General features: G+C 38.7%; 2 protein-coding genes, 1 long non-coding RNA gene and 1 pseudogene across 5 annotated transcripts; 2 read left to right on the top strand and 2 right to left on the bottom strand.

Moving 5' to 3' along the window:
* Positions 1-7,590: 7,590 nt before the first annotated feature.
* On the top strand, positions 7,591-113,593 carry CCDC73 (coiled-coil domain containing 73). Its single transcript, XM_027561965.1, has 17 exons — positions 7,591-7,614; positions 11,793-11,864; positions 24,399-24,470; positions 25,857-25,926; positions 27,198-27,286; positions 40,714-40,752; positions 52,518-52,653; positions 52,892-52,971; positions 68,711-68,839; positions 69,775-69,834; positions 71,280-71,363; positions 81,682-81,792; positions 86,889-87,023; positions 102,473-102,650; positions 103,718-105,220; positions 108,094-108,227; positions 112,914-113,593. The coding sequence occupies exons 1-17, from the start codon at positions 7,591-7,593 to the stop codon at positions 113,124-113,126; spliced, it is 3,129 nt and encodes a 1,042-aa protein (XP_027417766.1). The 3' UTR covers positions 113,127-113,593.
* LOC113905437 lies at positions 98,643-99,318 on the top strand (annotated as a pseudogene). The gene has a single exon (XR_003514672.1). The product of XR_003514672.1 is annotated as a splicing factor 3B subunit 6 pseudogene (transcript).
* EIF3M (eukaryotic translation initiation factor 3 subunit M) lies at positions 113,541-130,982 on the bottom strand. Of its 2 annotated transcripts, XM_027562730.1 has the most exons (11): positions 130,847-130,982; positions 128,276-128,408; positions 127,400-127,538; positions 127,024-127,147; positions 126,829-126,923; positions 120,904-120,987; positions 119,866-119,965; positions 119,223-119,304; positions 115,638-115,781; positions 114,405-114,465; positions 113,541-113,731 (listed from the first exon to the last, which is right to left on the bottom strand). In XM_027562730.1, exons 1-11 carry the CDS (start codon positions 130,886-130,888, stop codon positions 113,611-113,613), a joined length of 1,125 nt encoding a protein of 374 aa, XP_027418531.1. In that variant the 5' UTR covers positions 130,889-130,982; the 3' UTR covers positions 113,541-113,610. The 2 variants fall into 2 exon arrangements, with proteins under 2 accessions (XP_027418531.1, XP_027418532.1); XM_027562731.1 differs by lacking the exon at positions 114,405-114,465.
* Positions 130,983-213,085: 82,103 nt separating this feature from the next.
* LOC113905439 lies at positions 213,086-219,061 on the bottom strand. The gene is made up of 3 exons (XR_003514673.1): positions 218,764-219,061; positions 213,871-214,033; positions 213,086-213,347 (listed from the first exon to the last, which is right to left on the bottom strand). It is a non-coding gene; the product is annotated as an uncharacterized LOC113905439 (long non-coding RNA).
* Between the last annotated feature and the right edge of the window lie 26,927 nt (positions 219,062-245,988).

Raw genomic sequence — 245,988 nt, forward strand, 5'->3', positions numbered from 1 at the left:
CTCATGCACTGTTGGGGAATGTAAATTGACGTAGCCGCAATGGATAACAGTATGGAGATTTCTTGAAGAACTAAAAATAGGACTACCATATGACCCAGCTACTGCACTCCTGGGTATATATTTGAAAGAGCTCAAATGCTAATTCAAATAGATGCATGTACCCCAGTGTTCAGAGAAGCATTATTTAGTTGCCAGGATGTGGAAGCAATCTAAATGTCCATCAGCAGATGAATGGATAAAGAAATTGTGGTGTATACACACACACACACACACACGTATACATATCCATCCATCCATTCATTCATCCATACATGTACAGTGGAATACTAAAAGTGAAAATGTTAGTTGCTCAGTCGAGTCTGACTCTTTGAGACCTCATCGACTGTAGCCCACCAGGCTCCTTTGTTCATGTAATTCTCCAGGCAAGAGTACTGGAGTGGGTAGCCATTTCCTTCTCCAGGGTATCTTCCCAACCAAGGGATTGAACCTAGGTCTCCTGCATTGGAATACTACTACAATACTACAATGCTGCTGCTGCTGCTGCTAAGTCGCTTCAGTCGTGTCTGACTCTGTGCGACCCCATAGACAGCAGCCCACCAGTCTCCCCCATCCCTGGGATTATCCAGGCAAGAACACTAGAGTGGGTTGCCATTTCCTTCTCCAATGCATGAAAGTGAAAAGTGAAAGTGAAATTGCTCAGTTGTGTCTGACTCCCAGCGACCCCATGGACTTCAGCCTACGAGGCTCCTCCGTCCATAGGATTTTCCAGGCAAGAGTACTGGAGTGGGGTGCCATCGCCTTCTCCGACAATACTACAATGGAATACTACTAATCCATGAAAAATGACATTTTGCTGTTTGCAGCAACATAGATGGAAGGCATTATGCAAAATGAAATGTGGAATCTAAAAATTAAAACAGACTAGCATGTGTGTGAAAGTCACTTAGTCGTGTCTGAGTCTTTGCAACCCCATGGACTGTATAGTCCATGGAATTCTCTAGGCCAGAATACTGGAGTGGGTAGCCTTTCCCTCTCCAGGGGATCTTCCCAACCCAGGGATTGAACCCAGGTCTCCCACATTGCAGGTGGATTCTTTACCAGCTGAGCCACAAGGGAAGCCCAAGAATACTGGAATGGGTAGCCTATCCCTTCTCCAGAGGATCTTCCTGACCCAGGAATTGAACTGGGGTCTCCTGCATTGTAGGTGGATTCTTTACCAACTGAGCTATGAGGGAAGCCCAACAGACTAGTGAATAAAACAGAAAAGTTGACTCATGGATAAAGAGAACAAACTAGTGGTTACTAATAGGGATAGGAAAGGGAGGAGGAGAGACATACGTGGGTAGGTGAAAAAAAGGATTATTATGAGGTTATGTGAAAAAGATGCTTGCTCCTTGGAAGGAAAGCCATGACAAACCTAGACACTGTATTAAAAAAGCAGAGCTATCACTTTGCCAGCAAAGGTCCATGTAGTCAAAGCTATGGTTTCTCTAGTAGTCATGTACAGATGTAGTAAGCTGAGCGCTGAAGAATTGGTGCTTTTGAACTGTGGTGCTGGAGAAGACTCTTGAGAGTCCCTTGGACTGCAAAGAGATCAAATCAGTCAATCCTAAGGGAAATCAACCCTGAATATTCATTGGAAGGACTGATGCTGAAGCTGAAACTCTGATACTTTGGCCATCTGATGCGAAGAGCCAATTCACTGGAAAGACCCTGATGCTGGGAAAGATTGAAGGTAAAAGGAGAAGGGGCGGCAGAGGATGATATGGTTAGGTAGCATCACCAACCAGATGGGCATGAATTTGAGCAAACTCCGGGAGATAGTGAAGGACAGGGAAGCCTGGAATGCTGCAGTCCATGGGGTGACAAAGAGTTGGACATGACTTAGCGACTGAACAACAACAACAATGCAAAATCATGTATGTGAAACTTCTGAGAATTGTGAAGCATTGTAGAATTTGAAGAATCTTTCATTTAGTAATAATAATAGAAAGCACAAATGGGAAATCTTAAAAGCAGTCAGAAGTGGGAAAAGATTCATTATTTTCAAAAGAACAATAATACTATTAATAGTGGACTTCTTGATAATAATTGCTCAGTCCAGGAGACAGTGGCATGATACTTTAAAGTGCTTAAAACAATTTTGTTCCCCCCAAAACAGCCTCAAAAATGATATCATGTATTTTGATTAGTATTGAATGAGTTTTTCTAAGCGGAAGAAGTAATTATGTAAGTCTTCATACTAGGCAGTGCATTTGTATGGATCTGATCTGATCTGGAAGAGGCAAGACTATGGGGATGGGAAACAAATCAATAGTTGCCAGGTGTTGAAGGATGGGATAGGGATTATCTATAAATGGAATGCATAAGAGAATTTTGAGGAGTGATGGATTTTTCTGTATGGTACCGTGATGGTAGAAACATTTCTCCATGCTTCTGTCAAAATCCATAAAACTGTACACCACAGTGAACTATACTATATGCAACCTTTATAAAAATTCAACCAGAGTGTGGGGAGAATTTCAGGATGTAATATAGACTGTGAAAATGTATATAACTGTTTCACCATTACTTCAGTGAAAAACGTGGGTGGGGAAAGAAGCTGATTTAAGAACTTTAGAGAATGTACTTTGAGTTGATCAGTTCAGTCGCTCAGTCGTGTCCAACTCTTTGCGACCCCAAGGACTGCAGCACTCCAGGCTTCCCTGTCCATCACCAACTCCTGGACGTTGCTCAAATTCATGTCCATTAAGCCCATCCAACCATCTCATCCTCTGTCGTGTTGAGTTGATACTGTAAGGCTGAAGATAAAAATGCTTAAATGTTTGCATTAAACACTCTCTGGTTGGCAGATTTATTTTTCATGGGAGTAATACTGAGACTACTTACAGCTATGCTAGGGTTGAACAAATTAAGCAAGTTATAGAGCTGGGTAGAATTTTTTTCTCTGTTGAAGGAAGAAGTTACAAATAAATATGTGTGGGGGGAGGCTAGAATGAATTCTGTGGTGTGGGATTAAAGTTGAAGGTATCAGTATGAACTCATTTAGTATAAACAGATACAGAAATACAGACATATATACACATTGGTTAGACTATATACATAGATTTTCTGGCTCTGCTGAAAGGGCATAGAGGTAGCAACACTCCCATAACAGGAACCATCTATAGTACTCACTTTTTGGTTCTAAATGTCATTATCTAATAAAAGGAACCAGGACCCCTTGAAGAAGTGGTTTATTCTAGAGTTGGATATCTTGTAGTGCTGGAAGATACTTTAAGAAGGTACTTAAAACAGCATGTCAAAAGGGTACAGAAACCAGCCTTAAAGAATTCCCATGAACATAGCTGGAAGAATTTGAGCAACAAAATAAATGATGATAGTATTGGATTGTAACCCAAAGAATAAAATAAATATCCATTGTACCCTACTAACATAAGTGAATGATAAATAAATGAGGGAGATGGGACAAATCTTTTATCACAATTAATAAATGTAGGAGGAAGGAGAGAAACAGAAACCACCCTTAAAGCATCACAGTAATAATTACTGCAGGCAAGATCCACAGATGAATGCTGAAATTAGTGGATGAGACTTTAAGGAGAAATAGAATAGTTGTAGTACCTTTCCCAAATTGTGTAGTAAGTTACTGTGATGGTTTTATACATGTTCACAAATTGCTTGATATTCTTTTCTCTAGGAAGTGGAGATTAATTTCCCTCACCTTGATGGTGGACTAAGTTTTAACAGATAGAAAATATAAAGGGAAAAATAGTTTACTGTGGAGAAACTTGGCAAATACCACCTTCACTAAGTGATTAAGTTTAAGATCCCCAGAAAAAATTGGTGTGGTTCAGTAATTCATTGTGAACATCAGGTACTCATGATATGATGTGATGAGAGGGGAACTTTACTGCTGTGGTATTCTTGAAACATAGTTTAATCATGAAAAAATAGTAGACAAACACGATATGTGGAACATTCTACAAGATAGCTCCTCAGTGTTTGTCAGAGCAAGGTCATAAAAAACAAGAGAGAAATTATTACAGATTGGAGGAGTCTAAGGAAACATGATTAACCATAACATGGTGTCCCGTATTATATCCTGAAACAGATATTGGTGGAAAAACTAGTGAAATGTGAAGAAACCTTATAGTCTAATCAATAATATTGTAACAATGTTATTTTCTTAACTTTGATAAATGTACCCTACTTATGTAAAATTTAAAGTTAGGGAAGCTGGATAAAGGGTATATATGAACTCTACTATCTTTATAAGTCTTCTGTAAGTCTAAAATAATTTCAAAATAAAAAGTTTGTAAAAGGAAATTTAGACTTTGAAACTGAAAGTTCAAGAAATACTATAGTAGAAATCAATATGATTCTTTTCTTTTTAATTTTAAAGAGATAATAAGCAAGCAAAACTATATTTGATCATTCACTTAATATTTCGTGAACACTTATGCCAGGTTTTAGAGAATATAATACCATGTAATAATAAAGGATTACAGAATATATTCTGAGTCTGGACAAGGAAATGTCTCATTTTACTAAGGGGAGTGAGGAAAGCTTCATAGAAGAAATAACTGATGCAGAGATGTTGTGAATGAGTAGGAATTTCGGATCAGTCTTTTTCAGGGTTTATCAGTTATGTTGTTCTTTTCAAGGAATTATTTTTCCCCTTTGATTCTCTCTGTTGCATATTTGTTTTGTGTTTTATTACTGTTCACTCTTATCTTTATTATTTCCTTACTTTAATTTGTTCTTTTTGTCTTGAACTTCTAAAGATGGTATTTAGTTGATTAGTTTTCACCTTTGTTCCTTTTCTAATGTACAGCATTTAAGACTAAATTTTTCTCTTAGCGTGCCTTTAGTTGGATCCCACAAATTTATGTAGATTCATTAACTATATTATCTACATCTTTGTTATCATTCAGTTCAGATTGTTATTTATTCTTTGACCCATGCATTATTTAGATGTGTACTACTACTTCTACAAATATTTGAGAGTTTCATTTTACTTTCTATTAACTTTAAAAAATTTTTTTGGATAATTTTATGTCAGATTATAAGCTTTACATAATTTCAGTCACATAATATTTGTGGAACTTTGTTCTCTAGTCAAGCATATAATCAAATTTGCTGAATAGGCCAACAGAGATGAATTCGAAAAAAATATAATATGTATTCTGTGTTTCTTGGGTGCAATATAGAATGACTGTGAATTTGGTCAACTTTGTCAATCTTGTTCAAATCTTCTGTATAATTATTTATTTATTTTTTGTCTGCATTTTCCTTCTCCTTTTTCTTTTTCTGTACATATTTCAGTCTGGTTATTTTTTCCCCTTCCTTTCAGTTAATGAATTTTCAGGTTATGTAGTTTGCTGATTAGGTCGATCTGTTGAGTTCTTAATTTTCCTTCTTATATTTTCAGTCCTAATATTTTCATTTGGTTCTTCTTTCATAACTTTCATTCCTCTGCTGAAATTGATATTGTCATATAGTTTCTTGCATATAGTTTCATATATTTAAAGTCTATATCTATATATAGTATATATATATCTATGAACAGTATGAAAAAGCAAAAAGATATGACTCCAGAATATGAGCCCCCAGGTTGGTAGGTGTCCAATATGCCACTGGGGAAGAGCAGAGAAATAGCTCCAGAACGAATGAAGAGTCTGGGCCAAAGTGGAAATGACACTCAGCTGTGGATGTGTCTGGTGGTGAAAGTAAAATCTGAGGCTATAAAGAACAGTATTGCATAGGAACCTAGAATATTCGGTTCATGAATCAAGATAAATTGGACATGGTCAAGCAGGAGATGGTGTGAGTGAACATTGACATTTGAGGAATCAGTGAACTAAAATGGACAAGAATGGGTGATTTTAATTCAGATGACCATTATATCTAGTAATGTGGGCAAGAATCCCCTAGAAGGATTGGGTAGCCCTTATAGTCAACAAAAGAGTCTGAAATGCAGTACTTGGGTGCAGTCTCAAAACCAACAGAATGATCTCTGTTCATTTCCAAGGCAAACCATTGAGCATCACAGTAATCCAAGTCTATGCCCCAACCACTACGGCCAAAGAAGCTGAACAGTTCTCTGAAGACATACAAGACTTTCTAGAACTAACACTAAAAAAAGATATCCTTTTCATCATAGGGGATTGGAATGCACAAGTAGGAAGTCAAAAGATATCTGGAATAACAGGCAAGTTTGGCCTTGGAGTACAAAATGAACCAGCACAAAGGCTAACAGAGTTTGCCAAGAGAACACATCGGTCATAGCAAACACCCTCTTCCAACAACACAAGAGACGACTGTACACATGGACATCACCAGAGGGCCAGGATTTAAATCTGATTGATTATATTCTTTGCAGCCAAAGATGGAGAAACTCTACAGAGTCAGCAAAAACAAGATCGGGAGCTGACTGTGGCTCAGATCATGAGTTTCTTATTTCAAAATTCACGCTTAAATTGAAGAAAGTAGGGAAAACCACTAGGCCATTCAGGTATGACTTAAATCAAATCCCGTATGATTATACAGTAGAGGTGATGAATAGATTCAAGGGATTAGATCTGGTAGACAGAATGCCTGAAGAACTGTGGCTGAAGGTTTGTAACATTGTGTAGGAAGCAGTGACAAGAACCACCCCCAAGAAAAAGAAATGTGAGAAGGCACAATGGTTGTCTGAGGAGGCCTTACGAATAGCTGAAAATAGAAATGAAAGGCAGGGGAGAAAGGGAAAGATACACCCAACTGAATGCAGAGTTGCAGAGAATAGCAAAGAGGGATAAGAAAACCTTAAGCGAACAATGCAAAGTAATGGAGAAAAACAATAGAATGGGAAAGACTAGAGATTTCTTCAAGAAAATTGGAGATACCAAGGGAACATTTCATACAAAGATAGGCACAGTAAAGGACAGAAACATCAAGGACCTAAGAGAAGCAGAAGAGATTAAGAAGTGGTGGCAGAATACACAGAAGAGCTATACAAAAAAGGTCTTAATGACCTAGATAAGCTTTACTGGTGGCTCAGGTGGTAAAGAATCTCCCTGCATGCAGGAGACATGGGTTCAGTCCCTGGGTCGGGAAGATTCCCTGGAGAAGGAAATGGCAACCCACTCCACTATTCTTGCCTAGGGAATCCCATGGACACAGGAGCCTGGTGGGTTACAATCCACGGGGTCACAAAGAGTCAGATATGACTTAGCAACTAAACAATGAACTCTGATGGTGTGGTCACTCATCTAGAGCCAAACATCCTGGAATGTGAAGTCAAGTGGGCCTCAGGAAGCATTATTATGAACAAAGCTAGTGTAAGTGATTGAATTCTCGCTGAGCTATTTCAAATCCTAAAAGCTGATGCTGTGAAAGTGCTACACTCAATATGCCAGCAAATTTGGAAAACTCAGCAGTGGCCACAGGACTGGAAAAGGTTAGCTTTCATTCCAATCCCAAAGACAGACGGTGCCAAAGAATGTTCAAATTACCACACAGTTGTGCTCATTTTATGTGCTAGCAATGTAATGCTCAAAATCCTTCAAGGTAGGCTTCAGCAGTACATGAACTGAATATGTCTAGATGTACAAGCTGGATTTAGGAAAGGTGAGGAAAAAGAGATCAAGTTGCCAACATCCGTTGGATCACAGAAAAAGCAAGTGAATTCCAGAAAAACATCTACTTCTGTTTCATTGACTATGCTAAAGCCTTTGACTGTGTGAATCAACAACAAACTGTGAAAAAGTCTTAAAGAAATGGGAATACCAGACCACCTTACCTGTCTCCTGAGAAACCTGTATGCAGGTCAAGAAGCAATAGTTAGAATCAGACATGGAACAATGGACTGGTTCAAATTTGGGAAAGGAGTACATCAAGGCTGTCAATGAGTATATTGTCACCCTGCATATTTAACTTATATTAAGAGTACATCATGCAAAATGCCAGGCTGACTCATAAGCTGGAATTAAGATTACTGGGAGAAATATCAACAACCTCAGATATGCAGATGATATAATTCTAATGGAATAAAGCAAAGAGGAACTAAAGAGCTCCTGATAAGAGTGAAAGAAGAGAGTGAAAAATCTGGCTTAAAACTCAACGTTCAAAGAACTAAGATCATGGCATCCAGTCCCACCACTTCATGGAAAATAGATGGAGAAAAAGTGGAAACAATAACAGATTTTATCTTCTTGGGCTCCAAAATCAAATCACTATAGATGGTGACTGCAGCCATGAAATTAAAAGATGCATACTCCTTGGAAGGAAGCTGTGACAAATGTAGACAACATATTAAAAAGCAGAGACATCACTTTGCCAACAAAGGTCCGTATAGCTAAAGTTATGGTTTTTCCAGTAGTAATCTATGGATGTGAGAGTTTGACCGTAAAGAAGGCAAGAATTGATGCTTTCAAGCTGTGGTGCTGGAGAAGACTCTTGAGAGTTACTTGGACAGCAAGGAGATCAAACCAGTCAGTCTTAAAGGAAATCCTCTGAATATTCATTGGACTAAAGCTTCAGTACCACCTGATGGGAAGAGCTGACTCGTTGGAAAAAGACCCTGATGCTAGGAAAGATTGAGGGCAGGAGAAGGGAGCAACAAAGGATGAGATGGTTGGATAGCGTCACTGACTCAATAAGGTGTGAGTTTGAGCAAACTCTGAGAGATAGTGAAGGACTGGGAAGCCTGGCATGATGCAGTATATGGGGTTGCAAAGAATTAGACACGACTTAGTGACTGAATAACAACAATACCTATAAACTCGAATATATGGACCCGTAGATCTGTTTCTGTTGTCTCTTTTTTTCCTTCATTTTTGGGTCATTTGATGTTTGGTGGGGTGCAGCCAAAAAAAAAAAAAATAGCAATGATTTGCTAAGGAAATTAGTAGGAAGGAAACTGGGTAATTAATGGTGTAATTCTTGCTGGGATAATCCCATGGACAGAGGAGCCTCGTGGGCCACAGTCCATGGGGTCAAAAAAGTCATACATAACTGACCAGCTGAACATGCGTACAATGTGGTAAATAATATTAAGCAGCATTTCAGTTCCCCGTAAAATTAGTTGTGCTGTCATAGCCCTTTTGCTGTTATAATGATTTGTAGAATCTGTATCTTAAACTACATGGAAAACTGGGAAAATGAGTGTTATCCACATTGCTGAAAGTAACATTATAATATACTTCTACTGTGTTAGGATTTTGGTATAACTTCTTGCTTTTTATTAAAAATTATTATTTACATTTTATTTGAACTTTTCACTTTTTTTCATTCTTCAGGCAGTTTTAAAAAATCATTAATAAAAATTCTTATTAAATTGTCAATGAGAAAAAAATATGATAAATTTGGTAAGGAAATCCCATATGAAACTTCAATAAAATATCCAAGAATATAGAACCTTAAAAAAGACTTTAAAAACTAAACTTTAAAGTGTTTATTTTTTATTGGCTGCCTTAGGACTACAAGGATTTTATTGTTTTTACAAAAACAATAAAAGAGGAGTAATTTGCTGGTTTATTTACTCTTTATAACCTTTAGAAAGTGACATGCTTTTTTAAAGTACTTGCTTCAGGCTGTAGTTTTACACGATGGACTGTGCATTGGTCAGGCCTCTTCAATTCTTGACCCTGAACAGATTTAGGGATGTAGTATATATAGCAGGCTCTTGTCCAAGTAGCCAAAACTGTAACTGGGTACTTTCATTCTCCTTTTCAAACTCATAATCCACCTCCTACGAAATGGCCCAATTCAGTTTTTCATATTGTCTAATACAATATTAATCACTCTTTCAGAGGGTTTCTTGGTTTGATTAAGTACCAAGTATCAAAAATAAGTATTTCTAATATGCATGGAATAGCCTAAATGTTCACACTTAAAGAAAAGCTGTTTCCTAAGAAAGAAATTTCTTTTTTAGGAGCTTTTGAATTTATGGTTATCGAGCTGTTGCAGATTTTGTTTATCTCCTTAGTTGAGGTTTGGTAGTTTGTTGTTTTGGAATAATTGGTCTGTCTCTGTAAGTTGTCACATTTATGACCATAAACTTGTTTGTAGCATTCCCTTAACTTTTTAATGGCTATAGAACTTCTGTACATGGTTTCTTTTAGCATTTTGCACATATTTTAAAATTATTGATTTAAAGTCTGTCTAGGTCCATTGTCTGCATTTGCTCAGGAACAGTTACTATTAAATTGTTTGTTTGTTTTCCTGTGTATGAATCACTCTTCTGTTTACCTGGATGCCTTATAATTTTTTGTTGAGAAATGGACATTTTGTTGAGAAATGGGCATTTTGAGTATGTGACAGCTCTGGAAATACGATTCCTCCTTCTCTACAGGGTTGCTGCTTGTTTTTGTCTCTGTTTAGTGACTTTTCTGAAATAATTTTAAGTCTTCAGTTTTTGTCACGTGTGCCATGTTCTTAGCTTAGTGATCAGCTAGTGCTTTGTCTGACAGAGATAGCCTAAAATACCTGGAAGCAAAACAAACAAGAAAACCTCTCAGTCTTTGCAGAAGAGCTGTCTGTGAGTGTGTGTGTGTGTGTGTGTGTGTGATAAGTGTGTGTGTGTGGTGACAGTCCTCTAACACTCAACCAGTCCCCTTTCAAGTCTACCTGTCAGAGTTTCCAATAGAAGCTTCAGATTTCTCTAGTGATACTTCTGTTTATTGTGCGGACAAATTCAAGAATATTACAATATTTTAAACAAAATCAGAGTTTTTCTAAATAACTGCTTCCTGGCTGACTTTAGACTTCCTCCCTTGATTTTGGGTCTCTTTGTGCTGCTTCCCAGAGAGGGTCTGTCTTTGCAGCTCTTCCAGCTGTATCTCACTGCTTAATTAGTTGGGTGGTGGTATCAGGTAGGGAATAGGAGCATTTTCTGATGTTTCTATTAAGCCCTCAGTCTTCAGTGAACCTGATTCTCAAGGTGAAGCCTTCACTAGAATTCTGATCCCTTTTCTGTATTTAATGGTAGGCCTAGAATGTATTCCTTCCCCTGCCCCAGTGATAGAACTGTTGTTTTATTTTTGTAGCCTTCTCTCAGCTTCAGGGGGTTTCCACAAGTGCTCTCATGCTACAGTTTTTATTGCCCTACCCCCCGTAGATTAACGGTTTTGTTCTTTCAAGGAGATAAGAAAGATAGTCTTGTCTAAGTAAGTTTTTAGTGTTGTCGGTTGATTCCTTTTCCTAGCTACAGAGGTTTTCCACTAGTGTCCTTAGATGTACTTTTGATTTTCCTTTCCCCTGCAGATTAAGTTTTTGGTCTGTAGTAGATTTAGGGAAGATGGCTTGTGACTGCTCTTCTCGTCTCCAACCAGTACCACAGGGGGAAAGTTTTCTCAGATTCTTTCCTTCCTTTTCTGTAAGCACCTAGTGGGTTTCATGGAAGAAAAACCTGTCAGAAAGCATTAACCTCCTTATTTCTCTAGCCATCAGGAGATTCATCTTCTTACACCAGCCCATGCTCTGCCTTTAGAAATGTATTAAGGACTTGTAGCTGAGTTTTCTTATCAGTACTCAGTGGCTTATGTTCCAGGTAAGCAAATGCTGTGGTTCTTTTCTCCCTGCAGGTACCTGTCTCAGTCCAGATTTTGGATTACTTGGTTGATATGGGACCTCAGTTCTCTGATGGATTTAACTATTTAACTTGCAACATTTCCAACTTTTTTTCTTGTTGTAAGGGTGGGAGGATGTTGTTTTTTATCTCTTTAGATCTCTTTCTCCTTAGAATGAACCAAAACTGGAAGTTTTCAAGTCCTTATTTACTAGCATTTTTCTTCTTTTTGACTTAGGAAGCAGAAACTCAGTATGAAGAGCAGATTGCTAAAATTATTATGGAGACACAAGAACTTAAATGGCAAAAGGTGAGTATTTCCTCTTCTGATTATCATTTTATTTAAAAATGTATTTTAATCCTTACTTGCAAAGATAATTTTTAAATTTCCAAAATATAATATTTGGAGAATTGTGCATCACTTTACAGAGTCTCCAAAAAATTACAGCTAAAACTATTAATAACATTTGGGCTTCCAAAAAACAGAATAACCATTTATTTTTCATGCTTTCTAATAGGAAAATAGCAAAGGATAACTCTGGAAACTATTGTGAATTATTTCATATCTGAAAAACATATTGTGTATTATAGAAGAGTCAAAGTATTTTTTAAGAAATGTAACCTCAGAATAGTTCCATATTTTCCTAGGCTATTATTACATATTATAACCAAATATTTAAAAAATCTGATTCTCTTTTGATCCTTATCCATATAGAAGCATTTTTGATAGTGCTTCTCTTGCCTTTCCAGCAAAGTAACTTTAACAACTAAAAACTGAAAGCTTAATCAAGATGGCCCTTCTTTGCAGTGTTAGGCAGTTTTGAAACAGGAACACAGAGACAACACGTCAGAATCAGAATTCACGTAATAGAGAGGACAGGCCTACGATGGGAATTTTGAAGCCAGACAGATCAACAAGGTTGTGTAGAAATGGGAGTAAAACCAGAGGTGGGTTACATGAGGGACAGGTCTGAAATAAAGAAACCTGTCTGTGGAGAGGAAAAAACAGATAAATTCCAAATGCAATTGAAACTTCCAAGCATATTTCAGAATGTACAGTCATAGCTTATTTTGAATAGAGAGCATTAACAGTCAAAAGTTATCGGAATCTTTAAGTTAATCAGTAAGTTTTATATAGTCCAGTTTAAAATACCACTTGTGTATATGGGATACTTATGCTGATTCTAAGATTTATGTGGAAATAAACTTGAAAAAAGTGCCTGGGAAAGTTTTGAAAACAAAGAGGATGAAATAGTCCCACTAGAATCATAAACGTATTTTAAAGCTGCAATAATTGAAATAGCTTGGTAGTATACATGAACAGCGGAGAAGGCAATGGCAACCCACTCCAGTACTCTTGCCTGGAAAATCCCATGGATGGAGGAGCCTGGTGGGCTGCAGTCCATGGGGTTGCTAAGAGTCAGGCACGACTGAACAACTTCACTTTCACTTTTCACTTTCATCCATTGGAGAAGGAAATGGCAACCCACTCCAGTATTCTTGCCTGGAGAATCCCAGGGACAGAGGACCCTAGTGGGCTGCCGTCGATGGGGTCGCACAGAGTCAGACACGACTGAAGCGACTTAGCAGCAGCAGCAGCAGCATACATGAACAGGCATCCGGTCCCATCACTTAAAGGGAAATAGATGGGGAAACAGTGGAAATAGTGTCGGACTTTATTTTTTTGGGCTCCTAAATCACTGCAGATGGTGGTTGCAGCCATGAAATTAAAAGATGCTTACCCCTTGGAAGGAAAGTTATGACCAACCTAGATAGCATATTCAAAAGCAGAGACATTACTTTGCCAACAAAGGTCCGTCTAGTCAAGGCTATGGTTTTTCCAGTAGTCATGTATGGATGTGAGAGTTGGACTGTGAAGAAAGCTGAGCACCGAAGAATTGATGCTTTTGAACTGTGGTGTTGGAGAAGACTCTTGAGAGTCCCTTGGACTGCAAGGAGATCCAACCAGTCCATTCTAAAGGAGATCGGTCCTGGGTGTTCTTTGGAAGGAATGATGCTAAAGCTGAAACTCCAGTACTTTGGCCACCTCAGGCAAAGAGTTGACTCATTGGAAAAGACTCTGATGCTGGGAGGGATTGGGGGCAGGAGGAGAAGGGAACAACAGAGGATGAGATGGCTGGATGGCATCACCGACTCGATGGACATGAGTTTTAGTGAACTCCGGGAGTTGGTGATGGACAGGGAAGCCTGGCGTGCTGTAATTCATGGGGTCTCAAAGAGTTGGACATGACTGAGCGACTGAACTGAACTGACACATGAACAGATAAAATATAACAGAGTCCAGAAATAGATCCAAATACATGAGATAATTAGTGAATGGTAATACCAGACCACGTGATCTGCCTCCTGAGAAATCTGTATGCAGGTCAAGAAGCAACAGTTAGAACTGAACATGGAACAACAGACTGGTTCCAAATAGGGAAAGGAGTATGTCAAGGCTGTGTATTGTCACCCTGTTTATTTAACTTATATGCAGAGTACATCATGAGAAATGCTGTATGAAGCACAAGCTGGAATTAAGATTGCCAGGAGAAATACCAATAACCTCAGATATGTAGATGACACCACCCTTATGGCATAAAGCAAAAAAGAACTAAAGAGCCTCTTGATGAAAGTGAAAGAAGAGAGTAAATCAGTTGGCTTAAAGCTCAACATTCAGAAAACTAAGATCATGGCATCTGGTCCTATCGCTTCATGGCAAATAGATGGGGTAACAGTGGCTGACTTTGTTTTTTGGGGCTCCAAAATCACTGCAGATGGTGACTGCAGCCATGAAATAAAAAGACGCTTACTCCTTGGCAGAAAAGTTATGACCGGCATAGACAGCATATTAAAAAGCAGAGATATTACTTTGCCAACAAAGGTCCGTCTAGTCAAGGCTATGGTTTTTCCAGTAGTCATGTTTGGATATGAGAGTTGGACTATAAAGAAAGCTGAGCGCCAAAGAATTGATGCTTTTGAACAGTGGTGTTGGAGAAGACTGTTTAGAGTCCCTTGGACTGCAAGGAGATCCAACCACTCCATTCTAAAGGAGATCAGTCCTGGGTGTTCATTGGAAGGACTGATATTGAAGCTGAAACTCCAATACTTCGGCCACCTCATGCAAAGAGCTGACTTATTGGAAAAGACTCTGATGCTGGGAGGGATTGGGGGCAGGAGGAGAAGGGGACGACAGAGGATGAGATGGCTGGATGGCGTCACTGACTCCGATGGACGTGAGTCTGAGTGAACTCTGGGAGTTGGTGATGGACAGGGAGGCCTGGCGTGCTGCGATTCATGGGGTTGCAAAGAGTCGGACACGACTGAGCGATTCAACTAAACTGAACTGAAGACTGTCAAGGTAGTGTCCTCAGTTACTGCAGTGAATTCTAATAAACATGGTTTTGCTTTATTAACAGGTTGGTTGGGTGTTTTGGTTGAGTTCATTTTTGTATATGGTGTTAGGTAAGGGTTCAGCTTCATTCTTTTGCATATTTGTATCCAGTTTTTCTAGAACCTTTGGTTGGCAAGACTGTTCTTTGCTGATTGAATGATCTTGGCACCCTTGTCAAAAATATTTGACTATGTAAGAGGGCTTATTTCTGGGCTCTTAATTTTGTTCCATTGGTCCATGTGTCTTTCTTTATGCCATTACTACACTGTTTTGATTCCTAGAGCTTTCCAGTAAGTTTTGAAATCAGGACATGTGAATCTCCGAGCTTTGTTCTTCTTTTTCAAGATTATTTGACTGTTTGGGGTTCCTTGAGATTCCATTTGAATTTTAGGATGAGTTTTTCTATTTCTGCAAAAATATCATTGGAATTCTCATAGAGATTGCGTTGAATCTATAGGGAACTTTGGATAGTATTGACATCTTACTAACATGAAGCTTTCTAATCCCAGCACAAAGGATGTGTTTACACTTTTTATGTTTTATTTAATTTATTTTCTTTTGGCACTGTTTTGTAGTTTTCATTATACAGGTCTTTTATCTCCTTGATTGAGTGAATTTCTATGTATTTTATTCTTGTTAGTGCTATTGTAAATGTAACTGTTTTCTTAATTTCATTTTTGGGTTGTTCATTGTATTGAACATGCAACTGATTTTGGTGTGACTGTATCTTATTACTTTGCTTAATTCATTTATTCAATTTTTTGGTGGAATCTTTAGGGTTTTGTACATATAAGACCTGCAGACAGATAATTCTACTTTTTCTTTTTCAAACTGGATTTCTTTTTCTTGCCTCATTGCTTTGACTAAGGCTTCTAATACTGTGTTGAGGAGAAGCTGTAAAAGTGGGCATCCTTGCTTTCTTCCTAACCTTAGAGGAAAAGCTTTCAGTCCTTTACCATTGAGTATTATGTTCATGTGGGGTTTACAAATATGGCTATTATGTTGAAGTAGTTTCCTTCTTTTCCTAGTTTGTTGAGTTTTTTTTTTAAATCATGAAAGGGTATTGAATTTTGTCATTTACTTTTTATTTCATAAGTTGAGATAATTGTGTGCTTTTTTCCCCCTTCATTGTGTTAATATGGTTTATTGCATTGATTGACTTTTTGTTGTTGAACTCTTCTCTTATCCCAAGGATAAATCCTACTTGGTCATGGTGTATGATCCTTTTATCTGAATTCAGTTTGCTGGTAGGTTTTTTTTTTTTTTTTGAGAAATGTTGCATCACTGTTCTTTAGGGGTATTGGTCTATAGTATTCTTTTTTTGACGTGTTTTTTCATCTGGCTTTGGTATCAAGGTGACACTGGCTTAAAAGCATGAGTTAGGAAGTATTCCTTCCTTTTCAACTCTTTGGAAAAGTTTGAGGAGGATTGCTGTTAATTCTTCTTTAAATGTTTGATCAAGCTCAGGGCTTTTCTGTGTTGGGTGTTTATTTTTTATTACAGATTCAATCTCCTTAATAGTTACAAGCTTAAGCTAAAGCTAAACTGAAGTCCCTCAGTCGTGTCTGACTTTTTGCGACCCCGTGGACTGTAACCTCCCAGTCTCCTCCATCCATGGGATTTTCTAGACAAGAATACTGGAGTGGGTTGCCATTTCCTTCTCCAGGAGGTCTTCCTGACCCAGGGATTAAACCCATGACTCCCGCATTGTAGGCAGACACTTTATTGTCTGAGCTGTCAGGGAAGTCCTAATAGTTATAGGTCTGTTAAATTTTTCTGTTTCTTTGTTATTTGGTAGGTTTTGCATTTCTAGGAATTCTCCATTTCATCTAGGTTACCCAATTTGTTGGCATAGAATTGTTCATAATATTCTTATCAGTTCAGTTCAGTCGCTCAGTCATGTCCGACTCTTTATGACCCCATGAACCACAACATGCCAGGCCTCCCTGTCCATCACCAACTCCTGCAGTTTACCCATACTCATGTCCATTGAGTCGGTGATGCATCCAACCATCTCATCCTGTGTTGTCCCCCTTCTCCTCCTGCCTTCAATCTTTCCCAGCATCAGGGTCTTTTCAAATGAGTCAGCTCTTTGCATCAGATGGCCAAAGTATTGGAGTTTCAGCTTCAACATCAGTCCTCCCAATGAACACCCAGGACTGATCTCCTTTAGGATGGACTGGTTGGATCTCCTTGCAGTCCAAAGTACTCTTATAATACTTTTTTATTTCTGCAGAATCAGTAGTAATGCCCCCACTTCCATTTTTGAAATTTGAGCACTTTCAAAATTTGAGCCTTTTCTTTTTTTCTTAGTCCATCTGTCCTGTGTTTAGTCTCTCAGTCGCGTCTGACTTTGCAACCCCACAGACTGAGGCCCTCCAGGCTCCTCTGTCCATGGGGATTCACCAGGCAAGAATACTGGAGTAAGTTGCCATGCCCTCCTCCAGGGAATCTTTCCATTCCAGGGATCGAACCCAGGTCTGCCTCATTGCAGGCAGGTTCTTTACCATATGAGTCACCAGGGAAGCCCAGTCCATCTAGGTAAAGGTTTGTCAATTTTGTTAACTTTTCAAAGAACCAACTTTTTTTTTTTTTAATTGTTTTTTAGAACCAACTTTTAATTTCACTGATTTTCTCTATTTTTCTTTTCTAAAATTTTTAGATTTATTTTTGGCTGTATTGGGTCTTTAGTCAAGTTGTGGAGTGCAGGGACCACCCTCTAGTTGTGGAGCACAGGTGTCTCACCGCGGTGAATTCTGTTGTGTGGAACGTGGGCTCTAGGGCATGCAGGCTTCAGTGGTTGCAGCTCACGGACTCGAGTGCGCAGGCTCAGTAGCTGAGGTGCATGCGGTTAGTTGCTCCACGCCATGAGGAATTTTCCCAGATTAGGGATTAAACCCGTGTCTTGAACCTGTGTCCCCTGCGTTGGCAGGCTGTTTCTTTACCACTGAGCCACCAGGGAAGCCCTGTCTATTATTTTTCTATTCTCTATTTTATTTATCTCTGCTCTGATCTTCATTATTTTCTTTCTGTGGTTAACTTTGGGTTTAGTTTGTTCTTCTCTTTATCAAGTGTAAAGTTAGGTTGTTGATTTGAGATCTTTCTTGTTTTTTAATGTAAGTATTTATAGTTATAAATATTCCCATTAGCATGTCTTTTGCTGCATCCCATCAGTTTTGGTATGTTTTTTTGTTTGTTTTCATTTGTCCTTCTTTATTTTCTAATTTTCCTTGTGATTTCTTTAATCACAGTTGTTTAAGAGTTTGTTGTTTAATTTTCACAAATATATGGGTTTTCTAGTTTTCCTCCTGTTACTGATTTCTAACTTCTTCCCATTGTGATCAGAGAGGATACTTTGAATGCAATCAAAATCTATTGCAACTTAATTTGTGGCCTAGCATATGGTCTGTCCTGGAAAAATGTCCAATATGCACCTGAGAAGAATATATATTTTGTTTTGGGGTAGAGTGTTCTGTTTATGTCTGTTAGATCTAGGTTGTTTACTGTGTTATTCCAGTCTCCTCTATTTCCTTGTTATCTTCTAACTGGGTATTCTGTTTTTGAGAATGAGGTGTTGAAGTCTTCAACTGTTATTGTAGAACTATTTATTGCTTCAATTCTGTCCATTTTTGCTTCATATATTTTGATGGTCTGTCATTTGGTTCATAAATGTTTATGATTGTTATCTTTTTCCTTATTGAATGTTTTATGAATATATAATGTCTTTCTATGTCTATTGTAACTTTTTAAAGTCCGCTTTTTTGTTTGTTTGGTTGGTTGTTATTTTGATGGAATATCTTTTTCCACTTTTTTATTTTAACGTATTTGTGTCTTTAGATTTAAAGTTAGCCTTTTGTAGATAGCATAAAGTTGGATCACATTTTCTATGCATTCTTCCAGTGTTTGTCTTTTGATGAGAGACTTTAAATATACATTTAAAGTAATTACTGATAAGGAATGACTAACTTCTATCATTTTGCTGTTTTATATGTATCTGATAGATTTTTGTCCTCATTTCCTGATTACCATCATCTTTTGTGTTTAGTTGATTTTTTATGGTAAAATGTTTGAATTCCTTTCTCATTTCCTTTTGTGTATACTCTCTAGCTATTTCCTTTTTGGTTACCATAGGTATTACAGTTCAGTTCAGTCGCTCAGTCGTGTCCGACTCTTTGCAACCCCATGAATTGCAACACGCCAGGCCTCCCTGTCCATCACCATCTCCTGGAGTTCATTCAAACTCACGTCCATCGAGTCGGTGATGCCATCCAGCCATCTCATCCTCTGTCGTCCCCTTCTCCTCCTGCCCCCAATCCCTCCCAGCATCAGAGTCTTTTCCAATGAGTCAGCTCTTTGCATGAGGTGGCCAAAGTACTGGAGTTTCAGCTTTAGCATCATTCCTTCCAAAGAACAGCCAGGGCTGATCTCCTTTAGAATGGACTAGTTGGATCTCCTTGCAGTCCAAGGATGCTAACTATTGCAGTCCAATAGTTAGCATCTATTATTATAGCACTCTAATTTGAATATGTATCAGGTTAATGTCAATAACATATAAGTACTCTATTCCTTTATAGTTCTATCTACACCCCTTTCAGTTGTTGATATTACAGAATTACATCTTTATATATTGTATGCTCAGAGAAGGCAATGGCACCCCACTTTAGTACTCTTGCCTGGAAAATCCTATGGATGGAGGAGCCTGGTAGGCTGCAGTCCATGGGGTCGCTAAGAGTCAGACACGACTAGGCGACTTCACTTTCACTTTTCACTTTCATGCATTGGAGAAGGAAATGGCAACCCACTCCAGTGTTCTTGCCTGGAGAATCCCAGGGAGGGGGGAGCCTGGTGCGTCTATGGGGTCACACAGAGTCGGACACGACTGAAGTGACTTAGCATAGCATAGCATATTGTATGCTCAAGAAAATAAACTAGTAGTTTTAAATATGTATTAATCTCTGAATTTTTAAAATAATAATAGCAACTTCGTAGATTTTTAACAATATTTATTTATTTATTTGGCTGCACTGGGTCTTAGCTGCGACACATAGATCTTTGTTGCCACATGTGGGATCTTCATTATGGCTTGCCGGATCTTTAGTTGCAGCAGGCAGGATATAGTTCCCTGACTAGAGATTGAACATAGGCCCTTTGCATTGGGAGCATGGAGTCTTAACCACTGGACCACCAGGGAATTCCCTAGTCTCTGAATTACATAGAAAACAAATGTGGAGTTACAAATCAAAGTTACAATAATACTAGCTTTTAGTCTAATAATTTTTTAAGTGTTAGTTTCTTAAATCACATAGAAACAAACAAAAATTGTTAGAGTAATACAAGCTTTTATAAATTTCTCATGTATTTACCTTTGTTGAGATTTTTATTTCTTCATATGGAAATAAAGATTTTTATTTCTTCGTATGGAGTCTTTTGTGTCCTTTCATTTCAACCTGCAGGTCTCCTTTTATCATTTCTTGCAGGGCAGGTCTAATGGGTAATGAATTCTCTTAGCTTTGATCTGCATTTTAGATCATGTAGAGGAAAGGCAATTTACATGAGATGGTGATAAGACTATGCAGTATATTTCCTGAGTCCTTGGAGTATAATACTTTGCTCGTTTATCCAAAGTAAGAAAATGTCTAAGGTTGGGATATCAGTAGCCAGTTTCATGTGGCAAGCTCTAACAGATGTGTGTGGTAAAAGCCAATGAGTGTAGGAGAGTGTGGACTTAATGGTCTTGAGCATTAGACATAACCTTCTTGGTCCCAGCAGTTCAAGAATGTCAGATTTAAGATGCCATTAACTTTCTACTTTCCCTCAAGAGTGGAAATGATTGGGACAATGAAATATCCAAATAAATGACAGGACTTTGCAAAATTCCGTAATAACAGGTCCAGTAGAAAGTGCCTCTATTACGGGAAATACTCATATTGGGAGCACAAAATCAAGTAATTTTTTCCTACTCTCATAATTATAGCTGTCTCTCAAGAAAAAGTTTCAGTCCATCCAGAAAAGTAGTAAGCAATGATCAGAACACATTCAGAAACCTTTTCAAGGGTTAATTTTAGGAAATCTATTTGGACACGTTCAGTGGGGCGTCCTGAAGCTTGGGTTTAGAAGGATAACAGTTTTACTAGGATTGTGAGGGAGACATAAGATTTGCACCAGAGACATCCTCAAAAATCTTATTAAAATTACCCCACCAATGCTAATAGAATATAGTTTTTAATATGTCCTTGTTCCGATGGGTAATTTCTTGTAAATGTTTGCAGAGTTCCATTGAGGTTCTCTGGTGCCACCAAGTGTCTGTCCTGAAAGTGTCAGGGATTCTCTTATATTTTACAACCATGTATTCTTTTCAGACTCTGGAGCCAGTTGTGGACATTCCAGAATAGCGTTGTTTGTTGTTGTTGTTGTTTTATCTACAGGAAGATTTAGCTGTTTAGAGTATCATTGGGCCAGGAGCTAACTGAGGGCTGCCTGTGTGTCATAAAGATAAACTGGGATATTTCCTTTAGGCTTTATTATCCTGTATAGTGTGGTTTCATGATAGCCACCTCTTTAGGAAGCTTACTTCCTACTTCAGAGTACTTAATAACTGTTGTTCATTTTAATTGGTAATCCTATTGAGGTTAGAAACATTCATTGTTTTTACAGTATTACAAAATCATGGACTACTTCAGATACTATTCCAAATAACCTTGATATTATTGATAGTTTTATGTTAACTTTGTTATCTCTTGACACTTGGCAAACTCTGCTGAGTGGGTAAGTACTGTCATCTGGACTGGTTTTACCTCTGGTAAAGAGTCTTGTTTTAGGGGTCAGTTGAGACTCTTACAGTATATCTTACCTGATAGTTCCCATTTTAGTTTCAGAAAATGATATATCAACAGATAAGACCTGGGTTCAATCCCTGGGTTGGGAAGGTCCCCTGGAGGAGGGTATGGCAACCCACTCCAGTATTTTTGCCTGGAGAATCCCCATGAACAGAGAAGCCTGGCGGACTACAGTCTATGGGATCGCAGGGTCAGACATGACTGAACGACTAAGCATGCATTATTAAACCCAGATTTTCTAGGAGTTTTTTAAATAAATCCGTTTGAGGCATAGTGATTGTTTGAATAGAGGCTAGATCTTGTGAAATTCCTCTTCTTTGGGTAATTAGCAATGTTTAGAGGATAGCACTGAGTTGAAATGTATGAGGGAGAAAGTAATAAAAAATTCATAGGAAGTAAGCCTGCTTGCTGAGAAATGTGTTTTTAGTAAGTGTCCAGGCTTGTTCAGCATATAGAACTATCAAATTTAAACAAGATCCTTAAACTAAGTCAATAGAAGCTTCTGCTAGTTTGGCTGCTGCTAATACTATCCTTAAATAAGGAGTAGGATTTTGCCAGTGGGTCAAGAGGAAGATTGTAGTAAGCAGTTGGGTCCTGCCGATACTTGCGGTGTTCTGTTAGAGTATTAAGGACTTGTCTGCATTGCTCAGATACAAATAGAAAGCTTTATGACAATTTGGAGGGCTTTAACTGCAGGTGTGTGTGTGTGGGAGGGGCTGTTGAAAAGTTATTTTTTTAAAAGAAAATATTCTTGTTTTTGTTTAAGTTCCTAAGGGAAAAGTTCCATTATTGAGAACTTAAATTATCCAATATCTGTAGTAGTCAGTGAAATCTAGACAACTTTCTAATTTTCTCTTAGTAAGCAGTCTTAGAAATTACTGAATGGCTCATAATTTATCAGGAATGGGAAGTGGTTATTTTATTTATGGCCTTAAGGTCTTGAACAAATGTTCACCCTTTGGGTTCTTGAATGGGGAACAGTAGTGTTTTAACACCAGTATGGGTATGATTGGGCTTCTCAGATGGCTCAGTGATAAAGAATTTGCCTGCCTAACAGTAGATGCAGGTTCAATCCCTGGGTCAAAAAGATCCTGGAGAAGGAAATAGCAATCCACTCCAGTATTCTTGCTTGAGAAATCACATAGACAGAGGAGCTTTTGGGGCTACAGTCCAAGGGGTCATAGAGTCAGGCATGACTTAGCAACTGAGCATGCACCTGGAAATCTATTTCTAGATTTTACAGCTATTCACAAAAAGTGGGGAGAGAGCTGGAGTTCACACCTACTTCATAATCTTCTCCTCAAAGTACTTGTCCCTGACGTTTCCTATAAATTCATTCTTTCCTTGTTGCAGCAGTAGATTAGAGTCTAATAAACTGGGCAGTAGCCTCTGAAAAATTTTGTACAATATCTACAGGTTTTCTAAATGCCTAATTTTTGGGTAATTCCCTGGTGGTCCAGTGGTTAGGACTTGGTGCTTTCACTGCTGGGGCCCAGGTTGAATCCCTGGTCAGGGAACTAAGATCCTCCAAGCCACATGGTTTGGCCAAAAAAAAATTTTAATGTCTGGTTTCCTATACAGTTTGGGATTTCTTAAGTCATTCTTGGGATCTTCTTACTTTGCCTTTTCTATTCTTTTTTGCAGCTGAACCAATTGATACAGACCTTGGAAATGGCATATTATTTCTAAAAATTAGTTATGAGAATTAAAATATTTTAAAGTAATTGCTAGCTTCAGAAAAAATAAAAGTTGTATGAGAATAGAAATGTAATCATGATATGCCATGTGGCTTAGCATTGAATAAAAATTGCATAATTACAAGAGTATAAATACTATTAATATTTGTCACATTTTTTATATAACTGTTGGAAGAATAGAGGGAGGACATGTAGGATTATGGTTGTATAAGAAAGCCAAATTCCCAACTATCATAATAGATCAGTAGATCATTAAAAAATTTTTTTTAATTGATAAATCAATGTATATGTAGGACTATCGAATAAAATAAAAGAAACATTTGAAAGTGGTTGTCAGTTTTAGATCTAATTTTTTTAATTATAAGAATTACTTGATAAAGGTAGAAGAAAACTTCATCTTGAATCTAAATGACAGGATACAACTTCAACTAAAAAAAGGTGTAGAGGAAAGAAATGGAATCGTTTATATGAATTTTTTTAAGATGCCCTGTGGTACTTCTGATTTTGTAAAAAATTATTTTAGTGAGTTTAAAGAATCAAACGTTACCATGTAAACACTTGTGCTTAGGTAATAAAATTGGTTTTTTTTGAAACTCTTGAAACTAGTCTACTTTGTATTGGACTGTTAATTTTAATAATTTCGATGATATTTTCTTGAAGAAAATTTTAGAGTGAGCTATATTCAGAGATTAGAATTTTAAAAAGCAATATGTTTTATCATGAAGACGCAACTGGAAGCAAAATTATTGTATGCTGAGTTTCATGACAGTTAAAAAAATTATAAAAACTGTCGTGAGTTGCATCTTAAGAGCCTAAAATAATATGTACAATGAAGATGTATAATTTGTGAATCCAGTAAAAATTTAAAACTGAGTTGCTATAATTTATGTTTTAACTTTTCATAATTTTTGAAATAGGAAACTCTTCAGAATCAAAAGGATACATTAGCAAAGCAACACAAAGAAGCCATGGCAGTTTTTAAAAAGCAGGTAATTTCTTAAGGATAGAAAAACACTACAGTTTTAAATATTGCAATTTTCCCACTTCTCATGAATATTATGACATGTTGTTCATCATACTCACTGAAGACAAAAAGTGTGTTATTGGAAGCAGGAAATGAACAAGGTTATTTTGAATCACAACTGATAATACTGTACTGTAGTAGAATGACTTAATTAAGGAGAAAATTATTTCCTTGGAGAGGTGTTTTCATTTGTCCTAAATAATCTATGTAAGTGAATGTGTATTCTTGCTCTTTCTCTCCCTTCTCCCCTCTTTCTTTAACTAGCATATCCAGGAGCTTACATTGTCACATTATTCCTTTACCCAAGCAAGAATTATAACACTGGTGAAAAGCTGAGATGCAAGTAGGGGGATATAAAGGATGAGGAGATATGATTATCATTCACCTCTGTAAATTTCAGGTATCAGCAAATGAAAGAAAAATTAGTAGAAAAATAGAAAAAATAAAGGAAAAATATTTTAAAGAAATGAAAAACAACTCCTTCCATTATTTTGAATTCTAAATTCTATAGCTCTTCTTTACTACCTCAAATTGATCTTCAGTCCCTAGTTATAAAATATAAGTGTAAGAAATGTGCCTAAGAAAAATATACTCTGAAAGTGCCTTTCCTATAGCCATGCCAACATTATCATTTTTTCTTCCTTTTTCCTTCCCTCTTTTTGTTTTTATTATTTCCATACAAGTGTGTGTGTTTAGAAAGAAATGCATAAAAAGAAATAAACCTATATAATCTACATTACTAGTGGGTTAAGGTTATGGCTAATTTACACTGTAGCGTGGATTTGTTTGAGCAGATGGTAAACTTCTTCCTTGTAGTCTGAAATTGGCTTTACTTAAGTTATGGGAGTTTTAATTGAAGGGTAAGGAAGCAGAAACCAACTATACAGCATAGTATTCCTTAGGAGAGAGCAAGTCTAAGTCTCTGTTACCACAAGGGACTCTGGGCAAGAAAGAAATCCAGGTTATCTGAAAGTTAGAGGAGAAAGTGCTACTGCATTCTTTATTATTATTTTTTTTCCTTTAACAAATATTTGTTTCTTCTTTTTTTTTTTTTAAAGAAGGGATTCTTGAATGTAAGTGAGGAATATGGAAAATGAGATGGAGAAATGCCAAAGAAGTTTTATTTCTTAACAACTTTGTCTAGTATCTTTGTGTTGCTTGGAATATTTAATTAGTTTTTGTTGGCAAGTTCACTTTAGTTTTCCTATTTTAAAATGTCATTATTTATTTATTAGACTGACACATGCATTTTTAAAAAATTTCAGAAAATACTGTCAGTGCAAATATAAACTATATCAATTTCATAAAAGTGTGCTTTTAGAAAATGTTATATGTTATTGTTTATGAGTAGATGCAACATACTGAAACATTTAAGAAACTGGGGGGAAAAAACGTGGATACTCTGATCCTAAGATTAAATTGTTCATTTACTTTGGTGACTGGCTTTTCCCCCTATTTTATATTTTTATTATTTATTTTCTCAGTGTGAAAACATAATCACATTGTACTAAGTTCAAACAATATAGACATTTCTGTAGTCTCATTGGGCTTCCCAGGCGGCGCTAGTGGTGAAGAACCTGCCTCCTGATGCAGGAGGCATAAGAGACACAGGTTCAGTTCTTGGGTCAGAAAGACCCCCTGGAGGAGGGCATGGCAACCCACTCCAGTATGCTTGCCTGGATAATCCCGTGGACAGAGGAGCCTGGCAAGCTGCAGACCATAGGGTCGCAAAGAGTTGGGTACCACTGAAGCGACTTAGCACACACATAGTCTCATTGGCCAGTGTAAATCACTGGTAATATTTCATTTACCTGTATTTTGATTTTTAAAATTCTTATCAGTTGCAAATGAAGATGTGTGCCTTGGAAGAAGAAAAGGTATTTATTAATTTTTTAATAATTTGAAACAGTTAAATGCTTTTAATTATCAATTGTTCACTATAATGGAAAGGAGCATTGGTAATAAACAATGGAGACTATTAATTTCCTAAAATTTTAGAAACAGGAGGGATTTAAGGGAATCCTGTTACTTCAGCTCTTATCATTTTACAGTTAAGAGTATTGAGGCCTAGCAAGATTTAAATGACTTGCTGAAGTTCCCATTTTGAAGCGGTAAAGTTGAAATGAACCTAGATTTCTTCAGCCTTTAAATTAATGCTCTTTCCACTATACTACAGTGTTTCTATTACGTATAATATGTTTTTAATGCCTTTTCAATGAAATTACATTCTTTAAAACACAGTAAGATAGCTAATACATGTTTTTATTATATCAAAAGATATGCCATTTATAATATTAAAATTTATAGCTATTTTTAGCAAAAGGCCTTTCTTAAAAATTTTTATAATATCCCTATATTTATAAAACAAATGTAATTGTGTCTTATTAATTAGAATATATTTATTCTAGCTATATGAATTAAATAATTATATAGTGTCCATAAGTTCTCAGGAATGCTTTCCTGATAAAATGATTTATTGTTATGATGAGGTTTTCCATTTCATGATATTTGTAATCTTGTATAGACCTAATTGTAATTTTGTGATATTTTGTAATCACTGGAAATATGGGTTATAGTATAGTTCCAAGTTTAAAGTCTGTGAAGTATTTAGTTTCAAGTAGAGATTTTGGTTCTTGAACTCTTGTTTTCTCTGTTAATAATGTCACTTACATTGGAAATTAGTGAAATATAGTTTTTTGCTTAAAGGGAAAATTTCAACTTGCTACAGAAATAAAGGAAAAAGAAATAGAAGGATTGAAGGAAACATTAAAGACATTACAGGTAAAGTAATTTAGTATTTCTTGATAAGTAACTTGGCATTTTAACATTGTATCAGTAAAATACCATTAAACATGTAATCTAGCAAAGTGAAGCTGACAAAAATTCATGTCATATATTATATAACTTGGTGCTTTTTTTCTGAGGGCCTTTGATTTCAAATTAGTAGGATTTTTGCTTTACTTTTTGTTTTAAAAGGAAATATTAAAATAGCTTTTATTATTTTAAACAGTACTATAGTTAGATATATGTTATTTTTAACACTTTATAGACAACACGTTAGGCCTATATATTATAACTGATTTATCTGTGGTCCTTAAAAATTAACATAAATAGCCTTTATTTAGTTATTATTATTTGCTAAGTACAAAACTATGTTTATTTTATGCAAATACAAAGGTAAAGAAATAGCCCTTGCCTTTAAGTTGTTCAGTCTCAGAGAATACAGAGGTATACAACAAATGATGGTTAATTCAATACATATTTATTAAGGTCTGCTATGTGCTAAATCAGAGAAGGCAATGGCACCCCACTCCAGTACTCTTGCCTAGAAAATCCCATGGACGGAGGAGCTTGGTAAGCTGCAGTCCATGGGGTTGCTAAGAGTTGGACAGACTGAGCTACTTCACTTTCACTTTTCACTTTCATGCACTGGAGAAGGCACTGGCAACCCACTCCAGTGTTCTTGCCTGGAGAATCCCAGGGACGGGGGAGCCTGGTGGGCTGCCGTCTGTGGGGTCGCACAGAGTCGGACACGACTGAAGCAACTTAGCAGCAGCAGCAGCATGTGCTAAATGCTTCTCTAAGCACTGGGAATACAGCAGTGAATAAAAGGAACTTTTATCCTCTGCCCTTGTGGAGTTTACATTCTAAACTAAATAAAAAGTTAAGTAGAGAGTTTTTGGGGAAAAGATATTCATATGATTTCAGAGTACCACTTACAGATAATTATAAAGAACAATGTATATTTTCACAATGGAAGGATTCTGATGGTTACTACCTTAATCAGATAATTCATACCATACTATGCATTTGTTTAAGCAGTTGACAAGCTTTCTTCCTTTAGTCTGATTCCAGTAAGGACAAGCACTCCTTTTCTCCATATGTTTGCCAAAAATTCTTATCTCTTGTCTTTTTAGACAGAGAACAGCCTGTAGAACAGCCATTCTATTAGGTGTGAGTTAATAACCTCATTATGAGTTTGATTTGCATTGCCCTGATTATTGTAATGATGAGCATGTTTTCATATTCCTGTTAGTCATTTGTATGTCTTCCTTTGAGAAAATGTCTATTTAGTTCCTCAACTCAATTTTTAATTGGGTTATTTGGGGGTTTCTGATACTGAGTATGTATGTATGAATTCCTTCTATGTTTTGGATGTGTATGTGTGTGTGTGTGTGTGTGTGTGTCTGTGTGTCTGTGTGTGTGTCTCTCTGTGCATGCTCAATCACTCAGTCGTGTCTGACTCTTTGTGGTCCCATGGACTGTAGCCTGCCAGGCTCCTCTGTCCATAGGATTTTTCAGGCAAGGATACTGGAGCAGCTTACCATTTCCTACTCCAGGGGATCTTCTGACCCAGGGATTGAACCCACATATCTTGTATTTCCTGCATTGGCAGGTGGATTCTTTACCACTCTCCCATCTGGGCAGCACCTATATTTTGGATATTAATCCCTAATCAGATACATGGTTTGCAAATGTTTCTCTCATTGTGTAGGTTGCCTTTTCACTCCGTTGATTATTTCCTTTGCTGTGCAGAACCTTTTTAGTTTCATGCAGTCCCGCTTTTCTATTTTTGTTTTTGTTGCCTGGTCTTTTGGTGTCATATCTAAAAAAATCATTGCTTAGACTAAGAGAAGCTCCTGTGTTTCCTTTTAGTAGTTTTATGGCTTCAGTATTTAAGTCTTTAATCTGTTTTGTGTTGATTTTTGTTTATGGTATGAAATCTTGTGCATTGTTTGAGATATGGGTCCAATTTCCTTGTTCTGTATGTGGATATCCAGTTTTTCCAACACCATTTATTGAAGACTGTCATTTCTCCATTATGTGTTCTTGGTGTTCTTGTCAAAGATCAGTTGGCTACAGACATGTGGATTTATTTCTGGGCTTTCTAGTCTGTTCCATTGGTTGATATGTCTCTTGTTGGTTTTTGTTTTGTTTTGTTTCTTGTCAGTACCATGCTGCTTTGATTACTATAGCTTTGAAATATATTTTGGGATCAGGAAGTATGATTTCTTCGATTTTTTCCATCTTGCTTAAGATTGCTTTGGGCATTTAGGGTCTTTTATGGTTCTACATAAATTTAGGATTTTTTTTTCTATTTCTGTAGAGATTGGCAATGTGATTTAGATAAGGATTGCACTGAATCTGTAGACCACTTTGGGTAATATAGACATTTAAGCAATATTAATTTTTCCATCCATGAACACAAGATTCCTTTGCATTTATATTTGTTGTTGTTCATTTGCTGTCATGTCCGACTCTTTGTGGCCCCATGGACTGCAGCCTACCGGGCTTTCCTGTCTTTCACTGTCTGCTGGAGTTTGCTCGGACTCATGCCCATTGAGTTGACGATGCCATTCAACCATCAAATTTATATATGTCTTTTAAATTTCTTTTTATCAGTGTTTTATAGTATTCAATGTACAAGCTTTACCACTTTGCTTAAATCTGTTCCTAAATATGTTATTCATTTTGTTGCTATTGTGATTTTCTTAATTTTCTTTTCAAATATTTTTTTTTTTTTGCTTATAGAATTGTGGCTGATTTTTGTATGTTGATTTTGTATCCTCAGTTTTGCTGAATTCATTTATTAGCTCTAACAGGTTTTGTTGCGCTTTTAAGGTTTTCTATATACATGATTATGTTAACCTCAAAATATCGATAATCTTACTTCTTCCTTTGTGTTTTGGATGCCTTTCATTTTTTTTTTCTTTTTTCATTGCTCTGGCTAGGACTTCTAGTACTCTGTTGAATAGAAGTGGTGAGAATAGGCACTCATGCCTTATACAGGATTGATTATGATGTCCACTGTGGGTTTTTTATATATGACCTTTATGGTCCTGAGGTAAGTTTCTTATATGGCCTTCCCTGGTGTCCAGTGGTAAAGAATACACCTGCCAATGCAGGAGACATGGGTTCAGTCCCTGGATCAGGAAGATCCCCTGAAGAAGGAAGTAGCAACTCACTCCAGTATTCTTGCCTAGGAAATCCCATGAACAGAGGAGCCTGACAGGTTGCAGCCCTTGGGGTTGCAAAGAGTCCGATACAACTTAGCAACTGAGCATACACATGTTTCTTACATACCTATTTTGTTGAGAGTTTTTTAACGTGAATGGGTGTTGAATTTCATCAAATGCTTTTTCTGTGTCTATTGAGATGAACGTGTGGTTTTTTCCTTTCGTCAGTGTGGTGTATCTCATTGGTTGATTTGCATATGGTTGACTATCCTTTTATCCCAGGGATTGAGGTGCATTTGATAATGGTGTATGGTCCTTTTAATATGCTCTTGAATTTGATATTCTAGAATTTTATTAAAGATTTTTGCATCTTTGTTCATCAGGGCTACTGGCTTATAGTTTTCTAATAGTGTCTTTGTCTGGTTTTGCTGTCAGAATGATGCTGGCCTCATAAAATGAGTTTGGAAGTGTTCCCTGCTCTGCATTTTGGAAGGATATACGAAGGATTTCTGTTAAATCTTCTTGGAATGTTTGGTAGAATTCTTCCACAAAGCCATCTAGTCCTGGGGTTTTCTTTGTTGGGAGGTTTTAAATTACTGATTCAGTGTCCTCATTTGCTATCAGTATGTTCAAACTTTTTAGTTCATTCAAATTCAGTTTTGGTAGGTTGTGTTTTTCTGGGAATTTATCCACTTCTTCTAATGGGAGAATTTATTGGCATATAGTTGTTTTTAATAGTCTCTTATGATACTTTTTATTTCTGAGGTGTCCACTGTAATGTCTCCTTTTCATTTCTAATTTTGTTTACTTGAGTCTTCTGTCTTTTTCTTAGTCTAGCTAACGGTTTGTCAGTTTTGCTTATTCTTCCCAAAAAACTAAGTCTTAGTTTTGTTGATTTTTTTCTATTGTTTCTCTATTTGCTATTTGATTTATTTCTGTTTAAATTCTACTATTTTCTTCCTTCTGCTGATTTTGGCTAGTTCTTTTTTTATTTTCCTAGTTCTTTGAGATGTAAAGTTAGATTGTGTGAGGTTTTTTTTTTTTTAATGTAGGCATTTATCATTATGAAATCTTCTATTATATTGCTTTTGGTGCATTCCGTAAGTTTTTGTATGTTGTGTTATTGTTTTCATTTTGTCTTGAGATTATTTTTAAAATTATCCTTTTTTAAAAAATAATGAATGTTCAAGAATTTGTTATTTATCTTCCAAGTATTCGTAAATTTTCTGTTTTCTTACTGTTAATAATTTCTAATTTTATTCCATTGTGACCAGAAAAAATATTTGGAATGCTTTCCATCTTCTTAAATGTAAGACTTTTTTGTGGCCTATCACATTAAAGTTGATTTTTCTGTGATAGACCATATGATAGACATATGCTCTATCTTGGAGAATGTTCCATGTGTGCTTGAGAAGAATGTGTATTCTTCTTCCTTTGAGTGAAACTTCTGTATATGTCTGTTAGGTCCATTTGATCTATAGTGAAGTTCAAGTCAACTGTTTATTAATTTTCTTTCTTCTATCTGTATGCAAAGTAAGGTATTGGAGTCTCCACCATTATTGTGTTTTTGTTGATTTCTCCCTTCAAGTCTATTGATATTTGCTTTGCATATTTAAGTGCTTTGATGTTGGATACATATATATTTATTGCATCTTCCAAACTGACTCTTGAGCACTATATAATGACCTTCTTTGTCTTTAGAGACAGTTTTGACTTAATTTATTTTATGTGATGGGGCTTCCCTGGTGGCTCAGATGGTAAAGAGTCTGCCTGCAGTGCAGGAGAAGGCAATGGCAACCCACTCCAGTACTCTTGCCTGGAGGGTCCCATAGACGGAGGATCCTGGTAGGCTGCAGTCCATGGGGTCGATAAGAGACTACACGACTGAACGACTTCACTTTCACTTTTCACGTTCATGCATTGGAGAAGGAAATGGCAACCCACTCCAGTGTTCTTGCCTGGAGAATCCCAGGGATGGGGGAGCCTGGTGGGCTGCCGTCCATGAGGTTGCACAGAGTCGAACATGACTGAAGTGACTTAGCAGCAGCATCAGGAGCAGTACAGGAGTCCTGGGTTCAATCTCTGGGTCAGGAAGATCCCCTGGAGAAGGAAATGGCAAACCACTCCAATATCCTTGCCTGGAAAATTCCATGGATGGAGGAGCCTGGCAGACTACAGTCCATGGGGTCACAAAATTCAGACACAACTGAGTGACTTCAGGCAATTTTATCTTATATAAGTTTAGCCACTCTGCTTTCTTTTGATTACTCTTTGGTATGTCTTTTCATCTTTTTATTTTTAGTCTTATGTGTGTTCTTAAATCTACATTGAGTCTCTTATAGATACTGTGTCATTGGATTTTTTAGAAATTCATTTAGCCTCTCTATGCCTTTTTATTGGAGAGTTAATCTACTTACATTTAATGTAATTATTAATTGGTGTGGAATTACTGTTGTCATTCTGTTGACTGTTTCTGTTTCAGTTGTTTTATATATCTCTTCATCTCTTCTTTTATTTGAAGTTTTTGTAGTGATTTTTAAAAGTCTTATCTTTTGATGGGTGTTCCATGAATCTTACACGCTTTCTTCATTCTCATTAATTTTTCTTTTCACTGGTCAATTTAAAATGACCTGTCTTTGAGTTCACTGGGGTTTTTTCCTCCTTTTTCATTGAGTGTGCTGGTTGGAACTCTCTATTACATTTTAAATTTCATTCATTGTGTTCTTTAGCTCTAGAGTTTTTTTTCTGTTTGTTTTTGGTTCTTTCCTTGTGACTTTTATCTCTATTGAACTTCTCATTTTATTCATGTAATTTTTTTTTCCTAATTTTGTTGAATTTTCTATCTGTGTTGTCTTAAACTTTGCTGAGCTTCTATAAAACAATTATTCTGAGTTCTTTGTCAAGTAGTTCATAGATCTCTAATTCTTTGGAGTCAGTTACTAGAAATTTGCAAAGTTCCTTCGGTGGTTTCATGGTTCCTTGATTTTTGTGTTCCTGTAGTCCTTTGTTGGTATTTGTGCATTGAAGGAGCAGTGTTTTTGGACTAGCTCTGGTGAGTATAAATCTTGACCTACTGGTGGGTGTGAGAATGCTAGTTGAGTAGGGTATGTGGTGGTACTAGGTATAGTGCTGGGTCAGGCAGCTCTGACTTGGTTTGGGAGCAGTGGTGCCTCTGGCTCCAAGAAAGAGCACAGTGTCCTGGGCTCCAGGGATCTCCATCAACTCAAGTAGGTATGGACATAGCAAAGACTGTAAGGGTCCTTGGAGGTGAAGTTCACTCATGTCCATGGTAGTGATAAGGGCTGTTGAGGTCTTTGTGGTGAAGGCTGCTGGTGTCCTCCTGCTCTCCTTTTCTCCCATTTGAGGAGAGTTGTGGTTGAGGGCGTTTCTTTTGGCACCAAGCTGTGTGAGTCTAGAGGATGGAATGACACAGGTGAATTGCTGCCTACACTTCTGTTCAGACATCCTTGATTTTTGGTGCTCTACTGGGTTCCTGCAGTTTCTTAATTGTACTCCAGAGGTCTTCCAGAACTGTTATCATTCATAGGTACTTGTTAAGTCATGTGGAGGAGGTGGAATTGGGGGAAAAGGACTGGGTCCTCCTGATCTACCATCTTTCTGATAACACGCCTGTGAATTCTTTATTTCTCAGAAATAAGCCCTTTTTGTTTGTGTTCTGGGCTTCAGATGTTTTTTTCAGTTTGTCATTTGTATTTTGATTTTGTTTGACTTTTACCATTTGCTATAAATTATTTTCCTTTTATGGCTTTTGAAGTTTGTCATGGTTAGAAAGGCATTCACAACTACAAAGTTATAAAAAGGATTTTCCCATGTTTTCTTTTATTACATCTATGTACTCAAATTTTACATTATATCTTTGATCAATTTGAAGTTTATCTTTTGTAACACAGTATGAGATACGGATCTAAGTCTATATTTTTTCAGGTTATTAAATGGTCTTAATATTGTTTAGATTCTCCTCATTTGAGATATTAAGCAATTTTTATTTTGAATTTCCTTAGTTACTTTGATGTAACAAAGTAAATAAAAATTAAGTAAAACAAAATGTCAATGAGTTCCAAGAAGAATGTTTTCAGTAAAAAGAAGGGCATGGATTCTGTTTGTCAGATTGTATGAATAAGAGGCTGGAAGATACTGATATGGTAAAAAGTCCTTATATTTTGTTTCAACAACAACAGCAATGTAACAACAAAGCAGTAAGTGATTAGAAACTCCAGAGAAAACAGATTACTCTATAACTAGGATATAAAGTAAATTACATTTCAGAGTGGTTTTGAGCAACTGATGGGTTAAAACAAAAGAGAAGATATTTAGGTCCTGACCCTAGTAAAATCATCCTTCATATAGCATATTGGTCCCAGAAAAAATGTAGTATTAACAGCCTGTTAGGTTTTGCTTTAAAAAAATCTGTGTTGTTTTTAATGACATAAACACTGTTGACTTCTCATTTTGTAAGAATTAACCTATAAGCAAAGCATGGAAGACTTAATTATGATTACATAATAAAATTTAAATGTTATTAACCTTGTTGATGAGAAAGTAAAAATGTAGGGAACTGAAGTTGATAGTGATATCCAGAAATATTCTTTAAAATAGATGGAAAAGAAATAGAAGTTTAAGGCTACTATTTAAAGTTTATGTAGTTACACAGTTTAGTGATTCTTTTCATACCTCAGATATCTAGTTAAAAATGATCCCAGTAGAGAAATTTTTAAAATTGTTATTGTAGTTGAGTAAACAAATTACTATTCATTTCAGTTCAGTTGCTCAGTCGTGTCCGACTCTTTGCGACCCCATGAATCACAGCACTCCAGGCCTCCCTGTCCATTACCATCTCCTGGAATTCACTCAGACTCACGTCCATTGGGTCAGTGATGCCATCCAGTCATCTCATCCTCTGTCGTCCCCTTCTCCTACATTTATCCATAAGGAACTCTTAGATATTTGGATAATTTTGTAGTTTGGAGAATCATAAACTTACAGAGATGTTAGAAATACATTGTTCTTGTTCAGTTGCTAAGTTGTATCCAACTGTTTGTGACCTCATGGACTGTAGCACATCAGGCTTCTCTGTCCTTCCCTACTTCCTAGAGTTTGCTCAAACTCATGTTGATTGAGTCAGTGATGTTATCCAACCATCTCATCCCCTGTTGCCCCCTTCTCCTCCTGCCCTCAATCTTTCCCAGAATCAAGGTCTTTTCCAATGAGTCAGCTCTTTGCATCAGGTGGCCAGAGTATTGGCACTTCGCCATCAGCCATTCGAATGAATATTCAGGGTTGATTTCCTTTAGGATTGACTGGTTGGATCTCCTTGCAGTCCAAGGGACTCTCAAGAGTCTTCTCCAACACCACAGCTCAAAAATATCAATTCTCTAGTAATTCTGCATTACAGAATGTATTTTCCTGAATGATTTAAAAGTAATATGCCAATCTGATGCCCTATCTCCCCCAATACTGTACTGTCTCTCCTATAATCAAGGACATTCTCTTGCAAAACCATAACACAGCCATAAAATCTTAAAGTTAATTTTGATATATAATTGTAATCTAATTCTCACGTTCCATTCAGGTTTTACCAGTTGTCTTAGCAAAAGGATCCAGTTTAAAATCTTACGTTACTCTTAGTTGTCATGTCTCTTTGATCTCTTTCAGTCTGTAACAGTTCCCCAGTCTTTGCATTGGCTTTATGCCTTTGAAACTCTTGAAGATCATAGACCAGTTATTTTGTAGAATGTCCCCCAATTTCTGTTCATATGATATTTCTTCATGAATAGAATCAGTTTATGCACTTTTGGCAGGAATATTACAGAAATAAGGCCTTGCTCCTATAATTTAATCCTGTCAGATAATTGGTTATTTCAGTTATTTTATTTCAGTGCTCAGATTGTCATTAGTTTGGCCAGTAGCTATCCATTCAGGCTGATTTTTTAGCCTTATGGACATGTCTTTATCATTCTTTAGTGTTTTCTTGCTGTTAGGTAAAAACAAAATATACCAGGATCACCTTGTAGTTTAACTAACCTTGCCTTAGAATAAATTATTTCTCAACATTGCCCTGGTTCCTTTCAGTGTAAAATGGAATGTAGACATGCAGATCTCAGCACTGTTACACTTCATTACTATTGGGGTGTCAGTGGTCTCAGACCCTGTCAATGGGCAGAGCTAGGGAATTGATGTATGTATTTATATACACACAAATATATAAACATGCAGTTATAATTATGTTTGTTTCTTTATCAATCTATGTATGTCAAAAACCATGAATTCACATTATTTCCAATTCTAATCCAAAACCCGAGGTTAATTTTATTTCCCTTCAATATTTATATATTTCCTTTCTTTTACAGTAAAAATATGACTTTCTTTATTCTTAATAGATTTACTTATCTGATAAATTACCCTATATGTGACCAGGCTACCATTCTGCTACTTCTTCCTTCCTAATGTGGATACCCTCTTTTCCCTGCTTCAACTCTGATACCTGGGTCACCCTTTTTCAACACTGCCTACTAACCACCTTGCTCAGCTTTTGACTCCCCACAGTAAATTGCCTCACCATTCAGGCCTGATTCTCTGTTCTGGAATGCTGCTGCCATGACCCTTTCACTTCTTCCCCACCTAATGAATTTGGGACTGATTTGTTCAGGAATGTGAGAAGTTAAATATTTTTATCACAGTATTTAAAAAAAAATTATTCTCAAGTAACATAAATCTAGTTAATGGAAAGTTAATGGGAAAAAAGATTTGCTCTAAACAAATGTACTTTACAGTCAATTTTTCATAAAATTTTCCATAAAGTGAGGGATAACTAGGAAATCATTTGTACTTTATCTTTAAAATTGCCTTCTATAGTTAATACATTAATTAGTCTTAGTATCTTTTTTATCCTGTGTTAGAAAGATGCCTATATCTGATATTGTGAGCCCATTTTATGTGATTTCAGAATGAAAAATCATTATAGAACATCCATAAAAATTTCATGTCAATCTAGTAATGTTACTTTCAGATTTGACTTGTCATAGGGATGCAGCTACATGGTAGTTTTTTAAGTTGGGAAGTGCTCTAGAGGTGTTAATAAAATAGAGTTGTGAGTCATGATTCAGAAAGAATAAAAGGGATATTAATGCAGGATATTAATGTTTCAAGGACAGTGACCTGAAAAAATTTGGTAAATTTGCTCTGTTTATCAGTTTTTTCTTTGGCAAATGGTAGCTATATTAGTGAGGGTTCTCCTGGGAAACAGAACCAATATTATATACACACACACACACAGGGGCTTCCCGGGTGGTGGTACTGGTAAAGAACCCACCTGCCAATGCAGGAGAGAAGTAAGAGATGCAGGTTCCATCCCTGGGTCAGAAAGATACCCTGGAGGAAGAAATGCCAATCCACTCCAGTATTCTTGCCTGGAGAACCCCATGGACAAAGGAGCCTGGCAGGCTACAGTCTGTAGGGTTGCAAAGAGTTGGACATGACTGAAGTGACTTAGCCCACATATATCTATATCTGTAGAGATGATATGTGGAATTGACTCACATATTCACACATTCACACAATTTAGAGGCAGAAAAGTGCTGTGAAAAACTGAAGGTATAATTCTGGTCTGAGTTCCAAGGATTGTCTCTTTTTTTCTTCTTATTTTTCTAGGTGGGCTTCCCTAGTGGCTCAGCTGGTAGAGAATCCGCCTGTAATGTGGGAGATCTGGGTTTGATCCCTGGGTTTAGAAGATACCCTGGAGAAGGGAATGGCTACCCACTCCAGTATTCTGGCCTGGAGAATTCCAAGGACTGTATAGTCCATAGGGTCTCAAAGAGTCGGACACGACTGAGAGACTTTCACTTCACTTAACTTCTACCCTTTTACTTTTCTTTTGTCTGTTTCCCCTAAAATATACTGTGATCTCGTCCAGTGTCTTTTCTTTAAAATGGGATCTACATGCAAAGGGCTTCCAAATGTTTATCTCCAGCTCCAGAAGCAGCCTGGATTGACAATTGGATGTCTAAAAGACATCTGAAACTTGACATGTTCAAAACTAATTTCTTAAAATCTCATCCCCCTGAAAACTAAATAAAACTAATTTCTTAAAATCTCATCCCCCTGAAAACTAAATAATTTATTTGTCTTTTTGTTGTTGTTGTTGTTAATTACAACTTCTTTCTTCCTGTTGCAGATTTTTTTTTTTTTTTTTAGCTTTTCTCTCAGAGTATACCAAGAATCCAACCACTTCTCATTGTGTCTTTTACTAACACCCTGGTCCTCTTTTATCATCCTCTTTCATCTCAATTGCAGTCATTTATTAAGTGTTTTTCCTGCTGCCACTTCTGTTCTCCTTCAGTTTTAACATAACAGAGTGATCCTTTTAAAGAATAAGTTAGGTTATGTCACATTTGTGCTTGCTACTCCTCAGTGGCTTCCTGTCTCATTCAGTGGAAATCATTATCATGTGCTATAAGACCTACAATGGTTTGGTCCTACCCCCTCTCCTACTCTCCTCTGAACTCAGTTTTTGCTGTTTTTTTTTTTTCCCCTTGCTTACTAAACCTTCCAGCCATATTGGCGTCCTTGCTGTTCTATGACTACATAAGACATTTTCTCACCTTAGGGCCTTTGCAGTTGCTGGAATAATCTTCCTTACTTTCTGTTGAGTCTTTACTCATAAGTTGTCCTTTCAGAAAGACTTTCCTGGCCATCTATGTAATCCTCTTCCCTGATTTATTATTTTTCTTAAGCACTTATCAATATCTAGTAGAGCCATATATTTTAACTTATTTATATTGCTCATTATCTACATTCCCCAGAATTTATACTGGACAGGATTTTTTGGTCCAATACTATACCTTCAGTGTCTACATGAGTGCTTTACTTATAGTAAGCATTCATTGTTTGTTGAAGAAATGAATCACACATAACTGATTACACCAAAATGAAATGAAATTATTAACTTACTCAAGGCAGCATGCTGAAGAATTTATTTTATAGGAAATGTGAAGTAGTGAACTCTTGTTTAAATTTTAACAAATACTAGGTGAATTCAAGTAAATAAGCACTCATACATGGCTTTGTTGTTGTTGTTAAGTCGCTCAGTCATGTCTGACTCTGTGACCTCATGGACTGTAGCCCACCTGGCTCCTCTGTCCTGGGATTTCCTGGGCAAGAATACTGGAGTTGGGTTGTCGGTTCCTTCTCCAGGGGATCCTCCTGACCCAGAGATCAAACCCACATCTCCTGTATTGGCAGGCAGATTCTTTACTGCTGAGTAAGCAGAGAAGCACTCATACATGGCTAGTTGGAGCTTAACTTGGCCTACCACTCTGGAGGACTATTATGTGTAATGACAATTGTTAAGTCTATAAAAATGAACACATCTTAGGAGTTCTGCTTCATGGGGTTCATTCTGCTAAAATGGGTAACTACAGACTTTTTTTTGGTGCAGCATGTTTATTTTTGGTACAGTATGTTTATATGAAAGAAGAATTCTTTCATAGAACTGAAAACTGGGTAAGTCTACAAAAATAGCAGTTTGATAAAACTATGGTAGAAGGTTAAACAGTGGAATACTATTCAGCCATTAAAAACTTGTGTTATAGATTAATTTGTGATATAAAAGTGTTTGCTATATATTAAGTAAAAATAACAGTACAAAATAGTACATATATTATTATTCTACCCCCCACTGACTCTTTTTTAAAATACATAGAAAAGTACCTGGAAACACTATGGTATTAATGATTGTTATTTCTGGATTGTTTTTTTTAAGGTAACATTTTTCCTTGTGCTTATCTATTTTATCAAAATTTTTTCAACAAAAGAGCTAATATTAAGTAGCAAACCTGCCTAGAGTTCTTTGCTGTTCTTCTTGCTTTATTTTTCTTCATAGTATTTGTCACTCTCTAATTTCTATACTTTTTGCTTATATTCTGTTGTCTGTCTGCCACCACCCCCAGTAGACAGAAAGCTTGTTAAGAACAGGGACTTGGTTTGCTATTGTATCACAGGATCCTAGGAAAATGGCTGGCATATAGTACTTGCTCTGTAAATACGTGTTGAATAAATAAATGTATTTTGTTATGAGAAATAAAGTTATGGCAAATAACACTTTGAAAAAATGTCATTGGAAAGAAGTACATAGAAGATAAATGTCATATAGCATACAATTTTAGTTTCAGAAGGAATTTATAGAAAATAGCTAAAAAGTTTTAACAAAGTTTTTTTCTGCTTATTTTATTCAAGGTTTCTAAATATTCTTTACAGAAGAAAGTGAGTGAAATGGTAAGGAAATTTCAAAATATTTACCCACTCACCCCAAATTAGTACATAATGTGTACAGTATTTTTGTCAAATTAATGTGATACTTATAGTAAAAAGGAGTTGAAACTGGATATTGATATCCGTTTTAAAGGACTACAATTTCAGATGTAGCTTAAATGAATTATTTCACAAGTGTATTTCCAGTTTACCCAGTGTTTACCTGTGTGTGTGTGTGTTAGTCACTGTCTTGCAACCCCATGGCCTGTAGCCTGCCAGGCTCTTCTGTCCATGGGATTTCCCAGGTAGGAATACTGGAGTGGGTTGCCATTCCCTTCTCCAGGGGATCTTCTCAACCCAGGAATCGAATCTGGGTCTCCTGCATTGCAGGCAGATTCTTTACCATCTGAGTCACCAGGGCTCAGTGTTTACATATGATAAAATAAGTTTAACAGTTACTGAATTGTTGGTAGAGGTCTGTATCAAAATTAAACAACAAAGAAGTGAAATCAGAACTGTGAAATCCCTTACTTTAATGATGTCTTTCATAGGTATTTGTGTAAACGTGTAGTTATTACTTTTAGCCTGAAAAATTGAAATAATATGAAGTAACATTTGAATACTGCACTTGAGATATGGTACTCATCCTTTATCATTCAACAAGTGTTTGTTTGTTGCACATTCCTCTTATGTAATATAGTAAAATTAATATTTGCATTTTTACAACAATATTTTAGGAAATATTTACTTTCATATTCTCTATATCCCTATTTGATACAAAAGAATTTTTTCTCTGTATTTTTGACTGAGCAAAATCCTCCCATATCCACTTATATCTTAAGAGGACTTTTTGGATGTCTTTATGCTATTTCATTCTCTTTGGAGCAGACCATAAGGCAAGTGAAACTAATTTTTGAGTAAGGTTTGTCTATTATATCTATGAGAAGTAAGAAATGAGAAATCACTCCTTATCACATTGAATACAAAAATATAAAGTACATATTTTGCTTATTGAAATGTTTTGATGGGTTAGAAAATAAAAGCCTCAGAGAGATTGCTAAGCTTGATTGAATAAAAGATCTGAAAATTCTGTCACTGTTCAACTGGAAAGACTAAAGATAATATTGTCAGACTCTTTTAAACTATGATTTTAATTAAGGAGCTGAAAAACTAGATTCCAGTTTAGCTTTAAGTACCATGACATTTGTACTGAAAGTCATCTTCAACGCTACAGTGGTTTTACACAAAATATAGTGAAATTGAATAATGTACCCTCTGACCTGGGAGATAAAGCTACAAGTTAAAGATCAAAGGCAACATAAAATGTGTTTTGTTTTATTCCACTTTAAAATTTCATCAGACAGATACTTGTAATCTTAAAAACAAGTGGAAACATTGCAGTATACTTGTGATAGTTTTTGGTCAGTTTTGAGCATTGTATTGTGAATTAAGATTCTTAAGAACCTACTAAAATGATATTTGTATTATAGTTATAATTTTTTCTGACATTTCAAGGCATTAAATGAATCACTTTGCATTAAAATTATTTTGTATATTGATAGGTACACAATATTTTATGTCAATTCTATTAGACTCTATTTTAGATGATTGACTTAAAAGTTAAAAATCTTTTTAAAAAACATTCTTTTATTATTCATTTTATATTATTCTTATATAGTTCAGGTGACTTAAAAAAAGACATTTGTTTATTTATTTTTGGCTGTGCTGAGTCTTCATTGCTGAGCAGAATTTTCTCTAGTTGTGGTGAGCAGGGGCTACTTTCTAGTTGCAGCGTGCAGCTTTCTCATTCCAGTGGCTTCTCTTACGGACATTGGCTCTGGGGTGTGTGGTCTTCAGTAGTTGTGGCACATAGGCTCAGTAGTTGAGGCCTGAGGGCTCTAGAGCACAGGCTCAGTCGTTGTGGTGCGTGGGTTTAGTTTGCTCTGCAGCATTTGGGATCTTCCCAGATCAGATTCTGAACCTTGTCTCCTGCATTGGCAGGCAGATTCTTTCCCACTGAGCCACCAGGGAAGTAGTAAACAGTGTTCAAAAATCCAATTAATTTTATTCAGATTAGCACATTATCTTTATATATTACTTGACTGTGCAAGACAAGAAAAAGATAGTCATTTGTGTCAAGGCAGGACTTTGGGAAGCAGTTGATAAAGTTGTGTCCCAAAAGAAATCATTTAAAAATAGTACTAATCTAATGTTATAAAGAAGTTCATGATTTCCTATAGGCAGGCTCTTAACTGTTAGTAAAATTCTGTCTTATGGGAATTCAGTAAGGTGATTTTCATGTAGTGGTAGCGTGTCTCTAGATAAATTACCTCAATTATGAATGGAAAGATTCATCTGTCTCTAAAAGTACCAAAACCTTCTCTTGAACAAATGATCATATGGATCATTACCAATAAGACAAATACAACAAAATATAGTAAAAAATAAACTATCGAACATCAAATTAATTGATTTGGTCATTGATGAAAATCTTTCCTGTTTGGTGTAGGTGATTACTTTGAGTAACTGAGTAACCAATAGAACTAATGAACAAAATAAAAACTTATCTAACCATCTCTTAGTTACAGTTTATTTCTTTTTTGTTTATTACTTTTCCTCTAAAGAAAAGACTTACAAGAAGGATTTAGTTTTCTTTATTAAATTATAACAAAATTTTAGCATTGAAGGTTTTGATGAGATTTGCAATTACCACTTATTTCATTCAGAATAGAATATTTTTAGACTATTTGGAAATAATCTTTGTGATTATAATATATATATCTGTACACATAGAATATGTAACTTTAGTGTTTTTAAGTTGTGACCAAAAAAGTGAAAATATCTTAAGGTTACCATGAGTTTTTTAAAAGTGAATTTTATAGCCCATTGATTTATTTTGGGTTTATATTGAAGAAATTGAAAGATAATTTGCAAAATGAGGAAATATATAAAGTTTATTTATAAGTATATAAATAGAATGATGAATATATAAAGTTTGGTTTTGGGTTTTAAATCTTTTTCTTCAAAATTTACTTATATGAACTAATTGCTCATTTATTTCCTTACGGAGACTTTTCAAATCAGTCTCTATAAGGAAACAAGAAAGGAGAAAATGAGCAGCTTTGCTTTATTAGCAGAAGATATTAAGAAGAGATGGCAAGAATACACAGAAGAACTGTACAAAAAAGATCTTCATGACCCAGATAATCACGATGGTGTGATCACTGACCTAGAGCCAGACATCCTGGAATGTGAAGTCAAGTGGGCCTTAGAAAGCATCACTACGAACAAAGCTAGTGGAGGTGATGGAATTCCAGTTGAGCTATTTTAAATTCCTGAAAGATGATGCTGTGAAAGTGCTGCACTCAATGTGCCAGCAAATTTGGAAAACTCAGCAATGGCCACAGGACTGGAAAAGGTCAGTTTTCATTCCAATCCCAAAGAAAGGCAATGCCAAAGAAGGCTCAAACTACCACACAATTGCACTCATCTCACACACTAGTAAAGTAATGCTCAAAATTCTCCAAGCCAGGCTTCAGCAATATGTGAACTGTGAACTTCCTAATGTTCAAGCTGGTTTTAGAAAAGGTAGAGGAACCAGAGATCAAATTGCCAACATCTGCTGGATCATGGAAAAAGCAAGAGAGTTCCAGAAAAGCATCTATTTCTGCTTTATTGACTATGCCAAAGCCTTTGACTGTGTGGATCACAATAAACTGTGGAAAATTCTGAAAGAGATGGGAACACAAGACCACCTGATCTGCCTCTTGAGAAATTTGTATGCAGGTCAGGAAGCAACAGTTAGAACTGGACATGGAACAACAGACTGGTTCCAAATAGGAAAAGGAGTATGTCAAGGCTGTATATTGTCACCCTGTTTATTTAACTTCTATGCAGAGTACATCATGAGAAATGCTGGACTGGAAGACACACAAGCTGGAATCAAGATTGCTGGGAGAAATATCATAACCTCAGATATGCAGATGACACCACCCTTATGGCAGAAAGTGAAGAGGAACTACAAAGCCTCTTGATGAAAGTGAAAGTGGAGAGTGAAAAAGTTGGCTTAAAGCTCAACATTCAGAAAACGAAGATCATGGCATCCGGTCCCATCGCTTCATGGGAAATAGATGGGGAAATAATGGAAACAGTGTCAGACTTTATTTTTCTGGGTTCCAAAATCACTGCAGATGGTGACTGCAGCCATGAAATTAAAAGACGCTTACTCCTTGGAAGGAAAGTTATGACCAACCTAGATAGCATATTCAAAAGCAGAGACATTACTTTGCCAACAAAGGTTCGTCTAGTCAAGGCTATGGTTTTTCCTGTGGTCATGTATGGATGTGAAAGTTGGACTGTGAAGAAGGCTGAGTGCCGAAGAATTGATGCTTTTGAACTGTGGTGTTGGAGAAGACTCTTGAGAGTCCCTTGGACTGCAAGGAGATCCAACCAGTCCATTCTGAAGGAGCTCAGCCCTGGGATTTCTTTGGAAGGAATGATGCTAAAGCTGAAACTCCAGTACTTTGGCCACCTCATGTGAAGAGTTGACTCATTGGAAAAGACTCTGATGCTGGGAGGGATTGGGGGCAAGAGGAGAAGGGGACGACAGAGGATGAGATGGCTGGATGGCATCACTGACCCAATGGACGTGAGTCTGAGTGAACTCTGGAAGTTGGTGATGGACAGGGAGGCCTGGCGTGCTGTGATTCATGGGGTCACAAAGAGTTGGACATGACTGAGCGACTGATCTGATCTGATCTGATAGTTGTAGGAAGTTGAGTTATTTTAAAATTATTTTTATTTTAAGTGCCTTAAGGGTCTTTTAAGTAAACTTTTAGACCACACACACATACACACACACGCTCATAATTATGTATATGCTGTTTTCCTCTAATCTTGATTTTCAAAGATTAAATTTGTTTAAAATATGTATTTAGAAAGCAGTGAATCCTGACATTATTTTCTTGTGAACAGTCTTTGCATTTATTAGTAAAATTTTGTGAAAGAGAAAACAAGTTGACACAATTCACAGAGTTAAAAAGAACAAAAACACTATATACTCAGCAATTTCTTAGTCATAATCTTTATTATGGTACCATCTGGTGGCTCAGATGGTAAAGAATCTGCCTGCATTGTTGGAGACCTGGGTTCGATCCTGGGCTGGGAGGATCCCCTGGAGAAAGGAAGGGAAACCCACTTCAGTATTCTTGCCTGGAGAATTCCATGGACAGAGGAGCCTGGTGGGCTATAGTCATGGGGTCACAAAGAGTTGAACACAACTGAGCAACTAACACACACACACATATGTAATGTTATAACAGCACCATCACTATAGTTGTATTATTCTTTATAATGTTCTTAGGTTTCTCAGGCAGGTGTTACCAATCTGCTTTTTGTTATTGCTTCCCAAAGAATTTAAACTGTTGACGGTCATGCAGTTAGTGGCAAACTGCCCTCTTCATCTCAAAACTAAATCAAGGCAGCCAACTAGGTTCACATGTGAACAGTCCTGTGGCGTCCTATATGAGCCAGTGAGCTATAGGTGCCTACTGTGATTTGAAGGACTTTATAACATTTATCATGGCCACTGAATAGACTAATTGTATTTGAAAATCAGAAGTTGTGTCATGCAGAACAAATGAAACTGCATTTTAATTCAACTTTGGCTTCAAGCAAAGAATGTTGGAATAGGGTATATCACAAACTTATCTAATGTGTATACAGCTCTATGTATGTAGAGAATACCTATAAACTCACTTTAATCTTTGCTGCATTTTTTTTTTTTGGCTGCATTATGCGGCATGCAGGATCATAGTTCCCCAACCAGGGATCGAACTTGTGCCCCCTACAGTGGAAGTGCAGAGTCCTAACACCTGGACTACCAGGGAATTCCCCTTTGCTGCATTCTTAATTATCAGGATTAGTTAACCTTTGCAGGCATTGACAGTATTAATGTCTGAATATATGTAGTGGACAGTATTCTCATAAAGGCTATATGAAAATTGATCTGACTTGTAGATTGAGAGAATTCCTTAAATTGAAAAAAATGTTTTTAGACCAATCTTTAGTGAGATTGTATTGGGTTGCTATACATTTCCTGAAAGGAGTGTAATTCTCTCAGTTCAGTCGATCAGTCGTGTCTGACTCTTTGCAACCCCATGGACTGTAGCACGCTAGACTTCCCTGTCCATCACCAACTCCTGGAGCTTACTCAAACTCATGTTTGTGATGCCACAAACTCACATCCGTGATGCCATCCAAACATCTTATCCTTTGTTGTCCCCTTCTCCCACCTTCAATCTTTCCCAGCATCAGGGTCTTTTCAGTGGGTTGGTCCTTTGCATTAAGTGGCCAAAATATTGGAGTTTCAGCTTCAGCATCAGTCCTTCCAATGAATGTTCAGGACTGATTTCCATTAGGATGGACTGGTTGGATCTCCTTGCAGTCCAAGGGACTCTCAAGAGTCTTCTCCAACACCACAGTTCAAAGACATCAATTCTTTAGCGCTCAGCTTTCTTTATAATCCAACTCTCAGATCCATACATGACTACTGGAACAATCATAACTTTGACTAGATGGACCTCTAGATTAGAGAATTAAGTGGTATTTTAGAGGAACAGAATATGGGTCATTATTTTTCATTGTTTGGTTATTGATAATAGTGACTACCTAGGTAAGCATAAGTGGAAAAGGGCATGGCAGCCCATTCCAGTATTCTTGCCTGGGAAATCCCATGGACAGAGGAGCATGGCAGGCTACAGTCCATGGAATCGCAGAGTCAGACACGACTGAAGCGACTGAACAGGTAAGCGTAAGATCTCAGGAGTTAGTGTACTTGTCAGTTTGTTTGAATTTATGACTGCTGCATGCTTAATTCAAATAACTTAAGTAGTGAATTTGAAAAGCCCATAGAAGTACATGAAAAAAATTTAACTGATCTTTTAGAAATGTTGCCAGCTTATCATTTTGCTTAAAATCATTAAAAAAAAACCTTTGAAAAGATGTTCACCAGATTTGCCAAGTTAATATAATTAGGTAAAACTTAAATTATAACATGTGTTCCTTATTAATATTACAGAGGGTTATTCTTATTCCAAATAAAACTAATTAATCTATTGAAGGTACCTTTATCATTTAAGGAATAATAATAACAAAACATTATACTGTACTTGTTATGTAACAAGCTCTTGTTTTAGTGCTATGTATGTATTATTAATAATTTGTGTTATCTTCACAACTCTATGAGGGAGATGCTGTTATAATCTATTTTAAAGACAGGGTAGATTATTTTCCCAAGGTTACACAGCAACTAAATTACAAAGGCAAGATTTAAACATAGGCAGACTTATCTTTTGACCACTTTACTATACTGCCTGTATTTTGGTGTTAAGCAGTATAAAATGGCTCTGCTTAACTTATGCAAAAGGAAATTTAGCAGAGACACAATCAGAGAGTCAGGAATAGTTTTGAAAATGAACAGGGACTAGGTTAATACCAGAGTTTGTGAAGCAGGATGTAGGAACCCAGGACAGAGGTCTCATATCAGTCTGGATAGGGTCACCACTGAACTTCTTTAGTTTTTTGTTTTTTTTTTTTAATTTTATTTTATTTTTAAACTTTACAATATTGTATTAGTTTTGCCAAATATTGAAATGAATCCGCCACAGGTATACCTGTGTTCCCCATCCTGAACCCTCCTCCCTCCTCCCTCTCCATACCCTCCCTCTGGGTCGTCCCAGTGCACCAGCCCCAAGCGTCCAGCATCGTGCATTGAACCTGGACTGCCGACTCGTTTCATACATGATATTATACATGTTTCAATGCCATTCTCCCAAATCTCCCCACCCTCTCCCTCTCCCACAGAGTCCATAAGACTGATCTATACATCAGTGTCTCTTTTGCTGTCTCGTACACAGGGTTATTGTTACCATCTTTCTAAATTCCATATATATGCGTTAGTATACTGTATTGGTGTTTTTCTTTCTGGCTTACTTCACTCTGTATAATAGGTTCCAGTTTCATCCACCTCATTAGAACTGATTCAAATGTATTCTTTTTAATGGCTGAGTAATACTCCATTGTGTATATGCACCACAGCTTTCTTATCCATTCATCTGCTGATGGGCATCTAGGTTGCTTCCATGTCCTGGCTATTATAAACAGTGCTGCGATGAACATTGGGGTACACGTGTCTCTTTCCCTTCTGGTTTCCTCAGTGTGTATGCTCAGCAGTGGGATTGCTGGATGAAAGGAGAAATTAACAATAACACAATAATAGTGGGAGACTTTAATACCCCACTCACACCTATGGATAGATCAACTAAATAGAAAATTAACAAGGAAACACAAACGTTAAACGATACAATAGACCAGTTAGACCTAATGGATATCTATAGGTCATTTCATCCCAAATCAATGAATTGCACCTTTTTCTCAAGCACACATGGAACCTTCTCCAGGATAGATCACATCCTGGGCCATAAATCTAGCCTTGGAAAATTCAAAAAAATAGAAATAATTCCAAGCATCTTTTCTGACCACAATGCAGTTAGATCTCAATTACAGGAGAAAAACTATTAAAAATTCCAACATATGGAGGCTGAACAACATGCTCTATTAGCAAGGTGAAAAGGCAGCCTTCAGAATGGGAGAAAATAATAGCACATGAAGCAACTGACAAACAACTAATCTCAAAAATATACAAGCAACTCCTACAGCTCAACTCCAGAAAAATAAATGACCCAATCAAAAAATGGGCCAAAGAACTAAATAGACATTTCTCCAAAGAGGACATACAGATGGCTAACAAACACATGAAAAGATGCTCAACATCACTCATTATCAGATAAATGCAAATCAAAACCACTATGAGGTACCATTTCACGCCAGTCAGAATGGCTGCGATCCAAAAGTCTACAAGCAATAAATGCTGGAGAGGGTGTGGAGAAAAGGGAACCCTCTTACACTGTTGGTGGGAATGCAAACTAGTACAGCCACTATGGAGAACAGTGTGGAGATTCCTTAAAAAACTGGAAAATGAACTTCTTTAGTTTTATGGTCTCTCTTGCTCACAATTGAAATTCCAATAAAGTAGAAATCAGTTGGTTTATTTGGGGTAATATGCCCTACACTTTACTAGGGAAGTATAGGAGCCTGTGAATTTTAGTCCTACCAGATTGTAATGAAGAAGTATTTCAAATATATACTTGAAATTCTGTTACTTTTGTGTAAGGGAAATAGACGCTGGCTAGGTAAATCTAACAAATTGCCAGTGTTGGAACTGTATGAGATAGCAGTTCACTCAGAAAGTAATTACTGTGTACTTGTTGATAGGCCTACATTGTTCTTTGTTTTTCATCTCTCAGTAGAAACGAAAGCATGTGGCAGAAATGAATGAAAGTTACGAAGCCAATCAATGATTCTGCTAATGCCAAAATCAAAAACTTTTGAAGAGTGTTACTGATTCTGTTAACATAATATTTCTTTTAAAAACTTTTAAAAGTCATTTTTCTGGCTTACTTCACTCTGTATAATAGACTCCAGTTTCATCCACCTCATTAGAACTGATTCAAATGTATTCTTTTTAATGGCTGAGTAATACTCCATTGTGTATATGTACCATAGCTTTCTTATCCATTCATCTGCTGATGGACATCTAGGTTGCTTCCATGTCCTGGCTATTATAAACAGTGCTGCGATGAACATTGGGGTACACGTGTCTCTTTCCCTTCTGGTTTCCTCAGTGTGTATGCCTAGCAGTGGGATTGCTGGATCATAAGGCAGTTCTATTTCCAGTTTTTTAAGGAATCTCCACACTGTTCTCCATAGTGGCTGTACTAGTTTGCATTCCCACCAACAGTGTAAGAGGGTTCCCTTTTCTCCACACCCTCTCCAGCATTTATTATTTGTAGACTTTGGGATCGCAGCCATTCTGACTGGTGTGAAATGGTACCTCATAGTGGTTTTGATTTGCATTTCTCTGATAATGAGTGATGTTGAGCATCTTTTCATGTGTTTGTAAGCCATCTGTATGTCTTCTTTGGAGAAATGTCTATTTAGTTCTTTGGCCCATTTTTTGATTGGGTCATTTATTTTTCTGGAGTTGAGCTGTAGGAGTTGCTTGTATATTTTTGAGATTAGTTGTTTGTCAGTTGTTTCATTTGCTATTATTTTCTCCCATTCTGAAGGCTGTCTTTTCACCTTGCTAATGGTTTCCTTTGATGTGCAGAAGCTTTTAAGGTTAATTAGGTCCCATTTGTTTATTTTTGCTTTTATTTCCAATATTCTGGGAGGTGGGTCATAGAGGATCCTGCTGTGATGTATGTCAGAGAGTGTTTTGCCTATGTTCTCCTCTAGGAGTTTTATAGTTTCTGGTCTTACGTTTAGATCTTTAATCCATTTTGAGTTTATTTTTGTGTATGGTGTTAGAAAGTGGTCTAGTTTCATTCTTTTACAAGTGGTTGACCAGATTTCCCAGCACCACTTGTTAAAGAGATTGTCTTTAATCCATTGTATATTCTTGCCTCCTTTGTCAAAGATAAGGTGTCCATATGTGCGTGGATTTATCTCTGGGCTTTCTGTTTTGTTCCATTGATCTATATTTCTGTCTTTGTGCCAGTACCATACTGTCTTGATAACTGTGGCTTTGTAGTAGAGCCTGAAGTCAGGTAGGTTGATTCCTCCAGTTCCATTCTTCTTTCTCAAGATCGCTTTGGCTATTTGAGGTTTTTTGTATTTCCATACAAATTGTGAAATTATTTGTTCTAGCTCTGTGAAGAATACTGTTGGTACTAACGCATATATATGGAATTTAGAAAGATGGTAACAATAACCCGGTGTACGAGACAGCAAAAGAGACACTGATGTATAGAACAGTCTTATGGACTCTGTGGGAGAGGGAGAGGGTGGGAAGATTTGGGAGAATGACATTGAAACATGTAAAATATCATGTAAGAAACGAGTTGCCAGTCCAGGTTCGATGCATGATACTGGATGCTTGGGGCTAGTGCACTGGGACGACCCAGAGGGATGGTATGGGGAGGGAGGAGGGAGGAGGGTTCAGGATGGGGAACACATGTATACCTGTGGCGGATTCATTTTGATATTTGGCAAAACTAATACAATTATGTAAAGTTTAAAAATAAAATTACATTAAAAAAAAAATCATTTTTCTAAGTATGGAAAGACAGGCTTCTTTAGCTGAAAGCAGTGAAGGCCTATTGATACATAGGGTCCAGTTTTTATCAACTATGTCTCCCAGCTTAAGTTAACTTTCTGCTATATTATATTGTCTCCCTGTCACTAATAGATATTGTTTTTATGATTCCATTTTTAACACAGTGAGAAGGTGCTGTATCATTAAAATTAATTTCAAAAAAATTATCTAAGTTTTGAGGATGCATATTATGATTATGCCAGCAAATTTAGAGAAAAATTTATTTCCTAAATTGTCAAAAGTATTGCTTTAATAATATTCACCTCACTTTGCTTAGTGCTGTACTGGACTAATTAACTTTTCTATGAACAACCAACTGATTTTTTAAAAATTTTATAAACAAGGGAAATAAAATTTTAAGTGACTGTTTTGTTATAGGAAAAAAATGCTTTAATTTTACCTAGATTTAGAAATGTCTGTTAACTAACATTTTCTCCCTAAGGTATACTCAGAGACTTTTTCATGACATACTTATGTTAATAACAATAGTTATTAAAAATGATAAATTTTATATATATCTAATAAATGTGTGTATTTATGTATGTAGAACATTTAAAATAACTCTTCAAAATAGGAACAGAAAGTCCAGTTACATCTTCTGGCTAAAGAAGATCATCAGAAGCAACTGAATGAAATTGAGAAATACTATACTATAATAACAGGTCAATTTGGATTGGTAAAAGAGAATCATGAAAAGTTAGAACAAAATGGTAGGTTCCATCTTACTTAAACTTACATATTTAATAGAAAATGTTTAAATGGACTTATTTGTAATGAATAAATTGAACCTATCTGATATTGGTAATACTAAATGGCAGTTTAATTAACATTATTAAATTCAGCAATAACTATATATTTCATTGAGGTCATTTTCCTTGTCCATGTTAATAGTATTTCCTTAAAATGTACATTGAAATAACATTTTCCTAAGTGTCTTTCATGTTGCAGTACAAGAAGCAATACAGTTAAACAAAAGACTTTCAGCTTTAAATAAAAAGCAAGAATCTGAGATAAACAGTTTAAAGAAGGTATGATTGATATAATTTTTTGTATTATATAAAAATTGACCTAACATAATTAGTTTTATGAAATAATATCAGAAAAGTTGGATAGTTTTATTTGTAGAAAGATAGTTTTAAATACAGATTTATAAACTTTGAGTTAAGATTTCAATAAGCATAATGAATGAATTTGTTCTAACCCACTCAAAATATTGTTTCTTTGACTCATGACTAGTGGCAAACATTTTTATGGTAACATGTATTATCAATAAGCATTTGCTATATGTTAATCTCATTAGCACCATTCATTCATTCAATATTTGAGTAGCTCTATGTGCCAGGTACTATATGGCACTGAGGATTCAGATAAACATGTTCCTGCTTTGTTGAGTTATAGTCCAATGGAGGAGTTATATATAAAATAGTCACACAGATAAAATAATTTAAAATTGTTGTAAATGATATGAAGAAAAATAAAGGATGTGATGATATTTTCATAGGTGACTTTATTACATTGAAGATAAAGTGGTGGGGGAGGGAAGAGATTAATAGTTCAGGCAAAGGAACGGCAAAAGCCTTGATAAGGGGAAGAGTTTTGTATATTTAAGGAACTAGGAAAAGTCTGGTATGGCTGGAGCACTTTGAGTGAAGGAGTGCATTGGATATTTATTGGTTGCTTACTGAGCATCAATATCCCCTTTGTCCTTCCTAAACTTACACAGATTCTTGTTTTGATGCCTCCAACTTGAGACAGGAACCCTAAATTGGCAGAAAGCCATAAACATATTTCATTACTCTAGCCACAATCATTGGTTCAGGAATAGATAAATGAGCTTAGCCAGTGGTTATAAACCGGAAGAATGTAACCCCTACTGGGGCTGGCAGTCATACTATTAATACAATCATGAGAAGCTAAAAAGGAGCAACCTGACGATGTGGATGCCAGATTTCTGTGATGTAAAGAATCCTGTTCTTTAATGACATTTATGAGTTCCTGAATGGATCAACCCTATATTTGCCCTACCTCTAGACTTTCAGTTTTGTGAGCCAATGAATCCCTGTTATTTTTTTAAACCAGTTTCATTAGGACTAGTTTAATTTTCCATTATTTGCAACTAAAAATATCTCCTCTGATACAAGGGGAGAGTGGTATGAGAGGAAAGAGAAGTTAGGCAAGGCCTTTTTGTTTTTACTGAGCATGACCTCTTATTACCTTCTCCTAATCTTTTCAAAGCCCTAAATGGAATAATACCACTTTGGACCACCTCCTTATCCCTAAGAGAATTAAGTACCTGTCTTTACTGACACTCAGAAAATCCTTTGGATCAATCACTAAGTGACATTTAAATGTCTGTGATTTTCTGAAGTTTGAATATGATATACCTGGGTTTAATTTTTTGGTCACATTTTCTTCTTGGTGTTCTCCGAGTTTCTTGGGTTGTGGTTTGGTGTGTGACATTAATTTGGGGAAAGTCAATCATCAGTGTTTCAAATATTGCTTCGTTTCCTTCTTTTCTTCTCCTTCTGGTATTCCCTTTATGCGTGTGTTATAATTTGCCTATGTGATCCTCAGTTGATGGATGTTCTCTTATGCCTTTTTCAGTCTTTTTATTTTTAGTTTTCAGTTTTGGGATTTCTATTTTCATATCCTCAAGCTGAGAGATTATTTACTCAGCCATGTCCAATCTACTTTTGAGCCCAACAAAGGCATTCTTCATTTCTATTGCAGTGTTTTTGATCTGAAGCATTTCTTTTTGATTCTTGTTTAGAATTTACATCCTCTCTTTACATTATCCATCTATTCTGTCATGTTTTGTCTGTTTTTTCTATTAAAGCTTTTAGCATATTAATCATAGTTTTTAAAAAATTCCAAGTCTGATAGTTTTAAATTTCTGTAGTATTTGACTCTGGATCTGAAGCTTGTTTAATCTCTTCAAACTTTGTTTTTTGCCTTTTAGTATGCCTTGTAATTTATTTGTTGGAAGACAGACATGATATACTGGGTGAAAGGAATTGCAGTTAATAGGCCTATAGTAATATAAAGGTGGGGGGATGGGTGTCTTATGATTAGATGGCCCTATTGCCCTTGGATTGTGAATTTCACCAGTGCTTCTCAGTCCCTGCCCACCCACCTCATATTGTACTCTCATATGGTTGGAGAGTTGGATATTACTCTTCCCTCAGGTAGTTTATATTTCAAGTCAAATAATTTCTCATAAAGGCAGGACTTGTTGATAAGAACAGAATGAGTTGGTGAATTTCAGAATGGTTCCTTTTCCTCCTGCTTCTAGCAGGATGAATTTTTCACTGATATTCACTGTGAGAGGACCTTGAGATAAAATGTCACAAAAGTTTGAGGGCCCCCTGAGTGTATCCTTCTGAATTTTTTAACTCCCAGAATTGTCTACTCTAAGCCTCCAGGAATTAGTCAATTACAGTTCAGTTTTTCTTACCTTGGCATTGGTGCCTGTGAAGGTTTCTGTTTATGATTTTCTATAGTGACTTCTCCGTTCCTCTGATTTTTGAGGCAGCAGTTTGTCTTATGACCTCATTTCTTTAACAGATGTAAGAGGAGTTGTTGATTTTCAGTTTGCTCAGCTTTTTATGTGTGGTAGAATCAAATGGAAACTTGTAACTAAGCTTCTTACATGCTGGAGAGAAACTGGAAAACTTTTTAACTGTAATTTTACCAAAATTAAAAATATAAAGATAATTTATTTATAGAGACACAGGCTTAAGTTTTGAGAATGTTTGTGCTACCAGATGATTGACATATACTTTAGTGCATAATTCAAGAAATCAGGGAATTTTACTGCTTTATCTTTTAGTATCATTTCAAGGAAAGCAGGACCACTTGGGTTTAAGATTAATGTGACTTCTAAATGCTAAGCTAATATTACAAAGACCATTAATATTTGTAACACTATCATATCTAGTCTTGTTCTTATATATAAAAAAAGTGAAAGTGTTAGTTTCTCAGTTGTGTCCGATTCTTTGACACCCCATGGATTGTAGCCTGCCAGGTTCCTCTATCCATGGAATTCTCCAGGCAAGAATACTGGAGTGGGTAGCCATTCCCTTCTCCAGAAGATCTTCCTGACTTGATTGTATAACTGCCCATAAATTGGTTTCATATTCCCTGGACTTTATCAAGGGACCAGAAGTAAGATCATAGGAGTAGCCCAGTACAGAATGTTAGAATGGTAATAAGCATGTATCTCTAGCCTTTAAAAGTCTTATGTCTATCCAACAAACTACCTAAGAGGACAGTTTATATGTAAAGAATATTTCATTTCAGTCACATTTAAGAATACTAAAGATGGTTCTTTTAATAAAGGGATAAAAAGCTGTAATTCAAAAATTTTGTCTGTCATTTCAAATGAGAATTGTTAAATGGACCGTTCAATTTTTATGCGAAAATACTCTGATTCTTTTTTTTCCTTTTTAAAATTAATTTATTTTTTAATTGAAGGATAATTGCTTTACAGAATTTTTGTTGTTTTCTGTCAAACCTCAAAATGAATCCACCACAGGTATACATATATCCCCTCCCTTTTGAACCTTCCTCCCTGGGCTGTTCATTTTTATCAGTATAAACTTTGAATGGAAATATAAGCAATACTGACTGAATAGTTGTGAATAAACACATTTTTAGTGATATTGCTTTAGTTTACTTTTTTGACACTGTTACCATTGTCCTAAATGATTAAATCATTAATTTGGTGATTATATTAAGAGTTATATATGCCTCTATTCAAATAGTATTTGCATTATTATGAAAATATTATACCTCATAAAGTTCTCTACTAAATTATGTATTTTTTGTTAAATAAGAACAAATATTTCATTGTAACGTTATTGTTTGTTATTTAGTCACTCAGTCATGTCCGACTCTTTACGACCCCATGGACTGTAGCCCACCAGGCTCCTATGTCCATGGGATTCTCCAGGCAAGAGTACTGGAGTGGGTTGCCATTGCCTTCTAGACTATTGTATTTCTAATGTATAGTTTAAGACCGACCTGTAAAAAAAAAAAAAAAATAAGACCGACCTGTAGAAGGAGATGAGGTCTATGTAAATCCATGGAGAGTTTCCCGTGCTGGATTTATATGAAAAAAGTAAAGAATGTCTGTATAAATGAGTGGAATAGTGTTGCTCCTGAGCACACTTGCCCCCTTGTCCCAGACCTTGCCACCTTGTTCAGGGCTGCCTAAATACACTGATGTGTCTTGTGATGGTGGCCTCTGTCACTATAGAAAGCATGAAGTCAGTAAACATGCTGCTAAATAGTTCTTGGAAGAGAGAGTTTATAGAAGGGTCAAGTGGGAATGTTATTGCCTTTAAGAGTTCCATATTCAAATAGCTGAAAGGATAAGAATTTATAAATGTATTTTAACAGATAGTTTTTAATATTTCAGACATTCTTGGTATAAGAATTTTGTGTTTCTTAGTGTAGTCTTTATTTTTAACTTTAAGAAAACTTTTTTCTGTTCTTCTTCTGAGGAGGCTAATCAAGCCTAGTATTAAAAACATTTTTTTAGATTACTCATTTAAAACTTTTAATCATTAATTTTTCCAAAGTTAATTTTTATTTTTCTTTTATGTTGTTGTTTGATTTTGTCCAGGACAGTTATTGGTTTGTGATAAGATGGAATTCTTTTTTTTGTGTGTGGAGCAAAGTTAAACAGACCAAACTTAGTTGTTAGATAAAACTAAGTATTACAGTTCTGAATGCTGGGTTCACCATTATGGCAATCATGAAGGATTCCTGATACTATCTGTGTGCTGCATTCATAACCTCTGCTATTTGTCTGAGTAAACGTCAGAGCACTCAAGGAGATAGTGATATTTAACAGACTACCTCATACCAGAAGAGGAGGGGTAAAGGAGAAAAGGGCATGATATTTATGACTCTAGGAACTATAAGTTGTAATTTAATGAGATCAAAGCATGTGCTGTTTATTTGCTGCACTAACAGCTTTGAATAAAATGGGTAGAAAACAGACAATGTACTAAAAGTTCAGGATATTTAAAAGCTATAAGGGCTGTAAAATCAAAAGCATATTTTCAGTGGAAAAAGATTTCTGATTTTAATTTAATATGCTCTTAAGATTAAGTAATTATAAGAGAAAAACAGACATAAGAAATGATAAGTTTCTACTTTCGTCAGTTGCATACTGGATTTTTTTCTCCTTCCCTCTCCCTTCCCACTTCCCTATTGTTTCATAATAATTAATATAAAAGAATTGATATATTTCAGAGTATCTTCTATAAAACTTAGCTGATTACAATGGCTCCATGGTTTCAGTTGTTGAAAAATGTGGAAAGACATAGACGTTTGTTCTACTTTGTAACCTTGACAGAAGAAAAACTTATAGAAAACCAACCCTTTTTAAATTTACAGAATTGTAAGATACTATATCTGAATATAAGTTTTAGCCATATATCTTAGTTTAATTATATTTTTATCAATAAGGCTTTGTATCTTAGGAATGAGTCTAGAACAGATCACTAGTATAAAACAAGCCATCTAATTAATTTCTAAGTTGTTTAGTTCATATAGGTGAATCTTGCTCTAAGAAAACCCAATATAAAAAATTAAAGAAAATTGGTTGCAAGTTTTCTTTTAAAAATCATTTTAGTGCACAAAAAAGCAGCTTGAAAGCAAAGTTTTAGAACATCATGTGTAAAGAAAAATGTACATTATTTTAAATCTAATATCATTGTGTCTTTTAAAAAATCAATTTAGCATATAAGACTTTTTTTTTTTATTAATCAGGTGGTGTTTGACTAAATTCCAAATAACAACACAAATATTAGTCAAATTGAGATTAAAATTTTGAGGCCTTCTAACAGATGCTTTCCCTTAGTCTCCAAAAGTTTTAAAAAGTTTAATTAATTGCTGAATTGACTGTCTTTATTTTTGTATTCTTTAGTATCCATAGTCAATTTAACTGTTAACCCATGTTTTTGAATATTTATCCAGGATGGATATATTAAGAGCAATAAATTCTTTTATTCAATAAGTTCATTGAGTCAAAGACCATCTAGCTTATGAACTAGAATAATGTTTTTTTATATTGTCTTACTCGTTTTCTAGAATATACTTGGATCTGAATTTATAATGCAGAATTAACCCATATTAATCTCACAAGTTTAGGGTTGTTAATTAAGTCAGTTAAGTTTCTAGCCCCAAATATGCTGTTCTTCTAAAGTTAACATAATGCCAGTGACTCACCAACTACTAAGCTTTATTTTTTATTATTGGTAAGGAAATTGTAGTAATCTGTAGTAATCTGTTTACATTCAAATGAGGAGCATCTATCTGTCACATGGTTGTCTACAGGGTTGTGGTTATTTCTTTGATTAGAATAAGCCATCTGGTTCAATCAGTGATTAAACCCTTAGCACTATACTTTCCTATATACTATACAATTAGCACTATACTATACTTACCATTTTCTATGCAGTTTTACAAATTGACTATGAACTACTATCGTGCCATTAACAACTATCTGTTTGGCCGACATTGACTGTTCTCACCAAGTTTTTAATTTATTTTTTATTGCCATTTGCTGTATCCTGAATAAATCACCTTTGATTTCATCAAATCCTATTTTAGGCAAAGATGAGTCACATTTATTTAATATCATGTTCATCATTATTTTCTTCTTATGTTCATTAAAAGTTTTTAGCACCTCTTAGATCCCTGAATGTATTAAGGTGCTATGGGATAAGTATGAAACGTGGTACCTTTCCTTGAGGTAGTTCATTCCTATCACCATTAGGATTTCAGACCACTTTATTTTAAAAGTAGAGAAAATAATCATAGAACCACTTGAATTCACCTTGGTGGTGGTTTAGTCTCTAAGTTGTGTCTGACTCTTGAGACCCCAAGCACTGTAACCTGCCAAGCTCCTCTGTCCATGGGATTTCCCAGGCAAGAATACTGGAGTGGGTTTCCATTTCTTTTTCCAGGGGATCTTCCCAACCCAGGGATTGAACCTGGGTTTCCTGCCTTGCAGGCAGATTCTTTACTCACTGAGCCACCAGGGAAGCCCTGAATTCACATTAGTAGTAATAATAGGTAACAATGCCTAGTACATAGTAGATGCTCAACAAATACTTGCATGGATTATTACATACCAGGCACTTTGTTTTGTTAAAAAATTATATTCCTATTTAACAGATGAGGAACTTGAGGCAGAATGCAATTAAGTAGTTGCCTAAAGTTACACAACAAGGAAAATAGAGGATTGCAATTCAAATTGCAGAATTTCTGCACAGCTCCAGAACCTGTGATCTTAACCATTCTACTGATAACAGGAGCAGATAAGCAATTTATCCACATAAGTTTCTTCTCTGCTTTATTCACCATTAGAAAGCATATATATTTATTAAAAGGAGAAGTTGCCAGTATTAATCCTCCTAAACTACCAGGTTTATGTATCTAGACTAATATTTCCATTACCTTGAAACTCATCATTAAATACTGCTTCCTTTGGGCTTTGTCATTCGGCCCTCCTCTTCTCCAACCTGAGCATCAGTTTCCATCATCTGTACCATTAAACACCCCACTTAGTTCTTGTATTTCTAGTCTTTCAGTGTCCATTACTTCACGCAGTCCATTGGCCTGTTCCTGCATACACATAATTCCCTGCATAGTATTTCTCATTTATTCTGTTTCTCTTAACTTTACCTTTTTCTTTAAAACTAAACCTTTCACTGTAGTCTTCCTAAGGAGGTGCATGAGTCAGACCATACCAAGTGTTGCTTTTCTCTTTGTATTCTCATTTGCAATATGAGTTTAATGATATCTGCCTTTCCAGTTTTATATATTGTGCATGTGTGCATGCTCAGTCACTCACTTGTGTCCAACTCTTTGTGACCCTAAGACCATACCCTGCCAGGCTCCTCTGTCCATGGGATTCTCCAGGTTAGAATATTGAAGCAGGTTGCCATGCCCTCCTCTAGGGGATCTTCCCAACCCAGGGATCGTACCTGTGTCTCTTATGTCTCCTGCATTGGCAGGCAGATTCTTTACCACTGAGCCACCTGGGAAGCCCCTTATAACAAATATAATATATGGAAAAGCACTTCAGAAAGTTTATCATGCTGTAGAAATTTATGGCATTATTGTTACATGCAAGTGAAATTAGGTTAAAATTAAGGTAAATTTTGATGGATTTGGTTTTTCTGCACCAAAACTATAAAGGGTTATTTGTATTGACTTTCAAGACAACTGAAACATAGCCTCATCTGATAAACTTTTTTCCGGATAGGAAAGTGTGAAATTTCTTCCAACTTATTAATTGCTTTTTCTCCCTTCATGTTTGAATTATATTCTGTTTCTTCAATGACTAATTCTCTTCTTCAGATCTTCTATTTATCTTGTTCATATCATCTCTAAATTTCATGGAATCGTAGAGATCATCTGATTTATTGGTTTTAATCTTTCTTTGAATTGTAGAACCTTCTGTTAAAGATTTGGAGGCTCAGTATTAAAACAAAGTAGACCCCAGTGTTCATTGCAGCACTGCTTATAATAGCCAGGACATGGAAGCAACCTAGATGTCCATCAGCAGATGAATGGATAAGAAAGCTGTGGTACATGTACACAATGGAGTATTACTCAGCCATTAAAAAGAATACATTTGAATCAGTTCTAATGAGGTGGATAAAACTGGAGCCCATTATACAGAGTGAAGTAAGCCAGAAAGAAAAACACCAATACAGTATACTAACGCATATATATGGAATTTAGAAAGATGGTAACGATAACCCTGTATGCAAGACAGCAAAAGAGACACAGATGTATAGAACAGTCTTTTGGACTCTGTGGGAGAGGGTGAGGGTGGGATGATTTGGGAGAATGGCATTGAAACATGTATAATATCATATGTGAAACGAATCACCAGTCCAGGTTCGATGCATGATACAGGATGCTTGGGGCTGGTGCACTGGGATGACCCAGAGAGATGGTTTAGGGAGGGAGGTGGGAAGGGGGTTCAGGATGAGGAACACGTGCACACCCGTGGTGGATTCAGGTTGATGTATGCCAAAACCATTACAATATTGTAAAGTAATTAGCCTCCAATTAAAATAAGTAAATTTATATTAAAAACAAAAGAACAACAACAACAACAACAAATAAAACAAAGGAGATCACTTGTGCTTGAAGGGAGAATTCAAAGAACACTGGAGCCATGCATGTTGACTCTTTCTTCTCTATCAGCAGCTATGGAGGGGGGCCGTGGAACCTCTAGGACTTCTTGGAGCACAATTTAAAAACCACTAACTGGATCCAACAGTTAGGTGAATTACTCAATATCGAGTAGCTTGTAAAAAAGAGTCTCTATTTATCATCACTTTGTACCACATACTGTACGAACAGTACAATAATATTCTAAACAACCTGTAAATTTTATAATGTTAGTTGAAATTCTTCACGTAGTAGATGTTGTGATAATTCCTCAATGTCCAGTGCATCTCATATGATCAGTCTGACTTTAAACTAATTAATATCATCTCCAATCTCCATGCCAGTATTTGGTTCAGGAATGAGCATGTGATCTAATTCTGGCCAGGGGGAGGTGGTTCAAAGAAAAAATATCCTTACTCTTTAGAAGGTGCTCCACGAAGGGACTATGCAATGAGTTGCTATGCAATTCCTAAATTACCTCTTACTACAGAATAAATTTCATTTTATTTATGAAATTTATTCTTTAAATTATAAAACCTTATCATTTAAAGGTTTAAGTATGGTTTTCTGATAGTTATAACCCAAGCATCCTGATACTAATTCATGTTTTTCATTACAGAATATTGTATTTTGTACAAAATGATATTTAAAATACAAAATCTATTGATTTTAATTATTTGTGATACATTGTCTTTGGGTACAAATAAATTCTTCTGGCTCCCTAATTGTCCTATTTTTCTCCCCAATTCATCTAAAGCTCTGTCATAACATCTTTCTTTTCTTCAATTAGCTCATCCTCCTTAATGCAGTCATTCACTTTATGTAGATGACTTCATATCTATATTTCCAGCCTACATTTCTTTTAATCTGCAGTTCTGTATTTTTAGCTGCTTGCAGGTCATCTCCTTTTATGACTTACTGTAGTTTCAGGGTCACCCACCCATTGATTCTTCATTCTTTCCATCCTTTCTCCTCTGACCCTGCCCCCCCACCAAAAAAATTCATAGAACTCTTTCAAAGGAAACCATCTTGCTGCCTATAAAGAACTCATCACTGATACACTGAAACTTTTTTTGAGGGAATTTATCATATGTAACCTTTTATAATTTGAAAAATAATGAATTAATTTTCTTTTAGAACAGTAACACCCTATGACTTAAGTTTAGTGATTTGTGCTTTTTGGCTTTCTTAAGAGTCAGTCTCTTAAGAAAGCTCAAAATTGATGCTTGTGAACTATGGTATTGGAGAAGACTCTTCAGAGTCCCCTGGACTGCAGGGAGATCAAACCAGTCAATCCTAAAGGAAATCAGTCCTGAATATTCATTGGAAGAACTGATGCTGAAGATGAAATTCCAATGCTTTGGCCACTTGATGCGAAGAACTGACTCATTTGAAAAGACCCTGATGCTGGGAAAGATTGAAGGTGGGAGGAGAAGGGGACAACAGAGCATGAGATGGTTGGATGGCATCACCTGCTCCATGGACATGAGTTTGAGTAAGCTCTGGGAGTTGGTGACGGACAGAGAAGCCTGGCATGCTGCAGTCCATGGTGTCGCAGAGTCAGACACAACTGAGCCACTGAACTGAACTGAAGAGTCAGTCTCAGAATATCATCCATCTCTTACTTATCTTTTATAGATTTTTCATCTGTTTCATCAGTGAAGCACCTTTTTCATTTTCTTTTCATTTTCATGCTTCTCTTTTTCACATTTCAGTTTCCTATTCTCGCTTCATTTAGACAGTTTGAAATAATCTTTTTCCTTCATTTCCTCTGCCTATTTGATTATATCTTCCTTCAGAATGTCTCATATTTTCATTATCCATTTTCCAGTAGTATGGACATTCATCATCTCATTCCTGGATTAATAAAATACCTCTTAGCCAGTGTTCTTTCCTTCAGTTTTTGTTCACTCTTTCTGCCAGACTAATTTTACTAAGTCATTCTTTTAATACATTGTCTGTATATGCCTGACACATCTACTTAGCACATGTGGAAAGACTTTTAAATTGAATGGTTCTCCTTTGTCTTTCAAATCAAGTCCCAAACTTTTTTCCAGCTTTATTGAGATACAGTTGCCATACAACATTATTTAAGCTTATGGTATACAATGTGTTGATTTAGTCTTAAACTTCTTAAAATTAGCTTTCTGGAACTTCCATGATCTGGTCCCAACATTGTTTCCTACTACTTCCTAATAAGTATCTTCATTCTTTGTAATCTAAAAGTCTTTGTTTCCATTATCATAATTCTTAATTTTCCCTGTCTTTTTGCCTTTTTCTCCTTCATGTTCCTTATAGCAACTTGAAATGCCTTCTTCCAATTTACTTGTATTAAATGGGACTGAGTCAGGAAACATGGTACATTGGAATGGGAAATTGAGAGAAGTCTGATGGAAGAGCCATTTACAGACTTGTAGGTCGGGTTAAGGGAAGCCAACAAGGGATAGAAGCAGTTGGGGAATGATTACACCTCCTAGACCTGGTGATGACAAGGGAAGGAAACAGATCCTGGAACCTGGAGAGAGCTATAGGTAAAGCTATTGAAGAAAGCTGCAAATCAGAAGCTGTGGCCTTTGGTAAAGGTACAGAGCTGTTGCCAGTTTGTGGTCATGTAGGGAGGGAGCTGGGAAAAATACCTCAATCACTCTGTCTTCCTAGCATACTGATTACTGGTGCCTCCCAGAGATTGAACCCAACAAAGGGAGAGGAAAGGGAACTTGCTTGCGGTATCCACAGATGCCAGCCACACAGGTCATAGAGAAAGAGTGGAAAATGAATCAGGAGGTACAAATGCAGGATATCCAGTATGCTACTTACTCTTCTAGGCTCACCAGCTTCATTTAAACTTCTTTCCTTATTCAATACATGCTGATTGTTCTCTTAGTGCATAATTTTGTCTGCCTGCTTTTTGGAGATAGGAGAATAAAGCCCTATCTCTTGACCCATGTGGTTACTTTAGCAGTCATTTTATGCAGTATACATATCTAAAGGGGATATGTGAACTGAGAACAATGAATTTTTTCTCCTGGATTTTGGACTAAACCCAAAGAGATTTAATCAGGTGAGTTTCTGTCTAGGTGGCTAAGGCTGTAACATAGAATTCTGGAGCTATTGAGAGCCCAGTTTTCTGCTACTCCTTTTTCAGCTTCCTTGATACCACACTCTCTTGGTTTCATCCCTACCTCTGTTGAGTTCTGTATTAGCAGCTTATTTAATCCATGAATCTTGGACTTTTTTAGAACTCAGTCATTTGTCATCTTTCCTCTTACTAAAAGTGGAGTGATTGCACCTGTTTCAATAGCTTTACATACTATTCAAAAACTAATACATGAGAAATGTGTTTATTTTAGAAAAAAAGAGAAAATACTTAAAAAACAAAATGAGGAAAATAAAAATTTCCTATAATCTCATCATCCTAATGAACCAATTTCAGTTTTTAAAAATTGAAATGTACTAATAAAGATTTTTAATTGTAAGATGATTTTTTTCAGCAAAGGAATTTGGATGTTGTTCATCTCAGACTTGGAAAATTGTCAACAGCCAGGGAATGTATATCCAGAACCGTAGCAGGAAACCAACTTCCACCACTAAGCTGTTTTATACTACTTATACCATCGCTGTTGACCATAGTGGATACTGCTACTGCTACAGGAGTACCACTGTTGTTCATGGAGGCTTGACACGACTAGCATGGCCTCTGCTTCTACCGACTAGTTCTGGATCCAATATCCAAGATAGGTGTTGCTGATTAGCAGAACCTGATATCATGTTTCTGAAGCTAGTATCTGGCATTTGTGGTTTCTCTTGGGGGCTTTCAGAGTTCAAAGGGAGTTCAGTCACTCAGTTGTGTCCAACTCTTTGCAACCCCGTGGACTGTAGCACACCGGGCTTCCCTGTCCATCACCAACTCCTGGAGCTTGCTTAAACTCATGTCCATTGAGTTGGTGATGCCATCCAACTATCTCATCCTCTGTCATCCACTTCTCCTCCTACCTTCAATCTTTCCCACCATTGGGGTCTTTTCTAATGAGTCAGTTCTTTGCATCACATGCCAAAGTACTGGAGCTTCAGCATTAGTCCTTCTAATGAATATTCAGGGTTGATTTCCTTTAGGATTGACTGGTTTGATCTCCTTGCAGTCCAAGGGACTCTCAAGAGTCTTCTCCAATACCACAGATCAGAAGCATCAATTCTTCTGTGCTCAGCTTTCTTTATAGTCCAACTCTTACATCCATACATGAATACTGGAAAAAACCATAGCTTTGTGTAGATGGACCTTTGTTGGCAAAGTAATGTCTCTGCTTTATAATATGCTGTCTAGGTTTGTCATAGCCTTTCTTCCAAGGAGCAAGCGTCTTTTAATTTTATGGCTTCTGTCACTGTCTGCAGTGATTTTTTACCCCAAGAAAATAAAGTTTGTCACTGTTTCCATTGTCTCCCCATCTATTTGCCATGAAGTGATGGAACCGGATACTGTGATCTTAGTTTTTTGAATATTGAGTTTTAAGCCAACTTTTTCACTCTCCTCTTTCACTTTCATCAAGAGGTTCTTTGGTTCCTCTTCACTTTCTGCCATAAGGGTGGTGTCATCTGCATATCTGAGGTTATTGATATTTCTCCCGGTAATCTTGATTTCAGCTTGTGCTTCATCCAGCCCAGCATTTCACATGATGTACTCTGCATAGAAGTTAAATAATCAGGGTGACAGTATACAGCCTTGACATACTCCTTTCCCAATTTGGAGCCAGTTCATTGTTCCATGTCTGGTTTTAACTGTTGCCTCTTGACCTGCATACGGGTTTCTCAGGAGGCAGGTCAGGTGGTCTGGTATTCCCATCTCTTTTAGAATTTTCCACAGTTTGTTGTGATTCACACAGTCAAAAGCTTTATTGTAGTCAATGAAGCAGGAGTTGATGTTTTTCTACAATTCTCTTGCTTTTTCTATGATCCAACAGATGTTGGCAAGTTGATCTCTGGTTATGATGCTGTATAATCAAGAAAATCAGATCCTTGAACAAAACAGCAGTACTATAGAATACACACCCCCTCAGAAGTTGGTATTTCTGGATTTAAATGTATTCAGATGTATCTGTTAAACTCCATGAACATGTAACTTCACAATGTAGACTTCTTTTATGTCACCGTAAATTCTGTCCTTTGTAATGATGCCAGAGTTATTTTTCTAAAAGGCACATCTTGTTATGTCATTCTCTTAAGCAAAATCCTTCAGTGGTTAATTCCTCATTGTCTGTAAAATTAGAACTCTTTAGCTTGGCCTACAAATCTTTTGATACTTGAATTTTGCCAAATTTCTAGTCAAAACTTGTTGTTCAGACACTAATTCATGTCCGACTCCTTGTGATCCTATGGACTGTAGCTCACCAGTTTCTGCTGTCCTTCACTGTCTCCCAGAGTTTGCTCAAATTCATGTCCATTGAGTTGGTGATGCTATCTAACCATCTCGTCCTCTGTTGCCCCCTTTTTCTCTTGCCCTCAATCTTTCCCAGCGTAAGGGTCTTTTTCAGTGAATCAGCTCTTTGCATCATGTGGCCAAAGTATTGGAGCTTCAGCATCAGGTCTTTCCACTGAATAGTGTTGGTTTCCTTTAGGATTGACTGATTTGATCTCCTTGCTGTCCAAGGCACTCTTCTCCAGCACCACAATTCAGAAGCATTAATTCTTCAGCACTCAGCCTTCTTTATGGTCCAACTCTCACATCCATACATGACTACTGGAAAAAACCATTGTTTTGACTATATATGGACCTTTGTTGGCAAAGTAATGTCTTTGCTTTTTGGTACACTTGTGTAGGTTTGTCAAAGCTTTCCTTCCAAGGAGCAAGTATCTTAAATTCCTCCCTTTTACCCATGACATACTAGTTCTGGTCATATTATTTTAGTTCTGTTTCCTTGAAAAATACCATGCTTTTTCATGTTTCTGTACTTTTCTGAATGTTTTGGCCTGGAATATCTACTTATTTTTTGTCCTCTGCAAAAATTTATCTTTACAGACTCAGTTTAAATACCACTGTCCTGTGTAATGCCTTCCTCATGCCCTCGACCAAACTGTTTCATCCTTTAAACTTCTGTACTTTCCTAAACTTTTCCTGTTAAAACACTCATCACATTATAATTATTTCTTAAATAAATTTTTCTTATTAGCTGCTAATAACTTGGAAATTTATAATCTTTCATATAATCTTTTATCTTAGAGGATTTTTGTTGAATAAGTCATCTGGGAAAACACCCTACTTCTGGTTGATTAGTTCATTTAGTTCGTGTATTCTTTTTAAGAACAAAGATCATGCATTCTAGCTTTGTGTCATTGTGTTTGCCTATTCTGTAACCACAGACAGCATTTCCACATTGGCTAATTATCTCGCAAGGCAAGTAGGGAAAATAGACCTTAACGGGTCAGTCGTAGTCACTCAATTGTGTCCAACTCTTCGCAGCCCCATGGACTGTACTAGAATAGATTTAAAATGAACTTTAAACTGTCAGAAAAGTGCCTTGCTTTAATGAAATATCTATACTGAATTCTTTGTTTGATGTTTTTTATGTTAAGGAACTTAAAACAGTAACCTTAGACTTGATAAACACCAAAGTCACATGTCAACAACAGAAGATGGGAGCAGAAAACAATTTAACAATTAAAGAACAAAAATTTCAAGAACTTGAAGAAAGACTCAAAATGGTATTTATTTAAATATATCCTTGTTTATAAAATTAAAATTTTTGTAAAATTTATGAGATTATGTAAACAATTTAATAAGAGGAGTATGATACAAAATTTTCCCTTCTTTGTAGAGTTAATATACATAGTAAAGAAAGATTTCATGAATTTTTGAAAAATTGCTAGATACCTTTTGGCATTATCTATCTATAACCACTTTATTTTTACTTTACTTTGGTGTCCAGTAATCAGGGCTTTCCTTGTGGCTCAGCTGGTAAAGAATCCGCCTGCACCAGCCTGCAATTCAGGAGACCTGGGTTCAATCCCTGGGTTGGGAAGGTCCCCTCGGGAAGGGAAAGGCTACCCACTCCAGTATTCTGGCCGGAGAATTCCATGGACTGGATAGTCCATGAGGTCGCAAAGAGTCAGATATGACTGAGCGACTTGCACTTTACAATTCCTTTTAGAGGTAATACTCCCTGGTGACTCAGGCAGTAGAGTCTGCCTGCAATGCGGGAGACCCAGGTTTAATCCCTGGGTCAAGAAGATCCCCTGGAGAAGGAAATGGCAACCCACTCCAGTATTCTTGCCTGGAAAATCCCTTGGATGGAGGAGCCTGGAGGGGTACAGTCCATGGGGTCGCAAAGAGTTGGACATGACTGAGTGACTTCACTTTCACTTTCAGGTAATCGTCTGGCATAATGATATCTTCAGGAAAGCTTTTTGAGATGAGAAATTTTGTTGTCTTCAACATTAACACTTATAAGTTTGCACCAGCCTGTATTGAATCTCTAACACCATCTTCACTTCACTAGAATCATTAATTCAACAGTAGACAAACATTGGTACTCTGGAGTAAAAATAGGTCATGATACTCCTGAATTTGTTAAGTCCTGAATTGAATGTATAATTTGCTGAATGTTGTATCTTAACTTTAAAATTATTCAAATTTTTAGGAATTGGAATTAAATAAGAAGATCAATGAAGAGATAACCTGTATTCAAGACGAAAAACAGGCAAGCAATCATGAGATATTTTGGAAGTCAGTAAATATTCTGAAAACCAAATACAGTATGGAAGATAAACAACAAATTGAATCATGCCTAGGTCAATTCCTAGCACTCAGTAAACACTCGGTGTATATTGAATAGATCACATATGTACCTTTTAAACCAAGTCTAACCTGTATTCACATAAAAAATAAATCAGGGACTTCCTTGGTGGTCCAGTGGTTAAGACTCCACGCTTCTAATGCAAAGGGTGAAGGTTCGATCCCTGTTTGGGAACCTAAGATCCCACATGCTATAAAGTACTGCCAAAAAAAAAAATCAGAGGAGAAATGAGGAGATGGTCATCTAAGGGTACAAACTTCCAGTTGTAAAATGAGTTAGTTCTAGGTATGTAATGTGCAGCATGATGTCATATTTGAAAGTTGCTAAGAGAGTAGAGTTTTTTTTAATGAGACTCTGAAGACATGTTTAAAAATACTTATTTAGTTGAGGTCTAGTTGATTTACAATGTTATATTAGTTTTAACTATGCAACAGTGATTCAAAATTTTTAGATTATGCTGCATTTAAAGTTATTATAAAATATTGACTGAATTCCTTGTTCTGTACAATATATCCTTGTAGCTTATTTATTTTTTACAGAGAATAGATCTTAAATGTTCTCCCACATACAAAAAAGTTGGTGATTATGTGTGGTAATAGAGATGTTAACCTTATTTTAATAATTATATCACAATACATATGTGTATCAAATCATCATATTTTATACTTTAAGCTTACACATATGTCAATTATATCTCAATAAAGCTGGAAAAAGATTACACTAAAATAATTTATAAATAAAGTATATAAATATAAATCACTGTTTTCCTTAGTTTAGACTACTGGTACTCTAGTAGATAATTATTGAAATGTATTTATCCTTATAGCATGCTTTTATAGGACATTATACTCTCATTTGAATTTCATATTTATAATTATTCTATTCTTAGAAAAAGATATGTGAATAAAATTTCTCCTTTTTCTTTTTTTTTCTCTTCTGATTTTTCTCTGTTTGATCCTGAATGCATACCAGGCCATCCTCACCCGTTAGCACTATGCCATTTTAGTAGCGATATATTTACTATTTGAGGAGAAAGCCAACAGTAGTTTTGTTTTGAATACTTTACATTTTTCAGTAGTGTCTCAGAATCCATGTCCCATTTCAAAAACTTTGTTAATTATTTGAGGAACTCTTAGAAATAGTACTTTGTAAGAGATCATATAATACAAATTGCATTAAATATTAATAAATGTGCCATTAGTTTATTTTAATATATTGTTTATTATGGCATTGAAATTAAACTGTAATAAGAAACTAGAAAATATATTTTAAGAATGTGAGTTTAGAAACATATACCTACTGCCTTAAAACTTTTTCAATTAATATATCATATTTATATTTTTTTAAAGGGTATCATCATTTCTTTCCAACAATTGCAGCAGTTACTTCAGCAACAGACTCAAGCTAATACTGAAATGGAAGAAAAATTGAAGGTGATAAAAGAAAATAATTAGGATATATATATATATATATAAAACATACCCTGATTTTATATATATATATATATATATATATATGCATATTTTATCTAATGAACTTTACCTGTTTAGTTGCTTTCATATGTCCAGCTTTATCTGAGATTTTTAATTTTAGGGGTAAAGTATTGACCTCCTTCATCAACTTGGTATCAGTGTCCAAAGAAGACAAAAAAGAGCATTTTTTTAGCGTTTAAGTCACTAGTTAAACATTCAGTTTTAACAAGTAATTGATTTAATTTTGTAACAGATTGGGTATTTTTTCTCAAGATTCAAAACTGGAAATAAAAGGTGACAAGTGACACCACATTCTAGGAGAGGAATCAGTGAGCTTTCAGAAGTGGGGTGGGAGGCAGATCCCTTTTCACAAGAACATGATAGAACTGGTCCTTTACCACAGCAATCACCTCATGATCTTCTTCCCAGTATGTATAAGAAAATGACTGGGGAGAGGAAGAAGTTATGGGAGTGTTTTGGGAATGAGGGTTCATTAAGTGATACTTTTCTCTTACATCCCTAGTTTAGAGAGATGTCTTTCCCCTCATGAATCAAAATGAAGGAGTCTACAGGAAAATTATGTAAAAATTGGGGTACAAGAAGGGGAGACTGCCATCTTAATTTTTTAGATGGATGCTTGTGATGCTATTGAACCTAAAGGTTCACTGTGGTGCTGCCAGTAAATTGTGACAAATTCATTTTGTGGGAGAATTTGATGTATATTTCTTGAAGTTTGGAAGTTGTACCAAGAACATCTAGACTGATGCCCAGGTTTCAGTCTAGAAATTTCAAGGAGTAAAGTTTTTGGAGGAATCTGTTCCAGTGGGACTTGAAGTGTGTATTATGCTTGTTCTAATGCTGTATGGCCCTAGAAGGGTCATAAGCAAGAACATGGTGGTTCCTTGGCTTCACATGAAGGAACGTAGTGGTTAGTGGAAGAGCAGAAACTGGCAAGTGATGGGATGTCTAACTCAAGAGGAGTTGGGGACATGTTCCACTGTGGTGGCCAGTGGAAGATATTTGTGCCCCTCTGAAGGGATTCTTGATAATGAAGCAATGAAGCTCAACATTTCCCAAGAAAAGTATATTCACCTCTGATGAAAAGACCACCATCAGCAGAGGCCTGGACCAGCTTCATGAGAATGTAACCAGTATAGTTGCATAAGGCTGATAGCCAGAGGAGCCTCAAGTTTCAGGTTTAATATTCTGTGGTCACTTCCTTGACATTTTTATTAACTTTTATATTTAAATGTATGCTTTGTAAATTAAGTCTGATGGTAAAATGGAACTTGCACCAGGGCTTGAAGCCCCAGCTTTGGCATTCTCCAGCCCCCCATTGCCTCCAAGGAACCATTCTTGGCTGCTGTCTCTTCTGCCCTTTGGTGCCCTGGGCCCTGCACAGCCTTATCCTCTCTGCTCCTATCTTGCACCACTCTATGTTGGCTGGGTCACACTGGTGGATAGAGGCCTGTGTGTTCTATTGTCATTTACCAATGTTTGGGCTTCCCAGCTGGTGCTAGTGGTAAAGAACCTACCTGCCAATGCAGGAGACATAAGAAAGGTGGGTTTGATCCTTGGATCAGAAAGATCCCCTGGAGGAGGGCATGGCAACCAGTATTCTTGCCTGGAGAATTCCATGGACAGAGGAGCATGGCAGGCTACAGTCCATAGGGTCACAAAGAGAGGGACACAACTGAAGCAACTTAGCATGCACACCCCACACTGGCAGAGGCCTAGATGTAGCAGGGTGGGTCTGAGTTGAGTACATGTGCCCTGCAGCATCTTTTCCCCAGGTTGACCATGCCTAGCACATGAGGTAGGTGTCTTGGCAGGAAATGAGTCCTCAGTCCAGGTAGTGAGCTGCATCCCTGCCTGGCAGTTGCAATCCTTTAGGGGTTACCCATCTGCCAGAGGGCCCATGGGATGGAGAGAGTGACTTCCCCAACTTCAGCCAGAACGCCAGAGGGCCCATGGGATGGAGAGACTGACTTCCCCAACTTCAGACAGAACATAATACATGGGTCTTGCAGCTTGCAGGAGGTAGAACTCAAAGCTAAGTTGTGTGGTGAGGCCCTTAGGCATCTGTGAGGATCTGTCTTTGGCCTTTGACTATCTTATCCCAGGGGACATTAAAGAGAAAATAAAAAGCACCTTGACAGGTGGATAGGGGTAGAGAGACAAAGAGAGATGGAAGAACCATAAAGAAAAGGTTTAGTATCAGTATCTTTAATAGCTTTTTTTTTTCTCTTCTTTTTTTAAATTTTGCATATGGCCCCAGAAATTATACTGAATCCATCCTCACTGAACGAAACCAAACTTAACCTGAACAGTGAAACACTATCTTTTCACCATTGATGTTCTATGATTAGTTATGTAAAGAGAGGTTTGCCTCGCTCATTTCTCTTGCCTGCCCCCCCAATACTGTACAAATTTCACCTGGAAGGCAGAGAGGGAAAACTTATGCTAGAGCCAAATCTCTCCCTTCTTTTAACCCTTTCACCTACTCCAATAAAAGATTTTTAAAAGTTTCATAAAGTCCAGTTATCTGCAAATATGAACAAAGCTTGTGGAGGTGATGGAATTCCAGTTGAGCTATTTCATATCCTAAAAGATGATGCTGTGAAAGTGCTGCACTCAATATGCCAGCAAATTTGGAAAGCTCAGCAGTGGCCACAGGACTGGAAAAGGTCAGTTTTCATTCCAATCCCAAAGAAAGGCAATGCCAAAGAATGCTCAAACTACCACACAATTAAACTCAAATCATATGCTAGCAAAGTAATGTTCAAAATTCTCCACGCCAGGCTTCAAAAGTATGTGAACCACGAACTTCCAGATGGTCAAGCTGGATTTAGAAAAGGCAGAGGAACCAGAGATGAAATTGCCAACATCTGCTGGATCACTGAAAAAGGCAAGAGTTCCAGAAAAACATGTACTTTTGCTTAATTGACTATGCCAAAGCATTTGTGTGGATCACAACAAACTATGGAAAATTTTAAAGAGATGGGAATACCAGACCTCCTGACCTGCCTCCTGAGAAATCCATGTGTACATCAAGACGCAACAGTTAGAACCAGACATGGAACAATAGACTGGTTCCAAGTTGGGAAAGGAGTACATCAAGGTTGTATATTGTCACTGTGCTTATTTAACTTATATGCAGAGTCAGTTCAATTCAGTTGCTCAGTCGAGTCTGACTCTTTGCGACCCCCTGAATTGCAGCATGCCAGGCCTCCCTGTCCATCACCAACTCCCAGAGTTCACTCAAACTCATGTCCATCGAGTCAGTGATGCCATCTAGCCATCTCATCCTCTGTCGTCCCCTTCTCCTCCTGCCCCCAATCCCTCCCAGCATCAGAGTCTTTTTCAATGAGTCAGCTCTTTGCATGAGGTGGCCAAAGTACTGGAGTTTCAGCTTTAGCATCATTCCTTCCAAACAACACCCAGGACTGTACATCATGAGAAATGCCAGGCTGGATGAAGCACAAGCTGGAATCAAGATTTCCGGGAGAAATATCAATAACCTCAGATATGCAGATGACACCGCCCTTATGGCAGAAAGTGAAGAACTAAAGAGCCTCTTGATGAAAGTGAAAGAGGAGAGTGAAAAAGTTAGCTTAAAACTCAACATTCAGAAAACTAAGATCATGGCATCTGGTCCCATCACTTCATGGTAAATAGATGGGGAAACAGTGGAAACAGTGACAGACTTTATTTTGGGGGGCTCCAAAATCACTTCAGTTGGTGACTGCAGCCATGAAATTAAAAGACACTGCTCCTTGGAAGAAAAGCTATGACCAACCTAGACAGCATATTATAAAGCAGAGACATTACTTTGCCAACAAGGTCCGTCTAGTCAAAGCTATGGTTTTTCCAGTAGTCATGTATGGATGTGAGAGTTGGACTATAAAGAAAGCTGAGCACTGAAGAATTGATGCTTTTGAACTGTGGTGTTGGAGAAGACTCTTGAGAGTCCCTTGGACTGCAGTGAGATGCAACCAATCCATGCTAAAGGAGATCAGTCCTGAATATTCATTGGAAGGACTGATGCTAAAGCTGAAATTCCAATACTTTGGCCACCTGATGTAAAGAACCGACTTATTGGTTTAACCAATCCAACCATTTCATTTTGTGATGAAATGGAGATCCACAAGAGTCAAGCAGTATAGTTCAAGGCCCCAAATTAGTGGCAAAACCAGAATTAAATCTTTGTCTCGATTCTACTTCAGCACTATTTCTACAACATTACACTGTTACGATATATTTCCTAGATCTGTTGGAAATTCCAGTCTTGCTGTATCAGTTATACAAAGACCACAACTTTCAAATTGCCCTTCATCAGCTCTAAATCAAGTGTTTATGTATTGTTGAATTCTACAGGGCCTATGGTAGTCATAGATGATATATTAGGTCAGTGCAAAGGTAATTATGGTTTTGGACTCTGAATTTTAAATAATTATAACCAGGCTCAAACACATCTTTATTAATCAAAATAGGAACCATTACAGTCAACACATTTTTTACCAACAAGAGATGTTTGTTTATTCCTGTAGCATAAAAATCAGTGCTTTGGGATTCAACAAACTCTTGGAAAGCAGCCTCTTGCTGGTTGTGGAAGCATTTTTCCCTGCAAAAAATTGTAGACAGCTTGAAGAAGTAGTAGTCGGTTGGTGAGAGATCAGGTGAATATGGCAGATGAGGTAAAACTTTGTAGCCTAATTGGTTCAACTTTTCAAACGGTTGTACAACATGCAACTGGGCATTGTCACAGAGAAGAGTTGGGCCCTTTCTGTTGGCCAATGCTGGCTGCAAGAATTGTCATTTTCGGTGCTTCTCATCAATTTGCTGAGCGTACTTCTCAGATGTAATGGTTTCGCCAGAATTCAGAAAGCTGATTGGATCAGACCAGCAGCAGATCACCAAACAGTGACCGTGACTTATTTTTCGTTCTTGTTTGGCTTTGGAAAGTGCTCTGGAGCTTCTTGTTGGTCCAACCACTGAGCTGGTCATCACTGATTGTTGTATAATATCCACTTTTCTTTGCACATCACAATCCAAATTGAGAAATGGTTTGTTGTTGTGTAGAATAAGAGAAGAGGACACTTCAAAACGACAATGCTTCTGATTTTTGGTCAGCTCATGAGGCTCCCACTTACCGAGTTTTTTCACCTTTCTAATTTGCTTGAAATGCCACGTGACCATAGAATGTCAACATTGAGTTCTTGGGCCTTCTCATGTAGTAGCTTCGGTGATCCTCTCAGTTGGTCGTTGTCAGCTTCCAGTGGCCCGCCACTATGCTCATCTTCAAGGCTCTCGTCTCCTTTGCAAAACTTCTTAAACCACCACTGCGTTGTACATTCAGTTCCTTAGCCAAATGTGTTCATGTTGTGATTGTCTCCACTGCTTTGTGACCTGTTCTGAACTCAAGAAAAATTTCTCGAATTTCCTTTTTGTCTAACATCATTTCCATATTTCTGTAGACTAAAGTACATATAAAATAAACAGCAAATCATTCATTAGCAAAAAACATAAGGGAAGAAATGCACATCAAAATGATGTATAACAACCACATTTATTTAAGAATGGATTCCAACAGCAAATGGCAAAGTTCAACAGTGCAAAACCATACTTATTTTTGCACCAACCTAATAGTGTCTTTGAGTTAATGATGACAACAACTGTTCCCAGGATTTTTAGCTATAAATGGAAATATTTTAGTTAATCCAAATGCCTCTCTCTTATACTAGACCCGTTATTGCCTAAGCCTTGATAGTAGAGAAACTAGATTTCATGTAGTAGTAAAATTTCAAAGTATTGGCAAGAACGAGATAGAATTGTCTGCTTTTTATTATAACAGTTAAGGGCATTAAAAAAAATAGTACCATCTATCATCACTTTCATTTTATAAAAGATAACATTTTAACACCAAAAGTATATTAAGGATGTAATATCAGATAAAGGACAGTCCTTTATAGGAAAACACATTCAATGACCTTACATTGACATTTTTTGCCATGGACTAGTGAGATTTTTGTCATGGATCAGTTCTTGTTTACAGACTGGTGTTGGAGAACCACTGATATATAGTATAACAAAATATTAATGTTGAACTGTTGCTGAGGATTATGCTGCATAGATATCTTAAGTGTTTTCCTGAGGAGCATTCTAATTCCACCTGTACTAAAAGGGATCATTACTCTTCATAATGGCCTGCTGTTTTTCAGTGCTCTGCAGTCATGCTGTCATCTGTCTTATTTTTTTTAAAGTACAGTTTGGAGCATAGAAGACCTAAATTCTCATGATAGAGAATATTTTTTACTGTGATTTAATTATAGTTTAGTCCAGATAAAAGTATAGTTATGCTGCTATAATCATAGTGTTAGGAAGACTATTTATTTAGTTTGCTGCTATAGTCATAGTGTTAACATAGTATTAACCAGAATAATTTACTTAGTTTTTGGTATATTAAAGCATTAACTAGTGGTTTTATTTTGATTTTCCACAATATATATTTTGTCAGAGAAGGTTTTCAAATTTGTTAATCCAGGTGCAGATAATACCAAATAATTCCCTGGTAGAATATAAATTCCATAAAAATACTAACATTTTTACTAATATAGTATAAGAGCCCAAAAAAGTTTCTGACACATAATAGGAGCTCATTAAATCTTATTAAATTAATGGGTGATTAACAGTGAGTAAATTCAGACTCTGCAAGTTCAGATATTGCCAGGTCAGGGCTTCTGGTTAAACATATTGGATTGAACCTATACATTCCCTTCTATTTCCTTCTGAAGCTGCAATAAAATGACATAAAAACCACAAGAATGCAGAAATGGGGAGAAGAAACAATAAAAATAAAGTTTTAAACCAAATGGAAAATTAGTCATTTACTCACCAAATGAGAGAAAGTAAAAACCCAAGTTAAAGCAACAGAAATTATCAGGAATTGCAAGCATCATGTGCCTCTAAAGTAAGATGCACAACTGGTGCCAGTAGCTAGAAGGTCTGCATGGAAAGCTATTGCACATTCAGATTCTTCTCCCTAATCTGCACAGTCACTCCCTATCTTCTCATGGGCAAAAGATAGAGAACTAGTTGGAGTGTTTGAGGAGCAACTGAGACTGGAAAGATCCAGTGGTGTGCTGGAGGCAGTTTGTACCGGGGAGAGCTGGTTATTAGAGCTGTTGTCATTTTGTAAGCTGGTTTAAATAAGTGGTAGCTTGAATTAACCACAGTGAGTTGTTTTTTTTAACTTTAATGAGATTGGCAAATGCTACAAATAAGGCTTTGTTGAGACCTAGTTTACTAGCACAGTACAGAGAGTATTATTTTAAAAATAGTTTGGAAAGTCTATATACTGAATTCTGAAGCCTCCAAGCAGTCTCCCCATTTGGAGGACAGTTAAGTGCCTTGTAACATCCAGGCAGCAGAATGGAAGATTCTGTGGCGACTAACCTGCAATTAAGGTCTCCTGATGAAACAGTTCAGCCAGGTCAATGCACAGTGAAGCCACCACTGTAGTGAAAAAACTTTGTAGTTGACAAAACTTTTAACTGGCTATTTAATACTTCATTCTTAAATAGGAACAAACAGTTAAGGATCACTGGGTATTTGAAAATCTCCAGTGTGAAAAACAGACAAAACAAATAGGGTAATGAACAAAAACTTGGAGAAGCTAAAAAAATATACCCAGTTAAGAGAAATATATTTGTTAATCCAAAAACAGTAATTTAGGATCTAAAAAACATTCATAGAATAAAATATAACCCTTAAATATATTAGCATACATAAAAAGTACAATGAAAAGTTTAGAAGATAACATAAAAAAATAAGAAAGTAGAACCAAAAGACAAGAAGACGGAAAATAGGAAAGGAAGAAAATGAGGGGGTTGTTGAAGAGGTCTGGTGAGTTTCAGAGAGAACAGAGAGAGTGGAAGGAGAGCAAATGACCCAAGAGATAATGCAGGAAAGTAACCCAGAATTGAAGGATCTGAGTTTGTTTTGCTTACCTAAACCAATGCATATCATTATGAAATTTCATACTAAAAGAGAATATTATAAAACTCTCTGGGGGTGGGGGGACGGGCAAAAAAAGTAGGTCACCTATGAAGGTCCAAAATGAGAACGGCAACATAATGGCTTCAGACTTCTCATTGGCAGCCCTGGAAGGTAGAAGATGATAGAACCATGCTTTCAGAGGTTCCAAAACAGAACTGTACTGTATTTAGCCAAACAAATAAGTATTGCTAGAATAAACAAACTTTCAGACATGCAAGGTTTCAAAAAATATGATACTTGTCTGCTTTATCAAAAAGTAATAGCTTGCTTTACCAAGACAAGGGAATAAACCAGGAGGAAATCATGGGATCTAGGAGACAGGAGACCCACCACAGAAGAAAAAAGGAAATTCTCAAAGATTGCCTGATCAGTGTAGCAGGATGAAAGAACAGTCAGTTCACATTGTAGGATAAGGATGGAATGTCTCCAAAACATGGAAACAGAGAATACCAGATACAGGCACTTTCTTTTAGATGGGGGTATAGTTACAGACAGGAAATGACTGATATATCTAATGTGCTTTTTAAGAACATAATACTTTCGGTCATTTATTTTTACTAGGATACTCTGTGGTATACTCTCCCATATCTCCTCTGAATTTTTTGATTTGTCTGTCTTCTAAAATAGTGTTACTAATATAAATAGATACTGTAAATATTTGTTAGAATGTTAAAGTACTAAGCACCTATTAAATAATACCCTTGTATATATTTAGAAACTTATTATCACAAGTCAAAGTGAAGTTGCTCAGTCATGTCCAACTCTTTGCGACCTATGGACTGTAGCCCACCAAGCTCCTCCATCCATGGGATTCTCCAGGCAAGAATACTGGAGTGGGTTGCCATTTCCTTCTTCAGGGGATCTTCCCAACCCAGGGATCGAACCCAGGTCTTCCACATTGCAGGCAGGCCTTTTAACCTCTGCGCCACCAGGGAAGCCTATAAATCAAGATGAAATCATATTACCTATAAATCAAGATGAAATCATGACTTCTTTAAAAACATTTACATTGTCCTAAAATAGAGACAGTCAAAATAGGTATTCATTGAGTGCTCTCAAATTGCATGGTTCTTTATGAGCCAGAGGAGAATCTTTGTGTTAAAATTGTTTTATCAAATGTTTTCAAAATTTTGCATAATTATGTCATCACATACTGATATTCTGTGTAGTAATTGAGGACTTTTTAAATAGTTGAAATACTGTGAAGCCTCTAAAATGAGATCTTAATAGTGATATGGAAGTTAAGGAAGATATATTACTCATATTTTTAGAAAAGCAAATGGCAGCACAACAGAGTATGTATAGTATGATTTGAAAGATATATACTTGTATGCTTATAGACAATTTTTGAAAGGATACACAAGAAACTACTTTACCTCTGGTGGGGAGAGCTGGAAAACCAGTAGAGGAAAACTTTGCCTTTTCTCTCTGTATCCTTTGTGTGGCTTGGATGTTGACCCTGAATGTACTTAGCTTTAGTAATGATAAACAAACTAACATAGAAATTCCGGATACATTAGATGCAGCTAGAGTTTTACTATTTGTCTTTTTACAGAATTTTACTTGGATTATCAGCAGATACTGAAGAAACCTAATAATATTGGTGATACTGGTTTAGTATCTTTTAAACCTTTGTCTTAGAAAACAGTGATAATTTTACTCTTTAAAGGTTTTTTGGGGAAGGGAAGAGGAGAGTGTGGTAGTGAATATATAATATGTTAATTTATGAAGTAATAAGTTAATGAGTGAATACTGACGTTCTACTAAAAAAGTGTTAATTTGAAATTAAAAATTTTAATTGTATTTAAGAGTTTTCCAGCCAATTAATTTCTGAAATAAATAGATAGGGAAAATATATTCTGTGATAGTTAAAAAATTTTAGTAGGGTTAGGCTGGATTATGCTACATTTCATATTTTTCAGTGCTGTACTTTATATTACTTTTTTCAGTACATTAAAACTTATGCAGTGAAACTGAATAATGGCAATGTTTTTATACCCTTTTATAGCCATTTCTTTTTCATAACCTCCCCCTATTTCCTGTTAACTAAACTATAAGCACCTTTCTGTTAATTTATGAAAATTATTGTTGAGATAGCACATTATCACTGATCTGTATGGCACTTTCAGCATGTTAGAAGCAAAGGTCCAAGCAACATAAAACACATCAAAATTCATTAATGTGGTATTGATTATTTTTTGGATAATTAATTTTATTGCAGACCCTTGAAAGAGATAATGAGCTGCAAAGGGAGAAGGTAAAAGAAAATGAAGAAAAGTTCCTTAATCTTCAAAATGAGCATGAGAAAGCACTAGGAACCTGGAAGAAGCATGTAGGTTTATTTAATAGTAAAATTTTTAAATATTTTAAGTAGTTGTAGACATTTAAAATAACAAATGCTAAGAAAATATTGCAAAAATATTGTAGGAATAAAGTCAGACACATTTTCTTCTTGCACTTGTATTTCTAAAAAGTGAATGTTTTTAAAGCTAAATTTAATAAAATTTTCTATAATGCTTTCATACATGAAAAACCACACATATACATGTGTATATTTATATGTATTTTGTATGACTTTTCATAGGTGACAAAAATTAATTTTCCTTTTCATAAAACTATTGATAGTGTTTTAATAAATGGTTATAATAAGGAATTATATCATTATTATTGTTAGCTGATCTCTTTGGCTTTCCTCAATAGTTTCATTGAGTCATATTAAAGCCATGTTTAGAACATGTATACAGTAGTTGGGTTCTTTAGTATTAACATTTTATCAAGAGAATTGTTATGTTATTAACATGATTATTTGCTTAAGGCACAACTCTTTTATTTTACAGTAAATTTTAATTTCAGTGAAGTAGATAATAAAACGTGTAAAGTAATATAAAGTTGTGAAATATAAGGTTCACTTTAAAGACTGGTGAACCCAAAATCAGTTGTTCTATTTATTATCTATTTTTATTGCCTTCAATTCTTTTAAAAGAATTTTAAAAAAATGGAAGGTAACTATAAGTTTATGAAGCTATATTTTGGGAAAGTAAGATATTTTAAAGTATTATACTAGTTATACTATAAAATTCTAACACTGTATTAATATAGTTTGTAATAATATATATCTGTGTACTATTCTGTGGTTGAGTTTGTTTGATATAAATTGTTATAAAAGTAATTCTTGATTTTTTGATCCATTTGCAGCTAACATGTTCTCTTAATTTGTATTTTGGAGAGATCAGATTTTCACTGATGAATTTGACAAGTTTTACCAAATTCTCAAAAAGTATTTTGTAATTCATTAGATCAGAATACTATAAAATGCTTAATGATCCCCATATAGGTAAAGTTCATAATTAAGCAACAAACATAGTAATTTTCATTTTAGCTTCAGCTAATCTGCCTTGCATCCTAACACTTCTGTCTCATTTCTAATGTTTAAAAGACCATGGAAATAGTACTGTTAGGGTAAGGAAAACTATGATGTAAAAAGAGACTATAAACTTGAATATGCCAGTCATGCCCCCCAAACTTAGTTGAGATAAGAAAAGTAAACGTGTATTTTTCCTACTGATATTTCAGCTATGTTCCTCCCCTGGGTCGGGGCAGGGGGTGTGGGGAGGGCAGGAGTCAACTGAATTAAGAGAAATAAGCATTCAGCTTTCCTGGTGAGACCTGTTTATAATTTGGATGAAATTGGTTTTGTCTTAGGATTTTTAGCATCTGCATTCATTTCATTTCATGCTTCAGTACTAAACAGAACATAGTTAAATTTTTTAAAAGCTGCTTTGGTTCTATAGGAGTTTTCTTGAGTGGGAGGTCAGATCTACTCTTTAATTGTATTTCTGTCTCTCTGTAAGCATTTCACCACTCTTGAGTGAAGGGTAATTGTAGTATTGCTACTGAGGTCAGATCAAGATAGGTTTTTTAAAAAACTAAAAGATAGTAACAAGTATAAGATGAAATCATATATACTGCTGTTTTTTTAAATAGTGAAAGAATACTGTACAAATCAAACAGTGAATATTACTAGACAATATATTTTAAAATTCATAAATGTCATAAAGAATGTGGTATGTATACCTGCTTTTATTTGGCCAGTTATATAGCCAATAGATATTTATAGGTAAGACAGTAATAAATGGAGATGTTCAGAAATTATTTAGAGAAAGGGGGTGTCACAAAAGAAATTCAATTCACAACATTTGTTGAGCATCTGTTATGTGTTAGGCACTATACTAGGTGCTGGATTTTCAAAGGTGCCTAAAATACAAAGATTATTAAAGAGCTCACACTCTCAAAAGACAGATAATTATTAACTACAATAGTATGGAGTGTTTTTAGTAGTATTAGTATTAACAAATTACTATGAAAGCACAAAATAAATTGTATTGTTTAACTAGGTTGTAGAAAGTTTTAGAGAAAAGATGGCCCTAGAATTTGGACTTGAAAGATGAATAGGGTTTCACCAGACATAAGGTGCCTGCTTCTTATACTTCTCACTCCACTCTGGGCATTCCATTTAAGAAAGGGGATAATGATGGAGGCATGAGATTGCTTTCTCAAGGATGAATGGTCTGATCTAGAATGTGACATTGCAAATGAGGTTGAAATCATCTTCTGAAGAGTTCTTTTCTAAGTAAATTGAATTTTATTTTATAAGTAATGGGAAGCCATTGAGATTTTTAAAGCAGAAAAGTGACTTAGATCTGCAGTTTAGAAAAATAACTCTTGCAGTAGTATGGAGAATAGCATTATGGGAAGAGATCAATAAGAAGAATATTCTAACCATGAGCCCATGAGGATGTGAATTAGCGCAACAGTAGTGAGGATTGCAGTCCATGGGGTTGCACAGAGTTGGACACAACTGGGCGACTGAACAACAACAACAGTGAATACAGAGAAAAGAGACAGAGGCAAGAAGGACTGGAGGTAGAATTAGCAGGATTAATCACATTTTATATATAATGGATTTTAAAAGGGAAAGGAGTCAACTCTGATTCTGAGATTAGTATAATAATTTATGCAGATTAGCAGAATAATATCACTAAATGACATAAGGAATGTGAAAGAAGCAGCAGATTTGGTGGATGAAAATGAGTTTAGTTTGGAAATTGCTTAACTTACAGTGACTGCAGGACATCTGACTTGAAATTTATATCATGTATGTGGCAACATGAATCTAATCTTAGGCAAGAGGTTGGGAGATGAGATAGAGATTTAAGACTTACTAGCATAGAGATGGAGAAGGCAATGGCATCCCACTCCAGTACTCTTGCTTGGAAAATCCCATGGACGGAGGAGCCTGTTAGGCTGCAATCCATGGGGTCGCTAAGAGTGAGACACGACTGAGCGACTTCCCTTTCACTTTTCACTTTCATGCATTGGAGAAGGAAATGGCAACCCACTCCAGTGTTCTTGCCTGGAGAATCCCAGGGACTGGGGAGCCTGGTGGGCTGCCGTCTATGGGGTCACAGAGAGTTGGACACAGCTAAAGTGACTTAGCATAGCATAGCATAGCATAGAGATGAAATTTGAACGTATAATAAGATCATCTATGGAGGGAGTGGAAGACTTGAAGAGAGGGCTAAAGAAGAAAGAGCTTTGGGGAATGCCAGGATTTTGTGAGTGGTTAATGTGGGAGAGGGAGCCTGACAAGAACAGTGAGAAAGGTAGGAGGATGAAGAGGGAGTGGTACCATGAAATGAAGAAAAGGGGCTGTTTGAAAATAAGTAGTCTACACAGTTGTGCTACAATGCTGTTAAATGGTATGAAACTTGGAACAAGTCCTTTTGCTAATTTGAAGGTCATAATAGAAAAAAAAGTTAGTAGAACATGAGGGCAGAAGTCTGGTTGTTAAGGAGTGAAATTAAAGAAGGAAAGTGATGTCTCTCAGTTGTATCCGACTCTGTGACCACATGGACTGTAGCCCACCAGGCTCTTCCGTCCATAGGATTTTCTAGGCAAGAGTGCTGGAGTGTGTTGGCATTTCCTTCTCCAGGGGATCTTCCTGACCCAGGGATGGAACCCAGGTCTCCCGCCTTGCGGGCAGACACTTCACCATCTGAGCCACCAGGGAATCCCTTAAGGAGTGAATAGAGGTTAGAATTTGAAAGTACCAAGAGTGAACTTTAAGAAGTGAGGGAGAGAGTAATTGAGTCAAGAAGAAAAAAGTTATAGTCATTACAAGAGCGTATTTGTGGGCTGAAAACATGCTGGTATGGTGGGGAAAATTGAGAATATCTAGGAGAGAATAGGGAGAAGGTAATAGCAACCCACTCCAGTACTCTTACCTGGAAAATCCCATGGACAGAGGAGCTTGGTAGGCTGCAGTCCATGGGGTTGCTACGAGCCAGACACGACTGAGCGACTTCACTTTCACTTTTCACTTTCATGCATTGGAGAAGGAAATGGCAACCCACTCCAGTGTTCTTGCCTGGAGAATCCCAGGGACAGAGGAGCCTGGTGGGCTGCCATCTATGGGGTCGCACAGAGTCGGACATGACTAAAATGACTTAGCAGCAGCAGCAGCAGGAGAGAAGAGATCTTTGCTTGAGTTAGACTCGAAGGGAGATAAGAGAGGACAGGATAGAGAACACAGGAAGAGTTGAGCCCTGGAGAAGAAGAACCTTGCAGAGATAGGTAAAAAGATGGTTAAAATAGGTAAGGTGAAGGGAAAGTAGTTGGTGAGCTCATGTCTGTTAACCCCTACAAGGAAAATTACATGCATTAGTAGAATTTTTGGTAGTTTAAAATTGTTCAAGAGAAACTTTTGTAATATATTATGACAAAATAGTATTTTTCTTTTTCCTGGAACTTATTTTGTCTCATATTTGAGGTTCCTATGAAGGAGAATCCCACCAAGAAAAAGATTATAAAATTTTATAGCCAGTAGAAACTAGTTTGTAGATATAAGTATTATGCTGAAGTGTCAGTTTCTAATTGTAGTACTTAGTACTCAGTATTCTTCATCTAGTTGAGTTGAAATCTGTGTATCTAATTTGCAACAAGAAAACAAAACTTTAAGAAAGCAATGAAATGGTAACCTTTACAGAATTTTTATAGTAAGTTTTATAAAAGTTAATTTTTCATCTGTAACAAGAAGTGATTTAATGTAGTACTTAAGAGCACAACTCCTAGGCTTAGCCTTGCATTTGAATCTTGACTATCACTTTCTTTCTACCTGATCTTGGGCAACTTACTTAACGTCTATGAGCCTCACATTTCTCACCTGTAAGTTGGGAGCTGATTTTTAAGAGTATGAAATTATGTTTATTAAGTACTCAGCACAATTCAACAAATGGTAGCTTTTAATATTAGTAATTACTTGGGGAATATTTTCATTGTTTACAATTTCTAAACACTTGTGTTAATGAAGTATTTTTATATACAACTAATTTACATACATGTTCATTTTGGTTAAATGTTATATATTAGGTTGAAGAACTTAATGGAGAAATTAATGAGATTAAAAGTGAGTTATCATCACTTAAAGAAACTCATACTAAGTTACAAGAAGATTATGATGAATTATGTGATCAGAAAAAGTTTGAGGAAGACAAGAAGTTTGAGGTAAAATTCAAGTATGTGGGGTATAACCTCTTAAAAGAAATTAGGACCATTGCTGATTATTTTCTCCATGGTTTATATTTTCACTTTCTCAACTTTTAAAAATGAGTGTATGCATATAGTCTGTAGTACATTTTAAATTAATTTTTTATACAATATGACATAGGATTAAGAATCATTTCTTGGACATGAATCTTCAATTTCAGCATATACATTTGTGGATAGACAATTTAACATTTTCTTTATTAATGTAGCATTATAAAAAGTCTTAAAATGTGGTAGTATAATTCCTTCAATTTTGTTGTTCTTTTCCAAAATTGTTTTGACTATTTTGAGTCCTTTGCATTTCCATATAACTTTTAGAATCAGTTTTATCAGTTTCTAAAAGAAAAAGTCTATGGTATTTGAATTTGGCTTGTGTTGAATATATAGATTAATTTACAAAGAATTTATATCTTAACATACAATTCATGACATGGTATATCTTTGTATTTATTTAGATTTTCTTTAATACCGCTCAGAAATGTTTTGTAGTTTTCATTGTATAGGTCTTGCAAGTATTTTGTTAAATTTACCCCTGAATATTTCATGTTTTGGGCTCTTAGTATAAGCAGTATTTTTAATATGAGTTTTTCTAATTGTTTCTTGCTATGAGATAGGGTTAAAACTGATCTTTGTACATTGACTTCGTATTCTTTTACCATTTTAATTAATTCGTAGTATGTTTTTCTTGGTTGAACTTTGGAGTTTTCTTTGTACATAGTATGTTGTCTGAGAATTTAAGGCAGATGATTTTACATCTTTTTCTTCTCTATGCATTTTATTTTTTCCTCAACTTATTGCACTACACTAGCTAGGACTCTTAGGTACAGTGTTAAATAAAGTTGTAAAAGTGGACATGATTGCTTAACTTTTCATCTTAGATGTCTTTCATCATTTCATAGTCTATTGAAAGTGAAAGTGACAGTCACTCAGTCATGTCTGACTCTTTGCAACCCCATGGACTATATAGTCCATGGAATTTTCCAGGCCAGAATACTGGAATGGGTAGCCTTTCCCTTCTCCAGGGTATCTTCCCAACCCAGGGATTGAACCTAGGTCTCCAGCATTGCAAGCAGATTCTTTACCAACTGAGCCACAAGAGAAGCCCAAGAACACTGGAGTGGGTAGCCTATCCGTTCTCCAGCAGATTTTCGTGACCCAGTATTAGTCATAGATTTTTTTTTATATGTGCTCTTTATCAGATTGAAATTTCCATCTGTTCCTAGTTTGCTGAGTTTTTATCATGAATAGGTATTCAGTTCAGTTCAGTTCAGTCGCTCAGTTGTGTCCGACTCTTTGCGACCCCATGAATTGCAGCACGCCAGGCCTCCCTATCCATCACCAACTCCCGGAGTTCACTCAAACTCACGTCCATCGAGTCGGTGATACCATCTAGCCATCTTATCCTCTGTTGTCCCCTTTTCTCCTGTCCCCAATCCCTCCCAGCATCAGAGTCTTTTCCAGTGAGTCAACTCTTTACATGAGGTGGCCAAAGTACTGGAGTTTCAGCTTTAGCATCATTCCTTCCAGAGAACACCCAGGGCTAATCTCCTTTAGAATGGACTGGTTGTATCTCCTTGCAATCCAAGGGACTCTCAAGAGTCTTCTCCAACACCACAGTTCAAAATTTTGTTAAGTGCTTTTTCTTTGTTGATAAGATCATTCTGTTTTCTTTATTCTGTTAATGTGTCAACATTAACAATTAATTACATTGATTGATTTTCAAATATACCTTGCATTCCTGAGATATCTATTGTCCTTTTAATATATGGCTAGATTTGCTAATGCTATGTCAGGGGTTTTGAATTGATGAGGAATATTGATCTGTAGTTTTTGTTCATTTTTTCTTTTCATGCTTTTGGTCTAGTTTTTGTATCGGAGTAATAGTAGCCACCAACCATGCAGCAGGGTTACTGCAGGGTTGGGGGCACTGAGTGTAGCAGTACATACATGGGATCTTTTGAAGGAGGTCTCCATTATATTCATTACCTCCACCACAGTTTGGCCCCAGGTAAATAGCGGGGAGGGAACACAGTTCCACCCATCAACAGAAAATTGGATTAAAGATTTACTGAGCATGGCCCCGCCCAGCAGAACAAGACCCACCAGTCATTCACTCCCATCAGGAAGCTTCCATAAGCCTCTTATCCGTCACCATCAGAGGGCAGACAGAATGAAAACCATAATCACAGAAAACTAACCAGTCTAATCACATGCACCACAGCCTTGTCTAACTCAGTGAAACTATGAGCCATGCCATGTAAGGCCACCCGAGATGGATGGGTCATGGTGGAAAGTTCTGACAAAATGTGGTCCACTGGAGAAGGGAATGGCAAACCACTTCAGTATTCTTGCCTTGAGAACCCCATGAACAGTATGAGAAGGCAAAAAGATAGGACACTGAAAGATGAACTCCTCAGGTCAGTAGGTGCCCAGTATGCTACTAGAGATGAGTGGAGAAATAACTCCAGAAAGAATGAAGAGACAGAGCAAAAGAAAAAATATCATCCAGTTGTGGATGTGACTGGTGATGGAAACAAGGTCTGACGCTGTAAAGAGCAATATTGCATAGAAATCTGGAACGTTAGGTCGATGAATCAAGGCAAATTGGAAGTGGTCAAACTGGAAATGGCAAGAGTGAACATCAACATTTTAGGAATCAGTGAACTAAAATGGACTGGAATGGGTGAATTTAACTCAGTTGACCGTTATATCTACTACTGTGAGCAAAAATCCCTTAGAAGAAATGGAATAGCCATCATAGTCAACAAAAGAGTCCGAAATGCAGTACCTGGATGCAGTCTCAAAAACGACAGAATGATCTCTGTTCATTTCCAAGGCAAACCATTCAATATCACGGTCCAAGTCTATGCCCCAACGAGTATTGCTGAAGAAGCTGAAGTTGAACGGTTCTGTGAAGACCTACAAGACCTTTTAGAACTAACACCCAAAAAAAGATGTCCTTTTCATTATTGGGGACTGGAATGCAAAAGTAGGAAGTCAAGAAACACCTGGAGTAACAGGCAGATTTGGCCTTGGAGTACAGAATGAAGCAGGGCAAAGGCTAATAGAGTTTTGCCAAGAGAACATACTGGTCATAGCAAACACCTTCTTCCAACAACACAAGAGAAGACTCTACACATGGACATCACCAGATGGTCAACACCAAAATCAGATTGATTATATTTGTTGCAGCCAAAGATGGAGAAGCTCGATACAGCCAGCAAAAACAAGACCAGGAGCTGACTGTGGTTCAGATCATGAACTCCTTATTGCCAAATTCAGATTTAAATTGAAGAAAGTTGGGTAAACCACTAGACCATTCAGGTATGACCTAAATAAAATCCCTTATGATTATACAGTGGAAGTGAGAAATAGATTTAAGGGACTAGATCTGATAGAGTGCCTGATGAACTATGGATGGAAGTTCATGGCATTGTATAGGGGATAGGTATCAAGATCATCCCCAAGAAAAAGAAATGCAAAAAAGCAAAGTGGCTGCCTGAGGAGGCCTTAAAAATAGCTGTGAAAGGAGGAGAAATGAAAAGCAAAGGAGAAAAGGAAAGATAAAGCCATTTGAATGCAGAGTTCCAAAGAATAGCAAGGAGAGATAAGAAAGCCTTCCTCTGTGATCCATGCAAAGAAATACAGGAAAACAGTAGAATGGGAAAGACTAGAGATCTCTTCAAGAAAATTAGAGATACCAAGGGAACATTTCATGCAAAGATGGGCTCAATAAAGGACAGAAATGGTATGGACCTAACAGAAGCAGAAGATACTAAAGACGAGGTGGCAGGAATACACAGAACTGTACAAAAAAGATCTTCATGACCCAGATAATCACAATGGTGTGATCACCACCTAGAGCCGGACATCCTGGAATGTGAAGTCAAGTGGGCCTCAGGAAGCATCACTATGAACAAAGCTAGTGGAGGTGATGGAATCATTTGAGCTGTTTCAAATCCTAAAAGATGCTGCTGTGAAAGTGCCAACAAATTTGGAAAACTCAATATGCCAGCAAATTTGGAAAACTCAGCAGTGGCCACAGGACTGGAAAAGGTCAGTTTTCATTCCAATCCCAAAGAAAGGCAATACCAAAGAATGCTCAAACTACCGCACAATTGTACTCATCTCACACGCTAGTAAAGTAATGCTCAAAATTCTCCAAACCAGGCTTCAATAATACGTGAACTGTGAACTTCCAGATGTTCAAGCTGGTTTTAGAAAAGGCAGAGGAACCAGAGATCAAATTGCTAACATCCGTTGAATCATCGAAAAAGCAAGAGAGTTCCAGAAAAACATCTATTTCTGCTTTATTGACTATGCCAAAGCCTTTGACTGTGTGGATCATAATAAACTGTGCAAAATTCTGAAAGAGATTCCAGACCACCTGACCTGCCTCTTGAGAAATCTGTATGCAGGTCAGGAAGCAACAGTTAGAACTGGACATGGAACAACAGACTGGTTCCAAATAGGAAAAGGAGTACATCAAGGCTGTATATTGTCACCCTCCTTATTTAACTTATATGCAGAGTACATCATGAGAAATGCTGGGCTGGAGGAAGCCCAGAAGAAACACTGGAATCAAGATTGCTTGGAGAAATATCAATAACCTCAGATATGCAGATGACACCACCCTTATGGAAGAAAGCAAAGAACTAAAGAGCCTCTTGAAAGTGAAAAAGTTAGCTTAAAACTCAGCATTCAGAAAACTAAGATCATGGCATCCAGTCCCATCACTTCATGGCAAATAGATGTGGAAACAGTGTCAGACTTTATTTTTGGGGGCTCTAAAATCACTGCAGATGGTGACTGCAGCCATGAAATTAAAAGACACTTACTCCTCGGCAGAAAAGTTAAGACCAACCTAGATAGCATATCAAAAAGCAGAAACATTACTTTGCCAACCAAGGTCCATCTAGTCAAGGCTATGGTTTTTCCAGTAGTCATGTATGGATATGAGAGTTGGACTATAAGGAAAGCTGAATGCCGAAGAATTGATGCTTTTGAACTGTGGTGTTGGAGAAAACTCTTCAGAGTCCCTTGGACTGCAAGGAGATCCAACCAGTTCATCCTAAAGGAGATCAGTCCTGAGTGTTCATTGGAGTGTTCAGTCCTTCCAAGGACTGATGCTGAAGCTAAAACTCCAGTACTTTGGCCACCTGATGCGAAGAGCTGACTAATTTGAAAAGACCCTGATGCTGGGAAAGATTGAGGGCAGGAGGAGAAGGGGACGACAGAGGATGAGATGGTTGGATGGTATTACAGACTCAATGGACATGAGTTTGAGTAAACTCCGGTAGTTGGTGATGGACAGGGTGGCCTAGCGTGCTTCAGTCCATGGCGTCTCAAAGAGTCAGACGTGACTGAGCAACTGAACTGAACTGAATACTAGCCACATAAATTGAATTGGAATGTGTTCCTTCCTCCTTAAAGAGTATTGTGTTGAACTGCTGTTGTTTACTAAATATTAGATACAATTCATTGGTGAAACTATTGAGGCTTTTTCTTTGTGGGAATATTTTTAGAAACAAATTTAACTTTTAAATTATCAGATTATTCAGATTTTCAATTTCTTAATATGCCAGTGTGCAGAAAACAGTTGACATAGCAGGTTTGCAAAAGGCCTCTGGAAGACCTGCTTGTCAGTTTGGCTGTTGACTGATAACTGGAAATTGGATTTGGGGAGGGTTCCCACCATTTCCTAACAGACAGGAGTGATTCACTGTGCTTAAACTATTAAGTAGTTTACTTTGAACGTCTGCTTTCTTTCTGAAAGTCAGTAGTTTTCGTACATGCAAGGCAGGGAGTGACCAGCGGCCAATTAAGCTTTGAGCACCAAGTCTCTAATGAGCTTCCTAGTAGACAAAAGTTCACATTTGTGGTCACAATTATTGCTGCAGGAATTAAGCATGTCCTCTGTGACTTCACTAGGAGAAGACTCTTTTTATTTTTTGGAAATTGGATAAATTTATTCAGTTCAATTCAGTTGCTCAGTCATGTCCGACTCTTTGTGACCCCATGGACTGCAGCACTCCAGGCTTCCCTGTCTATTGCCAACTCCCAGAGCTTGCTTAAACTCATATCCATTAAGTCAGTGATGCCATCCAACCATCTCATCTTCTGTCATCATTATGTAACGTTTTATGTGGGGAAGAACTTATAGAACTTAGTTCCAAAATTCATGTGAGAGTGAAGGGAGAGAGTAAATGACACAAACAGGAGATACAAATCAGCTGATTTCAAATTCAGATTATACCTACATGCCATAAGAGAGGACTCTTGAAAGAAGTTTGTACCTTGTTTCTTCCAGACTTCATCTCTTGTGCCTTTTCCCTTTGCTGATTTTGCTTTACATTCTTTACTGTTATAAATCTTAGGAGTACAACTGTATATTGAGTTCTTTGAGTCCTTATATCAAATCACCAAACCTGGGGGTGAACTTGGAGACCTCCAGCACTGTCAATTTTGCTGATTTTTCTCCTTCAAGGAACTTGTCATTTTCATCTGAGTTATCAATTTATTGGTTATTGGCCCTTCTTCTTCTCTAATATAAACATTTAAAGCTATTAATTTTCCTCTAAGTACTGCTTTAGCTTCACTCTACAAATTCTGATGTATAGTGTTTTCATTCTTACTCAGTTGAACGTATTTTAAAATTTCTCTTGTGAGCTCTTTGACCCATGAATATGAGTTGGATCTATAACCTTGCTGTTTAATTTCCAAATATTTAAGAATTTTCCAAGTATCTTTCTGTTAATGATTTCAAATTTAAGTAAGACTTTTTTTTTTGTTCCCAATACCAAGACTTGTTTTTGGCCAAGTATATTGTCTGTCTTGGCAAATACTTCATATATTCTTGAAAAGAATGTATATTCTGTTGTTGGTTGGTGGAATGTTTTATAAATGTCAGGTCAGTTTGGTTGATAATATTGTTCAAATCTTCTTTATCCTTACTGATTTTTTGTGTACTTGTTCTGTCAGTCAATGAGAAATCATTAATTATAATTGTGAATTTATATTTCTCTTTTCAGTTCTGTCAGTTTTTGTTCACGTGTGTTTAAGCCCTGTTATTAGATGTATACACAGTTATAATTATTATTACTTTCTGATTAATTAACCTTTTTATCATTTAACATGTCCATCCTTATCCTAGTAATATTATTTTGTCTGGTATTAGTAAGCTACTGCATCTTTTATGATTAGTGTTTGCATTATGTATTTTTTTTCACCTTACTTGTGTGTAAGGTGGAGAAGGCAATGGCACCCCACTCCAGTACTCTTGCCTGGAAAATCCCATGGATGGAGGGCCTGGTGGGCTGCAGTCCATGGGGTCGCTAAGAGTTGGACACGACTGAGCGACTTCATTTTCTCTTTTCACTTTCATGCATTGGAGAAGGAAATGGCAACCCACTCCAGTGTTCTTGCCTGGAGAATCCCAGGGATGGGGGAGCCTGGTGGGCTGCCATCTATGGGGTCACACAGAGTCGGACACGACTGAAGTGACTTAGCATAGCGTAGCATGCATGTAAGGAGTAGATCTCACATGGCAAGAGAATTTTAGCTGAGTTGTTAAAAATAACTAAGAATTTCCAGATAAAGATTTAAAATAGATGAAATAGCATGAGCAAAGAATCAGAAATGTGAAATATCATAATTCAGTATGTAAACTAGATGTCTGTTTAGCGAGGCTGCTGTAGAGGTTGCTAGCAGTGCAGTAAGTACCAGGAGAAGAGTTGAGAAGAGACTGAAGACAGACTATAAATGGCTGTATAGACTGTTCGTGGAACTTTGTTCTTGACCATGTCATTTGGGGGATTTTAAACAAGGGAGTAAAGTGATTAGATTACTTTTTTAAAAATATCATTTTGGTGATGATATGATTAGACAGTGAGACAAAGCTAAGACACAGGTCCCGGCTTGGAGAATACTGAAGTGGTTCAGGCAGGAGATATTTATTGCTGTTTTAATATTCATAAATGTACTATAGCTTGTAATATTACTTGTAAGTGGCAAGTAATTCCTACTTCTGATTGATTATAAAATGAATATAGACTTCCTTCATAAGAAGTTGATCAGCATTATTTTATTTAATCGGACTATAAATCATGTTTTTAAGAAATGTAGATAGTACAGACACTTTAAAATAAGAAAGTGCGGGTGAAGGCGCCAAGATGGCGGAGGAGTAGGATGGGGAAAACACTTTCTCCCCCACAAATTCATCAAAAGAGCATTTAAACGTTGAGTAAATTCCACAAAACAACTTCTGAATGCCGGCAGAGGACATCAGGTACCCAGAAAAGCAACCCAACTCCTCGAAAGGAGGTAGGAAAAAATATTAAAGACAATAAAAGAGACAAAAGAGGGAGGGACAGTTCCGTCCCGGGAAGGGAGTCTTAAAAAGAGAGAAGTTTCCAAACACCAGGAAACCTTCTCACTGCCGAATCCGTGCCGAGCTTTGGAAGCACAGAGGACAACATAACAGGGAGAAAAAATAAATAAACAATTAAAACTCGCAGATTTCGAGCCCTACGGTAACTCCTCCAGCGGAGAAGCAGCGCAGACGCCTGCATCCACCATTAGCAAGCGGGGGCTGGGCAGGGAGGTGCGGCGCGGGCTGCATCGCTGAGAGTAAGAATCTGGCCTGAATACCCTGAGCACTATCTGAGCGAAATAATTTGGGCTAGCAAACCAGACTGTGGGATATCTACCATGCGAAAAGCCAGCCCTAACCTAAGACACCGCCAGCCCGTGCACGGAACAAAGGACTAAACAGAGGTAGCCGGCTGCAAACCTTCCCCCTCCGGTGACAGGCAGCCAGAGCCGGAAGGGGGCAATCGCAGCCCCAGAGAGACATTATCTATAAAACTGGCTTCTTTGCTAACTAAAACTTATTGGGGGTCTGGACGGTCAACATCTGCCTGAGAAGGTGCGCCGGTTTTACACCCAGATAACCAAGTGGCGGGGAGGAGATAAGTCGCAGCATTGGCGCTCGCCAAACACCTCATCACCTGAGCTGCTCGGACCTGGGAAGAGCACAAAACGCAGCCCCAACTGAGTCTGCGCCTCTGAGGACTACCTGAGTGCCTGAACCTGAGCGGCTTGGACCTGGGAGGTGCATGCAACCCAGGGCCAGCCTCGGATTGTTCCCGGCGGAACAACCTAGAGCCTGAGCAGTGTGGGCAGGGAGGCTACACGCGCCGTGAGCGGGGGCAGACCCAGTGTGGCTGAGGCACTGCGAGCGCACGCCAGTGTCATTTGTTTGCAGCATCCCTCCCTCCCTCCCCATAGCGCGACTGAACAAAGAGAAGAAATACAGCTCCACCCACCAGAACACCGACACAAGCTTCCCTAACCAGGAAACCTTGATAAGCCACCTCTACATACCCACACACAGCGAGGAAACGCCACAATAAAGAGAACTCCACAAACTGCCAGAATACAGAAAGGACTCCCAAACTCAGCAATTTAAACAAGATGAAGAGACAGAGGAATACCCAGCAGATAAAGGAACAGGATAAATGCCCACCAAACCAAACAAAAGAGGAAGAGATAGGGAATCTACCTGATAAAGAATTCCAAATAATGATAGTGAAATTGATCCAAAATCTTGAAATTAAAATGGAATCACAGATAAATAGCCTGGAGACAAGGATTGAGAAGATGCAAGAAAGGTTTAACAAGGACCTAGAAGAAATAAAAAAGAGTCAATATATAATGAATAATGCAATAAATGAAATTAAAAACACTCTGGAGCCAACAAATAGTAGAATAACAGAGGCAGAAGATAGGATTAGTGAATTAGAAGATAGAATGGTAGAAATAAATGAATCAGAGAGGATAAAAGAAAAACGAATTAAAAGAAATGAGGACAATCTCAGAGACCTCCAGGACAATATTAAACGCTACAACATTCGAATCATAGGGGTTCCAGAAGAAGAAGACAAAAAGAAAGACCATGAGAAAATACTTGAGGAGATAATAGTTGAAAACTTCCCTAAAATGGGGAAGGAAATAATCACCCAAGTCCAAGAAACCCAGAGAGTCCCAAACAGGATAAACCCAAGGAGAAACACCCCAAGACACATATTAATCAAATTAACTAAGATCAAACACAAAGAACAAATATTAAAAGCAGCAAGGGAAAAACAACAAATAACACACAAGGGAATTCCCATAAGGATAACAGCTGATCTTTCAATAGAAACTCTTCAAGCCAGGAGGGAATGGCAAGACATACTTAAAATGATGAAAGAAAATAACCTACAGCCCAGATTATTGTACCCAGCAAGGATCTCATTCAAGTATGAAGGAGAAATCAAAAGCTTTTCAGACAAGCAAAAGCTGAGAGAATTCTGCACCACCAAACCAGCTCTCCAACAAATACTAAAGGATATTCTCTAGACAGGAAACACAAAAATGGTGTATAAACTCAAACCCAAAACAATAAAGTAAATGGCAACGGGATTATACTTATTAGTAATTACCTTAAACGTAAATGGGTTGAATGCCCCAACCAAAAGACAAAGACTGGCTGAATGGATACAAAAACAAGACCCCTACATATGTTGTCTACAAGAGACCCACCTCAAAACAGGGGACACATACAGACTGAAAGTGTAGGGCTGGAAAAAGATTTTCCATGCAAATTGGGACCAAAAGAAAGCAGGAGTCACAATACTCGTATCAGATAAATTAGACTTTAAAACAAAGGCTGTGAAAAGAGACAAAGAAGGTCACTACATAATGATCAAAGGATCAATCCAAGAAGAAGATATAACAATTATAAATATATATCCACCCAACATGGGAGCACCGCAGTATGTAAGACAAATCCTAACAAGTATGAAAGGAGAAATTAACAATAACACAATAATAGTGGGAGACTTTAATACCCCACTCACACTTATGGATAGATCAACTAAACAGAAAATTAACAAGGAAAAAAAAAAAAAACAAAACATGTATCTATAAAGCTCACTAAAGCAAAGCAGAGTAAAATGAGGTATGGCAATAAAAGGTGTTAAATTTATCAAAAAAAAAATACTAATAAAGTGCTGAAAAATTAAAGCTGTCAATTCTGTAATAGATATTCATTGAAAGTATCTTTTGAAATGGGGGTGAAAACACCTTCAGAGAAATGAAAGCTAAGGAAGCATGCACGAGCTATAAAAAATGATAAAGTCCTTTATGAATGATGATAATATCAAAACAAAACTGGGAAATACAGGAAGGAGTAAAGAGCACTACGAACAGTCAATACTTGGATAAACATTAGAAACTATTCTCTTTTCTTAATTTCTTCATGGTAAACTATCAACATTATATTGTGAAATTTTTCAGAAAAAAAAAAAGAATATGGTATGACATAGTTCTGTCTTAGATATTATGCTAGTGGGATGAATACTGAAAATAACTAAAGTACCTCATGGTACATATTTTCAAAAAAAAAAAAAAGAAGAAGACCGTGGTGAGAATTTTTCTCTCTCTCTCTGACAGGGGGAGAGGTGAAAAAAATAAAAATAAAAATAAAATAAAATCTAAAAAAATAAAAAAATTAAAAAAATAAAATAAGAAAGTGCGTCGAGTTAGAACAGCTTCCGGCGGGGTCTGGATGTTGATGTCCTGTATCTGATGCCTTGTTGCGCTCGAAAGTAAGCGAGCTCCAGAGGAGTGCGGAGAAATTCAAGTCTTTGCTGCTGTAACTTCATCAGCCCGCCAAGATGGCGATGCAAGCGGCCAAGAGGGCGAACATTCGACTTCCACCAGAAGTAAATCAGATTTTGTATATAAGAAATTTGCCTTACAAAATCACAGCTGAAGAAATGTATGATATATTTGGGAAATATGGACCTATTCGTCAAATCAGAGTGGGGAACACACCTGAAACTAGAGGAACAGCTTATGTGATCTATGAGGACATCTTTGATGCCAAGAATGCATGTGATCACCTGTCAGGATTCAATGTTTGTAACAGATACCTTGTGGTTTTGTACTATAATGCCAACAGGGCATTTCAGAAGATGGACACAAAGAAGAAGGAAGAACAGTTGAAGCTCCTTAAGGAGAAATATGGCATCAACACAGATCCACCAAAGTAAACGTTTTCTGCATTTTCACTTTGGACTAAAACCACTATTTTTTTTTTTTTTAATGCTGAATATTGTGATTTCTTATTTGAGATTGAAAAAGACCCACTTGAAACTGATATATGTTAGAATATATTATGTTAATAAACTTGTAGCTTTTGGTAAAACAACAAAAAAAAATAAAATAAGAAAGTGAAGATCATGCATAACCCCAGCCACCCAGAAATTATTAAAATTATGGTATATGACTTCCAGAGTTTTCCTGTACATCAGTTTGTATAGAAACAAATAGACATACATATATATGTACTTCTTAAAAACTAAAATAAAATCATACTTTCTCTGATGTTCTGTAGACCATTTTTATTTAGAAATTTATTTTATTGTGGTAAAATATATAACATAAAATTTGCCATTTTAAAGTGTTAAGTTTAAAATTACAATTATAACTCAATGGCATTAATTACAGCTACAATGTTGTATAGTCATCACCACTATCTATTTCCAAAATTTCATCATCCCAGACAGAAACTGTGTAACCATTAATCAATAACTTCTGATTTCCCCCTCTCCTCGGGTCCTGGTAGCCTCTCATCTACTTCCTGACACTGAATTTGTCTATATATTTTATATAAGTGGTATTATACAATATTTGTCCTGTTTGGTTTCTTTTATTTAGATGATGCTTTCAGAGTTCATGCATGTTGTAGCACTTCATTCCTTTTTATGGTGGAATTCCATTGTTTGAATATACCACATTTTGTGTGTTCATTCTTCTGTTGATGGACACTTGGGCTTTTACCTTTTGGCTGTTGTGCTGTTTTGAACATTGACATGCAACTAGCTGTTTGAATCTCTAGTTTTAATTTTTGGAAGGTACATACCAAGGAGTGACACCAAGTGATTTCCACTTCCTGGTATTCATGTTCTATTGTAATACCCTCCATAGAGTTGGAGTTGGATCTAGTAACTTGCTTCTAGTTAATAGACTACAGCAGAAGTGATGCAATGTTACTTCTGAGATTAGGTTATAAGAAGACTGTGGTTTCTGTCTTGGGTGAACACCCTGTCTCTCAGTCTGTCTCTCTCTCTCAGTCTCTCTCTCTCTGAGACATATAAAAAAGTCCCAGCTATCCTACCAGAGAGCCCATATAGTGGAGACGCCCTAGAGGATAAAAGGCCACATAAAAGAGAACTGGGCACTCCAGCCAACAGCCAACACAACTGTTACCCATGTAAGTGAGCCTTCTAGAGGCAGAAGTTCCAGCCCCAAGTTTCAGATGATAGCTTGACTAGACACTCATGAGAGACCGGGGTCAGAACCATCAAGCCAAGCCATTCCTCATCCATCTAAAAGATGAGATAGTAAATGTTTGCTATTTTAAACCACTGTTAACTCTTAATATGGCTGACCCTGGAACAACTCAGGGGTTAGGGGCACCAACCCTCAGAACAGTAAAAAATCTGTATATAACTTATAATCAGTCTTTCATAAAAATGGTTCCTCCATATTGATGGTTCAGCATCCACAGATTCAACCAACTGCAGATGTATAGTACTAGAGTATTTACTGTTGAAGGAAATCTGTGTATAATTGGACCAGTGCTATTCCAACACATGATGTTGACATGTCAACTCTGTAAGTATCCTTCTGGGATTTCACAGTAGGTATTGAAACAGGATTTGAACCTATATTTATCCAACTCCAAAGCTCCTGGCAACTATCATACTATTTTTCTCAATCTCCTTTGCAAACTTCTCTTTTGCAAGTTTCTCTTTCCCTGCCTCTCCTTTGGGGATTTTCATTAGCATTTTATTCTTTCTTCTCAGAGTATACTCTCAAATCAGTCTCATCAACCAGTATGTCTGCAGTTGCCGTCTATCTGCCAGCGATCTTCAAACCTGTTTTTCCAAGTCAATTTTTCTCTTAAAAGCTCCCAATCAGTACATCTAAATGTTCACTAGACATCTCCACCTTTTTGTCTTAACTCTTCAGACTCAAGAGATTCAAAATGAACTCATGATATTTTTCTCTAAACCTCCTATTCCTGTTTTCTAGCTCAGTAAATAACACTCACCAGTCTCTTAGGTACCCACTCTGACCTCTGCAAGTCAGTCTTGACTTTCCTCTCAGTTTTTATATCCAGTCACTCAACAGTTGATAGTAGCTCAGTACATAATTCATGCATCTCTTCAGGCTTTTCAACTTTACTGATATCACCTGGACTGCTGTGGCATTCTTGTGATGCATCTCTCTGCCTCATGTATTGTTTCCCCTTAATTCAGTGTTTGTCAGATACCAAATGCAACTTATTAGTGATTCATGGAAATCAGCCTAGTAGTTTATGACTGGCATTGTTTTAAAAAGGAAATAAACTAATGTAGTATAGAAAACATTAGAATGTATCTCATTGAGTGGGTATGCTCATTGTGTTATGAGACATACTTATTTCTTATTGCAGTTTTTAATTAGTGAAGTTTGGAAAACAATCCATTCTTTATACTGTAGCCAGAATGGTCTTTCCAATCAGCTCATATTAATAACCTTATCTAAAATCCTTCAGTGACTTCTCATTGACTTCCTGGTAGAGTCTGGGGGCCTTTAATGATCTAGGCCTAGCTCAAGACTCATTTCTCCCCATTCTTCTCACAGCATCTAAGCTCATGCTGAAGTAAATCACAGGTAGTTCCATGAAGTAGAACTACATGAAATGACTATAGTTCTGCTTTTTTTTAACATCTGTAAATGCCATTTCTTCTCCCTGGAGTGCTTCCTTATCCCCATCTATATTAAAATTGTCTGTTATTTCTTTTCCTATCTTTCCCAGTTGACCATAAATTTTTTGAGGATAGTGACTATATTTTGTTCATCATTGTATCCCAAAGCCTAGTGCAGTGCTTCCATGTAATAATGTTCAATATTTTGGGGGAATAAAAAGATGTTGAATTGCATCACTATTTTAAAGATGCATAGAAACACCAAGCACTCAAAACAATTTGCCTGCCATGACTACTTTGCTTTTAATAAAGGAGTGATTCTTAATATGTGGTATTTGTAATAATGTGGAATGCATGTTTGAAAACATCTAAGGCTCTCCCATTTTATTTAAATATGATAGACTTTAAATGAACTTAGAGTGATCTTGTTATAAAGAGGAATATATTAAATGTAGTAAAAAAGTCATTTGGCTTTCAAATACAAATTGCTGGATGATTAACTGAAATATAGATTCCACTTTCATTAACAAAATTTGTTCAGATATTTTATGCTTTTTAACAATATGTTTTTACATTAAAGGAATCTTTTCCATTTTACACTAGAATCTTCCAGAAGTAAACACTGAAATGTCAGTGGAAAAATCAGGAAACACCATCATACAGAAATATAATTCCAGGCAAGAAATAAGGGAAGAAAATACCAAGAGTTGTTGTTTAGACACTGAATACAAAGAAAAAGGGGAAACAAAAGAAGGCCCATTTTTAGAGGAAATCATTATAGGTAATAAAGGTAACCCAGTTATATTGATGTTTTCTAATTTTTATATTGGTCTTTCAGGGGGATATCAATTTCAGTCTTCGCTTTGAGGACCTAGTAGTATAATTGGAGAAATACTTTTCCATTTGTATGTCTTAACAAAAGGACTTGTATGTCTTTTGAGCTGTTCTTTAATAGTCAGTATTCAGGGGAAAAAACACATTTTTGCTTTCCTTTCTCATCACTTACTCGTTGGCTTTTTGCATTCTGGTTTCTGCTTTCGTTTCTTTGCTGAGACTGTTCTCTGAGCTACTAGTAACCTTTTGATGACCAAATTCTAGAGCACTTTTCTTAGTTCAGATTACCTTTCTGTAACCATTGAAATAATTGACTAATTCATTCATATTGAAAAAGAGTTGTTTAAAGAAGGTAATCTGAAGGTGTTCAAACCTAGGCTGAACAACCACTTGGTGGGGATGTTGTAGAGAGAATGATTGGATTAAAAAGACCCTTCATGGCCTACAGATTATTGTAACTATACTGAAATTTTGAAATCTGTGGTTAAAACCCAGATGAATAAAATTAATATCTTAAATAGATATTCTGTACATTTTGCCCAAAAGTATTCCAGATTTTAAAAATATTTACAAGGTAGTGAGCAAAAAAGTGAAGAAAAGAAACCAGCTGGCAACTTCTGGATCTAGGTAATAAGAGAAATTACAATATGACTATTAGTGTAAATTAATTTTTATCTAATCAGCTGTGTGTTTGTATGGAATTGTACTGTATATGCAAAAGGAAGTAACAGACTAGAGAAATAACCAGTTTGTAATGCCCTCAACTTACTTTTTTAAACCAAAACTACTTTCTCTGTTATGAAATACAAATTTAATATAAGTAGAACCAAATATTTTACCATGCTTATTAAAGGGAACTCACTATTTATGTAAAACTGATGTCATTATGTTTGTATAATAGCTTGCCAGTGAAATATTTAAAATTAAATATATTTTTTAAAAACAGTTAATATGTGTTATAAAAGCAGGCTTTAGTATATAACCCAAAATTTTACTGTGTTCTCTTTATAACAGACTTACAGCTTTTTGAAAAAAGCTCCAAGAATAAAATTGATATTGTTGTGCCACAGGATGAAAACCAAAGTGAAATATCCCTAGGCAAAACCCTCGGCAGAGAAAAAGAATTAATTAGTGAAGGACAAACCTTGGATATTACCAACTTTACAAAAGTGGTTACTACAGAAATAAAAAACAAGGTGGACTTGGAGAAAGATAATGAGTGTACAGAACTTAAATCACCAAGTATTCCCTTTGTAGTGGCAGATTCATCAACGGAAACAGAAAAGATCCATCTAGAAAGAACTGAAGGATTAGATCTTCACCATGCAAATACACATCTGGGGGTTGAAAATAACAGCACATCATTTAACAGTATTTTAAATGAGATGGCTTGCCATACAAATCATAAAAAAGATGTTTCTGAAGATGAGCCATTCAAACAACAGTTGAGATTGTTTCCAGGGACTCAAGAAAATACCACAGAGAAGGTAATTACAAATAGCCACCAAATCAAAACAGATCTGGATTCTTCTGTAGATATAAAAAGGAATCTTGTCCAGCCTCAGAAATATAGTTTACAGGATTCAAATAATGTTATGTTAGATGATAAACAATGTAAAATAAGACAGACACAACTGTTAAATAAAAAAAGTGAATGTAGCCTATTGCCATTTAAAGAAACTTCAGATGTTCAGCAAGTTGGTGAAGGTCCTTCAGAGCAACCTCAACTAGCTATTCCTTGTGATACAGCAATCAACCACCCCATTTCTTCTGCTGTTTTCAGTGACAATTTGAATGTACTTTTAAAGAATTCAGATAAAATTGTTAATATCATGCCTATGTTGGTGACACCCAACTCAAGCCCTGGGAAAAGAACTATATGGAAAAATCTAAATGATATGCAAAACAGTCAATTTGAGAACTGTTTGGGGTGTCTAGAAAACAATGTGACTCTTTCCCATCTTCAAATTAACAATGAGAATATAGATGCTTCACAAGCCAAAGATATGAAAACTGCTAGTCATGTGAAAACTTCCACAGAAATGCAGTTTTCCAATAAAGAAAGTCAGATTGATGAGAATCAGATAACTGAAGTTAAAAAAAAAGACTACTTCCCTAATGAAAGACAGCATACATTGTTAAATAGTACAGAGAAAACGGAGTCATTAAATGACATTGTTTCAGGAAAAATTTACAGTGAAGGACAGCTGGAAGAATCATGTTCATTTCACATAAAGCCATCTGGAGATTTAGTAAACATAAGTGGAAGGTCAGCCTTTGATCTTTCAACTTCAGATAAAAAAACTGAGAAAACTCTAGTGTATGTGAATTTTTTAGGCCCTAGTTCTTGGTCAAAAGTAAATCAAATTGAAAGTCAAACAGTGAGCACTTCAACATCTAGCATTCCTTTGTTGCTGAACGAGAGACCAGTAAGTCTGTTAGAAAACAAAAAGACTGTTTCGATGACACTTTGTAAAAATGTTAGTATGGATGAGGCCAGGAATGATGTTGGACCAGGTAAGAAAATAATTATTTTAAAAATTGCTTTTCTACTTATTATTCTTGGTAAAAATTTTCCAGATTGTTTAATATGAAAATTTATATTACTATATATATTATTTTGCCTAAATCTAAAGACTCTGTATATGTGTGTGTATATATATATATATATATATAAAAGTAGGAAAGGTTTTACTTAAATGGAAGCAGATTTCTTTTCATTTAAATCTGAACCAGTATTATCAACATAACATGTACAGAGGTCAGTTGCATTTTGGAAATTAAAAAAAAAAAATCCTTTTCATTATCAAAGAACTGAAACTAGCAAAAACAATCACATTTGTGTCATTGATTTTAAATTAGGACCATCTACCTAATCCAAGTCTCTTTTTTTTTTTCTTACTTTCTAGAGCAAATGCAGTAAAGTTGTTGATAAGGCTTCTGCCTGCATTCATGTTTACTCCTTTTCTTTCTATACTAAGAACACACACAAAACAAGCTTCCTTCTCTCGGAACTGTTTTAGTTTCTCTCGCTTTCTTCTAATTTTTCCCTCCTTCCTTAATTTTTCTGTTTTGTCTGTCCCTTCACTAGCACCACAAATCCAGCTCTTTGTTTTTTTTTGTTTGGCAAGTAATAGTGAAGTGAAAGTCACTCAGTTGTGTCCAACTCTTTGCGACCCCATGGACTGCGTAGCCTACCAGGCCGCTCTGTCCATGGCATCTCCAGGCAAGAATACTGCAGTGGGTAGCCATTCCCCTCTCCAGGGGATCTTCCTGACCCAGGATGGAACATGGATGGATCCCTTGCATTGCAGGCAGATTCTTTACCACCTGAGCCACCCAGGGAAGCCAAGTGAAAGTGTTAGTTGCTCATTTGTGTCTGATTCTTTGTGACCCCATAGATGATAGTCCACCAGGCTCCTCTGTTCGTGGAATTCTCCAGGCAAGAACCCTGGAGTGGGAAGCCTTTCCCTTCTCCAGGGGATCTTTTCAACCCAGGGATCAAACCTGGGTCTCCCACATTGCAAGCAGGTTCTTTACCATGAGTCACCAGGAAAGCCCCAAGTAATAGTGAGGTGTAACATTACCTTTCATATCCTTGATATATATTGTTTGAAACAGTTTAAATTGAATCCCTTAATAGTTATAGATCAATATTGATACATTCAAATAGTCAATATTTCAGATTGTAGGGACTGTTCTATTCTTTAGAGTGTAGTAAAGACTACCACATGATATAAAAACATCCTCCAGAATAAAAAAAGAGGGATGGGGAGGTAAATGGATGACATACACATGACTTAATATTGAAGGTACTGAAACTAGGTGAGAAGTACATTAAGGTTCGTTCTCTCTACTTTTATGTACTTTAAAATTTTCATATTAAAGACATTTTAAAATAGAAATGCAGTATATCTCATGTATAGGTATTGTATAAATGTAACAAAGATAATCACTGTTTAAGAAGTATAATAATAATAAAAATGTTTATTTGCTAATAGCAATCTCAACATGTTTAAGTTGTTGGGGCTGTTAGACAGCCTTAGATTTTTAGGGAAATTTGCCTTGACTTCCCTGGTGGCTCAGACAGTAAAGCATCTGCATACAATGCGGGAGACCCGGGTTCAATCCCTGGGTCAGGAAGATCTCCTGGAGAAGGGAATGGCAACCCACTCCAGTATTCTTGCCCCCACCCAAAAAAAGGGGGGCTCAAAGAAATATTTGGGGCTTCCCTGGTAGCTTGGATGGTAAAGCATCTGCCTACAATGAGGGAGACCTGGGTTCGATCCCTGGGTCTGGAAGATCCCCTGGAGAAGGAAATGGCAACCCACTCCAGTATTCATGCCTAGAAAATCCCATGGACCAAGGAGCATGGGCTACAGCCCACAGGGTCACAAAGAGTTGGACACGACTGAGCGACTTCTCTCTTCTTTGCCTGTTTAACAATATGCATTTAGACCCATTACAGAAATATGGCTTATTAGGAAAGCTTTGCATGGCCCCTCTGACTTTAACAGGCTTCTTTTAAAAAGGAAATTGAGAAAATTTTAAAAAGAAGTGGGAATTAAAAGCAAAGCAAGTATATCTTATTTGAATGGAGAAGTAATTAGGGAAAAATACAAAACACAAAAACACTGTAAAATCTCATTTCACAAACTCATTTTCCTAATATAATAAAATGCATTAACTTCAGATTCCATTAATTTTGTCTGTCAAATGCAGCAGTTTAATGCTGTTAGTCAATGGACAGATCTAACATTTACCATTTTCTTACAAGTCTTTCCTTCTAAATTAAATCTCAGTGATAGGATGCAAGGAGAGATGACTAAAATTCTATAGTAATTCAACTTGTAAAATACTCAGACTCATAAAAGATACTCCTAAATATCTTTTAGCCTTCAAAGACATGTTGCTCTAAATTGTTATCTATTTATTAAAACACAGTGACCCCCTACTAGACAGCCCTTTGTTGGCCTTCTTATAGTCAATTTCTTTTAAATATAACTTAGAAATCTTTCAGTTGGTTCAGACTTTTCCCTTTGTATTAGTAAAATGTTTACTATATAAATGTTTATATGCATAGGCAGTCCAGTAACCAGGGGAATAAGGATAACATTTTAATGTATGTTATATTGTTTGAGAAGATCCTAACACTGTGTCACTGGTGGTAATGTGAAATCAGCAGGTTTTTGAAAGTAGCAATAAAATGTTTTCTGAAATGAAGTACCTAATGTAAGAGCAAAGTCTATGAAAACCAGTATTCAATATAAGAATATAGAAATTGTTACTTTTAAAATACCAAAGCATGGGATCAGAGAAAAACAAGTTTAGTCACTAAAATGAGTCCCTGGAGAATAAAATTCAGTTGTCATTTCCTCTTTGTCAACCAGATACTACCAGCATTAACAGAGTTGCTGACACTTTGAATAACTCAAGTATCCATCCAGATCCCAGGGGAGAGCCCAGTGAAGAGAGGAATGCAATTGCAAAGACTTTTTATGATTCTTCTTTTCCCACAGAACATGTAAGTCAATTAAAAATATTGCCGAGCAGACCTTAGTGAGCTAATTCTACAGATATGTGTAGAACTGTATGCATCTGGATGGTTTAAGACCTAACTGATCTCCAAAATAATATCAAGAGGGCAACATGGCACCATTTTTCACAATTAAGGTTGATGGAAAACAGCAGGAAAAAGTCACAGTGTATAAATCAAATAGATATAATCCAGCCTGTTTGGGGAAGGAGAGTGTGAGGTAGTGTATCATGTACTTCTATTTTTTAGTCACCTAAATTTAGGAATAGTGGCATTTGAGCATTTACTTATTTAAACTATTAAAAAATAGTTGACTCATTTGAGCATTTTACATTATAATAAAAGCTGTCTTAAGTTGTTTTTAACAGTGCTTAAAGGTAATTTATATTATTTTCAGAAATTGACTATTCCAAAGGAAGAAATTTGTCTATTTTAAATTATTTCAATTAAAACACAGTATGTGAAAGGATCAAATATTCATAAGTATATGATATCAAGTATGGATATAAATATTAAGCAAAGTATTTGTAGACGTTATATGGCTCCAAGAGTCCATTTGTCATATGAAAAGCAACTAACTACAATCGACAGGTTTTTGTTGGGTTTTTTTGGAAAATTTCTAAGTTTTTAAACTTAAGTGTGCAAAACTTCAGTGCAAAAATGGCTGTATTGTTCAAAGTCTAAAAAACAAATACAGCTGCTATAAGGAACCCAAAAAGGTTAGGAAAAATGACAAAAAAGCAACTGCATAGTCACTGTATATTTTAAATGTTAAAGATGCACATTAAACAACTTTTTTGAGCACTGTTACAAAGTGAAAATCATAGCAGTAACACAGCCTTATGAGTAAGTTTCTAATAGTACATTTTATTTCCATTTTTAAATTTGAGAAACCTCAAGTAAGGTAGCCTAACTGTCCCTTTGGGAAAGTTGAAACTAAAATCAGGATCTGCGTTTTTCACCTTTGCATAATTGAGCTCAAAACCAAATCATTTCAGCTTGATGTGCAAATGTTCAATCTTTAAACTGTGGTGACAAATGCACAGTAGACTAGGCACTGGGAAATCTAAGTTCTGACCTTTAGCTAATTGGGTAAGTCATAGAATCAAATCAAAAGCAAAAAGAGGCTTGAGTATCAAAGGTAGACATCCATTCTGATTGGGTTGAATACTTAACACTTCTAACATAATTGTTCTATTTTCAAACAGTTTAAGGGTATGATGGAAATTTCACATCGCCCTTTCAAGCCCATTTTTATTTAAAAAAAAAGAAAAAAACCCAATAGGTAAGTTCTTTGTAGTGCATCCCTAATGCTTTTTCTGTAATTAGTTAAGAATTTCTAAAATTTAAAATTTTGAAGAAATATTCCCACAACAGCTTTAAAACCATATTGAGGCAGTGACACAAATGTGAAATAATTTTCCAGAGCGTTAAGAACAGTTTGCAGTGGACTTAGACTAGGTATCTTGGCTGTTACATGCTACATTCTCAATTTTTCTTCTCAATTTTTGTTAATAGAAAAGTCTCTTCTAAAAATACTGGTGTGGGGAACACACACTAACTGTCTGTTTAGAAAAGTGATCATCACTTGGTGTCAAGTAATGTGCTCTGTATCATTGTCCCAGCTGATGCTTGGTTACCAGTTAACATTTAACATGGGACAAATTTAAAAGCAGGTGAGCTCTTTTGCTTAGTCTACTGAAAAGGCTGTGATCCCTGGATTAAACAAGACCAAGCTAACCTCTTTTACTTATCCTTTTCTACATCACAGGCTGTTGAATGACAGCTCATGGGCCATATGCAGCCTATTGCCTTGATTCTGACAACAGTAAAAGCTTATCAGAACAGCCACACCCATGCCTTCACCTGTAGTTCTACGGCTGCTTTTGTGTTAGTGACACAGTTGTGAGGGAGGCCACTTGGCCCACAAAGCCAAAAATGTTTACTCTGGCTCTTTTACAGCAAAAGTTTGCCAACTCTTGTTCTAAACGAAAAGTGAATTTTATGAAGACTTATGGCCAGAAAGGGAATATAAGTTCTTTAACTTTTTCAACATATTTTTATGTATACTGTCCGCATCAGTCTTGTAAAATTCTGGGTAGTTACATTATGAGTTAATTCACTTTTCTCCTGTAGACCCAGAGTAATGTTTTTTTTTTTATTCTTAGAGGGGGTTCGGTTGGCAGCCTGCTGCAATCTTGATTACACATAGGAATGAGGATGGGAGAGAGGGGCCAGAGTAAGCAGTCACTTGTTTACACATTCAGTATTAGGTTCATTCAGAATTTTAAAATGTAACCACAGGCTTAAAGAAAGAGGACTACTGCTACTAGGCTGGGGAAAATTTTAGGCTAAAGAGCAGATCTTTTGAGTCAGGCAGAAAGAGGTGAAGAGGTGATTTTTTAAGAAGGAAAGGAAGGAGCAAAGATATATGGCAACATGTGTATAACTAGAATTACTGCTGTAGGCTGCAAAACCTAAGTTAAGCTAAATAGGACAAGTTAAGTGTAAACTATAAAATTATATCCTGCTTCTCTCTATGGCCAATCCTTGCTTCTGCCCCTCCCACTAAGTAGGAAAAAGGGAAGTGTAATGTGTGAATGTCTCCCTCCTTTTTCCATCAAGTCAAAGATACAGATTTTGGGAAATTGGGTAGTTTGTACTTGGTGTCAAAGCACCAAGATGTTTCTAGCATTTTGTTGGCAAAACAGGACCATTATGTCATACAGATCATCACATCATTTTACTCCAAAATTAGTAGCAACCTAGCTTTGGATTTGGTCTACTTCTGTTAACTATTCTCAGTATTGCATGAGGCCGACACACTACCCACGCATGGATGGCTTTAATTCATTTTGGCTCTGTGAGCCACACAAGGTATGTTGAACACTTACAAGCCAGACATTATGAAAAATACATATTTATGTGCATTTTATCCAGCTACTCTTTACAGAATAGCATTTTGTAACTAAAAGAATCTGATGAGAAAACTGAGGTCCACAGAAGTTAAATGAATTGCGTAAGGTCTCCTGGTGGTCCTTTGTTGATACTTTTGTTTTCATCTGTTATTTCACAAAAACATAGGCAATGAGACAGACATGAACCCAGCATCACTAAGGATCAGAGGCTAAGACTCTGAGGAGACTGGCGGTTGACTAGAATTCGCAGGAACCAAACAGAGCAGTCCAAAAGGACACATCCTTTAGGGAACTGAGATAAATGTAAATATTTAAATGCAGTTTAAAAAATTGTTACTGTATGATCTCACTTTGAAAATACATTACAAAAATATGCCACTTTTAACAGATTGGAAAATACTTTAATGTAAGGGCAGTACTCAAAGATCTTCACAAAGATTTATGAACAAATGACCTTCATTATAACTTAATAACAGTAAACATTTTCCAACAACTCAAATGTCCAACAATATATTAAATTACGGAACATGGAGTATGATGGAGCCATGGTCTTTCTAGAGGGAAATGTTAAAAATGTTTTTAACCCAGCATAGACAATCATATAAATGATCCAGATTTTTAAAAACTATATATAGAGAAGAGTCTAGGATATTTATATCAAAATGTTTAATGGTGGTGAATACTGGGTAATTTTAATCAAATTCTTATTCTGTTCTGTACTTCAAAAATATATTCCCATTCAAGAAAAGATTTTATCTGAGAATCTAAGAAGACCATAAAAGATTTTTTTCAAAAATTGAATTTTGTCACACCCTGCAGCTTGTGGGGAATTCCCTGACCAAGAACTGAACCCGTGCTCCCTGCAGTGTAAATGCAAAGTCTTAACCATTTGCACCACCAGGGAAGCCCTCAAATTTATTTCTGATAGGGATAAACTGGAAACATGTCAACAATAGGTCCTAGTTGAATTATCACACATCCATAAGAAGTGTCTTGCAGCACTGACATTTGCTTATGAGAAGTCTGTACTGTATAGGAAACAATTCAGAAGGAAAAACTGATATAAAATTCTACAGCATGGTCAACATTAAAATATAGATGATTTTTAGTTTCTTTACACTTTTCTGTTTTCTAAACTTGTAGTTAATTATTTTATATTCAGAAAAAACCTTAAAAATACTTCTTTAACATAGTATTAGAAGTGTGACCCAATGTGGTGCCTTGGAAACACACCAACTTAACACCTCATTGCGCTTTCCTGTTTCTCCAACAATGGTGCTCTGAAGCCTAAGAGGAAACCTGAAGTAAAAGGCAGTTTCTATATGGCAGTTTACTTCCGTTAGCATTTAAAAATTTCCCCAGCCTTGATAGAAGATACAAAACATAGACTTGTTTGGGAAGGGCAGGGGAGTAGCAGACAAAACAGATTTTAATCTGCATTGTTTTAAATATGTTTTCTTTCAAAGAAAGCTTAAGACCTTTAAGAAAACATTTGTGGTATCTCTGGAGTATATCTTGAAGAGCTACTTGAAGATCTTGAAGAGCTACTACATAAGCCTACAAATTCACAGTTTATAGTTTTTTTTTTGGTGCCAAAATTACTAGGGTGGTAGCTGGAAAATAGCCAAGACAACAGTGGGTTTTTATCACATACCCCTAATTGCAAAGGCTGAAGGATTTTCTTTAAATGCTTATTGATGACTGGTTAGAAAATGAGTAATAATTTCAGTGGTAAAACAAGTTTGGTATTTCCTAGGTGAAAACAAAGCCTCTGAAATCAACTCCGCTACAAAGCCATTTTCAGGCAATCAAGATTAAAAATACTGATTCAGATGTGTCTTCTGGTGAAGATGACTGGCAGCACTTGGTAACAAATCAAATAAATGAAATTGAAAAGTTTCTAAGCTTAGAAAATAACAACCAACCTAAAAAAAGAAAAGCAGAAGAGATGGCAGAAAAAACAGATTAAAATAATGGTGATAAATGCTTTCAGAGTGAATTATTTAGTTGAAATATTGATGTGGTATCAATTGGAATACAATTTATATCTAAAGCTTTATAGTTGTACTCACTTTACCAACTTTTTTCTTTGATGAAATTATATTACTGTTGTGTTTTCACTCAATAAATGCTTCATTTAAGATAGCTAAGATTGCAAGGTTTGATATTAGCACTGAATGAATGTTAGCATTTAATTCCCTTTAGTTAAATTTGTCTTTCCTCCATATACTCAAAGCTCTTGGTGCATCTCAAACCCCTTCCTTACAGAACACAACATATGTATTATACAAAATAGACAGTGACCCTTTGTGATTTATTACTTTGTATGCTCTGAAGATGGTTATTTCTTTTAAATATGAGACAATAAATGTCCAGACTGTAGTCAGATTTTAGCCTATATTTTACTATGATTTAGATTTTCCAAAAAGAGCAAAACTATACAGCATAAAAATTCAGGTGTCAGAAAGACTCAAAAGGCTGTTTTTCACTTTGTTCAAATTTTGTTTCCAGGCATTAAGTGTGTCATAGAGTTGCTGCCACTGCTGTTTTCCAAATGTCCGATGTGTGCTATGACTGGAAAAATTAAAAATAAAGTTATTAGTCAACCTTTTGTCCTTTGGTATTCTTTTATAATACAATACACTTGTATCTAGTTAAAACAGCAAGGTTAAATATATATAGGAGACAATATAGAGTTGTAAAAATGACTATAGGTTTTTTAAAACAAAACAAAACAAAAAAACCTTTATTTGCCATACTAATCCTAAACCAGGCTTCCCTTGTGGCTCAGCTGGTAAAGAATCTGCCTGTAATATCAGAGACCTGGGTTCAATTCCTGGGTTGGGAAGATCCCCTGGAGAAGGGAAAAGCTACCCACTCCAGTATTCTGGCCTGGAGAGTTCCACGGACTGTATAGTTCATGGGGTCGCAAAGAGTTGGACACAACTGAGCGACTTTCACTATTCACACTAATCCTAAACCATCTATTTTCCTGAACTACATAAACCAGACACAGAAGTCATTAGTATTCTAGCCAGTGCTGAGCCATTAAATGAAATGTGCTGGAAAATAGGACTCTTTCATTAAATAAGCTAATCACATTCAGTCTGAACTTTAATAAAATTATGATAAATAGGAACTATTTAACTACAGTCAACTGATAAGAATACACCTTGGTTCTCTATAAACATTTAAGTGAAATAGAATAAACTGTTCTACAAAATGCTGCAAAGTATTAGTGTCTTACCTGACAACAACTTTTCTCTGGGTTTGATCAATTTTGCAGTAGACCATTTTAGTTCTTACAGCTAGAAAAAGGATGTTTTACATGACTTATTATATGGAAAAATTCCCAAGGAAAACAGTCTAAAGCATGAAACTGTGACCAAGTAAACCATAATAAAACTTTACAGTTTCCCAACACTATTTTACAAACTGGCTCTTTGAAGCGCAGCAGTATGATACAACCAAAAGGAAGGCCACATATATTTGTCCTCTGGTTTGCTGCACCTATCTGTATTAAATATCACATAACGATTTTCAGTAAGAATTCTAGTGTTCATCCTGAAATCACAAAACAGAGGAGGCAGGAAACAGTTTCTTAATAAGGTATTATAGGACTGTTTGAGACTTAAGAGCATTCCAATGAAACAATGTCAATAGTTCCGTGCATTTTATTAATCTTAAAAAATCCTAATTACATTGCACTTTATAAGGCAATTATTAAGGCTTCCCAGCCAACACAGGAGACCTAAGAGACATGGGTTTGATCCCTGGGTTGGGAAAATCCCCTGGGGAAGGAAATGGCAACCTAATCCAGTTTCTTGCCTGGAAAATTTCATGGGACAGAGGAGCCTGGTGGGCTACAGTCCACGGGGTTGCGAAGAATGGGATGTGACTGAGCACAGCACACAATATAATTATTGGAGGTCCTATTCCTAGGCCAATCACAAAAATGTGATAATGGTTAGTATTTTCAGATCATTTACTGAGCTGGCACATGCATTAATTACAGGCATTAATTTATTTAATCTAAACAACCACAAATTAACTCCTACATTCATGTTTCACAGCTGAAGGCCTAGTCTCAAACACAGGTTTAATACTAAAATCTAGGCTCTTAACCACTACAATATACCACCGCCCTAAAGGCCTTTTGTTCTACATGACTTCAAGGAATAGATACACACCAAAAACCAAATGTGCTCATTCAGTCGTGTCCGACCCTTTGTGACCCTATGGATTGTAGCCTGACAGGCTCCTCTGTCCACGGAATTCTCCAGGCAAGAATATTAGAGTGGGTTGCCATTTCCTTCTCCAAAAAAAACCACAAAGCAACTTACTGAATGTAATCCCACTGAATTTTCCAGTACTACAAATATAATCTGCTCAACTACTAAACTCAGTTTCAGGATTAAAAATCTTATGTTTCATAGGATAGAAGGAAATTCTAGAAAAGAAAATGTTCCAATTGCCTTACCATCAATAACAAATGCTTCAACATCATCAGCTCCAATCTGAAGTTCTTGTTGCATTGTGTCAAAAGAAATTTCTTTATTTTCCACGGCCATTCCCATAAAAGTAAGCAGTCTCATTTTTGCCATATTCTGTTCATGCAGTAGGCCTGAGAAACACAGCAGTGAAGCCAGATAAGCATCCATACTAATTACAGCCCTGCATGGTAACAACGCTTCTGTAAAATTGTGTCAGTGTTAATTTTCACAAACCTTCTTGTATTTGCAAACCATAAACTGACCCTACAATCATATTATGGAGCATTTAAAATTATTTTTCTATAACTACGTTTCTTTATTACTTCAGTGCCACAGGTGACACATTCAATGTTAAGATCAGGCTATAAAATGGTATTTTTAGGCCCTAAACATTTTGCACATTTTCTATTTTTAGTATTTATTTTATATATCTTAGGAGATAAAGTATACAAAATACATTTCATAAAGAACATTCTCATTAAACTAAATTACTTAAAACTTATTTTTACTAATAAGCTCTTCATTTAAACACAGGATTCTGTATCTATTGATACTTAACTGTTTTCTGTGTTACTGGTAAGCATGGAATTTTAAAATATTTTAACATACATTCAGTTATGAAAACATTAAATTTCTCTTTAGACCACTTGGGATTTAATACTTAAAAGTCAAACTGCAGAAGTATATATTTAACATTTACAGGTTTAAAATGATTAGTACTAGATAAAGTAATAGTGATAACCTGTTCTTTTTAAGGCAAAAGTAGAAAACTACAAATAATTCAAATTTTGCCTTATAATTTCTAATGAAATATTGTAATTATTCGGATCACAAACAACTGTCAGACCTAAAAGCAAACTACCTAGTCCCCATCCTTTCTCTTTAAAAAAATTAAAATTGAGGAGTAAGATTAAGTGACTTACTTATTGGTACAAAGTGGCAGTACTAGGCCTAAAAAACAAGTTCATTTACAAAACAACTAGAAATACAAATATATACAAATCCTGAATACCCAAACTATCTATTTCTAAACAGAAGCCGAATTATAACACACAGATTACTCTTATTTCATGTTAATTTCTTAAAACATTTCTAAAGTTAATTTAGAAATACTCACACATTCCTTTTCTCTGAACTTTCAAATTATGTAAACTCAGCGAATGACACACTCTAGTAATTAAGAGCCTCAAGTCTGTACTGGTAAAAAAGTTCTAAGTACTCCATAAATAAATTTGAAATTTATAACAATATTAGCAGAAGACTAGGGAAGCCCATTAATATAGGACATAATTGTTAATTAGCTGTAATTATGATGCAGGCTTTCTATTTGGCACTGATTCAACAAAAACATGATCATCATAACTCAAATGAATGAGGTACCCAAGTAAGTATTGCTAAGCAGATTTAATGGAAACCTACAAGCATCAAAAAATCAATTAGTGCACATTAACCCTAATTAACAAATGCAAATTAGATGCTGATTAACTTTCTGAAGCAAGAAGGTAGCAACTGGACAACACTAGATTACATGTGGACATGTTAGGGCAATTCAGTTGACACAAGTCGTGCTACTGTTGGCCCAAGCTGTCCGTTAATAAAACGAAGTGTTCTGAGAATAACTGATGCCACCTGTGGCATCTACACATTTATAATCCGACTTTCAGCTGTAATAACATCTTAATACATTTAAAACCCAAAAATAAACATTTAATATGATGTTTTTCTCCAAAACATCTTTTACAAACAAATTACTAATAAATGATTGCTAATCTGCATAGATTGTGACAAACAAAAGGCCAAACAGGGAATCTGATTTGTGGTTTACACAGAAATTATGTTTTTCCTATCACAGAGAACAAATACAAAGTTTATTTGTATACAATATTTGTTAATATAAGAAAATTCCTTAACATTACCAGTTCTATGGACATACATATTGGCCTCTTTTAATATGATAAAATGATAGGAATTCCTAAAATTTCTAAGATATAATTTAAAATACTAATGAAATTAAATTTATTTTACTGCTACTCCTTGTGCAGTTACAAGCTTACCATAAATCAAAAAACTTATCAGAGGGAAGATTATTTCTCAAATGAATTATGTAAAACCATGGTCTAACTCATGGAAATCTGCATTTAAAAACACTTCAAACTGATGTTTAAAACAAAGAACCAAATTTAAAGTCTTTAGGATTCTTGTTCTCAAAATCAAACTATGAAGCCAGTAAAGTATGAGTTAAAGACTTGTAGAAAGCTGTGCTTTGTTTCATGAAAGTAGATTACCTTCAACGAGGAAGTCACAGTGTTCTGTGTCATATTTCAATTTTAAAGTTATAAAAAAATCTAATTTTATGGAAACATTTATTCATTACTAATATGTCAAAACCTTAATGCAGTAATAAAAAAATGTGCATCATTGAGCAATTTCTGCATTGTCACTGACCCCTGTCTTAAAATGCTGCAATATAGAAAACGTAATTTTAATGCATGCAATAGCTTATGAACCAGTGCTCCTTTGAAACAGTCAATTACACATCAATGGGGGAGTGTCAAAGTGTTAATTACTACTCCTTTTTCTTTGGTGCGTAAATAAAGAGGTTGCTGACATTAACATTCCATCACATAACTTCATGCCACAAAACAAATTAACTGGGACAGAATGTGGTTTTCTGGGTCTAGTGCACCTGGCAAAGCACTGCACACAAACACACTTGCATCTACTTTATCTTGGTGTATTTCAAACGCCTTATTATGTTCAGGATAATTCAATCTTCCCCAATTCCAATGGCTGCACAAAAGTTATAGGTGACAGAAATTAATGATTACCAAATTGAGGACTAATAGTATAATCAAAGTAGATTATAAATGTATTCTTTATCTACACTTCAACCAACCAGGAAGACTAAATTCAATTTTAATATGGAAAATTACAACTGGCCTTTGTGTTCTGATCATCGTCCAGTAGAAAAACTAAGCACCTTAGCTTTATTTGTCTTCACTCTCTAAAAAACGGAGTTTTAGAACAATTAAACCTGTTCAACTACAGATTTCCTAAGGTTTCTCTTTTTAATTTTAGCCATGTTAAAAACATGCTCCAGAAAGAAAACACTGAATATATATGCAGTCTGCTCAATGAAGATGAGTAAGATTCAATTCAGCAACATTTACTGAACTCTGTTGGTCTAGAAAGAAAACTTCAAGATAAAAATCACAAAGCTTAAACTTACTATGCTGTCTTCAACAAACTGTCACACAAAATCACCATAACTCCACATCTAACTTCATCTACAGCTTCACTTAGATCTGCTTAGGAATACAGTATACTTTGTTCATTGGGGGCAGTGATGGAGAACCAAGTCTAAGACTGTATTAGAAGGAAAAAAGCTATCTGCTACAATTATGTGACTGTGGCTTTTTAAAAGAAGTACCAAAAATTTCAATCACCATGCATCTAAGGAATAAGATACACCACTGGTTAGGGTAATCTACACATAAGGCCATGATTGTATTTTCTCAATCATACATTCCTATCTCTCCCTACCCCTCCAAAGAATATTCCCCAAAACTTACCAAGTGAATCAATGAAGTCTTTATTATTCTGATAAAACTTGACATATGATGCCAATTTAGCACTCACAAAAATGGTTAAAAGCTATACAAATAAAGACAAAAAAAACAGAATCAAGATTTATTCTAGCTATTTAGGACACTGACTCCCAGCAAGGAGACTCTACATTTCAATCTGTTTGATCAAATTACCATGTAAATCTGCTTTCATCAAATTCACTTAAGATGAAAGAATCAGTAAATACAATGAGCTCTAAATGATTTACCCCAAAAGATGGCAGTAATGACGTAGTACTAAAAGAAAATAATCCGTAATGTATTTATACTAGAAAAGTGCATTCATGTGCTTTTAAATATCAGACTTATTTTCCTAATTGGGGGCTAGCAGACACTATATAAATGAAGAAATTTGTATTCTCTAAGTTCATAATAGAGAAGATGAAGGAAAGAAAGGAAGAACAGGAGTGTTCAGCAGCGGAGAAAAGCTAAATGTTAGTCCTAAATTTCAGTCTGTTCCTGATAAAAAATGAATAAATAGTTCTCTTTCTAGATTTCTCTGAGTTGTGTCCATTAATACAAAGAGTTCTGGGTTCAGTATGTTAGATTGAGGAGAAAACACTTTTCACATTAAGGATAAATTACTTACATCATGAATAAGCTCGCCTTCCAAAAACTTGACTGGTTTTAACGTAAGAAGATGGTCAAAAAGGAATGCATTTGGATCTTTCAATGCTCGCACAATACACCTTAGTTAGAAAACAAAATCAAAGCTCAGAGTCTTGAAATTCAGGTACATTTCACTAGCTTTGCAGACTGCAAAATATATTCAATTAAGTGAAATATCTAAGAGTTTGATATACATGGCATAAAAAAATTACAAAACGGGTTAAAACAGGCCAATAAATTGATCAGTGACGCCTGTTTTAACCAAATTATTCAGACAAAAACATAGTTGAAGAGAAAGCACCACCAAAATAAAGAATAAAATAGCAATATTTTACCATTTATGTCAGACATTAAGTGCTTTAACATATATTATCTTATTTCATCCTCACAGCACCCTGAGACACTTAACAGTATTATCAAGCCCACTTTACCAAAGATGAAACAAGCTCAGAAAAGAACATGCCTGGTTTTAAGGGCTAATTAAGTGGTCAAGTATTTGAATGCAGGCATTCTAACCTGAGTCGACGACGATCTTTTCCACTAACTACCCTTTCTACCAACATCCATTATATACAAGTTCTTGGGAAGCAATAACCCTATGAAGAAATTACCACAATTTCCATTCCATAGAGTTAAAAAACTGATCCTACTCTTATCGCTACTAAATAGACCTAAAAGTGCTTGAAGCAGTTCTCGTTAGCAATAAGTTAATTTTTATACAAATGAAACCTTTCCCCACCAAACCAAGATCAAGTTCTACTACTCAGGTTGGGAACCCCAATTGCAGGAATACCCCAAATAGCAAACACTATATGGCTACTTCACATGCATTCTGTGGTTCTTTCAATACCCAATCTTGAATTTTGGTAGCTACATTAGAATCATCAAGAAGCATGTGCTATCAAATGCCTTGGATCACTGGTGGATGCAGGCATGACCTCCACTATATGACCAAATACTCTAGCTTGCCTCTGCCCCAGTGACGACAGCCCTCACTGGAACACATGGTAAACATTACCTGTGGGCATCAACTCGAGCCTGGGAAGCATTGTCCTCCGTGTAACTGCCTAACAATTCCACCATAACTTTTGATGCGGCATCACTAAAAAGAAATACAACTTTAGGAACTTCAGAGTGTCATTACTGCCATTCATTCATTAAAAAATATTTACTAAGTGCCAATATTGTGCTGATGATACACATACACTGGTGACTCAGAGACACAGTTCTTCTCTATGGAAAGTCATGAACTTTCCTTCTAGTAGGAAAGAGAAACAACTAAGGAAAAATAACAATTAACAAGTACGTGCCATAAAGGAAAATGGTGATGTTATACAGTAATAGGGAGAAGGCAATGGAACCCCACTCCAGTACTCTTGCCTGGGGAATCCCATGGATGGAGGAGCCTGGTGGGCTGCAGTCCATGGGGTCGCAAAGAGTCAGACACGACTGAGTGACTTCACTTTCACTTTTTACTTTCATGCATTGGAGAAGGAAATGGCAACCCACTCCAGTGTTCTTGCCTGGAGAATCCCAGGGACAGGGGAGCCTGGTGGGCTGCCATCTATGGGGTCGCACAGAGTCGGACATGACTGAAGGGACTTAGCAGCAGCAGCAGCATACAGTAATAAGAGTTGAGAGAGGAAAGAGCAGGCTATTTCATACAGAGTGAGCAGGGAAAGTCTCTCTCTGAGGAAATGACACGTAAGCTGAGATCTGAAGGATGTAAAATAATTGGCTATGAAGAGTATTGGAGGTGGGAGGCAGGGGCTGGATGACTTTCCAGGCAGAGAAGACAAGCTATAAAAAGGCCTAGAGGAGAAAAAGTTTTTTTGTCTGAGAATAGTACGGCTGAACCTGAGCCAACACCAGATATTTAAATAACTCCACTAATGACACCCTTCCAATTAAATCACCCCCAGAATTATATGATCAATTTTGACTGCAGTGAAAAGTACAAAATAATTAAATGCATCAGCTCAATCTGAACTTAGAAAATGTTTACCTTCACCGTTTATTTCTTCTTTTAAACTGATAAAATCTTCAGCCAGTTACAGAAAGCTTCAGTTTGCTAAGTAGGAGAAATACCCTTTTCATTTGCTAAAAACCCTTCTCTTCTCCCCACATCTGGATTCAACCTGGATAAAATCAGTAAGAGCTATACCATTTATTTTTAAAAAGTTAAATGACATTCTAAAACTTCCCACAAAACTAAGGTTCAAATATATTACCTTGTTGGGGGGAGTGGGAGGAAGGCTGTATATATATATATATATATATATACACTTATGGCTGAATTCATGTTGTACAGCAGAGAGAACACTGTAAAACAATCACCCTCCAATTTAAAAAACAAATTACTATCCTGTGATACACTGCAAGCACGGGCACACTTTCCAGTTTTAACAGCCACAGTATACTTCAGTCGAATACATCTTTTTAAAGAAAATCTGAATTCACAAATATCAAATAGTCCATTTAAAGAGCACAGTATCTGACATATTAAAGGCCTCCGAAGGTATCACACAATTTGCACTCATCAACCACCAATATGAATAAAATCAGGAAGGAGGCACCAATAAGTGTAAGCATTTCTTACTAAGAGGGCAAGGTAACTCCCAAGAAGCAAAAACAACAAAATGACCATTTTCTGTGTACTAGGCAAAAACCAAATCTTAAAACTTAAAGCAGCAGCATGACAGAAATTTACAGAGTTTAAATAAGTATCCTCTCCTAGTTCCTTAAGCATGGGGAGCATTCACCGACTCAGGGCCCATCAGTGCCCAAGACCTTGGGAATGCAATGGTGGGCAGACAAGGTTGCTAACCTTCCCTGAGCTTTACTGCTTTGTGGTTTAGTCACTAAGGCGTGTCCAACTCTTCTGCTATTCCACGGACTGTAGCCCGCCAGGCTCCTTTGTCCATGGGACTTCCCAGGCAAAGATACTGGAGTGCACTGCCATTTCCTTCTCTAAGGGATCTTCCCAATCCAGGGATCGAGCCTACGTCTCGTGTCTCCCGCACTGGTAGGTGGACTCTCTACCACCGCACCACCTGGAAGCCCTCACTGAGCCTACATCCTCATAAAGCTCTTAGCTGAGGGTACAAGGCGCCATGTGAGTGGAGGGCACTGTAAGTACAGGAGGAGCACTTCAGGCAGAGTGAAGGAGCTGAGTGTGGGTCTAGACCACATAGAGGCCAGCTTTCCACAAAGCACCAGGCAAATATTTTGGCTTTAGAGGTCACAGTCTCTACCTCAACTATTCAAATCTTGGCGAAAGCAGACATAGATAATACATAAAAATGTAAATATGGGCATGTTCCAATAAAATTTTATGGACACTGAAATTTGCATTTCATATAATGGCCACATTTTAAGAAATAGCCTTTTTTTGACTCCCCAACCCCACCCCAATCAATCAGTTAAAAATGTAAAAACCATTCTTAGCTTGTAGAACATATAAGAACAAGTTCCAGCCTCTCTGGTCCAGACTGGGAAAGAGCATGGTGCTTTTGTATCTGACACAGTTCACTATGTCTAGAGTATGATAACCAAGAGGAAGAGTATGTGGGTGGGTGTGGGTGTGCATAAAAAAGAGGAGGAGAGAAATGGAGGGAGGGAGTATCTATATAGAGAAAGCAAACTTTTTGTAGTTTGTCACTGCACCATACAAAAATGGCAAGATTATTGTCACATTCGCCACGTCACACTACAGCAATAAACGGAAGCCCACGTCAGAAAGGACTTCTGTATCAGACTAAGAATTTTGTACTGTACCCTAAAGAAAATGTAAACCTGAAGAATCATATGCTGAAATTTGTTTCACTGTAAATAGAATAAACAGAAGATGACTTCAAGATGTCTAGCTAGGAAAATAGACTAATTCAGAGAGAGAAAACAGTAATTCATTTTGGTCATACTGAGTTTGAGGCAACTGTGTGTGCTCAGTCACTCAATCACGTCTGACTGTTTGTGACCTCATGGACTGTGGCCCACCAGGCTCCTCTGTCCGTGGGGATTCTCTAAGCAAGAAAACTGGAGTGGGTTGCCATGCCCTCCCCAAAGGGAATCTTCCCAATCCAGGGATTGAACCCAGGTCTCCTGCATTGCAGGCGGATTCTTTACTGTCTGACTCACCAAGGCCAGGCCGAAACTAAATAGAAACAGGTGGAAATCAGCTGAACATAAAGACCTAAAGTTCAGAAGAGAAGCTGGGTTGAAAGCCTGGGAAGGGCATACACGCTATAGTTCCATAAACCACCGCTTCATATTGCCTTACGTCACTGCTTCTTACATCTACTGCTGTTGCAACACGTTCGTTTTCCAGAAATAGTCATCATTCACCTAGCACATACATACTGAGTGCCTACTCTTGTCAGACACTGCCCTAGCAATGAACAAAAAGTTAAGGCCCTTGTGAAACTTACATTCTGGTGGGGACTAACAGATAATAAACATTACAACATAGAAGGTCAGTTAATAATAAGTGCAATGGGAGCGATAATAAAAGAGGGAAGGTAGGGGGGAAGCAACGCAAGGGTAGAGGAATGTTGTTATTTTCAGAGACAGCCAAAGGCCTTTCCAATGAGGCAACAACTGAGCAGATCTGAAGAAGGGAGGGAGCCACAAATGAGTTGTGAATGAAGCGAGACTCTAGACAGAAGCCCCAGAAGTCAACTGAAGGAAGCGTTTCAACAGGGAAAGAATGCTCACCTGTGACAAATGCTGCAGGTATTTCTTCATACGTTAACATTAGGGTGTGTCTAGGAGGGGACGGATGGGTACTGATGTCCTATCTCAATTTCTCTGAGAACTAGCTTTGGGATTCTTTAGAAGGTGACCTTAGTTACTTCCTTTTTATGAATAAAAGACTGAGGATCTACTAAATAGCAATCAGAGACACCACCCAATGAGTAGTCATCAACGACATACATCATTTTAAACGACTGTACCAGAAGAAAAAGACTAATTTTTTAAGATGAGCTTGAAAAAAGTGAAAAGGATAATGACAGGAATAAAATATCTAATATTCACTGAGTGCTTTCTTAATAATAAAACCACTGTTTTAAGAACTTCGTGTATATCTTATTTAATCTTTCCAATAATGCTATTGGGTACTGCTGCTGCTGCTGCTAAGTCGCTTCAGTCATGTCCGACTCTGTGCGACCCCATAGACGGCAGCCCACCAGGCTCCCCCGTCCCTGGGATTCTCCAAGCAAGAACACTGGAGTGGGTTGCCATTTCCTTCTCCAATGCATGAAAGTGAAAAGTGAAAGTGAAGTCGCTCAGTCGTGTCCAACTTTTAGCGACCCCATGGACTACAGCCCACCAGGCCCTCCATCCATGGGATTTTCCAGGCAAGAGTACTGGAGTGGGGTGCCATTGCCTTCTCCAGCTATTGGGTACATACTACTATTATTTCCATCTTGAAGTTGGAAATTGAGGTATACAGATTTATTTAGGGTCATACAGCTAGCCTGGAGGTTCAGATGGTAAAGAATCTGCCTGTAATGCAGGAGACCCGGCTTTGATCCCTGGGTTGGGAAGATCCCCTGGAGAAGGGAATGGCAACTTACCCTAGTATTCTTGCCTAGAGAATTCCATGGACAGGATCCTGGCAGGCTACAATCCATGGGATTGCAGAGTTGGACATGACTGAGCAACTAACACATAGCTAGTAGGAAGGCCAAGGTTCGAATCCCAGTAGTTTTATTCCACTGCCTACACATTTATAGTGTATATTAAAATACGGATTCCTTCTCCAGTAGCTTTCATGCCCTCCCTATTTGAAATGGTCTGATATAAAACTAACACTTATTGACAACTGGCTGGAATGCTGCCACAAGTGTGCAAGCATGTAACAGACAGTAGCCACTGATACAAAATGAAAAAGGCTATTAATGCAAAATCCCCTGCTTACTTCTTTTATAACAAAACACTGCAACTTTCACAACAAAAATATAATTTTCTCTTGTATTATTAAATGTAAATGGCCTGCAAAAACTTACATTAACGTAACAGAAACACTATTATTGATTTTCTCTAATATATCAAACACCCTAGCACTGAAAGCCACTAAAAATTGTGCAATAAAACTAAACTGAAGACTGATTACTTTTTCTAAAAGTTTTTAACCACTATGTGAAAAGAGAAATTGAAAAGCTAGGTCAAAATGGCAGGATTATCCTTCAATACTGATTCTAAAATCTGGGCCAAATCTATCATTTGGTTGCACTCATAACTGGCTGAGGAATAAATCTTTTGGGCATGCAGTTTGCTGGGCTAAATACAAGCCTTAGAAACTCAAGACCTTGCAAAAGCACAATAAGATTCAGTATAGTCTATTGCAAAGTTGGGCTTCCTTGGTAGCTCAGATGGTAAACGTCTGTCTGCAATGTGGGAGACCTGGGCTCGATCCCTGGGTTGGGAAGATCCTCTGGAGAAGGAACTGGCTACCCACTCCAGTATTCTTGCCTGGAAAAGCCCACGGACAGAGGGGCCTGGCTGGCTACAGTCAATGGAGTCACCACGAGTCGGACATGACTGAATGACTAACACTTTTCTTTCACTTTCATTGCAAAGTTTCACCTCAGGGACACTGTTTACATAGGAGACACTGACTAAGGGGAACTGACTGCTAGACCCTCACCACCATTAAACAAAAGCGACAGCACTACCCCGCACTAAGACATCAAAGCTTAGTCTAATTAAATAACTTAGTCTGATATTACACAGCTTTGGGATTAACAGCTGTACCAGTTTTAGGAAAGCAAGTTTTGCTTTTTAGAAAGTTTAAAGATGGGAAAAACTATTTCAAACTTTGCAGTTATCTTGAATTTAGTAGGTGAAATTTACACAGAGATTTATAGCACCTCCTCAGAGAACAAAGAAAGAGCAAAAGCACTTATCCTACTTGTCTTCACAGTGCATCAATTCTGAATACCTTTTCTTACAATCCACAAGTGCCTCATAAAGTAGTCTTAAAAGGGTGTGTTTTTTTTCAGTGGTGAGGTTCCAGTCAGAAATCCATTTTCTAACCTACAACGAGATTGACAAAAGGAGAAAATGCAGTGACATGGTGAACATATTTGCTTCTTATTTCTTATAAGCAGAACAAGTATTCCACATGGTAACTCACTTGATCCAGCTCAGTTGGAATATACTGGATGGCCCCACAAGATGCTGCCACTTTAATGAGGCTGCAATACACTGTATATCTTACAGGAGTATTCTTATCCATCCCATGGAAAAGGTTGCTTAGCCTGGTGAACAAACAATAAGGCAGTGCTTGAGATCAGTGACTATGCTGAGTACACTGAGGCCATCCGCCCTGACAACAAACTTCGCAGAGATACTGTCACGAACATCACACTGCAAGGAGGGAAATGGAGCCCAAGACACACCACCAATAAGCCACAGCTGAGAGTCAAGTTCTAGAATTCTGTTTACAAATAAACGACAGTAACATTGAAAACCCCATAGAAAAACTGAGCCTCTTTCAGTTCTTAACTTACAACTGCAGTCTCAGAGACGGACGTTCACCTTCCCGAAATTTGACCAGTTTCTCACATAGGCTTTCAATCAGAGCTTCTTGCTTATCTGGTTCCAGGATCAACAGGAGGGATACCACGCTGTTCATCACACTTTCAACATCTACACGTGTATGGATGACACAACAGTGATACTATAATATTTAATGTATTGAGTTAAATATGTATTTCCAGAATTTTAATATACCAAAGACCACTGAACTTAAAACTTAAAAAAACTAAAAAACAGAGAACACGTGAATTTAAAATAACCAGCTCTGTTGTACCATTATCATTCAGAAAACAACTTCCACATTTTATTAAACGAGGAAGAAGTTACTACCCAGGATCTGGTTTTCAACCAGTAAAACAGAAGACTGATTTACACGTCCTTATACTATACAGTTTCAGTTTTTACTGGCAAGATACTATTTATATGCCAAGTTTAATCTCAAACCTTAACCAGAGATTTTAGGACTCCTAATTTTCAAAATTTCCCATTTTATCTCAATAAGTAGAGGATGAGTCAAATGATTAGCTTTTCAATTACCTGAAATTGCCTCCCATTTGATACTGCAAACCTTATGAAGAGATTCGTATTTCTTCTTTAGTTCATTCTGAAATTACCAGTATTTACTGTGTGCAATAACACTCAAAAAACAGATGTGAAAAAGATGTTTTCTCAAAATAGGCTTACTTCACAGGTTTAACAGATGAGAATAAACTGAAAGTGTGTGCAAAGATTAAAAACAATGGTGCTTTTAAAGTTCTAAGGTCTAAAACAAAACAAATATAATTCCTAACAAAGTTTTTAAAAGTAGGTCTATGATTAGTAATAATACAAAAAATTTAAAAACAAACCTTTATCATCTTCCTTCAGACATACATCGCAGGCTTCAATAATCTGAGCTAAATCTACATGAAGTCCACCTTCTGAATTCTCTTCTGAAATTTCAGCTCCTTTAGACTTCAAATAAGCGCGAAGTTCAGCAGCCTGTTGAATCAAATAAGATTGTTCTATATTTATTAGATGAACTGTAAATTACAAAAGGCAAGCTCTAAAAGCATTCTGTCCTGTTTCTTAAAAAAATAATAAACAAAATGTGAATATCACATTTAATGATGACTTAAAATTATATTAAAGTTTCTCTCCCCAGCTCATCCACCATCAGTCTCAAAGGGCTCAGACGGTAAAGCGTCTGCCTACAATGCGGGAGACCCAGGTTCAATCCCTGGGTTGGGAGGATCTCCTGGAGAAGGCAATGGCAACCCACTCCAGTATTCTTGCCTGGAGAATCCCATGGACGGAGGAGCCTGGTAGGCTATAGCCCATGGGATCCAAAAGAGTCAGACATGACAGAGCAACTTCACTTCACCTCAAACAAGTAGCTACACAAACCCCCATTATGACCCCCACACTTATCACCTTCAGAATTTCTCTCACATGACCTATATATCCTGATGGATTTTCAGTATACAGCACAAGCCTTTCTAACATAGTCCAAGCTTTTTTGGGGGGCAAGTGGGGAAAGGGAATAAGTGATCTGTTTTAAAGAAGTGAAGTTTTATTGCTCAGGTCTATGTAACATGGATAATTTAAAAAGTTACACACATTACCCTGGTAAGGGAGTAATCATTTGTTAAGTAAATGTTTGAGGACCTATCTGAGATAAGCCCTGTGAGAGACATAAAAATAAGAAGACGCCTTTGAATGTCGCCCTTAATATAATGTTTCTATCAAATTGCATCTATGCATACCCGGATCAGAAAGCACTGTTGGGCCTATAAACACGTAACTACAGGACCACATCAAGTATTCAGGCATTTTCTACTCTAACGCACACATAATATTTAATAACTTATTCGAGGACTTGGATTTATGGCAGCTATACATGAATGTAAACGGTGTTTAAGATAATAAAGAAATGAAATGGAGATGCAGGGACACCACCAGCACATGTACAGGCATCACATTTCTAATCCCACAGCTATGTCTGGCCACCTAAGTACATGAAACCTGCAGATCTGACAGCGCAATCTTTTCAGATAACATAGAAACTTCACATGACTTGGTATAAACAAGATTTCATAAAACAAATCTCACCATTTCAGAGAGCATTAAAATACCACTGTATATTTCTCTATGAAGGAGACATAGTACGGTGCCCCCCTCTTTCTGCTTTACTTTCTGCTTTGCATGCACAAAGCAAACTATTCAATCAACACTTTGCTGTTTTCATCTGGCATCCCTACTGGTCACAGGTGGTTATTCTAATCGGAGAACTTGATGGAAGTTAAATTCCTGAAGCAATCATCTATTTACCCAAAAGGAATGGCTAGGGTGAAACAAGAACAGTAGCATAACCTAACTAGAAAAGACACTTTAATATAATCAATGGCAAAACTTCCTGCATCAACAACCCTTTTCCATTTAAAACAAAAACAAAAACCAAGTAACTTCTCTTTCCCCAATAACCTAATAGCCTATTGTTGATAACATGATCTCATTCCTCATCAGATAGGCTTTTTTTCCTTACACGTCTTTTCTAATAATGCTCAACTCCTTCCCTAGCTTTTTACCCCCCATTTTTCTTTCCCTTACTCTGCTCTTCAGGTCTGAAAGTTATCTTAGACTAGTAATGTTTTCTCTTCTATCGAAACCAAAATTTCCATGTTAGTAGAGTAGCAGAAAACTACAGAATGGCAACACTTAAAACTTCGGAGAATAGTTTTCAGTTCTGCAAAATTAACGAGAAACTCACTTCGAGTTTAGTTGAACTTGAGACTTCTCCGTTTAAAATGAGAAGCATTACCCATGCATACATACCAAAAAGCAAACAGAAACTTAAAAATATTAAGACCGTTCAACAGGTGTATGCCTCAAAAGTCTGGGGGTGGAACTGATGTTATGCTTTCAGAACTCTCACTCTTGCTCAAGTAAGACTATAAAATACAGTCTACATACGGTCACAAAGTAGTAAAGCCATCTTGATCTTTAGTACCAAATTTTCCCCTGAACTGCTTATGCCTTCTGAAGATTCGCCACCTCCCACTCCGGATGTGGCTGCATTTCGGGGACGGAGGCAGATACCCGTCTCAATGAGTCAAAAGTACTGTGTCGACAGACAGAAGTGACTACAGGCTGGAAGAGTCCCGACGCCAACCAGGAAGTAGGCTGTCGAGCCTGGGACCCAGCGCTGGGAGCGCCGGCGGGCGGGCTGGTGCAACTCCAGGCTCGCAACGTGCGCCCCTGCCTCTCGGCCTGCCCACTCCTGGGTGCGGAGGAGACAACCGCGGCTCTCGACTCCGGGGTTGGCTCCGCGGGGCAGCGTTCCGCCCGCCTGGCCCGGGCTCAACCCCGACTCGGCCCCTCACATCCCTGAGTCTACCCCCACCTCCCACCCTGGAGGCATCCGCGGTCCGGGAACACACCTGATCTTCCTCGCTGATGTCGATGAACGCCGGGACACTCATGGTGAACGCCCGGGCACCGTGGACGTTGCGCTCCCAAACCACGCCGACCGGAAAAGGGAGCTGGGCCGCGCGGCGGCGCCTCACAACTGCTTCCGGGTCACCCACCGCGGGTCTTGCGGGGCGGGGTCATCGACAAGGGCGGAACCACAGAGACCAATCCCAGCACGCATTCTGGCTGGGGGCGGGGCAGAGGGGAGCCGGGGCACGCTCAAGGGGCCTCCTCCCTGGACTGCCTCCAGCCGCCTGTAACTTCGGTAGTGGAGTTGCGGGCTGTGTTTCGAGTTGCTGCCGAGTTTGTGGCTCGCGGAGCCTACCTAGCATTTTGAAGTTTTAAGGCAATTTTTTTTCGACTTATAATTTAATCCACTTTTAAACCTTTATTGAGGGACTAAGTAGCAGGCAGTGCACTCTGCCCTGGGGATAGCAGAAGTTTTCAAGGTAAACTCCCGCACCAGCAGCTTACATTCAGTGGAGGCACACAGAACACAACAGTACGAAGTATATTAGAAATGCTGTCCTGGATGGCATCCTGATTAACAGCACAGGCTGCCGAATCGAGTTCCTTGGGGTGGAATCCCTGCTGTACCGTCTGATGGATTTGTGATTTGGGGTAATTGCTTAACCGCGGCGTTTCATCTTCCAGTTGGAAAAATAAAATCAAGTACTTACCTCTTGGTGGTATTGTGAGAACTAAGTAATAAATAAAGCAATTAAAACACGGTGAACTTTGGATGTCTTAGCTATTATTCAATAGTCACGTAACAGTTAACTGGCACTACTAAGAGAAAAGCAGAGAAAGGAGTGGTGTGTGCATGCCTTTTAGGATAGAGTGAGCAAAGAAAATGGATCGAGTATTAATGAGAACTGAAGGAAATGAGGAAAGTACCAATGAATAAATCTGCCGGAAACCTTTTTATGCAGAAGACAGCAAGGAAGGGACTTGAAGCAGGTACAAGGAATGTGTCTATTTTGGACATTCCATATAAGTGGAAGCATAACAATATGTAGCCTGCGTCTTTTTTCATTTAACATGTTTTCACGGTTGTAGCATGTATTAATCCTTCATTCCTTTTTATTGCTTAATAATATTCATTGTTATGCATATACCATATTTTGTTTATCCATTTATCAGTGGGAACACATTTAGGTTGCTTCCATTTTTTGGCTACTATGAACAATGTTTTTAGCAACATTCATGCACAAGATTTTGCAGGAACATGTGTTTATATTTCTTTTTCCTAGGACTAGAAATCCTAGGTTATATGGTAACTTTATGTTAATTTTTTTGAGGAGCTATTTTCCAAAAAGGCAGCAGCTTCATTTTTAATAGTCCCAAATAAGAAACAACCCAAATGTTCATCAACAGGTGAATGGATGGAGTTTTCTGGCCATCCAGTGGTTAGGATTCAGCACTTGCACTGCCATGGCTTGAGTTCAACCCCTGGTGGGGAACTGAGATCCCACAAGTAGCATAGCATGGCCAAAAAAAACTCCCAAACACAAATGAGTGTATAAACAAGTTGTTATATATTCATGGAATACTGCTCTGCAATAAAAATGATGAAATATCAATACATGCAACAATACAGACGAATCAAAATACTTTATTGTGTGAAAGAAGCCAGACATACTGTATGATTCCACTTATATAACCTCTAGAAAACGCAAACTAGAGTAGCAGCACTGTAGATTGTCGTTGCCTAGATGAGGAGGACTAATATTTAAAAATAGTATCTCAGATCGAATTAGTTTTTAAATGCATCAAAAAATTTAGCTTTGTTTTGTTAAACAAAATAAATGTTCTGTGGGCTTTTTTTTTTCCTTTTTAAGGAAGACAAGTCTCTTTAACTTAGACAAGTGGTACAAGAAATATTGTCTATTTTTCTATAAAAGGCATGTTTCATATATTCTAAAGTTTCAGATAAAAAAGTAGCGCCATTTGAAGAAATTTGGAGCTAGCTGAAATTTGAGCAGACCAATTTCAGCTTGATCCTATGGCTAAAACTAATATACAGGTCAAATGGTGTGTTAAAGGCAATAAAATGAGTTGTCATTTATGCTGCCACAATAGCAACCTATTATTATTGTGTCATATTCTTTAATAGAGTTTCTTGAAAGTATACCTCGAAATTTTCAAAAAGTGAATTGAACAGGTCTCCTATTTTCTAAAAGGGAATATTTTCTAGATTATTTTTTTATGTGAATAATACAACCAAATATTTATAGTTTTTTTTTGTTTCTTAATTTGTCTGCTTTTGCTCTAGTAATATCTCCTTGTTTTTTCTAATTAAAAATTATGGAAAACCTAGGTTTAACTATATTTTTAATTATCTTATTTGAAAGGACCATATCAATATATTCACATGAAATTTTATCATTGGAACAAAATTACATATTTTGTAAGAAGAATTCTTTGTGTGATATTGATACCCAAAATTTGTCTTCAAGTTTGTATCAAGTATCTCAAAACTATGGAATTATTCACCTGATAAATAAAAGTATATTTTTATGCTAAAATAGTACATGTAGTTAATTACATAAATAGTAATGCTATATTTTAAAGGATAACTTATTTGAAATGAGCATTATATATAATAATTAATCATCATTCTTTTACTGAATCAATATTCTCTGAACACTGAGAAGGTGGAAATGTTCTCATTATTCCATTCCTTCACTTATGGAAGTGGCTGATACAAAGAAAGTGTAATAAATAGGTGTTATATTAGTGAATGATATCATAAAAGTTAACCTTAATTAGCATATAATAAATCTCTGGTCTTTGCTTTAAATTTTAATTTTGAATGAAAAATAGATGACTACAGCCATTCTAGAAAGACATGGAAAAGAGTGAGGGAAAATGGTGTGACAGAGACTGCTACTTGTCAGCCTGCTGTCCATCCTCTTATTCCTTAGTTGGAAATCCTCCCTGTAATGTAGGTGTGGCAATGCCCCCTTTCTTGCAACTAAATTTATCAACCTTATGGCTGGGGTAGCCAATGAGACGTAAATGAAAATCTGGGGAGGAGCTTCTGGGAAAATGCTATAAAAGGAGCAGCCTCAGTCTGGAAGCTGACTCTTCTGTCCTTGGCCTTTTCTGTTTCTTGTGGCCTAAAAACACATGTACTTGATGGTGGGAGTTTCAGTAACCAAACTAAAACCAAGATGTGATCTTAAAGGTAGAATCTGTGATAATAGACAGGAAAGCTGGAAAAGCCTTGTCTTAAAAGTGAAAGTGTTAGTTGGTCAGTCATCTCCGACTCTTTGCAACCCCATGGACTGTAGCCCTCCAGGCTCTTCTGTCCATAGGAGTCTCCAAGAAGAATACTGGAGTGGGTTGCCATTCCCTTCTCCAGGGCATCTTCCTGACAGGGATCAAACCCAAGTCTCCAACATGGCAGGCAGAGTCTTTACAAGTCTAGATGAGCCATCTAGACTTGTCTTACATAAGAGAAAAATAAACCTCCATCTTGTTTAATCTACCATTATATTGGATTTCTCTCATATTCAACTGAATCTAATCCTGATTGACACAGAGAAAAAAGCTTGAAATCTAAAGTCATAATTTTGTAAATAAAAAGTTTATTTAAGTGTAGGTTAGCACATTTTTGTAATGTGTATTTATGGTGGGAATCTCTCTTAGGGCTATTGTGATATAGCACTGAATTTACAAACCATCTATCATATTAAGGTCTCAGAGATTAAGGTCTCATCACTAGTATAAAATTTAATTATTAGTTATAAATCTTAATAATTAAATTTTATACTAGTGATGCAACATATGATTATAGTGACTTTGTAGGTGAAACAATTAATGTTTAAGCCAGTTAACTGGTGGCTTACTGAAATGTATTGGATCTGAGCTGTAGATTCAGCAGTGGAACTAATACAGTGCCAGAGACCATTAGAAAACATGAATCTTCTCAATTAACTTTCCCAAATTCATAAGGATAACTTCTTCATTTCACATGACATAGTCAATAACTGAAGCATTCATAAATCTGTTGAAGCCAAAGAAGACACATTCATGATTTATGTTTTTAAAATAACTTTAGAAAGACATGTTTAGACTAGAGGGAAAATATTAACATAGTCATCAAGGGGCATATCATCTGCAAACCATGAGAATGCAAGAGTAGTTTTATGAGCTGATAATTTTTACATTTTGGGGAAAAAATTATTTTTAGCTTCTGTATAAGCCACACTAACCACAATCCTGTGAGGTATTATTTTTAAAGTTTTATTGAACAGAGGCTCAGATGAATTAGGCAGCTTTGCCAGCATGAGACATAGAGCATCAGTCAATATGGATTTCTATTCAAGTCTGTCTCACTTGAAAGTTGTTTCTCTTGCCTCTTTTTTTGTGGATTGGTGATGATTTTATTTCCAAAATAGAATGTAAGAGTTCTTTACCTGATATGGAATATGTACTTTTAAAATAAACATTTGTATTGAAGTGTAACATGTTAAGAAAAATGTGCCAATCATAATTGGATACTTTGCTGAATTATCACAGTGAGTATACACATGGAACCATTATGCAGGTCAGATAAAGAGCATTCATTAGCCATTGGGGAAATGCAAATGGAAACAAAAATAAGATATGCTTTCAAATCCATAGAATAGCTGTGATAAAAAAGACAGGCAATAACAAGTGTTGATGAGGATGTGGAGAATTTGGAGCCCTCATACACTGATGATGAGAATGTAAAATGGTACAGCCACTCCAGGAAAGTCTGGCAATTTCTTAAAAGGCTAAACATAGAATGGTCATATGTTGCAGAATTTCCTCCCCTAGGCATATATCTAAGAGAACTGAAAATGTATGTCCATGCAAAAACATATATACAAATGTTCATAGCAGCATTATTCATAATAGCCAAAAACGTTCATAATGAGCAAATATCTATCAGTTGATGAATGGAGAAACAAGATATGGTATATTTATACAATGGTATATCATTTGGCAATAAAAAGGAATGATACCACATGAAAGAAACTTGAAAATATTATACTAAGCGAAAGAGGCCAGAAACAACACATGTTATATGATTCCATTGGTGGTGTGTGTGTGTGTTGCGGGAGCAGGAAGAATGAAGAGGAAGAATGAAGAATGGTAACTAAAGGGTAAGAGGTTTGTTATGGAGTGAGACGAAAATGTTCCCAAATTGATTTAGGTACTGGTTGCACAACTCTGTGAATATAATAAAAACCATAGAATTATAGGTTTTAAATGGGTGAAGTGTGTGGTATGGAAATTATATCAACAGAGCTTTTTTTTTTTTTTTTTTAAATAATGTACAGAAGAGGCAGATGGGGAAAGAAATAGCATCTTCATTATGGATAGAGATAGATAATATGCTTTGGTACAGTGGTTTTAAAGACAAAGAAATAGAACTTGAATCACTTCAAGTATATCAATCTATGTGAGTGCTTGAAGTTTTTATCTGTGTTCAATATATAAAACAGTGAAACAGAAAACTGAAAGATGTAATATTTTGTATGGTAAGTGTGAGTTTTACTTCATACGTAATATATTTTCCTGAATTTGAACAATATCTTTAAAATAAAAATTTCTTCTTTTTAGATTGTTAATTATTTAAAAAATTATATACATATATATGTGTGTATAGGTGTATACTGGAGAAGGCAATGACACCCACTCCAGTACTCTTGCCTGGAAAATCCCATGGACGGAGGAGCCTGGTAGGCTGCAGTCCATGGGGTCACTGAGGGTCAGACATGACTGAATGACTTCACTTTGACTTTTCACTTTCATGCATTGGAGAAGGTAATGGCAAACCCACTCCAGCGTTCTTGCCTGGAGAATCCCAGGGACGGGGGAGCCTGGTGGGCTGCTGTCTATGGGGTCACACAGAGTCAGGCACGACTGAAGTGACTTAGCAGCAGCAGCATAGGTTTATACATGTTCATAAAATTTAACTAAAAAATGATTTCACTGTCTACATTTTTTATGGTCCCAGTTATATAGTTTTATTTCATAACTATCATCGAAAATGATTTTGTCATGTAGTTGAGTAGGTGTTTAAAAATAAACATGCCACAGACATTTCTGCTCATGTCATAAATATATTGCTCAATAAATCTTCACATACAAAAATACCAGAACCAAAAGAGAATAAAATAAGAACCTCAAAATACCCTATTGTGTGCCCCTCCAATCACAACATTCCTAACAATCACAACACAATAGTGGTAAATACTATTCAGATTTCAAATTGCATGGATTAGTTTGCCTCTTTGTGTTAAACATAAATAGAATCACATAATATGAACCCTTTGGTTTCTGACTTCTTTTGCTCAACTCTGTTTGTGAGACGTATCCATTCGCTGCATGTGGTGGTAAATGGTTCCTTCTCACTGTACACAGTATTCCATAGTGTAAATGTATTACCCTATATTATCCTTTCTATTGTGAATAGGCATTTGGGATGTTTCCATCTCTTGTAAGATTCGTAGTGCTCCTGTAAATATCCTACTATATGTCTTTCGGGGAACATACCTTTTAGTTAGGTGTGTGTCTAGGGATGAGGTTGTTGAAACACAAGGTATATGTATGTTTGCCAAATAATTTCTAGAGTGGCTTTACTATGTTAAACATCTTTTTAATAAATGTATTTTCTGCTTTATCATCCAGAATCTGCTTCTGTTCTTTGTATCCAAGAACCTTCTTAATATAACCACTATTTAAATACTGGGAGATTTTACAGTAAAATACAGATGAAAAATTTATTGTGAAAAAGATAACGGTCAACAGCACTGGGTTAAAATTCCTAGTGTTAGTCACTCAGTTGTGCCTGACTCTTTGCAACCCTGTGGACTGAAGCCCACCAGGCTCCTCTGTCCATGGAGTTCTCCAGGCAAAATACTGGAGTGGGCAGCCATTCCTTTCTCCAGGGAATCTTCTTGACCCAGGGATCAAACTTGTGTCTCTTGCATGGCAGGCAGATTCTTTACCATGTGAGTTACCAGGGAAGCCCCAAATTCCTACTTGTCACCAATTGGTTGAGGCCACACAGTGACCACTCCCTTAGCCAAGGTTGGTGCTCTTTGGTTTGCCTCAGTCCCCACCACACCCTGGGGCTTCCCTTGCAGCTCGCTCAGTCAGTAAAGAATCTGCCTGCAGTGCCGGAGACCCAGGTTCAGTTCCTGAGTTGGGAAGATACCCTGGAGAAGGAAATGGTAACCCACTCCAGTATTCTTGCTTGGAGAATCCTGTGGACAGAGGAGCCTGGCGGACTACAGTCCATGGGGTCCCAAGAGTCGGATATGACTTATCGACTAAACCACCACCACACCCTAACCATTCCACCTAGCCTAGTTCAGTCATTTATTTTACAAGCCTAGTCAATGAAAGCCCCTGAGTTTAGAATCTCACACAGTACAACTACTTTAAAAGTCTTTGTAACAGCAAATCTGATTGTCGGCCTCTATTTAAAGCTTTGAATGGTTCCCCATTGCCTATAATGGAAGTCCTCAAACTTAGAAATCACCTAGAGAGCTTTGCAGACTGTTGATCTTTCTGAGCTCACTCACCGTTCTTCTTGGGATTCCAAATCATTCCTGCCCTGCTGCTGCTGCTGCTAAGTCACTTCAGTCGTGTCCGACTCTGTGCGACTCTATAGACGGCAGTCCACCAGGCTCCCCCGTCCCTGGAATTCTCCAGGCAAGAAGTGGGTTGCCATTTCCTTCTCCAATGCATGAAAGTGAAAAGTGAAAGTGAAGTCGCTCAGTCGTGTCTGACTTTTAACGACCCCATGGACTTCGGCCTACCAGGCTCCTCCATCCATGGGATTTTCTAGGCAAGAGTACTAGAGTGGGATGCCATTGGCTTCTCCGCATTCCTGCCCAGGGATCTGCAAATTTTTTTTTTTTTTCCTGCAACACACAGCCTGCTGGATCTTAGTTCACCCACCGGGGAAGGTCCCCGGATCCTGACACAATAAAAGATCCTAACCACCGGACCACCAAGGAATTTTAACGAGGACCTTCTAAAGCAATCTGAGACAAGTGCTCTTTAAATCACAATGGCCGACTGGATTAAATCCCAACCCTTACCATAGCATATAAAGGGCTATGTACCTCAGAACCTACACACACACACACACACACACACACACACACACAGCATGCCCACATGCACACCCCAGGTCCAGTCAGGTTGAACTGTTTGTACTTTCTTACTCACCAGCCTGTTTCATAGCCTCAAGCCTGTGCTTGTGCTTCTCGCTTTACCTTGAAAGTTCACTGTCCACTGGTGACCACACACTAACTTTCAAGACTCTGATCAAGCATCACGTCTCCTGAAAAACCTCGTGTGGTGTGCACACTTCCCTCTTTCTGTCTCCTTGGAGGAATGAATCACCCCCTTCTTTGTCTGCCCTCTGTCTCCTGTGTGTACATCTATATTCGATCCCTGCAACATTACACTGTATTCATATGTCTGTCTATCCCAATAGTCTAGGAGCCTCAACAGTCATGGCCCTGGCTTCCTAACTAGTCTTTGGAGCAAGGGTGTAGCGCAGTGCTTGATACTCATCAGATGACTTAACAACACTGAACTGCTCAAAGAAAAAAAATAATAGTCTCTTGAAATGAAGCCAAGTACCACAATTCATCTCTAACTAGATATATCTCTAGCTATGAAAGTTCTTTTCAAACTATAAAAGGACAAAATAAAGAGCTTAATGAAGGAAAACATATCAAATTTCTGCTGATCCAGAAGCTCCATGAATGAGCAAGATTAATATTTCAAGACAGATTCTCTAGGATTTTCTTCTAAAGTCTCAGGAGATCAAGGTCTAATGCCCTGACTCCAGACTGTTTTCCTCTCTAAACTATTAACATCAGAATTAATTATTTCTGGTAGTTTTTCATGACAGGGAAAGGGTGTTCTGAAGCATAGTTGTTTTGGAGGTAAAAACAACCCAATTACAGCCATGCTCCTTTATACTCAGGAGCTCCATTTCCATCTTCTGTATAGATATAAACAGATTTTACTTCTCTGGCCTTATATTCCATCCCTATATATACCCTAATATTAAGCTATAAAAATTCCTTGTAATTTCTCAAATGCAAAGATTCTCCCCACCTCTGTCTGAACTCAGTGAACTTGTGCACGGCTGTCAAGGCTCTCTTTACATATTGCCCTCTGGATGAAGACTAAGCCTTTCCTGTCTGCTGTTTCCATCTACACTCAGCCGGGCCCCGCCTCACTGGCTGCTCCTTATCTGTGCTCTCATCTCCCCCAGCACATACCACTATCTGTGCAAGCGGCAAGCTGCTCCCATCACAGTGCTTTAGTTCCCGCCCCTTCTCCTAGACCAGAGGGACTGTATCTCATCTCTGCAGTCTCAGTGCCAGAATCGCATTTGCTTAATTAATGCTTTCTGAATTTCCTGTGCATTGATTATGTATCAGACTCCATTCTGGGTACCTGAGACACACCAGTGAACAAAACCAGCAAAGGTCCATGTCCTTGTAGGGCTTACATTCCGTCAGAGAGAGACAGATGGGAAGAGTTAATAAACAAGCAAATCATATATTATGTTGGAAGGTGATAAGTTCCACAGAAAAAAAGAGAAAAATATTGATCAGGGTAAGGGGGAGCAACAGGCAGGGGCTGGTTAATAAAGGAGTGGCCAGCTCACCCAGTGGTGTAAAGTGGAAGTGTTACTTGCTCAGTCGTGTCCGACTCTTTGTGACCCCATGGACTGTAACCCACCAGACTCCTCTGTCTATGGAATTCTCCTGGCAAGAACCCTGGAGTGGGTAGCCAGTCCCTTCTCTAAGGGATCTTCCAAACCCAGGGATCCAACCCAGATCTCCTGCATTGCAGGCCAATTCTTTACTATCTGAGCCACCAGGGAAGCCCCTCACCCAGCAGAGGAGAATCCAGAAGCAAGAATGTGAAGGTTTCATTTGACCTACATATAGGGGGCTGAACGAGAATTTCTCAGGCTGGAAGGTGGTAATGAGAGGTTTAAACCCTAAAGAGCAGTCCAGGCAGAGGACCCCGTGTGTCCAAAGGCACATGGCCTTGAGAATTGTTGATGTGATGGCGGAAGTTCCGTGTGGCTGGGGGAGGGTGCAGTGCTGGGCTGAAGCAGTGGAAGATGAAGTTGGTGAGGAGCATGGGGCCAGGATGTGAAGGGACTTGTATGCCCTGCTAAAGAGTTTGCACTTTACCCTGTAGACAGCCGGAGTCCTGTTGATGATTTTATGCAGGGGAATGTCATGTTTATATTTATTTTTAGGAAGATAATTCTGGCAGATGGACCAGAGTGGTGAGAGACTGGGCAAGTCACTTAACCTTTCCCTTCCTCTATTTTACCATCTATCAAGTGAAACGAGGCATATCTGTTCTACTTACCTCGTAGGATTCTGGTGAGAAATAAATGAGATAAGAGATGTAAAAACGCTTTGAAAAGTGGATGGTACTGTAAAAATGCAAGCTGGTGCTATTGTTATTTCAGCTGTGCTGTGTTTGGGAATGTGGTTTCAGAGAGGCCCAAAGAATCAAGGAGCGAAGCAGAGGGACGACCCCATTTCTGTCTTCCTGAAATAAAACCCAATAATACTTTAATTTATTAAATGCCTATTTTGGCTCTCTGCTGTGCAAAGAGCTAAGGGGGTTTTATAGAAAATAAACTAAACCAACCCTGGGGAGTTTATAGTCTAACTGGAGAGAGTTGGTACCTCTAGCAAATGAAAACAAGTATGTTAAAATATGATCCAATGCAAAAGGAAAATGCTGGAGGAGGGCAGAGATGGAAGGAGTCAAGAGAGACTTCCTTTGAGAAAAGAAAGTCATGAATTTACTCTAATGAAGATGGTGATTTGATAAATAACAAAATCGCCATTAGTCCCCTCTCTCTATGAGGCAGAATGGTCAGAAGAACTAGGGAAACATCTCACCAGGTAGAAAATTGCATTTCATTATCAGTTGCATCATACAGATCATCTTTCTAAAAGCAATGAAAACAAATTATGACATTTTCAAAATTATGAGTTCAGTTCAGTCGCTCAGTCATGTCCGACTCTTTGCGACCCCATGAATCGCAGCACGCCAGGCCTCCCTGTCTATCACCATCTTCCGGAGTTCACTCAGACTCACATCCATCGAGTCGGTGATGCCATCCAGCCATCTCATCCTCTGTCGTCCCCTTCTCCTCCTGCCCCCAATCCCTCCCAGCATCAGAGTCTTTCCCAATGAGTCAACTCTTCGAATGAGGTGGCCAAAGTACTGGAGTTTCAGCTTTAGCATCGTTCCTCCCAAAGAACACCCAGGGCTGATTTTCTTTAGGATGGACTGGTTGGATCTCCCTGCAGTCCAAGGGACTCTCAAGAGTCTTCTCCAACACCACAGTTCAAAAGCATCAATTCTTCGGTGCTCAGCTTTCTTCACAGTCCAAATCTCGCATCCATACATTTACTTGGTAACAAACACAAATAAGCCTCATTACAGAAACATCTTGGGTCCATCTACCTAGTGCTTTTCCATTCTCAGGTATGTTTGGGATAAAAACAGATTCTTGGCATATGAAATTGTTTCTCTAGGCTCCTTCGTGAATGTAAATCTCCTCCTTTGAATTATACCTTTCTATCTCCTGCTAGCACATGCTGTTCATAAATATATTACACTGACAATTTTATGTCCATCTTTTCTTTTGTAGAGATGATAAGGTGTGTATCTTTGTAAGAGAGGCAGAATCCATGATGTTTTGAGGATATTGATAAACAATGATATAATAATTAAGCTTAATAAGAGATATATTAACTTCTCTGAATTGGTAAATTATCCTTTTACTCAAGGCTTTTGGTTAGGAATTATATAACCTTTAAGATACTACTTTGATAAAGCAAGCAGTCAACGGAAATGGAGTTCTTCTTATGTGAGTTTTTAGTGCATACTTAGAATGTGCTATATGGCAGCCCACTCCAGTACTCTTGCCTGGAAAATCCCATGGATGGAGGAGCCTGGTGGGCTGCAGTCCATGGGGTCTCTAAGAGTCGGACACGACTGAGCAACTTCACTTTCACTTTTCACTTTCATGCATGGAGAAGGAAATGGCAACCCACTCCAGTGTTCTTGCCTGGAGAATCCCAGGGACCGCAGGGCCTGGTGGGCTGCCGGGTCGCACAGAGTCGGACACGACTGAAGCGACTTAGCAGCAGTAGCAGCAACAGCATAGATAGTTCTAAGTATGTGCTTAGCGTGTGGTCATCACCTTATTAAACCAATAACCTGACAAAGGAGACAAGATTTACACACAAGAAGCAGTTGGTAAAAATACACTATAGTACGTGCATGGATACTAAGTCGCTTCAGTTGTGTCCAGCTCTTTGTGACCCTATGAACCATAGCCCACCAGGCTCCTCTGTCCATGGGATCCTCCAAGTAAGAATACTGGAGTGGACTGCCTCCAAGGAGTCTTCCAAATTCAGGGATTGAACCCATGTTTCTTACATTTCTTACGAATTGGCAGGTGGGTTCTTTACCACTAGTGCCACCAGGGAAGCCCACATTATAGTATAAATTGTACTAAATTATGAGGCATAAGCTAAAAGAGCTATGGAAGTGAATTAGTTTAGTTACAATTTTTTAATTTCAGTGTTGATCTATCAGTGAATGCAACTGATAGTGAATATAAAATATGACTATTTCCCTTGCCAAGAGTCTGCTAAAATGGAAAGATTATAGCTTTGGCATCCAGTTGACCTGGGTCTTAATCTAGGCTCTGATTTCTTTGAGCTGCACGGCGTGTGGCAAATTATTTACCCTCACCGATGAAATGCAGCTATTAATAGTAACAATCATGACTTTTGTAGATCAGTTCAGTTCAGTTCAGTCGCTCAGTCGTGTCCGACTCTTTGCGACCCCATGAATCGAAGCACGCCAGGTCTCCCTGTCCATCACCAACTCCCGGAGTTCACTCAGACTCACGTCCATCAAGTTGGTGAGGCCATCCAGCCATCTCATCCCTCTGTCGTCCACTTCTCCTCCTGCCCCCAATCCCTCCCAGCATCAGAGTCTTTTCCAATGAGTCAACTCTTCACATGAGTGACTTTTGTAGATAGATAATGGCAATTCCTAAAAGGAAGTGCAGTATATCATCATCTTTGTATTTAGCTCTGCCTCTTACCAGCTACCCCAAAAAGCAGCCATTGTTAGGTATTTTCCTGAGAGCCCTCCAAAACTAGGAAAAGGCAGTTGCTTTCCTTGAAATTTAGGATAATTGTCCTTAGGCTCTGAGAGTGTGCAGTGGAAGTATGGTTTGATAGGTGGGGCAGGATGAATTATGAAGATGCTTGAAAGTCAGGCAGAGTTCTTAAGGCTCCAGGAGAAGAACAACAGGAGTTTACTGGTAGGTCTCAAGCAGGGAGGTGTCAGGATAAAAGGGATGGAACATGGAGAAGGTGGGGAAGTGAGCATGGAAAGAAAAAAAATTAGATATGAGATATTTTAAAATACCATTTTGTCCTCTTATTCTAAATGTAATACATGCATTGAGCCAAGTTATAGCCCACCAGGCTCCTCTGTCCATGAGATTTTCTGGGCAAGAATACTGGAGTGGGTTGCCATTTCCTTCTCCAGGGGATATTCCTGACTCAGGGATCTAACCCTTGTCTCTTGGCAGGCAGATTCTTTACCACGAGCAGCACCTGGGAAGCCTCGCAGCAGGTCAGGAAGTACACAAAATGTAAAGAGGGAAATAATTACCACAAGTCCTTCACCCTGAGATACTTGTTGCTTATGTTTTGTCATATTTCTTTTGAGTCTCTACAGTCATTACCCCTATTAGACATTTGGGGAGAATATTGAAATAAAGATGACGTAAAGCTTATATGTTATGCTTCTGGGACGCCTTCTTGGATTTTCATGCAGGATTTATTCTCTGTGCTTATAATATTTTATACATATGTAGCAGGAGCCCCCAAATAACTTTAAACCAAATGAAATTAATGTAACTAATGTCGGTTATTTTAGGAGTGACTTTAGAATTCTTCTTTAAGGGAGGATGGCTCTTTTAATTGTAAGAAAAGCAACTTATAATGTGCCTTTTGAGTTATGCAAAAAAAAAAAAAAAAAAGCAAATCCTGCTTTGGGATAGAGCAGTTCAGGATTAGTTGCTAAATTGTTTTTTCATAGCAACATAAAAGACAGTTTGGCTGCTATCAGGGAGTGTTTCAGTAAAAATTATTATTTAAACAGGACTTCTGCTTTCAGGGACAAGGGAGAGATTTGGGGATGCTTGACTTGGGTGAAGCCTGAGGACAAGCCATTGAGAACTTCTGTCTTAAGGTTTATGAGCTGACTCTTGTAAGCCAACAGTAGTAGGCTGAGGCCTGAACAAAGAGATGTCCTGTAAGTGACTTCCTGGAAAGGGGTATCATTAATGAACTCTAGGTTCTAGCGATACTTTTGTAAACACTATTTATCAGCAGTGACTTGCAGAATTTAAGGAAGCAATTGTAACAGCTAGAAGTGCCATAGACTTATGGGAACATAGCAGCCTGAAGAAATGAGTAAGACACTTAAGACACTTGCATGGATAAGATCCTTAATATATCAGGTACATACTATTCTGAGACCTCCACAGATACTAATTCCTTTAATTCCAGTAACAATCTTATCATCCTCAGTTTATAGATGAGGAAACAGAGGCAGAGAGAAGTTAAACACCTCAAAGATACCTAGGAATTAGTGGAGACTCAAGTGTGCTCTTAAGCACTGAATGCTAGTCTGTTGGAAAGGGATCATACCATCTGTAGACACACAGGATGGTAGTTCAGGCAATGTCCATGGAGAATCAAGGGAGAGGGAACATACAAAAACTGGAGAACTTAGGAACTTGCATCAGAGCATTTGCTAGGTATTTTCATTCATGCACCTCTCCAGTCCACCAGGCTGATTTCCTCATGGACAGGATTGTGTTGTGTTTCCTCTGTAAAGCACAGTGCCTGGCACATAGGTGTGCAGCAACACTCAGAAATATTTACTTCAAAGAGCACATGGGACACATCAATGATAACTCCAAAGTATTGAGTCTCGATAGCTAAGACAAGGATGGTGCTACTGAGAGAGAGCTAATTCTTTAGTTGAAAGATCCTTACAGCTTAATAGGGCTTCCCTGGTGGCTCAGACAGTTAAAGTGTCTGCCTGCAATGCTGGAGACCCAGGTTCGATCCCTGGGTCAGGAAGATCCCCTGGAGGAGGGCATGGCAACCCACTCCAGTATTCTTGCCTGGAGAATCCCATGGACAGAAGGGCCTGGTGGGTTATAGTCCATAGGGTCACAAAGAGACAGACACGACTGAAGCGACTTAGCATGTACATAGCTTTTCTTCCTAGAAAAGTCTGCATTAGGAGATGGGCTGAATTTCACTTGTAATTTTCTCTCCAATGCCAGGGTACAATAGAGCAGGAACCAATCTGAGATTTACTGCCTCAAATATTATCAAGATATTTGAGAACAGTTAATAAGAGCAATCTATGAACTTAGTAGGATTTATAGCATGTTTAAGTCTTCTGTCTAGCCCTAATATATAACAAAACACAGTGGGACATTCAAGTAAAATTCATGTAGAATGCAAGGTGCACAAAATAGCTAGCTAGTGCCCCAGTGCCTGAACTTGAAACTTCTGTTCCTTACTAACAAGTCCATGGGGAATTGTAGACTCCTAATATACTGCAGCTAAAGACCTTTCACTGCATTTAGCTTAAACTAAAACACCCTGAATAGTCTGTGTTTAGTAGTATTGCTATTATTGTTGTTGTTAGGTTTAAGCCAAGAGCAAAAGCAAGATTTTACCTTAAAACCGAAAGACAAATATGAAAAATTCAAACATAGGCAAAAATGGAGAGAATAGTATGAAGGCTTCTCATCCAGTTTCAAAAGTTAGTCATTTGTGGCCAATCTTGTTTCATCCACTTGTCCGTACTCCATTCCAGACTAATATGAAGCAGATTCTAATTACCCAAACACCACATCATTGTAGCTCTAAACGATAAAAACTCTTTTTTTAAACTTAACACACCTTAAAAATTAACCACACTTCTTTAACATTACTACCTATCTAGACAGAGTTCAAGTTTCCCTGATTGTTTTTTTTTTATTTTATTTTTAAACTTTACATAATTGTATTAGTTTTGCCAAATATCAAAATGAATCTCCCTGATTGTTTTGTTAGATTTTTGTAGTTTGCTTGAGTAAAGGTGCAACTAGATCTTATCCCTTGTGATTGATTGTTATATCAATGAAATCTCTTTTAATTTATAGGTCCCCCTGCATGTCTTTTTTTTTTTCTTGTGATTTTGGTTCTGAAGGGTACCTCGCTTGTGGATTTTAAAAATTGGGTCTAAGCAAGTATTTTTTTAGCATGTTCCCTTTTTCCCTGTATTTCCTGTGACTTGATTATTATTAAACTCTAAGGTTCTGATTAGTTTCATTTTAACAGGATGTTTTAGAAGTAGTGGTTTATAGATGTGTACTTCTATCAACAGGTATGTGAACCTGGTTATTTCATTTTTGTGATATTAGCAGCCATGGATCATCATTGCCTAGATTCATTAATTCATTAGGGGTTGCACAGTTCACTGATTCATTAGGGATTACCTTGATTCTTCTAATTCCTTCAGTGTTTATCAGCTGAAATAATTCTATAAAGAGAAAATTCCTCTGATCAACTCTTTGATTACCCTGGGATATAGTTCATATAAAAAAAAGAAAGACAGATATTTGTTTGAGTCTTTCTCTTTATTTATCACATTTTAAAATAATAAGCTGATGCCCCACCATCCTTTAAAACTGTCAAGGAATCATTTCAAACTCATGGACTTATATATACTTTATGTATTTCAACCCATTATTATTATTGGCCAGTGGGGTCTTTTGCAAGTTGTCTCTTGACTGCTTTTAAAAGCCGTCAGGAGCCTTTAAAGACTTTCTAACTTTCACAGAGAGATGTTTCAGGCTCATGTTGTAGATTTCCTACCTTAAACCTGGAATCAGCTATTTATCCAAGGAGTTATGGGTCATTTAGAGGGAAATGGTATTAATAAACCACAGTCTGAGGACTAGAGGTCCTAGGACTTGTTTGAATTTTAAAAATTCTAGATCCAAATGCCAAAACTTTTCAATATTTAGAGCACCAGTCATTTAGAGGAGCTCACAAGAATATTTCTCCCCCCATGGAGAACTACTACTTAGATAAAGCACTGTGTTCTTTGAGCATCCAAGTTTAGAAAGAAAGCATACTATCTAGAAGGAAGTAATAATATAATTAATTCACACTTGGTGCCTATGACAGGCTGAATGTGCATTACTGCCCCACCCGAAGATATTACCTGATATGACAAAAGAAACTCTGTGATTAAAGACCTTGAGATGCAGAACTTATCCTAGATTACCCTGTTCAGTTCAGTTCAGTTCAGTTGCTCAGTCGTGTCCGACTCTTTGCAACCCCATGAATTGCAGCACGCCAGGCCTCCCTGTCCATCACCAACTCCCGGAGTTCACTCACTCATGTCCACTGAGTCCGTGATGCCATCCAGCCATCTCATCCTCTGTCGTCCCCTTCTCCTCCAGCCCCAAATCCCTCCCAGCATCAGAGTCTTTTCCAATGAGTCAACTCTTCACATGAGGTGGCCAAAGTACTGGAGTTTCAGCTTTAGCATCAGTACTTCCAAACAACACCCAGGACTGAAATCCTTTACAATGGACTGGTTGGATCTCCTTGCAGTCCAAGGGACTCTCAACAGTCTTCTCCAACACCACAGTTCAAAAATATCAATTCTTTGGAGCTCAGCTTTCTTCACAGTCCAACTCTCACATCCATATATGACCACTGGAAAAACCATAGCCTTGGCTACATGGACCTTTTTTGGCAAGTAATGTCTCTACTTTTTAATATGCTATCTAGGTTGGTTATAACTTTCCTTCCAAGGAGTAAGCGTCTTAATTTCATGGCTGCAATCACCATCTGCAGTGATTTTGGAGCCCCCCCCAAATAAAGTCTGACACTGTTTCCACTGTTTCCCCATCTATTTCCTATGAAGTGATGGAACCAAACGCCATGATCTTAGTTTTCTGAATGTTGAGCTTTAAGCCAATTTTTTCACTCTCCTCTTTCACTTTCATCAAGTGGACCCTAAACGTAATCCCAAGTGTCCTTAAAAGAGGGAGGCAGAAGAGGAGAAGGTGATACGGCAAGAGAAGCAGAGACGGAAATGATGCGAACATAAGCCCAGTAATGCCAGCAGCCATCAAAAGCTGGAAGAGGCAGCTAATAGATTCTCTAATGGAGCCTCCAGAAAGAATTGGCCCTGCCGACACTGATTTTAACCCCACAAAACTTATTTTGGACTTACATCTTCCAGAATTGTAAGAGAATAAATTTCTGTGTTCTAAGCCTTTAAATTTGTGGTAATTTAGGACAGAGGAGCCTGGTGGGCTACAATCCATGGGATCACAAAGAGTCAGACACAACCGAGGACACACACATAAAAACATAAATTAAAAGCAACAGTAGAAAACCAATGTAAAAACTTACCCTAAAATGAGAGGTACTTGGGCGATATATAGGCTTCCCTAGTGGCTCAGACCGGAGAAGGCGATGGCACCCCACTCCAGTACTCTTGCCTGGAAAATCCCATGGACGGAGGAGCCTGGTGGGCTGCAGTCCATGGGGTCGTGAAGAGTCGACACGACTGAGGGACTTCACTTTCACTTTTCACTTTCATGCATTGGAGAAGGAAATGGCACCCCACTCCAGTGTTCTTGCCTGGAGAATCCCAGGGATGGGGGAGCCTGGTAGGCTGCCATCTATGGGGTCGCACAGAGTCGGACACAACTGAAGCGACTTAGCAGCAGCAGCAGCAGCAGCACTGGCTCAGACAGTAAAGAATCTGCCTGCAATGCAGGAGACCTGGGTTCAGTCCTAGGGTTGGGAAGATCCTCTGGAGAAGGAAATGGCTACCCACTCCAGTATTCTTGCCTGGAGAATCCCATGGACAGAGGAGCCTGGTGGGCTACCGTCCAAGGGGTTGCGAAGAGTCGGACACAACTGAATGACTAACACTTACTTGGGCAATATATTTTGGAGTTTTTTTGCTTTTCCGCTCTTGTCTGTACCTTGGGCTTCAAAGTCTTGTCTGGAAAAGACTATTGCTCTTAGATCCCTTCCAGGGTCAGGGCGATGCTATCCCGCAAGAACCCCAGGGTCACCTGTCTGGTCTGCACCCAGTAGGTGTCTCTGTGGATCTTTCAAAGGCCAGTCTGCCTCACTTATCCCCAGGCCTGTTCGGCCAGGCTAGAGGAGTTGCTCCGTCTTTCTCAGGCTTGTTCCCTGCTTTGTTCTCCTTTGTGTCCCTGACCTTCTGCTCTGGTCAAGGCTTCCTATGCTCCCCTCCCCCTGGTCTCAGGAACGATATGATAAACTCATTCACTCTCAGATATGACTAATGATATCATAAAAACAAAGCAGGAAGCAGAAAAGTTGTGCCTTAGAGCAGGGATCCCCAATCTCTGGGATCTGATAATGCCTGATGATCTGAGATGGAGCTGATGTGATGATAATCGGAACAGAGGGCACGATAAATGTAATGTGCTTGAATCACCCCCAAACCATCCCCCCACTCCCACGGAAAAGCAGTTTTCCATGAAACTGGTCCCTGGTGCCAAAGAGTTTGGCAACTGCTACCCTGGAGGGCCTCAGGGGTCTGGTGAAGGGCTCATGCTAAGAAGAAAGAAAGTAAAAGCACTAGTTAACAGGGTAGTTAAACTTCACTTTCCACCTCTGTCTTAACAACTTGAACTTGGGCTCAAGCAGCAGTGGAGGTGATCTGCAGGAGGTCTGACTGCAGGTAGCCATCGCCAGGTGGTAAGGACTGCGTGAAGCTCACAGCAGCTGTCAGATGCTGATGTGACGGGTTACCTGGGGCCGGCAGCAGGATGGAAGGAGGGACAGCCAAGGCACTCAGACCCACTGCTCTTAGTCATAACAATGACTGTGAGCAAGTAATAAAAGAGCTTTTCATCAACCATCAACCGTGGAATAATTGGAAACATATTTTTGTGAGGAAAGAAGAGGTAATGGGTTTGTGCCGTCGTCGTAGGAAGTAAGGAGCTGAAAACAATTGCTTCTTTAATAGGAGTTCAGAGACTGGCGCTTCGACCTTGCAGTCTGTGTGGTTTACAGGAGAAAGTGGGAACCAGCCCGCAGATCGAATGCTTCGTAAACTCTCCCCCTGACTTATGGTTTCTAAGACAGACGCGGTACATACTGGCTGCATTTGGCTTCATGCTTGAAAAGTTTAAATAAATAATCCTTCACTTCAATTCCGCAGCTATCAGGGAAAATGATATTGTTTTTACTCATCCTGCAAGGGGAGGCACTTCTGAAGTGTCCACGCTTTCAAGCAGAAAGAGAGCATTTCTGCCAATGAAGCGTGGAGTGAGGTCCCGAGTCACCAGCCGAACTTTTTATCACAAAGGAAAGATGAATGCTCCCATCTAAGTCTCGGCTGCTTGCTATTTTTCCTATATATGGTCAGTGGTTTCCATAGAACCGAGTGTGAGAAAGGCTTTAGATAATGATGTTTTCTTCTCTTGGCTAACTGAAAGTTTTTGATATTTAGGTGAAAAAGTCAGAATGCTTTGTTGGATGGGTTGTAAAATTCATGAGGGAGCAGCAAATTCACACTGGTGTTGAGCAGCCTCGAGGGGCCATGGCAAGGTTACTGTACTTAGGAAGAAGGGAAATGAATGTTCTTTTAAAATTCCGCAAAGTCCCTTTCATAAAAGTGTATTAATCCCCATTAAAAAACACAACTTGATAACTTTGACTTCCTTTGGCAAAATAACCGTGAGAGTTTGCTATGAATTGGACATCAAAGAACCAATAAATTTAATGAGTAGTTTTCAACACTAAAGGCTCACTAGCCAGTACGTTTCACTATTACTATGTCCATGTTAAGACAAAAATAATCTCTTGTGGAGATGCTTCTCAAGCCTTAATACAAAGAATATGCCCGTGACCTGTCTTACAAATAGGTAGGCTAGCGATATAAAGGCTTGTGGCCAGGAGTATGGCTCACAGTGCCTAGAATGTTGTCATTAAAGATCAATTGCTTTCCGCTAAAGTCTTTTCTAGACTCTCTGCTCTGCAAATGCAAAGGATACTATGTAAAGTTACACATTATCCGAGTACTTTTCTCTGGGAAAATGGGAAGGTTGTTTGGAAGCTTTGAAAGAAATAGGGGTAAAGTGAGTTTGAAAGTTTGGGGAAGAGCTCAGCAGCTGAAGGGATAAGCTACATCCTCTTCAAGTCTTTCACAGGATGCTCAGAATCTTCCCACTATCTCAGGGGTTGCAAACTCATGTGTCTATGGGGCATCTTAACTATTGCACCTTGAAGCATAAAATCCCACACCATGGAATATACCTTCCTTTTAAGAGACATGCAAGAATATGTCACATTACTGGTATCATATGAGGTTTCTTAAATTAATAGTCTTACAGAAGAAAAGAATTATTTCTTAGGTAGTCCCAGCAAAATTGAATCTAAGTAAGCCATTATATAACAAATTTTTATCTCATATAACAACATAGAGTGTTGAAGGTAAGGTTCTTCCTATGTGAATTCTACCACGTCTTTGAGGGGAGACTGGGTGGGTTGTTCCGATCTGTGTGAGTGGAACTTCTCATTTGAAGCTAACGGGGAGACCAGAACTAGGAGAGAGAGTGGAGTTTAGAATCTTGTGAAAATCCTAAGTTCAAAAAGCCAGTAGTGGGATGTGCAAACAGTTGTTGTTGTTGTTCAGTCGTTAAGTCATGTCCGACTCTGCGATCCCATGGACTGCAGCACACCAGGCCTCCCTGTCCTTCACTGTCTCCTGGAGTTTGCTCAGATTCATGTCCATTGAGTCGGTGGTGCTATATAGCCGTCTCACTCTCTGCCTGCCCCTTCTCCTCTTGCTCTCAATCTTTCCCAGCATCAGGGTCTTTTCCAATGAGTCAGCTCTTTGCATCAAGTGGCCAGAGTATTGGAGCTTCGGCTGGGTAGTGGTGTATACTGAAGTAGGGGTGTGGAGGCTTCTGCTGTTTGTGCTTTCCTTTCAGGAAGAGCTAGGGGGTGTGATGTGTAGTGGGTTAGGCAACTTAAAGGGCCAGAGTGGAAAGGACCATGGGACAATGAATACCCCAGTGTAATAGTAAGCATTTGATAAACATAGAAACTCACTGAAGTGAAGTGATCCACATATTCTCAGCCATATGGATAGTATACATAGAGTAATAAGCAATTAAGCATTTTCAAAACTAATTTTATTTTTGGCTGTGCTGGGTTTTCATTGCTGCTCACAGGTTTTCCCTGGTTGTGGCGAGCAGGGGCTACTCTCTAGTTGCGGTGCACAGGCTTCTTACTGCGTGGCTTTCTTGCTGTGGAGCACTGGTTTTAGGGCACTTGGCTTCAGTATTTGCAGCTCCCAGGCTCTAGGGCACACGTTCAGTAGCTGTGGCTCACAGGCTAAGTTGCTCAGCAGCATGTGGGATCTTCCAGGGTCAGGGACCGAACTCGCGTCTCCTGCATTGGCAGGAAAATTCTTTATCACTGAGCCACCAGGGAAGCCCAGCAATTTAGCATTAAAGATGCAAAGTTCAGCCTCTAACTATAAACTAAGGAAATTCCAAAGCCGTGTATGTTTAACAATATCACAGAGTAGATAGGCAGCTTCATGATGTGATGTGTTGGATGGATGGATGAATGCATAGAAAACCTCTAACTCCCAAAACATTCCTCCCATTTGCCATTCTACCATTATAGATTCCTTCCTTGGCCAACATATCACAACAAACAGCCTCTTTACATATGTAAATAAACCATGTTGAATATTAATATATTAGTTACGCAAACAAAGGTCATATCTGTAGAGCTGTGCAGTTTTCAAACTATCATCTTGTAAATATTCTGTATCACTTTTTAACATTTATGGGCAGAGATCAGGGAGGAAATGGGAGTTTTGATGGAGAGATAAGGGAGGATTAATTTGGGCGCAGAGGCCAGAGGTGACAGCTAGAGTGGAGAGACACATTAGAGGGCTCCAGGCATTGAGAGGGCACTTGGGACCAGCAGGGGCCTGGGCTGGCCAGGAGAGGGACCGCTGCCAGGTAACTTCACTACATTAGCATCTTTACACAAAGGTCTACAAGGTGTTTGCTGGCATTCTCTTTGCTGCTCGGATGTATGACTTTGATCTACTCTCTTAGTGAGTTTAGCAGCCGCACAGCCCTGCTATTTCTGCAGGCAAAAGCTTCATATATTGATTTCCAGTGACAAAAATCTTGTAACATGTTTTGTTGTTTTGGAAGGATATGGTGGGGAGTTACAGAACGATAGCTACAACCTTGGGATTTAGTGACTTAATTCAAGAATTTTTCTTTAGCAATATATGCTTTGAATTTAAAAGATAGCTTGTATGTATTATCTCCTTACTTTAGTTCCACTGACATACTCTCTAAATTCTAGATATTGGCAGGCATTTGCGGGGGGCGCTTTTTGCAATAAAGAGTCAAATAAAAACTCTATTTTAAAAAAACATAATGTGAGCCTTAATAAGGGATAAACCATTTAACTGGAGAAAAGACAAAGAAGAAAAGTGTAATAACCATGAGCAGCAATTTTTGGTTTGGTGGATTTTTTAGTGCTGTGGCTTCAAATGAATTTCAAAGTAAAGATGACTTTGGACAGTTGACCAAATGGAGTGTGTGAGTTTACATATTGATTTGGTAGCGATGATAGTCTTGTTAGAGCCAGACTGAAGGGGTTGGGTCACATTCCTTCCATGACATTTTAACGAGCGGTTTAGGGAGTGTGGCTGGTGTGGTGATAGTAAGTGGGGAGAAGTGGCAAAGATTAACTCACTATTCATTTGCCCGAGTGCAGAATTTGATACCTCACTGTGGCTGGTACTGTCAACACAATGGTAGAAAGTATAAATTAGATGATGCTCTACAATATCTTGTATGTAACAACTTCACTTACTGATTAAAGTGTTTCTTAAGGGTTTCAATTGTTAATAATAGTCCTTTCCCAAATTTTCCTATAAGGCTCCTGTATGGTTAACAGTATATTTGTGTTTTTGTCGAGCTATAATGTACCTACCATGAAATTTATCCTTTTAAAATGTGCAATTCAGTAGATATTTTTTCCAAAGACCTGTGCAACCATTACCCTTATATAATTCCAGAACAATTTCATCACTCCCAAAAAGAATACCCGTTCCCCATTAGCAGTCACTCCCCAAGTGTTTTTACAGTATTTAGTTGACCTACAAATAAAAGAGTAGAAGAGGTTGTTCAGGAATATATCACCCATGAGAATCAGGGACTTAAGATGGACTCGTCAGATGTGTGAGGATTCCACTCTCTGATGAGCCAGCTTGTGGCCTGCCCTTGATTTTTTTGATTCTGGCCCAATTTTTTTCTAACTGCATGCAAATCTCAGCTGCTGTCAGAGTAGAGAAGAGCAATCTGGATAGTGAACAACTAAAAGTGTGAGATACACAGTGGTGTACACAGTTTTATATATCATTTTACATCACTCTCGTTCAAAAAAATCTTCCTTGGATTTTGATTTATTTTACTAGTTAATAGTAATAAAACTTTAATAACCTACTTACAAAGCCATGGATAGCACTTTAGAAATAGTGAGTAAAGAATCTAAAATAATATCTGGCCCCCAAACCACTAAACAAACCATGACTACTGTTCCTAACGATGATTTGTGCCCCCGTGTAATGTTTAATTCATAGTTATCAAAGGACTTTGTAAACCATTCATTATCTATTTTCAGGGGAATTCAGTAAAACTCTCTGGCAGGCTACAGTCCACGGGGTCGCAAAGAGTCAAACATGACCAAGCTTTTAAGTACGTCAGTAAAACTCTGAAAAATTTTGTGTTATTGCATGCTTAGTTGCTCAGTCGTGTCCAGCTCTGTGACCCTATGAAATGTAGCCTGCCAGGCTCTTCTGTCCATGGGATTTTCCGGGCAAAAATACTGGAGTGGGTTGACATTTCCTTCTTCAAGGAATATTCCCGGCCCAGGGATCGAACCCATGTCTCTGATGTCTCCTGCATTGCAGGTGGCTCCTTTACCCACTGAGCAGAGAACCTTACAATATGCTACCAGTATATCATTGTTAGTGCAAGCCACAATCTATTGTCGTATAATTAACAGTGGATGTGGCCCAGTGGTAAAGAATCTACTGTGCAATTTCAGGAGACATGAGACCCAGGTTTGATCCCTAGGTCAGGAAGATCCCCTGGAGGAGGATATGGCAACCCATTCCAATATTCTTGCCTGGAGAATCCCATGGACAGAGGAGACTGGAGGGCTAAACGTCGCAAAGGGTTGGACATGACTGAGCGACTGAATACACACGTACACCTATCGGCTATACTGTTGATCCCTTGGATTGACTATACTAGCTAAACAGATATTCTTCCCTGGTGACTCTAAATGCTCTCCAAAAAGCAGCTTTCCCAGAAAGAGACAACTATTTCAGTTCTAACTTGCTCTTCCTTCCCTTGCCCTACCCCATTCTCCATCTTTTTGTTTTCTTTGCTCTTGTTGCTGAAGTCCTTTGAATTTATGTCTGACCTTGGTTGTTTTGGTCTGTGATTAGTTCAAACAATATGATCTAAGGTTTATAGTATGCAAAAGCATTTAGAAATTTTACAAAAAGTTAATTTCTTGAAAGATTTAAAAATTCTTTCCACTTAGGTTTTTCCAGTATAACATAAATGTTCTTGAAATTTTTTCTTCCATTAGGCTAGGTATTCATCTATGAAGTGAAGTGGAAAACTGAGGTCATCGCTTTTGATCTCTACTGTTGAAAATACAGAAAACAGGAAGAGAAAACTGGGATATCAGTTTTCCACGTTTCTAAATTAGTATATCTTTTACTAAAAAGAAAAAAGAAGAAAGAATTCATAAAATGGAGCCCACAATAGTAGATTATAAGTTAAATGATTATTTTTTAAGTTTGGAGAAATTTTCAGTTTATATCTTGACTGAAGGTTTAAGAATTATCCATCGCTAGCTGTATATTCAGTCTGAATGATAAAGGAATGAGTTGGTATTGGAGAAAGAATTCTCCTGGATTAGTGGCTAAGGCCACAAGATATCTTGGGAACATACACGATTAATCCACATTTCCTCCCATTCTTCTTTGAGAACACAACTGTGCTTTGAGTAAATTTGTGTACATCTTATCAGAGGCATAGCTGAGTATCTTTTTTTCTTCTCTTTTAACAGTACAGCTGTGGGTTTCTGGATGATGGTTGATGAATGAAAGCAAAATTTATGTAAGTACAGAAGCTACTCAACTGAATCTGTGTGTGGGAGAGGGGTCAAGGTTATTGGTAGAAAAAAAAAGAGAGAAAGAGCTAGTGTGAAAATGAATAAAATAATTTTCTCTTGACCCAAGACAAAGATTGTGTTCAACATCATGCATGTTTTAGTCAGCTAATGTTTGTTGTTGTTTTTAATTCTCCTGGTTGCATTTCTTGAAGAAGGGCAGTATATGTGGCTGTCAAATTTTTAAAAGTTTTCTGAAAAGGATTTTGGGTCATTTCATGGAGTTTTAAGAGACCCCACAGGAACTTCATTGAAACTCCTAGGATATGGCATTTAAACTTGGAAGAGATCTACTCTTTGCTACTCAATGTGATTCAAAGGCTAGTAGCATAGAATATCACCTGGGAGCTGGTTAGAGATGTAGAATTTCTAGCCTCACATCTGAACCCCTAAGTCAAAGCTACCTTTTAAATGAGACACCGAAGTAATTTACATGTACATCCATTAAAGCATGAGAGACTCGGATGTCGTCCATTTCTTTCCCCATGTAGGAACGAAATGGAATGAATGTCAGTATATCTGAAGATGATGAAATTATGACTATGATGATGGGTAAAGAAAGGTTTAAAGTTTCTATTTTAAGTGGGAAGATAACATTATAAACCAACACCAATCTACCGAACAAAACCCACAACAAAATGGTGGGAAATCAAAGAAGATGAATGTAGAAACTTTAACAGGAAGAATTCAGAGAAGCATCAAGACAACATCAAAAGCAATGAACAGCTGGAGGTGGGGGGTCAGGATACAGGCCAGATCGGGAATCACTGTTCCCAGGGAGCGGAGTGACCTAAGCATGATTCTATACGTTTAGAAGACAGGGGACAGTTCCCTGATGATTTTCAAACAGTCCTGGGCCTGTGGTTTTGTTGGTGGAAATTCCTAACCTGGGAGTCTACAAGAGAAGTCTGTAATAATACTGAAGTGTTTGTTTGTTTTAGCACAATTTTGTTTGAAGCAAGTAAGCTTTGTTTTGCAACTGTTGTAGCAGGTGTTTTTCTTAATCTTTCTTTTTTTCTTTTTCTTTTTTTTTTTTTTTAAGGAGAACTGCTGAGTTCAGAGGAAATGAGTACTCTTTTATTTAAATTTCCTGAGATTAGAGGAAGAACATATTGCCAAACAATGCCTCTTCACTTCAAAACCTCTCCTCATAAATTATTTGAGGATATCTTATTAAAAGTCTGTAAAATTTCCTATTAAGAATGGTTGATTGCAGTCCAGATCATCATAGCTTTGGTGCTTTCCCTGAAATACCACAGCTGTCGGGAAGAAATATATTTTGAGACAAAAGGTTTTGTTTCCCCAGCAATAAATTATTTTAGTGATATCTCAAGATAGATAAAACTTTCACTTATGTTTGAGTGAAGGAAGATCCTACTGATAACTTGTTTAAAAAAATCTATAAAAAGAATATGAGAATGTAGATGTAGATAGCAAATTAAAATCAGACTTCCTTTAAGTTAGCAAAGCAATTATTTGTAAAGCCAGTGAAGATTATTATTATGGATAATGAAATGATTTACTGGAATATTTGGAATGACATTCAATATGGCCACATCTCTGCACAACCTCAAGTTGGTATTTTCAACTTTAACCTTGAAGCCATTAAGAAAAAAAAAACAACAACTCTGCTCTAGTAATATTTTATGTAAATTGCTAAACAAAAACCTTGCCTATGGCGATGTGGATCCTAAATGAGATAGGAAATGCCTTGTCTGCAGTGCTGATGTAATAATCCACTGATTTCATTGCAGATGAGCTCTTTAAAACAAAGCTCTTCTCCCTAATTCTTTTGGTTCACCCTCTGTCAGCTGTTTCCCCCATCCCTAAACAAGGAGAATCTTCCTTTACATAGTCGTAAGGAAAGGTATCAATATTCTGTCAAAGACATTTGTTTTCAGAGTTGCATCATTACTGGAAGTAAGGGTGTACGTTGAGCAAGTTGCTAAAGATTTCTAATGTTGTTTATTTCCTGGGCTCATAAGACACTTTGTGGGCCAGCAGAACATTTTATTTTGTTTTCAACTCTGATGTAAAATCAATGAGGAAAATTTGGTATGTCTTCACTATTTCCAGAGTGATGTTAATTAAGAAATTTGCAGTCCATTTTTCATCTAGACCCTGAAAGCATTTCTGCTGACTTCTGGCAAATGCAGACCTTTAATATTTAAGTGATGGATATTAACAGAAGATAGAGTTGGGAGGTTTGAGACTTCACATAACTCAATAATGATATAACTCACTGACTAATGATCACAGCAAAGTGGTACAAAATGCTACTAAACACTGATAAAACAATAACTCTAAATGTGTGATAAAATAATCCTATTATTCATTCATTTGTTTTTAGTTTAGAGATGATAAATAAATTGTGTTAATGTACTTTTTTGAAATTAAAAAACTGAGGGCTCCTTTGTAACTTTTTAAAATAGGAAACTATGTGTCTCAACTCTGTATGATTTCAATACCTTCAGTCTATGAAATTTTTGTACCTTGTTTTGTCCCAGATATGTTTCAGTGTCTCCTAGTTTATGTTCTATGGGAACTTGAATAGAATTTTCATCCTACTATTGTGTGAAAATCGTATACCTCTTAATTATGTTGAATTGATTCATGGTGATTTTCAGGTCTGCTATATCCTTCTACTTTTCTGTATATTCATTTTATTAATTTTTGAGAGTTCGATGTTGAAAAACCAACTAAAATCTTAATTTATCTACTTAAAAAATTGTTGTAATATGTAGTGGAACTATGTATAACTCTGTTCTGCATTTTCTAAGTCTCCTATAAATGTGTTATTATACTTCCATAATATAAAAAACAAAAAAGAAAGAGAAAAAAATATGTGTCTCAAAAGTACATACTTGCCCTTTCATAGAGTACCTGAAATTAAAAATGATACAGCTCTCTGGGTAGTAGAGTAAATATTATCATCAGTTTTATTTATATTTGAACAACCTCGTTTTGCCTCGAATAAAGAATCCGCACATAGTAAGTGCATGCTGCCTTCTGCATCCTGCAGTTGTTAAAAGAACATTAATCATTTAAACAAGGTCACAAGCAACAAAGGCCAAAGAGGGTTCAAAGTTTACAGGTCCAGGCATTTATCAGGTAGAAATAGGCTACATTTCAATATTTTGTAAAATACCTTTTTATGAAAAAGCTATCAGTCATAGTATAGCTTGGCAAAACTCTGGTTATTCCAGTGAACAGAATGAATGATGACAATGAATCAAGAACCCCTTTATGAGTTTATGTTTTTTGCAGGACCACCATGGCTTGAACACACGTTTTTGATTTCTAGAAGGATGTGATTATGATGTGGGAATGGCTTCCTCCCTTTGGCAAAAGCAAAAGATATATCAAACTGGCCTCCACTTCTGATAGGCAGATTAGGATCAATTGGTTAAGGAAATCACAGAGCTGGTACCACTAACTACCATGAAAATTATTGTTTTCCACTGACTTGTGTGATACTTTAGATTATTTTTTATGGGAGAGGTATAAAACAGAATGCTTTGGTTTGTGTTTAGCTTCGGCTTGTATTTTACCATTTGATGGTGTCTTGAAAATGGATGTAGGTGTGTTGCATTTAGTCTGTGTATTTTCCCGATTTGTTATTGGCTTTTTCATATTCATTTGAAATGTTGATTTTAGGGACTTCAAATCTTTCAAGTTCAGAGAAGAAACAAATTCTTCTTTTCCCAATATAAGAAACTTTGAACTTAAATGGAGACAAGCCCTTTGGTATCTGGGTAATTTTCTAGCAGCTTTATTGAGATGTAATTCACACGCCATACAATTCATCTGTGTAAGATGTGCAGTTCCGTGGTTTTTGTATGGTCACAAGGTTGTGCGACCCTCACAGCAATCAGTTTTACAACAGTTCATCTTTCCAAAGGGAAACTGTACCCACGAGCAGTCAGTCCCTATTTTCTTCCAAACACCCCGGCCTTAGGCAACCACGAGTCTGCTTTTTGTTTCTATAAATGTGCCTCTTCTGGATGTTTCATATAAATGGAATCATACAATATGTGGTTGTTTGTGACTGGCTTCTTTCACTTAGTATAACATCTTCAAGTTTCATTCACACTGTAGCATGTATTAGTATTTCATTCCTTTTCGTGGGCAAATACTATTTCATTTTACGGATATGCTACATTTTGTCTACCCATTCATCATTTGACAGAAATTTGGGTTATTTCCACTTTTTTTGGCTATGGTGGCTCATGCTGCCGTTAGCCTTTGTATGCAAGTGTCTGTGTGAACATGTGTTTTAATTTCTTTTAGGTATATAACCAGAAATGGAATTTCTGGGTCATATGATAACTCAATCTTTAACATTGTGAGGAGCTGCCAAAGTGTTTTCCAAAATGGTCACACCATTTCTGCATTCCTCTAAGCAAGGTATGAGGGTCCTGATATCTCCACATACTTTCTAAAACTTCTTATTACAGTCTTTTTATTTTAGCCTCCCTGAGTTTAATTTGTATCATTGTTACAAATTAACAATGACATTACAAATGTCAGAATTAGACACTGAAAAAAGTGTTATATTTAAAAAGTATTTGATTAGTAGAAAAAATATTTAATGAAATAATTAGACAAAAAAGTATTTAACAGAGATAGAGCAATTCAATTTATAGACTACTTTTAACTTTTTGAGGGTTTTCCTATCTTTTGGTATACTATACAGGATTAAAACCCCACTTCTAGAGTTATGTAACTACACCCCCATCCTCATGAGCCCCAGAGTTTTCTGTAGTAGTCACAGGAGAGAGGTTACAGGAAGGGCCAGATAATATGATGGGTAGATGGAAACAGTATGAAGTGCTTCATACATGCTGTCAACCAGGCTGAGTCAATACTGTGTCAACATTTTGTCAAAAATATAAATTAAATCACTAAAAAATTTAGCTAAATAAGATGCTTAGGTTCTAAGAAAGCATACTTTTCATTGCATATGTAGTCTTCCTTCATAAAAATGGATCATAATTCATTTAAACTTTCCTAATTTGGGGATGTGTAGGCAATCTCCAAACTTCACTAGGATAAATAATGCTGCAATGGATAATACAGCAATTTCTCTCATGCCAAATAAAGAACTGATAGACTGAATTTCCCATTGCTGGCTTTGGCTTCATGGAGATCCAGTCTGAGATTATCTCGAGATTGTGTGAAGTTGATGCAAAGCAGACGGAGCTTCACTTAGCAAGGGGCTCATCCGAAAGACCCCTGTGAGTCCACTAAACAGGGGCATTCCAAGAACTCAATTTATCTGTCTTAAAAGGTTAAGCTCTCATGTTGACCCTGCCAAGATTCAGACCTATGCTCCCAAGAAGGCTACATGTTCTGAGACTGCTGTAGGCCCCGAGTAGCCATTCTCTTCAACTATACCAGTGCGATTTCTTTATCCTCAAGGCTGGAAGGCAAGGATTCCGTGACCTAATGGAAATTTCTCTTCCCGTTTGAGACTATGCAAAAAAAAGACCTCTCTCTTTTTCCAAAGAAGTAGACTTTACTATGGTGGAAAGACTTTTTGAAAAAAGGCACATAGAGACAGCAGAAATAGTATGTTACACTTCAACATATAAATCAAATCCAAGAAGTAGCATACTAAAGTGAAGTGAGTACGGGATAGGAGTCAGAAAAACTTGAGTGAAGTCATCCTGTCTCTTACTAGCTGTGTGACTTTGGATGAATCACTAAACTTCTCTGAGCATCTCCTTTTTAACAAAGTGCAAGAGTTTGGTTCAATGATTGCTATAGACTTTTCTACCTCCAAAGCTCTATGCTTTCCAAAACAAAAATATTATTAAACTAACAAGTGCAGGTAAATTTCTGAAGACTGAATGATGGTGGTGTACGTGACCAATTCTAATTTGTGTGTCTGTTGTGGATGTTACACAGTAGGATTTGTTCATTTTTTACAGTTTATAAAATAGTTGTATACATTCTGTGATTTGATCACTTCTCAGCAAGAGAGTTCCAGAAAAACATCTATTTCTGCTTTATTGACTATGCCAAAGCCTTTGACTGTGTGGATCACAATAAACTGTGGACAGTTCTGAAAGAGATGGGAATACCAGACCACTGACCTGCCTCTTGAGAAATCTGTATGCAGGTCAGGAAGCAACAGTTAGAACTGGACATGGAACAACAGACTGATTCCAAATAGGAAAAGGAGTACATCAAGGCTGTATATTATCACCTTGCTTAGTTAACTTATATATAGAGTACATCATGAGAAACGCTGGACTGGAAGAAACACAAGCTGGAATCAAGATTGCCGGGAGAAATATCAATAACCTCAGATATGCAGATGACACCACCCTTATGGCAGAAAGTGAAGAGGAACTAAAAAGCCTCTTGATGAAGGTGAAAGAAGAGAGTGAAAAAGTTGGCTTAAAGCTCAACATTCAGAAAATGAAGATCATGGCATCCGGTCCCATCACTTCATGGGAAATAGATGGGGAAACAGTGGAAACAGTGTCAGACTTTATTTTTCTGGGCTCCAAAATCACTGCAGATAGTGATTGCAGCCATGAAATTCAAAGATGCTTACTCCTTGGAAGAAAAGTTATGACCAACCTAGATAGCAGTAGCAGCAGGAAAAGCAGAGACATTACTTTGCCAACAAAGGTCCGTCTAGTCAAGGCTATGGTTTTTCCTGTGGTCACGTATGTATGTGAGAGTTGGACCGTGAAGAAGGCTGAGCGTCAAAGAATTGATGCTTTTGAACTGTGGTGTTGGAGAAGACTCTTGAGAGTCCCTTGGACTGCAAGGAGATCCAACCAGTCCATTGTGAAGGAGCTTAGCCCTGGGATTTCTTTGGAGGGAATGATGCTAAAGCTGAAACCAGTACTTTGGCCACCTCATGGGAAGAGTTGACTCATTGGAAAAGACTCTGATGCTGGGAGGGACTGGGGGCAGTAGGAGAAGGGGACGACAGAGGATGAGATGGCTGGATGGCATCACTGACTCAATGGACCTGAGTCTGAGTGAACTCTGGGAGTTGGTGATGGCCAGGGAGGCCTGGCGTGCTGCGATTCATGGGGTCGCAAAGAGTCGGACACGACTGAGCGACTGAACTAAACTGAACTGAACAGTTCTTTTTACTTAGAGAAACTAAGCAACTTGCCCAAAGTCATACATCTACTCAGTGACATGGCCCAGGGCTCCAGCCCATGTCTGCCCTATCTAAAGTCCATGTTCTTTCCCCCGCCTCACTATTCCCCCAACCCCCATGCATCAGCTGCTTTATATTTCAGGCACACTGAGGAACCATTAAAAAGGTGAATTTTGATACCAGATTCTTATGTGTGTGGGAGAGGGGAACACTGGATGTATATAGAGTTTCCATTGGTGGACAAAGTTGATACCTTTTCTTAATCCAGTCACTCCCTCTGATTACCACCCACTTTCACCCTCAGTTCTATCATGGCCAAGTCCTTAAACATCATTTTTTCACGTCACCTTCGTTCCTTGGGCACTACAGTCTGACTTCTGCTCCCATCACTTGTCTTGGTAAGGTGGTCTGTGGCAGTTTGGCAGGAAGGGTCCCAGCCGACAATAGTGCTCCCTTCTCTAACTCAGCCCCAGTACTCGGAAACAGGTCCACACTGCCATTCCACACGAGGTTATCAAACCCCACAACAACAGCTGATCATTTAAGAATAGATTCATGACCTGATGGGCTTCTCAGGAGCCTCAGTGATAAAGAATCCAGCTGACAGTGAAGGAGGCATGGGTTCAGTCCCGGGCTTGGGAAGATCCCCTGGAGGAGGGGCAACTGATTCCAGTATTCCTGCTGGGAATATCCCATGGACAGAGGAGCCTGGCAGGCTACAGTTCATGGGGGTTGAAAAGAGCTGGACACAACTGAATGACTGAGCACATATACACATGACCTGACCTGGGCCAGTGTCCCAGAACTTTGAAACTTGAAAAGAAATCCAGAGGCCTGGAGTAATTGGAGCTGAGCTGGTAAATGGGAGTGTGCTGGGAACAGAGGACTCCAGATGCTCCTGCACAAATTCCTGCAGTTGCCTTGATTCAACTCTTCCTCTGACATTTTACCAGCTTCCCAGGTGGCTCAGTGGTAAAGAATACCCCTACCAATGTAGGAGACATAAGAGACATCAGTTCCATCCCTTGGTTGGGAAGATGGCATGGCAACTCACTCTAGTATTCTTTCTTGGATAATCCTATGGACAGAGGAGCCTGGTGGGCTAGAGTCCGTAGGGTCGCAAAGAGTCAGACATGACTGAATCAACTTTGCATGCTGACTTTTTACAAGACTGCTTTCGTTGCTTAAATTGCTTACCTAGGCTTCCCACCCAGAGACTCTTGATCAACACATTCATCAGTAATCCTTATTCCCTTTAAATTCAATGGACACTGTTGTTAGTTCCCTTTCTTGAAGCTCCCTGTTGGTCTTCATGACATTCCCTTCCCATTCTCTTCCCTCTTCTTGGATGACACCTTCTTGCTTTCTTCAGGGGGTCCTCTCCACCTTCTCTGCTCCCTAGGCGCCATCCTTAGATTCTGTTGCTCTGCTTATTCTAAATTTTCACTTGGGTGATCTGACTACTCCCATGGCTTCAGCTGCCTGCATGGGGCTCCACTCTAGCTGTCCTAAAATATTTTTCCTTAAATAAGTTGTCTTCCCTCTCTAGTCTCCCAGCCTTGGCTTATGCCCTACAGAGGCTGCCACCAGCTCCCAGTCCATTTCCTCTGGATAGCTCTTTTGCATCCTTGTGGATTCAGCATGGATTTTATTTCCCACAGCAGAGATCTTGCAATTCTTTTGCTCTCAATAAGTACCGAATTCACTTAAAAAACTATGCATGTCCTTGCACAAATTATGCTGACCATCAGAAAGTGTTATCATAAGTTTAGAAAGTTGCAAATGAGTTAATTTCTAGTTTACTGGAAACACTGACATTTTAAAACAAAACTGGACTTTAAATATTTTAAATACTTCAGTGATTTGATACTTTTCATCACCCTCTTAAAGATGGAACCACTCTTTAATAGTTTGAAATTTTGTATCATTTCGCTTTCCCTTTGTATTTATATTTTCATTCTACTTCTCACCTCCATGTAAATTATTTTAATCTTGAAAATCTTTCATTGATCAGTCTCTCATAGCTCTTTGCCACATAAATATGTAAATAAATTGAAATTTTAAAAGTCCCATGATCACAAAATTTTGTTACATTTTTTCCTTCTGGATTGAGTTTTCATTACAATTACATAGCACATGGCAGCACACAATAAAGCAAAAGATTATAAAATATATTACAAGTTTTGATAAATAATTATTAACCCCAGAAGTAAATGATTAATGAGACAGGCCTTCATAAAATTGATTTATATATCCACGGATCAGTTCAGTTCAGTCGCTCAGTCGTGTCCGACTCTTTGCGACCTCATGAATTGCAGCACACCAGGCCTCCCTGTCCATCACCAACTCCCAGAGTTCACTCAAACTCATGTCCATCAAGTCGGTGATGCCATCCAGCCATCTCATCCTCTGTCGTCCCCTTCTCCTACTGCCCCCAATCCCTCCCAGCATCAGAGTCTTTTCCAATGAGTCAATTCTTCGTATGAGGTGGCCCAAGTACTGGAGTTTCAGCTTTAGGATCAGTACTCCCAAAGAACACCCAGGGTTGATCTCCTTTAGAATGGACTGGTTGGATCTCCTTGCAGTCCAAGGGACTCTCAAGAGTCTTCTCCAACACCACAGTTCAAAAGCATCAATTCTTCGGTGCTCAGCTTTCTTCACAGTCCAACTCTCACATCCTTACTTATTACCCAAATGAGATAACATTTCTGCATCAATTCTATTCCAATTTTTTTTTACACGTAAGCATTGCAAAATCTCAATCACATACAGAATCAAAGTGTTATTAAGACAATGTCATATTGACTCTTTGAGCCCTCCAAAATGACTGTTTAAAATAACAATTATCTAGCATAAAAATTATTTAAGACTAGAATCAAAGTGTTATTAAGACAATGTCATATTGACTCTTTGAGCCCTCCAAAATGACTGTTTAAAATAACAATTATCTAGCATAAAAATTATTTAAGACTTTCTTTTGTTTAACAACTCTATTATATGCTCCCTTAATTTTGTAAAAGGATTTGTGCTTCAGTTAGTGGAGTAATTTGTCTTCTCAATTCCTAGAGCATAAACCCAAAGTTTTTAGCAAAACTTACTGAATGACTCTTAATTATATCACTTACTTTTTCACCAAGCTGTATCTTATTTAACCCTCTATGTTCAGAAAGATTTAGGGAATATATTAAAAAAAAATTGATTTCAAAACTCCTTTGTTGATACTTTTTTTTCTTTGCTAAATATTTCCACATGCTTAAAATACATTTTTATCAAATCCTAGGAGCTTCCAAATATAATCATTCAACTTATGGAAAATATATAAAATACAACCTATCTGGCATAAATACTTTGGCCACCTGATGCAAAGAACTGACCCATTGGAAAAGAACCCGATGCTGGGAAAGATTGAAGGCAAGTGGAGAAGGGAACTACAGAGGATGAGATGGTTGGATGGCAACACTGACTCGATGGACATGAGTTTGAGCAAGCTCCAGGAGTTGATGATGGACAGGGAAGCCTGGTGTGCTGCAGTCCATGGGGTCACAAAGAGTCAGACACAACTAAGGGACTGAACTGGCATAAACAATCTTCACTCTTAAGGGAGATGCATTTGGTCTTTCTATGTGGAAAGAAATTAATTGTTTTATGGTCTGTTTGGCTTCGGGTTATGTGAGTGTGTGTTTGTTTTTTTTTTAAATAACATCATAACCGACCCAGTTATTCTGTTAATGTCCACATTTCCCTGACTTTGCAGCATCTTGTGTCTTGCTGGTATTTCTGAAGGGCAATTATCAACTGGAAATTGAACAGAAGAATGAATTCATTCAATCTGCAGATTATTTTTAAAGCTATTTTCTTTGTACATGTTTACTGTATGGTTTATTTCTTTCAGTTAAGACTGGGTAAAAAATTAAATTAGATGCAAGAATAGAATTGTATTGATCATATGTTGATGGATAAGTTATACTGATTGCATGACAACCAGCCTCAAATAATCAGAATACTTACAGTTACTAGGTACTCAATAAATGCTTTGCTGAGGAAATCAATAATGAATGGGGAAAGAAGTCCCAAACAAATGTTAATAGTTGCTTGAAATTTTCCAGTAATCTATGTCCACTTCTGAAATTTCTCCTGTTTCTATTTCTCTTAAAAAGAAAATTAATGTCAGCAACTCAAATTTAATAAGTTTCTACTAGGTGTCAGGCACTGTTTTAAGTGTTTTGCCTGTATTAATTTAATTGTCACACTGCTATGGGGTTGCTATAAAAATTAAAAGTGTATAAAGTTCTTACACAAACAGAAATCTGTATCTAATATTAAGAGATTTAGTTGATATCTTTCTAAATTTTATTTAACTGGGAAATGATATTATTCCCCAATCCTCTAAGAGTACAAGTTACATATGTCTGCAGTTGTTACAAAAGCCTCTCATTTTATTTTATTTTTTAACTTTTTTTTTTTTTGAGTCACACCTTGGGGCTTTCAGGATCTGAGTTCCCTGCCTGAGCAGGGATTAAACCCAGGCTCTGACAGTGAAAGTGCCAAATCCTGACCACTGGACCACAAGGAAATTTCCAGAAGCCTCTGATTTTTAAATAACCAATTCAAATCCTTCCAGAACCTGTGCTGATAAGCCAAACTCTGTTTGTGTGGCATTTTGAAGTATTCACTTTTTTTCTACATAAATAGGATGCAACCAGGCACATTTAAACTGTCCAGTTAAATCTCCCGTGTCTGAAATAGTTGTTTTAGACATCTGACCCTCTGAATCTGCTCACAGTGGCCACGGGTGCCATCGTCCTCAACTTGCCTAGAGAAAATGTACACATTTGCAAACTATGGAAACTCTGGAAGTTGGCCGTTGACTCTTCACAGTTTGCATTTGTTGCTATTCATCTTTAAAACCTTAGTTATCTTACATCCTGTATGGATGGACAGCTCTACCCACAGAATATTTATCAAGGCCAGGCTATTGGGTGATTACTAAATTCCGTGACATCTCCTAAGGGTGTTTAACAGAGTAGAGCATTTTAGTTTCTCTTCTTAGCTGTTTTTGGTTCTCCTGGCATTGCCAAAGGGCAATCCTGCATCCATTCAAGGTTACGGGGTGTGAAATAATATTCTTGAGTACACAGCTCCAGTAGCAGTCCATTACTTATAAATTAGGGTGGCCGACAGTGTTGGTTTGCCTTGAACACTCTGAGTTTACGCCTCTTTTCCCAGCCTGCTGCCTAGTATTTGTACCAGGCGTTTCACGTTCTGATGGCATACTTTTATTAACAGTGGAATGAAAGGCTGGGATGTTTCTGACAGACTTCCACTTTATTCGAATTGAAATATAGTTGATGTCTATTTTGCAGTTTCAGGTGTTCTAAATAGTAATTTAACATCTGTGTGTATTATGAAATGATCGCCAAGCTGAGTCTGGTAACACTCTGTCTCCATACAGTTATTATGATATTATTGACCTATTCCTTACACTGTACATTACGTCTCTGTCATTTATTTATTATATAACTGGAGGCTTGCACCTCTTAATCCGGTTCATCCATTTCCCCCCACCTCTCCTCCATTCTGAAAACCCCCTGTTTGTTCTCTGTATCTATGAATCTGTTTTTGTTTTGTTGGTTTGTTTTAGATTTCACACTTAAGTGAGATCATGTGGTAACTGTCTTTCTCTTTCTGACATTTCACTTAGCATAATAGTTTCTAGATCACAAAAGGCAAGATTTAATAATTTATGGCCTAGTAATAGTCCACTGAATATATCGGCCTCAGCCGATCCCATGAGAGTCCTGGCGCTGGGAAAGCCTGTCAGGGTTGCTTGAAATGAAGCCAGGTCTTTATTTTTCACCAACGTCTCCCATCCCCCTTACCAGTGACAAATTATAGGATGGAAACTGCCCCTGGGGCAAGAACATGACATTGGATAGGCAGCATGTTTTCAGTGAAGGGCAATTCCTGGAGCTGGAACCAACTGTGAGCTGTCAACAGCCAACATTCCCAGCAGCCAGGGGAACCTTGCCACGGTCCTGCAGGGGGAATCTGGGTGGTACAGCATGCGGCATTCATGACAGCAACAATGAGAAGGAAGGAAGGAGGAAGGTGGGTTAGTTTTATAAAAATTACTGAGTTTTCATATTTCAAGAAAGTTGATCACCAAAGCTGTTGACCTAATCTAAAAGAGGTCATCCCACCTCCCCACAGCCCTGGCAAATGGAAATGTTTGAGCTGGATATTCTTATGGAAAAAATGAACCTCATCCCTTACCTCAAACCATACATACAAAATTATTCATCATCATAGCAGAAACATCATAGTGAAGTGAAAGTCCCTCAGTCGTTTCTGACTCTTTGAGACCCCACAGACTGTAGCCTGCCAGGTTCCTCTGTACCATGGAATTCTCCAGGCAAGAATACCAGATCCTGCCAGGTTCCTCTGTACCATGGAATTCTCCAGGCAAGAATACCAGATTGGATTGCCATTCCCTTCTCCAGGGGATATTCCCAAGCCAGGGATTGAATCCAGGTCTCCCACATTGCAGGCAGGTTCTTTACAGGCTGAGCTACCAGGGAAACCAGGAAACATCATAACCCAAAAGTCAAAGTTAAGCCATAAAATCTTTAGAAGAAAATATAGAAGAAATTCTTTGTGACTTTGGGAAAGTAAAGATTTCTTAGAGAGGACACACATGCAAAGAACAAATCATACGAAAATTTGATAAATTTGATTTTGTTAAAATTAACACCTTCTCTTCTTCTTAAGCCACCGTTAAACGTAAACCACTGACTAGCAGACAATATTCACAATACGTATACCTTGCCAGAGACTTGTATCTAACACATATAATTAGTGTTTACAACTCAAGAATTAGACAAAACCCCAATTTAAAAGATGTGAACAGAAATTTAACTAAAGGAAACTTATGAATGGCCAGCAAGCATGTGAAAAAATAGTTCCATTTGACAGGAGCAGAGTGGGTGTTCAAAAGAATAGAGTGGAAACTCATGAATATCCGATTATACTTTATTAATAAAAAATGTATTGATCCATAAAGAAATATGTTAAAATACATATATATATATAAAACTTTATTTTTATGCACCTTTTACTCTCAAATAATGATCTGGATGATAAATTATGTGGTCACCTCACCTGTGAACGTAACTCCGACTTCCCTAGTTGGGTATCATGAGTCTCCACTCCCTTCTCTTGTTTTTATTGAGATATAGTTCCTGTACAATATTATATAAGTTACAGGTGTACCACATACTGATTCACAATCTTTAAAGGTTATGCTCCATTTACTGTTATTATAAAATATTGACTGTATTCTGTGTGCTGTATACTATATTCCTGTAGCTTATTTTATACATAATAGTTTGTATCTTTTAATCTTCTATCTCTGTCTTTTTTCTCCCTCTTTTCTTTCCCCAGTGATAATAACTAGTTTGTTCTCTATATCTGTGAGCCTGTTTATTTTTTGTTATATTCACTAGGAGAAGGAAATGGCAACCTACTCCAGTACTCTTGCCTGGAAAATCCCAGGGACGGAGGAGCCTGGTAGGCTGCAGTCCATGGAGTCGCTAAGAGTTGGACACGACTGAGTGACTTCACTTTCACTTTTCACTTTCATGCATTGGAGAAGGAAATGGCAACCCACTCCAGTGTTCTTGCCTGGAGAATCCCAGGGACGGGGGAGCCTGGTGGGCTGCCGTCTATGGGGTCGCACAGAGTTGGACACGACTGAAGCGACTTAGCAGCAGCAGCAGCAGTTTATTTTAGTTTTTAAATTCCATGGATCAATAACATCACGCAGTATTTGTCTTTCTCTAATTTATTTCACTTAACATAATGCCCTCGAAGTCCAGCAATGTTGCTGTTAATAGCAAAGTTTCATTCTTTTTTATGACTGAGTAGTATTCCGTTGTGTATATTAATGCATATATTTACACCACGTCTTCATCCATTCATCTGTTGATGGAAACTTATTTTGCTTCTGTATCTTGGCAACTGTAAATAATGCTGCTATAAACATGGGGTGTATATATCCTTTAGAATTAGTGAGTTGGTTTTTTTTTCAGATTTTTTTTCAGATAAAGAATGAAACTGCTGGGTCGTGTGGTAGTTTTGGGCTCCCCAGGCAGCTCAGTAGTAAAGAATCTGCTTGCCAATGCAGGCGATGCCAGAGACGCAGGTTCAATATCTAGGTCGGGAAGATCCCCTGGAGGAGGAAATGACAACCCACTGTTAGCATTCTTGCCTGGGAAATTCTATGCACAAAGGAGCCTGGCAGGCTACAGTCCATGGGGTCACAAAGAGTCAGACGTGACTGAGCGACTATGCGTGCATGGTGGTTATGGTTTTTTGAGAAACTGTCGCTTCCTTCTTTTTGATACACATTCTGCTCCTGTCAAATGGAACTATTCACTTTTCTACAAGCAGGTCTTGCATTTTTCTGCATCTTTGCCTTGATTTCTGTTAGTTCCCAATCCTCAACTCCATTCCCATTTTCACACTTGTTTCCTACCACTTTTTTCAAGGACCCAGCTTACTCTTCTGTGAAGCCCTTTTCTCTAACCAGATTTCTGTTCCCTGCACTTTAATTAGTTTGGATGATTTATCACATTTTACATCTGTAGTTCTTTAAACGCATGTTTCACCTCCTCTTCTTACCTCCAAGTGCTTTAAGGTCAGAGGTATCACCTTATTCATCTTTATATCACCCATAGTTCCTACAGTGTATGTACTCAGTAAACATTTGTTAAATAAATATGTGAAAAAATAAACAAACCAATGAACGAATGCTTTGTTTAGCACAGATGCTGAGCATGATATCAGCATGTGTGGTGTACTGAAACAGACTTATAAGGCTTTTTTTTTTTCATTGAATTTGTGATCATTGGTAAAATTGACAAATCCATTTTAGGATAAGGTCTGTGGATACAGAGTAGTTAAAAATCTTTCTTTCTCACACTTGTGGTATCTTGAGATTAATCAGAATCCTTTTGACATCCTGCTACAAAAAGAAGAGGGAAATTCTGAAATGTGGAAGTTCTATTCAAAAGGTCTTGATCCATGGTTTGCCTGTCCCCAGGACAGCCTGTTCCAGAAGAATCAGGACTCCAGCCAACAGCTCAGATATTGACATGTGATGCCCATTGTTTGAAGATTCTGCCCCCAAGCTTCTTCCATGAGGAAGAGCCAGGATTTTATCTGATCATCATTCAGGTTGATCTATAAAGGCACACGGACATCATGTTTCAGAATTTTTGAGTATGCTGGCCATCAGTTCAGTTCAGTTCAGTTCAGTCCCTCAATCGTGTCCGACTCTTTGCGACCCCATGAATCGCAGCACGCCAGGCCTCCCTGTCCATCACCAACTCCTGGAGTTCACTCAGACTCATGTCCATCGAGTCAGTGATGCCATCCTGCCATCTCACCCTCTGTCGTCCCCTTCTCCTCCAGCCCCCAATCCCTCCCAGCATCAGAGTCTTTTCCAGTGAGTCAACTCTTCGCATGAGGTGGCCAAAGTACTGGAGTTTCAGCTTTAGCATCATTCCTTCCAAAGAAATCCCAGGGCTGATCTCCTTTAGAATGGACTGTTTGGATCTCCTTGCAGTCCAAGGGACTCTCAAGAGTCTTCTCCAACACCACAGTTCAAAAGTATCAATTCTTCGGCACTCAGCCTTCTTCACAGTCCAACTCTCACATCCATACATGACCACAGGAAAAACCATAGCCTTGACTAGACGGACCTTTGTTGGCAAAGTAATGTCTCTGCATATTGTCTCACACATAATACATGTTTGTGGTTCAAAAAATAATAATATGCTGCTGCTGCTAAGTCTCTTCAGTCATGTCCTACCCTGAAACCCTAGCCCATCAGGCTCCTCTGTCCATTGGATTCTCCAAGCACGACTACTGGAGTGGGTTCCTTGCTCTCCTCCAGGGGATCTTCCTGACTCAGGGATCAAATCTGCATCTCTTAAGTCTACCGGCATTGGCAGGCAGGTTCTTTACCACCAGCATCATCTAATAATATGATAATATCAGCCCAATAATATGGTAGTCTCTCCTTCTTCAAAAGGAATACATTCCAACACCCCAATAGATGTCAGAAACTGCAGATAGTACTGAATACTATATATACCATTTTTTCCTATGTATATCTATTTATGATAAATTTTAATTTATGATTTTAGCATAGTAAGAGATTAACAACAATAATAAAACTGAACAATTATAATAATGTACTGTAAAACAGAATGTGGTCAACCTTGGAATATTTTAATGCCTCTTTATCTGTTGAGGATGTAGAATCAATAAAATCATGGGCTTTTTTTCTTAGCAGCTCAAATGATGCAAATGTATTAACTTAGAGTTCTGAAGTTCTACACAAACTTATGTACAGGTAATACATGTCAGAAGTCTGATGTGTGTCTCACTGGGCTAACATCAAATTGTGGCAGGACTGGGTTTCCCTCTGGAGTACTGTGCCTAGTCACTTCAGTCCTGTCTGACTCTTTGTGACTGCATGGACTGTAGCCCTCCAGGCTCCTCTGTTCATGGGATTTCCCAGGCAAGAATACTGGAGTGGGTTGCCATTCCCTCCTCCAAGGGATCTTCCCGACCCAGGGATCAAACCTGTGTCTCCTGCATGGCAGGCCAAGTCTTTACTTCTGAGCTACCAGGTCCTTGCTTATTTAGGTTGTTGGTGGAATAGAATCCTTGCTGGGATCTCCATTTTCTTGCTGGGTGTCATCTGAGGGCTGGTCCCAGCTTCCAGAGTCTGCCTGCATAGCCACATGATTTAGCCTATGGCCCCCTTTCCTCTATTTTCAAAGAATCAGGGGCACTCTTAGCATATCAGAAACACTGGCAGGTTTGGAAGTATGGAGTAATAAAAGTCAAATATATGCAATGAGTTCTTAAAACGGTGAGAACATGAAAGTATTAACTAAGGATAGTGATATTAAAGCATCTCCCCAGATGCCTTATTAAGAAAGCCATTCTTACATCCACCATGAGAACTGGCAAAAGGTCAGTTCATGATTTCAAGACATATTGATAAATTACATGGGCATTCGACACTAGAAACCAAGACAAGAGATCTGGAATTTAGGACAAAGGGATAACTCTTGAAAAGGCTCTGAATAAATGAAGAGAGATCCTTTAATCAGTTCTCACTGATTCCATAAAAGACATATAACTTTATGATTCTTATCACAAAGTGCAGCCACTCAAGTCTCAGTCACTTCAGTTCAGTCGCTCAGTCATGTCCTACTCTTTGCAACCCCATGGACTGCAGTACGTCAGGCTTCCCCATCCATCACCAACTTCCAGAGCTTACTCAAACTCACATCCATCGAGTCGGTGATGCCATCCAACCATCTCATCCTCTGTCATCCCCTTCTTTAATCTTTCCCATCATCAGGGTCTTTTCCAGTGAGTCAGTTCTTTGCATTAGGTGGCCAAAGTATTGGAGTTTCAGCCTCAGCATCAGTCCTTCCAATGAATATTCAGGACTGATTTCCTTTAGGATGGACTGGTTGGATCTCCTTGCAGTCCAAGGGACTCTCAAGAGTCTTCTCCAACACCACAGTTCAAAAGCATCAATTCTTCGGTGCTCAATTTTCTTTACAGTGCAACCCTCACGTCCATACATGACTACTGGAAAAACCATACTTTGACTAGATGGACCTTTGTTGGCAAAGTAATGTCTCTGCTTTTTAATACGTGGTCTAGGTTGGTCATAGCTTTTCTTCCAAGGAGCAAGTGTCTTTTAATTTCATGGCTGCAATCACTGTCTGCAATGATTTTGGAGCCCCCCAAAATAAAGTCTCTCGCTGTTTCCATTGTTTCCCCATCTATTTGCCATGAAGTGATCGGACCCGATGCTATGATCTTAGTTTTATGAATGTCGAGTTTTAAGCCTACTTTTTCACTCTCCTCCTTCACTTTCATCAAAAGGCTCTTTAGTTCTTCTTCACTTTCTGCCAAAAGGGTGGTGTCATCTGCATATCTGACGTTATTGATATTTCTCCCAGCGATCTTGATTCCAGCTTGTGCTTCTTCCAGCCCAGCGTTTCTCATGATGTACTCTGCATATAAGTTAAATAAACAGGGTGACAATATACAGCCTTGACATACTCCTTTCCCAGTTTGGAACCAGTCCGTTCTTCCATGTCCAGGTCTAACTGTTGCTTCTTGACCTTCATACAGATTTCTCTGAAGGCAAGTGAGGTGGTCTGGTATTTCCATCTCTGGAAGAATTTTCCTTTGTTGTGATCCACACAAAGGCTTTGGTGTAGTCAATAAAGAAGAAGTAGATGTTTTTCTGGAACTCTCTTGCTTTTTTGATGATCCAATGGATGTTGGCAGTTTGATCTCTGGTTCTTCTGCCTTTTCTAAATCCAGCTTGAACTTCTGGAAGTTCATGGTTCACATACTGTTGAAGCCTGGCTTGGAGAATTTTAAGCATTACTTTGCTAGAATGTGAGATGAGTGCGATTGTGCAGTACTTGGAACATTCTTTGTCATTGCCTTTCTTTGAGATTGGAATGAAAATTGACATTTCCAGTCCTGTGGCCACTGCTGAGTTTTCCAAATTTGTTGGCATATTGAGTGCAGCACTTTCACAGCATCATCTTTTAGGATTTGAAATAGCTCAACTGGAATTCCATCACCTCCACTAGCTTTGTTCATGAAACTATGAGCCATGCCGTGTAGGGCCGCCCAAGATGGATGGGTCATAGTGGAGAGTTCTGACAAAACGTGGTCCACTGAAGAAGGGAATGGCAAACCACTTCAGTATTCTTGCCTTGAGAACCCCATGAACAGTATGAAAAGGCAAAAAGATAGGACACTGAAAGATGAACTGCCCAGGTCGGTAGGTGCCCACTATGCTTCTGGAGAAGAGTGGAGAAATAACTCCAGAAAGAATGAAGAGATGGAGTCAAAGCAAAAACAACGTCCAGCTGTGGCTGTGACCAGTGATGGAAGTAAAGTCCGATGCTGTAAAGAGCAATATTGCGTAGGAACCTGGAATGTTAGGTCCATGAATCAAGGCAAGTTGGAAGTGGTCAGACAGGAAATGGCAAGAGTGAACGTCGACACTTTAGGAATCAGTGAACTAAAATGGATTGGAACGGGTGAATTTAACTCAGATGACCATTGTGTCTACTACTGTGGGCAAGAATCCCTTAGAAGAAATGGAGTAGCCATCATAGTCAACAAAAGAGTCCGAAACGCAGTACTTGGATGCAGTCTCAAAAATGACAGAATGATCTCTGTTCGTTTCCAAGGCAAATCATTCAATATCATAGTAATCCAAGTCTATGCCCCAACCAGTAACGCTGAAGAAGCTGAAGTTGAACAGTTCTATGAAGACCTACAAGACCTTCTAAACTAACACCCTAAAAAGATATCCTTTTCATTATAGGGGACTGGAATGCAAAAGGAGGAAGTCAAGAAATACCCAAGAATGACAGGTGAATTTGGCCTTGGAGTACAAAACGAAGCAGGGGAAAGGCTAACAGAGTTTTGTCAAGAGAATGCACCCATATCTGGGAGAAGGCCGTTCCTCAGGCAGGGTGTGCCTACTGGGTTTATGGACTCCCTGAAGGCCAGGGTGGCCCAGGTGACATGAACGAGGGGAGAGTAGGAAGAGACGAGGGCAACTGAGGAGCAGGAACAGTAAAATTGAAGTTCAGGGAACACCTTCTAGAGGAAAAGATGATGGTGGGAGAAAAGTAAACGCTAAAATTAGATGACAGGCTTTGCTCATAGGCTAGATCTCAAGTCAAATCTACATATTCAAGGGCTTCCCAGGTGGCCCTAGTGGTAAAGAACCTGCCTGCCAAAGCAGGAGACACAACAGACGTGGGTTTGATCCCTGGGTCGGGAAGATCCCCTGGAGGAGGAAATGGAAATGCATACCAGGATTCTTGCCTGAAAAGTCCCATGGACAGAGAAGCCTACAAACCATGATGTCACAAAGAGTCAGACAGGACTGAGCAACAGCATGTACCCACTACATATCCCACATTCACTCCACAGCCAGGCAGGTGCCAGGTGTAAAAGATGAATGAATAGTCTGGATGTCTAACAGGTTCTGTGTGGCTCACAGATCCATCTTCCACGAAATACCCCAGAGGTTTTCAACCATCTTATAGATACAACTAAAACTCAAGCCACCCTTTTAGGGGCTGGGAGGCCATGGTGTAAGGCTGTATCAGCAAAAAACCAATTTAAACAGGGTCATCCCCTACTTGCCCTCAATGAAACATCTCCTTGGAAGGAGATGCGAGGCCTGGCTTTGGATGCCCCCAAACTCTCTGGAGCTCTGGGGCTCTACTTCCGGGCCCCACGCCAGGGTGGAGCATATGTGAGCTGCTGTGCAAGGCTCCCGGAGTTCAAGGGCAGGCCTGGCTTTCTTTTCTAAGCTTGCTCAGATCTTCAGCCAGCTTACCCACTTAGGAAGTTCGCCTTGCCCTTGTGGAGAACAAACATTTACAAAAGATGGCCTGGAATTCTGCTCCGGTGTCATTTAGGGAGGCCAACTGTTCCCAAGGCTGCGGGCCAACTTTTCCTCAGTGAGAAGGCCCCTCTGTGTGGGCCCCTCATGACAGAGCTCAGGGTGCAAATGAGGTTGATGGTTTTCTGTTCTCTTCCCCTTACCCTTCTTATCTCCCATAGAAAACAAGATTCACGGTGTTTTCCCTCATTTTGCCTTCATTAATCTTACTAGGCGTCGGCAAAGCTTGTTCCCTGAACGCCCCGATGGGGAATGTTTTCTTTACTGAAGTTCACGATTCTCCTATTCAAATCACTAATTTCCATGGTTTCACCTCAGTGCTTTAGTGCTCTCAGGCCTTTCAAGAATGAGCTCAATTATCAACCCTGAGTGAATCTGAAACCTGATTCCGTCTTCTTATGATCTGATGAAAGGAATGGGGTTTTATAAATGTCACTAAAGAAACAGTCAAACCTAGACTGCTAGTGGTTGGCGAGGCAATAATTCCCCCCTGTGAATTTGTGGCTTATTAGCTTTCGAATATTTGAAGCAGATCAGTGGTCCGGTGGTCATTGTGTGTCTTAGGGGGTTAAGATTTTACCCTGAAAAACATTCCTTATAATACTTGGCATGCACATTCCAAAAAAAAAAAAAAATCCTATCACAAGACTGGCAGTTTTTAAATTAATTATTTGAGCTTGAACAATTCAAAAGCATCATCAAATTAAAACAAGGTAATTTGGCACAGAGGTTATTGCCCATCATGTCTTCTAATTACTTTTCTGTATTTTGAAAAAACAAAAACAAAACATTAAATGCTGAGATAATGAACTTTGGGGGCGGCGTTCCGCAGCAATCCCCTTGGTGATAGAAAAACAGTGCTGACTTCCAAACAGACCCAACTCATCTTTCCCAGAAAGATCTGTTTGTAGGAAGTGGCAAGTCAAAGACTCAGGCTCCTTAGGACATCTTTACAGCACCACAGCCACAAATTGCCCACACAGTTATGGAGCAAGGAGAATTTTTAAAAAAATAGACACAAGGGTGCTTTACAAAAAATTCAACTTTTAAAAGTAGAATTTACATATTATTAAGTAGATCTATTTCAGGTGTGTAACTTGAGTTTTGACAAATGTACACGGCTGTGCAGCCACCAGTGTGATCAAGATAAAGCACAGTTCCATCACCCTCCAAGTCTCCCTGTGTCCCTCACAGTCCGCACCCTCCCCCACTCCACTTTTCAGGCCCAGGCAACCACTGATCCATTTTCTGCCACTATAGATTAGGATCTCATATAAATGGAATCATAGAGTATGTACTCTTTTGTGTCTAGCTTCTTTCATTCATCAAAATATTTCTTTAAAAATCTGTCCATATTTCTATGTATGTCCATAGCTTGCCCTTTTTATTGCTGAACAGTATTTTATGGTATGCATGTACCAACATTTATTTTCCCCCCCCATGTTTTCTGTTTTAATAAAGTTACTATGAACATTTGTGTACAAGTCTCTGTGTGGACACATCAAGTGTTTTTGCAAGAATAAATGTAAGAAATAGAAAAGGTTTGTGTAGAGCCCATGAGTTCAGTTGTCAAAGGGGAGAGGTGGGTGATGTAGATGAGGAAAGCAGGGTAGGTATAAGCCAAAAGGGGTGGTGGGGAATCCAAAAATTTACCGTAGGAATAGTTTTCAACTCCTGGTATGTAGAAATCATGTTAAGAAATATGAAACAGTAATGGATTAAAAATGAGAGCTTTACAGATCAACTCATTCCTTTGGGTCAAGGAACAAAGCACCTTTTCCAGACTTTCCCTTTCCCACAAGCATCATGGCATTAAGAATCAAGAACATAAAATTTGGGCTTAGACAGTCTTGGGTTTGAATTCCTGATCCACACCCACTAGCTATTCATATGATCCTGAACAAGTCTCCCAACTCTCTGAATCTTACTTTCCTTATTTGTAAAATGGGGGTGATTTGATAACAGCTGTCTCATAGAGGGTGATAAAGAATAAATGAAATAAAGGCTTATTGGGGTTAGTCTAAACATTTCCAGAAAACACTGATTCTCTCCCTCACTTTGGCATAAGTTGCATGCCAGTCCCAGACACATTACTCCATCTTCTGTTATTAAATCCTCATTCTATTTTATTAAATAGGAAACGAGTTTCAGAGTGATGAGAATGCAATGATGAGTCCAATGATGAGGGTGGAGGAGGAGAACCACCACCTCTAGCTGGACTTTGTGATGCTTCCCGAAAGCACAAGCCCTGGCCCGACACTTTTTGAGACCCTGGATGTCTGTCCTCACACATTTGCCGTGAGTCTCACCTTTCCCGCATCACTGCAGCCTCTGCCACTGTCCACAGCCCATATGTCCAATGTTCTCAGGAGTAACTGGAGGCAGAACTTCCCTAAGAGCAGCTCTCAGGCTAACCTGAACCGGGCTTTCAACTCACTTACTGCTCTATACCGTTTTCCCAGGACCTGGTTCAGTGCCTGGCATGTGGTAGGACCCAGGTCTATGTGCCCTGAAGGAAGGAAGAAAGGAGGAAGGAGCATTCTGGGAACAACATAGCTGTTCCTAACGAGAACATTCTTCCTACTGCCTGTGTGTGTGCATTCATGCGTGTACGCACACACACACACACACACACAGCTTGAACCCATGAATGATTGCAATAAAATATAATTATATCCCAGTAAAAGGACAATTAGGCAGATTATTTCTATAGATGTGGTGTTGCTTTTGGGCTTATACAGTCTCTATTGAAATTTTTAAAGTCTATAGTCATTTGCTTTAAATTTTATATATTTTATATGTGTACACACACACACATACACACACACCCACACACACACACACACACCCACACACACACGTGTCTGTCTGAGCTGACTTACCAGAGAATAAAAGTTCAACTAATAAAAAGATTATATTTAGTTAGGATATTAAGGAATATCTGTGTGCTAAACATTTTCATTCTAATGAGATAACTTTCAACTCTAATATTTGTTGTTTGGTTTTCATTTGCTTATGAAAATTTGGGAGCAACTCCTACAAAGAACACATTTCTAGGAGTTTTTTTCTTCCCACATTAATGGTGGATATAAAACAGTACCAAAATTTTCAACTCCAGGCTGTGTTTGGCAGGAGAGGACCCATTACAAGAAATAGACCAAAGATCTTAAATGACCAGGCATTTGGTGACATGCTCGGCAGAACAATTTTTTGAAGAAACAGTCTTAGAAACCAGTAACTTCTTTCTGCTGTCCCTTCTTATCATGCTGGGGCTAGGTTTTTCAGTGTTGTAAGAGATTGACTTGTGAGTAATACAATCACACCTAGAGAGCTGAAAGAGACTCAAGGCAGCCCTGAGTTCCAAAGCTTCACTTTCCTGAAAAAGAAAGTGAAATATGGACTCTAAAAAACAAAACAAGTGAATGAACACAAAACAGAAGCAGACTCACAGAGAACAAACTGGTGGTTGTCAAAGAGGAGGCAGAATGGGAGATGAGTGACATATGTAAGGGAACTGAGAGGTCCAAACTCGTAGTTATAAAGTAAACAAGTCCCGGGAATATAAAGTGCAGCAGAGGGAATATAGTCAATAGTATTGTAATAACTTTGTATGGTGACAGATGGTAACTAGACTTATCATGGTGATCATTTCATAATGTCTAAAAATATCTAATCTCTATGTGGTGCTCCTGAAGCTAATATAATATTGTAAGTCAATTATATTTCAATAAAAAAAAAGAAAGTGAAATGACTCTTTTAGTTCACAAAATAAATAAGTGGCACTGGTAAGTCCAGAAGCCCAGATCTTCTAATAGTCATGCCAGTGTTAACAAATGTTATACACCTTTCATTTCGAAAAGTTTCAAACACAGGAAAGCAGAAAAAAGTAGTACAATGAACAATACACACTCCATATACATTCAACAAATGTCAATATTTGCCACACTTGCTTGATATTTTTCTCTTTCTGTCTGTACACCTGAGAAAAGTGTAAGACTTACATACAATTCTTTTTGTCCTTACAATATATCCCATTAAAGAATGGTGGATGGTGGTTTAGTCGCCAGGTCATGTCCAACTCTTGCGACCCCGTGGACTGTAGCCCACCAGGCTCCTCTGTCCGTGGAATTCTCCAGGCAAGAATACTGGAGTGGGTTGCCATTTCCTTCTCCAGGGGACCTTCCTGACCTAGGGATCGAACCTGCGTTTCCTATATTGCAGGTGGTCTCCTCACTGCAGGTGGATTCTCTACTGCTGAGCCACCAGGGAAGCCCATTAAAGAATACTATACTCAGAAGTTACCTTAAAAATTCTTTTATTTGTATGGTTATGTATCAGTTTGATGCACAGTTAAGATCATTTATTCCTGTTTTGATTAAATTTGAGGGCTTGTTTCTTTCCATTTGATATAAGAATTTTTTAGAATATAAGCATTTACAGTGTTCAAAAGTCCAGGTGATACAAAAAATGTCCTTTCCTTTTTATATCCTTATAGAAGTCTCACTCCCTTCCTCAACCCCTCTCCTTCATAAGTAGATATTTTAATCCTACTGCAGTTTGTCCTTCCTGTAGTTCTATTTTAGAAAAATAAGCAAATACAAATATCTTAATAGTCTTCCTTCTTTCTTACATAAAAGGTAGAAATTACTATTCCTATAATGCAGTTCTGCATCTTCATTGTGTTTCATTCAACAATATATCCTGGAGACATCTCTGTATTGGTTCATCGTTCTCTTTTATGGCTGCAAAACTTTCCATTATGTGGATGATCCTGACAGCTCCCTTTTAATGGACATGTGGGCCATCTCTGATCTTTTGCCATGAGATAATGCTGCAGTGAATAACTATTCTTTCATGCATATGCTGTTTCAAATTTGTGGAGGCTTGTTTTCAGAGCAGACTCTTAGAATATTGCTTGCCAAAGGGTAAATGCATGTATAATTTTAATAGATATGGCCAAGTCTCCTCCATAGGAACATAGCATTTTGCATCGTACCAAACCTGTATGAGAAACTTGTTCCCACACAGCCTCACAGTGTTATCAAGCTTTAGGATTTCTGCCAGCTGTGGATGTGAGAGCTGGACTGTGAAGAAGGCTGAGCGCCGAAGAATTGATACTTTTGAACTGTGGTGTTGGAGAAGACTCTTGAGAGTCCCTTGGACTGCAAGGAGATCCAACCAGTCCATTCTGAAGGAGATCAGCCCTGGGATTTCTTTGGAAGTACTGATGCTAAAGCTGAAACTCCAGTACTTTGGTCACCTCATGCGAAGAGTTGACTCATTGGAAAAGACTCTGATGCTGGGAGGGATTGGGGGCAGGAGGAGAAGGGGACGACAGAGGATGAGATGGCTGGATGGCATCGCTGACTCGATGGATGTGTGTCTGAGTGAACTCCAGGAGTTGGTGATGGACAGGGAGGCCTGGCGTGCTGCGATTCATGGGGTCGCAAAGAGTCGGACATGACTGAGCAACTGAACTGAACTGAATAGGTAAGAAATGGTGTCTCAGGGCAGTGTTAGTTCAGAGTTCTCTTATTATGAAAGAACTTGAGCATTTTATTGTGTACTTAAAGAGTTATCTGTTTATCTTTTCCTGTAAATAGTATGGTCATGTTTTATGCCCATTTTTTATTAAGTTTTTCTCTTTTTCTTAAGAGCCCTTTATTTTTAGAGAATTAGTCCTTGTTATAAATAAAAGTTGCAAATATCCCCACCACCATCTTTGTCTTTTGTTGTTATTACTGATGTAGTTTTCCTACGGTGTTATTTTGTTACTCAATAAAAAGTTTTTAATGCATTTAAATTTATTGTTTTTCCTTTTATTACTTTCAGCCTTTGAGACATAGTTAGGCTTTCTTCACTGCAGATTATAAAGGAATTTCTTTTTGGTAGTGCTCTGGCTTTATTTTTTATTGATACATGTAGATCTTGGGTCCATTTAGCATTTATTCTGGTAACACTGTAAGTTTTTATACAAATTTCATTTTGGCATTTGACTTTTTCTCTATTTCATAGCATTTTTAAGATTAATCAATCAAATGTTTTTATATTTTATCATTGGCATCTTTTCTGCTTTTAAAAGTATAGTATACATTAACTGTGGTCAGAATGAAAAGCAAAGTATAAAGAAGCAGAGACCATGCAAATTTTCATTTTTTCAGTAATATTTTTTATTATTGTGATAATACCACCTATATAGCTTTTTTGGGAATCCACTCCAGTATTCTTTCCTGGAGAATCCTGTGGACAGAGGAGCCTGGTGGGCTGCTGTCCATGGGGTTGCATAGAGTTGGACAACACTGAAGCAACTTAGCATGCATGCATGCATTGGAGAAGGAAATGGCACCCACACCAGTGTTGTTGACTAGAGAATCCCAGGGATGGAGGAGCCTGGTGGGCTGCCGTCTATGGGATCGCACAGAGTTGGACATGACTGAATCGACTTAGCAGCAGCGGCAGTAGCATACAGCTTTGTATCCTCCTCTTTTTCACTTAACATTCTAGCATAAGCACTTTCTGATGGTCCTAAAAGTGATATATTATTATGTACTTACCCATTTTCACCTTGTTGATATACATTTTTTGGTTCAGTTTAGTTCTGTCACTCAGGTGTGTCCAACTCTTTGGGACCCCATTAACCACAGCACTCCAGGCCTCCCTGTCCATCACCAACTCAGGGAGTCCACCCAAACCCATGTCCATTGAGTCGGCGATGCCATCAACCATCTTATCCTCTGCTGTCCCCTTCTCCTCCTGCCCTCAATCTTTCCCAGCATCAGAGTCTTTTCAAATGAGTCAGCTCTTCACATCAGGTGGCCAAAGTATTGGAGTTTCAGCTTCAACATCAGTCCTTCCAATGAACACCCAGGACTGATCTCCTTTAGGATGGACTGGTTGGATCTCCTTGCAGTGCAAAGGACTCTCAAGAGTCTTCTCCAACACCACAGTTTAAAAGCATCAATTCTTCGGTGCTCAGCTTTCTTTATAGTCCAACTCTCACATCCATACATGACCACTAGAAAAACCATAGCCTTGACATGATGGACCTTTGTTGACAAAGTAATGTCTCTGCTTTTGAATATGCTATCTACGTTGGTCATAATTTTCCTTCCAAGGAGTAAGCATCTTTTAATTTCATGGCTGCAATCACAATCTGCAGTGATTTTGGAGCCCAGAAAAATAAAGTCAGCCACTGTTTCCACTTTTTCCCCATCTATTTCCCATGAAGTGATGGGACCGGATGCCATGATCTTCGTTTTCTGAATGTTGACCTTTAAGCCAACTTTTTCACTTTCCTCTTTCACTTTCATCAAGAGGCTTTTTAGTTCTCTTCACTTTCTGCCATAAGGGTGGTATCATCTGCATATCTGAGGTTCTTGATATTTCTCCCGGCAATCTTGATTCCAGCTTGTGCTTCCTCCAGCCAGCGTTTCTCATGAGGTACTCTGCATACAAGTTAAATAAGCAGGGTGACAATATACAGCCTTGATGTACTCCTTTTCCTGTATGGAACCAGTCTGTTGTTCCATGTCCAGTTCTAACTGTTGCTTCCTGACCTGCATATAGGTTTCTCAAGAGGCAGGTCAGGTGGTATTCCCATCTCTTTCAGAATTTTCCACAGTTTATTGTGATCCACACAGTCAAAGGCTTTGGCATATAAAAAGTCAATAAAGCAGAAATAGATGTTTTTCTTTGGCATATAAAAAGTCAATAAAGCAGAAATAGATGTTTTTCTGGAACTTTCTTACTTTTTTGATGATCCAGCGGATGTTGGCAATTTGATCTCTGGTTTCTCTGCCATTTCTAAAACCAGCTTGAACATCTGGAAGTTCAGGGTTCATGTATTGCTGAAGCCTGTCTTGGAGAATTTTGAGCGTTACTTTACTAGCATGTGAGATGAGTGCAATTGTGCAGTCATTTGAGCATTCTTTGGCATTGTCTTTCTTTGAGATTGGAATGAAAACTGACCTTTTCCAGTCCTGTGGCCACTGCTGAGTTTTCCAAATTTGCTGGCATATTGAGTGCAACACTTTCACAGCACCATCTTTCAGAATTTGAAATGGCTCAACTGGAATTCCATCACCTCCACTAGCTTTATTCGTAGTGATGCTTCCTAAGGCCCACTTGACTTCACATTCCAGGATGTCTGGCTCTAGGTCAGTGATCACACCATTGTGATTATCTGGGTCGTGAAGATCTTTTTTGTACAGTTCTTCTGTGTATTCTTGCCACCTCTTCTTAATATCTTCTGCTTTTGTTAGTTCCCTACCATTTCTGTCCTTTATCGAGCCCATCTTTGCCTAAAATGTTCCCTTGGTATCTCTAATTTTCTTGAAGAGATCTCTAGTCTTTCCCATTCTACTGTTTTCCTGCATTTCTTTGCAGTGATCACTGAGGAAGGCTTTCTTATCTCTCCTTGCTATTCTTTGGAACTCTGCATTCAAATGGGTATATCTTTCCTTTTCTCCTTTGCTTTTCGCTTCCCTTTTCACAGCTATTTGTAAGGCCTCCTCAGACAGCCATTTTGCTTTCTTGCATTTCTTTTTCTTGTTAATGGCCTTGATTCCTGTCTCCTGTACAATGTCACAAACCTCCATCCATAGTTCATCAGGCACTCTATCAATCAGATCTAGTCCCTTAAATCTATTTCTCACTTCCACTATATAGTCATAAGGGATTTGATTTAGGTCATACTTGAACGGTCTAGTGGTTTTCTCCACTTTCTTCAATTTAAATCTGAATTTGGCAATAAGGAGTTCATGATCTGAGCCACAGTCAGCTCCCAGTCTTGCTTTTGCTGACTGTATAGAGCTTCTCCATCTTTGGCTGCAAAGAATATAATCAATCTGATTTTGGTGTTGACCATCTGGTGATGTCCATGTGTAGAGTCTTCTTTTGTGATGTTGGAAGAGGGTGTTTTCTGTGACCAATGCATTCTCTTGGTAGAACTCTATTAGCCTTTGCCCTGCTTCATTCTGTACTCCAAGGCCAAATTTGCCTGTTACTCCAGGTGTTTCTTGACTTCCTCCTTTTGCATTCCAGTCCCCAATAATGAAAAGGACATCTTTTTTGGGTGTTAGTTTTAGAAGGTCTCATAGGTCTTCATGGAACTGTTCAACTTCAGCTTCTTCAGCGTTACTGGTTGGGGCATAGACTTGGATTACTGTGATATTGAATGGTTTGCCTTGGAAATGAACAGAGATCATTCTGTAATTTTTGAGATTGCATCCAAGTACTGCATTTCGGACTCTTTTGTTGACTATGATGGCTACTCCATTTCTTCTAAGGGATTCCTGCCTGCAGTAGTAGATATAATGGTCATCTGAGTTAAATTCACCCATTCCAGTCCATCTTAGTTTGCTGAATCCTATAATGTTGACGTTCACTCTTGCCATCTCCTGTTTGACCACTTCCAATTTGCCTTGATTCATGCACCCAACATTCCAGGTTCCTATGCAACATTGCTCTTTACAGCATCGAACCTTGCTTCTATCACCAGTCACATCAACAACTGGGTGTTGTTTTTGCTTTGGCTCCATCTCTTCATTCTTTCTGGAGTTATTTCTCCACTCATCTCTAGTAGCATATTGGGCCCCTACTGACCTGTGGAGTTCCTCTTTCAGTATCCTATCGTTTTGCCTTTTCATACTGTTCATGGGGTTCTCAAGGCAAGAATACTGAAGTGGTTTGCCATTCCCTTCTCCAGTGGACCACATTCTGTTAGACCTCTCCACCATGACCCGTCCATCTTGGGTGGCCCCACATGGCATGGCTTAGTTTCACTGAGTTAGACAAGGCTGTGGTCCGTGTGATCAGATTGGCCTGTTGTCTGTGATTGTGGTTTCAGTCTGTCTGCCCTCTGATGCCCTCTCTCAGTGCCTACAGTCTTACTTAGGTTCCTCTTACCTTGGACGTGGGGTATCTCTTCATGGTTGCTCCAGCAAAGTGCAGCCGCTGCTCCTTACCTCTGACGTGGGATAGCTCCTCTCAGCCGTGGCCCCTGACCTTTTGGTTACTGTTTTTTTGGTTACTCTTTCAATTGTATAATTAACTCTGTGATGACTGTCTACATGGTTCAATTTGGAAGAGAGGTTCCAGAAGAGGAATTACTATGTGAAAACTTAAGCACATTTTTTTAGACTCCTGATTTATAGTTCTGAATGCTTTCTAGAAACTTACAGCCATTACCATTGCCACCAACAACATATGATACTCTCACTACAGCATTTTTGAGTAATATCTTTTCCCTTCAACAAACTTTTCTTTTTTAGATCATAGAGGAAGTGACATTCTTAGCATGGAGCAGATAAAAAAGTATTATTTAGAATATCTTTGCATTGACCAGTAAATTTAGTTTTATCTTCCTTAAATTTTGTATAATCCATTATAGTGATATTTACATAATCAAAGGGCTTCCTGGTAGTTCAGCTTGTAAAGAATCCGCCTGCAATTCAGGAGACCGCAGTTTGATTCCTGGGTCAGGAAGATCCCCTGGAGAAAGAGGCTACCCATTCTAGTATTCCTGGGCTTCCCTGGTGGCTCAGCTGGTAAAAAATTCACCTGCAGTGGGGGATACCTGGGTTCGATCCCTGGTTTGGGAAGATCCCCTGGAGGAGGGCATAGAAACCTGCTTCAGTATTCTTGCCTGGATAATCCCCATGTACAGAGGAGCCTGGTGGGCTACAGTCCATAGGGTCGCAGAGTCGTACACAACTGAGCGACTAAGCACAGCACATAATCAAAATCCTACTAAAATTTCAGGTGTATAATTTGCATCCAACTAATAAAAAATGTCTCATATTAATTCTTTTAGCAAATATTTATTGTTTTCTGTGTTCCAGGAACTACGTGGGTCATATGAGATACACCAGTACACAAAAGTCACCCCTTCATGTATTTAAGTTACTGGGCCAAGCCTTGAGGCATCTGAGTTTGCTACATCTTTTATACATTAGGCTGTCTTGCATTTATTCTTTTGCAAATATGTATCATTTATTTATCAAACACATACATGTTGACTGCTTCCATTGTGCCAGACACTCTTCTGGGATCTCAAGATAAACCAGTAAACAAAGACCCTCCCTCAGAGAATCTGTCTTCTAGAAAGGGAGCATGCAGTAAACACTAAATGTAACAAAGAAGTAAGCTACATAATGTGTTAGAAGGTGGTAAGCATATGGGTAAACAGAGCTTGGAGCTGTCAGAAGCAGCTTTGTACTATGTAGGCAGAGTCCTAACCCCCAGTCTCCTCCACTATTATTTCCCACTAAGTTCTCTTTGAGGGCAAAAATATTCTTACATCTTTTTAAAAACTTTTGTTTTTAACTAGTTTTAAGCTTATCCAACAAGTTGCATGAGGAGTGCAGCCTGTTCCTAGTTTCCTCAAATGTTAACATCTTACAGACTCACAGGGTAATCATCAAACCCAGGAAATTAACATTGATACAATTTGAATTTCACCAGTTTCCCTCCCCAGTGTTCTTTTTCTGTTTCAGCATCTCTTCCAGCATCTTACATTGCACCTGGTTGTTAATTCTTAGCCTCCTTAAGTCTGTAAGAGAGTATGATAGGCTTTCTAAATCTTTTACGACCTTAACATTTTTGAAGGATAACCGTTGTTATGTAGAATATCTTTAAATTCGAATGTCTGATGTTTTCTCATGATGAGAGCAAGGTTATGAATTTTTGACCAGAACACTAGAAATTATGTGATGTCCTTCTCAAATCAAGGGGACCATGATGTCAGTATATTTTTATAACTGGTAATTTTAACTTTGATCATTTGGTTAAGGTAGTATCTGAAGAGTTTCTCCACTGAAGAGTTACCATCTTTCCCTTTGAAGTTAATAGATATCTTGAGGGACATGTTTTGGGACTTTGCATTTTTTCCCATTTGTATTTTCCCTGCCCTCGCCCAGCCACTTCTCCAAGGAGCCTTGGTTCCTCTTTCTGGAGGATGATGTTTAGAGATCAAATTGCCAACATCTGCCGGATTGTGGAAAAAGCAAGAGAGTTCCAGAAAAACATCTATTTCTGCTTTATTGACTATGCCAAAGCCTTTGACTGTGTGGATCACAATAAACTGTGGGAAAGTCTGAAAGAGATGGGAATACCAGACCACCTGACCTGCCTCTTGAGAAACCTATATGCAGATCAGGAAGCAACAGTTAGAACTGGACATGGAACAACAGACTGGTTCCAACTAGGAAAAGGAGTACATCAAGGCTGTATATTGTCACCCTGCTTATTTAAGTTGTATGCAGAGTACATCATGAGAAACGCTGGGCTGGAGGAAGCACAAGCTGGAATCAAGATTGCCGGGAGAAATATCAATAACCTCAGATATGCAGATGATACCACCCTTATGGCAGAAAGTGAAGAAGAACTAAAGAGCCTCTTGATGAAAGTGAAGGAGGAGAGTGACAAAGTTGGCATAAAGCTCAACATTCAGAAAACTAAGATCATGGCATCTGGTCCCATCACTTCATGGGAAATAGATGGGGAAACAGTGGAAACAGTGTCAGACTATTTTTGGGGGTTCCAAAATCACTGCAGATGGTGTTTGCAGCCATGAAATTAAAAGATGCTTACTCCTTGGAAGGAAAATTATGACCAACCTAGATAGTATATTAAAAAGCAGAGACATTACTTTGTCAACAAAGGTCCATCTAGTCAAGGCTATGGTTTTTCCAGTGGTCATGTATGGATGTGAGAGTTGGACTGTGAAGAAAGCTGAGCGCAGAATTGATGCTTTTGAACTGTGGTGTTGGAGAAGACTCTTGAGAGTCCCTTGGACTGCAAGGAGATCCAACCAGTCCATCCTAAAGAAGATCAGTCCTGGGTGTTCTTTGGGAGGACTGATGTTGAAGCTGAAACTCCAATTCTTTGGCCACCTGATGCGAAGAGTTGACTCACTGCAAAAGACTGACGCTGGGAGGAATTGAGGGCAGGAGGAGAAGGGGACAACGAAGGATGAGATGGCTGGATGGCATCACCGACTTGATGGACACAAGTTTGAGTGAACTCCGGGAGTTGGTGATGGACAGGGAGGCCTGGCGTGCTGCAATTCATGGGGTCACAGAGTCGGACACAACTGAGTGACTGAACTGAACTGAACTAAACTGATGTTTAGAAACCAAGATCTAGGCACTGGATGTGAATGTTGAGACTGGGTACCATCATTTCTAGGTCCTCTCACAGTTAACTAGGAAATTATGTAACTATAAACCATTCATATATACTCATCAGTACCATTTATACCCACCTATATTTCTGTATGTATGTTTCATCAGGTTTTGATTTGTATATATATACATATATGAAAAAAAGTAAATGTTAGTAGCTCAGTGGTGTCTGACTCTTTGTGACCCCATGGACTGTAGCCTGCTAGGCTCCTCTGTCCATGGAATTCTCCAGACAAGAATACTAGAGTGGGTAGCCATTCCCTTCTCCAGGAGATCTTTCCCACCTAGGGATCAAACCCCAGTCTCTTGCACTGCAGGGAGATTCTTTACGGACTGAGCCACCAACATTGATATAAAATTATCAGTTTATACTGATAGCTTGGATTTCAGTTCAACACCACAGGGTTCATGTTAACCTTTTCCTTTTCTTTATTTGCAACGGCTTTCACTAACAGTGAGAAATCAGGTCATGATTATCTATAACCTATTTATTTATTTGTCTCAGTAAACTTTTAATAAGACATCTTTACTAAATAGAAGACAATATTTACAGGTAGTTCTCTTTGTCTTTGGCCTGACAATATTCAGTCAAGATACTGTTTTCCATGGTTACTTAACTCAGCTCTTTTCATCCTCCTTCCTATAGTGTAGTTACACAACTCATTTGTAGTATTTGCAATCTACTTTTCCCTCTATATCCTGGTTAGTTTTTGTTTTATGTTTTAGGGCATATAAAAAAAGATATCTGAAATATTACTACGGTTTTAAAAACACGGCTATAGGAAAAGGTAGACTCAGAGACGCTATTCATCTTTTAAAATTCCTTTCTTGGTACCATATTGGCAGTTCAATCAACATTTGCTGAATAAAAGAATTAATTTATAACGTCAGTGCAAAATGTTGATGTTCTGAAAGCACAGTTATGATAGTATTTGAAACTAAAATGATGGTATTGGAAAAACATGGCTGGGAAAGAAAAATTTAGAAGAAAAAAATATTAACAGAATCAAGCTAAATCAGAGGGTAAAATGGCTTAAGAGTCTCACTTTGGCTTTTATGATTTAATTCTGTAGCTTTTCAATCAAACACTTCTAAGGAGTCATACACGAATTTGAGACGTGCCAAAAACGTGCCAAAAGACGTCTCAAAAACTGAATAACAATCATATCAGAGTTTAAGTTAGCCAGAAAGCAGTTACCTGCAATGCCATTTTTTAATCCATGTATATATATAGATTAAATTTCTACAGAATCTCAGATGTCTTCTTTCTGTTTTCTGTGTCTCATTGTAGAATTTAAAAAACTTTCAAACAAAAGAACACATTTAATTATTTAACATTATGAATCTGCATGCTTCCTCTAAGTAAATGTCATAACAGGCCACAAATAATTTAAATTACCAAATAATTTAAATTTCATTATTCAAAAAGTGGGGGGTTGGAGGACTGGGCAAAAGTTTTATTTCTTTGTGTTATCAGTGTTTGTGGGACATTTTCTATTGTCATTTGTTTTTCTAGGTCATGTTCAAAGAAAGTCAACATAGGATTCTTCATAAAGTCTGTAAGTGTGTTTTCTTTTTTTAGAGTGGGGAGATGAGGAACTAGATATAACAAATTACAATACATACTGTAGAATAGGTTTTCTGAGGATAGTCGAATTAGATCCCTATCAGCTAGACTTTTCTTGAATATGTTCATCCTGGCTTAAAAGCATCAAGTGGCTTTGAAGTTGCAGCCATTCATATGTGTACTTTTTTGCAGGCAAATTCACCAAAACAGAACCATTTCCCCAGCTCCTCACTAATGCTCTTCCTGGGCCCTCATCCCTCCTCCTCCTGCCAAATTGAGCTCTCAGAAAGAATCTGCATCAGTTTACTCCAACTTCCACGCATTAAAGTCCACAGGGTCGGGAAAAGGAGAAGGAAACCAGCCCTGGGGGTGGGGGATAGGTGAGGGTATTTGTATATACCAGGCACTGTGCTGGGGTATATTTACTCATATCTTAAGCCTCATGTCAAAAATGAAAAAAGAGTAGAGATTTCATCATCACGTTAAAAGAGTGTAAATGGGAAAGTAAAAAAAAAATATATATATATATATTTTAATAGAGTCATCTCTTTTGTGAAAACTGATCTACTCAATCTATTGTCAAGGTTGGAAACAGCATCTTCTTTAACTTCTGCTTGACTCTTTCTTGTGTCCTGGCTGGTCTTGTCCCTGAATAATATTCAGACTCGGAACAGTGTTAGCTGAAGATTAGGTTGTTTTCACTGACAATCAGAGAAGATTCCATTCTCTGAGAGAGTTCACTTCACAGATATTTCCTGAGCTCCTGCTTCATGAAGCTCGTTTCCTGTGAAGGGGTACATGGGAGAAGATGCACATGGAGTAAACCATCAGCCCTATTTTCAGTTAGCTCACAGTCCAGTGGTAAACATACACAGAGCATGCTTGGGGAGTGTGCATGTGTGTCTACCAGAGTGGGTCTCCACGCTGTGCGATGTTTTCTTTCTAGTCTCCATCAGCTCCAGGAGTCTCACAAACCCCATGTTCCAATTTCCCTTTAACCTGCCATAAACATGGTCACTTTCTCTATCTCTCAGACAATAATAAATGCAGTGGGCCAGTGATAAGTAACTATGTGAGGGCTGCCTCTTTCTAGCTACAGGAAGCTTCCTTATCCTTGTTAGTGCTGGGCAGGATTTAGGGGCTTAAGCTTGGTGTCAGAGCACCTTTTTCTCTCCCTAGATACATTACTTTTTTCTCAGCTCTCATCTTGATTCACTCAGCTGTGTCTCTTTATCTATGCTCTTGTCCCAACGCAGGGTGGATATAAGACGTGTTGGTCTCTTGTCCCTAAGAGTTGAGAGAGAGAACCTAAGTCAGTCATCCTAAGAGCAGTCTCATCCCTTTAGATGGTTTTTTCCTGCCAGGATTGCTGGGGATGAATTCAGAGGAAGGGAAGATGACCACCGTGAACGTCTCCTCTTCCCTTCTGTGTCTCTCTGAAGTCCTTGGTATGGGGCAGGATTTGGCTTGATGCTCATTTTCTCAGAAACTGCCTAGGACTTGATGAGAAAGGTGACTCCTAACTACTCTTGGACTTGCCCAGCCAGTTTCATTAAAATGCCAGCTGTTTCAACAGCTGAATGTCTCGGTCACACCCTGTTTGTTGTGATGTGTTTTTCTGAAGGGCCCTGCGCTCCTGGCTGATGAGTTTGAGGGCTGGATCAGGGTAACCACAGAGTGGGTAAAACTTGTCTGCACACTCGTTTCCTCATTCTCAGGTAGGACCATGTGTTGGTAGTTGCAGAGATCTCTGAGAGGGAGATAGTGTCTTTTGCTGCGAGCTTTTCTTTGCACATGTCTCCAAATCTACAAAAAAGTTGAAGACAAAGGGAATATCTGAGGACAGGGCTATAGTGAAGTCGCTCAGTTGTGTCCGACTCTTTGCGACCCCATGGACTGTAGCCTACCAGGCTCCTCTGTCCATGGGATTTTCCAGGCAGTAGTCCTGGAGTGGATGCCATTTCCTTCTCCAGGGGATCTTCCCAATTCAGGGATCAAACCCCGGTCTTCCACATTGTAGACAGATGCTTTACCGTCTGAGCCACCAGGGAAGTCCAGAAATGACTTTCAAACTTGCTACTAGAGTGACTCTCAGAGATAGTCCATGGATTTCTCCGGGCCAGAATACTGGAGTGGGTAGCCTTTCCCTTCTCCAGGGGATCTTCCCAACCCAGGGATTGAACCCAGGTCTCCCGCATTGCAGGCAGATTCTTTACCAGCTGAGCCACAAGAGAAACTCGAGGACAGGGAAATGGACCATAAATAGCCACAAATACTCTGGTTTTACAGAGAAATAAAAGTTATGACTCTTTGATTTACTTCCCCCATCTCACAGGTTTTTGGAACTTAAAGCCTTGGACAGAAGAGGTTGAAACCTAAGAGGTAGTCACCAGGAAGACAAAGCTGATATTTCTATTTACTTTTTGAATGTTCTGCAGAACTTGTGGGTAAAGAACTCACAGCGCTGTCTAGAGTTTCTAGGTATTAGTCACTCAGTCATGTCCGACTTTTTGTGACCCCATGGATTGTGGCCGGCCAGGCTCCTCTGTCTGTGGAATTCTCCAGGCAAGAATATTGGAGTGGGTAGCCATGCCTTCTTCCAGGGGATCTTCCAGACCCAGGGATCCTGTGTTGCAGGCAGATTCTTTACCATTTGAGCCACCAGGGAGGTAAAGATGTCCAAAATATTTTGGACAGTATGGGAAAAGAAAGCAATATTGCAGATGTAATACTTAATCATCAAACTATATGATTGCATGTGTTTGTATAAACACTTCAAAAGTATTTTTATGATATTTACAAGTCATGGGAGGACATTCACAGAATAATTTCCACTTGTTACCTTAGGATGGGGGTAGCAAGGAGAAAGATAAGGGGGTGGAGGTAGGGAGATTATTAATTTTTCTCTTATACCCTTCACATCTGTTCAAATTGTTATAATAAGCTTTTATGTTTATATTTATAATTAGAAAATAAAGCATTCTATTATAAAAAGGAGCTGGAAGGTTTGCTTGTGCATCTGAGGCTGGCTGAAGTGGGGATTAAATGAGAGGCTTGCTAATCAGGTGGAAGAGTTTTGAGCCTCACTGAGCCCCTCGGACAGAGCAGGGGCTGCCCAATGGGCTGTGCTACCCCAGGGAGGAGGCCAAGGAGGCTGTGGGCAACAGGACTGTGGGAGCCTGCACTTCCTCAGGCCTAACCTCCAGTAGGTGTCATTGCAGACCCCCCGGGTGATCAATCAAGAGTCTGGTTAGACCTGGAACTGGAGGGAGCATCTTGAAACCAAAGTGAGCTGATAAGCAGGGAGCACTATGGCAGGGCCTAGAGTCTGGTATTGCTCTTAGTTATATATAGCCAACACTGAGCAGGCGTCAGGGGCCAGAGAGCATGCTGCTGCTGCTGCTAAGTCGCTTCAGTCGTGTCCGACTCTGTGCGACCCCATAGACGGCAACCCACCAAGCTCCACCGTCCCTGGGATTCTCCAGGCAAGAACACTGGAGTGGGTTGCCGAGAGCATGTTAGTGCTTGGCAAAGCTCTCCTTTCATCTGGGTTTCCCTGTAGGGTCAGATGGTAAAGAATCTGCCTGCAATGCAGAAGACCTGTGTTCGATCCCTGGGTCGGGAAGATGCCCTGGAGAAGGGAATGGCTACCCACTCCAGTATTCTTGCTTGGAGAATCTCATGGACAGAGGAGCCTGGTGGGCTACAGTCCATGGGGTTGCACAGTCAGAGACAAGGGAAGCGACTTAGCACACACGCACGAGCACATATAGCCTCCTACTTTTTCCAGCACTTTCTCACACCTGGTTAATCCTCTTTGGTCTGAAGTTTCCTAAAAAGCAGCAAGCATACTGCATTTCCTTCAGTCCTCCACAGGGTCTGATGTATCACAGCCCCTCACTAAATGTAGTTAGCTGTATTTATTTGTCGGACACATTACTGACAGGACTCAGACCCCAAAGAGGTTGGAATAGAAGCTCCCCAGGTCAAGTAGGGGAAACCAGAAGCAGATCAAGCCTTGGGGAGAGCCCTGGGAACACTACTTTGTGTGGAGAAAGAGTTCTAAATTCTTCAGCCCACTCTTTCCTCATATCATTCTCCTCTTCCTCTTCCTTTCCTTATAAAAACATCTGAGTTTGTGTCCCAGGATAAGAGAAAAATGCGGGTCCTACCCAATTTAGTTCTTCCTCTACTGATCTGATTAGAATAAACAAGAGCCTCCTAGGACTTGTAAAAAAAAATCCTTACTCAGATCTTGGATGAATTATTGCTGAGAGGTTTTAATTGGCTGTGGTTGGCTTCTGACCTCTTGTACAGATTGATTTATGAGGTGAATTTGCAATCAACTGTTGGAAAAATTGATAGCTTGGTAACAGACAGAAGTTGCTATTTGAATAGGGCTTGGAAAATATTTATGCCATCTCAGCCCCCACCACAAACACCCACTTTCATATCTGAAGACAGCACTCCCTAGGAAACTGATGCCCTAAGCTAGCCTTATGTGTTCTGTTTATAAAATCAGATACATGTTGCTATTTTCAAATCTGTAGGGAGGAAAATATTCAGTTAATATGTAGGATTATCTGTTTTGCTTTTCCTATAATTGTTTTTAAGCCTCCTACACAATTTTACATATAAAAGTTTCTCTTTCAACACAAAGTGCTTGCTCTTCCCCCCGCCCCCCACTATTTTAGTGTATTTCATGTGGTTCTTTAGGAGACACGACTTCTTCTTGTGAATCACTCTCTCAGGATTTGGACAGATTTGGACACAGTCCCTCAGACTGCAGGACGGCAAGTCCTCTTTCTTTACATAGAGGAGGAAGTCAGATTTTGAGGGACTGTGTGAGGCAGAAGAGGCTGTGAGTCCATGCAAAGTGGTGCAATGACTCTGCATCAGTCTATGTGCCTGGCCCTAGATTCTTTTAGAAAGTGGGAGATCTGTGCTCAGGGATATTGCTCTCCAGTTCACATTTCTTCTAGGATGCAGGACACAGTTCAGATCCAACGAGCCATTCTTTGAAAATGGTTTAGAAATAAGTGAAGCATTTCCTTGCATGACTTCCTATAGCCTGTGTGCTACACTGATTCACATTGATTATCAGCCACCTGTTACCTTGTCCCTGTCTTCTTTAGCCAATAAGTTTCTATGTTCCCAGCACTTTGCTAGATACAGAATCAGAGGCTAATAACTTACTGTTAACTTTGTTCATTTATTCATTCATTCAGCAAGTCTTTGAGTGCCTACCATGAATAACCTCTGAGCAGGCATCTGGTATACAGTGGTGAACAAAACAGAGGTGGCTCTTAACTTCGCGGGGCATAGCTTCTTTGGGAAGGCAGACATGGAACAAATAAAACACATGCTAAAAAAGAAAAAGAGCAGGAGGCTGTGGGGAACAATAGCAGAAGATGCTGACTCTACACTTCATAGTTAAAGAAAGACTCCCCGAAGAGGTGACGTTTAAGCTGAGACCTGAAGAAAAAAGCCAGCCATGAGAAGAAGGGGAAAATCATTCCAAGCAGAAGGGACAGCCTGTGCAAAGGCCCTGCATCAGAGTAGGACTGAGCAGGTACAACAAAAGAACGAAAAAGGACCTGTGTGCATGGAGCATAGTGAGAAATGCAGAAAGATGGATGATAGATGATCAGAGACCAGTCATTTAAGGGCTATACAGCCCAAAAGTTAAGAAGTCTGGACTTTGTTCCCTGAGCAGTGGGAAGATGTATTCATCCTTACAGAACCTCACAAAGACACTACATTGAATTTCTGGCTAAAATAGCCTCTTGCCAGCCTTAAGCCAAATTAAATGAGGTCATGTCTTTTCAGGGAGAAGGCAATGGCACCTCACTCCAGTGTTCTTGCCTGGAGAATCCCAGGGATGGGGGGGCCTGGTGGGCTGCCGTCTATGGGGTCGCACAGAGTCGGACATGACTGAAGCGACTTAGCAGCAGCAGCAGCATGTCTTTTCAGAAAGTTTACTGTATTTCTTTTGGTGTGTGTTCAATCCCTATTATATACCATATATATATGCTAAGGTGCTAAGTCACTTCAGTCGTGTCCGATTCTGTGCGACCCCATAGACAGCAGCCCACCAGGCTCCCCTGTCTCTGGGATTCTCCAGGCAAGAACACTGGAGTGGGTTGCCATTTCCTTCTCCAATGCATGAAAGTGAAAAGTGAAAGTGAAGTCACTCAGTAGTGTCCGACCCTCAGCGACCCCATGGCCTGCAGCCTTCCAGGCTCCTCCATCCATGGGATTTTCCAGGCAAGAGTACTGGAGTGGGGTGCCATTGCCTTCTCCGCCATATATATATATGTATATATATATATATATTGCACAATTTAGATAGTACTTGCTTGTGTTCACAATGTATCTTGATTTTTAATGACTTCATATTATTTTAATTGGGATGTGCCATAATGGATCTAGCCTGGTTCCTGTTAGACATTTGAATCAAATAACATAGTAACAATATTAATAATTTAATGATAAATACATAACAACATACAGAACTTACACATTAATATTGGCACACAGACACCTTATTACTTTCTTGGGGAAAATTCCTAGGAATGAAATTGTTGGGCCAAAAGAATATGTTTACTTTTATGATTGAATCAAAAGCACCAGACTGGAAAATACCAATTTACATGCTCATGAGAGAAACTTGAGAGTAGCCATTTCAACAGTTTTCAAATGGTATGTATTGGGCTGTAGAGAAAATGAGGAGTTACTCATGTTCACTAGGGTTGGAATCCTGGGTCTCATAAGCTTCGTGTAGTACAGGTAGGTACACAAACCTTACCCTGAAAGACACTTTCTTCATCAGTAAAACAGGGGAGATAATAGTATTTGCTTCATAGGACTGATGCAAAGTTTAAGAGAAATCAAGTCTGGAAAATGCTTAACAAAGTACCTACCCAGAGTAAGCATTTATTACTCTCTCCCCCTCCCTTCCTCCCTCCCTCTCTCTCTTTCTCTCTCACACATAGATACACACACACACAATCTTATGTTATGTTGTGAATTTGGATACTCTTTTGAGCAAATAGTAAAAAGAAAATTCCAGTCTTTGTTATCACATCTTTTAGGCATGAATAAAGGGTTTTTCTACTTTCTCTTGCAAACGAGAGTGTAATTTCCATATTCAAAGGTGAAATTTTTCCCACATGGATATTTCCTTTCTAAAGAGAAGACAAATCATCTTTGCCTACCACTGTGCTTAGAGACTCGGAGAAGGCAATGGCACCCCACTCCAGTACTCTTGCCTGGAAAATCCCACGGACGGAGGAGCCTGGTAGGCTGCAGTCCGTGGGGTCTCGAAGAGTCGGACACGACTGAGCGACTTCACTTTCATTTTTCACCTTCATGCATTGGAGAAGGAAATGGCAACCCACTCCAGTGGTCTTGCCTGGAGAATCCCAGGGACGGCGGAGCCTGGTGGGCTGCCGTCTGTGGGGTCGCACAGAGTCGGACACGACTGAGGCGACTTAGCAGCAGCAGCAGCAGTGCTTAGAGACTATCTGTTTTGGGTTTGAACCTTTCACTATTTGCTCACGTTAAAAGGCGAAAAATGTGGCACAGAGTTAAGAGCCCCTAAAGACCTGGGTGGGAAGGCTAGTTCTTGTCACTTCCAGGCCCAAGCGTGGCCTTGGGCTGGTTGCTCACCCTCTCTGAGCCTCATTTCTTCCCACTGTAATATAGGTAATGCCACCTCTCAGTGTTATGAGGATTAAATCAGAGTAACACAAAGAAGGCCTCTTAATCTCTGCTGTGTAGGAGAGCAATAAATGTTGAATCCAAATCTCATATTTAGCTTCCAAGCAACAAGTACTGAAGATGTTAGGGGAAACTTCCTACGTTCATGAGAAAAGACATCTGCTCTTGAGTCTAGCTCAGTCTTTTATTCCTACGATGATCAACTGCTTCTTCCCTTTCATAGGCTGACTTATAACCAAGATAAGAAAACACAACTGATAAGGACACCGATGAATCTCCTGACACATCGCGGAGTTATTTGAATGGTTGGGTTGACCTGCCATCTTCCTCTTTTGTCAACCTAGAAAAACTCTGAAATGGCCAAGAGGTCCAAGGCAGCCAGTAGCCCAATGAACTGAAGAGTGGAAGGAATGCCTGAGTTCCTGGTGGTCCTGAAAGAGTGTCAACAAGCAAAGAACCACCGTTTCTCTAAAGTTTACTGTGGAAACCTCCATTCCAATTGGGAGTGATGGCCAGAATCAACTTGGGCACATACAGAGTTAATTTGAGGTGGCAGGCTAGGAAAAGGCCTATAAGAAAAAGCTTGGATCAGGACTTTAAAAATCATAACTCAAACCATGACTTTTTTGGAGATTTTTCTAATTAGGTTTTTCATTCTTGTAACTTCTAGAAAGCTGTACTTTCACACCCATAAACAGGTAGAAATTCTCAAATTCCAAGTTCTTAAGCTATTGGCTAGCACATGGGCTTTGAGACCAATTTATACCTGCAGCCCAGGTTGCTCTACCTTTTCCTGAAGTGTAACAACCATTTTGAACCTCTCTATCCATCTCTATTAGTGACAATTCCATTCTTTTACTTGCTGGAGCAGAAAACTTCAGGGTTCCTCTTGTCTCCTGGCTTTTTGTCTTATATTTTTTCTTATATCCCTGCTCAGTCTGCTTGGAAATCCTATTTGCTATACCTTGAAAATATATCTAAGCCAATAAGACCCTTTTAAATGAATTATTATCATTGCTACCCCTTGGCTATAACCATCTCCTTCCTGATTATTACCATATTCCCATCATTGTTCGCCCTTGTTTCATCCTGATTATTTCAGTCTATTTTCAACACATCAGGAAGATGAACCTGTTTATCTGTCCACGACAGAAAATGTCAGAAACCTCCAGGGGACTTCCCTAGTGGTCCAGTGGTTGAGAATCTGTCATGTAATGCAGGGAGCTGGTTTTGAGGGACTGGTTGGAGGACTAAGATCACACATGTCTTGGGGCAACTAAGCCTCAGTGCAGCAACTACTGAGCCCACCTACACCCTCTGGAGAGAACTTAGACTTAATTTAGGTGTGGATTCCCATCCTGGCTCTGCCAGTTCAGGCATGGGTGGCCTGCCCATGTTCCCTCCATAACATCTGTCTCCTCATCAGAAGATGAGGGCTGTAAAAAGCGTTAGCCCAGAAAAATTTAAAACATCTTTAAGAAGATGTCTAGCACAGTTTTCAGTGAACCGTAATTATTATTTTTCTTGTCCCTAAGCTTCGAAATTTCTATCAAAAAGGACAATGACCTTTTGGAATACGTTCCCTTGTGAGCTTGTCTGGGACTTCCTGGACCATGAACCTGTCCCACTACATCATGTCAAATGAAGCTGGATTGTGAGATTTATATGAAGCTGGATTGTGAGACTTTTGTCCTCTTGGAACTATGGAATACACATTCTTAAATATATTCAGGACCAAGGATTCTAGGGAGAGGCTATGAGATCGAATGGAAGGGATAAAGTGAAGGCTTCTGATTATTTCCCAATTGTTACTTTTCATCCGGCCTTCCTTTATTTGTGTCCTCCCTCCCTACTCCTCAAAATTTGAAGGCTTATGAAAATGAGCTGAGAGATCAAGGAAAATATTTGATAGACTTAGATATATCATGTAGTATTTATAGATTCTTTCAAGTCTTCAACATTTAAAACTTGAGTTTACTGTTATTAGTAAAACATCCCTGGTTGATTCCTGTTGGCTCACTATATATATATATATATATGTATTACAGTTAGAACATGAGACAAAACCTTACATTAAAATGCTGACTATTCATTCAGCCTTTCAGATGTGGGTTCTTAGATGCTGATTTACAACTGCTTGAGTTGTAAGTTGACTTTTTACTAGCAAGTTCAAAGATCATCTCTCACTGCTTTTATTTTTTTATTTCATTAATTTACAATTATGAAGATGGAAAAATCAATAAAATACGGGTCTGTCTCTCAAGAAACTTTCATCTACCTACAATATGATCTGCTGAATCATAATAATCTATTGTTACAGATTGTCTTGATTTTTGTGATGTATTTGAATACTGTCCTCATTTAAGAATACTGGGAAACTTTTTATCTACCAAAGGAGCATGTGTGTGTTTGTGTGTGTGTGTGTGTGTGTATTCACTGCCCTCAAATCATTTTTTCGTGTTCTAGACAACCTTTTAAAAAAGTCCCTAAGTCCAGCTTAAGGTTTGGGAAGACATGTCCACTTCGGTTTCCTATGATGTTTTGTATTGCAGTATTATAGGCTAGATTATTAAAAGTTTCTTAGTTGTTTCCATAGTTTTGAAATGCAAAAGTCTTCTTATACCTTATGAATATTCTTTTATAAACTAATCCTTTTGTTCTTGGAAAATGTTTATAGTATAGATAAATAGACCCATAGGAGAACTTAAAGACTCTTAGTCTCTCACATAATGGAAAATATTTTATCCAGCTATGTTATTTATTATTTTATGAATTTTAATACTGTGTGCTTATTGATTTTAATTGCTTTTCTAGGTGATACACATAATTTGCAATGAATAAAAATTAGTTATTTTCTAAACTTTATTTCTCTTATTTATGTTTTATGTTTTGCTGCGTTGTACAGAACAAGGTTTTGCAAGCTCAGCACTGTTGATACTTTAGGCTGGAGAGTTCCCTGTTGGGGGGGCTGTCCTGTGCATTGTACCACGTTTACCAGCATCCCTGGCCTCTACCCACTAGACCAACAGTTTCCCCAAAGTTGTGACAACCAAAATTGGCTCCAGACATTGTCAAATGTCCCCTGGGAAGCAAAGTTGCCACCAGTGGAGACCCACCGGTCTAGAATATCCAAAACATTCTGTAAAGGTAGCAGTGATATGCGTATCCCTAGCTCGCTTCTGATTTTACAGAAAATAATGCTTCCATTATAATGTTTTTCCATTAAATATATCAGTTTAACATACGTAGTCTTTGTGAAGTGAAGGAAATAAAAATTTACCCTTAAATAAAATGTATATTTGTGATGAGTATTGATTGTTAATAATGTAGGATAAATTCTTTGCAATCAAAAAGAATTAGTACACTTCAGTAGACCCCTAAGGACCCTGTCAGCTCAGATGGTAAAGAATCTGCCTGCAGTGCAGGAAACCTGGGTTCAATCCCTGGTTCGGATAGATCCTCTGGAGAAGGGAATGACAGCTCACTCCAGTATTCTTGCCTGGAGAATTCCATGGACAGAGGAGACTGGTGGGCTATAGTCCATGGGACTGCAAAGAGTTGAACACAACTGAGCGACTTAACATTTTAGGACCAAGGCTGGGTGGGGAGTATGGGTGTGTGTGTGTGTGTGTGTGTGAGTGTGAAGGAGTTGGATAGGGAGTGTTTGTTGTGTAACTCTTGATTCTAGACACTTGATCACAAAAGCAGAAAAGAATCTGTGCTAAGAGAACACAGCCAAGGCTCTTGCACAGTGAAGGGAAGGAAACCAAATACTGGATTATTGCTATAATTGAGAAATAGCCCCCAGGTATTTTGAGTAAAGGAGTTCTTTAGCCACTCCATTCAAATGATAATTTATGGCTCTTTTTGTTTTTCTGAACTTATTTTATTAGGCTTCTGCTTTCAACATTTCAAATATAATAATGAAGCTGACAGTCCCTGTTATTCACTTCCAATGGCCTTGAGAAGTCTGCTTCTGTGACTAAGGTGATGATGGCAGACTTGGCGAGGAGCTGGAAGGTTCTAATCAAACCTTCAAAAATCGCCTAGAGTCGGGGCCGCAGACAGACCGCACAGGTGAGAGGAAGCATAAATTCTGCGCCTCTGCTGCTCAGACTCCACTTGGCCTGAAGGGCCTCCCTCTGTGGGGGGCTTGGAGGCCCCCTGGGCTGGCGGATTTATGTCAGCAAGCGCAGCGCAGTAGAAAGAGATTAAGAACACTTTCAAAGGGTGCGGGAGTGGGCTGCTCCTCCGGCTGAGCGATCTGGGACACAGAGCTCAGTCTGTGAGGACCTGGGCGGATGCCAGCGAAGGGAGTAGGGCAGGCCTGAGGAATGGAAGGCCACTGGCCAATTGGGTGTTGTGATAATTATATCCTTGTTTCCTTGAAGGTACCAGTGTCCTTGATTTTCCAGCTTCAAAGAGCGCTGCCTCTGAAGTGGGGGGACGTTCACACCTGCTTTGCCACAGTGATTTCTGCCTTCCTGGCTGCAGACTCAACAAGACAACAATAGTTCAACAATAGGACATTCTCAAGGCCATATTCATGCACTAGGCAAAGCTTCTTTCCCACCCTTTCTTCCTAAATGGAAAGGAAAAGGTTAGTGTACTCCGCGAGAATTCAGCAATGAATACAACAGAATAGTTTTACCTTAAATTTAGATACTTTGGAGGTTGTTGTAGTTGTTTAGTTGCTATGTCGTGTCTGACTGTGACCCCATGGACTGTAGCCTGCCAGGTTCCTCTGTCCGTGGAATTCTCCAGGCAATACTGGAGTGGGTTGCCATTTCCTTCTCCAGGGGATCTCCCCGACCCAAGGGCTGGACCCATGTCTCCTGCATTGCAAGCAGATTCTTTACCGTCTGAGCCACTAGGGAAGCTAGGCACTCTAAATCATCGCACGCACCTTCTTTATCCTCCCACCCTCTGATTCTCACCCCTCACAAAGGGACTATCACAGGAGCAGAAGTCTAGCAATAACTGGAGGTCTCAGTATACAATATACCGGGAATGTTTTGGTCTTTTCTTTTTCTCTATCTCATTCATCTTCAGAGAAGCTGTGCAAACGATATTTAAGAAGTATCAGCATAGTTCTACCTTCTATATTTTTCTTAAAGCATTTAGATTTCCACGAGACCTTTCAAGAGGAAAGTGATGTATTTATTTAGTTTTAATGGGACCCTGTTTGTCTACCAGGTGCAATGAACGGGATCTAGAAGTGGGATTTCCACTAAATATACATTTACTGCCTCCCACCTAATCTTTCCACCCATCATCTGAACCCTCCCATCATTCAATGTACAAATTTAAAACCATATTCTGATTAATAAATTCCCTTTGTTAAAGATGAGATGACTGGTTTCTGGCATGTAAAACTTTCCCAAGAAGTAGACTGGATATTACACATAACTCCCTAAATCCTGAGCTCTAATGTTTCTCTGCTGTTGCCATCAGTTCTGGAAACCAAACCTTCCTTCTCCATACAAAGGCGGGTGCTAGTCAAAACCTGGAAAGAAGAATGAGGGAAATACAGTCTATTTTTGAAAGTACTTCTTGTTCTGACCCTTGAGAGTGATAAACAGTGGTCCTGTATACAAAGTATTCCCGCTTTTTAACTTTTGCTCTGAGATGGTGCAAATAAATGCTGTTAAGTTGATGAGTTTACAACTTGGTGTTATGTAAGTAATTAGTCTTTCTTCGTTGAAACATGCAGTCAGTCAGTCTGTCCCTCTTCCTCCCTTCTTCTGCCCTACCCTTCCTTTATCTCCATTGTATTAAGAGTGTTTCACTTCCAAGGATCAGAAGTAATGACTGCTATGATACCTGGGGGCAGCAAAAGCTCTGTCCTTCAGTCTGCTCCTACCCGTCACTCGGGACCCTGGGATCCTGAGCTCTTGCTGTGATTTAATAATGAGACCCAATGGGGCAGCCCAGGTGCTGTATCTCATACCCTTGCCGATTGCCAAGGGAACATTTAATCTGTTGGCTTTATTCAGTTATGCTAGTCTGGCAAACATACCTGGAGCTATAAATTATTTAGATGTTTAATTTATTTGGTGTAGAAGGAACTCTCTTATACCTTAGTTATCTAATAGCAGATGAAAAAACACTTTGTTTGCAAATCATAAAAGCTTTAACAGACTTGTGCCTTAAAGAGTAAAAGAGACTTTCCTGACCTGAGAAGTGTAACAGGGATCCAAAAAGCATTGTTAACACATTATCCTCTAAGATAAAAATTATGGTATAAATTCCTCTGGATTAGAAGTGAAATGTGAAACAAATGCCTTCCATCAGATGCTAACAGACAACCAGTCTGAAGTGAATTCGAGTGTGAACTGCCAAGAGGGATCAGGAGGGGCACAGCAGGGTCCTTTGTCACAGTGCCCATCTCCTCTGTGACAATGTATATTCATTATAAGGACCCAAGGGAGGGGGATATTTTAAATTGTTGGAAATATGATATAACCTAAACCCTATTAGTATACAAAATTACCATCTAACAGTGAAACATATCATTGCTTTATTTATTCTTTGACTTTGCACCTAGCACATTTCATTAAATTAGAAACTCAGTACATGTTTCATTAAAATAGAAACAGATAGCACAAAGATATTATCTTATAGAGCAACCATTGTCACATCAGATAGGTCCCCCACCCTGTTTTACTCATTCTCTTGATGAAAAATGACTGATCTGAAGCAAAAATAAATTATAGCAACACAGAAATATAAACAATACAATAATAAATAATTACAATTAATAATATAATACTAAATATAATAATAAACAATGGGAGTACAGAAATTCTTTGTAAAATTTTTCTTTTATTATTGCTTTGTTTTCAAGTTACATCTTGAATCAGGGAGTATTATTGGGCTTTTGTTTACCATCATCCAAATATTTAAACAATTTTCCTTTCTCAGTAGGAAGCAGCAGAGTTTTTAGGTAAGAATGTGGTTTCTGCAGTAGCCTGAGTCTGAATTCTTCACTTTATTAGACGTGACATTGGAGAAATTATTTAACTTCTCTATGTCTCCATTGTCTAATCTGTAAATCAGGGACATTATCTTTCTCATAGAGTTCTTATGTAGTAAAGTACATAAAACAGCACCTCACCTTTAATAATGCTAAATTGCTGCTATTAGTCACTCACTAACGTGCTTTGGATTCATTTCTTCGTATTCATATAATAAACAATTCTATGAGGTAGTTATTATTCCGTTTTACTGGAAAAGCCATTTACTCCTGGATCCACAGTTAAGCACATCCAATTCACGTCTTTAAGTCCCTGTGGCGTTTCTGATTTCTGGAGCCGATTCTGAGACACAGATCTTGGTAACCGGAAGTATAAGGGGCGTGCTCGGGGGCGACATCTGTTGGCCGAGGGAGCAGATGCACGATTATGCAGCACCTGTGGCCGCAGCCAAGGCCACCCTACAGGAGCTCCAGCACAGGCCTGGCCCACCAGCGTTAAACCTCAGTGGGGCAAGAGGTTGGCTGTTTGGCGGAATCTGCCGTCCTTGGATGTAGGCTGCTCCGAACAGGGGTGTGGGTTTGGGCAGAGCAGCTCTCTTCAGCCAAGGGCTATCTCCAGAGAGGGTCTCAGTTGAAGGGGCGAGCAGCAGCCAATACTTGCAGCAGCTGGGGGTGTAAGCACTTGGGTCTTCAGGGAGGGGATCTGAGCAGGGGGTCAGGAGGGCCACACCTCTTCCGTCTTTGGAGGGTGCCCAAGGTCGTCTCATTGCCCATGGCGGTTCTTTTGCCCAGAATCTCTCAGACCCCGTTGGTGTTGGGGGAGTCTAGGAAGCATGTGGATGGACTGTCTTTGTGAACTCCACCAGGTGCTTGGTGACTTGAGATAGCACAGCTGCTGCCAACCAGCATCAGACCTGAGTAAATCACCCATAGGTCCTGGCTGCCCAAGTTTATAGTCTCCTTACAGCTGGCTATAGGACTGCTCATTTAAAAATGCTTAAATAAAACAAATTTTTAAAAATCCAATCTTCGAGCAAGCACTTCTTATGGTGTTTATGTCATGATCCATAGGCTAGAACTACAGACTTTTAAAACCGGAAGGGGCCGGAGAGATCCCATTCCTCCATTTGGGTTGGCTTGGCGGGGAGTGATTTAGTCAAGGTCACACAGCAAGTTAACTGTTACACACAATGGGATTGGGACCATGAGCATGAAAATTGATATTCTCAAGTAGAGGTTAGCTGTTTGCCAAAGAAATTATAAAAACAAATTCTTGGCTGAAAACTTGAAAGGATAGGTTTGGAATGTTATCTTAATGCACACTGCAATCTTGAAGTTTCTTGTCATATCCTAGATAAAGCACTGTGTTTATATTTTACCCATTTCCATGCAAAATGGCTTCTAAAACTCAATGCCAAGAATTCTCACTGACACTGTGTGGTTCACGTTTCATTGACTGTATTTTGTTATTTTACTATTTTACAATTAAAACCATCCTCTACTCCTAGCACTACAGTTTTTCTCTATGTAATTGATACAATACCATAAATACTATGTGGTATTGGCAATCTTTGAAGAATGAATTTTAAGTTTGAGAGTGGAGTCTTATCTTAAAATTACTTTCAGAAAACGTATCAGACACACAGAGCTGTCAGGTTTAAAACTGTACCACCAACTTTATGTTAACTTATTATCTCAATATTCTCTGGCACATGGATACACTTACAATCACAAAGATTAGTGCTTAGCCAAAAAAAAAAATTTTTTTTTTAAGTTTTCATTACCTCCTCAGTACACTACCTGGTTGGAGTTAGACGTTTAAAAATCCCATATGATTGTTCAGCTCTTCAGCAATGTTAACCCTTAAATTTTCAGCAGAAAACCTACTGAACAGTATTTGATGACTAGGAATAGTAAGAGTTTAGAGTTGAGGTTCAGAGCACAGACTGCCAATCCATACTGCCTGAGGTCAAAGCCTAGTTCTACCAGCTGTGTAACTTTGGGCAGGTTATTTAACCTCTATAAAATGGGAATAATATTTGTACTTGGTTTTTGGGTTTCTTGTAAGGATTATATGAGATAATACATGTAAAGGGCCTAGAATGGTGCCTATATACAACAGTGCTCAGTTGATGCTCTGTCATTTAGAATTGCTTTTTAAACTATAGAGGATTAAGCCTTTTACAAGGAAGGTTAAAGATGCAGATTTGAAGACTAGATACATCTAAGTGATCCTGTTCAGTTTTTGATGCTTACAATGGAGCTCCTAGGTGAAACAGAATTATAAGCCTCGTTAAGACTCTAAAGATTTATTCCACAGCCTGATGTACATAATTTATGAAGCAGTAAATTCCCAGCTTTTAACTGTAAGACATTTGATTCTGGAAATCCAAAAACCATGTTCTAATAGTGAGCTCTAAAAATCATTCTCAATGTAACTCCATGAAAGCAGTGACTGCCAACCTTGTTCACCAGTGCATGCCCAGCCTTTTACATACTGGCATTAGTACGAATTTAGTATGTGTAGAATGACTGACCAATTGACTATAAAAGGTAATGCCCTTTAATTCATAGAATTTTAGAGTTAGAGGGGGTCACCTGCTAATGGAGTCATAAATAAGGAATCTGAGGATAAATGACTTAGAACTAATTAAACAATTAGCTGTGTAGAAGCAGGATCCAAGATGTTGACTCCAAGCCTTGGACACTCAAACAAGTAATTTCCTTCTGCAGATTTTTGCTAAATGTATTCCTAGAAACACCAGTCTCTTGGGATAGTCACGGAGTAGAGTGGAAGGAGTTGTACTGTGGGCAAAACTTTGGGGAAGTGTGGGGTTAAACTAATTAAATTGTGAATTTCAGCATTCTGGAGAAGGTTTGGCTATAAAACCCCTTAGAAATGAGGATCTTTTGGAATTGATGGTCCATGAAACACATGGGAGAAGACTGGCCAGTAGGTTTCAATAAATACTGATCATGCCCTGACTACATGCATCATGATAGAAACTATACAAAAAGTTACGGCGAGTTAGACTCCAAAGAGGTCCTGGGGCATTTCTGGGAGTGGAGCAGGGTCAGAGAAGTGGCAAGGGCAAGAGAGAATTATAAAAAGGCATGCATAATTTCAGTCTATGTCTGAATTTGGGAACAACCATGAGAAAGGCTCAAATAAAAATGCTACAGGGATTCAAAGTTGAGAGTGCCATGGAAGAAACAGCATTTGAGATGAATCTTGAAAGATGGATGTGAGTTTCTTCAGTAAATGTGTGCTAGTTTTTGTTTATCTGAAACGAACTTTATTTTACTCTCATTATGAAATGTGGCTTTTCTGGATGTGCAATGGATAGTTATTTCTCTTCAACACTTTGAATAATTATTCCACAGACTCCCTGCATCCACTATAACTCTTGATAAGCCTGACAGTCTAATTGTTAGTCCTTTGCAGTCCTTTTCTCTGCAGGTTGCTTTTAAGATTTTCTCAGTGTCTCTGGAGTTCCCCAGTTGCCTTATAACACATCTAAGGCATAAATTTCCTTTTTAATTTATCTTTCTAGGGATGTACTGTATTTCGAAAGCCTAGGTCTTTCTATTGGTTCTGAAAAATTCTCAGCTATCTTTGTTTCAGATATTATTATATTATCCAGCCTCTCTACTCTCTACTTTCAAACCTGCAATTAAAATTTTAATTATTAGGTTATTAAATTATTAGAACATCTCATTCTATCTTCCATATCTTTAAATTTCTTTTTTTTTTTAAATTTTTTTGCCAAACATCAAAATGAATCAAAATAAATTTCTCTTTATTTTCCATTCCTTTTTTCCTGTGCTACATTTTGAATGTTTTCTTCAAATATTCTTGAATTCACCAATTATCTCTTCAGATATTTAACATGTTCATTAAATGTTTACTTTCAACCATTTTATTTTGTCTCTTTTTTATTCTTTTCCAAATCATCTTTTGTTGTTTTCTTATCTTTGGTTTTCCACTTCTTATTTATTTAAATTTGTCAAATGTAGACATTCTATGTTAGTAAGTCAACAGAATGTAGTGGGAAGAGTGCAGACTCTAGAACCAACTGTCTGAATCCAGATTGTAGCTCTACCACTAAAGCTACCCAGGTGGTGCTAGTGGTAAAGAACCCACCTGCCAATGCAGGAGACATAAGAGACATGAGTGCGATCCCTGGGTCAGAAAGATCACCTGGAGCAGGGCATGGCAACCCACTTCAATATTCTTGCCTGGAGAATCCCATGGACAGATGGGTGGGCTACAGTCTATGGGGTTGCAAAGAGTTGGCCATGACTGAAGCGACTTAGCATACACACACCATTTAAGAAAAGTTGACCCGGAATAAATTACTTAGTCTCCCTGTGCCTCAGTTTTTTCCTTTATAAAATGGGGATAACAGTAGTACTTGCTTCATAGTGTTGTTATGGGAATTAAATAAGTTAAAATTGGGAAAAAAACTTTACAACAGAGCTAGCACTTAACTGAAGAAGTGAAGTGAAGTTGCTCAGTCATGTCCGACTCTTACCGACCCTATGGACTGTAGCCTACCAGGCTCCTCCATCTATGGGATTTTCCAGGCAAGAACACTGGAGTGGGGTGCTGTTTCCTTCTCCAGGGATCTTCCCAACCCAGGGATCGAACCTGGGCCTCCCGAATTGTAGACAGACGCTTTTACCGTCTGAGCCACCAGGGAAGCCAGCACTTAATAATTGCTCTAAACTACATTCATAAATGAAAATATACATCCAAATTTCTCGGGGTCTAAACTAGATGCTTGTTTTTCCAGTGACTCACTCTCTCTTGGTGGTCTGCCTCCTTCTGTGCTTGGTGATCTTGGATTCAAACTCATACCTGGTGACTCTTGGCTTTCCCACTGAGTATTTGATTCTGTTGGGAACAGAAGGAAAACACCAACCTGAGAACATACTTCACCCTTTTTGGAGGGTCCTGGCCTAAGGAGGAAGTGTCAGGCTCTTGGCTTCCCGTTCTTCTGATGCTTTCGGGTTCATGCTGTGCCGCAATGGTTCCAGCCCTTAGGATAACCCAGTATTCTTATTTTCTTAGCCCTCTTGGTTCCCAGTTCTGGTTTCAGCTCATATTTGAGGATAAGAGCTGTCCCTGGACAATGACTTTACTACTTACAAGCCCAACAGTCCATTTAAAAAGTGATCCAGGAAATTCCCTGGTGGTCCAATAATTAGCACAGCACTTTCACTGCCATGGCCTGAGTTCATTCTCTGGTTGGGAAACTGAGATCCTGCAAGCCATGTAGCAAAGAAAAACAACAACAACAACAACAGAGAAACAAACAAAAAATCCAGTTCTTTTGTACTTGGAAGGGCTTCTGAGTATCTAGTTATCTATACTGCCAGAAATTACCTCCTGCTTCGAATCAGTCAGCATAGGTTACCTTATGCTGCAGCAAAAAACAATCTCCGGTGGCTTAGAAAGACAAAGGTTTGTTTCTTTTTATGCTACACATCCATCCCAAGTCAGTCCCGTCTCTGCTCCATGGGATCCGTACTCAGGGATTCAGACTGATGGGGCTTTGATTCTCTGGAAGAACATCAATCCTGTAATGGGAGCGAGAAAATACGGTGACTCATACTCCAGTTGTTATGGGCTTCCATCTGGAAGTGACCCACATCATTCACTTTTAATTAGTCAAGGCAAGTTCCCCCCGGCCACACCTAACTCCAAGGAGGTGCCTAGGAAGGAGAACTGGAAATATCAGTGAACATCACTCACAATTACTACACGCTTTTTACACCTAATATTATAAACATCCTTATCATACGGGCTGCCCTGGTGGCTTAGTGGTAAAGAATCCATCTGCAATGCAGGAGACATGGGTTCAATCCCTGGGTCAGGAAGATCCCTTGGAGAAGGAAATGGCAACCCACTCCAGTATTCTTGCCTGGAAAATCCTGTGGAAGAGAAGCCTGGTGGGCTACAGTCCATGGGGTAGCAAAGAGTCAGGACACAACTTAGCAACTGGCCAACAAGAGTTCTTATATGGATCTGCTAACTAATCTTTAAAAATATTATTATGAAGCTCTGCAACTAAAGAATGTAAAAATATTATAATGTGTGTGTGCTCAGTCACTCAGTCCTGTCCAATTCTTTGCAACCCCATGGATTGTAGCCCACCAGGCTTCTCTATCCATGGGATTTCCCAGGCAAGAATACTGAAGTGGGTTGCCATGCCCTCTTCCAGGGGATCTTCCAGACCCAGAGATCGAACCCACGTCTTCTGCATTGGCAGGCAGATTCTTTACCACTGACCCACCAGGGAAGCCCCAAACATAACATTTATTTTAAAGAGATGATGAAGGATGTTCTGGAGAGAGAGGGCAGAGGGAGGATGTCTTTGAGAACTGATGAGTCTGCAAGAAGAAATTCCCTGTCAGGAAAAAGTGCAGAATCATCTAGAGGGGATTCATCCTCTGCCTCCTGGCAGGGTCTGGAAGGTCAGCATCTGGTGGGGAGGGGCTGCACATGTTCCCAGGGAGGCTGGACCCCAGCTCCCCTGGAGTCCCTCCTGAGCCCCAGGGGAAGTACAGAAGTACCTGGTCGGCCTGGATCAGAGGGCAGGGATTTGACTTATCAGCAATTAGAGCAGGTCTTAGCATGTGGTTAGGTGTTCAATAAATATTTGTTAAGTAAATGAATGATGATGATAAGGTCAGGCCTTGGTGTTGCATAAAAACCTGGACTTCTGCATGAGCCTGTGGATTGCAGAGAGGGAGGTGGCTACCTTTCTCATAGACTAGGCAGGATGGGGACTTGGAGTTAGAATTAGGCTGATTTGGCTTCCCCAGTGGGTTAGCCCTAAAGAATCTGCCTGCAATGTAGGAGATGTAGGAGACGTGGGTTTGATCCCTGGGTTGGGAAGATCCCCTGGAGGAGGAAATAGCAACCTACTCCAGTATTCTTGCCTGAAAAATTCCACGGACAGCAGAGCCTGGAGGGCTACAGTCCATGGGGTTGCAGAGTTGGACACGACTGAAGGACTGAGCACAAGCATGAAGGAAAATAATAGCAACATCTTGCACACTTGTTAGGCATTTTTTAAAACTATTTCCCTGAATCCTTTGTAATGTGTTATGTAATATATCATATTTGTAAATGTAACTTATTTGCAAATAAACAATAGATATTTATTGACTACTGGATAAAGAATTTTCAGCACATTACTCATGAACAGGGTGAAGTGAAGTGAAGTGAAAGTTGTTCAGTCATGTCTGACTCTTTGTGACCCCATGGACTACACAGTCCATGGAATTCACCAGGCCAGAATACTGGAGTGGGTAGCCGTTCCCTTCTCCAGGGGATCTTCCCAACCTAGGAATTGAACCCAGGTCTCCCACATTGCAGGTGGATTCTTTACCAGTTGAGCCACCAGGGAAGCCCCACTCATGAACAGGGTAAGAGCTGTAATTCTCAAAGTGAAGGTACAAAGCTTCAGACATGCTTCCCAAGGGCAGCCTTGGGTGTGAGTCTAGTCTGTGGTAAACCAACAGGCGCCCCGCTGGTCTTACCCAGGCTTTGAGGCCTCAGGTCGCAGTAGAGAGGGTTAGGGGATGAATATAGCAAACCTGGGTTCTACTCTTAGCCCTGCCACTACATTGTCTCAGGTAAATCCTTCCATCTCTTCTGTAAAACAAGTGTTGGGTTCAATGGTCCCTAAGACAAGTTTGAAGTTCAGCCTATATGCACTGGGTCTGGCCATTCCAATCATCCCCAACTGGCTCAGGTATCTACTATCCGCTGCTTAAATGTTTTGAATGTCATCCCTACTCTCAAGTCTTTGCCATGTGAGGACAAGTTTCTCTCAGGTTTGCAGCAGACAGAGGTAACCTGGCTTGTCAGAAACAGAAGAATTGCAGGAACCCATCCAAAACATTAGCTTATCCTGATTATAAATATTACTCCTGATGATTCCAGGAGCAATTGCTACGTGTCATATAAAACTGACTTCTTATCACTGACTCTGTGCTTCAATTTTCCATTCTCTAACCTCCTCTAAATTTTTTCTTTCTCCCTTTACTATAAAGTAATATTTTCCTTGGCTTCAAAATATGTGACACCTTCCCCATAGTTGTGGAAATAATGGGAGGCTTGAGCCCAGAGCATCTGAGGTTCTCTCATGGAGCCTCACTGTTGCCCCTTGGGAGAAATCAAAACACGAAAAGAAGGCGCTGCTGTAGCCAGACAGCCAAAGAGTAGTTTGCATTCTTTCATCTCCCCGTATCTTTGCCAATATTGTTTCCTCTGCCTGAAAAGTCCTCTCTACACCCTTTCTTCGGGTAAGTTTCTATCCACTCTTCAATGTCCTCAGTCTATGGTTATTTTTTCCATAACATTTGCATACCTTGATATTACAGAACTTAGCACTCTGTAGTATAAGTACTATTTGTAAGTCAACTTCCCAACTTGGAGAATCTACACCGTCTGGAAAACCTGTGTTCATTTTTTCTTTTTCTTTTTTTTTTAATTGGAGGATAATTACTTTACAAGTTTTGTTGCTTTCTGCCATACAACAATGTGAATCAGCCATAAATATATATTTGTGTGTGTGTGTGTGTGTCTGTGTATCTCCTCCCTCTTGAGCCTCCCCCACCACCCAACCCATCCCTCTCTTCTTCACAGAGCTCGGGGCTGGGCTCCCTATGTTATATAGCAGCCATCTATTTTTTAAAAATTTACTTATTGTACATATTTTGGGCTGTGCTGGGTCCTCATTGCTGCGTGGGCTTTTCTGTGGCTGTGGTGAGAGTTCCTCTCTGGTTGCAGTGCGTGGGCCTCTCACTGTGGTGGTTGCTCTTGTGGAGCACGGGCTGTAGGGTATGCGAGCTTAAGCAGTTGCTGCATGTGGACTTGGTAGCTGTGGCTCCCAGGCTCTAGCACACAGGCTCAATAGTTGTAGTGCTCAGGCCTAGTGCTCAGCAGCGGGTGAGGTCTTCCTGGATCAGGGATGAAACCCGAGTCTCCTGCGCTGGCAAGCAGATTCTTTCCCACTTAGCCCCCAGGGAAGCTCCTGCTCTCTCTTTCACACACAGCAATGCTACTCTCACAATTTGTCCCATCCTCTTCTTCCCCCTCTGTGTTCACAAACTCATTCTCTACATCTGCATCTTTATTCCTCCCCTGAAAATAGGTTCATTGGTACCATTTTTCTAGATTCCATATATGTGCGTTAATATGCAATATTTCGGAGAAGACAATGGCACCCCACTCCAGTACTCTTGCCTGGAAAATCCCATGGACGGAGAAGCCTGGTGGGCTGAAGTCCATGGGGTTGCTAAGAGTCAGACGTGACTGAGCGACCTCACTTTTCACTTTCATGCATTGGAGAAGGAAATGGCAACCCACTCCAGTGTTCTTGCCTGGAGAATCCCAGGGACGGGGAGCCTGGTGGGCTGCTGTCTACGGGGTTGCACAGAGTCAGACACGACTGAAGAGACTTAGCAGCAGCAGCAGCAGCATGCAATATTTACTTTTCTCTTTCTGACTTCATTCTGTATAACAGGCTCCAGGTTCATCCACCTCAGTTCAACTGACTCACATTCGTTCCTTTTTATGATTGAATAATATTCCGTTGTATACATGTATCATAACTTCTCTATCCATTCATCTGTTGATGGACATCTAGTTTGTTTTCATGTTCTGGCTATTGTAAAGAGTGCTGTAATGAACATTGGGGTACATGTGAAAATCTGTGTTCTAATATCTAGCATGATACTCTCCCTTTTATTTCTTTACAGTAGACACAGTCTTATCACCTATGCTCCTTTGGTCAGCCAGTCCGGGTCATAACATTGCCAGAACACAAAAGCAATGGCAGAAAGGGAGCCCAGAACAGAATACGCAACATACACTGCAGGACCCGTGCAACTCAGCTCACCAGCTGGAAGCAGCCACAGTACTGTGTTAAGAACGCTCAGAAAAGCTCCTTTGCTCTAGATCTCATTGGCTGACAGCAACTGATGACCCTCAAAAACTGGGACACCCACTGCAATTTTATTTTGGAAAATATCTCAGATATAAGTAGTGTTATAATGAATTGGTTTTGAAGGGGGTACCACTAAATATTAAAATTATTTCCTGGTATTTGATTCTCAGAGGTTCTATACCTGTCAACAGTAAATCTCCTTTATTTAAATTACCTTGACAGGCTTTTTGTTCCTGTGCCACCAGGCAGTCCTGTGCAAACAGTATGCCACCTGTATTAGTGTTCTCCAGAGAGGACCAAAAAGATGTCCGTGTATACACAGAAAGAGATTGTAATGAATAGGCTCACATGATTATGAAGACTGGCAAGTCCAAAGTCTGCAGGGGTGGTAGGCCATATGCTGGAGACCCAGGGAAGAACTGCAGTTTGAGTCCAAAGGCAGTCTGGTAGCAGAATTCCATCTTCCTTGGGCATGGTCAGTCTTTTCTCTATTGAGATCTTCAACTCAGTGGTAGAGACCCATGTAATCTTTTTTGAGACCTACCCACGTTATAAAGGGTTAGCTGCTTTATTCAAAGATTTAAATATTATTCTCAGTTCAGTTCAGTTCAGTTCAGTCACTCAGTCATGTCAGACTCTTTGCGACCCCATGAATTGCAGCACGCCAGGCCTCCCTGTCCATCACCAACTCCCGGAGTTCACTCAGACTCAAGTCCATTGAGTCAGTGATGCCATCCAGCCATCTCATTCTCTGGCTTCCCCTTCTCCTCCTGCCCCCAATCCCTCCCAGCATCAGAGTCTTTTCCAATGAGTCAGCTCTTTGCATGAGGTGGTCAAAGTACTGGAGTTTCAGCTTTAGCATCATTCCTTCCAAAGAAATCCCAGGGCTGAGCTCCTTCACAATGGACTGGTTGGATCTCCTTGCAGTCCAAGGGACTCTCAAGAGTCTTCTCCAACACCACAGTTCAAAAGCATCAATTCTTTGGCGCTCAGCCTTCTTCACAGTCCAACTCTCACATCCATACATGACCACAGGAAAAACCATAGCCTTGACTAGACGGACCTTTGTTGGCAAACTAATGTCTCTGCTTTTGAATATGCTATCTAGGCTGGTCATAACTTTCCTTCCAAGGAGTAAGCATCTTTTAATTTCATGGCTGCAATCACTATCTGCAGTGATTTTGGAGCCCAGAAAAATAAAGTCTGACACTGTTTCCACTGTTTCCCCATCTATTTCCCATGAAGTGATGGGACCGGATGCCATGATCTTCATTTTCTGAATGTTGAGCTTTAAGCCAACTTTTTCACTCTCCACTTTCACTTTCACAAGAGGCTTTTTAGTTCCTCTTCACTTTCTGCCATAAGGGTGGTGTCATCTGCATATCTGAGGTTATTGATATTTCTCCCGGCAATCTTGATTCCAGCTTGTGTTTCTTCCAGTCCAGCGTTTCTCATGATGTACTCTGCATATAAATTAAATAAGCAGGATGACAATATACAAGCTTGACGTACTCCTTTTCCTATTTGGAACCAGTCTGTTGTTCCATGTTCAGTTCTAACTGTTGCTTCCTGATCTGCATATAGGTTTCTCAAGAGGCAGATCAGGTGGTCTGGTATTCCCATCTCTTTCAGAATTTTCCACAGTTTATTGTGATCCACACAGTCAAAGGCTTTGGCATAGTCAATAAAGCAGAAGTAGATGTTTTTCTGGAACTCTCTTGCTTTTTCCATGTCACAGAAACATCTAGAATGATGTTGACCAAATATCTAGGTACTGTGGCCTAACCAAGTTGACACAGAAAATTAACCATCACACCCCCTCACATTCAATCGTTAGCAATGTGCCTTGAGGACCACATTGCCTATGACTGAAGCCACATCCAGGCTTAACAGGAAAGCACACTCTTATAAACTAGTGATGTCTGCTCTGAGCACAGAAGGGAAGAGAGGCAGCCTGGGTCACATATTTCCTATTCCTACAACAGAAGTTTGGTTTGTATTTATTGAATGAGCAAGTGACAAATCTTGTCCATTTTGCCATTCAACCTCGGACAAGCCTCGATTCAAGATGTGTTTAAATTGAATTGTTTGACATCAATCAGGCAAGCTGACCAAATTCTCATGCTCCCTGTGTATACGCACAAGAATGCTCCCAGCAGCTTCATTATCAACATCTCCAAACTAGAAATAACCCTGAGAGTTCATCAATGGTACATGGCTAAATGAAAAACATTGTGCTATAATAAACACGAAGTATAACTACATACAACCTGGATGACTCTTACAAGCACGAGGTTGAGCAAAAGAACAAAAAGAACAAGGCCTTAATTCCATTTATCAAGTTCCAACACATAAAATTAAACTCTGTTCTATGTAGATGCATACTTAGGTGCTAAATAATTGTCTTAAAAAACAAAGCTATGATTCCCATAAAATGTCTGATAGTGGTTATCTCTAGGAGCATGAGAGATGCTGTGAGGAGAGAATTCACAATATTACACTTCTTGATTTGGGTTTTAACTTTAAAACTACACGTTAAAATGCTTTTTTGTATGAGTGTTAAACATTCAAAAAGTTTAATTCTTCCCCCTAAGGTTCCCTTATGCCAATTCCTAAAAAAAAAAAAAAAAGAAGAAGAAGAAGAAGAAAAAGAAACAGGCTGGTGTAGAATTAAAAGAAAACTCAGCTACAATTAGCGGCAGTTCAGGCCTATAGGGGGCGCTCTCATGCCCTCCAGGGATCCTCAATTACCTCAAACAGGAAGAGACTACCCTTATAGCTCTCCTACATCTCCCACAGGCAAGTGTTGCCTACTTCACTGTCCAACGGGAAGGAAAAAACCTCTCTCCCTGAAGGATTGTGCAGCCAATCCCAGACTGGAGCAGTCCAACCAATGAGAAGCTTCCATGCTTTGACTCCCAGCTTCCTCCCTCCCAAGTCTCCCCTTTCCCCTATAAAAGCTAGTTTCCCTTCTTTGTTCCCTGGGTTTGCCTACAGTCTTCCATAATTTAATACTCTGAGTTGCAATTCCTCTGGCTATTACCGAAAAAACTCACTTTTGCTGATAAAATAACTGGTGAAAAGTGAAAGTCGCTCAGTCATGTCCGACTCTTTGTGACCCATGGACTATACAGTCCTTGGAATTCTCCAGGCCAGGATACTGGAGTGGGTAGCCTTTCCCTTCTCCAGAGGATCTTTCCAACCCAGGGATTGAACCCAGGTCTTCCGCATTGCAGGAGGATTCTCTACCAGCTAAACCACCAGGGAAGCCCCAAATAACTGGTGCTATTATATTATTAAAGCTGACACAGGGAACCCCAAGAAGCTGACCCAATCCCTGTTTAGCCCCTGGCCAAAGAGACCAGTGCATTCACTCTCCAAACTACTTCCCCACTGGTGTCTACTATAGAGCTTTTTCTGTTTTGCTTCTTTCCCCAGAACAAATGTCTCCATTTTAGTAATGATTAGATTTACAATATAACAAATTCAACAGTTGAAAGTCCTAAAATTCATCCTCAGTGAAACTTGCAAAGCAGCTGCAAAAAAGATGAATGTCACTCATGGGATCAAAAGCCTAGAAGGATTTCGTGGAAAAGTTTAGCAATATGTGCATGCATGGCCTATTCTAAGCTGAAGGCTCTGTCAAAGGATAGTGGCCCCCTATCTCACCATGAGCTGAAAGTGCCTGGGATAACTGCCCTTTGGAAAGCTGCTGGTTCCTATGCAGAAATCTTGCTACAAAGGACAGGTTCTCATGATCCACCTTCTAGGATCCTAGGCTGAAAATTCAGAGTTGAGCTTCCAGAAAGTTAGAGAAAAGGCAAGGTGATTTTAAGGGCAGGTGCTTGAGGTTTACTTTCTTCATAGCTTTCAGTACTTAGAAACTTGCCGTTAAATATGCTTTCTTCCCTCTGGAAAACAGATTTCCCCTCTCTCTCACCTCTGCCTGGGGAATAACAAATTTCATATGGAAACCTGAAAACCCAAAGAGAAATATGCAATGCTTCAGACACCTCGTGTCGGACTGGCTGTCACAGACCCTGGTTTGGGTCAGGCTGTTTAAGCTTCTTTGGAACAAGCATTTATCTACTGCGGGGTCATTTTATAGATCCATTAAATCTACATTTTCTCTTGGGCTCCTTTCCTCAGCTCCCCTCAACCCTGCTCTAGTCACACACTCTAAAAACCCCCTTAAGCCCCAGAAATAAATCTCTATAAACTGCCAAGCGTTCAATCAGGCTTTTACTGTATCTCTTTGCAATTAGAATAAATTTACTGCTTGGAGAGATGGGGGGAAATATGCAAGGTACTCCTTGGATAAATACACCGCAGTGAGAAAAGTAGAGACTCTGTGAAAGTTATCTCGGTGAATTCAACAAGAATCAAGGTCACTGGAGCTGCTACATACCAGGGAATGTTAATTAATGGGCCTGCAGCTGGTGGTACCACTTGGCTGCTCTGCTCCAGCTGCTTGCTCCATATTTCTCTCGTTTGTAGGACCATTCTTGGATCAAATCCCATCTCTTTTTTTCCTCCAAGTACAAAAAGTACATAAGTCTATCCTGGAAGGATGCCAGCCTTTCAGAGAACTGAGTAAAGTGTTGTTTCTTGGCTATTTTTATCTCCTTTTTAAAGAGAGGTCATGCTATCACCTCTGGAGCTGGATTACTTGTAATCGGGCGTTCAAGCTGTGGTCTGAGGTCACCACTCTGGCACCATCCACGCGGAGGTGTCCTGAAGTCGGAGAGCAGCGACCGGCACTTGTAACTTCCCCTCAAACAAAAGCGGAAAGCACCTGAAAAGATGCACCTATCTCCTTCACTGCACAGTCTGCATTTTAAGCCAGGCTGAAGGCAAGGTGAAAACACAACCCAAGGCACTCGATGTTTCTGAGATGAAGAGGGAGAGAGAAAGAAACAGGAGAAAAAGAAGAGAGTGACAGAAGAGGCAGAAAGTATTTCCAGGGTAGTTAATATCATTTGAATCTGCTGGGAAGCCTTAAATGAGACCAGGCATGTAAACCACTTAGCTGGACACAGGCAGCTATTGTTAATTAAAATAACAGTTCAGATTTGAGGTAGAACAGACGTGTTCAACACGAACTAGGGGCTGCACTGGCTTGGGACTGTATTTAGGCAGTGCGTTATTCTGGTTAAACCTGGACTTTGGAGTCAGAAAGATCTGGTTTGGAGTCCCTGCTCAACCATTTAAGCCTCTGCGTGTCACTTGAGTGCTTAGTTATTTCTTTAGACCTCAACTTTCTCATCTGTATAATGGGGCTAATAATAGTATCTGCCTCAAGGCTGCTGAGCAGATCTCATGAAATACAGCATGTGGGACCTTTGGCACAGTGCTTGGTACGTGTTAATCTCAATGAATACTCATTGTGGTAATTGGGGCGTTTATGACTGTTTTCATAGGTCAGAAAGGGAAGAATTACAAAAAGTGTTTCAGGAAAACAGTTTGCCTCTCCTGGCAGGTGAAGATGGCTTAAGAAGAGCAGTTTTTTCCAAAGCAGTGAAAATGGTCCTGCTAGCCTCTATTGCAGCCCGGCTTGTTTTTCTTCTCATTTGGAAACTTTCTTTCCTTCAGTGTTACACAGTGAGGAGACTGGGCGTTCTTCCCACAATGACAGACATGCAAATCTCGCCCAGAAATAACAGGGAAAATGCCTGACTCTGCTTCTTGAAGGAATTCTCCAGGTAGCCATTAGCCATAAACTCCAGGCTCAGGGCCCTGGAGATGGCTGCGCCCACTCCCCCCAAGCCAGGCGGGCTGTCTTCAACTTGGGCCGGCTCCTTTATGAGAAAGACCAGCTTTACTGAGCTTTACTTTTTAAAGGGGGGGAAAAAAAGAACATTCTAAAAAATTAGGAACTGTTCTCCATTACTACTTCCAAACTGTAAAATGATATTTGGGTCTTTTAAAAGACTTGGGAAATTTACTGAAATTAAGGAATATGGATTTAAAGGGAACCTTGGGGGATTAGATTTTTTTCTTCTCTTTGAAGCATTTGAAACAACTTTAATCTGCTTTCAGAGTGCTATGCAATTTGGCATGGCATTCTGGGAGAGTGTTGTTGCGTTCTTCCTGGAACTGATACTTTTGTGCCCCTTTTAAAACCCATTTAGAGAAATATTTAGAGTATAAAAAAACACTTGAATTTAAAGAACAAGACTATTCAAGGTAAAGGAATGGCTTCTAAGATGCTTCAAAGAAAATTTTAAATTTCTATTTTGGGCAAAAGAAAATCCGACAGAAACCTAGCTGGATATGCAGCCTCGAAGATATAACTAATTCATATAGAATTTCCTGGTTGTTGGTCCTCTTATGTAATTATATAATAAATAATATGTACTTTACAAAATGCAGAACATTGTATACACACTCATGTAACAGCAGTGCTATAGAAGGCAAGTTTTATAATTTTTATTTTATTGACAAGGAAACTGAGGCTCAGGGAGTTCAAATTTTGCTTAAAGAAAATGTTGGGTTGGCCAGTAAGTTCATTCAGGTTTTTCATAAGTTATTACAGAATCCAAGTGAATTTTTTGGCCAACCCAATATATTAATAGTATGCCGAGAACTTCAACTTGGGACTCTAGGTTTTAATCCCAATATTTTTTCCATCACCCTGCCATGTGGTCTAGGCAGCCCCAGTCAACCTTGGATGGCTGTTTCCTGGTCTGTGAGATGAGAATAATCCCTCTTTAGCTTGCTTTCAGGGACTGGTGGATAGATTTTCCAGGGCCAAGTCCACCTATGATGTGACCAAGAAACAGTGAATGATACACCTGAACGAAATACAATTGGCCTTCGTTATCCGTGGGGATTTGGTGCCAGGAGCCTCTGCAGAAGCCAAAATCAGCGGATGCTCAAGCCCCTTATATTAAACAGTGTAATAACTCAGCCGGAGTTATTGAGAGGTTTCCCATTCACGGACAGGAAGGGCAGACTGCTGAGCCCAGAGAAATATTGCTAACACCCTGTTACCCCAGGAATGCTCCAGAGCTCTGCAGAAGATAGACTCTGAAGCTTTAAAATGACATTGGTTTCAAAGGACAAGTGCAGAATAGTTACAAAACTCGTAGGGGACCTGGAAGCTGTGAGTAATTGTGAATCGCTCATGATCCCAGGGGCTGGAGAACCCGCAGAAGGGGCAAATAGGAAAGTGAGGGCACAGACTTGTCCGTCTGGGGCCTTAATTCCCTGAAGCCATAAAAGAGATAAGTGTATTATCAAAAGGAGTGGAAACTCAACAGCTATGCGATCCTAGAAGAATGTACGGTTTTAAAATGTCTAGGAAAATAAGATATTTCTCCTATTTATTCAGTTATTGCAAAAGTATATCTATTGTCAACATAATTGATAGAGAAGTGTAGCATGAGAAAGTGACATTTCTCCTTTCATCTGCTCCTCCCCTAACTCACCCACTAAACTTCACCAGCTCCCAGTCACGTACTCCGCGTCTCCTATAGTTTTTCCCTTTAATACTGTGTGTGTGTGTATTCAGGCGCATGTTATACAGATTCACATATGTGTTTTCAAGCCGAGTCTCACTGCACCTAGTTTTGCAACTTGCCTTTTTCTAACTTTATAATGTATCATAGATACTTGCTCCAACCGACCTCTCATTCCCTCCCCCCAGCTTTACTGAGATACACTTGACAAATCAGAGTGGTATGTATCTGAGGGGCTCAATATGATGATTTGGTGTTTATATATACATTGTGAAATGGTTACCATAACTGAGCTAGTTAACATGTCCATTACCTTACATAGTTAGCATATTTTTCTATGTGGTGGAAAGCTCTACTCTCTCAGCAAACTTCAAGAATACAATACAGTAACTAGAGTTACCATGCTGTCCGTTAGATCTCCAGGACTTATGCATCATGCAGGACTGAATCTTTGTGCATTTTGATGACTATCTCCCCATTTCCTTCAAACTCCAACCTTAGGCAACCACCACTTTAAAATTTCTGCTTTTATGAGTTCAGCTTTTTTAGAGGCCTCCCTCTATTCTTTTTAAAGCCTGGAGAGGGTTCTATCGTATGGCTATTCCATAGTTTACTTAACCCCCTTTCCATGGATGGAGATATAGGCAACTGCTGTGCTTTTTTTCCCGTTAACTATTACAAATAATGCTTCAGCATATAACAGTGAGGGGTTCCCTGGTGGCTCAGGGGTAAAGAAACCGCCTGCAATGCAGGAGCCGAAGGAGCCATGGGTTTGATCGCTGGGTCAGGAAGATCCCCTGGAGGAGGGCATGGCAACTTATTCCAATATTCCTGCCTGAAGAATCGCATGGACAGAGGAGCCTGGCAGACTACAGTCCATAAGGTCACAAAGAGTCAGGCACAACTGAAGCAACTTAGCATGCACACATAAAATGATGGTTTATTAACATAAAAGAAAACACTCTAGGGATAAATGGGCTAGGGCAAATTTGGGAAGATAGTTCATAACAAAACTCTTACTGTTTGAGCCCAGTGTGGGAAATCAGAGGTGAGCAGAACCTTCTCAGTTTAGCTCTTCATTGTGTCACAGTGACAGCTGGCATGGAAGAACGAACCCAGGGGGAAAAAAAGAAGTTAAAGAAAGGAAAAAATAAAGCATGGCAAGATTTTGAGAGGTCAGGTGAATTGAATTAAGGATCATTATCAAATGTACAGAAACTGTACAGAGAAACTATCTATAAAGCTCAGATTGGTGGCATTGTAAGATGGAAAATGATGGTGAGGCGGGAAAATGTTTGAGCATATAGTCTCCATGACAATCCCTCCCCACCCCACCAGGATAGGGGCTGTGTCTAGTCCTTCATAGCCTTGATACTGGGCACAATTCCTGACAAGTAAAAAGTGTTAATAAGTGCTTTAAAAGCAAGGAATACTTCTCTCCAGAGAGCAAAGCCTTTTGGACATAAGCCAGCAGAACCTATCTGAACATAGATAAATCTTGATTTGTGATGTAAAAATTCACTTGAAAATATAAAAATATTATCTTGAGTTGAATTGCAGTAAGTTAAAAAATAGTTTCACTAAAAAGTCTCTGTAATTTACCTGACATATGTTTCTCTGCTTACTGTTCTTTGTGTTTTAATTCATTGCCTGCTCAAAAATATATTCAGTTGTAACTGAAGAATAAATTAAAAAATTTTAAATTGACCCCATCTTCTTGAACCCATCACTAAGTTGTTTTGTGTCTAGTTGCCACTTCTGTCAGTTGGCTGATTTCTGCTTCTTGGCTTCAGCATCCATGCTCCTAAATGAAGTAAAAAGAATCAAGTGCCCCATGGCACATCTTCAGCCTTGTTAACCAGGAATTCAAGAGAAAAGTTTAAGACATAATCCTGTGTGTGATGGTCCTATTGATTAGGTAACTATGTTCCAGTCAACAGGAGATCAGATAACTTGACTTGGGTGTGTGTGTACATTCCCGAAGATATTTTTATGAGAAAAGGATAAGTGAAAGATAAGCAAACTGATGTGAGGGATTTACTTTTAAAGGAGAGAGAGAGAGAAGAGTCAGCTTGATCATCCTCACCTTCTGCATCAGAGTCAGCAATTTACCAAAAATACACCAACGGGAAGATTGCCAACCCCTGTTCTTCATCAGTTGACTTCTCCAGAGTGGAAATCCATACTCATTATGACCTTAACATACCAGGGGAAGAAAGATGGAATTAAATTCAGTAGAATGGCTGGTATTACATTTCAAAGCTCCATATATTCATTCATTCCATAAATATGAGCAAAACCACTGGATAATCAGAAAGACCATTCTTTCGTCATTCTGAATCAGCAGGATTGTTCTGCAGTGTCTTTTAATGAGTTCAGTACCCCCTCAACCCCGCACCCCCCAAAACTCTCTGAATCCTCTTTCTCCATTTGAACCGAAGTCCTGGTTCATGATGAGACATGCTTCAGAGTGCTCTTGTCTCACTGGCAGGGCAGGCAGGGCGGAGCTGGAAGAAGATGTGAGGAGCCATAGGAACTGCAGAAATTCTTAAGTCACCTTGGCAAAGCAGACATGCTTTACCCTCTAATGGCTGACACAGTAGCAGCAACGACTACTATGAGACTCGACTCAACACAACTTGACTACAAAAGCATTTCAGGTGGTGCTTATATAGGTTATGAGACGGCACAGTGCTATACAAATGATCTCAGCTCTTACATAATCATTGTTTGCAAAACGTGGGCCAAGAGTGAGAGGCCGTGGGGGTGAGAGAGCCTGACTACTGCTGTCTTGGCTAATTTGCTCTTTCCCTATAGCTCTGAGTTGGCTTATGGAGTGAATTATCTGCAGTGTGGTGACCCAGTGGCCTTGTAAAAGAGAGAAGGAGTGATCAGGAAGTCATCCTTTAAATTGTCATTTTGGCAGGGTGGCTCAGAGGGTAGAGAACTAGGCTGGGGTCAGAAGTCTTGGGTTCCAGGCCCTTATAGCGCTGTGTGACTCTGGGCTTCAGTTTCTTCATCATAAAATGAAGAGTTCAAAGAGGTGACTGGGATATGGAGTTTAGTGCCTTCTATTAGTGTATTGTTGTTTTCCAGTCGCTAAGTCATGTCTGACTCTCCAAACCCAGGGTCTGTAGCCCAGCAGGCTCCTCTGTCTGTGGAATTTTCCAGGCAAGAATACTGGAGTGGGTTGCCATTTCCTTCTCCAGGGGAATCTTCCCAATCCATATCTCCAATCAAATCCGTATCTCTTGTATCTCCTGCATTGGCAGGCAGATTCTTTACCACTGTACCACCTATAGGATAAAGGATGCTGATAAAATCATATCCAGGTAAGTTTCCAAATCCTAAAGACTTAGGAGTCTTTATAGAAATGAAAACAAAACTCTAGAGATTCTAAGGGGACTTTTCAAGGACACCAGCCCTGGGGTGGGTTTTTCACCCCAAATCAGGTGTTCTTTGTACTCAGGGATCCTGGTGAGAGAGCTCCTTCCTAAACTAGATCAGCTGTAAGCCCTGTTCTTCCTGAAGGCCAAGATAACCTGGAGTTTGCATCAAGATATACATCTGGCATAGGGTGCTATGCCAGCAGTTCCATTTCCAGTGTTCTGCCCAGAAAGGGCTCTACTGGTATCCCCCTGAGCTCTATGAGACCCACCCAGGGCACTTAAGCTGGGCTCCATCTTCCCTCAGCTCCCATCTCAAAAGGAAACCTCAGAGTCTCTCAAAGAGAAGTCTTTCATAGGACTGTTGATTGGGGTTGAAACTGAACTCCCTGGCCCTGACTGAAGACATCATTTGTCTCATAACTGTGACCCATTTGGAGGAGTTAAGAAAGCCTCAGCTCTTGGACTCTTTACTTCTATAACCACTGTCAGGCAGGTGATGTCTCTTGTTATCTTTTGGTAATTTTAGGTACCTGAGTTGTTCTAGAAGAAGAGAATCATAAAGATGAGTTTTCTGAATTGTTTCTCTAATCTGATTAGATTGAAAGGCACTAAGGACTGTATTTTCTGTAATAAAGGGGATACTGACAGTCCATGGTATGTTGCGGCAACAGAGATATACAAAATAAGATCACTGAATACTCCGAAACAAATACTTGTAAAAGGCAAGTTTCTTCAAAGGAAATCCATTGCTGGCTCTTACATAAAAGAGTTGTCCTCTCCTACCCTCAGCCCTTTCCCGATAAGACAAAGACTTAATGCTGCCCTGAAGAATTTGACTTTGGAAATGGCCGGTTTCACTTTGCTGAAAGCCCTGGGGCTGGGAGCAGCAGCCTGGAGGCAGCCTGTCTTGTGTTACTTGGCCAGGAGAAATCTCTTGAGACAACATGAAATTATGTCTCTTTGGGTCATTTACTTTTCTCCTAAGAGTCAGTAAAATAATAACACCAGCATAACAATAGTGATCACTCACATGGCCCTTGCTATGTGCCAAGCACATAGCTCTTAGCCACAGACAGATTCATGTTTTTAATTTTTACAACAACCTTATGAGGTAGGTATTATTATTAATCCCATTATACAGTTGGGGAAATGGAGGCAAAGTCAAATAGCTACCAAGGAGGTATGTAGGATTTGAACCCAGGAAGTCTGGCTCCAGAAGGCAGGCTCTTAGCACACTTGGGTGATGAACAGGTTTGGACTGAATCCTGGCCCCAGGGATAGGGTCTTGGACTAGACCCTGAAACTTCCAGCCTCTGCCTCTAAATTTTAACATAGGAATGGTAACAGCTCCTGCCTGATAGAAATGCTGCGAGACTGAAACGGGTTGATAAATGTAAAGGCTTTGGTCCAGGGCCTGCCACATCGTAAGGGCTCAATAAATGGGCTTCCCATCCTCTGAGATGCTAATGTGCAGTTGTTGCAAATAATATTTTCTCCCAGTTTGGATCCTGTCTTTTCATCTTCTTAACCATATCTTTTACAGAGCAAAAGCTTTTAATTTTAGCAAAGTATAATTTATAGATTTCTTTCCTTTTATCAACTGTGCCTTTGGTGTCATGTCTAAGAGCCCTTTATCAAGTCCTAGGTCCTGCAGATTTTCTCGTAAAATTTTTATAGTTGTGAATGACTTTTTGAAAGGGAATTTTTTTTCAAAAAAAAAAAGAAAGACCTGCCTATTGTAGATCATTTGGAATATAAGGAAAAACTCAATGAGGAAAGCTAAAATCACCAGTCAAACCAACATACAGAAATACATTTGGTATTAGATTTAAGGTCTTTCACCTTTAATAAAAATGTCACGTCTTTTATAATGGGGAAACAGAATCCTCCAACAGTAAACTGCATTATTGAGTACCAACCGGAGTGCGGATGGTAGGTGCTTCTCTTAACGCCAAGATCAGCTGGGGGAGTTGCCATTCAGAAAACACTAAGAACTACTGACCCAAACAGTGAAACTCATGTTTATGAACTGCAGCTGTTAGTCACAGGCTGTAATTGCCCCACCAGATAAAGAAGCTATTTAAGAGAGCAGGTTGCTATAGCTGAAAAGAAACAGAAAATAATCTTTTTGGAAATCACAGGATTGTAACTAAGGGGAATGTCAGGTTTGAGTGTGGAATGGATCTTTGTGTATTTGCTGACTTGGAGACGGACAGGCTGATCTGGCATGAAGACAGTCCAGCCCTGGCTGCTGTTCTGTTTTGCTGGAGAGTAATAGATTGAGGAAGGCTTCCCTGGTGGCTCAGCGGTCAAGAATTCGCCTGCCTGTGCAGGTGATGCGGGTTCGAGCCCTGGGTCGGCAAGATGCTCTGGCAAAAGAAATGGCTACCCACTCTGGTATTCTTACCTGGGAGATCCCATGGACAGAGGAGCCTGGCAGGCTGCAGTCCATGGGGTCGCAGGAGACATGACTGAGCAGACACACACACATACACACAGTTGGCTGAGGATCCCTTTTCCAAGTCCAAGTATGTGGGGGCTTCCACAGCCAGAATCTCTCAGCCTACCCACGTCTGATTCTGATACCCGGAGTTCTGCCTCTTGTCCCACCCCCATCACCTGTCTGACTTGTCAAGTCAGCTGGTAACACCTGTGATCAGAGCACTGGCCTTTATCAGTGCACTCTCGCCCCCTGCCCCTCCCATCCCACCTCTGCACAGAATACCTGAGGTGGTCTTAAAATAAACCATTAGACATTTCACGAGACATCCCTCCCTACCTTCATTGCCAAACTTCTGAAAAGCTGATACATTTCGAAAGGGCATTTTGAGTGAAAGAAGTGAGATTTGCTTTTTAAATTGTTTAGTGAAGTTAAGGAATAATTTTGAAGTTTAGATTTTCATGTATCAAGTTTGCACCCAGTGGAACATATACCTGCAAAGAAAATTCTGTTTCTTGATTACTAAGTAAGTATCAAGTTGGATGAATTTTGAGGAATCAAGTATAATCCTAGGATGGTGGCTGATACAAAAAATTTCATGAAAACTCAGATTAAAAGTTAATTATGTGCTGAAAATTGAAATCTAAATGCTCATCCAAATATATATAATTATAAATTATTATATATCCATTCAGAAGCTTGAGATTTATTGCCATAGAAAGGTGCCTACATATACCAAGTTTTAAAAAATTGGTTATAAATGAACAAGTAGAATCGGATCCTATTTTTTAAGAGGCATTGGGAAAGACATACGGTTTTCTCCCTTTATCCAAGGCGGTTACAGTTTAGGACTCCCAGTTGGATGCCTGAAACTGTGGATAGTACTGGATCCCAGATATACTTTTTTTTTCTGTACATACAAACCAGTGGTAAAGTTTAATTTATAAATATATAAGGTACAGTAATACATTAAGGACAATAATAATAAAATACAATAATTATAACAATGCATGCATGCTAAGTCACTTCAATCGTGTCCAACTCTTTGCAACACTATGGACTATAACCCGCCAGTTTCCTCTGTCCATGAGATTCTCCAGGCAAGAATACTGGAGTGGATTGCCGTGCCCTCCTTCAGGGGATCTTCCCAACCCAGGGATCCAGCCCTTGATACATCTCCTGCATTGGCAGGAGGGTTCTTTACCACTAGAGCCATCTGGGAAGCCCCAATTATAAGAACACACTGTAAAAAAAAAAAAAAATACGTGAATGGTCTCTCTCTCACAAAATATCCTAGTGTACAAATTTAATGCTTTTTCCATCTTAACTCAGCACTCTCACTCACTATGGCCCTAAGTTTTTCAGTTAGAGGTGCAACAGCAAAACTAACATAAATTTCTTTTTCCTTCGTCACAATTCCATGGATAGAAAACTTGTTCTTACCATTGATATGAGCAACTTCAGCATGGTAAAGATTTTTTTCCATTACTTATTAAATCTAGAACTTTCACCTTTTCACTTTGAAGGAAGCACTTTATCACTTTACTCTGGCATGTCCAAATTGCCAGCATCACTACACTAATGAGCTTTGAGGTCATTATTAACTAGTAGGGGTTCCTTGAACACAAGCACTGTGATGCCTGACTGTTGGACTGATAACCAAGATGCCTACTATGTGACTAAAGAGCAAGATTTCACGGACAAAGAGATAATTCACATCCAGGGCATGTCCGAGCTCTGGGCCCAGTTTTATCAGGCTACACAGAGTTTAAGACTTATAAATTGTTTATTTCTGGAATTTCCCATTAATATTTTTGGTATGTGGTTGACTATGAGTAACATAAATTGTGGGAAGTGAAATCTTGACTAAGCAGGGACTTCTGTATACCAAGAGAATATTAGTAGTAATCTATGGGTCATTGAGTTATGAGAAATTTTATTTTTTATTTTTTCCTGAGTTTTCCCAAACTAATTGCATTGCGCTTGTACTGCCTTAATAATCAGAAAACAAGAAACAAAGCTAATTCCCAGCAATGGTCATAAGGTGGCGTGTTAAACAGAACTGTATCTGTAGTTTACAATTTTAATAGTTTTGTAAGTAATAAAAAACTCATAGTTAAAAATATTCAAAAGGGAGAATAAGATGAAAAATAAGACTCTTCTCCTTGCAAATCCTCAGACCCCGCCCCCCACATGTAACTACTGTCAGCAAAAAAAAATATATATATATAGGAGAAATTGAATAGACAGAGCAGATCTGAAATATGGACGCTAATGGGAAGAGGCCCCAGACAATCTTGAAGAGAAGCAAATAAAACTCACCAGCCGCCACCTAGCCCACTCTCAGGACATTCCTTCATGATCATATGCCACTTCACATAAAGGAAATCACCCTCTTTACACTTTGAACACATGGGTTCCTATAGACACTGACACCTAGCCAAGCATGCAAATTAGCATGGATTCTAAATTCCAAATGAATCAAATCAAGTTTGAATGTTGTAGCACATTGGGTAGAGAGTCACAGAAGCAGCAGACCCTGCCCCTGGGTGTGGGGAAGGCTCTTCCTTCTCTCCCACACCCACCACCCACCCCATCCCCCGCCTTGCCCAAATGTGCTTATTTACTAGCTTAATATTTGACACTTTCTCATCCCCGTGTGTGTGTGTGTGCTCAGTCGTGTCCCACTCTTTGCCACCCCATGGACTATAGCTGACCAGGGTATTCTGTCCATGGGATTATCCCGGCAAGAATATTGAAAAGTGAAAGTGAAGTCACTCAGTCGTGTCCAACTCTTTTCGACCCCATGGACTGTAGCCTACCATGCTCCTCTATCCATGGGATTTTCCAGGCAAGAGTACTGGAGTGGGATCTTCCCAACCCAGGGATCGAACCTGGATCTCCTGCATTACAGATAGACGCTTTACTGTGGGTTGCCATTTCCTCCTCCAGAACATCTTTAGATGCAGGGACCAAACTCAAGTCTCCTGCACTGGCAGGCAGATTTTTTACCACTGAGCCACCTGGGAAGTCCCACTCTCATTCCCCATGCTTTAGCTTAAATGTCAGTTACTCAGAGAAGAGACAAATGGACTTGGCTAAATTGGTGTCACTCCCCCATACCCGTTATCCTCTCACCATTCCTGATAGTATCCTTGGGAACACCTATCACCATTTGTACTTTGTGACTTTATGTATTTATGCCGGACCCCTATCTCTCCCCTCTCCCCGGGTTGTAAACTTCACAAAAGCAGGGACCCTGTGTGTGTGTTTATGTGTGTTTAACAGCTGACTTTGTTTAGTCAGCTTTCAGTCTATAATAGGCATTTAATAAAACAATGTCAAAAAGATGGAAAATTTTTACAAGTCCATTTTCGAGCTGATATTCTAATTTTATAAATGTTTTAGATAATGGCTGACCCTTAAATGCTAGGTTCATTCATTTCTTCCTTCAGTCAAGCAACAGATTTCTGTTAAGAGCCTGGTTTTTGCCAGGCCTTGTGCTAGGTGTTGGAGATAGAGGTGCCCAGCAAGGAAGACAAATCAAAACAGGCAAATACGTCCTAGGGAGACATGAGCTGTAATACAGGTTTTAGGGAAGCACTGAGTTAGCAATTTCCTGAGCTTTATGAGAACCACAGCTGATTTTTTTCTTCACTCACGTCACCCTGTGGCATCCATTTAAACTCAACAACTTCATATCCAAAACGTTGATTGGGGTTATCTGTGTATCTGTAAGTTTGTATAGAAAAGATGATAATCAATTTTTTTTAACAGAGACTAAATAGCGTAAGAGAGTGACACCATAGCAGACAAGTGAGAAACCAGACGAATAGTTTTAAAAATGACCTCTGCAAAGTAAGGCTCTATAAAATGCATTCTCTCTCTTTCCTCCATCCTTTCCTCGCTCCCTCCTACTTCCTCTCTCACACACAGTTCAGACACAAGACATGGAGAAGCAAATGTTTTCTGACTCGATGACTTCAGCGGATTAACGCTCCTTTGAAAGTGATATTGCTACAGCCATAACGTGTTTATGTGTAACACAGACATCTTTATGTATAATGCAGACGTGTCTGCGCGGGGAACATTAACATCCTGGCCTTGTCATTTAGTGAGGTAGGAAGTTCAGCCTAGAACTCGAGATCCCCAAAGCCTTGGGAAATCTTGATACGGGAGGAGGCAGCGGGAGAGAAGAAGGGAGATTATTTTAAGGGTTATTTCTCTTTTTTTTCTAACCCTCCTGGGCTTAACTCCTACTCTCAAGAAACAATCCTTTGCCAGCACAGCTGGGATGGTTGTCAGGCAGAGGTATCCTGGCTGAGGATAGCAGTCATCCAAAAAGAGAGTCAATTAGAAGATGCTGGTAAATCACAGAGACACTGAAGTGAAAGTTCCATTTTCTAAGAACTTGATGGCAAAATATTTATTTGAGACCTTGACACTCCATCCCCAAAGAAACAAATTAAGAGTATGTTCTCAAGAATGTTCTTTACATATCAAAATATATCCTGGAAATTATCTTTTTACTTTAATACTTTAAAACTATCTTTCTTTGTAAATCATGAAAGTTACCCAGGCTTACTATAGCAAAATCAAACAATTCAAAAGTATATCAAGTAAAAAGTTAAAGTCTAGCCCTCTCCTCTCTCCCAGTACCCAAAGCAGCCCTGTCCCACAGAAATGTAACATGAGCCACACATGCAATTTAAAATTTTGTAGCAGTCACATTGAAAAAGTAAAAAGGAACAGGTGAAATTAGTTTTATATATTTTATTTAACCTAATGTATCCAAATATTATTGCTTCAACATGTAATCAGCAATATCAAATTATTCATGAGCTAAAAATGATTGAGATATTTTCCGTTATTTTTTGTACCAAGTTTTCTTGGTACAAATCTGGTATATGTTTTATACTTATGACTCAATTTGGATACTAAATTTTCATTGAAAAACGACCTAGGATTGAGGTGTCTTAAAATATACAGCTGAAAAAGATTCACGTATCCAAGTTGTTGCAAACACTACAAAGTTTTCCAATAACTGAAGTACCAGATTTTAAGTTAAATCTGAAGTAATTAAAATGAAATAACAATTAAAAATGTGATCCCTCTATTTCACTAGCCACATTTCAAGTACTCAGTAGCCATATGTGTTTGTAACTACCATATTGTAGCACATAGTCCTGTGGGAAACACTGTGAGTTTGGTGTGGAACCTTCTTCACTTTGTCTCCATTCACATATACATAAATGTATAATTTAACACACATATGTATGTTACACATATCTGTATTTAATTTCAGAAAATTGTGCTATATATTTTATTCAATCTATTTTTTCAATTAAAGTTGTATTTTGGATATTTTTCCTTTTCATTACATGAGGATCTGTATTTTTTAAATAATGCTTGTGTAGTAGTTTATTGAATCACTTCCCTACTAAAGGGCACATAAGTTGTTTCTGATGTTTTTTTACATTTATAAATATCTGTGCTTGCCTATTATGCTACTATTTTCATAGGATACATCCCAAGAATTGACTCTTCTGAGCCAAAGGGTATATACATCAAAAAATCTGAACGCTAAAGCCAAATTATCCTCCCAAATGGTTACGCCAAATTTTATCCTACATTTTTGGCTGTCATTTCTTGTCAGCACCTGTAAATACTTGAAATGCCAGAATCATAAAACATGAAAAAGATCTTAGGGATCATCTATTCCAGTCCCTTTATTTTATGTCCCAAGACGATCAAGCCAAAGCTATGGGAAGAGGCCATGTAGCTTATTTGTGGCCAGGCTGGGACCTGAGAAGCTCCCGGGCTCTTGCCTTCTGTCCTGGTCCCGGGAAGCACGGAGAAGCCGGGCAGCACCTTTCCAGGCATCCTCAGGAAGGTCATCTTTCTCCGGCTCCCCGTGCTGTATCATCATCAAACCCATGCTGGCCAGCTCAGCAGGCTTTTCAGTGGAGCGTTGCATTGCGCCTCAGTAAACAAGGAGCAGGAGTCAAAGGACCCTTTCCTTGACATTTGTATCCAAAATTGAATTCAGTCTGCTCAAATGCTCGCTACAATTTCAAGTGTGCCTTTCCTGCCTCCCTTCTGCTAAGCACAGCCAAGTCATAGACTCAGGCAGAAGGAAAGAAAGTGATGGGTGGGGGTGGGGCATGTTTTGTTTCATGCAGAAATAAACTCCACTGGTCAGCAGTTCCTGGCTGGCCAGCTCAGAAACGCTGTCTTTAATAGCAATCACTTTGGGAGGCCAAGGCAGAAGGGTGTGAAGGTCTTTTGCAGGGGAAGGTGTTTCCCTCTAGCCACCCTTAAGCTGGTGGGGCCCTTGAGATGCCTGAGGCATCTTACATGTCAGTAAGATGGGCTTCTCCCGGGGAATCCTACCCTACAGTTCCCTACAACTTTACAGAGCCCATGAACACAGGTGCTGGCCCACAGAATCCTTGCAAAGTAGGCGCCATGCTCGAATGTGCATTGGTGGCAAAGGGCTGGAAAGGATTTCTATTGACTCCAGCTCCAGGATACCTCCCTCTTCCTCATCATTCAGCCCCCAGCCCCATCCCACACCCTGCTCAGCCACCAGGCCCCCTCTCTCCTCTGTCTGTTGCCTACACCCTCAGCTCAACTTCATTACAGACATTAAAAATAAAAAACCCATTTGCTTATGCTAACTCATTTATTTAAAAATCAACTCAGACATCTTAATTCTATTTAATTTTTCTTTCTTTCCTGTCTTATACCCCCACTTCCTACCCAAATATGATGCTTTCTTGACATATGGACACCAAAGAGCCAAAATCCAGATTGATTTTGAAAATAAAAATCCTACTTTTATTATATATGGGCCAAGTAGTTCATACTCCTGCTAAACTTGGAGATGCCTTTTGGTCCTAGTTTTTCTTTTTCTGATGTTTCTTTATTGGAAGAAAGGAAAGAGGCATCACAGTAGGAAAAGATGGAGGGTGGGGAGAGCAGAAAGCAAAATAAGGATTTATTTCATGCTGTTTTAGCAGGCCATTGTAAGGCTTCTAACTTTGTCATGCTTGGCACATCCTTAGCCCCTAAATGCAGTTCATCAACTGACCTTGCTGCTACAATATCTTGACCTCTGCAATATCTCCAAGTCTACACAGTTCTCTTCCTTTTGACCATCTTCACTCTAATTCAGTCTTCCCTCAGTTAGCTCCTATGATATTGTACCCACTCTGGGCTGTTAAGTGTTATGTCTCACACTGTAGGCAGAATGACTGCAAAGGACTTTTAAGCCTCATGTTAACCCCTGTAGGGAATAACGATAACAATCACGAGCAGCATTGTTAAAATTTGTTGAACACTTACTTTGTGTCAGGCACAATTTTTAAAAAATTTTTATTGGGGTATAGTTGGTTCACGATGTTGTGTTTCAGGCATACAGCAAATGAATCTATTTATACACACACACACACACACACACACTCTATTTTAGATTCTTTTCCCATATAGGTCATTACAGAATATAGAGTAGAGTTCTCTGCTATCCAGAAGTTCCTTTGTTGCTTGCTAAGTCACTTCAGTCGTGTCTGACTCTGTGCGACCCCATAGACGGCAGCCCACCAGGCTCCCCGGTCCCTGGGATTCTCCAGGCAAGAACACTGGAGTGGGTTGCCATTTCCTTCTCCAATGCATGAAAGTGAAAAGTGAAAGTGAAGTCGCTCAGTCATGTCTGACTCTTAGCGAACCCATGGACTGCAGCCTAACGGGCTCCTCCATCCATGGGATTTTCCAAGCAAGCGTACTGGAGTGGGGTGCCATTGCCTTCTCCGCCAGAAGTTCCTTATTAGTTATCTATTTCAGGTACTTTTTTTTAATGCTTAAATATCTGAGTCATTTAATCTTCATAACCTTAGAGGTAAATATGATTATTCTCACTTTAGAGATGAAGAAATTGAAGCACAGAGATGTATGTAATTTGCCCAAGGACAAAACAGTTAAGTGGTGGAACTAGTTTAGGAATCCAATCTGAAAGAATTATCAAGAAATACCCAAAAAAGAGATGCAGATGTATAGAACAGTCTTTTGGGCTCTGTGGGAGAAGGCAAGGGAGGGATGATTTGAGAGAATGGCATTGAAACATGTATATTATCATATGTGAAACAGATCGCCAGTCCAGGTTTGATGCATGAGACAGGGTGCTCAGGGCTGGTGCACTGGGATGACCCAGAGGGAGGGGATGAGGAGAGAGGTGGGAGGCGGGTTCAGGATGGGGAACACATGTACACCCATGGCTGATTCATGTCAATGTATGGCAAAACAGTTACAATATTGTAAAATAATTAGCCTCTAATTAAAATAAATAAATTAAAAAATATACATATTTCCCCCCCCCAAAAAGAAATACCCAGTGATTAATATTTACATACGTGACAATGACAGAAGGGTCACAGGCAGGTGTAAATTTTTATACAGACCCCACAGGATGGCAAGTGAGTTGCATCTCACTGATTGATTGGGAGGAACTGCCTGGGCCGCTGGGTTGAGAAAGATCACAAGGCTACATCTGGACCCAGTGGGAAACTATGAGGGATTAGAGATGTCTGTCCTGGGCCAAGTCATGGCTGGAGTGGGGAGTGCGTTTGTTTCTTTGTGCAAGAAATTACCACAAATTAGTGCCCTAAAACAACACACATTTATTATCTAATAGTCACAGCGATCAGAAATCCCAAGTGTGTTTCCTTAGGCTAAACTCAAGGCATGAGCTGGGCTGTACTCCTTCTGGGGGTTCTTCCCTAGTTGAGAATCTGTTCCTTGCCTTTTTCAGCTTCCAGAGGCTGCCTACATTTCCTGGTTTGTGGTCCAAATCCAAGAATTGCATCACTCTCAGTCTGCTTCTATCCTTACTTCTCTGTGACTCTGCCCTTCTCCTCTGCCTCTGTCGCTTAAAATTTTTTTTTTATTAGTTTATTTGGCTGCGTGAAGTCTTGGTTCCAACACATCAGGATCTTCATTCTTCCTTGTGGCATAGAGGATCTAGTTCCCTGACCTGGGATCAAACACAGGCCCCCTGAATCGAGAGCATGGATTCTTAGCCACTGGACCACTAGGGAAGTCCCCCTCTTTCACTTTTAAAAGGACCCTTGTGGTTACATAGGGCTGATCTGGATGATCCGAGATAATCTCCTCATACCAAGATCTTTAATTTCATCATTCTACAAGTCTCTTTTGTCATGTAGGGTAATAGTCAAAGGTGCCAGGCATTAAGCAGTGGCCTTCTTTGGGATGCCATTATCCTGCCTGCAATGGGGAATGATGGCATCTTGTGGTGTGAGTGCTCCCCTGAAACCAGACTCTAGCAGTGTGGGCACAGGAACTTCAGTCTTCTTTGCTTTTATATCTTTCACTTCTATCACAAATATGCAAATCTTTGATGAATGAATGAATAAGCTGATTAAAAAAAATACATAGAATAATAGAGTATCTGTCTTAAGAGTGTGAGGAAATTCTGTTGTTAACATGGAAATTTGGAGGGAACCTTTAAAAAACTTGTATGGGGTCCCACACTTTGGGCAATGCCAAAATTTATGGTGGTAAACTGAGGTTAATATGAAGCAGACCTCAGTGCTGAATGAATTTCTGGATTTACCAGTTGTCTTAATTAGTTGGGCTTGTTGTTGTTCAGTCACTAAATCATGTCCGACTCTTTGAGACCCCATGGAGTGCAGCACACCATGCGTCCCTGTCCTTCGCTACCTCCCAGAGTTTGCTCAAACTCACATCCATTGAGTCAATGATACCATCCAACCATCTCATCCTCTGCCTCCCCCTTCTTCTTTTGCCTTCAGTCTTTCCCAGCACCAGAGTCTTTTCCAACGAGTCAGCTCTACGCATTAGGTGGCCAAAGTATTAGAGCTTCAACTTCAGCATCAGTCCTTCCAAAGTATACTCAGGGCTGATTTCCTTTAGGATTGACTGGTTTGACCTCCTTGCAGTCCAAGGGACTTGCAAGAGTCTTCTCCAGTTTGGGCTGCTATAACAAGTTACCATAGATTGTGGCTTATAAACAACAGAAACGCATGGCTCACAGTGGTGGAGGCTGGAAGACTGAGATCAGGGTCCGGTTCTGGTGAGAGCCTTCTTCCAGGATGCTGACTTCTCATCGTGTCCTCACATAAGGAAAAGACAGCAAGCTAGCTCTCTGGCCTCTCGCTAATCACATCTGTGAGGGCTCTGCCCTCATGACCTACTTACCTCCCAAAGGGTCCACCTCCGAATACCATCACACTGGGGATTAGGATTTCAACAAAGGAAATTTGGGAGTCGGGGTGGGAGCACAAACATTAAGTCCATAGCGTGAGTCTTTTCTTGACATCGCTATCTTTTAACTGCACCAGGGGACAGAGGTCTGATAAGAACACAAGTGTGCTGCATCCGTTTACTCCTACAGAAGACAGTGGGAAGGAGGGGTGAGTTGCTAGCCTTGCAACAGCTTCATTCTTCCACGAGGAGAATACCTCTCCTTTTCCAGCTGTAGCAGCTGGGATTAGAACAATACCAGCCTGAGTCCCAGATAAAGTCAGGTCTTTCAGGACCTCTCACTCTGCTCAGGATATAGTTCTAGATTCTCAGCAAAGGTGCCCTGTGCTCTAAGCCTTGCCCTCTTCTCCAGTCTTGTCTCTTATCCCACTCCCCCTACCAGCAATCCAGCCTCCAAGTCCAACTCCTTCTGCCTCAAGGCCTTTTGATGTGCCATTCCCCAATTCTGGAATACTCTTGTTACCTCCTTGTGTCCAATTAATTCCTACATATTCTTAGGCTCAGCCTAAAATTATATCCTGGAAGAAACTTTCTTTAACCCACAAATCTAAATCAGCACCCCTTCCCCACTCAGGTCATAAAACATGGGGTAGTGTCAGAAACTTGGGGCCTGGACTTAACTGCTGTGACCTACTATCCTAGGCCCATCTCTCATTAGCTTGGGCAGGACATGCAGACCTCCATACCTCTGACAGCTTCTACTGCAGAGTATCACCATGAGGATTAAATGAGATAATTCATGTAGAAGGTTTGGAAGACTGTACTATGAGTATAAGCTATTGTCTTCCTTTATAGCAGTTATCCAAATTGTAATTATAAAATCGCTTGTGTTATTATTTGTTTTATATCTGTTTTCCAACATGTAGCAGGTTCTGCAATGGCAAAGTAGTGTCTCTCTTGTCCTCCACTGTACCGGCAGTACCCAGCATGCTGCCTTCCATGCTGAAGGCTCTCAGTAGGTATTTCCTGGATGGATGGGTGTATGGCTGGATGAATGGGTGGATGGGTAGATGGATGGATGGATGGGTGGAAGAACATATTACCTATTCCTGGAGTAGGTCCCATGAAAAAGTATCACTTCATCAGAAAATAATCAATATAATTAAAGAGCAGATTCTAGGCTGATTAGTAGCTTAAAGTTAGATGCAACACTCACCGTCTCTCCCTTTCTGGGGCCTGTTCTCACCCAGGGCCTTGTGATGCCCATTGCTGGGCAGATTTATGAAACATCTCAACCGACGCTTACATTCCATATGTCACCATTTACACATTCCTGCTGGGGTCAAGGTGGGGAATGGCATGCGTGCTAATAGCTGCATTTCTCACGTGAACTTTCTCATAAACCCTCTTCTCAGCTCATTTTACTGGTACATTATAATATGCTTTTATAAACAAGTTTTCAAAGTCATGAATGAATGCTTCCTAATTTCCATTTTTTTTGAGGACTGCAAATCTTGCAAGGACAACTAGAGGTTTCTTAGCTTCACCCTTCCACAGGCCAGAATTCCATCCGAACCATTCTAGAGGCTCTCTAAGGAAATAGGACAACATTTTCCAGTGATTCTAAGCTCTCGCCAGATCCTCCTTCCTTAAGTCTCAAGGATATTACATCTATATGTGTTAATTGTGCACTTCTTACTCTCATTCTGTTTGAAGTCCTAGAAAAAGTGCTCTTTTGCCAGAAAATAGCCAACAAAATCGCCAGATCCAAATAGCCACCGCTGAGCTTGTTGGTCAAGTCGGTGGAAACCTCCCCCGGAATGTTTGCTTCTTGGCAAGGAGGCCAACCAACATCAGTCTTCCTGTGCCTTCATTTTCTTTCTGACCTGAATGGTCAGCCAAGCCCTATCTTTGTTCCATTTGTCAAAACACCATTGTTCTTTCTCCTCCCTGTGGCAGTTTCATTTCTATTGTTAAAAAAAATCAGAAGTCAGAGCAGCCTTGGGTTGACAGACACAGGTCTTGTTGACTGTGCAGTCTGATTTGTGGCCAAGAGCCAGTCTCATCTTTGGTGCTCAACTGACCGTGGAAATCGTCTCATGCTAACCAACTCTGGCTCCATCAGGAGACTACAACCCACAGAAGAATTTCTGTCACCAATTGTTCTGTGCTAGGGGGTCACGATTTATCAGGTGGTGCTTTCTACAACAGGGCAATCTCTTCTTCCAGCTATAATATCCTCATGTAAAACAATAAGATCCTTAAGAATAAAACAGATCATTTTTCTAAGAGAAATGCCTGATAAATCTGCATTTTGGAGCATAGGTGGCCTCAGGTTATTACTGAAGAAATGCACACAGTTCAGTGCTAGCCTCAGCCTTTCTTATTCAACAGCAGTTCTCACGTAAGGCTAGAGTGACTGAGGCCTTTTTAGATGCTGAATAGAAACACTATGATTTTGGATGCTCCCACTACCATGAATTTTTTCTCCTCTTCTCTGAACATTATTTGCCCAGAATATGTATTTTAAAACAGAATTTATAATTCAGTACCTATGTTAGATTGGGTTTTAGATGCTACTTAAGGGGAAAGGGATTTCTATGAAAAAGGGTAAGACAGTTCTTCTGTCTTTATAAATTCTCTTTAAATTGTCATTCTAAAATAATTGTTGGGACAATTTATTTAATAGATAGATTCTTTTAAACAAAGATTATTGGGTTGAACCGGGAAGCTTGGGGGATTTCTGAAGAGAAGATCCTACCAACCATCAGAGAGAAAAAGCATATTTCATACATGGGCTCAAGAATCAGATGACTTTGGATTCCCCAAAGACAACTTCTAGAAGCTAAAAAGCAAAGAGCAATGCCTTCAAAATCCCAAGGGAAAATGATTTCCAACCTATCATTATTTACCTAGCCAAATATCAGTCAAGAAAAAGCTAGATTTAAATTATTTGCAGACATTCAAGCCCCGTCCAAGTCCATCTCCACCTTTCTTCTCCCTACCCTGAGCCCCTGGAGGCTAACCTGAATTGACTGCATCCACGGGTGGAAAATTCTTCAAGAGATGGGAATACCAGACCACCTGACCTGCCTCTTGAGAAACCTATATGCAGGTCAGGAAGCAACAGTTAGAACTGGACATGGAACAACAGACTGGTTCCAAATAGGAAAAGGAGTATGTCAAGGCTGTATATTATCACCCTGCTTATTTAACTTCTATGCAGAGGACATGATGAGAAACACTGGACTGGAAGAATCACAAGCTGGAATCAAGATTGCCGGGAGAAATATCAATAACCTCAGATATGCAGATGACACCACCCTTATGGCAGAAAGTGAAGAGGAACTAAAAAACCTCTTGATGAAAGTGAAAGAGGAGAGTGAAAAAGTTGGCTTAAAGCTCAACATTCAGAAAATGAAGATCATGGCATTTGGTTCCATCACTTCATAGGAAATAGATGGGGAAACAGTGGAAACAGTGGCAGACTTTATTCTTTTGAGCTCCAAAATCACCGCAGATGGTGATTGCAGCCATGAAATTCAAAGACGCTCACTCCTTGGAAGGAAAGTTATGACCAACCTAGATAGCATGTTAAAAAGCAGAGACATTAGTTTGCCAACAAAGGTCCGTCTAGTCAAAGCTATGGTTTTTCCAGTGGTCATGTATGGATGTGAGAGTTGGACTGTGAAGAAAGGTGAGCACAGAAGAATTGATGCTTTTGAATTGTGGTGTTGGAGAAGACTCCTGAGAGTTGCTTGGACTGCAAGGAGATCCAACCAGTCCATTCTGAAGGAGATCAGTCCTGGGTGTTCTTTGGAAGGAATGATGCTAAAGCTGAAACTCCAGTACTTTGGCCACCTCATGCAAAGAGTTGACTCATTGGAAAAGACTCTGATGCTGGGAGGGATTGGGGGCAGGAGGAGAAGGGGACAACAGAGGATGAGATGGCTGGATGGCATCACCGACTCGATGGACGTGAGTTTGAGTGAACTCCGGGAGTTGGTGATGGATAGGGAGGCATGGCATGCTGCGATTCATGGGG

This window comes from Bos indicus x Bos taurus, chromosome 15, assembly GCF_003369695.1.
Source record: "Bos indicus x Bos taurus breed Angus x Brahman F1 hybrid chromosome 15, Bos_hybrid_MaternalHap_v2.0, whole genome shotgun sequence".
Lineage (NCBI taxonomy): Eukaryota > Metazoa > Chordata > Mammalia > Artiodactyla > Bovidae > Bos > Bos indicus x Bos taurus.

Excerpts from the sequence above, each read along its gene's own strand:
- EIF3M (XM_027562730.1), bottom strand. The coding sequence starts at position 130,888 with ATGAGTGTCCCGGCGTTCATCGACATCAGCGAGGAAGATCAG. Across the intron at positions 128,409-130,846 it reads ACATCAGCGAGGAAGATCAG|GCTGCTGAACTTCGCGCTTA; the intron begins GTGTGTTCCCGG and ends TTGATTCAACAG. Across the intron at positions 120,988-126,828 it reads CTTGTGGATTGTAAGAAAAG|TGATGCCGCATCAAAAGTTA; the intron begins GTATTCAGAATT and ends ATTTCTTTTTAG.
- CCDC73 (XM_027561965.1), top strand. The coding sequence starts at position 7,591 with ATGTACAAGCTGGATTTAGGAAAG. Across the intron at positions 71,364-81,681 it reads AAATGGAAGAAAAATTGAAG|ACCCTTGAAAGAGATAATGA; the intron begins GTGATAAAAGAA and ends ATTTTATTGCAG. Across the intron at positions 102,651-103,717 it reads TTTAGAGGAAATCATTATAG|ACTTACAGCTTTTTGAAAAA; the intron begins GTAATAAAGGTA and ends TCTTTATAACAG.